The sequence below is a fragment of the Onychostoma macrolepis genome, chromosome 20, assembly GCF_012432095.1.
Source record: "Onychostoma macrolepis isolate SWU-2019 chromosome 20, ASM1243209v1, whole genome shotgun sequence".
Taxonomy (NCBI): domain Eukaryota; kingdom Metazoa; phylum Chordata; class Actinopteri; order Cypriniformes; family Cyprinidae; genus Onychostoma; species Onychostoma macrolepis.
The window spans coordinates 12,215,050-12,496,375 of NC_081174.1; the positions used below are offsets into that span (position 1 = coordinate 12,215,050).

At 37.0% G+C, this 281,326-nt stretch overlaps 9 protein-coding genes and 2 long non-coding RNA genes across 20 annotated transcripts; 6 read left to right on the plus strand and 5 right to left on the minus strand.

Moving 5' to 3' along the window:
- The first annotated feature begins 51,775 nt into the window (after positions 1-51,775).
- aqp4 (aquaporin 4) lies at positions 51,776-66,093 on the plus strand. Of its 3 annotated transcripts, none has more exons than XM_058756790.1 (5): positions 51,776-51,922; positions 55,107-55,527; positions 56,006-56,170; positions 59,406-59,486; positions 62,826-66,093. In XM_058756790.1, exons 1-5 carry the CDS (start codon positions 51,891-51,893, stop codon positions 63,096-63,098), a joined length of 972 nt encoding a protein of 323 aa, XP_058612773.1. In that variant the 5' UTR covers positions 51,776-51,890; the 3' UTR covers positions 63,099-66,093. The 3 variants fall into 3 exon arrangements, with proteins under 3 accessions (XP_058612773.1, XP_058612774.1, XP_058612772.1); XM_058756791.1 differs by having other exon boundaries at positions 51,846-51,947; XM_058756789.1 differs by lacking the exon at positions 51,776-51,922 and adding an exon at positions 52,324-53,149.
- An 11,785-nt stretch (positions 66,094-77,878) lies between these two features.
- Positions 77,879-92,398, plus strand: kctd1 (potassium channel tetramerization domain containing 1). Of its 2 annotated transcripts, XM_058757030.1 has the most exons (6): positions 77,879-79,596; positions 83,903-84,093; positions 88,302-88,446; positions 88,594-88,659; positions 88,757-89,062; positions 91,460-92,398. In XM_058757030.1, the coding sequence occupies exons 1-6, from the start codon at positions 78,097-78,099 to the stop codon at positions 91,622-91,624; spliced, it is 2,373 nt and encodes a 790-aa protein (XP_058613013.1). In that variant the 5' UTR covers positions 77,879-78,096; the 3' UTR covers positions 91,625-92,398. The 2 variants fall into 2 exon arrangements, with proteins under 2 accessions (XP_058613013.1, XP_058613014.1); XM_058757031.1 differs by lacking the exon at positions 88,594-88,659 and having other exon boundaries at positions 77,903-79,596.
- Positions 92,399-97,081: 4,683 nt separating this feature from the next.
- On the plus strand, positions 97,082-118,480 carry taf4b (TAF4B RNA polymerase II, TATA box binding protein (TBP)-associated factor). Its single transcript, XM_058756943.1, has 15 exons — positions 97,082-97,945; positions 98,074-98,213; positions 99,137-99,472; positions 99,668-99,781; positions 103,344-103,466; positions 103,549-103,638; positions 103,857-104,027; positions 104,911-105,034; positions 106,895-107,003; positions 107,207-107,376; positions 109,113-109,243; positions 112,214-112,339; positions 112,431-112,487; positions 113,044-113,160; positions 118,135-118,480. Exons 1-15 carry the CDS (start codon positions 97,330-97,332, stop codon positions 118,264-118,266), a joined length of 2,556 nt encoding a protein of 851 aa, XP_058612926.1. The 5' UTR covers positions 97,082-97,329; the 3' UTR covers positions 118,267-118,480.
- Positions 118,481-120,470: 1,990 nt separating this feature from the next.
- On the plus strand, positions 120,471-121,793 carry LOC131527765 (uncharacterized). Its single transcript, XR_009267738.1, has 3 exons — positions 120,471-120,884; positions 121,431-121,570; positions 121,686-121,793. It is a non-coding gene; the product is annotated as an uncharacterized LOC131527765 (long non-coding RNA).
- Positions 121,794-121,919: 126 nt separating this feature from the next.
- On the minus strand, positions 121,920-125,394 carry psma8 (proteasome 20S subunit alpha 8). The gene is made up of 7 exons (XM_058757074.1): positions 125,188-125,394; positions 124,308-124,434; positions 123,904-124,028; positions 122,825-122,947; positions 122,622-122,741; positions 122,455-122,517; positions 121,920-122,366 (listed from the first exon to the last, which is right to left on the minus strand). The coding sequence occupies exons 1-7, from the start codon at positions 125,287-125,289 to the stop codon at positions 122,271-122,273; spliced, it is 756 nt and encodes a 251-aa protein (XP_058613057.1). The 5' UTR covers positions 125,290-125,394; the 3' UTR covers positions 121,920-122,270.
- Positions 125,395-131,569: 6,175 nt separating this feature from the next.
- znf521 (zinc finger protein 521) lies at positions 131,570-137,512 on the plus strand. Of its 2 annotated transcripts, none has more exons than XM_058754856.1 (3): positions 131,570-131,808; positions 132,964-133,164; positions 134,133-137,512. In XM_058754856.1, exons 1-3 carry the CDS (start codon positions 131,769-131,771, stop codon positions 136,760-136,762), a joined length of 2,871 nt encoding a protein of 956 aa, XP_058610839.1. In that variant the 5' UTR covers positions 131,570-131,768; the 3' UTR covers positions 136,763-137,512. The 2 variants fall into 2 exon arrangements, with proteins under 2 accessions (XP_058610839.1, XP_058610840.1); XM_058754857.1 differs by having other exon boundaries at positions 134,205-137,512.
- Positions 137,513-141,233: 3,721 nt separating this feature from the next.
- On the minus strand, positions 141,234-148,555 carry gpr132b (G protein-coupled receptor 132b). Its single transcript, XM_058754841.1, has 2 exons — positions 148,307-148,555; positions 141,234-144,198 (listed from the first exon to the last, which is right to left on the minus strand). The coding sequence occupies exon 2, from the start codon at positions 144,194-144,196 to the stop codon at positions 143,108-143,110; it is 1,089 nt and encodes a 362-aa protein (XP_058610824.1). The 5' UTR covers positions 144,197-144,198; positions 148,307-148,555; the 3' UTR covers positions 141,234-143,107.
- A 4,237-nt stretch (positions 148,556-152,792) lies between these two features.
- Positions 152,793-154,643, minus strand: LOC131527583 (uncharacterized). The gene is made up of 5 exons (XR_009267687.1): positions 154,342-154,643; positions 153,710-153,886; positions 153,529-153,618; positions 153,353-153,457; positions 152,793-153,175 (listed from the first exon to the last, which is right to left on the minus strand). It is a non-coding gene; the product is annotated as an uncharacterized LOC131527583 (long non-coding RNA).
- Positions 154,644-155,464: 821 nt separating this feature from the next.
- Positions 155,465-168,786, minus strand: vipas39 (VPS33B interacting protein, apical-basolateral polarity regulator, spe-39 homolog). Its single transcript, XM_058754952.1, has 18 exons — positions 168,688-168,786; positions 168,262-168,354; positions 164,455-164,563; positions 164,238-164,369; positions 164,123-164,155; positions 163,970-164,034; positions 163,333-163,389; positions 162,918-163,010; positions 162,775-162,808; positions 162,580-162,682; positions 162,338-162,365; positions 159,617-159,690; positions 159,450-159,525; positions 158,063-158,185; positions 156,517-156,558; positions 155,885-156,061; positions 155,704-155,793; positions 155,465-155,632 (listed from the first exon to the last, which is right to left on the minus strand). Exons 2-18 carry the CDS (start codon positions 168,352-168,354, stop codon positions 155,465-155,467), a joined length of 1,497 nt encoding a protein of 498 aa, XP_058610935.1. The 5' UTR covers positions 168,688-168,786.
- An 838-nt stretch (positions 168,787-169,624) lies between these two features.
- cdc42bpb (CDC42 binding protein kinase beta (DMPK-like)) lies at positions 169,625-243,589 on the minus strand. 4 transcript variants are annotated; one of them, XM_058755062.1, is made up of 38 exons: positions 242,774-243,589; positions 220,700-220,791; positions 210,965-211,048; positions 209,851-209,946; positions 208,900-209,048; positions 203,603-203,696; positions 201,353-201,553; positions 200,718-200,966; positions 200,364-200,598; positions 199,752-199,871; positions 199,350-199,483; positions 197,211-197,453; positions 196,381-196,491; positions 192,604-192,851; positions 191,824-191,929; positions 191,598-191,722; positions 191,281-191,386; positions 188,798-188,946; positions 188,471-188,568; positions 188,171-188,250; positions 186,539-186,589; positions 183,734-183,817; positions 183,361-183,435; positions 183,112-183,217; positions 182,833-182,969; positions 182,531-182,670; positions 182,130-182,211; positions 181,814-182,030; positions 180,845-180,907; positions 180,170-180,766; positions 179,053-179,150; positions 178,881-178,965; positions 177,226-177,346; positions 177,018-177,135; positions 175,301-175,492; positions 172,332-172,440; positions 172,176-172,246; positions 169,625-171,257 (listed from the first exon to the last, which is right to left on the minus strand). In XM_058755062.1, the coding sequence occupies exons 1-38, from the start codon at positions 242,946-242,948 to the stop codon at positions 171,129-171,131; spliced, it is 5,370 nt and encodes a 1,789-aa protein (XP_058611045.1). In that variant the 5' UTR covers positions 242,949-243,589; the 3' UTR covers positions 169,625-171,128. The 4 variants fall into 4 exon arrangements, with proteins under 4 accessions (XP_058611045.1, XP_058611046.1, XP_058611047.1 ...); XM_058755063.1 differs by lacking the exon at positions 186,539-186,589; XM_058755064.1 differs by lacking the exon at positions 175,301-175,492 and having other exon boundaries at positions 242,774-243,588.
- A 4,487-nt stretch (positions 243,590-248,076) lies between these two features.
- On the plus strand, positions 248,077-265,109 carry si:dkeyp-72h1.1 (uncharacterized protein LOC799956 homolog). Of its 3 annotated transcripts, none has more exons than XM_058756607.1 (6): positions 248,077-248,341; positions 250,273-250,429; positions 252,055-252,225; positions 258,977-259,086; positions 262,902-263,067; positions 264,146-265,013. In XM_058756607.1, exons 4-6 carry the CDS (start codon positions 259,000-259,002, stop codon positions 264,196-264,198), a joined length of 306 nt encoding a protein of 101 aa, XP_058612590.1. In that variant the 5' UTR covers positions 248,077-248,341; positions 250,273-250,429; positions 252,055-252,225; positions 258,977-258,999; the 3' UTR covers positions 264,199-265,013. The 3 variants fall into 3 exon arrangements, with proteins under 3 accessions (XP_058612590.1, XP_058612589.1, XP_058612591.1); XM_058756606.1 differs by having other exon boundaries at positions 250,279-250,429; XM_058756608.1 differs by lacking the exons at positions 248,077-248,341; positions 250,273-250,429; positions 252,055-252,225 and adding an exon at positions 252,929-252,968 and having other exon boundaries at positions 264,146-265,109.
- The last annotated feature ends 16,217 nt before the right edge of the window (positions 265,110-281,326 follow it).

Here is a 281,326-nt window from a genome sequence, read left to right on the forward strand (position 1 = left end):
ATCAGATTTTCTATATTTGCAATATTTTCAATCCAGCATACTCAACAATGGTAAATAAGTAAATAAATAAATCAAATCAAATCAAATTAATTAATTAAATCAATCAATCAATCAATCAATTAGCGCAGTATACAGTGTGTGTGTGCGTGTGTGTTTTATAGATATACGTATACATATTTTTTCATGAGGACGTGTGTGTGTGTGTGTGTGTGTGTATACAGTATGTGTTGTTTTGTTTTATATTTGAAATCAGTATTTTTTGTATAGTTACTGTTCTGTTAAATTTTTTAACCCATATATTGTAATGTTCATGAGGACTGGGACAATGATTTTAGGCACAAGCCCTTCTTCAGGCCTGATGAGAATGTTGTACCATAAAGGACCTTAATAGGGCCCCTTCAACACAGAGCTCCAGACAACATTCCCAGTTATTCCATAGAGATACAATTTGTGAGATTCATTACAACCACCAGCTTTTATTGATACCCAAATGGCGCTTCACTGACATTTTGGTCACATTTTGGCCCAATTAGTTTCCATTGCCAGATTTTTGAAACCTCACCACATAAATCTGTCTCTTCAGTTATGTATTTTTGGCTTTTGTTCCTTACCCCAAAAAATATTTGGCACTATTTAAAGAAAATGACTTCCTTTTTAGGATTGTTTTTAATTAACCGACTAGTTTCTAAACCACCTCCTTGGCACAGGGACTCAAAAACCAAAATCAGTGTCTTCCTGAAGATATTGCTCAAAAATAACATTAAAAACATAGTTATATGGTAAAAACTGTCTATATGTTGGTCAAAATGTATTGATGTCATCTTTTTAGTTTTTATTCTTTTATGTCAGTGTGTGTTTGTATGAATGTCTGTTGGATGCGGTGCATGCATTTCCTCTTTCATTCCCCAGAGGGCGGTGTGACACCTGTGAGGACTGGAGATTTTTCTGGGCACTGTGTCAGTGTGTTTGTGAGTGCGTTTCAGAGAGAGAGATAAAGAAAGAGGCTTTTTCACTGCCTCATTTCACCATCTGTCTAATTAAATGACTGATTTCTCTGGAGTATAGTTTACACTGTGAAACTATCATACACCCATAACATTGAGTTACACCCTTTTCATATTTATGACCCTGTTTATGCTGTTTACAGACTCTAACCGATGTATGCATACATGCATATGTGTGCGTGTGTGTGTGTGTGGTTATGTGTGGCAGACAGATCCTGCTGTATCAGGAGGCTAATTAAAGCTGTTGTCCTGCCCTGCTCAAGAAAGGAGAAGGTGAAGGAAAGGTCATTCACAGCGGTGAATTTTTACTGAATCGATACAAAGACCTTTGAGCACCGGGACCATCAAACTGGAGTCGAGCTTATCTACAGCCTAATATAATACAGGACAGCTGTGGTCCCATAAAATCTACTTAAAGGGTTAGATCACCCCAAAATGTTACTTTTGACATTATTTACTCACCCTCGTGTCATTCTAAACTTGTATGATTATTTTATAATTTTTTTTCCCATGAAACACAAAAGGAGATATTTTGAGCAATGTTCGTGTTGCTCTTTTCCACAAAATATACAGAATTATAGAATTGCTGTCCTTGCTATATCCCAATGCATTAGACTTGACCGAATGTAACATCAACCAAAATTTTAACCAGATTAAAATTAGTATTAAAAATTACTAAGTAGCGTATATGCTAAATTTGCAAGATATTACTTGGACACTTGGACACAGGTTAGGAGCTCAGTATTCCACAACAATGCAATGTACACTTTGAAATGTTGAGAAAATAGTATGCATTTTTTTTTTTTTTAATTTGCTTAATAGTACTGAATGTGCACTTGTAGTGTACTTCAAATCTTAAGAGTATTTTTAAAAACTAACTAACTGCAAATAATATAACCGTTTCTTAAGTGTGTTGTAATAATTTCAAATTAAATGTTTTACTTTAAAGTACATTTTAAATCATGTTTTATTAAACTTTTATTGTGCTTTAAATAATTTGATGTGTTAACAAAATAAAGCACATCTAATATTGATTATATTTTTAACTTTGTGTTGTTTGATATTACGTTTAAAGTTAATATTTTTAAAATGTACTAAAATGCAACTTGATCATTACAAATGTGTAATTACTAAAAGACATACAAGTTCCTATATGAGTGACATTAATGTAGTACTTTACCATAAATGCTTGTCAGTTCATTTGACAGTACACTTCAACCATATTTCAAAGACAATAGAATGGCATTAAACATAAAAAAGTTCTATTTAATTGTGTCAAAAAGGCACTCTATAGCTCAGCTAATTGCACTTGAGTATATAACCCTCTGGTGCTCTTTGGTCAAAAATGTTCTTTTTTGAATTTTTAAAAATCACAGCTTCGTCGGAATGGTACGAAGATTGGTGACTTTTATGGCATTTGGAATGTGAACACAAAAAAAATGTGGGCTTGATTCGAGCAGGCTAAGTGGTCATAAAAAAAAATAGTCACACTTGTGGTCTTCAGTCAAAAATGACCGACCATAGGAAATTCAGCAAATTTTTGTGTGTACAATCTACAAATCTTCCACAATGCAGGAAAAAAGTGCACAGCAATGACGGGGTGAAACTCTGAAACATCAAGAGTGCAAAACAGACATCCACTCACACACACATTTACACACACTCACAGACACATACACACACATATACACAAATACTGTATACACATTCAAATGAGCTGGCATATGGTTATAAGCATATAGACATAACTCAGAAAACTGAAATAAGAGGTTGAAATCAGATCAGACCTAAAAGGATTAAGCTTTGATAAAACATTCCTGTTCATTTTTGTTATTTTTTATATTTTGTGTAACAAAATGCTTTCTCTGTGTTCAGGTTTGACTGTAGTAATAATAATTAAAAAACCGACGCTTTAAATAAACATTTCAAAACAAAAAAACAAAACAAAATCTAAACCTTTACAAAAAGTTGTCTTTGAAAATGTCTAAATATATATCCAAACCCACAACTTAAAAAAAAAAGTATTTATGTCTAAAAACAATTAGAGAATTTATAGGCCTTTTATATAGAACTCTATGGGAATCTATGGGCTAAAAAAACATGGAATTGCAGAGGTTTTTCTTATTTTACTCCCACCAGATGGCACTAATCTGGCTTCAAAAATTGGATTTTAAAGGCCTTGACTCTATTTTAATCTGAAATACTGCCATAATTGAAAAGTAATAGAAAATATTAAAAATTATAATAATTTTCAATGGGAAAATTTTATCATAATTATTGCATAAATATTAATTAGTACCATGAAATTCTCCCAAAAGAAAAAAGAAAAAATATTATTAAACAAAAATGTTGCATTGATTTTACTGGGGGGGTTGAGGGTCACTTTTGACCATGAAGATCACAAGTGTGACTCCCAAATAAGGAGTACCAGAGGGTTAAAATAATATATATTTTTTTTAAATAAGTACTCTTTTAAAAAAATGCTTAAGTGTACTTTTTCACAAGAGCATTACAGTTTGTTAGTGTACTCTAGTATTGCATATTGAATATACCTGTAGACAATTGCTACACTTTCCTAGTGTTTCCTAGATGTAGCACTTAACACAGTCTACATAACACTCAGTGCAGGCGAAGCTACTTTGAAAATGTAGAATGCAATGCTACAAGCAAAGTTAGATGACTAGCCAGTTTTCATTGTGGTCCATGAAGCTGCTAATCAGAAACAGATAACTACTGAAGCAACTCAACGGAGCGATGCTTCTTATGCATGTTATGGTTAGATTAAGATTCCCAGAGCTACTTGAGAGCAGGGATATTCTCGGAGAGTGCTCTTGATACACTTGTTCAGCTGTGCCTCTGCTCGCTCCATGTACTTTGTGCACTCACTCGGTTGCTGGCTGCGCACTCAACAGCACCTCTACACACTGAACTGATGCCATATTGTATAATGTGCATGCCCTAAAAAAACAGAGATGTAGGCTTTTTTCATGTTATGCCATCACTTGTTGGAAAAAGACTGCTACGCTCTTGTACTATATAACTAACCACAACCATAACTGTTTTAATATTCTACCACATTTTGAATTCTGCCTAAACCAGAGGTGCCCAAACTTTGTACTACAATTTTACTTCCAAAAATCAAACTTGACTTAGGACTGTGGACCAAAACTAAATTGTGCTTTATATCCAACAATATTATATTAAATTGTACATTTTTAATCACATTCACTTATATTATCTACACTACCAAAAGTTTGAAATAATTAAGATTGTTTAAATGTTTTTTTTTTTTTAAGAAATCTCTTTTGCTCACCAAGGTTGCATTTATTTGACCAAAAATACAGTAAAAATGGTAATATTGTGAAATACTATTCAAAGTAAAGGTTTTCTATTTGAATATAAAATGTGATTTATTCCTGTGATAATAATGTAGATGTAATTCCTGTGACTTCAAAATATGTGTCTATGCAGAAACAGACTTAAACTTACTTTGAAAAATATTCACTAAAATAAAAAATGAGTGACAACTAGTTCTCCGTCACACACCCAAATACACCTAACACCTACAAATTGCAATTGTCCCAATTCATTTTCTGGCAGCTTATCTAAATGAAGAACATGAAGATGAAATGTAAGATTAACTTTACTGGGAGCCAGACTTTATACGTTTTTCATTGTATTGATTGTGAAATATGCATAAATCAGAAAGACGTCTAGCCGTATTTGCGCTCTTTCACACGTCAATCTGGTGGCTCAGCGGCGGAAACCGCAGCGGGTTTGTGCCTATCCCAAGGGCTTATCGATAAACCTGCATGCTCATTAAATCGGGAGTGAGAGGGGACTCGTCTTTACCAGCAGTGCTGCACAAGCCGCTGTCTCCTAGCAAGTGGGGCCACTGAGGGAATTAGGTTGCTAAATTAAAGAAGAGCACGTCTGCAACTGCCATCTTCCCAGTCCCTGTGATAGTAGGCTGATAACTTCATATCTCAAAGGATACTACACCAACAGAACGGAAACTTTAAACCCCATCAGACAGCAAACTCAGATGTGAATGTATATATACTGTACTTTGGTTAATATCCACCCATGATGTTTAATCTGGAGTATTTAAAGGAATGCTAAATTTGAAATAGCATAGTCTCACTATTTCTGCCATGTAATAAATGATACACACACTGGTTTAAAAACCTTAGGAAGTAGAGTATGTGCAGTGTTGATGTACAGTATTTCTTAATGAAATAGGAAGTTTGGGCAAAGCATATCAAACTTCTTCCTTTTAACCAGAAAGTAACATTTAGTTAAATCACAACTGCAAATCATAACTTGTTAGTTAAAGAACAACTTGCTTGTCAGTTGCAGAAAATAGAGGCAGAACTTTCTTAATCTACAGAATATTTGATTGGATGAAAATCTGATTTTTGCAGTTTGCAGTCATCAATATTTTTGCTCTGTTTTTCCAGAAATCAAAGTTTGTAAGTGTGTATATCTGCTTAAAGTGAATTTAGTCAACACACAACTAATTTTTTTTTATATTTATATTCTTGTACAGTCGTTCCACTGTGTCACACCTTCTATTTCTAGAGCTTTGCAGCATATCTCACATTACTGTCTGCTTAGAAATTGTTTAGGTTTTTTTCCTCATTTGTAATTTGCTTCGCATAGAATCATTTGCTAAATTAATAAACGTACCATAGATGCCCATAATAAACAGCCCTTGTGTGATGCTGTATGCATAGTGTGAAGGTGCCCTGTCGAATTATATTGTGGTGCCTAACTCTGTCCGTTTTTGTTTTTTTAATGCCTCAGTAGGTATTGCTAAAATGAGATCTTATGTTCCCTTATGTTTTTATAATATAATTAAATCCAGTTATGTTTTTAGTCACCAAACATTGTAAATTCACTACAGATGCTTCTTTTGCTGTGACATCTAGTAATTAAAGTCAGTACTGCATCCACGCAAATGTTATGTAGTTTACTAGTACATCCATTTGTGGGAGGAAAAAGCTGTGACATGAAATATCATCCAGTGATCATTCAGTGTAGAAGTTGCATGACTATATCAGTTTCAGTTGTAAGAAAATCTAAAAAGCACATTTCAAAACTACACATTACGTTAGTAGCATTCAAGGATGTTCAAAAAGCACTAGGACTTTTCACTGTTTTTGTCACACTACTTGTCAATGTTTGCGAGTTCCAGTGGTGGGGATTTTCAGTGATACTTTCAGGTTACAAATGACTGTCTTTATGAGTCATTAAATCATTCACTCAACCAATAAAACACAATGATTCATTCAGGAACAACTCATATGAGTCATTGAATTCGCTCCACTGATTCACAAACACATATTCATTCAGGAACAAGACTGTCTGGGTCATTGAAACATTTCAGGAACGAGTGTTGATTCTAATGTTGCTCATTTGACTCTTCCACTGGTGTAGCAAAAATATTGTGTCTACAATTTAACTCAACTATGAGTCATTAAATCATACACTTAACTGCTAAAACACAATGATTCATTCAGGAACGACACATATGTGTCACTGCATCATTGAAACTTTAGTAACCTGTGTTGATTATAATGTTGCTCACTTGGATCTTCCACTGGTGTAACAAAAACATTACGGTTAAGTTACTCAATATAAACTTCTTGTTTGCATGTTACAGACAGTACTGTGAATTTTCAGTAACTCTTTCTAAAGGTTACAAGTGACTGTATTTGTGAGTTGTTAAATCATTCACTCAACCGATTTGTTAAAACACAATGATTCATATGGCACAAGTGATTCACTGAATCATTCACTCCATTGATTCAAAAACACAAATTCATTCAGGAACGAAACTGTCTGGATCATTGCAACATTTCAGGAGCATATGCTGATTGCAGTGTTGCTCATTTGGATCATCCAGTAGCAAAAACAATGCCTTTAAAATGCCTTTAACATTGACTACTGTATATGTATGCGTATATTGTAACCTCTTTTTCTATAACGCTCACACACACACCCAAACACAAACTTCCTGGCTGCTCTACTGCTTCCCTGGAGCAGTGGAAGTCTGTTGCTATGGTAACTTATCAGGAGTAGAACTAAATTGCTAAATGAGTATTGAGTAGATCAAGTGTATGTCCTGGGTATCTGATTTATATTTTCTCCTGCACCTTAATCTCTCTTGCTCTTTCTCTGTCTGTCTGTCCATCTAACGGTAGGTGTCTGTCTGTTGACACTAACCCATCTGGGGCTTGTTTGGTGAAGATGTAAAGTCGCTCATGCAATACGGTCCTCTCTGCCTCAGCTCTCTAGTGTTTGGGTAAAAAGGATATCTGCATTCCTGCCAGAACTAGAGGAAGTTTCACAAATGCTATTGATCCACATTTTTTCTGTCCTCACTTTCTTTCTCTGTCTCTCTCGCTCTCTGAGATGAGTGCTCAGGGATTGCCCCTCCAACACCAAATGTCAGGTGTTAACTAGCCAAGCATGAAGAGGAGAGTGAGCCAAGCTTTCTGGGATTTAACTCTTTTCCCCCTGTTATAATCGCCTCATACTGACAGGAGCGAAACACACACACACAAACACACACACTCGCACGTGCACACTCACATAGTCACAAAGAACAAAAGCTTTTGCTCACATTCAAAATGTCACCAAAGCATTTCTCTTCCAGGAGAGAGAGCAGTATAGTTTCTGGCTGAAAGGCGGTGTGAGGACTGATTGGGACTTTAAAGGTTAGTTCTTTGTTCGCATGCTTTCGCCAGACAGGAAGACCGGGATATTGATTTGCGCTTTGTGAATGTGTTTTGCTGAGACATCTTTCTTATTTGTCTCTGTCTATGCATTTTTCAAAGCCTGTGAAACACAGCTTGCATTTTCAATCCAGTTTAAACATTTTTTATAAAGGGAGACCTGGGCAGGTTGTCACACTCCAGTAAACGTTTCTCATTGTCAAAGATGAATGTTGTATAGACGTATACTTTAAAGGCTACCAGAAAGCTTTTTAATGTCCACCGTCAGTGAATAGGGAAAAGATACAACTCACTGAACGCATATTGACTTTTTTGACAACATGCTCCAGATTGTCACAATGGGAACCTTTTGTTGCATAGCATATTATAAGATATTATTGACTATTCAGCTTTTAAACAGCAAAAAAAACAGCAAAAAATCAAAAGTTATTGAAGAACAGAAAAAATGTTAAAAAATTTATAAATAAATAAAATTCAAACATATCATATTGTTTTGACATGCTGCCCCTGACATTTATGAACAATACCCTTGTACTGAGAAAACATTTCAAATTTACCATCACTGTATTGTTAACAGAAAGGTTATATATAATTTTAATCTAAAATATAATATAATTTTAGTTTGGAGAACATTATTAAAAAATAATTAATTTTTTTTTTTTTTTTTTTTTTAAACAAAAGCATCAAAATTAATGTGGAAAATATATTCATTTCATTTTTAACCACAAGGCAGAATTCATGTATAACAGATATCTATTTTTTAATCAATTATTATTTTAAAAGTGGTTAATCTATATCAAACATTTTATAAACCGATTAAGATTTCAAGCTTTGATAGCATGTATACATATATACACGTTACATGTGAGGAGCACCAAAATAAATGTGGGGGGGGAATTATTTAATTTCATTTCATTTTTAACCACAAGCCAGTGTAGCAGATATCTCATTTTTTTTAATCAATTATTTATTTATTTTTTTGAGTGGTTAATCTATATCAAACATTTTATAAGGCGCTTAACATTTTAAGCTTTGATTTGTATGCATTGCGTGTGTACATATATGCGTGTTATGTGTCAGAAGGATGTGCTCCTGTCTCCTACTGAGCACTGAAGATTCCGTAATTAGCGTAATTCTATTCTCTGAACCCTTGGGTTTAATTAGTCACACTGACTCACTGATGACTAGAGCTTTTAATCAATTCTACTACTGAAATAAAATGACATCTCATCCTGATATCTGTCTCCAACTCTAACAATCATAGAAACATCCCTGTTGACTGCGCGGATGATGTAATTCTATCTCCATTCGTGAATGTGATGGCTCAATCATTATTGGAGGTTTAAGCCAGGCTTAAAATCAGGCGGCACAAGAGGATGCATTATTGAAAGATCAAAAGGTAAGAGATGGCTACCTGCTTCTATTTTAACACACTACATTACCCATGACTCATCAGTAATTGCTTCTATCAAGGATACAACAGCAGACATCAAAAGAAGACTGATGACAACATTGATCAAATAGCAAAATAGAGCAGGGTGTCCAAAATGGACCGCAGACCACCTGTGGCCCACCAGCGTTATTAAATTCCTCCCGCAGGTTAATTTAGAAATGTAATTAGGTTTGGCCCACTAGGAGAAAGGAAGAATGCAGTTCCAGTTTTGACCACCACTGCGGTAAATCGAACCTAGAAACGGATTAGCTCCCCATTTTTACCTGTTGTTCTACATTAAAAATGTATTTCTAAAAAGGCAAAGGTCTGATAATGTGATCTTGACTAAATAAATGCCTTTTCACATGGAGGTCTTCAGAGATCAGTGTATGTTGTGTGTGTTTAAATTCCAAGAATTTGTTGCTGTAGGAATATAATAAAAAAGTCTTCCAGGAATTCCTGTCGGAAATGAATGCTGATGCAAGTGATGTAATTGACCATTTGGATGTATTGTGGCTTAAGCAGTGGCTCAGTTGTTTTATTACATGATATCCAAAGTGGTTTCTGAGAAAAAGCCTATCTTAAACCTCCTGGTTAGATGAATATGATGTATTTGTGTTCAAAATAACTGTACATGAAAACATCACAAGTCTCCAATGTTTTTGAGTTTCTGTGAGCTGATTGAGAGTTTTCAAAATGCTTAAATACTGATGAAGAAATATGTATCAGTGCTTTTATCTAATCACAATTCAAGCAGCTCTTTGCAGTCCTCCAAGGGGACATTAATTTGTACTCAAGCTCTCTGTCCATTGTTCATTGCAATGAACTCATTGAAAGATGGAATTCGTTGGAGTGAAAGCTGGAACTCATTGAAATGGATTTTGAAGACACTCTTAACAGTCCCAATACCAGAGTCTGGAAGCATCCCAATGTTCATTTATGAGGCATCACGTCACAAAAATCATGGGAATGTTTGGCTTCACATACAAACACGAATAAACATTTGCTTCTAATGGTGCTCAAGACTAACGTCATTAGAACCGTCAATTGTTGGCACATTCCATCTCAATGAGTTTCAGCAGTCCTCCATTCAATTGACATCTGAAAGGGCTTTTGTGAGAAAGATAATTCAGCTTTTATTTTGAATACACATTTTGTTTCTATATTGAGGTTTTGAGATTTTCTTGCTGAGAAAATATACTGATCTATTTTGTTTGTCCTTTTGTTATGTATATTATGTTTATTTTATTTCATGGTTGTATAGAATTTTTAATCCTTGAGAAATATACATCCATTAGACATAAATGATTTGATCTCCAAAACTATAATAAATAATAAACTGTTTGTACTGGGATTAAAAAATAAAATAAATCTATGCATGGGTGGATGGATGGATTCATTCTGAGGGCTGCATTTACATAAATATTCATACTAATATTTATTTTTTCATCATTCAGGTCACGATGCACAGCGGGTGCCAGTGATGCAAATGATGCGCCACAGCTACACATCATGATCCACTTAGACAAATATGTCCAATTTATCATCCGCTCTCTTCATATCTCTTGTTGCACCCAGTTGTTGCTGAAGAAAGTCACTTGGCAGCGTGCTACATCATCACTATAGCAACAATTTGGATATACCCAAAAATTGACTACACTGCCAGGCACACAAATCCGACTAGATTTGAAAAACAAATTGTCTGTGGTGTGAACACAGACTACATACTGCATGAGCTTGTGCTTTCATCTGCCATAGGTGTACAACTATAAGGCACCAGAAAAACAGAGTTCAGACCTCTCTCTATCCATGTTTCTCTTGTCCCCCACTCCCTGACTTTAATTACTGTGAGACTGACTTCATACACCTTCACAGACGGGCCAATTATGCTCAAGTGTGTTTTTGTATCTGTCTTGTAGAAAGAAGTGCTCACGAGCAGTTCCCACTTACTTTACCATTGTACCGATTTATCTGTTACTAAGTCTGTCTCTCTTTCTTAACTTTCCTTATTGTGTATATATGCGCTTATTAAGGATTTTTGGCAAGGATGACGATTTATCTGCGTGAAAGCAGCCACTTTCTATAGCAAGAGTATTCAAGGTTTTAATAGGGATGATACTTTTATCTGCTAGAGACAAACAGGAGACACTTAGAGAAGAGAAACAGCTTATAATTGTCCTTACAATATCCTTAATGTGTAAATTAAGCTACAGTGGGGCAAAAAAGTATTTAGTCAGCCACCAATTGTGCAAGTTCTCCCACTTAAAAAGATGAGAGAGGCCTGTAATTTTCATCATAGGTATACCTCAACTATAAGAGACAAAATGAGAAAAAAAGATTTTTAAAGAATTAATTGGTAAATTCCTCGGTAAAATAAGTATTTGGTCACCTACAAACAAGCAAGATTTCTGGCCATGTATCGTGAGATTTTGAGTGAAAACTTCCTTCCATCAGCAAGGGCATTGAAGATGAAACGTGGCTGGGTCTTTCAGCATGACAATGATCCCAAACACACCGCCCGAAGGAGTGGCTTCGTAAGAAGCATTTCAAGGTCCTGGAGTGGCCTAGCCAGTCTCCAGATCTCAACCCCATCGAAAATCTTTGGAGGGAGTTGAAAGTATTTTGTCCCTAACCTTATGGGCCAAAATACCAGCAACAGTGTGTGAAAACCTTGTGAAGACTTACAGAAAACGTTTGACCTCTGTCATTGCCAACAAAGGGTATATAACAAAGTATTGAGACGAAATGTTGTTATTGACCAAATACTTATTTTCCACCATAATTTGCAAATAAATTCTTTAAAAATCCTACAATGTGATTTTTCTGGATTTTTTTTTTTCTCATTTTGTCTCTCATAGTTGAGGTATACCTATGATGAAAATTACAGGCCTCTCTCATCTTTTTAAGTGGGAGAACTTGCACAATTGGTGGCTGACTAAATACTTTTTTGCCCCACTGTATATATACGTGTGTGTGTGTGTGTGTGAGTGGTTAAAAATGTCCTACTGTGCTATTTGTTTTACTGATTTGTTCATATTCTCAAATGATGACCTTGAGTCTAATCACTAGCCAGGAAAGACTTGTGTGTGCACATTGTACAGAATCTGTGTCGTCTGCCAATGTTTACTTTCCCTCTCTTTCCAGATTTGAGGTTTATATCATATTTAACCTGAATGTTTTGTTTGCAAATCACACTTTTTGCCCATTCATACCAAACACCTGACATCTCTTGCTAGAAATGTGGCACTTGGATGTGCTTTATCACAGTCTAAATGTGTCTCACTTTGCCATCTGTTCTCTAAGTAGCTTGTGTACTTGGAAGTCACAAACGAAAGTTAAGATATGCACAAACCGTTGCTGGGGTTTTCAGAAATGTGAAAGCAAATCCCAACCCAACCTGTGGACAACAAGCAATTTAAAATTTGCATTTGTTTTGCTGCATTAGGCTGCCTGAAGTATTTCACAAGCAAGATAATTCAATGTACAATGCAAAAGAAATATGATGGTGTGGTCTGGAAAAATAAATAGCTTGCTTTTTTGCAATTTTTGACACTGCACCTATAATATTAAATCATCCGCATCCACAGATCTATCCATCCATTTTGTACATTTTACCATTTTGGGACATTTTAGCATCAGTACTATAAAATTTATTTTATGATGTGATTATTAGAAAATTAATATTTCATTTGTAAAGTGCATGTGCGTATGAAACAGTAAGCTGTTAAACTGTTTTTCCAAATATAAAATTCCATTATGTACAAGCCACTACCCAACATCTATCAAGTATAGCTAAAACTACCGGTTAATGAAGGGGACCTCTAGGAATATTTTTCGGTTTCAGTCTGTTTTGTTTTGTTTACTGTTTGTGAAACTCTATGTTTCATCATATTTCTCAGTTTTTTTTTGTTTTGTTTTTAAATTCCATTAGGGAGCTGCTGTGCCAACAACCCAGAAAAGTTTTGGTTGAATAGCTGCGGCATAAATAGTTGATGAGCTGTGATCTGTTTATTTTTTTCCATGACCTTATTTTTACGACAGCTGAATCTTAAGAACCTACTAACTGGGAGGGCGCATGACCATGAGAGCCCCAGTGACTGTAAGGGCTGATTACTGTGAATACCTGATAGATTGTGAGGATCTGATCACTGCTGAGATAATTGAGTTTGCTCGATGGAGCAATTACAAATCTACATGTGGGATCAAAATCTAAAAAAAAACATTCTGAACAGCTGACCTTTCAAAAAGACCTGCCCCCATTAGTTACTGTTGCTACATTCGACAAGCCATGCCACTCTCACGCCACCCATCTTGTTCTCAAGTAGTGAAAAAAACATTGCGTAAACAGGACCCTGCTGGGAAAAAAACCCCAATAGAACCCTGCCCAAAACACAATAGAAAATGTTATGGTTTTAATGGTTATAATGGGAATTGTATTGGTTTTAGTGGAAACTATAATGGTGTCTACTGGTATGTGATGGATTCTATTGGTGGGATGTTAAATCCTATTGGAAAAATGCCCAAAACACACTACAAAAAGGAATTTTGTAATGGTTTTACTGGAAAAAGCTAATGATTTATAATGGTATTTTAATGGAAACCATTAGAATTTCTGTGATTGTTTCTATTGGGCTTCTATTGTTTTTTTTTTAGCAGGGGACATAACAATGTGCTGACAGACATGACAGAGCAGGTTACTTCTGGTATAAAACAAACTCTTAGCTTTCAAATTTTGTCATTTTTTAAGAAATTCAATCAATAAATACCGTTTTCTGGCCCTTTAATTTGTCGTGACAGATCGCTGTAGCACCTCATTGATCAGATTGATCAGATCACCTGTCAGTCAAACTCCCGCCGAAGGGTCAATTTAAGTTAAATTTAGAGTAAATTTAAAATGTTTTGCTAGTCCTTATTGTAGATTTTAATGTAATCATTGCATGCTTAACATTTGGGGCTTTTGTGAGACCAGGTAGGGATATACCAATGTTTGCCAGTTTAGTCAACACAGACTTTTGTTGGTTCTTTGGTCTGGCTCGCTTGGCGTTAACACTGTAATCTTTATCACTGAACCTAAAGTTACAAAACAAAAGGCATAAGGTTGCGGTCACAACCTGGTTAGACAGTTTTGCTGGTGTGTGCTGTGCTAAATGCACTCGTTGTGTGTATATATTGTGGTATTTTTACCAGCTTATAACTCACAAACAGCTTAGAAAATGTGTAAAGGAGTCAAAACAGCAAAAGGAATTCCTCCATTGCACACACAAACAAAGATCTACTGCAAGGAGATGACAGTTCAGACGCCTGTACTGAACTATGAGCAAAATAGCTCCTATGACGAGAAGAACCAGGTATGCTGTCTATTTTAGGGTCACATCTTGTGACAATCACATCCTGTTTTTGGTTTGTCTGCATTCGTATTTTAGTCAAACCTCACCAGAGTTAGTTTGGAGCGAACCAAGAGACTCACCTTTTCAAGGGGTTTCAGGCTGCTTATTTGGTGCGGACCAAGGTTTGGATGACAGCATTCACACTTATTCAAATTAACCCTATTAACAGACCAATCACACAAGATTGTTTAATTGTACCAAACCTGCTAAGTGTAACAAAACTTTAAGTAAGCAGTTCTTACCCAGAACAAGCTGCTATGTGAATTTGACCTTAAGCGATTCAGTAAAAATTCTGGCTACATGAGACCAAGTAGGTTATAACTTGTCCTGTGTCCTGAAATATATTTATCAGTTTATGGACTCTGAGATCAGATGTTCATAAGCATATTGTGCCAGTAGCTCAGTATCAAAACACTAGTATTCCCTCTCCAGGAGAAACACACATGAATTCATAGCGAAAAAGAGAGAGAGATTCTGGCCAGAGTTTTGATCCCTGTGTTATTATATATTAATTTTCCATTGAATTTTTATTGTTTTTGTCTGTCAATAATTCAGTGTCTATTGATAGAGAAGGACTATCAAAAAGAGTGTAAGAGAGCGAAGCCTGGGTTGCTAATTAATTCATAACAGTTACAGAGCCATTTTTGTCGTATTATTGTAGCATGAATACTGTATATACAAAGCAGATGAAAATTATGAATATTGCAACTTGGGAGAATTTTAGAGACTGAGTATTTAGAAGCGTGTTTGGAAATAGTCATGTTAATGGAACAGTAATCTTGCATAACTGATGGTGATTCAATATTTCAGTGCATTTCATTTTTCGGGAGTCTGAGTATCTCTGGTTTGCCAGATGCATGATTTCGATGTCTGCGTGACTGGAAACTGTGTTTGCGTTTACAGTGAGCAGTATGTAGATGTATGTTAATAGTTATGCAAATAAGGCCATCATCATCAGGACTCGCATGCTGTTATCATGTTTCTGTTTTGATTATGAATCCGCTAGAGTTTAGGAATGAAATTGGGATGATGATCAAATAATAGAGACATGGGAGTCTGTATGGATAACCTCTGTCTTTAATCTGTCCACAGCTGATCCACTGTGAGCCTGATAACTGAGTAGATTATCACTGACCAAGGGACGCTGAGCATATTGTCTTTGTAAATGGTATGTAATCCTTCTTTTTCCCTCACTCTCCTCATGAGCAAACATGCACAAACACACAAGACATATTTACCTCTCATGTTTTGTTTGGTGACTGAAAAAACATATTTTTACACATATTTTGACATAATTGGGATCTCTGGGACCTCAAACATAAAGTACTTTTCAACAAAATGGTAATTAATCATTTTTGTTCACATGATGCCACAAGCAGCTTGTAGCAAACATATGGTTCTCTCTTTTAGCTTAGCTAATAGCTTTATTATCCAGTATAGCATTTGTTTCCTGGATGCCTGTGACCTCTTGTTCTTTACATTACTAGTCGTTTCTCATCCCAAGTGACCAACTGCAAAAACATTCCCAGTGGTGTAACCCGGGGTTAAGAGGCTCACAGCAGCAGGGCATGATGGAAAACAGGAGCAGATAGTGACAGGACTGTGATATAATTAGCTCTCCTAGGGTCACTACTACTTGTTATTGAACCTTTAACCTTAGCAGCATAGATCATTAATCATCAGACTACCCACTGTATTCAATTGAATTTAATATAAACAAAAAGAGACTATAGGATTATATATATATATATATATATATATATATATTATAGGCTGCGGTACAGCTTTTGATGATAAATATCCAGCATTCAAAAAGTTCAACTTATTTATTTTGTTTCAAGATATGCTAAGAGTGAAAAAGTCTGACCATTTAATGGCTTATGCCTTTACAATAATGTTACTGGTGTTTTCATTTGTGGAAAAAAGAGGCAAAAGAATAAGAGAAACCTGAGAAAAATTTCTCTCTTCATTGTTGTTTCCCCCATCAGGTATATTATGCACAGAACATGATAATAAAGCTTTTGATTATAAAGTACTATGTGATTCATAATTTGTTAATGAGTAAATATGGGTAAATAGTTATATAAAGTACAGTACAGTGCTTTTTAAAAAATAATTTGTTAATTATTTAAATATGTTTCCAAGAAACAACAATGTGGGATTGGATTTAAAGCTACTATATTTAAGTTAGGAACATCTGTGTTTTCCATAAACAAGTAAAATGTTAAAAGGAATTGAAGATATTTTAAATGAAATCTGAGAGGTTTCTGACCCTCCATTGACAGCCTAAGTAACTTTCACTTCGAATGCCCAATAAGGTATTGAAAACATCATGAAAGTAGTACATGTTACTCCAGTGGAGAAGAAGAAGCAGCTCTCGTGAACGTGCATTGGAGACTGAAACGGAAGTGAAGGAAATTTTGAATATAATCGTTATTTTTGTTTTTTGGACTTACAAAAAGCATTCCTGTCACTTCAGAAAATTGAAGTTTAACCACTGGTGTAACATGGACTGCTTCCATGACATTTTCATACCTTTCTGGGCCTTCAAAATGAAAGTTGCTTAGGCTGTCAATAATGCATGCAGTTAAGCAGTGATAGAAGAACATATAATTTAATAAAAGAATTGAGAGAAGCGGGTTCAGAACCATATAGAATATTAATAAGCGAGTGGATTGTATAGAGCCAACTCCTGCCCCACAGATATGAAGAGAACAAGGAGAACAGACGTCAGAAAAGGCCAACTGTAAGACAGTGAGATTTCTACACCTCAGATTACCCTTTTCATATTGTGTAATAGCACTACTGTGATTGACACTTGATAGTTTAATAAAAAAAAAAAATAGTTAAAATGACAAAAATTATAAACAAATAATTTAAGTGAGCTGTGTAGATATGATGCACTTGTTCCGATGGGTGCATCAAAGCACATGCATTCTTCACACAAAGCCCCTCAGGTGAAGAGAAGTCACGGTAATTAAGTTGTTCAGGCAGTGAGCTGTGAAAGACGAAAAAGTTCTTGTTTCTTTTTTCATCTCAATTTTAACGCCAAGTTCTTTTGACACAATCCCACAATCCTGCTGCCCTCTAGTGCCAAATCTCTGTGATTATTTTCCTCTGCTCCTCTAGACCACTGACGCTTGTGTCACAAAATATTTATTTGCTGCTTGCTTTTTTTTAAAAATATGCTCTATGGATGATCTCAGTTTCTCAGTATGGGCTCCACTATTAGTCGTGTTGAATAAAGTAAAGTCCCTACTGTGATAATTATGTACTCTATTAAGTTCACGTTCTGTTTGAATAAAACCACATTTGAAGTACATTTAGAACATGAATCATTTTCTGATGTTATGTTGTAGATTTCCCCAGTTGCAGAAACCCAATTAAATCTTAGAAATAATTATAACACATTGCTTTCTGGAAAATTTGATTGTGATTTGACAATCATTGAATTCTGCTATCACATATTTCTGTTGTCAGTGGCAATACTGCATATAAGTCCTCTCATTTAGCTAAGCAAAACCTACACTACTTTCATGTCTCTCGTATCACACTGTGCACTTGTCCTTTTTTATTTCATTCAAAAGCAACTCCCGCCATCTTGAGTCGTACAAATGACTTAAATGAATAGTTCACCCAAAAATGAAAGTTTTCTGAAAATGTATTCAACCTCAGGCCATCCAAGATGTAGATGAGTTTGTGTCTTCTTAGGAACAGATTTGGAGAAATGTAGAAATTTTTAATTATCACTTGCTCATCAATGGATCCTCTGCAGTGAATGGGTGCCGTCAGAATGAGAGTCCAAACAGCTGATAAAAACATCACAATAATTCACAAATAGTCCATCAATGGATGTCTTGTAAAGAGAAAAGCTGCATGTTTTTGACAAACAAATTCATCATTAAGATGTTTTTAACTTCAAACCGTTGTGTCCAACAAAAATATGAGTCCTCTATCCATAATATTGCTTCAGTGATAAAGTCATCTGGTCTGAATCAGGAGATAAATATGCACAGATAAGGCACCTAAGCGAAAACAAGTGAACGGTCCAAAACAGTTATAAACTACCATGTTGGTGGATTTGAGAGGACAACAGGAGATGAAATTTTTCACTGGATGAAGTGTTGTTATGGAGGTAAGATTATAAAATATTTTCTAATCAATCTTTCATGCACTTGGTGAGGAGCTGCACTAGGCAGCAATATGTACAGTATATTCAGCCACTCAAAATCGCTAACCATTTCAAACCATTTCATGATACAAGATGAATCAGCCATGTGTTTTTGATTTGTATTTCAAGATGAAGGTTTTAATTAGCCGCACTGGATTTTCAGAGGCCGTGTCAAGGCTGTTTACAGTGCGACAGTGTGACATTAAAAAAGTCTTTCTCTAACACAAAAGCGCTCCCTGAAGGGGCTGACATTTCAAATGCCTGTGTGCTTGTGCAGCTCCTGTTTGTGCATCTAAGATACGTAACAGAGATTATAGAAGCCGTGTTTATGCTGTACTGTATACGTGTGTGCGCATTCAATCGCGCTCGCGGGCGTTTGCATGTGATGTGAACGTGATGCCTTCCTGTGGGTGGAATATTTACCTCCTTCCCTGCGGGTGAGAAGTTCAGTATAAATCACTCTGCTTTCTGATTGGTTTGAGTGACTTCTGCAAAATACAATCCGACCTCAATAATGGTGCAGGCCATTGCTTATAAACAAAACTAATGGAGTATTGAACTTTGATACAGCACCGGCCAGGTCTAATTTAACATACAGTCACACGGCATTAACAGACGAGTTCTGGAGTGGCCCGGTTTAGCCCAGTCAGCCCCACCGAAGAGAATGTATTCATGCCTCCTCCTGCAAACAGGGGCTCTGTCTCATCAAAAGCTATCAGCATAAAATCAGTTCCCTTCCACAGCTCTGCAAACACACTGTAAATCTAAGATGAATAAAACATCAGACACACCAACAAACACCCTGATCAATGAAGGTGGGGGGTGGCTGAGCCCAGGGTAGATGGGCAGGGTCTTGTATGAGTGTGTGTGACAGATAATGAGTCCTAGATAAAAGTGTGTGAGGACGTGTCATTTGGTCCAGTGTGTTTGCAGGACTAATTTTGTCACAAACACACACACACAGAGAGATATCACAGGACGCCAGAGATAAACAGCTCCCTGAGCTGAAACACACACACACACACACTCATGATTTTGTGACTGCCTGGAGAGGTGGATAAAAGGAAGGAGTGTGATATCACATGAGAGAATGTGGCTTTGATAAATGAATCAATCTCTTTTTTCTCAACAATGTTCAGATGCAGGGACAGTTCTGGGAAAATCATGCGGAGAGTCCAAGGATATACCTGTGAAGGTGGAATAGTTAAAAGAAAGTTTGTGAGTGGTGCTTTCATCTATAAAGCAAACTGCCAAATATACGGCTGACTGACTGCTTGAACAGTTCATACTTTGAAAAATAGCTCATCTCATGAAATTGCATATCAGTGATGAAAATGTAATTATTTAGTTAATCTGTCATCATTCATAACAGGTCAGATCAGGTCATAATCAGATAGATAGATAATATAATATACTGTATTTTACCCTCTATATATATATATTGTAGTCCAAAAAAATATATTCACATATGTCACATTTGAAGAAAAATCTTGATTTGTTGTCTATAACGTGTGATCACATATCACATTTTTTTAGAAACTTCAACAAAGAACATATCATTTAAAATGCTCCAAAAAATGCAATATTGCAATATATAAAAATATTATTAAATAATTATAAATCAAGTTTTGAATCTCTAGAAGGCCATTCACATTTGTATAATAAATATGTTCTAACTAAATATATTTTCTATTTCAAAAATATATTTCATTGAGCTTCACTGTTTGCAGCACATATTTAGCATATAATTATATATATTTAGCTTTTTTGGGGACATAAATACAGATTAAGTACAAGGATATAAGTGTGTGGGATAAATCAAAGAAACTTTCAGTGCAGTTATGAGTGAAACGTTCACCCAAATATAAGACTGACTGATTATTCTTTGTAGTGTGTATGTACAAAATGTCTAATCACACAAAATTACATAGGTGATGAAAAATTAATTATTCCCGTTAATCTGTCATTCATCAAGAATAATCACTTAATCCCAACGATTTGGCTTCTAATTTTCTAATTGGATTATCTAATTGTGCCCAAACATTATAAATTATTTAATTCATGAATAGTGAGCCAATGAGGAGTCATCAGACTGAATTAATGAGCTCTAAATATCCAGCATTCCAGCAGAGACTCTAAACAGACCGTATAGCCCAGAACTCCCTGCACTGAGCTACTCCACTCAACTGACCTGAGAGCTGTTCAAGATTCATACACCGTCAATAAATATGTTCTTTTACTTTTTATCTGTCATCTGATTGCAAAGGTTTTATTCAAAGAGTAATGGAAAAAGCAAATGTTGCGTTAAATAGGGTAATATTGACAAAACATTTATAGCCTACGTTCGATAAGGCTGTATTCTCTATATGCCGATTAATAACTGATGCAGTAAATTGTGATAGAACCTATTCACTGAGTGAATCCTTAAGGAGTGAAGTTCTAATCGCAAACCTACACACTTTGGATGAATGCACATGGAAGTTATTTGTATTCATTATGAGTTTATTGTTCCTTTTGTCGTTATTTTATCTCGCTTATATTTGCATCAGCACGTTCCATCGCTCTAGGGCACACGGCCTGCGTAAAAATTGTGAGTTGAATAAGGTTTAAGCAAAAGCCTGCCAGGCAGACGTGTACTCTCTCCAAAATTCTCATCAGTAAAACCAACAAAACATCTCTCAGAAGACCAAACCCAAAATCCTCGGTCGTAGTACAGATTAGCTCTTATAATCATGTGAGTTTTGAAATGTGTCCAAGTCTGAGTAAATTAAGTTGTGAAATTCACACAAGTCTTAGTCAAGAGAAGCTTGTTTGACAGTTTTGATTCGGTGTCGGTTTGCCTGAACAAGGTTGTGGCAGTTGTTGTTCTGCCTCTTGGAGATGTAACGGCTTAGGCTCTGTATGGTTCTGAAAGAGTATTTTCAATAAAGTTCCAGCAGGCATTGGTTCAATACTTTAACCAAGCCTCAAGAAATTATAATAGTGAACTTGGGGTCTAATCAATACTCATTATGTGCTGAGTGCTAAAGTACCACATATAATGCTGCACAGTACATAGTACAGATGATGGAGACACATGGCAAACTGTTTTGAATCTTAATCAAGGTCAAAGGTTAACAAAAACACTGCAGCTGCACTGAAGAGTTTCAAAGCATTCAGATTTACTGCCATGAAATGCTCCTGTGAATTTATTTCAGGCAAAGATGTGGTTATCTCATGCTAAAGTGAGTGAAACCTTGTCTCCAATCCTATTTAGATCCTATCTAAATTTAATCTCGTCTGTTAAAGGTGATTGATATCATAGCAAGTAACACCATAGATCAGAGCCATGGTCTTGAGATGGTTTGCTCTGTTAAGATGTATAGAAGTTTATACTGTTTTACATGTGTGTGTGTGTGTGTGTGTGTGTTCGCGCATTTTTGTGACATATGAGGGCACAAATTTGTATAATGACATGGGTATGACATAGGTATTACTAGGAGAAGGTGACTTATAAGGACATTGCCCCATGTCCCCATTTTTCAAAAGGCTTATAAATCACACAGAATTAGGGTTTTTTGGGGGGGGGTTTTTTGAGAAAGTAAAAATGCACAAAGTTTCTTGTAAGGAGTAGGTTTAAGTGTTGGGTTGGTGTAGGGCAATAGAAAATACAGTTTGTATAGTATAAAAACAATTACACCTATGGAATGTCCCCACAATTCACAAAAACAAACGTGTGTGTGTGTGTGTGTGTGTGTGTGTGTGCATGTGTGTGTGTGTGTGTGTGTGTGTATTAGTGCTGGGTAGCGATTAATCACAATATATGTTTTCAGTGTCGCATGATCATTCAGAAATCACTCTAATATGCTGATTTGTTGCTTAATAAACATTTATTATTATCAATGTTTAAAAAAGAGAGAGAGAGAGAACAGCATTTATTGGAAACTATAGAAAAATTCTTGATTAGTTTAATGAATCCTTGCTAAATAAAAGTTTTCATGCATTAAACAAATATTGTTTAAAATACTTCTTGTTGTTCTTCATGTTGATTCAACGTTAATTTGAGGATTTAATGTTTAAATATATTCATGATTACTAATAAATATATACTGTAGAGATTAACATTTGTATAAAATTTTGCTTGTTTTTAACCATAGAGGAGACACCTCTGTTAAACAGTAAAATATTACAGTATTAATTATAAAAAGTAAAATATTAATCACAAAAATGAATGTGTAAGATATAATCCAATTGGAAAACCAAAATTAAATGTACCAATTGTACATTGGAATTATCATCATATCATATCATATCAAGAGCTGGTCAAACATGAAAATAATTCAATTAAATCTCAATAGATATTATAAACCCACATGTCACTCAACTATCTAAAACATCTCTCCTGACTGATATATCGTGATTCATCTATCTTAGCCATATGTCGTATGTGGGTGTAAATTGACAGCTGTTGTCCGAGCATGTTTTTGTGTGTCAGTTAGAAAAGATTCTTCACAGAATGTTGGCGGATTGGCTAGTGTTTACAACAACACAGGACCTGTCTACCTATCATTTTATACCTGGGAAGATTGAGGGGAAAGGGGTGAAAAGGAGGAGGAATGAGGGTGGAGGACAGAAAGATGAAGCCAAAATAGAGGCAAAGTGAGAAAGCGAGAGAATTTGAGGTGAGGGTGCAATGAAGTTAGTGACGGGTGTGCCTGTTACCTGTCAACAGCTTGTCTTGGCTGCCAGAGCCGGCAATGCGTGTGTGCGAAGTGTGTGTGTGTATGTATACATGTGTGTGGGGGTGTGTGAGTGATGGGTCAGTCTGTGTATATGTGGCAGTGCTGCCCATATCCATCTACAAGGCTCTTTCTTATACCATCCTGTACAGGACAAGAGGAGAAACAGGAGAGAGGGAGGGTTGTGCTCATTTTCAAACCTTCCCTCATTTTCTTTTACAAAAAAAAAAAAGAAAAGAAGTGAAACCTTGTCTCCAATTCTATTTAGATACTATCTAGATAGAATCTTGTCTTTTAAAAGTGATTGATATAATAACACCATAAATCAGAGCCAACATGAATTTCTAATTGAAGATAATAAGAATAAGAATATATAAGATATATAAAAAGAAAAAGGTTTCTTGAGTACCAAATCAGCATATTATAATGATTCCTGAAGGATCATGCGACACTGAAGACTCATTAAAAATTCTGTTTTGCCATCACAAAAATAAAAGACATTTTAAAATATTTTATAACAGTGAACAGTTGTTTTAAATTGTAATAATATTTCACAATATTACTGTTTTTACAGATCAAATCAATACAGTCTTGGTTGTCACGGTGCACACAGCAGGGAGGAACGAGGAACACACAGACGAGGAGATACTTCAAAATAATAGTCTTTAATGTAGACATCAGGACAGGGCAAGGCAAGGTTAACACAGACAGGAACACCGGGGAATAACGAGTAGACCAGACGAAAACTAACTAAACAGGCAGGAACTAAATACACATGACAATTACTGATAATTACTAAACACAGCTGGACAAGACTTAACTAATAATCACACTTAACAAGGACAGGAACAAGACCAAATATGGACAAAAGAGGCGGTAACACATGACACGCACGACAGAGGACTGGCATTGGTAAGCATAAGAGACTTCAAAAACATAACAAAATCCTAATTATTCCAAACTTATGCGTATTATTGCAGCCATTACTGATTTGGTGCTCAAGAAACATTTCCTTCCACTACCACAAAATGACCATAAAAACAAGAAATATGAGGGAAGGAGAGTTGTACTCATTTTCAACATATCCCTTATTTTCTTTTTCTTTTTTAAAAAGGAGGTTATGGTGGGACACTTATAATAGAAGTAAATGGGACCACCTTTTGAGCATTTAAATGTATAAATGCGCAGTGTATAATTTGATAAAAGCACATTATTTCTGATAAAATTCTGTCAGTCATTTGAGCTGTAACGCTGTTCAAATCATCGTTTTTATGGCGATTATGTTGTCATGGCAACAAAGTTGTAAAATTGGATATGTACATGAAAAAGGTCAGTGATGTTTTTCAGACTAATATCATGTTAACAAGCATATTGCTATACTGGTGAATTTATGAGTATTTTAACATTTACATTACGTGCCTCACTGTAACCCAGTCATAAGTGGAAATTCATTTTTATGGTAATCAAAATTATATATATAAAAATAAATGTATAAAATATATAAATTATTATAAATATTAATATAAATTAATTTTATTTATAGAGAGAGAGAGAGAGAGAGATTTCTGAAAATAGCAGCCAAAACATTTTGAACAATGAAGTTTTCTGGTGTATTTGAGCTCAAGTGTGGATGAATGTTGCTGGAGAGTGTGCAGACGTTTGCAGGTCTGTTAAGGGATAGAGAGTGGCATAAATCAGAGGAGATGGGTATTGTTATGCTTGGAGTTATCTCTGCTTTAAGACTATGCTCACTCTCAGAGCTGCTGGCAGAATTATACACGCACACACATAATTTATTTTGCATTGACAGATTGAGCTGAAATATGAAATCATTCTGGACATGGGCTGCACTGTTGGCAGGAACCGTGAGTGTGTGTGTGTGTGACAGCGAGAGTGTGTGAGTGTTGATTTTGGAGGGAAGGCGAGTGGATTGAAGAGGAAAGTATCAAAACAAGGAGAAAGAGAGGTTTAGAGGATGCGGACGAAAGAACAACAAACCACATAACAGAACAGAAAAGAGACCAGAACAGCAAACGATGAACATATTTGAGAACAAAAAGAGATTGTTCATTTCTGACTCACAGCGGTTAGTACTCGGGTTATTATTGTAAACTCATCTCTGATGGAAAGTAGTCTAAAAAAACTTTTGCAAAAAAAGAAAAGAAAAATTGCAGTCATTGAGCACTCGTCAAATGGAGGAATAATATAACCTGTGTGGGAGAAGACGTCCCATCTGCAGATGGTGGTGTGGTGTGTGATGGTTACTGATAGATAAACAAGACAACAGAAAAGCAAGAAAAAGTGCAAAGTGAGAGCAGGTGCTTTTATGGTTTCAGATTAAAACTTTTTTATTGTTATATAAAGGTGACATTGAAAGTAAAAACTTTTTTTCTACCATGCCTTCATTATTTATTCTTGCTGGTTTCTAAATGCCTTTTAACTTTGTTTTATACAGCAAAATAATAGTAATAAATTGTTAATAAATAGTAATAGTAATAGTAATAAATAAATACATTTTCACTCAAAAATTGCTAGTAAATTTCACAAACAAATACAAAGAACTGGCAAGTAACACAGTTAAACATTAAGTTTTGAAGTAGAAAGACTGAAATACAATGTTTTGTCATGAAACTGTAGATGGCGCAGGCTCAAACTCAATGCGACAGGTTCTAATTCAACCACATTATCATTCACATGGCGCAGCTAATTGGTTTCTGCCAATGAGCTGCTGTTTGACATTCAAATGCTTGGCTTGTGCTTGCTGTAGCAGTTGCATCGCGCACCAGAAACCTTCCACCTCCCCCAGCTCCACCTGTATATATCTGCTACAGAGTGATTCATGTATGCTATATGGGTGTTATTTTATATATGTTATATATGTGCAGCAGCAGTTTTTCTTACATGCTCACATGTTGTGGATGTGTTGGCAGTAGCAAGTCTCAGCAACATAGCAAATCTATTCTGTCAAGACCAAACACATTAACACTGTCATGTATTACCATGCTGATCTCTTCGACAGTTGTCATGACAAAAAATAGCATTTTCATTTATCGTACTTCTTCCTATATCTGGTAAGTGAAGCAGTGTATCACCACTTCTGGCCCCTTCACAACGCAGTCAAAACTAATGGGAGAATCCTCTCTTTCCTTTCTTTCGCCGGTGTTACTGCAGCGTACCTGGCTGCTTTTATTCTAAACAACGACACACTGCTTCAGTTTTCACGATTTCCTGACACAACATGGATGAGATGCGTGGGATGAATTAAAGTCCTTCTAAAATATTACGCAGGAGCACGTTCGTGTGGAGTATGCATTTCGAAACTGAGGATGATTAGGCCTAAGTCTCATATCACCTGCTGAAATGTTCCTATTTCCCTTCCAAATGTGCAGTCTGAATAAATAAATTTATTTCCCAACTAACCTGCCACAGTCAAGTTAGTCTTCTCATTAACAATGTTTTTCTCTTACTGATCATATTTCATACCTGTTTACATTTTTTAAATTAATTTGAAAATGTACCATGGTTTTACTATAGTAAATACGTAGTAACCATGTTTTATTTTATTTTTTACTGATTTCCATTTGTATTGCCACAGTTTTCCTACACATACCATAGTTCATTTCCGTAAGAGCAGTATTAAAATAGATGAATGAATACGTGGGCGTTGCCTTAAAGAAATGTAACAATATTGAACATTTTGGCTAATTAATCTTAAACAGTATACGTGTTGACAGCGTGACTTTGAATATTACTTAAGAATTTTGGCATAAATATTACATACAGTGAAATGACTGTCAATGAAAAATGACAGAATAATGACTAAAATTTAATACAAATGAATAAATATGTTCATTCTGATCTTATTCATCACAGACACAGTGTGGTGAAATCGGTAACGGTATATTGGATTAAAACTACAACTTCCGTTGAGTTTGGAAAATTCTGTGCACAGTAATCATCAGAATATCTCTTCACCTGTCTCTGAAAATGTCCGGATTTTGAAATCATCCTGCAGAACAGGCTTTTATTCAACTAGGTGATTACAGCATATTGAAAAAATATATACATAACCGGAAAAATCGATACACTGCTTCAATGTGCACTTCCTTCAATCAATCCTAACCCTAACCTAACCCTAACTAATGTAAAATGTGTTTTTCAAAAGTCCAAACTGTTGTAGAAACTCCATAAATATCAGCATAATAAAAACAAGGGAAAGCCTAAAAATGTTAAAACACAATACAATTTACAGCATTCATCACTTGTGGTCGTTTTGTACTGTAAATTATCATGTTGAATTATGCCACCCATGAGGCATGCTGGGTAATGGTGACTCTCATTAAGCTTTATGTGGGAGAACACACACCGATCACATGCACCGGTGAGAGCTGTGCTCTCTCATTAGATCTGTTAATGTCTCGCCATATTTCATTCAGCTGCCGTTTACATTACACGTCTTTCATTTACGTGTAGAACGCAGGCAGGGTGCCTCACTTCAGCTCCAGCTTTCTGCTCATCCTCTGCTTTCTTGTGTTTTATCTCCATCCTCCCACTCTCCTGATCCCTTCTCTTTAGATGCCTGTCTCTTTTGCTTAAAGTCATTATAGTTCAGTCAAAATGTCTCTTTCTTTCTCTGTCTCTCTCTCGCTCTCGTTATCTCTGGCCCTCCTACAGACTTCCTCTTCCTTTCCTATTAGTGTCGCTCTGTAGCCTAGCAACGGACAGGCTGTTTAATCAACAGACAGATTCAGTGATGATGAAACTCTGAAATAGGACAGGCTCTGTTGAAATGTCTCTCTGTCTCTATACAGATATGAGTGCACTTTTTTGCCCTAGTTAAACATTTATATGTGTGTTGCGAGTGCCACAAGAGCAGGGAGAGGACAGCGTAATGAGCAAACAAACAAAAACAACATAAACATTTTGTGTGATTTTTTTTGTCAGGTCTAGTAGGTAAAATCCACAAAATGAGTCGTTTGTGATTGTGTCACAATCACATATAGACTAGCTTGTGTTGTGCCATTCTTTCTGGCCAGCAATTTATGTTATTCCCGAAAATAAACCTCTGCACATATTTTCCTTGAATGAGATTTAACTTTAACTGCCTGCTGCCTGTTTCACCTCTATGGACAATCTCAGTCGCGCACGTTCTGTGCAGGAAAGCTCAAGAGTAAATGGTTATCATTTAATTGAGGCTGTTTCTCTTTATTTCCCCTCATCTCTCCACCTCTCTATCGCTCTTTCTGTCCTCTGTGAGCTTGACTGCAACAAATCAGGCTAGACTAGAGGAACAGCATCAGTCCTGCTGACACACACATAAACACACACACATACACTGCAGGGTAAAATCTAGAAAATATACACATTTAATTACTGCAGTCTCTAGAAGGAAGCCAAAGCATCGATGACTCATTCTGTTGGCCTGTTAAGATTACTGTAAAATACTATTTATGAAACGGAGTAGTCATGTTACTATAAACTTCAATAGTCAAAACAAATAACACAAGACATCAAAACAGATTTTCATTTTGTGATACAATACCACAAAATCACAATACCTTTATGAGTTTATATATATATATATATATATATATATATATATATATATATATATATATATATATATATACACACACACACATACATACAGTGAAAACGCCCCTTCTTGTTTTGTTTTGTTTTGTTTGTTTTTTTAATATTTGTCACACTTGAATGATTCAGATCATCAAAGAAATTTTAATATTACACAAAGATAACCCAAGCAAACACAAAATGCAGTTTTGAAATAATGATTTAATTTATTAAGGGAAAAAAGCTGTCCAAACCTGCCTAGCCCTATGTGAAAAAGTAATTGTCCCCTAAATCTAATAACTAGTTGTGCCACCCTTTGCAGCAACAACTGCAATCAAGCATTTGCAATAACTGGCAATGAGTCTTTCACATCAATGTGGAGGAATTTTGGCCCACTCTTCTTTGCAGAATTGTTTTAATTCAGCCACATTGGAGGGTTTTCGAGCATGAAAGGACTGTTTAACGTCATGCCACAGCATCTCAACCGGATTTAATCCCAGACATTGACTTGGCCACAAAACCTAAATTTTGTTTTTCTTGAGCCATTCAGAGGTGGACTTGCTGGTGAGTTTGAGATCATTGTCCTGCTGCATAACCCGAGTGCACCTGAGCTTGAGGTCACAAACAGATGGCCGGACATTCTCCTTCAGGATTTTCAGATAGAGTGCAGAATTCATGGTTTTTCAGAATTCAGCCCCAGACCTTCACACTACTACCACCATGTTTGACTGTTGGTATGATGTTCTTTTAATGAAATGCTGTGTTGGTCTTATGCCAGATGTAACGGGACACACACCTTCCAAAAACTTTTGTTTCATCAGTCCATATTTGCTCAAAAGTCTTGGGGATAATCAAGATATTTTTTGGCAAATGTGAAACGAGCCTTCGTGTTCTTTTTGGTCAGCAGTGGCTTTTGCCTTGGAACTCTCCCATGGATGCCGTTTTTGCCCAGTCTCTTTCTTATTGTTGAATCATGAACACTGACCTTAATTGAGGCAAGTGAGGCCTGCAGTTATTTAGATGTTGTTCTGGGTTCTTTTGGTAATTTTGGTAGGCCGGTCACTCCTGGGAAGGTTCACCACTGTTCCAAGTTTTCTCCATTTGTGGATAATGGCTCTGACCATGGTTCACTGGAGTCCCAAAGGCTTAGAAATGGCTTTATAAACCTTTCCAGACTGATACATGTAAACTATTTTGTTTCTCATCTGTTCTTGAATTTCTTTAGATCGTGGCATGATGTGTTGCTCTTTAAACATGCTTCACTTTGTCAGACAGGTTCTATTTAAGTGATTTCTTGATTCAACAGGTCTGGCAGTAATCAGGCCTGAGTTTGGCTAGTAAATTTTAACTCAGCTTTCTAAAATAATGTGGTTAATCACAGTTCTTTCATGATTTAACAGGAGGGGGCAATTAATTTTTTCACATAGGGCCAGGTAGGTTTGGACAGCTTTTTTCCCTTAATAAATGAAATCATCATTTAAAAACTGCAATTTGTATTTACTTGCATTATCTTTGTGCAATATTAAAATTTGTTTGATGATCTGAATCTTTTAAGTGTGACAAATATGCAAAAAAAATAAAAAACAAGAAGGGGGCAAAAACCTTTTCATGGCACTGTACATCTATATGATGTAAATTAAAGTATTCTGGCAAATAGATGGCATGTTCTTCTGGCATGTTCCTTTTAAAATATAAGTAGATAAGTAGATACAATAAATAACAATAATAATTTACACACATAGTTATTTATGGAAGAGGATTAAGGCCAAGCAATAATAAAAAAATAAAACCATCTCGAGATTAAAGTCATTATTTTTGAGAAAAAACATGTTAATTTAATGTCGGACAGTTGGACAGTGTCATTATTCAGTGTCTGCAGTGGCGGAGGTTGGAGAGTAAAGCACTGCGAAGTAGCATAATATACGATCGACTGGGTTTTACAACTAGTTAAACTCGCTTTTCTTCCTTTTCTCATCATATATCAGAGTGTTTAATGATAATGTATTAATTAGGGGTAGGCAGGCTAGGGAGGGCTTTGTTGTCCCTATAAGGCAGCATCAATTTAATAATTTCAATAAATAAAATCATTGTTATTAAAATCAATGTTATTATTGCATCCTGTTAATGTACAATAATACCGAGGTGCAAATAGTATCTACCACTATTTATAAGCATCTAATTAGCTACTATTTACACTTATTGCAAAGATCTGCTACTTTTACATAACGTAAATAGAATGGCTATTTTCACTTAGTGTAAATAGCACATCAAATGCTGCTGTTGTCAGTTAGTGTAAATAGTACATATAACTATTTTCACTGTAAATAGCATCTATGACAGGGGTGTCCAAAGTCCGGCCGCGGGCCAAATACGGCCAGTGGATGAATTTCAAAAGGCCCGTAGCTTGTCTATTGAAATGTAGGCTGTTATATGTGGCCCGCCAATCAAAATTTACAAATCATGCAGTTGACAACAATTTGATAAATGTGCTGTCATTTCTTTAGCGCACCGAAAGCGGAAGAGCGCTACTTGTGTGAAGCGTGCCGCACGGACCGTTATTAGCTCTGTCTAAAGACAGCACAGCGCGAGCTCAGAACAAATGGTCTCGACCACTGAACGAGAGAGAAGGGTTTAACTGTACATCACAGCGGTCTGAGGACAGCAGCGCCAGGCCAGCAGCCTGAGGCCGGAAGTGGGCGGAGCTATTGCTCAGCATGATTACAAATGATGTTTACAACAGTTCAATAAGCAATAAGTTAATCAAGAGACTTACGTTTTAGACAGCCTGGTTTTGCTCAGTTTCGCCAACAAAAATAATTCCAAACACAGCCACAGCACTGTTTAGTGTCTCTAATCAACACGACGGCGTTTCGTCCTGATTGAATTAACCGTTAAATAATTTGGTTCAATCGCAATGACTCACTTATTGACTTGCTGCCACCAGCTGGTGGTTTTAATTTCACATTTAAAGTATCTTTTAATTTTTTAATTAATTTCAAACATCAGTTGTCAGCGTTTTATGTTTAAAATATAAAAACATTATGCATTTGTAACTGCAGGTTAAAGCATTACATGTCCCTCTGAGTTGCATTAAACAGAGTATAAAAGCAAAACTTCTGTGTTTCCTCTGCAAAAAAAAGCCCATTAAAGGTAAAATCAATTTAAATGAATTTAAACTTATTGGAAAAGATTAATCTACTACATGACAATAGGCTACATCAACTGGAATACTTCAAACCAGAGCTATTTTTGTTTTATATGCCGCCAAGAAGACACCCCAGAAGATGGGTCAAGTATAGCTCCATCATTGTTCAAAGTAAAAAAAAATAGTTTTAATAAATAAAGAATTTGTAAAAGTCAAGGAAATTTCTCTGGCATTTCTTTTTTTTGATGTATCAAAAACATACCGAACCGTGACACCACTGTATCGTATCGAACCGAACTGTGATTGGATGTTTCACCATCACCACTCCCTCTCCTTGGTCTTCAAATATGTCTGAAATTAATTTAGTGACACTCTTATGGAAATATGATAATATTTTGTAATTATCATTTAAATCTGTCTAATTTTTAATTGTGTGTCATAAATCAACATCTCAGGAAAATGTTATGGGGTTTCAAATCAAAATATGACTTTCTGTTGCGAAACAGGACGTTGATTTCATACATGTCCTCATATGAGGACACCGGGACTAAAAGCATGTTTATTACGCATTTTGGGAGACATAACAATAAATAGGGAAAGAAATTATATTTCAATATTCTATGAAATTTTTGTATATTATGAAAATTGTGTCAATTATTACTCCCATTATTGCAGTTCTTTTTTCATTACATGTTGCCTCAAAAAACACATTAATATGCTAATTAGATTTAGTTTATAGATACATTGTATATAATGAGAAAACCCGTTTATGGCCATTTTACAGACATTTTGCAGGAAGAAAAATGGTATATCGAATCATTCTGTTATAACATAGTTGAGAATGAGGGTTAGCACCACTTTAACTTGGTGTAATGAAAGCCTACTCCAGAGAAGGGATTCTACGGCTTTAGCATTGTTAACTCTTTAACAATAGACAGACAACCAATTGCCTGCCTCATATTCAAGTGCTTTGGACAGTCACTGCAAAAATAAGCACTGCATAAAAACAATTTGACAGGATGTCAAAAATGTCAAATGCTGACAGAAAACAACAGTCAGGGTCAAAAAGAGACTGTATATTTATTTTATAATCTAAAAAGTACATTCAGGATAAACTTGATAGTACAGTCAGGTGTATGTAATATCAGGATGTGCACTGCTTAGGCATTTTTGTATCACATCGCATGCAGTGTCTGTCCAATCAGTGACACTGATACAGAAAATGTGCATATGAGGATGTTTACCTGGGGTTTAATATTGTACAATGTAAAACAGCAGCATATAAAAACCCAGGATTAATTGTCAACCCAGGTAAATTATATTATGTGTGAAACATGAAGCAAGATAAACCAGTATTCAGTTTACCTGGGGTTTACATTCACCCAGTGTTAACTATTTCATGTGTGAAAAGCCCTCATGTTTTTCATTCTAATGAAAAGAGAAGTTGATATATTTCAAGATTTTTTTTTCTTTTCTTTTTCTTACCATCAACATGAAGATCCCACAATCAATAGAACCGGCCAGCTCTTGTGGACATTCTAAAACAAAGGAATATTATTAAGTTATTTCTGGAAAAGATATGACAGCTATAACATCACACCATCTGTATAAGTACAATATGAAAGGCTTACAAAACTAACCTTGTTTTCAGTCAGCTTCCACTGGCAATTGGTATGATTCTGCTTGTCAATTTACTGCAACAAAATCAAACAGATGTTTTTTTTATTATTATTTATAACCAAAAAAAATTGCATAAAATAGCCAAGTTTCAGTGTTCTAAAGTAAAAATTACCACTGACAATGCAAAAACAACTTTTTAAATTCATAATATAAAAGAAACATGCAGAATAGTATGCAAATGAACATCAATGAACAGCAAACCTTGAACTGCAAACATAATATCCGTATTTGTTAATACATATCGCTGTTAGGTTGTGTGTTTTGCTAAACTGTGCAGGTAAACTACAATTTCCAAAAAGACTACTATTAAATACCATTTCTTGCCACTGTATATTAACAAATAACTCACAAAGTTCATACCTCTATGGAAATCTGCCTTTCTGAAGTGAATTGGAAGGTGTGCATTAAACCTGTGCCGTCTGGTCCTTTTTAAAACACTGGGCAGTGGAAATTGTTGCAACAGCTTTTTCCAAGTAAAGCTGAGCTTCTCTGAATCGTAATATGCCTGTATAAATAAAAACAAATCTGCATAAAACATTGGTCAGCATCAGAAAATGTAACCACTGAAATAAAATACAGTGCCAAGTTAACGATCCATAACAAAGTGAGATGATCAAGTTTTAAAATATCAACAGACGCGATAACGCACTTCATCACACAGCACATTTACAAAAAATATACTAGAGACATGTTCTGTATAAATTGCTTATCAAACAACAAATGATTAAAGGCATAAAATAAAGGAATTTGATCGATTAAATACCTTTTCACCGCGTTCTTATCCGCCATTATTGTTTCTCCGCCCACTTCCGGCGTCCGACTGCTGGCCTGGCGCTGCTGTCCTCAGACTGCTGTGACGTAATGGTTCTGCAGTTGGTTAAGAACAGTGTTGGGGAAAGTTACTTTTAAAAGTAATGCATTACAATATTGCGTTACTCCCTAAAAAAGTAACTAATTACATTACTTAGTTACTTTTTATGGAAAGTAATGTGTTACGTTACTTTTGCGTTACTTTCACGTTACTTTTTATATATGAGCAGGGCTTGATTGTTATTAATACAAGAAGTTCTATTTATAGCAAATGTAAAAGCCCTTTCACACCAAAAAGTGTAATGAATAAACCTCAGGCTGAAGGAAAAGTAAATTCACGTCTGTTCAGTAGAACACAGGAGAAGAAGGTTCAACACTCTTAAGCAATAAAAAAAAAAAAACAATGAAGCACAATTGTTAGTCATTTTTGCTTATTAGTATGGTTGAACTGATCATCAAAGGTCAGCAGCAAAGGCATTGGTTAATAAAATGGGATTACATACATTCGTGTTGTTTAACATATTTAATTATTGCAGGTTTGCGTCATATTCTGAGTTTGCATTTCACTGTTTTAATTCATTTTGATGAATACTAAATCAGTTTTTTTGCGAGTGGGATGAATTAATGCACAATCACATTTAGTCTAGAACTACAGTAACATCATGTTCACACAGCGCACTGTCAGTCAATAAATGGGAAAAAAGTAACTCAGATATTTTCTTGTAAAATAAAAAGTAATGCGTTACTTTACTAGTTACTTGAAAAAAGTAATATTATGTAACTCACGTTACTTGTAATGCGTTACCCCCAACACTGGTTAAGAAGCGTTCGAATGCAGAGCTCTCCATTGTGACGTTTTTCTGTGGGCGGAGCTTAGGAGGCGGCAAAAAGATTCCCCTGACCGCTTCACTTAGGCTTAGTTCACACTGCAGGTCTTAATGCTCAGATAGGATTTTTTGCTGAAATCCATTTTTTTTTTTTGCACTGTTGTTCACATTGTCACTTAAATGCGACTGCCATCAGACTGAACCGTATGCAGCCCTTAAGTGACCCGCACGCGCAGAAGAAGACGTGTCGTCAGACGTAGCGCACTGTGTTTGCAGAAATAAAAATGGTTAGCATGTGTTTAGCAATTTTTAAGTTAATGTGCAATCGGAGCCTAAATAACGAAGTGATAAGAAGAAGAATATTAAGAAGAAGGAGAGCACAATTTCCTCCAGCGCTGAATTGTGCCGTCTGTCGCATTTCAATGACGTAAAAATCGCATGAAATGCGACATGGCCGTTCAGACTGAAGTCGCATTGTAAAATATCGGATATGTATCCGATTTAGGACCACATATGAAAGTGGCCTGGGCCTGATTTGAAAAAATCGGATTTGTGCTGTTCAGACTGTCATAAGAAAATCAGATATGGGTCACATTTGGGCAAAAAGTCGGATTTGGGCCACTTTAGCCTGCAGTGTGAACCTAGTCTAAGACTGAAAAAAGGAAGAAAAGCGAGTTTGGCAAAAGACAGACTCTAACCCAGTCGATCGTATCATATGCTACTCCGCAGTGCTTTACTCTCCAACCTCCGCCACTGCAGACACTGAATAACACTCTTCAACTAGATTAAATGAACATGACAAGAGTGTGTTTTTCTCGACTTTTTTCTCTAAATTTAATGAGTTCATTCTCAACATTTTATTTAGACTTTTTTCTCGAAATTTAATGGGGTTTTTTTTCAAAATTTAACGACTTTTTTCTCGTAATTTAATGAGTTTATTCTCAACATTGTATCTCTACTTTTTTTCTCGCAATTTAACGACTTTTTTTCTCATAATTTAATGAGTTTATTCTCAACATTTTATTTCGGCTTTTTTCTTGAAATTTAACGACTTTAATCTGGAGATGGTTTTATTTTGTTTTTTTTTATTATTGCTTGGCCCTATAATCCTCTTCCGTAATTATTTAATAGCATATATCAAATGTAATATGGGTGGGTGGGTGTGTGTGTGCATATGAATATTATTATTCTTTACTCTTAAACAATACACACACACCACACACATGTATGTATGTATATATACAGTATATATATATATATATATATATATAATTTAAGATAAAGTGTATAATGTTGATTTATCAAATATAAATGAATACAATAAAATATATAATTATATTTGTTAAATATAATGAATACATGGAATTTCTTTGAAACATTCCATTTTAATTATAGAATATTATAACATATATACAAATGACAGTTATAAATCTGTATCCTGCTACTTTCTGGAATTATAGGCACTCTCATAGTTCTGAACGGAACACGATTATGGAGCTCTGGCCATATCCACTGTCATCCTACATTTGGATTCTGACTGAGCTGTTTATTTATTTATTTTTACCAAGATAGATTTTTTGGATGAGAAGAAGGTTATTAAAAGTGTATGCATCACAGCAGAGCTGTGTTATGTCTACATTTAACACACACACACACACATTCCTCTGCAACCCAGAGGACATATACGTCTTATTTATTTACCTTTCACTCACTAACTCCACAGAATACGCACACATAAATGCAAAAGGCACAAAGACACAGGCCTCCTCTATAATTTATTGTGGCATTTGTTTATTATTTAGAGTTTGGTCTTGACTCTGAAATGTTTTAGCCCTTATCTCGAAAGGTCCCTGAATCATTTGAGGAATGTCGACACTGTGAGCTCTATGTGTATCTGTGCCTGTCAGTGTGTTTGTGTAGGATTGTGTGCCTCTGCACTTGGTTGTGTCAGATAGTGTGAGTGTGCGAGAGAGCGAGAGTGTGTGTGTGTGTGTGTGTGTGTGTGTGTGTGTGTGTGTGTGTGTGTGTGTGTTCATCGCTACCTTTCTGTGTCAGTGTTAAAGTGTGCTGCTGCTCTCTGGAGGTTGCTGTTAGCAGTTCTGACTGAAGTCTTAATAATAAGTGTTTTATACTCTGTTGTCACTAGAGGCCGCTGTAGAGCATCATTAAAGCCTCTGGTTATTTCTTGCTTTGTTTGTGGGCTTTTTTTTTTTGCAGGAAAGAAAGTGTCACTTTAAGTCAGTGTGACAAATCATTAGTAGAGCCTTTTCAAAGCACAGAAAGACTGGATTTTATCTCATATTTATTAGTATTCTTTCTGTTCCTTTCAAACAGACTCTTTCAGTCGTCTGTCCTACTTCACATTTAAACCCTGAGGAGAGAGACGCTACTGCTTATTGTCCCAATAGAGACGCTACTGCTTATTGTCTCTGTGTCCCCTGCTGTGGCTCATTGTGTGGCATTCTCAACAAATCAGAGCGTTGTCGTACTTCACTTCCTCTGCATGCATGAACGCACAAACACATTTTATGTCAGGAACCCTGCTGAAAAATACATCTAAACTAGTAAAAGCTGGTTTGCTGGTCTTAACTGGTGTGTTGGCTAGTTTAGAGGGGTTTTAGGCACTTTTAGACATCATAAGCATCCAGCTTTAACCTGCGAAGACTTGCTTATACCGTTGTGAAAAAGAATTGTAATAATTAATTATACTGATTGTGCACTTGTACTGTACGTTTTATATTAAAAAGTATATATTTAAAAAAATATAGTATACTTGCAAATAATATATGTGACCCTGGAGCACAAAAGTAGTAGCAATAGCCAACAATACCTGTACATTTTATGGGTCAAAATTATAAATTTTTCTTTTATGCCAAAAATCAATATGATATTAAGTAAAGATCATGTTCCATGAAGATATTTTGTAAATTTCCTACCATGAAGACATCAAAAGTTAATTTTTGATTAGTAATATGCATTACTAAGAACTTCATTTGGACAACTTTAAAGGCGATTTTCTCAGTATTTAGATTTTTTTGCACCCTCAGATTCCAGTTTTTCAAATAGTTGTATTTCAGCCAAATATTGTCCTATCCTAACAAACCATACATCAATGGAAAGCTTGTGTATACATCTCAGTTTTAAAAAATGACTGGTTTGGTGGTCCAGGGTCACATATTCATGAAATAAACGTCTACTTACGAGTACTTAAAACACTTTCATGTTTCAGGTACGTTTTGATTATATTTTACTGTGCTTTAAAGAAGTAAACTTATTTTGATGTGCTTACTAACATACTAAAGCACATGTAAACTACTTTATAAATTTAACTGTAGTATGTTACTTGATATTACATTTAATATAATTTAAATGTACTAAATCGCAACTTCATTACAAATATACATTTGTAATGACATACAAGTTTCAATAGAAATGGAAATTATATTTAAGTATATTTTAATTTACCATAAATCCTTTTCACCACATTCACCAGTACACAATGTTTTATAAGTAATTATGAAACTACATATGAAAATGTTACTTAAGTCTTAAATGGATCAAAAAGGTCAAACAGTTCACAATTGGATGCATTGACGGGTACTGGATTGGCAGCCAGTTCAGGGATTGAAGCTGGATAGACAAACTGTTCAGAATCGGGTCCTCTGGCAGTAACTGGACTAACAGACAGTTCATAAATAAATGCTTTGGCTGGAATGGGACTGGCAAATAGTTCACAATCAAAGGCATTGACAGAGGTTGAAGCATACAGTTCAGTAGCAGAAACTGGCAAGACAGACAGTTCAAAATCAGACTCATTAGGGGAAATGGGACAGACAGACAATTCAAAAACTCTGGAGAAGCTGCAGCGAGTGTCATCGCTTCAGAGAACACCGCAGCGAGCATCACTACCCCAAGAGGTTCTGCAGCATCAGCCGACACCTCTGGAGACATCACAGTGGACGTCGCCACCTCGGGCAGTTCTGTGGTGGTGTACGCAGCCCAAGCGCAACAAAGTGATCCCCATCATGGTAAGGGCTTCAGACAGGAGAATTAGTTCAGGAGCAGAAGAGCTAGAGTAAGTGGGTCTGGGGATACCAGCTGCGCGTGCAGACACCAGCGGTGCATCCTTCACACTGGAAACCAGACTGGGATATCGAAGGACTGACCTTGAATATCCAGGTGCAACAGACGGAGTGACGAGACTCTGGATGATCAGCGGTGATGTGACTTTTGAATATCAACTGTGACTTGACTTGACTCAGAAATAGCAGCTGTGACTTGATTTATAACGATCAACAGTGACTTGACTGGATTCATAAATAGCAACAAAACATGATGGGGTGTTGTTGTGGCCGCCATCTTGTGAGCATGCTCCGGTGCGACCACCATTTCACAAGTGGGTTGAATCACCGGAGTAGCGATCAATACACTTGAATGTCCCAGAGCCGAACAGGCACAGACACGGTGTTATGTTCCTCCTCCGCGACACCCACAGTAAATGAAGAGCCAACACACAACAGAGCATAGTCCAAAAACTGACCGAGTGAGGAACGTAGACCCTGACAAATAAGCTTAGACTTTAGTGGCTGATTAATGCGGTCAAAAAAATTATGCGATCAAGACACCATCCGGAAAATCTGAATAATTAGCAACGTCTAGATATTCTTGAATAAAGTCCTCAAGTGATCGCGTACCCTGCTTGAGGGCTAATAATATTCTAAACAGTGTACATACCTGGCCAGTATTGTTCATGAAAGCCACTGGATCCTTGGGTGGCCTAGTATTCTGTAACAGAAGCGTGAGGCTTGCGGATCAATGTGCAAGCTTTTTTATTGACAGAAGTTGTCTACAAACACAGGCAGGGTCAAAACTCTAGCAAACAGGTATGACACGGGCAAAACACAAGAATATTCCTAGGACTGGCGTAGGTCATCGATCGGCAAACAGAATCCAGAGGGCTTGAAAAGAAGAGTAATCCAGAAACACGAGCAATAGTCTAGACGAGGTACAGACAGAGTCCAAGCGGCAAGACAAGGGTTGATCCAAGGTACACAGACAGGGATCCGGAAACAAGAAACAAGGCAATACGAAAAGACTAGACTAAACTAGAACAAGACTCCATAAGGCAGCTATCACTAGGAGAGTGATACACGCAGAACAATACAGGAGACTAAACACGGAAAGGCTTGGTAAGTAGCTAAAACTAGGAGAGTGCTTAACACTAAACAATACTCGGCAATCTGAACAGGATCTGAGTGGGTCTTATGCAGTGTGTGCAAAGGCTCTCAGGTGAGCATGTGATTGGTGACAGCTGTGTGATCAGTGCATTCAGCTGTGTATGTGCAATCAGTGCAATGGATGATGGGAACTGTAGTCCAGAGTGACATGTAACAGTCTGTGTGGTGTAAGAGTCAATATGAAAGGAAGGGTGACCTCTGATGACTAGTGGACGGAAAGCCATGAACCGGATTCGTGACAAACAGCTTAATTCATCTAATATATTTTTAAACTATAATTATTATAACACATTAGCATTTTAACACATTAACATTAAGTGTACTAAGTGCCTGAAAGCATTATATTAAGTTATATTTTAAAGTGTATTATTTCTGTAATAAGTATTCTTATATGTTGTGTACTTCTTTTTCACAAAAGTAAGCTGGTTTAAGATGCTTTTTATTAAGCACATGAGTTTGTTGTGTATGCATGTGTTTCATCGCTTTGATAACACTTGGCATCTTCTGTTATATCCGTGACACAGTGATGCTGAAATATAAAAGTGAATTAATTGGTGAATTCAGTTTCAGTGCATCAACTGAACTGATATGGAATGCATCCCAACTCTGCAATCTGCTCAGACATCTTGTTTTGAAATCTGTGAGATGAACACAAAAAGAGTGAGACAGAGAGTGTTGATTGAGTGGATCAGATGAGCTGTGTTGTGGCAGTTAGCCGGCTAGTTCCAGCCAGGTGGTCTTCTGATGGATATGACACCCCCTACAGAGTGCCAACCTACCTCTGCATCTAAAAATAATCCTACTGCAGATCAAAACCAGATCGGGACATCATGTTAAAAATAATCTAAGGCAGAGGTGAAGAGTCCAACGTGCTCTTCAGCCACTTTTAAATGATTAGTCCCTTTAAACCTCTTCAGCTATTAGCAGAGATTGGCATTAACAGTGTTGTCATTTGAAAATAAATAAGAAGAAATTCAATTTCAAAATCTCAAAAATGACATCTCAAAATGTTTAATAGAGAGGGAAAATTTTATAAAATAAGCTTGTTATTATCTCTCATGCCTAAAACTAACCCATTTCACAAATCAAGCAAAATTTCTGCAAAACAGCTTATTTAAATAGTATTTTACACTGACTCTCTGATCCATTTTGAACCAGAAGATCCAGCTGAATTAATTAAAAAATAAAATAAAATTATAAACAAAGGTCCCTTTTTTCCTCTTTGTATATTTGTTTTAGTTTACATAGAAGTTTACCAACTATGAGGACTATTAGAAATGTGAAACTAGAACAAATGTGAAATTCCTTACCAATTTTTCTTTTACAATTATTTAACAATAGTATTATTTTTACAATTGCAGTATTTTTAGTGTTTATTTTAGTATTATTTGTGTAATTTGTATTAAATTTTGTTTTTCATATATAACTACTTGATTATAGTGGAGAGGGAAGGAGGGGGGGCGGGTATTCATTGTAGTGTGGGAGAATGCAATATGTAGAAATAACAAATGATGTACCATCTCAGGCATTTAAATACCTAAACAGGCATTTAATTCTCACAAACAGAACGTTTCATGTTTTGGAGACCCATGTTATTTCCTTCTAATTAGTTTGCAATTCATCATCAGCCCACTGTCATGGGATCAAAGGGAGTTTCTTCCATTTCCCTTAAGGCAAGGTACATTTCCTGCCAGCCTGAGAGAGTGTCTCTGGGATTCAAATTTCAAGTCTAATATCTCAACAGTGGATCATAATGCATTGCACCATAATGCTCCAGCCAAGTGTCCATTACTATGTCTGTACAGTCCTGTGGCAGATTGGATGTTAGATGTTTTTAGATGTGTTTGCGGTGTTGACATCCCCTGCTTGTCTGATTGTTCTGGTGCTGCTCTGAGACACTGGGAGTGAGTGAGTAAATATACACACTTCCACACACACTGTTCTCACAAAGCTACATGTCCATGAATAGAGCGTGATGTTCCACAAACACACAGTCAGATCCACTGTGAAGTGATACTATTGTAGACCAGAGTGGAAATGTTGCAAAATATACAAAATGTAACAAAATGCTTTCTACCGCTGCATATATTCAATGTGCAATTATATGAAACTCAAAACCAACACAATCTCATGTCATGTTTTGAAAAATTGGTGCTAATTCTTATGAAATTGTATGATCGCATCTGCTTACACTGACAGTTATGTTTAGGGTTGGGGTTAGGAGTGGACCTTCAAACTTACTTTAAAAAAATAAAAATAGTATGGTTTTATACAAATTCATACAAAATCACCACCTGTAAAATGGTTAAGTTTTCTCGTGAGATCGGGTTGTGTAAAAACCTGTTGATCTGGAAATGGTACTATTAGAAGATGGGTCATTAGCCCATAACATCTGCGGTGTAAAGTATTTAAGGGAATGTAATTGTTTACTGTATTTTGTTATTAGCAACTTTTCCACTACATTTATAATAAGTAATTACTCATTACATATTGCATGGCACCTAACTTTTTATGCAGCAGTTTATTTCTGTTACAAAAGAGACAATTTTGCCATACAGGGTGTTGACCGTATTAGCTCTTGTGAGTTTTGCCCTTATGCATCCCAACTCATCCACAACATTACATTAGTTGCTGAATCCCTGGTGTTTCAGTATATGAGATGAGATAAGGACTAAATCAAAAGTGCAATCAAAAGACTATTTAATTATTTATTTTTTTATTTATCCATTATATTGCAGAGATACTTTTGATGGATGTTGGTGTACTTATGCCGTTTTTTGAAGATTTTGACCACTTGAGCTTAACTGAGACTTGAGTGTTTATAGATGTTTAAGAGGCTGTTGTGTCGAACTTGGTTTATTGCAATGTTGAGGCATTCAGGTGTATTTCTATTTTAGTAAATAAACATGATTGCTCTCCTCACAAATCAACTGTTTCTTGTCATGTGTTGAGGACTAGTGCATCTTTGAGTCTATATTCGATATCTGTAAAATACTTCAAGGTATAGTTCACCCAAAAATGAAAATTCTGTCATTAATTACTCACTCTCATGTCGTTTCAAACCCGTAACACCTTTGTTCACCTTCAGAACACAAATTAAGATACAGTATATTTGATGAAATCCGAAAGCTTTCTGACCCTCTTTTGCTTAAATGTGGTAATTGTTGACTTGTAACTTGTGATGGAATAATTTTCACTGTAAGGTGACACTTTTAATTAAGTGTGGTTTTCAGGTACTCTTTACAAATCTGCCTAACATTTCATTGAATATTTGAATATATTTAAAGGAATATAAAAAATAAAAATAAAAACACTTTTCTTCAGCATGCAAATAGAGAGTCTGAATTAATTCATGCTTTTGGTTGTAACGCATGTGGTTTCTCTTTTAAGAAAATAAACTAAATTAAATTATCTGGCATCAATGGCTTTCCATGTACTTTTCCCATACAAGGAAACACAAAAACGTTTCCACTACACCAGCAAGCCCTGATTTATTGTTTTCTTTCTGATCTATTTATCTACTATGCATAACTCCCAGAATAGACAGTAGCAGATGAAGGCAAATCTGACCATCATAAAATAAATATTTCCACACTGTGAGTCTCTGTTGCGTCTTTTCCTGAAGCTCTGAATTGCATTATTATTTAACAGCAGAATGCTATTCATTCATGTGAGTAATTACACCATACTGATAGAAGGAGGCTTTTCACATACATGGGAAACACACACATACACATACCAAAGTCCAACACAAATTACAACACAAAGAGAAAACTGCATAATTACTTTACAGTGCCTCTATGGCCTGCGCTTTTGGCTTTATTTTAGATCTGTGCTGCTGCGATTAGTTTACCAGTGTGTATATATGTGCATTTGTTTTCTCACAACTTGGATTGAGTCTGAATATTATCAGGGATGACTTTTAATGATGTAATAATCCATCTGCCATAATGCAAGAGAGCATATGCTTGAACAGTTCAGAGAGGGAATGAGAGAGAGAGCAGAGTTAGTTAATTGTTCATCATTACTGCAGGACAAACATGGATCCTGGCAGAACCTGCATGGAAATCCTGTTTACTCTTGTATGTGACACACACACACACACAAATACACAATGAGGAATTGTTTCTGAGTCTTCTGCTAATGAGCACATCAAATGCTGAGATTAGATAACACATTCACAAACTGCCTGTAAAATACAGAAATAAAATTCCATTATTTACTCGACGGATGTCCCAGGGAATGTTCACGCATGTTCATATAATCCTGCCAATCACAAAAAAAAGAGTATTAAACAGCTGCTTTCCACACTACAATGGCAATTCTTCTGGCATCTCTCCAACACCTTAAATCCTTCCGCATTTTCTGCACCGGCTTTTCCTCTCTCCAAAGGCTTTTCAAAAACTGTTTAAACAAATACAGTCAACCTCAACCAGGAAATCCGTTAGATAATGACAGACAGGCAGACACTGAATTTTTCTGCAAATGAACAACAGCTATTCACATACACCACTCCTTTAGAGTCACCTGTTTAGTCAATCAATATGTAATGAAACTAACACATTCATGTGTTGAGAACTTAGCAGAAAGTCTCAGGTGGGAGGTATTCTTCACTTTACACACTCTCTCAGACTGTGGCTCTGTGAGGTTACAGCACTCTGAGGTGTTGCACTTGGAAATGGATTGGTGCTTTGTGTCTGAACTGTGTCTGAAGTGGTTACAACTTACTCTAGGCACAAGAAACAAATCTAAGAGCTTTTTTCATCCGCAGGGAACACGTCTAATACAGCCTGGGTACCGCGCAATGCGTTATAGGAAATCCTTGCATCATCTACACAGGACTGGACTTCTTGCATGCCTCAGAGGTTGAGTCAAATTCACACTGGCCTGAGATGTTGCATAGGCTGAATTTACTAATTTGGGTGGACCTTTAAAAACTCATTTGAAAATGAAAGAATTATGTTGTAATAACTGACTGATTATTTTTAGGTGTGGAAGACTGTAGTGTGTGACCTGCAGCTGACCTCATCTGAGTGTTGACAAGGTGCTGAATTGGCACATTAGGCAATACTACCCAACCAAACTGACATAAACTCCATGTTTCCTAACATCTATCCAAAGTATAAGTAAAATGTAAAATTGAACTGGATAAAACAATGAAAAACATGAGAAATAATACAAAATGCACTGCCTTTTTTGAAAGAAATTCAAAGAAATGCATATTAAATTGATCAATTGAAAGCATTTGTATTGTTACAAAATAAATCTATTTCAAATAAATGCTGCTCTTTTACTTTCTATTTCTAGCAAAGAATCCTGAAAAAACATGTTTTTTTTACCAGCACATGAATAAATTACATTTAATTTGGTGAGCATAAGAGACTTCTTTCAAAAACATTTGAAATTTACCAAATGACTCATTCATTCATTTAGATATAAAGCTCATGTGGCATTTTACATGCAAATTATAAATTAACGTTAAGTAGATTATCACAGAGAATGTAATCACATCTCTTTAGCTTGTTGACCTTTGACAATATTTCAGATTAAAACTTTAAATATGACTAATAGGTATACCAGTATAATTCATTATGTGATGATAAGGATGGAAATTGATTCTCAATTTCAGAGGTGGCAAACCTCTGAAAAAACCTGGGAAAACTAGGTTGCTACTGGAAGAGGTGTTAGTGAGACCAGCAGGGGGTGCTCACCCTGTGGTCTGTGTGGGTCCTAATGCCCCAGTATAGTGACAGGGACACTATACTGGCAAAAAGCACCGTCCTTCGGATGAGACGTTAAACCGAGATCCTGATTCTCTGTGGTCATTAAAAATCCCATGGCACTTCTTGTAAAGAGTAGGGGTCTAACCCCGGTGTCCTGGCCAGGTTCCCTCCACTGGCCCTTATCAATCATGGCTTCCTAATAATCCCCATCCACTTGATTGGCTCTATGACTCTCTCTCCTCTCCACCTGTAGCTGGTGTGTGGTGAGCGCACTGATGCCGTTGTCCTGTGGCTGCCGTCGCATCATCCAAGTGGATGCTACACACTGGTGGTGGTTGAGAAGAGATCCCCCCCCACATGACTGTAAAGTGCTTTGGGTGTACAGCAATACACAATAAAGCGCTATATAAATGCATCATTCATTCAGAGGTCACTCGCTCACCACATTGACTCTTGCACTACACTAACTGTTCCACGTCACCCAGGACTTCAATTCCCATCATCCATTGCACTGATGACTCACACACAGCTGATTGCACTGATCACACAACTGATTCCCATCACACGCTTTACTTAAACTATGGACTTCCTTTCACAGATCGCCGAGTATTGTTCTGCATTTATCCCTCTCCTAGTGATAGCTACATTACGGAGCCCTTCCGTGTTTTCTAAGTCTAAGTTTAGTTTATCTAGTTTATTGCCTTGTTTCCTGATATCTGCCTGTGTATCTTGCATTACCCTCGTCTCAACGTTTCGGACTCTGTTTATACCTAGTTTGGACTATTGCTCATGTTATCGGACTACCCCTCTTCTCAAGCCCTCTGGATATCGTTCGCCGATCAAAGACCCACGCTTGCCCTAGGATTACTCTGTGTCTTGCCCATGCCATACCTATTTGCCATTGTTCGACCCTGCCTGTGTTTATGACCATGTCTCTGTCTAAATAAAGCCTTGCAATTGGATCTGCACATCTTACGTCTCATTATTCCCGTTACAGAATACTTGGCCACACAAGTATCCAGCGGCGTTTTTGAGGAACATTGGCCAGGTATGGACACAGCAAGAATCTTGTTAGCACTTAGACCAGGTCCGCGATCGCTAGAGAACCATATTCGTGAATTTATTTGCGAACTATTCTGATTTACCGGACTGTCTTTTGATAGAGTTTTTTTGTGATGGCGTTAATCAACCTTTACGTTCTGAGCTTAGACATGATGGACCACGTTGGTCACTTGCTCAGTTTATGGACTATGCGGCACCGTCCATGACTGAAATGGCAGCCATAACAACACCCAGTCAAGTCACAGCTGATCTTCGAGAGTCAAGTCACAGCTGATCTTCGTGAGTCCAGTCAAGTCACAGCTGATCTTCGTGAGTCCAGTCAAGTCACAACTAATCTTCGTGAGTCCAGTCAAGTCACAACTAATCTTCGTGAGTCCAGTCAAGTCACAACTAATCTTCATGAGCTAAATCAAGTCACAGTTGATCATCATGAGTTCAATAAATTCACAGTTGATCTTCATGAATCAGGTCAAATTACAATTGATCATCGTGAGTCCAGCCAAGTCACAGTTGATCGTCACGAGTCAAGTCAAGTCATAGCTAATCTTCAAGAGTCAAGTCATGTCTCAACTGATCGTCACAAGGCAAGTCACGTCACGTCTCCACTGAGCTTCCAGAGTCTGGTCACGTCACTGCTGACCATCCAGAACCACGTCACGTTACAGCTGATCAGCCAGAGTCTTGTCACGTCCTGTCTGCCACACCCAGATATTCAAGGTCAGTCCTTCAGTATCCTAGTCTGGTATCCAGTGTGAGGGATGCACCACTGGTGTCTGCACGTGCAGCTGGTATCCCCAAATCAACTCACTCTAACCCTCCTGTTCCTGCCCTAATTCCCCTGTCCGAAGCGTTTCCCCTGATGGAGATCGCTTTGTTGCATTTGGGCTGCGTACACCACTTCAGAACTGCCCCAGGCGATGGCACCCACTGCAGCTTCTCCAGAGGTGGCGGCACATGCTGCAGAACCTCCCGAAGCTGCGGTGCTCGCTTCAGCTCCTTTTATAATAATAATAATAATTTTTATTTATATAGCGCTTTTCTAGCACTCAAGGTCACTTTACAAATCAGGCTTAAGGAACAGAGACAATAGACATCAATACCAAAAAAAAAAAAAAAAAACCTAAGAGTAATATACAGAAACCACTTACAAGATTAGATTACATACAGAAAGAATGAAGATAAACATCCATAACAGGGTACAGTTCACAGTCAATGACTTGAAGAGTAATGGTCAGAAAAAAAATGGGTTTTTAAGAGGTTTTTAAAGGAGAGAAGGGAGGATGCCTGACGGATGGTTTGGGGAAGAGCATTCCACAATCTGGGAGCAACAACACTGAAGGCCCTAGCTCCCATTGTCACCAGACGAAACTTAGGGGTGACTAACAATCCCTCACTAGAAGATCTTAATGAACGGGCAGGTACATATGGTAGAAGTAAATCAGATAAATAAGAAGGAGCAATGTTATGGTGGGCTTTACAAGTGAGAATTAGTATCTTGAAGTTAATACGCAAGGAAACCGGGAGCCAATGAAGATGATAAAGGATAGGGGTAATGTGATCGTTCTTTCTTGTGTGAGTAATCAAGCGAGCAGCAGAGTTTTGAACATATTGTAGTCGTTTGATATTATTAACTGAGATGCCACAAAGAAGTGAATTACAATAATCTAATTGGGATGTAACAAAGGCATGTATAACAGTTTCAACATCCTGCTGACTGAGAGAGGATCGAATACGCGAGATATTACGTAGATGGAAAAAAGCTGTCTTAACCACTTTACCAATATGATCGTTGAATGAAAGAGTAGAATCAATGAGAACACCAAGATTGCAAACTTTAGTGGAGGGCATAATCAGATCACCATCCAGATCCAGCAGTTGACTAGAATGCTTAGATACAACAGCTTTAGAGCCAGTCAGAATTACCTCAGTTTTATCAGAGTTAAATCTTAGGTAATTTGCCTCCAGCCAAAGCTTGAGTTCCTTGATGCAATTTGTTAATGAAGGCGGAGGAAACACTGAAGTGGAAGGTGTGCTAAAATAAATCTGAATGTCATCTGCGTAGCAGTGGAAGTTAAACCCATAGTGCTTAATTATTTGTCCAATTGGTGGCATATAAATGGTGAAGAGGAGAGGGCCCAAAACAGAACCCTGAGGTACACCAGAGCTGATGAATTTGGTAGATGATCTGTGATTCTGGTATTTAACAAATTGTTGCCTCCCAGTCAAATAGGAGGAAAACCAATCAAGGGCTGTGCCAGTAATTCCAATTGCTGAAAGTCGTGAAAGGAGTATCTCATGACAAACAGTGTCAAAAGCTGAGCTGAGGTCTAATAGAAGGATAGTGCTAAGAGCACCAGAATCAGAAGCTAAAAGAAGATCATTGATAACCTTAACCAGGGCTGTTTCCGTACTGTGTAATGGGCGAAAACCAGACTGGAAGGGCTCATAGAGGTTGTGTTCAGTTAAGAAGGTCTGTAACTGGGAGGCAACAACTTTTTCTTTTTTTTATCCTTTAGAGAGAAAGGATAAGTTAGAAATAGGCCTATAGCTACTTAGGGAAGATGGTTCGAGACCATGCTTTTTAAGAACTGGAGTGACAGCAGCAATCTTAAGCTTGGAAGGTACAGTTCCGGATGTCATTGACATATTAATGAAATGAGTGATGGGTATTGACAGGGCAGGCAAGCAATAACTGATTGTGAACTGCCTGTCCGTCTCGTCTCTACTAGTGTGTCTGAGTTCAAACTGTCTATCTTGCCTGTCACTGCCATGGAAACTTTAAATGAACTTTCTGTATGCCCTGTTAACTCTGTCATTGCCAAAGATTCCCCTAGTGAACAGTCTGTCTATCCAGTTTCCGTCAACGAGCTTGAATCTGAGCTATCTGTCTGTCCGGTTTCATCTTATGAGTCTGAATGTGAATTGTCTACCTGTTTAATGTCACTTACTGAAATGTCTACCAATCCAGTTTCAGTCAATGCACCCGGTTTTAATCTGTCTGCCGGACCACTACCCCAAGTGTGTTTTCTGAATTATCTGTATGTCCTGTTCTAGTCCATGAGTCTAATATTGAACTGTCTGTCTGTCCAACCACTCTCAAAGAGGCCAATACTGAGTTTGTTGCCCTGTCTGTCACAACCCAGAATCCCACCTGTCATGAGCCCAGAGACTATCAATACTTCCCATGTCTTTCATGTTAACTCTGTCACTGCCATAGAGACTATTTATGAACTGTCATCACATCCAATTTCAGTCCATGAACCCCATTATGAACTGTCATTCTGTCCAGTTTCAGTCAGCGAGCCTATTGATGAGTTTTTTGTGTTCCCTGCCACGGTCCCTGAGACCGTGAATGCACTGCCTGTGTTGTCTGTCTCTGCTCTCTCTAGATCTCGATCTCTGCCATCAGTCTGCTCCCCTGTGTTGGTCTTCACTCCGTCTGCTCCAGTATGGTGGTCTTCTGCTTCGTCTGCTCCGGCCTGTTGGGCTCCTGTCTCATCTGCTCCGCCCTGTTGGGGGGGGGTCACCACATTGACTCTTGCACTACACTAACTGTTGCACGTCAGACTTAAACTATGGAATTCCTTTCACAGATCGCCGAGTATTGTTCTGCGTTTAGCACTCTCCAAATGTTAGCTGCCTTACTGAGCCATTCTCTGTTTGTGTAGCTCCGAGTATTGTTCTGCATTTATCCCTCTCCTAGTGATAGCTACATTACGGAGCCCTTCCGTGTTTTCTAAGTCTAAGTTTAGTTTATTTAGTTTATTGCCTTGTTTCCTGATATCTGCCCGTGTATCTTGGATTACTCGCCGTTTCGGACTCTGTTTATACTTAGTTTGGACTATTGCTCATGTTATCGGACTACCCCTCTTCTCAATCCCTCTGGATATCGTTCGCCGATCAAAGACCCACGCTTGCCCTAGGATTACTCTGTGTCTTGCCCATGCCATACCTGTTTGCCGTTGTTCGACCCTGCCTGTGTTTATGACCAAGTCTCTGTCTAAATAAAGCCTTGCAAATGGATCTGCACATCTCACGTCTCATTGTTCCCGTTACAGATAGATAGATAGATAGATAGATAGATAGATAGATAGATAGATAGATAGATAGATAGATAGATAGATAGATAGATAGATAGATAGATAGATAGATAGATAGATAGATAGATAGATAGATAGGGCCTCCTATAACTATGCTGTGTGATACAATGAGGCGTGAGTTGTGGGAGACGTGTCTCTGGTCTTGTCAGTGCTGTCAGATCAGTTGTACCGACAGCTTCATATCTCTGTGCTGTGGTCTCTCAGCTCTGATTTGACCATGAAGAGCCAGTAACACGACACTGAGAGAGAAGCATACTGAGCTGCCAGTCAGTCTGAGGAAGGAATGACAAGCTGTGGAGCCCTGGACAGATTCAGGTGAGTTCAAGAGGAAAGGTGCTAGGTACAGTATTCCCATGATTACTATGTTATTATTGTATGTTACAGTTGTCACTATTGCACTATTTGTTTAGCTGGTTGGTTTATTTGTGCAGTCTGTATTATGAACACCTAAATCATAAATGCTTTGAAAAATGTTGGCATTGGATTTACTTTGAAACTAATTTCACTCAAAAATGATTAGTAAATTTCTGAAAGAATTACAAAGAAATGGCAAACTATGTATTAAATGAAACATGAAAGAGTGAAATAGTATTTTCTTGTAAAACGTACACCTATAAGCTTCCAAAAATTATTATTATTATTATTATTTTATTTTATTTTATTTTTTTTTTTTTTGACCGTGCTTATTAACAAAAATGTGTAGAATAGACTGTGCATGATCTGATCTCTATCCAAATGCATCGGGGAAGAAATTTTATAAACTCTGGTTTAGAAGCTTGAAACTTTTATAGACTAATATAGATTTGAATAGCAATGTTTGGCCAATTTATAAAAAACTGAAATGTTTTATTATGAGCTCTGTGGTTAAGTATGAGGTTCAAACAGAAGTACCTTCATATAGATCAAAGATAAATAAGGATTATTAGATATAAATATACCTAGGGAGTGTGAAATGTCATCATATGAAATGTCATATATGAGCTGGGTTTACAAGTTCGGCCCATTTTATCATATTCATCAATTACTGTTTGAAGGCTTGCAGTTAATTATTTTTTTTGTTTTTGTTTTGTTTTGATGTTTGTTGTTTTTTTGTTTTTTTGCTGCTGTTGTTGCTGTAGATATAGTATTAGTAATACAATAGTAATAAATTCATAAATGATTGCTTATTTATTTTAAAGTGCTAACGTGTCAGTCTACCTGTTTCTAATGCACCGCTCAGGGAGGGAAATGTTGTAAGAAAAGCACTACGCTAAGACATGTACCAGCAATAGTTAACGCTGTGGTGTTGATTAAACTTAATAGTTTTGATCAGAACACGGGGGAAACGCGTGTGTGTGAATCAGAGGGAGGAGATGCTGAACACTCAGACCCACACACATATTGATCATTAAAAGAGGGCGCGCTGTAATAGATCATCACGCCTACAGCGAGATCCCGTGCTTTAAATGTGGTTGACTTCTCCCGCTAAGAGGATGCTCATTCAGGGATGAGAAAAACGTTATCGCAGGTCTCGGTTCCGAACAGAAGTTGTGGCTTTTTTCGGTAAGTTTGTCGATTTTTGGCTCTGATAGTAAGTTGTTTGGGCTTGTAAAGTGATGTTTGTGTTCTTCCAGCACACGGGGTTAAATGTTCACAGGACGTTCAGTTGGGTACACCTGCTAGACAACATCCCTGCTCCCCGAAATAATCGTTCATTTAGAATCAAGCAGTCATCATCTAAAGAACATTTTAAACTGCGTCGTAGAATGTTTATGCATTATTATTTGACTTTAGCTGCAACTGTTGCATAGCTGCATGTATCTTAAACCAGTCTAACTGGTGTGCTGGTCTGATAGAAGCTTAGCTTAGCTGGTGTTGACTGGTCTGTTTGTTGGCTTGTTTAACAGGGAGTTTGCTTATTTTTTTTAGCTGGTCAAGCTAGTTTAAATATCCCCCCCAATTGGAATGTAAATTAATAGGAGAAATTCTTCAAAAAGTCTTAAAAGCTTCTGAATCTTCTATAATATGGTTAAATTGGCGTTGATGACAGTGGTGGGTAATACAAAGTTGTGAAAGTTTTACAGTAGCCTAATATTTGTGGATGTTTTCTTAAAACTATGGTTACCATGGTAATGTTTTGTAAATGCATAATAAAACACAATTCTTATATTCCTCAACATCACTTTTAACCACAAGTTATTTTGATCTTTCTTTCTTTGTGATGTTTATAGTGTCACTTTAATTTGAGTTGCTAATGATGTCTACATTGCTTCTATATGCGTTTTTCTGATGTATACTGAACAGCTGCTGTACTAATAATAGATCCACTTTGTTTATGACTCTTTCTGGAATTTTTCCGAGCCTGTGCTCTATGGAATCTTTGTAAGGAAACTGAGGCCACTCTAATTGGATGAATTTCCACTTGGAAGGAGCGCAGAGATTAACTGCATGAAGAGACACTTTAAAACCATGCAGATAGAGATAAAAACACTATTACAATCTTTTATAATAAATAATGGATGTTTGAAAATAATTTTCCTATGTATTTTTCTCTCGTATGTGTATTCTCACTCACTTGTTATCAACAAATGCAATAATCTTTTGTCCTAGGGGGAAAAAACTTAAAGTTTTAGGATTTTGAAATTTTTAAGAGAAAGATTATGACATGAAATGTTGAAAAATTATGTCAGATACTGCATTGTTCTTTAGTCAAATAAGTACATTTGTGACACTGACTGTGCAACTCTTTGTACGGATGGTCAGAAGCACAAGATGCTCACTGGATAATTTAAAATCATGCTGGATCTTATAATCATCAGGTTTATATGTGGCTTATCATCGTTATGTGATGAAAAGGATGGAAATTGGTTCTTAATTTAAGAGGTGAATGCTTTACCTATTATGATGCTGTATGCGGCACAAATGCTGCTGTCATTTAAACAAAAGAGAGACATTCTGAAAAATTCAAAATCTTATTTAAATTATTATGCAGTTAATCAGTGCTGGATCGTAATAAGTACTCTGCATTATGTAATGTATGTCAGATTCCAAAAATAAAGTACCTGTAATTAGATTATATTTTAAAATGCCATTATCAGATTACAGTTAGTTTTTTGTTAATTACATGATTACTTATTATTCACACAATGAGTTATTCATTATTCACTCTTTTATTTTTTTCCCCTTCACAAAGCCCTTTTTGGAAACACTGACATAATGTAATGTTTATGTTGATAACAAAAAATAGAATATATTTGTGTTTTTATACTAGTATGGTACAAAATAATCCTATTTAAATAATAAATGAATTAGGGCAAAAGTAATCTAAAAGTACTCAAATATATTAATCTATTAGATTATATACCTACAATTTTTGCCATGTAATTTGACTACAGTTTGTAAGTAATCAACCTAGCATTGCAGACATAATTTGTATTGAAAAAAAATTGCCAAAAAAAAAGCAAAATAGAAGCATTTTTACTCATGGACTTATATATGCTCTCATTTTTGTTCCTTTAAGGAGGTGTGTGTCGTCTTGCTCTTGCAATAACAGTATCATGGCAGCCTTCAAGGGTGTGTGGACTCAAGAATTCTGGCGAGCAGTTTTGGGGGAGTTTTTAGCCATGATAATATTCGTACTGCTCAGTTTGGGATCCACCATCAATTGGGCAGCAACACAGGAGAACCCTCCACCTGCTGACCTCGTCCTCATCTCTCTCTGCTTTGGTTTATCCATTGCAACCCTCGTCCAGTGTTTCGGGCACATCAGCGGTGCCCACATCAACCCGGCAGTCACCGCAGCAATGGTTGCTACGCGGAAGCTGAGTCTGGCAAAGGGTGTGTTTTATTTGTTGGCACAGTGTCTGGGGGCAGTGGTGGGGGCAGCTATCTTGTACGGAGTGACACCAGCATCAGTGAGAGGAGGAATGGGAGTGACTTCTGTGAGTATGTTTAATTAAAGCGATAGTTCACCCAAAAAAAAAAAATTATGTCATTATTTACACACCTTTTGTCATTTCTTTCTTCTGTGGAACACAAAAGGCAGTAGGGTCCACTGTTGTTTTGGACCCCATTGACTTTCATTGTATGAGTAAAAAACACTTCAGACAAACTTCAAACATCATCTTTTGTGTTCCACAGAAGAAAAAGTCATACATAATGACATGAGGGTGAGTAAATGATGACAGAATTTTCATTTTTGGGTGAACTATCCCTTTAACACATTTGATTATAGATGTTTTACACATAATTAAACTCATTAGTAAAGCACTCAATAGCCCAAATTAAGCATGTCACATTAGTGAGACCCCTAAAATTTGTAATTGGTAAGGGCCTCCAGGAAAATAATTGAAAAACACTGTGTCGAACAAGCAGTTCATGAAATTCACTCTACACATAACTCACTATCACCTCCTGCAGGTCAATGCTGAAATCTCCACTGGTCATGCAATTGTGATAGAGCTCATAATCACTTTTGAGCTCGTCTTCACTGTCTTTGCCACCTGTGACCCCAAACGCAATGATCTCAAAGGTTCGGCAGCCCTGGCTATTGGGCTGTCGGTGTGCATCGGCCATCTGTTTGCTGTGAGTATTTTCTGATTTACACCATTAGAAAACAGTTGTGGAAAAGTGCATTACTATACATTTCAGTTGTTTTCCAAGGCATGTTTCAAGTGAGCACTTTAACTATATGGACAAGATATTTTCAATCCTGCAATGCCAAGCACATTTTTAAGCAGTACTTGAAGATCTTTATCCTATAAAGATTAGCCTCTTGAGGTGTATCTGCTTAGTTCTCCTGTGGAGAATTTGTAGCCTAGCTACGATCCCAAGTGATGGTGTTATTTCCATGCCAATAGTCCCAGCAGAATCTGCAGATGAGGTGTTTATATGAAAGCTCATTTGTGTTGCTAAGGATGTTGGCATGAGAGTGGGATGCCCTCTACGTGCCCTCATGTATTTAGGCCTGGCACTGGTACAAACAGTATTTAAGACCCTTTAGAGCAGATTTATGATTTAAGAAGGCAAACCACTTCACTCAGCTCACTCATTCTTCCTATCTTTTTATTCTTCATCTTCTCTGATACCGTTTCTTTGCATTTCCGATTGGCAAAATGGACATTTCTGTAAAAATATAATGGTCACAATATTTTTGATGTGAAATCTCCAGTGAGTGGTGCTAAAAGCATGTTCAGATGAACATTTCATTAAGTTGGTATATTACATTGGCATTTCTGAAATTTAATGCTTTATCGCATTTGAAAATAATGTAGCACCTACACAAAACTCTACCCTAAAATTAACCGACAGTAGCCGCATTTCCATTACCCTTCACACTGCGCAAATTGAAATTGCTAATTGAAAATACACCCAATGTTTTTTCAGGCAATTCGAAAAAGCAATAGGGTAAACGTACCTATTAAGCTCACGTACCCATTAAGCACACTTGCATTTTTGAGATCAGATTATAAAAAGAAAAAATAATTTATTATCCTTTTTGATGTCTTAACCTATTGATATGTTTGTTACTATATACCTCCTATAATTTCAAGTTAATCAGATCATTGCACTCTGAGATATGAGTCTCCATGTGTTCACATTTTGAAAGCTGTCTAAAAACTTTCACCAAAAGAGGAGCCCCTTAAATGTGCATTTTTAGATGTTTAAGCCTTTATTTTGTGTGCGTTTCACTACTTATTGTAAAATGAAGAGAATAATGTTCAGACTTTTGGATATTATAACCTGGAACTTAGATGTGAGAAATAATTACAGTTAGATCCAAAAGATAGTTTTAGCAACACAGCGCAGATGCTACAGAACACAGTTAGCTGACTAGCTCTATAAGATTGTGTGCTACGCTAACATATCACTTCACAGGCATTACTGGCTTGTACTTTTACATCCATAATATTATAAATTGACAGTTTATTGCTGGTCTGTCATTTTACAGTGCTGTAATTTTTAAAGATTTAATATTATTGTAAGGTGAGCTTAAAGGGTGCACTACTATGAACATCACACAGCTTCAGTCTGACATCAATCAGAAAAAGTATAATTTCATAGATATTGTTAATAATAGTTGTTCATATTAAAATATGTATGAACTTAATACATGACCTAGACTATTTATTTAGCAAAAATCCTGTCATTTTAATAAATATTACATGAATTTTTTTTTTAATTGTTGCTGCTCCAGTTAAGCTCAGTGTGCTCTCTTTAAGCTCTTCCACATTGAACATCAATGTAAATACTTCATAAACAGACTTTAAATATTAACTGATGGATGTCACTTTAAGTTAAGTTAATCGATTTTCTATGGATTCTGTCAACTCAAATCTGCAGACTGGCTCTGATCTTTGGCAACTAGCACTAACTTCTCCAGACTGTAAATCTGTGGAAGATCGGGGCAAAAATCGTGTAGTGTATTCCAGCCATAAGAGAATATAGATGAGTTGACATCCATTTAAAAGGAGGTTTCATAATGAGGCTAGTTTGTGTTCATCCCCATGAATTAAATGTTTTATTGGTTATATATAACTGATCGACTGTTTTTTTTTTTTTTTTTTTGTGATTGACTTTGTACCTTCAAAAAATATATTTTTACAATTATTCTTTAAACATTTTCCTTAAAATAAACAAGAATTTTTAATAAAACATGATGTGAACAGGGGTGTGCTTAAAGGGTACAAAAATGTACCCATTAAGCACAGCCAGACTTTTTGAATTAACAATGTGTATCTTAATTGAAATGCTTTTGTCATTTAAATAAAATTAAATATTTTTGTTTGAGAGTTTAATATTTTATTTTAACATAACTTTTCTAAAAATGTCTCAATGTAGATTTTGGGGAGCTTAATAGGTACGTTTAACCTATTTCGCAAAATATATATATTTTTTAATTTATAGGTCACCTGGCATATGTAAAAGTCACATGATCATTCTTTAATGTACTATAACCTACAAAAAACACCTCATATGTGGCTGCTTTCAAGTATAAAAAGCTTTCCTTGCTATTAATGCTTGGATAACCCTTTATTTACACTGCACACGTCCGCTGCGCATTACTGATCATGGGCACTCTAGTCAATGCTTGTTTTTACCAGCCACAACGCCGCACTTTCAGAAACATCCCAGAAGCTGTGCTCCACACTGCTTTCGCTAAAGATACACACTTGCGTCTCCTTAGATTACAAATAATAGGCTCGTTCAAGATGCATCAGCGCTGCGCAGACCAACATCCTTCATCATGACATATCACAAGAGGAAAAAATAGTTTTAGTCACATAACACTGGTTAATGGAAACGCTGTCATTTTTCAATAGTTTTTTCATCGACATTTATAAAATATTGCAAAAGTTTTGCACAAATCTGTAATGTAAACCCGACTAGTGCTAACATAGGCAAATGTGAGATACACATTTTCTGAAATAACAATGCCATTTTAACCTATTTCTAGTTTTATTGAGTGACAGGACTTGTACGCATCTTCTGCACCAGGTGCGCTACCAAGCAAGTTTACTATGTCAGAAAAGCCATACATATGGAGCTGGTTATGATGCAAATGTCAAAATGTATTAGTTTACAAAACATGGTAAAAGTCTTTTGAGCTCATGACATAGTATTTTGCAAGAAACCCACGAAAATAAGTCATATTAATTAGTAATCTGCCCTATAATCATAATTTGTGCGAAAAGAGATAAAAGTTGTTTGTGTTTTACTGACAGTAATGTTCATTTCAGCTGGAAACTGCAATGAATTATACGTACTTCTTGGACTTTTGGCATGTTTTTTGTTAACAAGTTTTGTGTGTTTGTTTCAGATCCCGTACACTGGAGCCAGTATGAATCCAGCTCGCTCTTTTGGGCCTGCGGTCATCATGGCAAAATGGCAGGACCATTGGGTAAGATTTACACAGTATCTTCTGCATGTAGATCAACAATGCGAAGACTCATTAAGTTCTTGCTAATTCCTACAGTGATATTTATGTGCATAAAGATTGAATGTCAGCAAGGCCTTTAGAACTGTGGTTCATAAAAGTGAAGCTGACAAGAATTTGATTCAGTGCCAAAACTTATTTAAGAAGAAAATCTTGGCTTTGTTTCACTCTTGCAAAGGAGACTGAACTATATTTGGAACAACAAGGCGTTTATCTCTGACTGACCACAGACCTTTGGCTTAAAGCTTAAAATACTGGCTTAATTCATTTTGAATATCTCAGTGTATTTGAACAATTCTTGAACTGCACTATAATCTCGATCCTGCTGTTGTACTGAATATCAAAAAGGTTGCGATTGCCAGCACCCAGTGTATATACTGCAGCTTGTGGATTTAAATGTCATTCTGCTTGAAATGTTGCACAGCGGTCAGAAGCCAGACATATGTGGCATTCAAAATAACACCGGTACATGACACTGGCTGGTGTCCTCCCTACATGCACATATGAGTGTTATGTATCATCATGAGTGGCGCATCTGAGGGACTGCTGCTGTCATCATGTTTGATACAGGGTCTCCTCACTGGCACTGTAACATTAGAAAGGTCAAAACATTTCTTTCATGCAGTGTTTACCGCACTTGCAGCAGGCTACACACTGTGCCCTTTTCAAAGTGTTGGTGTGAGTTTCATCAATGAAAGATTTTAGAGATTATGAATGAACAAAATACATCAGAGGTGAAGCCACATGAAGGCCAAAGTGGTACTGTTACATTAATAAGAGCTTTTGGTGATCATTATACTGTATATGTAATAGTTTGGAAATAATGAGATAAACCAAATGAACTGCATTTTTGGGCACAGGTTTTGCCCAGAGTTGTGAAGGGTAAACGTATCTGTCCTGTGCTATGCAGTGGGTCGCACCCACTTCTATTTCTATCACCATAGCAGTTAGTAATCTAGTTTTGGAACAGTTTTGAAGTTGATATCCTGGTCAACACTGAAAACATACATATATCAGACATATAAGAGAAAGGAAAGGAAAGACATCCTTTATACTGTAATGTTTACAAAATAATGCAGAAATAATAATAATAATAAAACACAGTGGGGCCCAGGGGTCCGTTCTTCGTACGTCGCTAACTCAGTTAGCTGGATTTGATTGTTGATGATTTCGCTTGATCTTGGATTGTTTGGTTCTTCGAAGCTCATCCTGGACTTTCTGTCATAACAACAGGTCCTTCAGCTTAAACCTGCTCGGGAGCAGGCTTGTTTCATGTAAACAGGATTAGATCGCATCTTTTTAAGCAGAATTGATACTTAAAATCTGCCCCAGATTTATTTTATTTACTTTATTAAAAGAGTATCCTACTGATCCAGGGACAGTAATTTAAAATAATAATCATTTAAAAATGTATTTAAAAACAATATAATATGTTGTGTAGTCTATAATGCTATAGACACAGCCAGTTTTACTCACTGAAAGATTTATTCGTCAGAAAATAATTATGTAATAATTGTATTAGAGTCATACACACATGCAATACAGCTAATGTAGAGTCGTGCATTAATGTGGTGACAGCTATTATGGGAGGGGCTTGATGGAGCGCAGGAGATGCAGATAACATGATCTTGACCCTTAAGAAACTTTAATTAATGCTGTCACGTAACAAATCTGTTTCAAATATAAAATTAAATGAATTGCTAATTACTACATTGAAATAAAAATATAAAGCCTGTACAAATACTAGAAATCGTGAATATAAATAATTGGGAATCGATTAAAAACAATTAAAATAAAGCAAAAAATGTTATCTATTATAACATTTATGTAGTTCTGTTCGCTTGGATGTTTCCTTATAAAAGTCCAGAAATGTGTCAAAGTTTTTCATCAGGTGTCTTTTTTAATTATATGATGTCATTACGTTGCTGTCTTGCCGCCAGCCAATCGCTGCATTGCTAATCGAGGTTTCAAGTATCGATACATCTGCCCTTTTAAACCAACCCATGAACGCGCATTTATCTCAGATAACTCAATCCAGCCATACTAATCATCAACAACAGGTGCGTTCGAAGAACCAAATTAGCCAGATCATGATTAGTGCGATGATATCATCTTGGATGTGTCATTTGATAATAAGCAACGTACGAAGAACAGGCCCCAGAAGTCTGAGTGACAATGTTGTTGTTGTTTTTGTTTTGTTTTTTTGTTGTTTTTTTGTGTGTGTTTTGCTTTTTAATTTGATTTTAAAAAATTATTGTAAAATTATTATATTACCATAGTCATTTGAGAGAAAATATTAATTAATTAATTAGCTGAATTAAATAATAAATTAATTTTGAAAATCTTGTAATCTGTATATTAATGCAGAAGCTTAAATAATTCTACCTAATAACATTGTATTTGTTTTTTCAAAATCCTAAAACTAACAATTTGAGTGAAAAGTTTAATTCATTCATTAATGTAATAAATTAATCTAAACAAAATCTTAAATATTATGTATTTGTGCAGAATCTTAAATATGTCTTATTAATTATACATCATATTTATTTAATTCACTCATTCAATAGAAATATTTACTTATAAAGTATACAATTACATATATATATGTAATTATGAATAGAGAAATTATAAAAATAATATACAGTGCATAATTATAAATATTTCCTATTCATTTTGCATCATAAGATTTCTTTAGTTTTTCAATATCTAAAGCTCACAGTTTGAGTGAAGAGTTTAATGTAATTTAATTTAAAATAAATTATTGAAAGAAATCTTAAATATTATATATTAGTGAATATTACTACTAGTATATTAGAATCTGGAATATTTGTTATTCATTTAACATAATAATATTTCTATCATCACAGTATTTCTATTTTATTTTATTCATTTATTAATTTTTGCAAAATCCTAAAACACACAATTTGAGTAAAAAATTATAATAAATGGATTGAATTACATGAAATCAAAAGAAAGTATTAAAAGAAATCTGAAATATATACAGAATCTGAAATATTTGTTATTAATTTGAAATTAGAATATTTCTTGACATTTTTCTAAATACTAAAACTATTTGAGGAAAAGCTTTAATTTAATTAATTAATTAATTAAATTAAATTAAAATGAATTAATAAAGCAGATTTTGAACTATTTTTATTAAATTTTCATCATGACATTTCTTTTTATTTATTAATTTTTTTTTAATTCGATAAATTAATGGTTTTGAATGTCATCTCAAACTTTCAGACCCCACCGTGTTTTTGAACAAGAGTTACTGTTTTTCTTTCTCTCTCTCTCTCTCAGGTGTACTGGGTGGGCCCTTTAATAGGGGGCATCCTGGCTGCAGCTGTGTACGAATATCTATTCTGCCCCGACCCTGACCTGAAGCGCCGCTATGCTGATGTCCTCTCCAAGAGCCCCTTCCAAATCGACCCGTATCGGGTGGTGGACACAGATTCGTACCCCAGCGATCAAGCTCAGCTCATGGCCAAGCAGGCAGCGATCAGAGTGCTGGACCTGGAGAAGGCACAACAGAAGGAGAGGGAGTCGGCTGGAGAGGTGCTGTCGTCTGTATGACTAGTGAGAGGCACTGAGAAGGAACAGCACAACACTTACAGCATTAATGAGCTCAAAGAGACCGATCTGATCTAGAGCCACACTGTGTGCTTGTGCACAGATCCTCTACGGAATGACTCGCAACACTTGACTTTAATCATTAAGAATGAGCTACGAACCGCCTAATGGTCTCACTTAAAATACTCTTCCTTGTATGCCAGTCACAGGCCATAGATCTCATATCCAATAGAATCCACTTTGAAGATTTTAGTCAGTCACTGAACATCTTTTAGCAGATGCACCTCATCAACTACTGAATCAATAACTAAATGGGATTCTCACATCCAAGCAAATGTAATGCTTTTGTTTGGTCTACGGGTTATTACCTGGCAATCAGGGTTGAGATTAGATCATCACCATAGTAATGCTGATCATTTTCCTTCTCAGTGCACTCTCTATGAATTAACCCTTTCTGTCCTCACCTTCTCCCTTTCAAATCTAATGTTGTTTTAGAGTATTTTTATAGTTTTTTTCTTTAAGGTTATGAATGTTGTATCTTTCAATGCTGCTGTCATGTTCCTGAATGAGTTTTATTTTCTATTTGAGACAAAAATGCATGATTTGTCTGCTTATGATTTTACTTCTGTCTTCACATTCTCCCTTTTACATCTAATGTTGTATTGAGTATTTTTATATTTTATGTTTGTCTTTAAGGCTATTAATGTTATGTCTTTTGAATTTTTTTGAATTTTCCGCCTATGATTTTACTTGTTAAAATCACACACATTGTGTCCTTCCTTGTTTACTCATTTTCTTACCCTCGAGAATATATGTAATCAATGAAAAATGGTACTAGTGTAATGTTTTAGATTATTTTTTCTTTTAGGTTCAGAAGTTGTTGTTTTTTGGGTTTTTTAATGCAATTACAGGTGCATCTCAATAAATTAGAATGTCGTGGAAAAGTTTGTTTATTTCAGTAATTGTGAAGTCAAATTGTGAAACTCGTGTATTAAATAAATTCAGTGCACACAGACTGAAGTAGTTTAAGTCTTTGGTTCTTTTAATTGTGATGATTTTGGCTCACATTTAACAAAAACCCACCAATTCACTATCTCAACAAATTAGAATACTTCATAAGACCAATAAAAAAAACATTTTTAGTGAATTGTTGGCCTTCTGGAAAGTATGTTCATTTACTGTATATGTACTCAATACTTGGTAGGGGCTCTTTTTGCTTTAATTACTGCCTCAATTCGGCGTGGCATGGAGGTGATCAGTTTGTGGCACTGCTGAGGTGGTATGGAAGCCCAGGTTTCTTTGACAGTGGCCTTCAGCTCATCTGCATTTTTTGGTCTCTTGTTTCTCATTTTCCTCTTGACAATACCCCATAGATTCTCTATGGGGTTCAGGTCTAGTGAGTTTGCTGGCCAGTCAAGCACACCAACACCATGGTCATTTAACCAACTTTTGGTGCTTTTGCCAAATCCTGCTGGAAAATGAAATCAGCATCTTTAAAAAGCTGGTCAGCAGAAGTAAGCATGAAGTGCTCCAAAATTTCTTGGTAAACGGGTGCAGTGACTTTGGTTTTCAAAAAACACAAATGGACCAACACCAACATTGCACCCCAAATCATCACAGACTGTGGAAACTTAACACTGGACTTCAAGCAACTTGGGCTATGAGCTTCTCCACCCTTCCTCCAGACTCTAGGACCTTGGTTTCCAAATTAAATACAAAACTTGCTCTCATCTGAAAAGAGGACTTTGGACCACTGGGTATCTATTTAAGCCCAGGTAAGACACCTCTGACGTTGTCTGTGGTTCAGGAGTGGCTTAACAACAGGAATACGACAACTGTAGCCAAATTCCTTGACACGTCTGTGTGTGGTGGCTCTTGAGGCTTTGACCCCAGCCTCAGTCCATTCCTTGTGAAGTTCACCCAAATTCTTGAATCGATTTTGCTTGACAATCCTCATAAGACTGCGGTTCTCTCGGTTGGTTGTGCATCTTTTTCTTCCACACTTTTTCCTTCCACTCAACTTTCTGTTAACATGCTTGGATACAGCACTCTGTGGACAGTCAGCTTCTTTGGCAATGAATGTTTGTGGCTTACCCTCCTTGTGAAGGGTGTCAATGATTGTCTTCTGGACAACTGTCTTCCCCATGATTGTGTAGCCTAGTGAACCAAACTGAGAGACCATTTTGAAGGCTCAGGAAACCTTTGCAGGTGTTTTGAGTTGATTAGCTGATTGGCATGTCACCATATTCTAATTTGTTGAGATAGTGAACCAAAGACTTAAACTACTTCAGTCTGTGTGCATTGAATTTATTTAATACACGAGTTTCACAATTTGAGTTGAATTACTGAAATAAATGAACTTTTCCACGACATTCTAATTTATTGAGATGCACCTGTAAGCATAATCACTGTCTCAGTTCATTCATATTAATTGCCAACCTGTTATAAAAGTTATTTTAGGCTTATTATTTAACTAATGTGTTGGACAACTTAAAGTTATCATGTTATGTATATAACTTTTTCCATAATTATTTGAAAATGGGAATTATATTATATTATATTATATATAAAGAAACTGGAATGTCTTATGGAAGCCGTTTTCACCCTCAACAGTAAAAAAAAAAATAAAGAGCTTCTATAATTCTTATTTGCGTTGACATCTCTTTACCAGCAGAGGGCAGCACATCCTTAAATTGCGTCGTTACCCTGAAACTCCAGTAATGCTGAAACACATTTTGTTTATCTGTTAGTGAGAAGCGCCAGATTTCTGCTGATATTGTTTCATGAAGTGTTTAGCTCCTCTCTCTGGTGAGTGACCAAACCAAGACTTGTCAAATGCAGAAGACCTGCAGTTTGCCAAGTCATTCTCCTGCTGCTGGCCTGTTTCACTTTTATAGCACTCCCTTTCTTTCACTTCCTGGAGCATGTGTTTGTGTGTATACAGTCATGGAAACTGGAATTTTTGTCTGAATAATTTTAATATTGTTTGATGTTAAGACTTGGAAAAAAAAAAAAAATATATATATATATATATATATATATATATATATATATATATTCTGTTGAATATAATGTGTTTAAAATGTGTTGGTAATAATTTGTTCTTTATATTTGCAATCTTGTTTATTTATTTTTAACTCACAAAAATCTTTATCCCAAAAGACTGGGAAACTCATGGATAAATCCTGTAAATTCATTGGTTAAAAGGTGCTGGAATCCTGTTGTGTATGTGTATAAATCAGAATGGGAGGGAGTGAGGAAGAGTGCACTGTTTATATTTTTATTTATAATTAAGAAGGTGGTTAATCCCAAGGCTTTTGACTGTAACAGAGGCAGCCCCCCACGCTCTTCAATCCCTCCCTCAGCTATTTATGGAAATTTAAATCTTAATTGCTCCACTTAAATTAATTGGAGAAAGAAAAAACTCAGCAGTTAGTCTGTTAAAATATTTATTTTCCCATGTGACTACAAAGGAGATTCTCCATCATAATGCACATAGAAAGCTACCCAAACTACTGACTACTAGCATCAAAGCCTTTTTGACTGAGTGTGCATTAATCCAACTTCACAGACTCGAGTCATTACGGACATTAAACAGCAAAACAAGTGATGAAAATTGCAAAAGCACAGTCAGTCATTTAGGCTGATGCACACATAACACACACACACACACACACACGTTTGTTTTTGTGAAAAGTGGGGACATCCCATATGTGTAATGGTTTTTATACTGTACAAACTGTATATGCTATTACCCTACACCAACCCTACACATAACCCCCTTACAGGAAACTTTGTGCTATTTCAGATTTTCAATACACTCCATTCTGTGTGATTTATAAGCGTTTTGAAAAGTGTGGACATGGGGTAATGTTCTGAAAAGCCACCTTCTCCTTGTAATAGGCTACCTCTGTCATACCCTTGTCATTATACAAATTTATGTCCTCATTTGTCACAAAAACGCACGCGCGCACACAAACATAGGGCTTGGTTTTGACACAAATTTCACGATTCGATTCGATTACCAATTCGAATCGATATCGATTATTTTGGATATATATCAGGTACAGTAGGCTACATGCCAAATTTTCTCAAGGAAACAAAATCTCTCAACTAATGCTGTAAAATATACATGAGAGTTGGTGCTACATTACTATAATATTGAAGGTTAAAATTGACTGATTTGTTAAAATTACACTTAATGAAGTTTTTTAAATAATGAAGTTACAATTAGCCTACATAATATTTCTACTTCAATTAGTTTTTTGAAATCGTATAAACATAATGGTGGCAGTCATAAAAACTTGATGGATTTATTCAAACATAAATTAAACATTAAAGAACAGTTAATGAATATGTTATATGATGCATAGCAAAATGCCCCTCTCTACAGTTTATTTTTCTTTATTTTTTATTTTATCTGACTAATGCTTTTATGATCACCGAATGTGTTTTTCTGAGGTAAATGTGACGTTACCTGACATTGTTTACAAGCCGTTATATTGACGTCTTTGCGCAGCTGAAACACTGATTGGGCGATTACACGAGACAAGATACGGATTGTAAAGTTGTACTCTTTCTTTCAATTTACCTTCGGATGTTTAGTCATGTTTATTTCGTGCTGAAACCGGTATTAATGTGGAGGAGATGATCGGTTCACGTGCGCCTCGCGCTGCCGCGTCTGCTGAACTGAGGCGCTGCAGCGATCTGTCACTCCACATTAAACAGCGCCAAAACGGCATTTATTGTTTGAATACTGCAATACAATGGACAGAGTTTGAAATCTGAGACTTTGTTTCATATTAAAAGTACCAACGCACAATGTTTATTGCGATATATTGGATGGGAAGTGCCCTTCAACGTTCCTTCCATTAACTGAAAACAGACTAGACTAATCGATTCTTGGAATTTAAGAATCGATATCGCTCCGTAAAAATGAGAATCGATTAATATTGAGATATCGATATTTTTTACCCAGCCCTAGCAAACATACATGTGTATGCACATACAGTACACACGCACAAAAGTCTGATGCAGTGACAGTTGAAGCCTGGGCCCAAGGCTAAACACAATAAACAATCTGACAATGAATATTCATGCAAGCTCACACTGTGGTTTTGTGTAATATTAAGCAGCCCAATGAATATTCCTGGAGACAAATTAAAGTGATGGGCTGTGTGTGTAAGGTTGTGTCTACATCTTCAACTTCAAGACTTCAAGAATGCCACTCTGATCTTCCTGATTGTAACATATACAAACCTGTTTGAGTGTTAGTCTGAGGACTTCATTTGGCCTAAATACAGAGGCCTTCTTCTGCAAAACTTACTGACCTTTCTAGAAAGTCTCTTTGAGTGACTGAAAGCATAAATAAAAGAAAAGAGGTATAATATTTGTATTTTATTTTTTAGCTTTTTGTCTCTGGACAGGTCACCTCAACTGAACTTATGTGTCATGTAACAAAATATTTTTTATTTGACCTTGACTGAAAATAAAGCACTAATCCACAAGACACAGTGTCTTTCTGACTTTTACAATACGAATTTTTCATCAAATTGTATTGAATAGTATACAATACAATAGTAAATTGTATTGTAAATAAGTAAATTGTAGTAGCAAAAAATAGTAAAGTGTATTGTTTATTCATAAATATTATATCTGCTGCCAATAGTTCATTAACCTAAATTGTAGTGTAGGCGATAAACCTTAGTCACGTTATACACCATATTGCATTTAACGAAGTTGAAAATGAGGCTGTGAGAAAGACTTACAGATTTGAAGGTCGTCAAGTAATTTTCACAATTTACAAATTTCAAAACTGTAAATTTTTGAATTTACCTCTCCTTTTTTAATGTTATTGTTTAGAGCCTATAGGCCTAACTCTCAGACACAGGTGTAGCCTAATTTGTTTCACTGATAAGCTATTTGTCAAATAGTGACATTAAATGTATTTATTCCTAATTTTAAAAATGTAATCAGTTGCAGATGTGCTTTTATCAGCATGGCTTGGAGTGCGGCTTAGCCAATCAGAACTTCAATCCGTTTTAAAATAAAAGGTTTAAAATGACGAAAAACAATGCCATTTTCATTCTCACCTTATCAAGTCAACCTTCGGGATTTATATTCTTGCAAATGCACACACATTCACCCATACACTCATTGTGTGCTTCTCTCGCATGCGCGCGCATACATGCATCACACAAACACACCATGCGGAAACTCCGAGAAATAGCCGTTTCTTTGGGAATTTTGAATTTTAAATAGCAAATCAAGCATTTAACACTTTCACCCTCCTAATAATTTATACAATAAACAGGAGCCTAAGTCACTTCCTTAATAATTTAGACATAAGCTAATGTTGATTTATTCAGCAGGGCTAGTGCCAGCAGGAGACCCGGAGGAGCTGAAATGTGTATTAAAGTAGGACAGAGGCAGCCGGCGCCATAATAACATTTGGATAATTTTATTATGGCTCACGGCTCAGTTCATTTCCCCTTCTGCTCGCTGCATGAAATTGTTTGATTCTCACAGTGCCTGGAGTGAACTGAGAAGGTGCCACACGCGCACATAAACATATGCAAACACACTTTTTCGCGCAGTTCGCAGCACACCTCCCTCATACCTTCTCTCTCTTTGCCACGCGTTCCTGACACACACACGTTCAAATCTCCCTCAAACACACACAAATGTTTCTCGTGGCTCTGCCTGACACGCAGAGAACAGGCAGATAAATGATGTGTCTCATTACCGGAGATGCGGAAGAGTGGCAGCACTTTCAATGAGAATGGACTGAGATTAATACCCTCTATCATCCCTTCTTCTGTCAGAGAGATAGACAGCAAGAATTGGAGAGTGGGGACGAATAAGAAAAGAAAGAAAGAAAGCTGCCTGCATTTGCTTAACTAAAGATAAGATGCTGATGGTAGCCTACCTAAAGTCTGTCTCCATAGAGAAAGACTGGAACAGTGGAGTCAGCCATAATGCTCTGGCCTCAGGGCTGTGTGTGTGTACGACGATTTGAAATGTCCTGTTGTCATTCACTATCCTACCATCTTTTCCACTCCCTTTTTTCTTTTTTTTCTTAAAAGCATGTAATGTGTAGCTAATATAGCATCTGACATCAACAGTCATTTTATCAAGGTTGCGAATCTGTGTGAGCGAATATTGAATTAATAAGCCATATTATTCATGGTGACATTTCCAATACAATAAATATATTCAACAAGTCACAACAAAACTGGTGAGAAATAAACACTTTGGTTCACAGTTCATATTTTGCACAAAAATAACATGCAGAGATTCCACACCTTTTGAACGATGAATCTTCGTGACATTTCTGTGACCTTCCCAGTTAGTTGAACTGGATAAGAAAGTATTTCACAGAAACTGCACTCAGAATAGGCCATTTCAGCTAATGCAATACTATTTTAGAGGTGGGCAAAACTAGAAAAAAATAAAACATATTGTATTTTGGTATTTTAAAATAAGAATTATTTCAGAATAAGCATGCAGTTCATTTCCATCACGTTTCACAATCTCCGTTTTAAAATTCCGTAATATTTACAGGTTTTGCATAGCCGTGACATAGGTTTCAATCTGTTTAATGGCCCTCTCCCCCTCTGTGAGCGCGCGCACACCATCCATTTGCAGGAAGCGCCTGCGGCAGCGTTCCATCAAAACTAATCATAACCATTCAAATCTGCCTCCCCGCTGCAAGATGTAGGAAGAGGACGACTGTTTTACGCAGAAAAATCACCAGATCGCTTTTTACAACCTAGAATAAGAGAAACTGCACATTTTTGTGTATTATAAATAGCTCATTCTTGTGATCGGTTAATTCACTAGTTGTCCTGAAGTGAGCAGAGATCTGCAGGGGCGTTTGTTTGAGAGAGCGCTCTCTCTCTCTCTCTCTCTCTCTCTCGCTTTCTCTATCCGGGTCTGGCCCAGAGGGGTTGTGAAACCCCTGGAGCGACTCTCTGTGAATTCAGCTTCAGCTGGGCTCCATTCCTCAGCGCTTGAGCGAGGGGCGCGGACAGGAGCCCAAACACGGAGAGGTGACACGTCGCTGGATGTCCCATGTTCCAGGTGAGGAGCGCCAGATTGGGCTTTGTGGGGTTTTTTCTACAAAGAGAGGCAGTGGGTCTTCAGAGCGCAGCTGCATGTACGCATGTGCCAGAGGATGAGCGCGTTTGGGACAAAAATATTTATCTTCTCCCAGTTTACATCCTGCCGCTTCCCGATTTGTGTAATGGCAGCGCAAAACGACACTTGAAGCAGTTTGTGCGTTGTCACATGTAAAACTGTTCTGTAGCGAACCCTCGAATAATTGACTGATATCGTAATGGCGTCCTCGATTAGGTTTCGCGATGCGCTACGATAAGTCGCACGCTCTTTGAACGCGAGGCGAATGTGGAAAGCGATTATGAAAATCTGTTTTTTAACACAGCAGCTGCTCTTGTATTCAAGGGTTTGGGTTGCCAAATGGCAGGTTTGATCGCAACCAGAGTGCGTTTTCACGCATTTGTAACACTTTTTGAATGGTGCTGGGGATGTTTTTCTTGTTTATTTGTGTTTCGCGGCGGTTGTTATTTTTAACAGCGATGTTTAAAGTCGAGCATTCCTTCATTCTCGTCGTATAATACGCTACAGCTGCTGCACGCTCAGAGCGCGCGAGAGAGGAACAAGACGCACGTGCACGAGTTACAATGGAATCACATTTTAAGTGCACCGATTGAAGCGTGATTCACTTTAAATGTATTCTCTGACCAGTGTATCATATCCTTTAAGTTGTAGCCTATTCTGTTGGCTCACAGCTGTGGCGCCACATGCTCCCAGCTCGTGGAATTGCCAGTTCTTGTCCAAGTGGATGTGTGTGGTACTGTCACCTGGCATTTGAGTCTTTAGATATACGGTCTAATTAGGTTACCTGGCCAAGAGAGGTATCAAAAAGGGCATACTAGTGTGCACTAGAGGGGGCTTAGCTTCTGTGGTTTGTGCTGTATGCTTACACATGGCCAGATGTAGTGTATCAATTGTCATTTATCAAGTTCATATCCATCTGTCATATCTATCTATCTGTTTATCTATCTATCTCAGAAAGAAAGGTACAGAAGCTGTAACTGGGATGGTAGTTTTTCCAAATGTACACCTTTGTACCTTATTTTCCACTAAAAGGTGCATATTAGTATCTTAAAGATACATAGGGTACCATCACAGTGAAAGATTTTGAAACGTTCTTTCTGTGATAGATAGATAGATAGATAGATAGATAGATATCTGTTTATTATATTTATGACAATTTGCTGAAATGTGGTTTTCAAAAACCTTATATAATAAAAAATCTTGATAATCTCTCTTTTCACTATTTACAGTCAGATGAAGTCACATGGTGGAAAAAGTAGTTTTGATATAGTTGTCTGAATTCTGTCGTTCTATGAATTCTGTACATTTTTATAATTGTTCAACTTTCTTCTAATCTCAGGGCCCTTTAGTTCATGTTGCCTTGAGCAAAGTATCTATTTCTGAATCCCTGCGGATCCAGTACGTCATCCTGTACACCTACTGTGTCATGAAAATGTTTTGACATCCTAACCTTTTATCAAAACCGAATTTGACATTATATTCAGAAAATGTCATGCTAATCAATACTGTCATGGTGGAAATGTGCATAGACAGATTTGAGCTCTATAGAAATAAGATTCCTGTTCTTCTGAGAAAACTTTGCACAGACAGAATCAGCGTGTGAGGACGACACAGTCGGCACCAGCCTCATCTGTTAAATCTGGAAAGAGTCTTGTATAACTGTAGGGGATCATAAAGTACAAATGTAATTGGTCTCGTAGAGAACACAAGCATTCCTGTACAGAACACCATCTCCCACTAAAACGCACACAATGGATCACATGCAGCGAGCTGAATTGCTGCCCACGGACAGGGCAGAGTTGCTGAGTTTTCTGACTCACTCTTGTAGAATATTCAACATGTTAATGTGGGCTTGGAATCACCTCAAACACAGGTTACTAATCCTCACGCTGTTTTCAGCGCTTCTCGACACATCCATACTTTGCATATGCGCCCATGAATATGGATAAGATTAAGAGCAGAATGTCATGCAAGTCTTTCCATCTTACTGTCTCTCTCCGAGTCCCTTGTGCCACAAACATGTGAAATGAACTGTAGCCTGATGGCCAGACTTAAATGGGAACCATCCGGTGCAAGGGTTATTAAACCTAAAACGTTATTAAAAAAAATGTTGACTGAAATATATGTAATAATTATAATACAAATATTTATTGTAAATAACATTGTAGATATTATTTATTTATATACAATAACAATATGTATAATACATAAAATATATATTAATATATAAAAGATAAACTTATTTTATCATTAATTAAAACCATAAAAGTGTTTAAAATAATAATTTGTTATATATATATATATATATATATATATATATATATATATATATATATATATATATATATATATATATATATGTGTGTGTGTGTGTATATATATATATATATATATATATATATATATATATATATATATATATAATAAAAGTATACTTTTTCAAAATTTCTCATTCATTAACATTTAGGTACGAAAATGAAAAAAGATATAGACATATTTAAATAGAATTACAAAAAACAACAAAAGTACTAAAACTTTAACTAGAATGAATATTTAAAAAAAATTAAAAATAAAGAGAAAAAAAAATCAATTAAAAAATATATATATTAATATCAAATCACTGATGCTAAAATAGCACTGTCTGGCACACTGATGAATATATACTAATGGAGCCGCCAAAGAGGACAGACACATACTACAGGTGCTCGATGCGATTTGCATCTCCCCCATGCCGGATGGCACACAACGCTGGCGTGCTGAAAGACAGTTTCTATCTCTCTCCGAGCCGTACATTCCCAGACACACTCTCGCACATTCAGTAGTTACTCTTTTTTTGGCAGCCCGGGGCTCTGGCAGTAGGTTCAGCTATATCGCACCTTGGTGTTCCTCTCTCTCGCTCGCTTTCATTCTCTCCCAAGCCTCGGAGGTAGAGGCGATTTGTGATGCTGCGCTCACACTGTTTTTTAAAAAGTGCTTCCTCTGAACTTCTCTATCTCTTCAGATTAGTCAGGGAACAAATTACCTGCCTGCACATAAAAAGCCCCTCTCCAATCCTCCGCACAGCCATGTAACGAGCCTGATCTCCCTTTTGAAGAGTGGGCATGTTATTTTCCCTCTCGCCTGCAGGCTACCCTGCCATGCAAATGATTATGAAATTAAATTTAAAACTATACATGTATTCAGCCTCTCTCTTATCGCTATCTGCACAAAGCGCATACAAATCAGGCCGGGATCAGGGCCTCAGCTCAGGACTGCACTTTAAAGCTTTGCTAATTGCTAATTGGGTATCTAGGTGTGAAATGGGCTCTGCTAACGAGAATTTAAAATGTGGAAAGGAGGGTTTCTTTTTTTCCGTTTCTGCTCGAGCTCTCTTGCTCTGTCTTTCCCTCTCCTTCTCTTTCCTTTGAGAGATGTCAGAGCTGTTTCTGGTGACATGCCTGTGGGCAGGAATGACAGAATGAGACAAAAGAAGAGAGGTCTCTCGTTTCAAAATGGAGGCTCATCCTCGCACGGGGATATATGTGTGCTGTGCGGAGGAGAGAAATGAGATACAGGTCCACCGTTATACCTCGGCCCTGCGAAAAGGACGCTGGGAGTTTAATGATTAAGGATTCGGGCGTCTAACACAAAGGTGGCTGGTTTAGTTCTAGCTAGGGGTAACCTGAGGACTCGAGTTACCGAGATCACGATCCAGTTGTATTGGCGTTGTGGCCTCGAGCGAGGGACTGTACGGCAGGTTTCTCCCAGAGAACTCCGGCACTGCACATTTGAGTTCTTTCTCATTTGACCCACCTCTTTCAGGTTATGGAACACTTTACTAATGAGCAAAGACTTGAATCAAGTGTGTTAGATGAGGAAGACGTCCGAAATGTTTATTGCTGGAGGGTCCCAGCAGCAGAACACTGCTATCAGTGTCTGGCCAAACATGATGTGCATTAAAACCAACTACAAAACAGAAGTCTGATTCTGCATGTTCCGTGTCATCTTGTTTATCCGCAAAGTTCTGTTTGACATGACACTCATTCTCAGTATTTCCAATTTTTCCCTAGTTTTTTTTTTTTTTTTTTAGTTTTTTAATTCTCAATTTAAAGCCAAAAGGAAAAAAAACTCATTTATGAGTAAAATCATGTGGTGCAACCAACATGCAGAAGAAAATATAACAGGAAATTATATCATTGAGAGGACTTCTTCAGACCCTCATGACTGTGTGTCAATGTCAGTAAAACTTAAAATAAATTGACCCTTTTATGACAATGCGAGGATAATTCAGTTTGTAAAATGTCATGTGGTGTGACTTCATTGATAATTCATGATATAATGAAATAAGACTTATAAACTTATAATTTGACATGTATAAAATTATCAAAAAGTTGTAAAAAAATGTTTTTATTTTATATATGTATATATATGTATAAAATTATCAAAAAGTTGTAAAAATATATATTTAATTATATATATATATATATATATATATATATATATATATATATACATTTAAAAATATAATTATATAAATGTATATATTAAAAAGTTTAACTTTTGTTAATTAGTAATTTATGATATTTAAAATATTTATACAATACTAATATACATTATAAATTCTAATATATTACATTATATTATAAAAGATGTATTCATGCCTATTGAAAATATGTTTTTTTGTTTTTTAATTGGTCATGCCATGTGATAAATTAGGGTTTTATTTAAACATTTTTGAAAATAGTGTAAGCATTTTTCAAAACCATCGCAGACACTCTTACTTACTACTGACTCATAACGTTTCCTTAAAGAAATGTTCACAAGACTGTGGAAGAACTCTGACCGTATAAAGTTAATGAGTCAGATGATCGCTGTTGATTTGCTGATGGATGAATAGAGCTTTTTTCATCCCTCCTCTAGCTTTGAGCCCTACTGAGCTCTAAAATCCGCTTCCTCATGCGTTGCCTCTCTCTGAGGCACAGCGCCGGAGACAAACATCTGCCTTATTCTCCAGAGCCAAACCTCAGCTCTGTGCTGTTCATACTGAGACAGCAGTTGCCTCGGGGTTCTCACGACACACACACAAACACAGGGGAGAGGAGAGAGGCGTGAATGTAGAAGCACTTAGGAATGTGTTCTTGATCAAGGTCACTTATAGAGGATGATCTCGTATTAATGGATGAATGTAATGAATCGAATGAAAACTGGCATATTTTGCCGTATAGATTTAGAGATGGAGCATGGCTCTTTATCCACAGGGCCGAAAGCAATTTTATACTGAGTACTCTAGAATCATTCATACATGAAAATATCAATGCATAAATGAGTAAGTCATGATGCAATTGAGGGGTGCTCCGTTTACATTACAATAGCCTCTATTGCTAGATGGAGGAGTGTAAGAGAGGAAAATGAAAATATGCTCTAACCTGAGAAAGTCTGCAGTGAGCTCCAGCTGAGCTGCATTTGCAAATCACAGCACATAAATGCATATCAGAACAGCAGAAGTTAAATACAGTCCAGTCACAGTGGCACATCATAAATAGCAAGTAATATGAAAAACTGTGGGTGAGTCTACCAGTCGTCTTTTATACACCCAAATGCCTAATACAAAAGGTGGCATTTTGAGATACTTTTCCATTCGAAGCTTCAAAACAGATGCAAAAGCACCATAAAATTATCATAAAATGGTCCATATGACTCAAGTCCTATATTGCAAGTCTTATGAAGCCATATAATAGCCTTATGGGACAAATAGACAAATTTCAGTTGTTGTTCACTAATAATCTTCCAGTCAGTCCATTTTGTAAACTGGATCAACTGGTTTATTGAAATGAATCAACTCATAAATGTGCCAATGAGAGCTTTCATGGATCTCAAGATTTTTGGTATTTAGTCTTTTTCACCTGCAAAGGTATTTTATGACTTCAAAAGACTTTAAAGATGTGTATGAACACCAATCCTCATTCACTTTCATTATATTGTAAAAAGGGTGCAGGATAGGTACACTGCAAAAAAAAAAAACATATTTATATATATTCAGTCAGAAATTGCTAGTAAACTTTTCAAACAACAAAAAGGAATGGTTAACACTAAATTAAATGTGAAATCTTCAAAATAGTTTTTTCCCCTTGAACAAAGTAACCTAACAATCTTTATTTACAACTTTGAAAAATAATTTTTACATTATATGAGGTTTGAGTGTGAAAGTAATGACACAGTTCTCATTTTTGCATGAACTGTTCCTTTTGTGTGAGTTTTCACCTTTTCGAATGTTTTTTTTTTCCCTGTCTACCTGCCATCATTGCACACACAAACCCACGGTGTGCACTTTATGCTGTGTTGAAATTATTCTTACCATGCACAGAAATATCAATTAGCTCACCACACCTCCATCTCTCTCTCCCTCCCATCTGTCACATTCTCTCTTCCTCTCACACATACACAAAAGGCTGTATGCACACACTCGAAAGTATATGGATGGCCTCAGGGTTAGACATGATCACAGCTGCTACTGGAAACTCCCAAATCAAGTCAGCCTGCCTGAGCTGCATAGCCCTTTAATAATTAGCAGGTGTGTGTGTCTGTGTGGGTGTATTAAAGGCATAATTTAGTGCTTAATTCTGCTGCAGTCCAATACAGGGTATAGCTGACCGTTTGCTTCTGTCTCTCGCTTCATCTTTCCGTTGAAGTGCGAAAGTGTGTGTGTGTGTGTGTCTGTGTGTTTTAATTTTGGACAATCTAGCTCCCCTTTCCCTGCACCTTTAAGAGCGCGTGCCTGTTCTCGTAGCTGAAGGTCACTAAAACGCACAAAAAGCTCTCAGCTCTGCGGTCCAATATAGCGCATGCGCAGTGCCTCGGGACTCATACACTGTCAGACTGCAATATGGCGAGAATGCCTGGCAGCGGGGACCACTGCTGTAGAGATGATGAACCGGACCCGATGGCGGGGGAACGGGAGAGAGACGGAGGCTCGGGCGAGGAAGAGGAGGAAGAGATTCAGGAGATCCAGATCACAGGGGAAGAGGGAGAAGTGTCAGAAGAGGAAGCCGAGTTAGAGTGGGAGGAGTGCGGGGAGCCCGACAGCTGCGCTGCTGCCGTGGAAACGGGGGAAGCGGTCCTTATGCGCAATACGGACCAGCTCGACTCAGCGGCGGCGGGGGACCCGCTTTTCGCCGCTCTGGACGCGGGACCCGAGGGAGACGTGCACCGCTCCAGGCTGAGCGAGAACACGCGCTTGGCCACCCGGTACGCGGTGCGAATCTTCCGGGAGTACCTGACGGAGAAGGCGCAAAGTACGGACTTTGAGAGCATGGAAAAGCACGCGCTCTGCAAAGTGCTGCGCTCCTTCTACTCAGAGGCGCGCTCCAAAAGCGGACAGCTGTACAGCAAGTCCTCCCTCATCAGCATCCGGAGCTCGCTCAACCGCTACCTGAACGAGCCCCCCTTCTGCCGCACGCTGGACCTCACCAAGGACCCAGAGCTGCGCAGCGCCAACCTCGCGCTCGCCGCGGTCATACGCAAGCTGGAGGAGCAGGGCGCAGGTCCCGTGGTGCAGAAGCAAGCCATCACGCGCACCGACCTGAGAAAGCTCTACACGTCGGCCGTGTTCAGCGCCAGCTCTCCGTTTGGGCTGCTCAACAAAGTGTGGTTCGAGACTTGCATGTACTTCTGCACGCGGGGGCGGGAGAACCAGCGCGAGCTCGAGGAGGACTCTTTCGGTCTGGCCGCGGACGAGGACGGACGCAAGTTTGTGTACTTCAAAGCGCTCGGGCCGTACCACAAGTCCCGTTCCGCGTCCTGGACGAAGAAAAGAACGGACACGGACGACGACAACCTGCCCCGCATGTACGAGACCGCCACAGAGTTCTGTCCCTACGCGAGCTTCGTCAAGTACCTCTCTAAACGCAATCCTCTCTGCAAGGCGTTCTTCCAGCGCCCGCGGGATCACTGCAGCGAGACCGACACGACGTGGTACGAGAATAAAGCCATCGGTAAGAACCTGCTGGGCACGAGGATGCAGATGCTGTCGCGTGCCGCCAAACTGTCAAAGACCTACACCAACCACTGCATCGGCGCCGTCTCCATAGCAACGCTCAACGGCATTGCGGGCATCGGGTCAAAGTTAGCGCCTCTCCGCGTCTCTCCGGAAACGGTCAACGGAGGAGCGCACCTGCAGCACGTGCTGCGCTGCGAGGCCGAGCTCGAGCTCAAACCGCAGAAGGTGATCAAGCGCCCGCGGACGCTCGTCTGTCCGGTAAGCGTTGCGGAACCGGGGGCATCGCCGAAAAGACTCTGCGCGCGCACGGACACTCCGGCTGTCACCGCGCTAGTCTCCGCTCGTTGCGAACCCAACGGAGAGAGTCCTCGTATGCTGCCCTCACAGGTAACGGCGATTTCATGTCTTTAGCACGTCGAAACGTTTTTGACACGTGACACGGTCTTATAATAGCGCTTCAAATTAGTTTTACCAGCGGCCCTGCTGTCTGTCAATCACATCAGTCAGAGGACAATTGGGTTTTCACACCGAGTGTATTTATGCAAATTAATCATTTGAAACAACAACGTGGGATGTCAAATTTGACTCATCTGTGTGTGTCATTTTGCATGGAACATTTGTCATCAAATCCCTGATTTACTTCTTCATTATAATGTCAATTTTGTTATGCTGGTGTATCTTGGGACAAAGTGCGATTTCAGAATGAAACTTAACTTTGAACTGTGCCACTTGGTCCCCACACAAAGCAAGTGAACTGTACGTTTTCATTTTGGATACATTTTTGGAGTTAATATATGTTTGTGAGGTCTGTTATTAGATTAATACACCTTTAATGTCCTTTTTTTCTAACTAACTCCCCGTCTTTATAAACAAGTCCATTTCCGTCTTTGCCGAGGGGCAGCAGCTCAAACTGCCAGGGGTGGTCCATTTGGGGATGTGATTAAGATTGATTCGTTCACATGTTGGTGAATATTATTATGATTTGTAAGTAGGCTGCACTAAAACAGGCACTGATTTCTTCACCCTTCAGCATGAAGGTGAGTGTGAAAAATAAAAGCATCCGTTGCCTGCGGAGGCATGAGCTAATATTGCACCTGTGCTGGGCTCCAGCAAAAAACATTGACTCCTAAATATAATGCCTGAGATGAGCTGTTTAGTGTGTTCTTCAGCTGCATTGCACTATATTAATGATCAGAATTAAACAGTGCTCTACAGTACCTAAATATTCATCCTCGGGAGTTTATACCTGTGCTTTTTTTAATGTAACCTCAGGAATATTGTCATTATGAATGTTAATGTTCAAATTTTATTTTATTTTATTTTTTCTATTTGTTGCCATCCACTAAAATCACAGCATGTTTCTCTCTTTAAAAAGTTTGGGGTAAGTATGTATTAGCGACACCTAGAGGAGGAAGAGAGTCCTTGAAAACATCCTGGAAAAAAAAAAAAATTGAAAGGCCTTGTCAATTATGACACTTGGTAATTTCACATTCAAATCCAATTATGTCCTGTCCCCTCCTTGCTAATTAACTAATGTAAAGTGCGTCTTTGCTTTCATATTTTCCTCAGTTTCTGTACATGCTGAGATCAAGAGTCTGGGTCAGAGACTTTGAAACTTTGGGAAACTTTTTACCTCATGCATCCATTGAGTCATATGCATTATTTAGGCTTATCATTTTACATACTTTGCATTTACAAGCACACTACTGTTCAAAAGTATATGCTCACCAAAGCTGCATTTATTTGATCAAAAATACTGTAAAAACAGTAATATAATGAAAGATTTAATGTTTCTTTTAATTTTAATATATTTTAAAATGTAATGTGTTCCCGTAATGGAATTTCAGCATTACATCAGTCTTCAGTGTCATCCTTCAGAAATATGCTGATTTGCTGCTCAAGAAACAATTATTATTATCAATGTTTAAAACAGTTGTGCTGCAGCTGCCTAATTTTTTTTTTTTGGAACCGTGATGCAATTATTTTTTTTCAGGATTCTATGAATAAAAAGTTACAAAGAGCAGCATTTACCAAAGAACAACACTTATTTGAAATGGAAATCTTTTGTAACATTATAAATGTCTTTACTGTCACTTTCAAAATCAGTTTTTAAAAAAGCATAAAGTATCAAAATATATAAACCACAAACTTTTGAAGTTATTTTGTACAAATTATTATTATTTTGTCATCTGAAGTTTAGAAAGATAGTACCAACACTGTAGTAGCTTCTGACACATGTTGCTTATATGATACTCCATTATAACACTGACAGCTGTTCAAGAAATCACTGATGACACATTATAATAGAAGTATCCATACTCTTATTCAAAAGCAAGCAATGAAGTATGGCCATTTATTTGTTTGTTTATTTATTTATCACTCACTAATGAGCTCTGCAATTATATGTAGATATCCATTGCAACATTTTCATTCACTTTTATTCTCATGTTTTTGACTAGATCTATAGACCTGTATATATTTTACCAACTCTCATACTACCTCTCACTCTCAAATCACAAATAATCTACAGAAATATTCCAATATGTACATTTACTCATCACAATAAATACTGCAAAGAGCTCAGCTCCAAACTCTCTCACATCACTACTGCAATAATTAACGTACTCTGCTTGTTTATTTGGAGCATCCACAATTCCAGAGTATACTTTAAGTTGGTGTCAACATTTTTCTAATTAGCTAATGGCAGAGCCAATAGCTCACCCTTCTCTGGCTCCCAGCACCATCTGTGACAGTGGAATAATAAATAGATTTGGTTCATGTAACACTTGTTTTAACTTTATTGGGTTGTACTTATTTACTGCAAAGGTCACTGAACTAGCTTTGTTCTATAAGGCTCAAATATATTACGTTTTTTATGTGTATTGGCCGTGTGTATATAAGTTGACTGTACAATTTTATTTTTGTCAAAAGCCAAATCAATAAAAGCAAACATTTTCCACCCCATGCTCTCATTTCCTCATTGTCTACTGCAAATATAAATTTAGCCAGAAAATAAAACTTTTTTTTTTTTAAAGTGATGCATAAGAAAATGACTTTTTGACCCAAGTTAGTCTTCCCATAGGCATAACGCCCCATTCAGCCACCATTAGAAAACTGCACCCGCTAAAACACCCAGTTGTGCCAGAGATGTTTATCATTAGTGCTGTAATGTGCTAGCCTGGATACATGTTTACTTGCACATGTTCTGTGTATTACCAAGGGTTAATGCTTGTTTTTCAGGTCGCTGTATAAGCCAGTCCGCTGTACTCATTCTCCCAGCATGTTTCATTCTGTAAGACAGTCGACTCAGATATTGTTACTCCGCTCTGGGCGAAAAATGCATTGATAGTGTACTAAGTACACAAGTATACTTATGTTACAGTTTACTTTTTTCAGTTTTTCATCTTTAAAGGAAACTCTGCCCATGGCTGTTTCATTGCGCCTCAGTAGAGAGTGACCATTGAGATTTAGCAAACAGTTATTTCCCAGCACAAGCAGACGAAGCCCCTACCGATGCTAATGAGAGTGGCGCTACTGTAATGTTGTGTAGTGCTGACAGCCAAATCACCATTAATGCCATAACGGGTCAATTTAATTATTTCCACTTATGTTGTAATGTAGCTGTCAAGGTAGAAATGATTATCTGTGTTTATGTTGTAAACCATTTAACGCTGTGCTCCCATTCCACACTCATGACACATTAACCAAATGAAGAGGCTGCTTCAGTTGTTTCAGTTCAAATATTTTCCTATTCTAGTCTCAGTGTGCAGAAAGTGCTATAAGCAAGCTATTTAAAAGTTGATTCCCAGAAACACTGTTGCCCCGTGGCTTTTTTAAAACCATGCTTGTCTGAATCGCCAAACTACCTGTTTTCTGGACAATGGAGGGTGGGAGTTTGAGGCAAAAGGGGCTGTAGGAGTGTTCAAACCTGCGATTCTGTTTGGTTTCAGATAGTGACAGAGATCAAGCTCACATGAAATCAAAATTGACGCCTGTTTATGTAATGCATGCTCCTTTTGTACAATACATCGACATAATATTCCAAAGAAAAAAGAAATTTGTCTTTGTAAAATTTAAACCAGTGCTTAGTAAGTAAATGCTGCATTATATCCAAATATATTATTAAAATAGGCTTTTTTTTCAAATTCAGATCTGTTATATTCTGTACATTTCAATGCAAAGTGTTAAGGATTTTTTAAGTTATATGAATAAATGCTTCAGTGGCATGTTTTTTATTTTTTTTCCTCCCTATTTTTCTGCTGTCTTGTAATATGACATGGCACGAAAGCCCAAATCAAAGGCCATCACAGGCCCTCAACTTTCACCCAGGGGCCTGAGAAATTTCTTTTCGGCTGACGTCACAAATTCCTTTTACTTCTTCAACCCCTCCCTTCCAACCACTTGACTCCATTCTGGTCCATTCAGTGCCCAATTTTCTTGATCTGATCAGATCTTGACGGATAAATTCAATCTCTATTAAAGTATAAAAATACAACTTGTCTGCTATTTTCCTAAGACAGTATAGTTACGTTCTTGTGTATCAGTGTCCGCTTTTTGCAATCCAATCAAATCCTGATGCATAAACTTTTTTCCAAGTAAAACTGGTTTCAAATGCCATTTCATGTTGACTCATTTGACCTCCTGTTATAAATATTAATTTTGAAATTACTTCTTTCCCATCTTTTTTTCTCAGGAGAATCGCAGCAACAGTGTGGGCATGTCGACTCGGCCGATCTTGGCACATTCGCCGGTCTCCCCGCTGGGTACAGCTGGCATCCCCACACCCGCACAGCTCACAAAGACCAACGCACCGGTTCACATTGATGTAGGGGGTCACATGTATACCAGCAGCCTGGCCACATTAACCAAATACCCAGAGTCCAGGTAAATTTCACACACAGACACAAACCCATATAGAAATGGACACCATAGTGTAATAGATAGGGCCGGGAATTGATTCCAAAAACAAAAAGAATCGACTCTGAGGTGTTGCCAATAGAAAGTTGACTTATTTCTAACCACTCATTTTCATGGTAGCCTACTGTAAGTCACGCTGAAACATTTAAATAAAGCATATTGCTGATTATTACCTTTAATTCACTTCAGTTAATAAAGTTTGTTATCGTTGTTTCATTCTGTGATCCTTATATGTTGAAAAGCATCGGTGGTGGTCAGTAATGAAGTAGCTTTACTTCGTTACTGTACTTAAGTACATTTTTCAAGTATCTGTACTTTACTGGAGTAGTTTTATTTTGAGTAACTTTTACTTTTACTTCACTGCATTCCAAAGCTTAAGATCGTACTTTTTACTTCACTACATTTCATAAAACATATCGTTACTCCTTATAATACATCACGTGCTCCGAGACGCAGAAGCGGTGTCTGATTCATGAACAAACTGATTCTTTTCAATGAACCTGTTAAATCGGTTCGCAAATTGCAACAAACGATTCATTCACGAATTGGAATGATCCGATTGCAGCTGTTCTCGGGTCGACAACTCACTGATTCAACTGAACCGTTTAGAGCGTGTCTCCAGTGAACTGAACTCACAAGAACCGGGAGGTCTTGTGAGCGCGCGCGCGCAACTGATGCTGCGAAAAGTAAATTACTAATGTCGAATTTTAGGATTAATTATTGTAACTGAAAATCATATTTAGGTCAAATCTGTCAGTTGTTTGTGAACTAAATATGCTGTGATCTCTATTTAAGCCCACTGAAATGCTTGAATGCAGATCAATGTCAGTGTTTTAGGTCAAAAAAACGAAACATTAAAATAACTCAGATTAAATAAAATAACTCGTAACGTTACACGTTCATATTACCCACTGCTGTAACGTTAGCAGTTTTATTAAAATGCTACGCATTTAGCCCTATGTGACGTCTGTTTTTATATTGTTTATCAACAGTATACATATTTATATTGTTTAGCTCAACTAGCAGAGTAGACAGATATGAATGTTTATTCATAACCATACTGAAAATAAGTGAATATTGTTAGCTGATGCTAACTGTCTAGCTAACAAGCTTGCTGGTGCTAAATTGAGAAAAATTTTAGATATAAAGTCAAAATATTTTATTCAACCACCTAGATAGATGGATGTGATGTTCAGAACATGGTAACTACAGTAAGATAAAAGTGGGAAGTGGGGGCATTCGGCCAGGGGTGTTTTAACACCACAGACAAGGTTTGTAAAGAAAAAAATCATTATGAAAATATAATTATATTTTCCTAATCCCAGGTGTTTTGAGCAGTAGGATTATAAAAAATATGTGCTAATATAAAATTAAATTACATAGTCTATATAAAAATGCAAAATAAATCTATCTATCAGTACTTTTTTACTTAAGTACATAACAAATCGAGTACTTTTGTACTTTCACTCGAGTAAAATTGAAAAAGCAGAATTTTTACTTTTACTGGAGTAATATTTTATAATACGTATCTGTACTTTTACTCAAGTACTTGATTTGTGTACTTCGTCCACCACTGAAAAGCATACAACTGAAGAATAATGATTAGCCTAGGCCTATATCTTGGATAAGTTTCCTACTTTAAAGTTTTACACTGTAATGACAATGATGCGCAAACACACATTTTTTCTAGGTCTTTTAAGTATATAAAAAATAATAAACTAACCTTATAATCTCCGAGCACCGCTACATGAATAGATCAACAAATTATTAATATCAGCACCTATTTTATTCATATAATTTATTTTATATATAAATATATTTAATATATAAACATAAAATTTTTCTTAAATATATACATGCATGCGTGTGTATTTATAAATACATAATAAATATGTATCGCGATTAATTGTTCAGCAGCACTATATTTCATCCATTAAAAGGATGTAAGCTTTCATATCATGTAGTCACAGTAAGATTGGGTGAACATCTCCAATCTTTAAAAGAAAGCAAAGAATTTAAAATAAAAAGAATTGAAAGCAACAGTGAGGAATCGATTCCAGAGTTGATTCCAGAACCAGGAATCGAAATTCCAAATATTTTGGAAACAAACTGTCAGTCAGCCTAAAATTTCTAAAACGCATGTCATCCTCTGAACGCGTCTGTTCACACACAAGTCCTTCATGATGTGTGTTTGCTCTATATGTGTGTGTTTTCTGTGTATGTGTGTGTGTGCGGCTTGTCTGTGCTCATTAGCTCACTGACCGGTATATTTCTGCAATGCCAAAGAGCATTATTGTCTTGTAGCTGCTGACTGAGTCAAACATCAGAGCACAGGCCAAAAGGAGCCTGAAGCGCTTTGAGCCAGACTAGCATCCTGTCTCACAACTGCTCACATGTCTCACACGGTTTCCGCCTCCCACTGTCCCTTACAGTGGCATAGAAACACATATTTTCCCATGTAGTATCAAATGGGTCTGGAATAATCTAGTATAGGCCTTGGAAAGCCTTTGTAATTGTCAAGTAGATGTTTCAGAGAGCATTGGCATCAGTGACAGTTGTGATCCATTCCCCCCTTGGCTACTTTATCACAAACAACATCAATATGACAACGCACTCCTCATGGAACCATGCAGGAAGCAGGGCGCTGGATGATGACATTTGCGTCGTCAGGAGCAATGATGGTCGCCGCCTCCAGCCATGCCCTCCGTGATGCTGATGCAGATGCAGGCTACAGTTCAGGCAGACTGTGCTGACCGAAAGAACTGTCAGATCTGCTGTCGGGACAGTCATGTATTTACATGAGCACACTCAGATGATTGTTTTTAATGAATATTTTAGCACAGTGGTTCTCAAACTTCCATCAAATCCAAAAACATCCTAGCAGCACCTAGTCACAACAATTTTTCCTCAGATTGTTTCAATCATTTATTTTCTGCAAACTGACATCTCTTTAAATGCAAGCAAAAAAAAAAAAAACAGTACATTGGTAATGCCATTATTATTGTAGTTAAGAGACATTAGTCGTATATAATTGACCTTTTAAAACACATATAGAATGGATCACTATGTATTCATTTCACATGACAACATTTGTATATAAGAATATATTGTGCATTAGTGCAGTTAAAGGGATAGTTTACCCCAAAATTATGTCATTAATTACTCACCCTCATGTCGTTGCAAACCCGTAAGACCTTTCATCTTCAGAACACAAATTCAGATATTTTTGATGAAATCAGTGGTTCAACCATAATTTTATGTAGCGTTGTGGTACTCCCGTGAACGCATGTCGAAGACTGATACGGAAGAGGAGAAATTGTTGAATAAAGCAGTTTCTTTGCACACAAAAAGTATTCTCGTAGCATCATAAAATTACAGTTGAGCCACTGATATCGCATGGACTATTTTAATGATGTCCTTACTACCTTTCTGGGCCTTGAATGTGGAAGTTAAGTTGCTGTCTAAGCAGGGTCAGAAATCTCTCGGATTTCATCAAAAATATCTTAATTTGTGTTCTGGAGATGAACAAAGGTCGCACGGGTTTGAAACGACATGAGGGTGAGTAATTATTAATGACATGATTTTCATTTTTGAAAATCACTTCCTCTGTCTAGAAGCACATGAAACTGCTGTCAGACTGATTGTATGTTAGAATGTGAACATAAATAAATGGGGGGGAATAAAAATACCAACTAATAAAAAAGTATACAAATATCAAAAAATCTATTTATATCATATCAGTTATACAAAGATTACAATCAGAGTGCCCTCATCCAGCAGGCCTAAAGCTCAGTGTGGGTGCTCAACCACAAACAATGTCAGACAAGAAAAGATTTTGTCCTTTGGAGCTGTGGTGTGCCAACTTTGCTTTTCCTGCCTATCATATCAGGCATATCAATAAATGTAATTTTAAAATAAATGTTGTTCTTTTGAACTTTCTGTTCATAAAAATCCAAAAAAAATCTAAAAATGCAGAAAGTTTTATGTGAGGGGTGGGTTTAGGGTAAGGGGATAGAAAATACAGTTTGCACAGTGTAAAAACCATTAATGTGTCCCCATCATGATAGGAATACCAGTGAATGTGTGTGTGAGAAAAACCTTTTATAAGAAAGCAAATCATTGTTATTGTTTGATTAACATCTAAATATTTGAATATCTGTCTGTTCCTCTCACAGGATCGGTCGTTTGTTTGATGGCACGGAGCCCATTGTATTGGATAGCCTGAAGCAGCATTATTTTATAGATCGGGATGGACACATGTTCCGCTATATATTAAACTTCCTCAGGACCTCAAAACTGCTCATCCCAGATGACTTTAAGGTATTTAAATCTTACACTGCATTATTATTGATGTTATAGTCAGATTGTTTTAAAAAATAAATGAATAGTTCACCACAAAATTAACATTCTGTCAATAACCATCATGTTGCTCCAAATCCATGCTGTTATTTTTTTCTTGAAACACAGTCAATACACATCTCTTGCCATGCAACAGTTCATAGGGACCAGGAGCTGTCCAAAAACAAAATAAAAGTACTGTAACAGGCGAAAACAAAGACTGAATTTTCATAGGTGAATCGTTCCTTAAGTATCAGTTGTGCCATCTATCTGTGTATCTGTGTGTGTGCAGGACTACTCTCTGCTGTACGAGGAGGCCCGATATTTCCAGCTGCAGCCTCTGCAGGCTGAGCTGGAGCGCTGGCGTTCGGATCAGGACTCTAGGTACACATCACGCATGTGTGAGTGTGTGGTAGTGCGCGTGGCCCCTGAGCTGGGAGAGAGGATAACGCTCAGTGGCGATAAAGCCCTCATCGAGGACATCTTCCCAGAGATAGGAGACGTCATGTGCAACTCCGTCAATGCAGGCTGGAACCATGATTCCACTCACGTCATACGCTTTCCTCTAAACGGATACTGCCACCTCAATTCTGTACAGGTGGGTGACACCTTAAACACCACTTCCACACCAGCCAATACCAATTATTTATTTATTTATTTATTTGTATAATAAATATTCATTTTTATGAAGTATTGACCACTTTTTTACTGTTTTTTGAGAATTCACGAGCCATGCAAAGTCAAAAATGTGATACAGCTGTCCTGATATCACGATGAAGTATAAAATAGTCATTTAAAGAATGAAATTCTTGAAAAGAAAACCTTAAGTACACACTGTAAAAAATTTGGATTTTTATTTTGAATATTTTTCAAAGTTGTAAATAAAGATTATTAGAATACGTTTTATAAGAAAATACTATTTCAGTTTTTCACACAAAAATTTTTCTTAGGGAAAAAATTGTTTAATTCAGCTTTAATTCACTTTACAAAACTGTAATGATATATAATTATAATAAGCTGAATAAGTTGAAAACTTTTTCTTTTAAATAACGATCAAGAAGTGTATACTTGCATGTATCTACAGTGTAAGGAAAATATTTATTTTTTACTTGATGGTTACACCACATGTAACCACTTCAGATGAAATCTGCAAGTCTTTTAAAACAACTTCATCCAGAAACGTCAGCTGATTTTGCATTAGAAACTACAAACACTGGCCCATGATTCATGTCAGGAATGAATGTACAATATGAGCTCAGTTTTTCCTATACTGTGCTCTGTAACAATTTCATACTGTGTGTGTGTGTGTGTGTGTGTGTATATGTGTGTGTCTAGAGGCTGTCTAATCCTGTTTGCTTATTAAATCTTTTGGCCCCTGGCACTTGCCGTCACACTAATGGAAGCAGGAGATTGAGAAAAGTAGAGGCAGAAGACAGGAAAGAAAAATGAGAGAAAAAGAGGGTTGAAGGACAAAAGCATGATGGAAAGTCACACAGTGCAGACAGACAGAAACTTTGACCTGTAAATGAGAGGTTGGAGGGGAAAAAAGACCAAGAAAGAGAAAAATGGTGGAAAACTGTAGATGGAGGGAGGGAGTGAAGGGAATTTTAGTGATGCAGTGCTGGAGAGAAAAAGAGGAAGGGACATCCTTAAGGCACACTAATGGAATGTGATCTCACAGTTCTGTGGAGCGAATATCTGCAGGACTGGAAGAAACAGTGAGAGAGTGAGAGGGAGAAACAGACAGAAAGAAAGACAGAATAAGCAAGTGGTTTAAGTATCTCATTTTGTTAAGCTGAGAGAGCTGCTGGACAGATGGTTTATAACACTTTCGCTGTGTTGTTTTTCAAACTGAAGACGACAGAGATTTTGTGCCAGGGGTGTTCAATTAAAGGGATAGTTCACACAAACATGAAAATTGTCACAATTTACTCATGTTGTTCTAAATCCATATGCTGCTTTTTTTTCTCTCTGTGGGACACAAAAGCAGAAATTTGAAGAGTCTTCACACTGTTCTTTTCAAACAGTGATTGTTACAGTACATCCCATCTTTAAAGGGATAGCTCAGCCAAAATTGTCATTCTGTCATTAATTACTCCTCCTCATGTTGTTTCTAAACCAGTAAGACCTTCATTCATCTTCGGAACACAAATTAAGATATTTTTGATAAAATCCGAGAGCTTTCTGACCCTGCATAGACAGCAACGCAACTACCACATTCAAGGCCCGGAAAGGTAGTAGGGGTGCAGTCAGTTCCCTTGCTGTCTATGGAGGGTCAGAAAGCTCTCAGATTTCTTCAAAAATATCTTAATTTGTGTTCCGAAGATGAATGAAAGTCTTACAGGTTTGGAACGACATGAGTCATTAATGACAGAATTTTCATTTTTGAGTGAACTATTCAAAGCTCCACATCCTTAGCAAGTACATGTACATCCCAACTAGTAAAGCATTCTGCAATTTTTTTTTTGCAGTTGAAAATCAAACTGTATCAAGCTGTATAAACACATTTGTAAGCACAAGCCAGTTTATTCAGAGGCAATGTCTTTACCAAAAGACTTAACTATTTTTCTTAACTATTTGCGTGGAGAAAAATACATACACTACTGTTTGGTGTCAGAATTTATTGATTGATTAAATGCATTAAAATGACCAAACATGACACTTAAAGCTAAGCAGCACAGCTGACTATTTTTACAATGACTTGAGCACCAAACCCCAGCATTTTAGAATAATCTCTGAAGGATCATGTGACACTGAAGACTGGAATAATGGCTGCTGATAATCCAGCTTTGCCATCACAGAAATAAATTACATTTTAAAATAATTTTATCAAATAAATGCAGCCTTGGTGAATATAGGAGACTTCATTCAGAACCATTAAAAACCTTACTGACCCCAAACTTTTGAACACTAGTGTATATCAGTTGTTTACTGTTGGTAGAATATGAAAGGATAATAATTTGGTGTGTGTTTTGGGAATTTTTGTGTTCGTCAGGTTCTGGAGCGACTGCAGCAAAGAGGTTTTGAGATTGCTGCTTCTTGTGGAGGTGGTGTGGACTCAACCCAGTTCAGTGAGTACGTTCTGAGGAGAGAGATCAAACGAAGTCACCGTGGGGTCACGACCTCCGTCATTCGAATCAAACAGGAACCGCTGGATTAGCTGCCCTCTCTCACAAACAATAAACTGGATATGGTATTTTTAACTGAATATAAGGGATGTTTTGATTTATGTTGTAATCCTCTGAGACATTTTTTCATTGGTACTGTCCCTAAATAAACAGATTCAAATAAGGAAAAATAATGTTGAAATTTAAATGGGAACTTTTTCTGAACGTCTCTGGCTATACTGAGTGGTCTCCATTTGATTCTCTGTGTGAAGGTTTGTTTTAAAACTTCAAGACTGCCAGACTGCACTTTTGCTGGATTTGTCTTCCCCGTGACAGCTAGGAGTGGAAGAGGCTAAACTAATGTTACACTCTATATATGACATCCTGTAAAGAATTTCAGCTGCCATACTTATTTAATAAGCTGTTTGATGAATAATTTATGTTGCTAATCTTCAAGTGTTTCTCTCATAAATAGCATATCACACCAGAGAGGAATAGCAGCTCTAATTAGAAAAATACACACACATATAAAGGATAAATCACAGCTGTGGGTTTCTGAGGGATCATATGACTAGACGAACCCTCCTTTTGTCAAACGCAGTCATGAAACTGAATGATCTGAAAGACTTCATTAAAAAGTATTTCTTTCCCCAACTGTTCTTCATTTTTATAATTTTAACAGACAAGTTCAAATACAAAACTGTCAAGCCAATCTGATGAATTTATGCTGTAACTTGCAGTATTTTTTCTTTTAAATACTACACAAAAAATTTTTTTTTTTTTAAATCATAAATTTACAGTGTCTGGTTACACTTAAAACTGGTTTATAATCCATGAGATTAAAGTTTGAGAAGAATGTAATGTGACATTGTTAATAAAAGTTTTAAAAAATCACCAAGAGTTGCTTATTAACATGGAAAATATGCATTCAACATAACGCACAAGTTTCAAGGGATTGTCTTTTGCCTTTTTTAGCGAACAATATTGTCATTAAATTAACTTGCATTGATTAATAAATGAATGCAAAGGTGACATGAGCTCGGGGTATTAAACAAGGTCCGTGTATCATCCGATCATTCGTTTTTTTTTCATTTAATACTGATAGTAGAAAAACGAGAAAACGGCGCCTATTTCGTTTTTTTTTTTTTCAAAAAAAGGGGAAAAACGATAATTCAGCTTAATTTTTCGTTTTCGTTCAGGCATAGAAAATTTAATAAACATCTTAAATATTCGATGTCTACACGTGGGCGGGAATTAAACTCCCCCTTCTGCTGATTGGTCAGCCAAAGATCAACCGTGCCTTCATCAGTACTTCTGCAGTTCCGCGCAGCAAAATAGTCCTCCGCTGCTGCAGGTGTACGGATTCATAACCCGTTTTATTGCAACTACATTTTCTCTTTTTCTCATCAAACAAGCAGACTAATGAATAACTCGTCACAACTCGTACCGGGGCAGAGTCTAGACGAGGCTTTTTCTGTGTAGACCAGCGGCTCTTAAAGTGATCCGCGAAATAATTTGCTATAGCCTACAATATTTTTCAGTCACTTTTTTATCATGATACATACTGTGATTTTTTTTTCCAAAGTGACTTATATGATGCATTTAACGCAAAATAATCTAAATGTAGACTTTTTCAAGTAGGCGCGTCAAGTATCACGGATTGTTCGTGTTTGTGGCGTGAGACAGAAAGATGTTCAGGGAGACCGAGACGCGTGTCTCATGCTGTTGTTTTCTTTATTTGTCAAAGGCATGACATTTTGTAATTATTTTTGAATGTACACACACACACACACAAATGATAGAGTATTTAGTTATTTCCCCTGCTGAGGAAAAAAATCCAAGTGAACATATAATAATACTCAATATTCATTAAATAAACTGCTTTAAAATGACTGCTGCATATTTCCTGTGCACTTCATACTAGTCTGTGCTTGACTGTAGTCGCGTTTGTCTGCTTATTGATTTAACCCATCGCAGTGGAACTGTGTAGGGCAACTCACCTGTTCTAAAGGCTATACCTTCTTTTTTCGAGACACACACACACGTCTGGTTTGCTATCCTTGTGGGGACTCTCCATAGGCGTAATGCTTTTTCTACTGTACAGATATTCTATCACCCTACACCTAAACCTACCCCTTACAGGAAACTTTCAGCATTTTTAGATTTTCAAAAAACTTCATTCTGTGTGATTTATAAGCTTGTTTACCCGTGGGAACCTCAATTTAGGTCCCCACACGAGTCCCCATGAGTCTGTGCGTATTCAGGTTTAAGTCCCCACCTGAATAGAAAAACAGGTACATACACACACACAAAATATCCTGCTCGCACTTGCCCATTTAATGGCAGAGAATGCTCTCTCTCTTCTTTTTTTTTTCTTTTCTTTTTCAAGCGTAAAATAACTTGTGGTGTATATCCCAAGCGTTCTGAGGGTATATGGGTTTGGTGAGAAACAGCCGAGATGGCAAATTTTTACTTTTCTGAAAATATCGCATTCCTATGTGGGAGTGGGCAGCATCTTGCGCCGCGCACGAGCGCATATTTTGAGATACCAATTATAAACAATTTTAATAAAATACAAGACTACATTATAAAACTCAGGAGAGTATGTATTTTAATATCTCTGTTCTCCGGTTGTCAGTCATAATGACAGTTTATTGCGTGAACGTTATAGGCCTATACCTAATTGCATTCTTTCCTTTTTGTATTAGTGTTTAAAATATTTATTTTGAAATGAATTAAGTAATTATTTACTTAATTAAACAAACAAACTTACTGGGCGAGCAGGGTAGCTATTAACAGCCGTCATATCATACCCTGCCATGCCCAACTCATGCAAAGAATAGAATTTACAGTGGTGTGAAAAAGTGTTGGCCCCCTTCCTGATTTTTTCATTTTTTTGCATATTTATCACACTTAAAAGATTCAGATCATCAAACTAATTTTAATATTGCACAAAGATAATGCAAGTAAATACAAAAAGCAGTTTTTAAATGATGATTTCATTTATTAAGGGAAAAAAGCTGTCCAAACCTACCTGGCCCTATGTGAAAAATTAATTGCCCCCTCCTGTTAAATCATGAAAGAACTGTGATTAACCACATTATTTTAGAAAGCTGAGTTAAATTTCACTAGCCAAACCCAGGCCTGATTACTGCCAGAACTGTTGAATCAAGAAATCACTTAAATAGAACCTGTCTGACAAAGTGAAGCATGTTTAAAGAGCAACACATCATTCCACGATCTTAAGAAATTCATAAACAGATGAGAAACAAAATAGTTTACATGTATCAGTCTGGAAAGGGTTATAAAGCCATTTCTAAGGCTTTGGGACTCCAGCAAACCACGGTCAGAGCCATTATCCACAAATGGAGAAAACTTTGAACAGTGGTGAACCTTCCCAGGAGTGGCCGGCCTTCCAAAATTACCAAAAGAACCCAGAACAACATCTAAATAACTGCAGGCCTCACTTGCCTCAATTAAGGTCAGTGTTCATGATTCAACAATAAGAAAGAGACTGGGCAAAAACAGCATCCATGGGAGAGTTACAAGGCAAAAGCCACTGCTGACCAAAAAGAACACAAAGGCTCGTCTCACATTTGCCAAAAAATATCTTGATTATCCCCAAGACTTTTGGGCAAATATTCTGTGGACTGATGCGTCAAAAGTTGAACTTTTTGGAAGGTGTCTCATTACATCTGGCATAATACCAACACAGCATTTCATAAAAAGAACATCATACCAACAGTCAAACATGGTGGTGGTAGTGTGATGGTCTGAGGCTGCTTTGCAGCTTCAGAACCTGGATGACTTGCCATAATTGATGGAACCATGAATTCTGCTCTCTATCAGAAAATCCTGAAGGAGAATGTCCAGCCATCAGTTTGTGACCTCAAGCTCAAGCGCACTTGGGTTATGCAGCAGGACAATGATTCCAAACACACCAGCAAGTCCACCTCTGAATGTCTCAAGAAAAACAAAATTAAGGTTTTGGAGTGGCCAAATCAAAGTCTGGACTTAAATCCAATTGAAATGCTGTGGCATGACCCTGAACAGTCCATTCATGTTCGAAAACCCTCCAATGTGGCTGAATTAAAACAATTCTGCAAAGAAGAGAGGGCCAAAATTCCTCCACAGTGACTGGTAAGACTCATTGCCAGTCATCACAAACGCTTGATTGCAGTTGTTGCTGCTAAGGTGGCCCAACCAGTTATTAGGTTTAGGGGGCAATTACATTTTCACACAGGGCCATGTGGGTTTGGATTTTCCCTTCATAATAAAAAAACTTCATTTAAAAACTGCATGTTGTGTTTACTTGTGTTATCTTTGATTAATATTTAAATTTGTTTGATGATCTGAAACATTAAAGTGTGACAAACATGCAAAAAAAAAAAAAAATCAGGAAGGGGGCCAACACTTTTTCACACCACTGTATATCTACACAGAAAAAGCCCAGTCTATTGACAAACAAGAACAAATAAGTTTGTTGGGAAGCTTTGAGGTCGTTACCATTAAAGAGAAGTGATGAGAGCTCACATGATCCACTTTTTGGAATGGCATTTATAACGCGCTTAAATTGTTTACGTTCAGCAGCTATTTAGAACACAAGTCACTGAAGGATAACAAACTCCCGTCCTCATTCAATAAATGAAGAACTAGCCTAACCAAACACCCTTTTCAAGCCAATCAAGAATACATAGAGATATAGCCTAAATCTAAATCTAATAAATCTGTTGTTCTGTATTGGGGTTCTGTGTGGAATGAAGGTGTGATTATATAATAATTTCCAGCAAAACCTGTGGGTGTTTTTTTTTATTATTATTATTTATTTTTAATCTGTGCTTCTCATTCACTCTGGACCTAGTGGGTAGTGCAGCTTCACACTGATTTAACTCTGCACAGCTAAATAAAACAGGCTGGGTGCTGATTAAAATTTCTGAAATAAATATTTCTGTAAAACTGATGACGTCACGGGTTCAGATTTGGTTGACCAATCGGCAGAAAGGGGCGTGTCATGACCGCCCACAAGGGGATAACGAATTTTGAAGTCGTTTATCTGTTTTCTACCCGTGGACCAAAAAATGAAAATCGAGCCAAAATCTTGTTTTTGCGCTTTTCTGAACAAACGAAAATAGGCGCCGTTTTCTCATTTTTCTACTATCAATATTAAACCAAAAAACGAATGATCCGATGATACACGGACAGCTTCGATAAGCTTGATGTTCGTGAATCAACTTAACTTCCACTCGCTCATTTCAATATTTGGCTGTATCAAAACCAAATGGTATTCAAATGATCATTTTATTGGTTGGATCTATTGAACCAACAAGCCCTTGACTGAACGAGTCAATTAAGATGTTTGAATCTAAGCGAGACCCGGAAAGGCACTGAACGAAGCATCATAACTACCATGAACTGCTTTTAACGAATCGGTTGAGTGATTCACTGACTCAATCACACACACAACACACACACACACACACACACACACACACACACAGAGAAAAGGCATTCGCTTGTCATGAATCATGAATGGTGTTGATGAATTCAAATGATTCGAATCCTTCGAATGAATAAAAAAAACTCCACCTCCAATTTTTAAAATGGCGAAAGTTGTATATACGTCTTGTCGCCTGCGTATTTGTACCATGTTCATATAAATTTGATTATTCGACCATATAGATGGAAAAACGTTTCAGGTTTATCCTCTCTAACAAATTATTCAATCTGTGTTTAATACATCGTCAAAGTAGATTAAATAATGTCGGAAACATCGGGTTCAAATAAATTAGACGATGATCAATCTCGCTCGCCAACAGAAAACGAAGAAAACAACAACGACGCGCAAAAAAGCAACATTGAGGAGCCATTGGAAACTTCACAAACCGTATTAGACAAGAAAAAAGAGGCATCAGACTCAAATGCTAGCATCTCTGAAAACATCAAACCAGATTTAGCTTCTCCTAATGGGGAAGGACAGCAGCCAAAGCCAAATACAGAGACTGATTCATCAAACTCTGCTAGTCTGCGGACTGTGACAGTTATGAGCTCCAGTTCAGCCTCATCTCAAGCTGCTCCAAAGGTCATAGCAGGCCCTGCACAGATCAGATCCACCACACCAGTGGTTGTAGGGGCCAGGGTGGTGACGTCTAGTGTTCAGGGACCAGGGGCCACCGGTTTGGCACTGGCTCCTCAGCCTGGAAGGGTCTCGGTAAGCTCCGTGGCCATAAGCCAGCCCAGGGTCACCACACTGACCACAGTCAAAGGGGCAGTCGTGACATTGCCAAGGATTTCCACCCCATCACAAAGTGTACCAATGACACGCACCCCTCAAACTGTGCCACTGCAGCTGCCTGCCAACTTCCAGGTCCCACAAGGTGAGCTTTAGGATCCACTGTTTCATTTCTTGGTGTGTTAGTGTATTCTAACTGTAATACTCTATTTAACCATCAAGCCTACTTACCAGTTTTGGCGATGTCTTACTCTCTTTCCCCTGCCTCTGAAGGAATGGTGTTAATCCGCAGTGACAGCGGGCAGTTGATGTTGGTATCTCAGCAGGCTCTGGCCCAGGCACAGGCTCAGGGAATGCTGCCAAAACCAGCCAGTGCCAATGCCTCTGCTATAGTTAGACCCCCATCCTCACAGGTGTGTTATTTTGGTCACTTATTTTTAATGCTGGGAATAGAAACAAAGATCCAGTGAGATAAATCTATGATATTAAGACTATGGTCTTTGAGCCCCCAGTCTCACCAGAGGGACAAAATTGGGTCAGTGGACAATTTTCTTGTTATATGCATTTTTATATGCAGTTTTCAGAATTTTAAAAAATGTATATATTTTTTGTTTTTCAGATTTTATGTATGAATAGGCTATATGATTATCTTTGATCATGAAAAGTGTCATACTAATTCTTCATTTGAAATATTATATATTCATTCATATTTTAACTATTTGCATTTGTCTGGAAAAAAAATATATTTTGAATATTAATACAATTATAATTTAATTAGAATATATTTTGTGTAAAAAAAAAACATATTTGTGTATGTTTTAGATATTTAAATTTATGGTTTCTGCCACAGTATAACAATAAATAAATAAAAAACCGTGATCTCACAATTCAGACTTTGATTATTCAGACTCTCAATTTCTAGAAATAAGGTCACAATGTGTGTGATTATAAAATTAGAAAAGTCAGAATTGTGAGAGAAGTAGCAAGTACCTTTTTAACTTTTCCAACAATTAGAAGTCAGAATATAGAGAAATAAAGTCAGAATTGTGAGGAAAAAGACATTTTTTTAAATCTTGTGGGGAAAACAGGCTAATTATGAAAAGAGCTAATTATGTTGGAAAAACTTTCTAATGCTTACTATTTGTCACAATTATAAATCTGCACATATGAAAACATGAAGCAGCTTTCTCTCACAAAGTAACTAGTTAACCATATTTGGCAGTCACTGACATTACCAAAAGCTTGAAAAGCCGTCCTACAAGATATTACAAGCCTTTGATTTATTATGGAAATGCACCACTTTATTTCATATATCTTTTTGTTTTGTGTTTTACAGGCAACTGCAACCACTACACCAATCATCAGAGTTTCATTCCCACCTTCCAGTGCATCAGCTACTACCAATATTAAACTTAACCCCACTACAGGGACTGCCGTTCAGAAACCACCCACCGCTACAGGGACTGCTATTTTCACGCCATCATGTACAACAGGAACTACCATCATTAAACCAGGCGGTGTTATAGGGACAGCCATCAGGAAGCCCAGCTCTACCATGGGGCCTGTTATCAAAGCCAGTCAAATGACTCCAAACAGCAGCACACCGGGGACCTTTAACCAGAGGACTAATTCTGTCACTGCAACTACCATAATTAATACTTCTGCTGTAAAGGTATTACTCACTTTGGCTGCATCAATTATTGATCCAAACAACAAAACAAAAATAATGATTCATACTCTGACTTCAGGGCAAGATGTTGACTGAAATGCATTGTTAGCTTTCCCTCAGTGATTTAAATAGAAATGTAGGTCATTCCGTGTTGCATTCATCCTACCTAATCATGTCTATGCTTCATTTTCTCTGCAGTCTGTGGGCAAAGGTGCTCTCTCCACCCAGGGTAATGCCCCACGTATGGTGTCTCCTAATGTACCAGTCAGATCCAGCACAAACACATCATCAACCCCAGTCACTGTTACAGCTGTAAGTCTGTTACAAATTATGTGTGTATGAGTACACAAATACTAATCCTGGAAAGCCTGACATATGATATAACATCAGAAAAATATTTTTTTTAACAAACTTTATACAAAATATTTTTTAAAAATCTAATAAAATAGACTTATTAGTGATATGTGGTACATCAGGCTTATGGAATATGGAGCTTTCTGATTTTTATATATACAAAAAGTAGAGCCCTGCATTTTCAGCCCCTTATTTATGCCCCTAGGGCTGGGCTTCGGGCCAATTTTCCTGTCATAGCTCAGACACGGGCCAGGCTTCAGGCCTGTTTTAGGCTTCTCCCTATTTTTACATTTTAGAAAATTATGGTGATGAAAAATATTTGCCGCGCTGGTGGAAACGACACGAGACTGCGACTGTCGAGACCGGCTCACACAGTGTAGTGTCTCTGCCAGCAGCAGCAGCGAGCGTGCCTTCAGCGCAGCTGGAAGAGTTCCACGGGCAAGTGCACGCAATAGGCTAAAGCTTGCCGCAAAGCACCGGCAAAAGTAATTACCATGAATGTGTCGGGGGGGAAATAGTAGAGAGAAATGCATCTTTACAGATTAATGAAAAAGTTTTTTGTTTTCAATTTTGAATTATTTAGTTAAAGTAGTAATTTAAAGCTTTCTATAGATATATTTATCATGTCTGTGAGACAAATATTCTGTTTGTTTTCTGTATTTTACAAAAGCACGTTTTGTTGATATTGTGAGTGCACACAAATAAAAGTAGACCCTTTACAGTTCTGAATAATGTATTACTCTTATGAGCAAAAATTACGGTGTAATTTTACCGATAATTTTAAGTTGTTTTCACTGTTATAAGTGATCGCGCTGGCGACTCCATGTCCTGCAAAGCACGCTTCAGCTTCCACTCTCCGCACAAACAATTGGCAAGGTCTAAAAAAAGTCTTAAGACTTTTTAAGGCCTTAAATTTGATGCAACAAAATTTTAATTTTAATTATGATTTCAAGAGGTCTGAAATTTGGAGACCGAATGACCAGAGTTGCGATATGGCTGAATGTGACGATTAAACTTCTAAAGGCTGTGATTTCATTAAATAAACATGAGTGCTGCGAGTCCAAAGTCCGGTGCTTCGCTGCTTTGTGTATTGCCTTTACCAGGAATATTTATATTTTATATTTCTGCCAAACGCTCCACATGCTGGCAGAGAATGAATCAGTTAACATAGGTTAAACTAGTGCACGTATGAGTGCCACCTTTCACTACACGATTCATTCTATTAAAATGCATTTAGAATGATCACATAATTTAAGATATGGGGGCAGAAAATGTATAGCCTATATTTATATCATTTCATATAGTTAATATCACACGAAGAGTGCCGATTTTTCTCCAAAAGTCAGCATGATTACAAATGTGATACTGATTTTATGCAACAGTTCAATAAACAAGAAGTTAATATTAAGAGACTTACATTTTAGACACCATATTTCCTGTTTTTGCTCTATTTCGCCAACAAAAATAATTCTGAACACAGCCACAACGCTGTTTTGCGTCTCTGAGCAATATGACAGTGTTTTGTTCCTGAACGAATCTACCATTTAAATGATTTGGTTCAATCGCAATGGCTCACTTATTAACACTGACTTGCTGCCACCTACTGGCGGTTTTAGTTTCACATTTAAAGTTTCTTCATTTAAAAAAAAAAAAAAGAAGAATTTCAAACATCAGTTTTCAACGTTTTATGTTTCAAATATCAAAACATTATTTATGCATTTGTAACTGCAGGTCAGCATTCTATGTCCCTCTGAGCTGCATTAAACAGTGTGTAAATACATCTGAATGCCACTTTAGATGCATTGCATAGATACATTTTGTTGATACTGATTTCATTTGCTTGGTAACAGCCCAAATGCAAGAATTTGACTCAAAAGTTGATGCACACTTTTAGAAAAAATGGCTTAAAGGTAAAAATGCCCATAAAACTTGTTGGAAAAGGTTAATTTCTATCACTGCTGTGAACTGACCACACAGAATATGAAGAATATAAAAAAAAATTCAGGAGTCAGCTGTCCACGGTAGTCTTTAAGATATCAGCACAATAACACGCTCAGCAAAATATCGTCTAATTATCGTTATCGATAAAATCCCAGAAAATTCCAAGATATCATTTTTTGTCAATATCGCACACCCCTAATTCATGTTATTTAATTTATATAATAATTTATTGATGCTAATTGTGTAGAACAATATAATAATTAATACGTTTGACTTAAAAATGGTTTAAAGGCTGAAATGTAAAGTATATCATTTTAAAAAACTTTGATTTTGTGAAAACTTGACAATCTGAATTGTAAATTATGCTTTTTACAGTCAGTTTACAGTTTAATATGGTACTATAGACATTGCCCTACCCTGCTCATATGGTATTCATTTTATTTGTGCAGGTCTTAAAAAGTCTTAAATTTGAACTTAAAAATCCTGCAGAAACCCTGGATTGGATATGCGCCTAATTGCGTACATTTATCTAGGTTAAATGTTTAAACTAACATTGTGATATATGCTTGAACTGTTCTATAGCTATAGATTTGTCGTGATGATTTGAGAAGGCTAATTGATCAAACATATAAGCTATGATCAACTCGCTGTCTGCCATTGGCCGCTTGGTCGTTACTTTAAAAAACAAAAACTTACATTTAACAAACAAAAAAACGCTCCAAACGTTTTTCTAAAAAAACTAAACGAAATATAATCGCCTTGCCATTACATGCAAAACTGAACTATTTTGATTGCTAAAAGAGTGGTATAAGCTGTTTTGGGAGAAGGGGAGAAAAAAGATGGACTCGGGTCGGACTTGGGCCGAGAATTCTGATAAGCTGTCGGACAAGGGCTGGGCTGGGGCCTGAGCGTCTCGGGCCAGGGCCGGGCTAGGGCCTATATTTGAAGCCCATGCAAGGCTCTAACAAAAAGTAAGCTGAAATTCTGATTTCTTGTAATGTAAATTTGTGATATTTTTATAACAATATAGCATATTCCTTGCAGAAAAAGCTTATAAATAATTTGACACATTTGATATGCACACGACAAAAAGGCGATTAACAAAAAGGTACGGATAATCAAATTAGTTGCTTCAGTCCAGTCAGTGTGCATCTTAAAATGTTAATAACAATACAAGTTATTCCTCTGTTTACTTTATGAAAAGAAGTTTTTAAATTTGGCTAATATGGAAAAGCAGATAATTATTTTCATGTTATGTCTGATAAATAGCAGATATTAAAGTTTTATTAATAAAACTTTATTAAAACTTCTCTTTTGGTCTAAAACCCCACTAAAACCTTTATTCAGTTGTTTTAAAAGGGAATTAAGGCATCACAACTTTATAATGTACAGTATGAAAAATATGTATTTGCTAAAAATTTACTTTTACTTTTAAATGTATTAACTGAGGTAAGGTGATCTAAAAGTACATTTTGATATTTAAAAGTAAATATCCAATATTAGCTGATACCAATATTTTTTTAATATTTTCACTATGTGCATCACAAAACTGATAATGTTTAATTTTCTTTATCATCAGGAGACCTTGGAGAATGTGAAGAAGTGTAAAAACTTTCTGGTCACACTTATGAAGCTAGCATCGAGCGGCACTCGCTCGGCCAACATGGCTCAGAACGTCAAAGCTCTTGTCAAAGGCCTGCTGGTATGTCACTTGCTGCTTGTAAAATCAATATATTACAATACATTGTGTTTTAAAGGGCTTTCGTTTTCTTCTCTACATGTAGGATGGGAAACTAGAGGCAGAGGAGTTTACTGAAAAACTCTATATGGAGCTCAAATCATCCCCTCAGCCATATCTAGTGCCTTTCCTGAAGGTGAATGCAGTTAAAACTCATTTAGATATTACCAGCAACTTCAACAAAGTCATATGGGTATATATGAGGGTACTGACCTCATTTTTGACCTGATTTTAAGATGAAATCTATTATCAGACCTTCATAGCTCATGTACTGTATGAATGAGACATGACCTCTTTGGTATGAGCTAAATTAGAGACATACAACCAGAGATGCTGATGTATTCATTCTTTTAGAGGAGCCTGCCAGCTGTCCGTCAGCTCACCCCAAACTCGCAGCTCTTCATTCAGCAGTGCGACCAACTCAAGCCCTCAGATTCAGCACCAACCAAGGCCGCAAACCAGAAGTCCACTGCGTCCATCAGCTCCTCCCTCAAGCCCAACCAGCCAACCAGAACGGCTCAGCTGGTAAACCCCGGCCCATTTTTAGTCCTGGCAATGTCATTTATCATGATGATTTCTGGGGTTTGCCTATATGAAACAACGGATGAGTAATTTGATAATAAGGAAAACAAACGATCATTCAGTGGTTGTGTTTTCACCATGGAAACAACTCTGGATGTGCATTGTTTTAATGTTAATCTGCAGATCTGATTTCTCTATCAATAGTTAGAATACCATATGGTGTCTGGAATTCAGGTATGTGTGTTTGGGGATCCTGAATACACTGTTTTGATGTTTTATGTAATAGTAGACTGTCTGTGTGTGTGTGTGTGTGTGTGTTTGTGTGAGAGTGAAACACTCTAATTTCACACTGCCTCCTTCCCAGCGCACTGGTTCATTTTTATGACAGCCTCTCTTCACTTTGTCTTCATTTCCCGGTTAACTCACCACCGCCCACGGTGTACAGGCTAATTCACTTAAAACCACCAGTATCCCACAAGCCCAAGCAGAGCCAAATTAGTTTTACACTAGAGACAAAGATGCATGAGTCTTGCCCCATTTCTTACCAGGAATGTCATGTTATCATATTCAAATAATGTCATGATTTGTTTTTCTGTAATCTAATATCACCATTTTATTGGACGTCTTGATGGATTTCCACTGAAATACAGAAGCTCATTTCCCATATACCTGAATAGACTTTAGAGGTTTTGATTACTTCAGAATCAGAAAGTGCTCTGAGGGTTTGCAGAAAGTGCTCCTGTCTAAAACGGTTTCTACAATGTCCTTGAGGTGGACTAAACCCAGCATACCTTCTTTGAATATTTTCATATGCATAATTTTTGCATCTTTGCTGTATTTATTTAGGAATGCTGTCTTCGTATTGATTTTGTTTTTACCTTGTCAGGTGATCCAGCAACCTAAAGGAGTCATCCTCAAACAGTCTTTGACATCAGCTCAGACGAGCTTACCTGCACAGAACCAAACTCAAACTAAACAGATGCTCATTCAAACCAATGCTCACCCAGCAGGTATCAGCTGTAGTTTCACCATTCAAGAGTTTGAAGTCAGTACAATGTTTTTGAAATGAGTCCCTTATGCTCATCAGGGCTGTTTATTTGATCAAAAAATGCAGTTAAAACAGTTCCAGGTCCCATTTGAAGTTCCATTAGCGTCTGGCAACGGAATATGCTGGAGAGCAGATTTTTTTTCTTGAAACCCTCCCAAGCAATTTGTGCTGATGTTGGTGCTGTTTCATATATTCTTTGAGGCTTTCTGACACCAAGACTCAACTAATTCCTGCAATGTTTCCAGATGTGATCCTTGGAGAGTCTTTGTCAATTCAAACTTTACACCTCACCGTGCATTAGGATGATATAGGCAAGAAAAAGATCTTCCAGGCAGATCTGCATTTGATTGGATCGTCTAAATTATTACCCTGATGGTGGAAATGGGAATTTTCAATGCTTTAGCTATTTTCTCAAAGCCATTTCTATTTTGTAAAGTTTAACAATCTTGTGCCGCTCATCCGAACTCTATTCTTCAGTTTTACTCATTGTGATGGATAATTAAGGGAATGTGGCCTTTGCGTAACCTCCTATTTATACTCCTGTGAAAAAGGAAGTCATAGCTGGACATTTACATGTACAATATGGGAATGGGAATATAGTTTATACATATATTTTATTCATAAAAAATTCTAGGGGTGCTAATAACTGCCCAACGTGTATTAGAGAGAAAACATTTATTTCATAATGCAATTCCCCCCCCACTTTCAAATGTTTTGTTTTTATTTTTTGAATGAAAGGATTTATCATAGCCGCCTTTGCTCATATTTTACCAAGGGGTCATATAATTTTCACCTCAACACATAGGCACTTCCATTAAACTGTTGATCAAAAACAGCAATATATATTTGTGCAGCAGTTCTTTGTAGTCCTCTAATCTGATTGCCTGAGAGCCTTTTCTAGCAGTGTGATATTCTAGTTACAGTTTTGTTCTCAGAACAGAACTCCAACCATTTCACCATTTGTATCACTCCGCTTGAAATATTTCTCACAGGGAGTGTAATGGCAAATACCCAAATCCACTATAATTTTATAAATAATGCCGGTAATAACACTCGCTCAGTCCATCTCTCTTTCATAATTCTCTACATCAGGGGTGCCCAATAGGTTGATTGCAATCTACCAGTCTCTTGCAGAGGCAATGCTGGTGGATTGCACATCTTTTAAATACAGTATGTATTATAGGTAAATCCAGGCCCAGTTGAAGCTGTAATAATAGCATATTTGCAAAACAGATCTGACAAACTATCCAGTGCCTATTTGTGACCCTGGACCACAAAACCTGTCATAAGTAGCACAGGGATATGTGTAGCAGTAGCCAACAATACATTATATGGGTCAAAATGGTCTATTTTTCTTTATGCCAAAAATCATTAGGATATTAAGTAAAGATTATGTTCCATGAAGATATTTTGTGACTTGTGCACCCTCAGCTGTTAAACTGTCAAACTGAGATTTGAACATGTGGTGGAAGGAAGTAGTTCCATACAAAAGAGACTTTTTAAAGACACTCCATTTTTGTCTTTTTTATTTTTTTATTTACACACTTGTGCTGTCGATCTGTTTTATAAACGCAATATCACACTCGTGGCGGTGCAATATGTCTGTATATCAGATCCATATCAGCTGATATACAGCCATATTGCACTGCTACTCATGTGATATTGCTCATATATGTGGGTTACATGAACGTCGTTTTGATCAAAGCTCAATACACTGAAAGACTAGGTGAGCTTTTATTACTTTTGTGCTTCTTTCACCTCCAAGTGTCCCAATTCATTTCAGGCTGATAAAAATATCTGTATTTTTATTCTGTCCCCACAGGTGCTGTTGCGCGGCAGTCCATCCTTCAGGCATCTAAAACACACTTTTCCCAGCCGCCCCTTCCAGCGCAGGCACACGGCTTCAAGGACAGCACCTCGGGCTCTTTCCGGTAATAGCTCTGACTTGCGGCCATTCGCTGCTGCACAGCGGGTGAATGTGCATATTGGTTCTTTATAGGATGAATGTGAATAGAAGGCAGTCAATGTCGCTATAGATTAAGATATCTAGATGAGCTATACCATTAGCATATTCATTTTAAGACAAAAAAGTGAAATCCTGTTCCTTTCGATTTCTTGACGGACTTTCATTTAGAGATGACGATGACATTAATGATGTGGCCTCCATGGCCGGCGTGAACCTGAGTGAGGAGAATGCTCGTATTTTGGCCTCTGGCTCCGAGCTTGTGGGATCAGTGATCCGCTCCTGTCAAGAGGAGCCCTTTTTATTCCCATCAGCCCTTCAGTCACGAGTGCTGCAGATCGGTAACTTCACCCTACTCGCTTACTTTCTCAGATTTTATATAGATATATATATGTGTGTGTGTGAGTGTGTATGTATATATATTTATGCACATTAGGCTGCATCAAATAGCAATTACTAACTTGCATATCAAATATGATTTTGCTACTCAACCGAAGTTTGTTTATTTTTGGCTGATTATAAATAGGTTTTCTATATTTTTCAGCTGGTTAGCCTTAGGGAAAAGCTTGCAACCGGCTAAACCAACTGAGCACCAGCTTGTCCAATCTGACAGAATAGCCCATCTTAAATCAGCTATAACTAGATTAAACCTGCTAAGAACACCAAACCAGCTCTTTGGAAAAAATTTAATTTGAATGTAAAACAAATGCCAGGTAGAGGAAAGAGTGTCTAAGAATGAGGAAATGTAACACAAAAGAGTCTTAACGAATTACTTTTCATCTACTGTAATTAGTTGCTAATTAGTAACTTGATATTCCAAAATGATTTAAAACTAACATTCCTGAACGCTGTATTCCTCCATGTTTCACTGACCTCAGCTATAGCTAACAGGTTTTTTTTTTTTTTTGTACATCAGTGTATCTTTACTCAAAGTGATATTGCATTTCCCTCCATCTCTGTTTGTCAAAGTCTCTTCACCTCCCTCAGCTCTGCCTCTACGGCATGCATCCTGTCTGTGTTTTTTTTTGGGCATATGTTGCGCTGTGTTGTGACACACGAGTGCAGTCTCTGTCTTTGATCAGTGGTATCTCTGACGAGCCTGTTCTGCTTAATCAGTATGCTAATGACTGCCGAGCCGCACAAAGTTGCCAGAGTGGCAGGAATCCACTCTGCTGCACTGATCAAAAAAGCGTCGGAACAAGGGAGAGAAAGGACGACAGAGGCGGAGGGAGGGAGAGAGGGAGATAGCCAGGAGGTAGGGGGAGTCGTGCGGAGGAGGAGGAGACGAAAAGAGAGAATGTGGAAATGAAAGAGACAGGCTTGGCCTCGCAGGAACTCGGTCCGCATCAGCAGAAAGGGCAAAAATGAGATGGAATTGGAGTGTTTGCAGATGTCTGTCTACTCGGCAAGCGTAACAGACCAACAGGAACAAAGCGTGTCTGACATTATGGAAATGTGAATACAATATAAACAGCGGAGGAAAACAACAAAATCGCTGGATTCCAGCTCGATGAAGACATTTGCCTCTAATTTTACACAATCTCCATTTCTGTCAGGCAGTAAATAGATCTGTACAAATGCTGAATTAGAAGGGGATTCATGTGATTCTTGAAGAACACACTGTGATTTATCAGGCCCACACACAATCTGTGCCCACAGAACATGAATGTGCCATTCACAAAGTTGTACCCATGTCCCGCATCTGACATGTTAATACATTTAAGCTAATTTGATTATGCGTTCAGATACAAATAAGAGTGAATTATCTCAACTCCATTTAACATTTTACCATAGCACATTTTCGCCCTTTAAATATTGCAACACAGCTCGTAAATTTACTTTAAATCTGTTGACATTTCTTGTATCGAATGACATTTAGGAATGTTTTAAATACAGTCCTGAAATTATATTTATTCTTTCTCTGCAATTCTGGATTGATCCACAAGTTCCGAATTAGATTTTTAAATTAATTATTTATTAATCTTGTAATTGATAACATTTAGATAAAATCAGACAGTAGAGTGAGTGGTTCTCCCATGCTAGGACAACAACTAAACGTGTGTTTGTGTGTGCATAGGTGGATCTTTGAGTATCACAGAGGTCTGTCCTGATGTTCTTGAACTGCTCTCTCTGGCGACACAAGAGAGGCTTCGGGACCTGCTGGAGAAGATAACTGTTGTGGCACAACATCGACAGATTTCTTATAAGGTATCCTTGCCTATAAAACACAGTAGACAAAATAATTGAGTAAATAGAAAACTTTCAGAATTTCTTAGTAAAGCTTGTTTCTTTAAGTGTTGACCCACTTAATATAGTGGTTTTAACTACTGTGTACGTACTTGCATTAATCATTTTATACAGTGCATCGGTTACATTGACATTTTTACATTGTGCTTTTACATTGTACCTTTCTGTAATCACATTTCTAATTAATTTCTTACATCTGCAATTACACTGTTGACTCTACTTCACACATTAAACCTAATCATACTACCTAACCTGTCCCTGTCCTTAACCCTATCTCACCTCAATAGCAGCAGAAGTGTTCTGTAACTCAGCATTAACACAATTGGTACACTGTACCTAAAATTACTTTTACATAATAGTTCAAAACACCTGATGTAATGTGGGACCAAAACGTTGCGTTCAGAGAAGATACCAGAATTGATCCTTATCATGCTGCATTGATCAGTGCAATTTTATGATATATCGATCTTTCTAGAACAACTAGAGAGTTGTTAGATACTGTTCATTTAAGACATCACCTAGACTGCATGGGCAGGAATAATAACATAGCCCTGTATCTTTAAAAAAAAAAAAAAAAAGCCAAGTACTACCTATTTTGATGATGCTGCTTTAAAAAATTTCAATTGAAACTTTCCATAATGTACAGTTTTTTTTTTTTTCTTCTTCCCCCACAAAATAAGAATTTAAAATGAGGGTATTTGAACAAATAATTGTTAACCTGTCTCAGAAGTTGTCATGTTTTTATGGCTTTTTTAAAACCGGGTTCCCACGCTTCTTGAAAGTACTTTCAGACATATGGATTCAAGGCCTGGAAAGTACTTGAAAACAAACATAGGTCCTTGAAAGTGCTTGAATTAAATTTAAATTTTTAAGTATAATTGTCCATGAAGGCTGGAAGTGAAAATCTCCTTATGTGTGCAGAATTGTGAGGCACGTTTTCTTTTACAGATAAAATGAGCCAAAAAAGAGATTTAACTGAAAAGTCAAAAATTATTAAATCCCCAATGAGAAATTCAAAACTAATGCAATACAGAAATTGTAAAGTTCAGAAATTACCATTGGTCAGCGAAATGCTCAATGGGTCAGCGGGGTCAGACAAAAACAGGTGGAGAAGAAAAGACACACGGTAACTGCAAAATAATTAAGAATTAATGTGAAGAATTAGGTGTAAACCATCAAACCTTTATTCTCCAGCGCTACCATTTTCCAGAACTGCAACCTTCCTGGAGTCTCTAGAATTACAATGTGTCAAGTTCTCAGAGACTTTTTTTTTTGTAGGCTTTATAGACAGATAAGTTGAGAGTGACTCTTGAAGGACCAGCACCACATCTTCTTGTACCACTGTTTGAAGGATTTATCTTCCAGAATAGCAGTAAGTTTTAGGAGCTTTACAATCTCTGCAATCTCTTCCTCTAGGTCAAAGATGAAAAAATGGGATATACAAAATAATTTTGACTTGAGTTATTTATTAATGAGTAACGTCTCCATTGAGAGAATGTGCAAATTTTTAATATTAACAGGTTTTACCGTGTTATTACAACATTTAACCACTTTTTAATAAATTTAAAATTGAGAAATTCTTTCAAATTTAAATTTTGTACAAGAACTACAGCAAAAACCAATTTGATGCATATTTTAGAAATTGTATTTGAATATTACCAGTATTAACTTCAATGGATTTCATTAAATTCCTTTGAACACGACTGCTCAAAACGGTCTAAATTTATGAAACCTACACATTTAAAACATTATTACTCTGAAATTTTTAATGTAAATGTTAAGTGTAAGTAAAATGTTTAGTACTGTAAGGTCTTTCATGACACTACATATGCTGGCGTGTGAATTTGATAGGTGCTTGATATAAAATAAATGGTGCTTAAAAATGTCCTTGAATCTGGTGTTCATGAAAGAGTGGGAACCCTGTTAAAAGGAATAATAAAAGACTTCTTTACCTTACAAATGGTTGTCGAAAAATAAAGTGCTACGAAATGCACAAAGTGTGATGGGCCATTTTTGGAATCAGCACCACAAAAGAGTCAAATCTATGCTATGGCTTGATCTTAATATGCTTGCTTCCCTATTATGTAGTACACAAAGAACAGTATGTAAAATGATGACCTACTACCTCCACTAAGATTCCAAAGTGCACATCAAATGGACACTTAACTATCCCATGAGGCCATGGGAGAGGAATTGTGAATGACACAACTGATACCATGACTGTGACAACGTGACAATGTTGTACATCCAGATACAATTCATATTACACACATTCATATAGAACATACTTTTAAGGCTGCTTAGTATGTGATTTTGGATGCAGTTATTGTTTTAGGCAACTATTGTTTTTCCCGGAATTACACTGGTTTTGTCGTCCAGGGTCACATATTGCAGTCTTAAGTATCAATTTTTCAAAATTGAAATTTATACATAAACTGAAAGCTGAATAAATAAGCTTTCCATTGATGTATGGTTTGTTAGGATCGGACAATATTTGGCGGAGATACAACTATTTGAAAATCTGGAGTCTGAGGGTGCAAAAAAATCTAAATATTGAGAAAATCACCTTTAAAGTTGTACAAATGAAGTTCTTAGCAATGCATATTACTAATCAAAAACTAAGGTATGATACATTTACGTTAAGAAATTTACAAAATATCTTCATGGAACATGATCTTTACTTAATATCCTAATGATTTTTGGCATAAAAGAAAAATTGATCATTTTGACCCATACAATGTATTTTTGGCTATTGCTACAAACATACCCCAGCAACTTAAGACTAGTTATGTGGTCCAGGGTCACAAATAGATGCAAAATGGGTAGTTAATACTGTTTCATGCTGACTTGCATAAACCAACGTGTACCACAGTCTCAAATTTGTGTCTTGTCGTACTCTAATGTTTTCTGTGTTGTGTTTTCCGTGGTGAGGATGATTGGCGTTACAGTCAGACCAATGACACGCGCTCTCAGCTAAAGTTCCTGGAGCAACTGGAAAGACTGGAGAAACAGAGGAGGGAGGAAGAGGAGCGAGAAGCCCTGCTTCGCATTGCCCGGGTAACTAGCAGACACAACAGAAGAGGAGAAAAACACCAGGAATCAGTCTCCGTTTAAAATGTCCTGTTTTTTCCCCTCTGTTTTCGTGTAGAGTCGCACAAACAGCGAAGACCCAGAGCAACAGCGTCTGAAACAGCGAGCTAAAGAGGTAGAAGGATTTCTGTGTGTTGGTGTTAATAAAAATACATATGTTGCTCCTCCACAACCTGTTTTTCATTCCTTCTGCTCCCTTGTATAGCAATGAGGACAATCAATACTCTTCATAAAGTCCCATTTGTGCCCCACATAGACAAATCCACACACATACATACACATACCCTGGAGACAAGGCTCTCTAATTGGGGGCTCATTTTAATTGAGTCTAATATTGGGTCTGGAATTGAAGCCTGCGGCTAAACAGGGAACAGAATGTAATGAAAGCCCTCTGGATGAGTTGTGTGTCTGTTTACAAGGTAACGCTCATCTAGTCGTGTGTTAGAGAGCACGTAACATGTTTGTGTGTTTTTGCACAGGCCTCCGACTTGGGTTCTTTGTCATAGTCTATCAGTAAAATCAATAGTGCTAAAATGAAAGATTCATCACCAATAACAGCTTTCCATTTTTTTACAAACATTCTACGTGGATTTGGGTGAGCCAATGGAAATATCGATTTCATTTTTGAGTGCCTGTCAAATGCACATTCTCTCTTTTTTGCCCTTGTTTAGATGCAGCAGTTGGAGTTGGCACAGATGGAGCACAGAGATGCAAATTTGGCCGCGCTGGCAGCCCTGGGGCCACGCAAGAGGAAACCTCTGGAGGCTCCCGGCTCAGGGGCCAACCAGGTACCTGCACATGTCTATACAGTCACCTCTGTTCAGAGTTTTCCTGTATACTGTCTTAATACTTCATTCTGTGCAGATGTGCAGGAAATGTTTACAATCACACATATAAACAGTCTGTAGTACAGAGCATTTGGTCATTTTTATATTTCTGGCTGTATTTATACAAGCTGTTTTGGTTTTTATTAAGTGCATGTGTAAGTTTTCCTGTGCGGCTGAATGAAATTACGCATTTGCTCTTATATCACTTAAATATTAGTAAACTCCTTTAGAAAGGGAATTGGTATATTGTGCTTGAGGCCACCACTAACTGTCAACCAAACACATCAATCTCTTTGATTGACTTTTTCATGCTATAAAATCGGTTGACACACTGCCGTTCAGAGATTTTGAGTCTGTAAGATACTTTTAAGAAGTTAGTTCTTTTATTCAGCAAAGATGACAGTAAAGACATTTATAATGCGGTTCTTTTGTACTTTGCTCATCAGAAGTTCCTGAAAGAAAATGTATAATTGTTTACACAATAGCATATTAGAATGATTGCTGAAGGATCATGTGACACTGAAGGAATGATGCTGAAAATTCAGCTTTGCCGTAACAGGAATAAATTACATTTTAAAATATTTCAACAGAAAATGGTTATTTAAAATTGTAATTATATTTCACAATATTACTGTATTTTTGATCAAATAAATGCAGCTTTGGAGCGTAAGGGACTTTCAAAAACAGTTAAAAAATCTTTGATGGTAATGTACTGTTTATGCCTAAAGGGGAAGGACTTAAGTTTATCTGTAATATACCGGGTGGTATTGTTAGTGTTTTTTTTTTTTAAATATATGAGAAAAAAGGACAAGGAAAGACTGAACAAAAGACCAGAGGATTTTATGTTAGTTTAGTTTAATTAGTTTTTACATTTGTGAATTCCTTTTCCTTTAGGCAGTGAGGAATGCTAATAAGTGAAAAGATGGTTTTGAGTTTTTGTGTGCTTAAATTACACAGGCCTTTTAGAAAAACCGCCTCTGCCTAGGGAAGTTTAGTGTTTGCCTCATTTTGAGGTTTCATCTCTGTAGTAGAATAAGCATCTGTAAAGAGCCAGTACAGTTGGCAGGAAAAGAACGGAGGTTAAAAGACACCAACCTTGCGTTTCCAAAGTTAAATTATCTGCAGCAGCATTTATTTGTTCATGTCTATATGTATATGCCTAAATCTTTCTCTTTATTATACTGTATTTCTTGTTCCAGAATTAAGGTGAGTTTATTCTGATTGATTGAATGATTTCTCAAAAGGATAATCAACTATTTTTAGCTCCCCTTGTGAAAAAGCACTTAATTATATTGATTGTGCATGAGTAGTGTACTTCAAAGTATAATTAAAGGGATACTCCACCCCCATGTCGTTCCAAACCCGTAAAAGCTTTGTTCGTCCTCGGGAACACAATTTAAGATATTTTGGATGAAAACCAGGAAGTTTGTGACTGTCCCATTGACTGCCAAGTAAATTACACTGTCAAGGCACAAAAAACACCACCAAAATAGTCCATCTGCCATCAGTGGCTCAATCTAAATTTTATTAAGCTACAAGAATACTTTTTGTACGTAAAGAAATTAAAAATAACGATATTTATTCAACAATTCATCTCCTCTCTGTCTCTCTGTGTCAGCGTAGCGCCATTTTGGAGAACATCCGATGGACGCAAAGTGTGTACGCTATTCTCTGTCATCAGTAACGCGTGGATACACTGTTTCCATTCAAATCAAAGCGTAAATAAACGTACATACGTATCCATGTGTTACTGATGACAGAGAATAGCGAATTTGCTTCCATGGGACAGTCACAAGCCTCCCGGTTTTCATCCAAAATATCTTAAATTGTGTTCCGAGGACGATCGAAGCTTTTGCGGGTTTGGAATGACATGGGGGTAAGCGATTAATGACAAAATTTTCATTTTGGGGTGGAGTATCCCTTTAAGGATGCTTTCACACTAGCACTTTTGGTGCACACCTGAGTTCGATACGTTTGGTTGATGTGAACACTGTCTTCCGAACTCAGGTGTGCACCTGCGAACCGTACCCAAGTCTAAAAAAAAAAAAAAGGTAGCCTGGGGTATAGTTCATTTCTGATATGAACGCAATCGTACCAAATAACGGAAGTGAACTGCTATTAATTACATATTATTTGATAAAAAATGTGTTTGTGTTTCACTCACTTTCCTGACGAGCGTGACTGACGCAGAGAGCTGTATATCTCATTTCTGTTCGCCTTCAGCGTCCTTTAGAGCATTTACAGTACATTCGTAAGACAGACGTTAGTGCCGTTATGTACTGAAGCTGTGAAAACAAAACAAACTGTTTAAAAATATAAATATATAAAAGTGAATCGAGCAATGTTACGCATTTTGCCACCTTCTCCTGTGCCGTCGTTACTAAGCAACAGGGTAAACAGCTGCTGGCTTGATGACGCAAACGAACCGTGGTTCGGACCCAAATAAAATATGAACGCAGTCCAGTGGGGGCAGGGGGAGTGTGAAAGCACCCTAAAAAAAACCTGTCTACTGTACTGTCATATTAATTCAATAAAAGGCCACTTAATTGTCCGTAAATGAGTTTTACACACCTTTTAACAGAAGACACTTAATTAAACTTTTAAACAGTGCACTTTACCATTTCAATTTGTTTTATTTTAAATCAGTTTAAATTTTTTTGACTAACATACTACGGCACATGTAAATTAATTAATTAATTATATTTTTAACTGTATTAGGCATGGGACGATAACCAGTTTCAAGGTATACCGCGGTTTGGAATTCACGGTTTCAAAACCACTAAAATTTTCCGTTATACTGTTCCTACGGTATGCGCAGTTTTTTTCATGTTGTCAAAGACGGAAAGTGCAGTACTCGGTTGTGAGCAACGAGTCACACGACCCCTCCTCCTCCGGTTAGTGCGAGCGGTCAGTGAGAGTAACCTGTGTGTAGGCTGATGGCCGAAGGAGGTGAATCCCTGGAACTTTTTCCCTCGTCGAAAAAGACGCAGTCTGCCATATGGGAATTTTTCGTGTAACGTAGACTAATGTTCCGTACACAACGATGTTCCATACAGATGAGGTTTTGGCGCCGATCGCTAAATAAATACTTCCGGGTCGTACACAAGCGATATATCTGTGTCGTCTTCATTCCTCTCTCTTTCACCCTCGATCAAGACAGAGACCCATTCGCCGGATGCTTCAGTGTTGAAATAAATACTATTTGGCTTGCTACCGAGGCAGATAACATACCTAATTAACTAGCTAACGTCAACTAGTTTCCTCCCTCACATTACTTCACAGAGCGGGGAATAGCAGACTAAAGTACTACGTTTCTGCGATTTAGTATAGTAATTAAATTTAGCTGGTATCACTTTTAACCTGACATTTGTTTACATCTGTTCAAAATCACGTCATTTAAAAAAAACAAAAAAAAACTGCTGGCTCTCAGGTGTCACCGCTCATAACTTGGACTGAAAGATGAATGTGTAGAAAGTGAGCATGTCTCCAAAAACCTTATTGAGCTGCAGGTTTAATGACTGCATTTTTATTTTTTTTTAACAGAAATAGTTTTTACGTTTTTGATTATTGAGCTGCAGATTTAAGTGACTGCATTTTTTTTTTTTTTTTTGACAGAAAATAATTTATGTTCTGATTATTGTTGAGCTGCAGGTTTAGGCTCACTTAAGTGACTGTACTTAATTTAATTAACAAGAATTACATTTTTTTATTTTAATTATTTAGCCTGACATGTTTACCGTTCCAAAATGTTCTATATGTTTCTTAAAAATAAAATATATTGTGTTCAGTGGAAAAAACGTTGTTTTTTACCCAGACATTTAAAAATAACACATTTTAGAGCTGTAATCTCAATACCGTGAAACAGTGATATTTTTATCTAAGGTTATCATACCGGCAGATTCTCATACCAGCCCATGCCTAGTAGTGATATTCGATATACATAGATATCCTATATAGAGAGTTTTAAATTGATTATAATTTTACTTTTTTTTTTTACTTCAACTTCAATGCAAATGTGTAATATTTTTTAATATTGTATAATGTTTTAATATAAATTACATTATATTTTATCATAAATGTTTGTCAGTGTATTTGGCAGGACACTTTAATCCTTTTTTCCAAGACAATAGTGGAATAATCATAATTAATTTTATTAAATAACATATGAAGATGTACTTAAAATGATGTACTTCAGTTGCTGGTCCACATTAACTTGCATAGTGTTTTTTTTTCTGCCATACTATAGAAGTCAATGGGGATCAGCAATTGAAGGTGAATTATTTAATAATAATAATATTTAAGTTCTACTTAAAGAGATAGTTCACCCAAAAATGAAAATTCTGTCATCATTTACTCACCCTCAAGTAGTTCCAAACCTGTATGAATGTCTTTGTTCTGCTGAACACAAAGGAAGATATTCTGAAGAATGTGGGAAACAGAGCAGTTCTGGGGCACCATTGACTTCCATAGTATTTTTTTTTTCCTACTATGGAAGTCAATGGTGCCCCAAAACAGCCTGGTCACAAACTTTCTTCAAAATATCTTCCATTGTGTTCAGCAGAACAAAGACATTCATACAAGTTTGTAACTACTTGAGGGTGAGTAAATGACCGAATTTTCATTTTTGGGTGAACTATCCCACCATACGGAAATATGTCACCATACTGAAATAAAGTCGGCAGCAACTTCTGGTTCACACAGACTTTAACTTTTATTAATTAAATTAAATTTAAACTATAATACATTTGTTGCAAATAAATGAAAGTATACTGAAGTAATATAAGTGCAAGTATACTGAAATGTACTACTTTTTCACTATGATTTTGTGATGGTATCAGGCAGGTGCTATTGTTTTATCATGAATTATTTCATAAGAGAAAAACCATTTAGGTCCATGTGGCTCAGAAAACTTATTCTTTACGTCTGTCTGCTCAGTTGTTAGGTTCATGTGGGCAGTTTGCTACTCGAGCACCGATTCGAGTGACTTTAAGAGATTTGACCTTCTGCATGGAGCAAGACCCCACATTCAGACACACTCTCATGCTGTATAGAGCATTTCTAGGCTAGATAACCACACAAACACACAACTTTTGAGGTATGTGCTGTGTTTGGAAATGTTCTTTAGATTACATAATACTTTACCATTGTTCAAAATGAAACTGTTTTTGTTATATTTCTGTGTTCCTATCCTTGTTTTGATGACTGAATAAACTGTTTATATATGTATTGACTAAAGGAATAAATTAAACACTATTAGCAGCAACACAGTGTGTGGATCTTGTATATTTGACCTGCACAGTTGTGTATATTTGACCTGCACAGTTGTGTATGTTGTCCAAATTCCTGATATTTAAATTTTTTTCTCCTTACAAATGACCTTTTTCGGCAGATACAATCATGCTGAACTTTTGCTGCACTAGTTGTTTGGGGATTGTACAGAGGTCTGTGTATAAGCTCCAGGGCAGTGGATGCCCTGAACAAAACCCCACTAACCAATCACACACATACAGCCTTAGGCATCCAAATCCACCAATCACAGCGAGACACTGGCCGAGAGAACAATTCTGACCAATCAAACCAGGATTTTTCCTCAGAGCCCAAATTAACCAAAATCAGTTTGAGACTGACCAACCAATCAGATCATGACACACGAACTAGAGCAGACCAGTAGAAAGTACAAACAGCCAGAGGGTCCCAAGCTGAAAGAAACAGGACAATAGATAGCCTTAAGAACTCTTGTGCAACAAGATCAAGATAACAAGGGCCAAAATCAACAGATCAGGGGCAGGATGTCTCTCATGATTAGCTGCTGACAGATCATCACTCTTAAATGATTTAAACCGAGGTTAAATAAAGGGTAACCAACAATGTCATAATTCTAGAGTTTACCTCTGTACCTCTGGCCAGTTTTCCTCAACTGTCATGCATGCCTTTTGTATTTGTAAGGTGAATGGAAGTTCTCAAAAAGAGCCGCTTTTAATGTATTCCTCGCCTCAGAAACTTAAATACTCTGTGTGCTTGCCTGAGGTACAGGAATCTGAAATATTCCATTACCTCTGAATAATCATGAATGAGAAGCTGGGAGCTAAATATTGATATGCCTGCAGCATTCAAAGTCCCCTCAGAGAGTGTGAGCGATGCTATTCAGAGGTACACAGCCTCACATGCCAATACAGGCTTAGGAAAGTCAGTGAATGTAGCAAAGAGAGATTTTTAAGCACAGAATGTTTTTTAAAACGTATACATTACATGAAACCCTTTCTGAAAGACTTTATTTTGATTCATCTCAGTGACTTGAATCTGTTTACCAAAAAGGTTTTCTCTGATTTGTTCACCCAGTTCAATTTACATTGTCACACCTGTAGGTGATTACAAGTGATTTTCTTTTTTGAGTGTTATACTGAGTCACTAGCACATTGCTTCTAAAGTTGCATACATGCTAACATTGAACTATTGAAATCTATTGTGCACGATCACAATTCCATTAAAGGGATAGTTCACCCAGAAATGAAAATTCTGTCATTAATTACTCACCCTCATGTCATTCCAAACCCATAAGACCTTTGTTCATCTTTGAAAACAAATTAAGATATTTTTGATGAAATCTGAAGGCTTTCTGATCCTCCATAGACAGCAGCGCAACTGACATGTTCAAGGCCCAGAAAGGTAGACATGGACATTGTTAAAATAGTCCATGTTACATCAGTGGTTCAACCGTAATGTTATGAAGCAACGGGAATACTTTTTGTGTGCAAAGAAAATAAAAATAAAGACTTTATTCTACAACTTCTTCTCTTCGGTGTCGAACGTACCACGACGTTTGCTGTTTATGGAGGGTCAGGAAGCTCTCAATTTCATCAAAAGTATCTTAATTTGTGTTCTGAAGATAAACAAAGCTTTTGGAACAAAACCCAAGTACTTGGGTTTGGAACGACATGAGGGTGAGTAATTAATGACAGAACTTTCATTCTTGGGTGAACTATTGCTGAAACTCTACCTCCAAGTTGGTTATTTATTTGTAAATATGATTTGTTGTCCAGTCATGTGCTCGGAATCGTAATTATGATATTTCCGACTCGGTACATTCCTATAATCAGATGTTTTTAGCAAAATTGTGCAACACCTGTCTTTCGAAACATGTGCACAGTGTCAAAGCCAGTTGTAGTCTGATTAACACGTGCTGGATAAGAAGAAAAAAAAACCCGGTAGACCAATAGTACTCGGGTTACTATCCTGAGGCCATGAGACAGGACGTGTGAATGGCGGGAAAAAGACATGTAAAATATTATGAATATATTTTTTAAAAGACAGACTTGTGCATTTTCAGTCGTACTAAAGTGTTTGGGAGACATTAAAAAAAATGTAGTCAGATTGAAATCGAACTTTTAAAATGCATGTAAACATACTTAGCGGTGACTCAGACTGAGGTTCTCCAGTCAAGGAAGTTTGACATCAGTATTTCACGGTCCTGCATGCTGACTAATGCATAAACACTTCGTGCTCGCTGGACTCATTGAACAGGCAGTGAAATTGTTCCAGACTGCAGCTCTTCAATTCAATTAATTATTGATTGGATCATCATCTGCATGCGCTGCTAACTGCCTCAGATCAAAGGCACAGAGAGAGTATGTGTGCGTTCTAGGTTTCCGTCCCGCTGACAGCACGTCAAATGGAGGAAGACAGAGGTAATTTACCCGTCATTATTATGCATGAGTGCGCTCGTGAAAACAAAGATGTTTTTAATGTTATCTGAGGCCTAGTCTCCATTCATACACTTGGGCACACAGTCATTTTCCATTCCAAACCGCCCGTTCCAAAACTCCTCTCGGGCAGAACAGCTGAACATTGTAAACAACATTTGAACCCGTTGAGTTACTAAAGCCCCACTCGGACGGGACTGCCCCTCCCTGAGGAGGTTAACTGAGGTAGAAGTGGCGTCAGAATTAAACGTACATTTTATTGTCACACAACACAAGTAATAATATTTAAAAAATAACCCCTTTTTGGCCGATACACAGTTATCTCACGTAATCATGTCAGATATTACGTCCTTGATTCTGCTCATGTATTTTCATCTTTCAGTGATTCTGGAAAACTGGTAACATTTATGCATCAAGGATGAGATGTTAATGTTGGGATGCATCTCCTGCTTCCCGTCAAAAGGAAATGTTACCTTGACAAAATAAGTATATTTTGCATATTACCTTTAAACTTTGTGTTATTAAATGCAGAAGCTATCACTTGTAGGACTGTACGCACAGAGCATGTCAAGACTTAAGCAAAGAAGAGTAGTGGGCGAAAAACACTTTGGGCAGTTTTGGAGAGATAAGTGAGAGGCAGAATCCCTCCTTCAGCATCTCTAATAAAACTGGTATGTTTTAAAGACAACATTCAACAGGAGACTATTCAGAAGTTGTATGAATTTATTTTAATGGATGTTTTAACTGTTTTCACAATACTGATAATGAAAATTATTTTTTTTGCAGTGCAACGAGACCACCGTGAAAAATCATGCTGGTCTAAGCTAGTCTTTTGCCCTGTCAAAATTGTGCACTGTAAGGAATATATACCTCATGAGGCTGCATAAAAGGCAAATATATATTATATGTTTGTGTGTGTGTGTGTATGTATATAATATTGTAAATCAAAATTACTAACTGTTCCTGTCAAAGGAGTGCTTAGGTTTTCATCACATCAATATAAAGACATCAGTCCATTGGTACAAACCAAAAGAGTTTATTAGGAAACATCAGTCAGAGCACATTCCCCCAGAATTCTCAGCAGTGGTGAAGAGCAGAGTGTGAAAACTGACCAGGACCTACAAGTACATGCTTGACTTGCTTGGTAACCCCCAAACCTGAACATGCTTTTATTACTCGTTTTAAATTGGGAAAAAAAGTAAAAAATATTTCCTGTAACAAAAACATTCAGATACTGTGGGTTCAGCAAAAGACTGAGAGACTGTGCTCTTAATGGATGAGAGGAGGAGGAGGGTACAGTGTGGGCCTGAGCCAAGTGTGTCTGCCGTATAAACAAAACTAAGAGAGGAGCTACACAATCATGTGAGTGATTTACGAAGATTTCTTCTGCTTCTTCTTCTCTGCCTCCTCCTCTTTCTCCTTTTCTATTTCGGCGACCAGCGTCTCGATTTCTTTGGACTCCAGAATCTGTAAAAGAAGAGAGATGAAAGGAATGTTCAAAAATGTTGTCAAAATTACTGTAAATAGAAAAAAAATCATAAATCAAATGTTTTACCTTTAGGGGCTGGTTTCTTCGGATCACAGCCAGCTCAATGTTCTTGCCCCCGGATTGCACAACCTGTGTATCACAGATCATATACAATTGCAAACATGTTACATCCTGTCAACTTCATGATATGAGAGTCTGTTTTGAATACATGTGACTATGGTAACAGTGTTTACCTCTAGTAAGGCTTTGATGGCCAGTTTGATGGCATCGTTATCACTCGCGATGGCTTCGTCTGTGTAGTTTTTCTCCAAAAACTCCCTCACCGTCTTTGCACTGCGTCCGATAGCGTTTGCCTGATGACACCAGTGAGAAGGTCAATACAGTCACAAAATGAGTAACACCTGAATGTTACAGAAACAAACGGCTCTCACTTTACCTTCCATGCGTGGTATGTTCCAGAGGGGTCCGTCTGATATAGACGTGGAGTCCCATCATAGTCGAAACCAACGATCAGGGCTGAAATGCCAAAGGGACGGCGTCCGTTGCTTTGAGTGTAGCGCTATTGCATGAGCAAAACACAATGAATACACAGAGCAAAATATATCTAGAAGAATGAAAAGGTAAATTCTGAAAATGTACGATTCACCCCAGGGTTACACGATTAATCAAAATGAATTAAAAATTGTGCTTTGACATTGCCAAATCGCAAAGGCTGCGATTTAAATAATTAAATGTGCTGTGTTTCAGAGTTAAACGCCTCACATGTTCTTTTAAGCGTGAGCAGCTCATGATCTGGTGCTTTGAGTGTCTCAGTACGCACAAACTCATCTCTGCATGTGCTCTGATTTTGAGTTGCTTATAATTTGCATCTTTCTAAACTTGTAATAAAAAGCACTTAGACCAGATGTTGTCAGCAAAAGAGAAACTTCAAGGGTTTCCTGCAGTTTTCTGCCAAAATAAAAGCTTGATGGTTTAACATTTGAAAATGAATTAATAACCATAATTGTAATTTTACAGTTGTACTGTATAGTTTTTTTTTGTTTGTTTTCCATTTCAAATTGTTTTTCAAAAATACATTCACTTCACAGTAAAATATTTTAATTTCAAAATTTTGTTTAATATTATATATAGTAATAAAAATGAAAATATTATTACTACATAGTCAATGTATTATTGATTTATTACAAATTTGGGGCCAAAATGTGTAGGCCTACAAGCAAAAACACCAAACAAAAAGTTTTTAAAATAAATAAAATTTTCAAATTGCTATCACATTTTTATAAGAAAAAAAAAAACCTAGTGTCATTCAAAAACTGTATGACTTTACTTTTTCTGCAAAACACTGATATTTTGATGAACACTGACTTTCACCATACAGAAAAAACATTGTCATAATTTTTCAATCTTTTTTGTGTTCCACAGAACACATTTAGCCATACAGATCTGTAACAACATGGGGTTGAGTAAATGACAACTATAAATGGGTTGTTTGTGAAATGGAGTGAGGGATGTCACCTGTTTGAGTGTGGCGATGTAGCGGGTGATGTACTCCACAGTAACGGGGTCCTCCACTGTCAGTCTGTGGCTCTGGCACTCTACTCTAGCTCTGTTTATGACGATTCTGGCATCTGCAGTCAGACCTGGACAAACACAAAAGTAAAACATGCTCAGATCACCCATATGCATTGGAGAGTCCAGATTAAAAACTTTTAAACTACACCTATTCTGTCAAGTCAATGGTTTTAATCAATTATTTGGTGGCCTCAGTTGAGAGAGTTGAAACACAAAAAGTAACAGATGCCATCATTCACTTTTTGGAATCCAAAAGGAACGGTGACTGGAAAATATTATAATGACAGAACCATCCCTTCATGACATTGATTATAAGCACAGCACAGATGTAAAAGAATAAATCTTACCTGCAAAGGCCATGCACACATGCTCATCTAGAGCACAGATCTTCCTGACTGTCCTCTCCTCCTGAAGCTTTGCCACTGACTTCTTCTCAACACCCAGGACAACAATATCCTTCCCCCTGATGCCAACCTTCAATAAATGAGAAGTTAGTTTAAAACCCTTATTTTTAGTATTTGAGTACTTTTAACGTTTACATAAAAACAATTTAGTGCGAAAACAACTTTTATATTCATTATAATTAATCCTAAACTATGGGCACATCGCCCTCTACCGGATTTCTTTGTCCATCACACATACGTAACCTTAAAAATGAAACTACATGAATCATACCGTTACAGTTGAAGCCCAATTAAACATGATATCACAAACGAACTACTAAAATGACATTTAATTATTTAAGTATCCTTTAACAATCGTGGCGTTTAAAACCAACGCAGTAAAGTTACATGAAGTTTACCTGGTCATGCAATTTCATTGATTAAGTTGACCGGCAAAATGATTAAACCCCATTTCCTTCCTTTAATTTCTTTTTAATAAAAGTAGGAGTGTAGTGGTGCAGTATTTAAAAATTCATAACATAAATGTGTGCTCAAAACAAATCAAATCAAAAAATATATCTAGTTTAACATCAGGACAGTCCATGCTAATGTTAGCCGCAACATGCAAGTCACGCTTAGCTGTAGCATATCAATGAAAACTGCTGCAAATACAGCCAACGACCCAGCTACTTTCTACCAGTCTTAATTAATCACAATATTTAGTCCTGTATCCAGCGCTTGTTCGCAATAATCATCTGTCAATCGGTCATGAATGTATATTTGTGCAGCCGTTAGCCACCGCGCTAAAGCTGCGGCTCAAATGTAACCAAATAAACACACTCACAGCTGTGGAGCCCTTCTTTACTGCTTCCTGAGCATATTCCACCTGAAACAGGTGACCATCGGGAGAAAAAACTGTTATAGCTCTGTCATATCTAGCTGCCATTTCTGCACACTAGATACAAACGCACGAATTAGGGTGAAATAGTTGCCTGTGACTTTCGACTCGCAGCACAGGAGCTTTCGAATTTGATTTGCGCATGCGCAGGAACAGCGCGCATTGAATGGTGGGACTTGTAATTTTCAATGCACTAAACTCGTGACTTTCTTTAACAGCGTCCCCTGTTTTTCTTTCTTTTTTGAATAATTATTGTTTCTAGTAAATTTTTTTTATTATTTTTATAATTTATTAATTCATTCAAAAGTCAGTTTTATCTGTTGAGATGTGTTTTGCAATCACAAACGACTTAAAATAAATAAAATAAATAGCCAACGATCTGCCACATAAAATACAACACACAGGTAGGTATCAATAAACCGTAATTCCTGAAGTACCTTATTTGTTTGTTTGTTTGTGAGAAATGACTACTAAAATTTTTTGACTAATTAAATGTTACCTTGCAATTATTTTATTTTTGTTTATTAAAAATGACTTAGTATTCTAAGGGAATGGAAGTGTGTATTTACTTTTTCAAATAAAATGTCTGAATTGTGTAATATGTTTGAATTGATCTTCCTTCTGTTTCTATGTATATATATTTATATATAAAATATATATAAAACAGTGCCCATTTAAACAAATACTATAGACATTTTAGAAGTCTAGATATTATTTTATTTTAGTTTTCTTTCTTTTTTTTTTCAATTGTTATTAACCAAAAGAAGCTGAAAAAAATCTGCCATTTAAGACATGACCACTCCAGAGCTATTTAGCCACTTGATTTAACTGTTATATCACAAGTCCTCAATAGTTTCGAACAAACAGAAGACAGCATGATGTCTTTGACAAATACCTACAAGTACATACCAGCACTTTCATGCTTCCACTTCAAAGGCCATTTTGGTGCCACCAAACCTCTCATCAATGCTTCATCAAGAGCACGGTAAACCTGCAGAGAACAGGCCACAAGTCTCCCGTACCTTATTAAAAATGTCCTTTTAATTAAATTCAACAAATAAGAATACATTAAACTAAATATGATGCATCTGGGAATAGAGGGGTTTGTGTTCCGAGACCATGGAGCAGTGTTCAAAGAGACAGAAATGCCCACCCACTAGTATTCCTTAGCTGTGTATTCCCTCAAACCAAGCTAATGAGGACCTTCTGTAGTGCTCGCTAACGTTCACAACCTCAGCATTTCTTACGGGAGTCACCTGTGTGGGACACAAGGGGTCTCTGAGCAAGTGTGACCTAGCTAATAACATATTAGGTCTGTTCTGAAGTAGACCAGGTTGTGGGGGTATAAACATATGGAAAAGTGCATTGGGGATTGTCTGTTCAGAATTGATTTTTCTGATGTTTTCTGCATATTGTGTTACTGTAGAAATCTGCTTGTGTTTACACATGCTGCTCAGCCTGTGATTTAAATTAAATCATTTTTTAATTATTATTTTTTACAAATGTAATGATTTTTTTCAGTGTTACAATAATATTTTCTATGCACAATGATTTTTTTTATTTATTTTTTTTCAGGTGCTGAACAATTTCAGGAGGTCAGTTACAAAGGAAAATGTCTTTTTTTTTTTTTTTTTAAGGTAAAATACCACACAACCCTATTGCAACTGCTTGACCTTGACCTCAGCTAGAGAAGCACTGAAGTGAAGTCTTTTTTAATTTCTCATCCACTCTCAGTCAGTTTTGTTCACTGACTGAGCTGGGATCATCATCATTAGCAATCAGCTTCATCGCTGGCTCTGTAATTAGCTGATTAATAAAAATTAACCTTCAAAGTTCATTAATATCACACAATAATTAATCTTGATGTCCTGATTTAAAAATGCCCCAACTCTTTTTTCATTTCCTTGAATTGGCAGTGGTAAAATGTTCATAAAGATAATTGGCTCATAAGATTGAATACACTGTAGATAATCACGCCCCTCATGAGCACCCTCTGTTGGAATGTGTTATGAAATCTCTTGAGAAAACTATTTTTAAAGGGACAGTTCAAAAATTTAAAATCGGCATCCTTATGACTTTCTTTGTCACAGATGGAAACATTTATATAACACAAAGCATGCTTTTCTGTACAATGGACTTTCATTCTATGGAAGAGAACGTTGTGAACATTCTTCAAAACATCTCCTTTTGTGAGTTACAAAATAAATGAAGCCGTACAGGTTTTGAATGACATCAGAGTGAGCTGAAATTTTTTGGCTAAACTATCCCTTTAAGAACTAATACCCTTTGTGTATACTTCCGGTTAAAAGTTTTTGAACAGTAAGGTTTTTAATGTTTTTAAAGAAGTCTCTTCTGCTCACCAAGCCGGCATTTATTTGATCCAAAATACAGCAAAATAAGTAAAAGTTTAAAATATTTTTTACTATTTAAAATAACTGTTTTCAGTCCGTAACTTTTGGCGCTCTAGCGGTTAATAAACAGAACTGCGTGAGTGTTGCGGAAGAACATTGTAGCCGGAGCTACTTCTCTCTGTTTATGTCTATAACGAATCACGCAGTTACCGGGCTACTCCGCAGCGGTACCTACCCGAACCAGTCTAAGTAGTCCGAATATAAACACTTATTATAGGTGTACCGTAGTGATTCAGGATAAGCCAAAAACACGGTTTAGAAAATTGATTCATGGTGTACTATTATATAAATATATAAATTTTGTAAATTTTGAAAAAAGTTACGGACTGCAGCTTTAAAATGTAATTTATTCCAAAGTGATTTCAAAGCTAAAATAGCATCATTACTCCAGTCACATGATCCTTCAGAAATCATTCTAATATTATCTAAGATTTGCTGCTCAAAAAACATTTATAATTTTGAAAACAGCTGAGTAGATTTTATTCAAGTTTCTTTGATGAATAGAAAGTTCAGAAGAAAGCATTTACCTGAAATAGAAATCTTTTGTAACAATATCAATGTCTTTATCATCACTTTTGATCCATTTAAAGCATCCTTGCTAAATAAAAGTATTAATTTCTATCATTTCTTCCCCTAAAAAAAAAAAAAAAAATATATATATATATATATATATATATTACACACTGACTCCAAGCTTTTGAATGGTATAGTGTATAATGTTACAAAATATTTTAGCTTATATGTTAAAATATATTCAAACAGAAAGCAGTTATTTTAAATAGTAAAAATATTTCACAGTATTAAGGCTTTTGCTGTATTATGGATCAAATAAATGGTAGTGTATAAAAATTCACTGTAGTGTATTTGTATACCCGTACTGGTCCTGGAATAACATTATGTATATGAGATACTGGAAACTGACAGTGAATTAGTTTCTATACTTCTGTGTAAGCCTGATCTGTCATTTCTGATGTTTCGTCTTTAATCCTCAGAAGAAAAACCATCTGCCTCCCTCTCAGAACTAAACAAGCTTCTCTCTGTTCAGGTTTTTTCAAACGTGAATCAGTCAAAAGAACAATCTTGGGAAATTGACTTTTTAAAAATAATTATAGTAGTTTCACTGTAAACTATTTGTTCTAGGACAGTCTAATAAAACCGACTGGATGCTTGAGGATATGAATCAGAACTAACAGCTCTTCTCCCTTGAGATGCTCTGATTGGCTGTTACATTATTTCCTTCAGGATCTCCTTTGCGCAAAGGTTGCTTTTGCATGTCAATACCATCTATTTAAAGCTACACTATAGGCCTATACACATATTCACAAATGGCTTAGCTCTTCATACGACTTATTCAGGTTGAGAGTGATGCAGATTCATAATGTCACCTAAGACATGCAGTCTAAATCACTACGTGGATACTTAATGGTAAAGTCAACTCAAACTATACATAAGTGACCCAAAATGTTACCACCTCAGAACCTGACCGACGTGTTATGCTGTTGTGTGTTTTCATTGCAACATCCCCTCCTTTATTCACAAAACAGTCACAGACAAGTGTCTCAGCAGCTAATTCAAAACTCATTAGAAACATGCAATTGCTGAGCAGACTCCCAAAGGGATCCAGCTTTCTAATCAACGTTCCCTACTGCAAAACCCATCCAACGGGGCAGCTCATAACTAACGTTTCCACAGAGAAATTAAACCGAGGTGTCATTATGAAAGGAGACGCTCCTCTGATGATTTCATTATAACAGTACCATATGTTTGATGGTATATTATAGATATTGAGAATGTTAAAGGAGCATTTTGTCTTGATTTTAAAGAAACGAAAACAATAATTAACTGAACAAAATTAGTCAAATGTCATGTGGACCAGCTACCACATTTTTTTTTTTTTTTTTCAAGAAGGCAAGAATATCTTAATGATTTTAGTATATAAGCGAGTTTGAAGGAATACTTCACCCCCCCCCCCCCCCCAAAAAAAATAAACAAATGAAAATTTGCTGAAAATGTATAACCTCAGACCATTCAAGATATAGACGAATTTGGAGAAATAGCATTACATCCAAACAGCTGATAAAAACATCACAATAATCAACACAAGTCCAGTCCATCAATTAATGTTTTACAAAGTGAAAAGCTGCATGTTTAGATTTGTTTATTACAAACACACAGCTTTTCACAAGATGTTGAGCTGGAATTGTGTGGATTATTGTAATCCACATGTGCTTGGACTCTCATTCTGACGGCACCCATTCAACTGCAGAGGATCCATTGATGAGCAAGTGATGTAATGCTAAATTTCTCCAAATCTGTTACGATGAAGAAAATTTACATCTTGGATGGCCTGAGGGTGAGTAAATTTTCATTTTTTGATGAACAATTCCTTTAAATGCATATGAAATAGACTGGCTTCAGCCTCCTGTTCCTCAGGAAATGACCCATCACATGCGTTTCTTTCAGAAGAGATCTCAACAATGTTTCGAAACTCAGATTTCTGGATTGTCAAATAAAAAGTTACATTTCAACACAAACTTAAACATTTCTCATAAAATTCTTCAAAAATCAAACTATTCGAGGCATTCCAGTAAAAACAAAACTAGACCAAGTTAATATTTAAGTGAAACATAACTGGGATTTAAGCATCTTGAGCAATAAACCATCAACCTCTGAGTGTTAAAAATGTATTTTGGGGTACCGAGGAGTGAGTGAGAGTGTGTGTGTGTGTGTGTGTGTGTGTGTATGTGTGTGTGTGTGTGTGTGTGTGTGTGAGTGAGTGAGTGAGTGAGTGAGTGAGAGTGTGTGTGTGTGTGTGTGTGTGTGTGTGTGTGTGTGTGTGTGTGAGTGAGTGAGTGAGTGAGTGAGAGAGTGTGTGTTTGTGTGTGAGTGAGTGAGTGAGTGAGTGTGCGCGTTTTGTGAAAAGTCAGGACATAGATGTGTAATGACAAAGGTATGACAGGTATTACAAGGTGAAGGTGACATCTCAGGACATTGACCCATGTCCCCACTTTTCAAAACGCTTATAAATCACACAGAATGAGTTTTTTGGGAAAGTTGCAATGCACAGTCTCCTGTAAGGGGTAGGTTTAGGTGTAGGGTTGGTGTAGGGCAATAGCACATACAGTAAGTACACTATAAAACCATTATGCCTATGGGATGTCCCCACTTTTCACAAAACGAACATGTGTGTGTGTGTGTGTGTGTGTGAGTGAGTGAGTGAGTGAGGTGTGTGTGTGTGTGTGTGTGTGTGTGTGTATGTGTGTGTGTGTGTGTGTGTGTGTGTGAGTGAGTGAGTGAGTGAGTGAGTGAGAGTGTGTGTGTGTGTGTGTGTGTGTGTGTGTGTGTGTGTGTGTGTGTGTGTGTGAGTGAGTGAGTGAGTGAGTGAGAGAGTGTGTGTTTGTGTGTGAGAGTGAGTGAGTGAGTGAGTGTGCGCGTTTTTGTGAAAAGTCAGGACATAGATGTGTAATGACAAAGGTATGACAGGTATTACAAGGTGAAGGTGACATCTCAGGACATTGACCCATGTCCCCACTTTTCAAAACGCTTATAAATCACACAGAATGAGTTTTTTTTGGGGAAAGTTGCAATGCACAGTCTCCTGTAAGGGGTAGGTTTAGGTGTAGGGTTGGTGTAGGGCAATAGCACATACAGTAAGTACACTATAAAAACCATTATGCCTATGGGATGTCCCCACTTTTCACAAAAACGAACATGTGTGTGTGTGTGTGTGTGTGTGTGTGAGTGAGTGAGTGAGTGAGTGAGTGAGTGTGTGTGTGTGTGTGTGTGAGTGAGTGAGTGAGTGAGTGAGTGAGTGTGTGTGTGTGTGTGTGTGTGTGTGTGTGTGAGTGAGTGAGTGAGTGTGTGTGTGTGTGTGTGTGTGTGTGTGTGAGTACAGTGATTACGCATCTCGCGAGCCCCCGGTGGCGCAGCGCGTGTATGGAGTCATCCCGCTGCTGTAGGCGGGGGCGAGCCCCTTTGCCCGTCATATTAATGTGCTTTCCCGCTATTCCAGTCCCCGGAACAGCCTACGCGAGTGCTTGCTCTTGTTTGCCGCTTGTGTTGTCCTGCGTTTGCAACTGGACAGCAACTTAACCCGTTTGTGTTGACAGCTGCCGAATGTCTCGTCGAAAGCAGGCGAAGCCCAGATCTTTGAAAGGTACGAATGGCTTTTAATTTAGTCTATTTAACCACTTGCTTCCTTGTTGTCTTAAGTGAGATCCGCCGCGGGACAAACCACTGTCAGACTGTCATTATTTGCAGATCATTAGGCTGAAGATCAATCTTTCGGCAAAAATCTAAACTGTTTTGAGCAGAACTTTCGTTGTATTTTTGAGTAATGTATTTTCATGGAGAGGGGTTTTTCATCGTTCTTGTATGTGGTGCACATTAATACATATAGATTTATTGAAGAATTATTTATCATGGTAATCAATGTAGCCTACTGTGATAGTATTGGGCTTCTAGAACAACAAAGTTGTCTCATTTGTAGTAAAAAATAAATGTGTGTGTGGTTTTGAATAGGGTACATCGCGGGGATTAAATGTCCTAACAATGATGGTAAAATCTGAATGAGGAAAACGGCTTAATAAACATCCTAAATAATGAAATTGTAAACATAGATTTATGTGAGGATTAAATTTAGTAGGGAACGGAAAATATTACTAGCTCGGTATAAAAACAATAAAGGTCAAAGCACAGTGCCAAGCATAACAGAAAAGCATGCGCGTGTGCGGTATATGATTCTTTTAAAGTTGCCTGAGGTGTTTTTGTTTGCGAATAAAAGCTATTCAATTTTTTGTCATCACGTCATGTGGCTCTATTATGTCACCTTGAAATCACAGAATTCATATGCTAGCCTATATGGAGTACAAGAAGAATAAAATTATTAAAGAACAAATTCGCATTTTTGTATAAATAATGAGAACTGAACTGGGTGTGCATCTGTTTCTGAATCTCTTTCTTTATAGGAGTTATTTGCTTATTTAGTTTTCCCTACAGAGATGATTCACTCATCCACTTAGTATAGTTCATTTTTTAAAAACTAAGACACCATTGAAACTTACGATGAAAGTTATGTATTTCAAACAATACTTGTCTTCAGTGCACCCTTTATTTAAAGAGCAAAGGAGTATTCCCCTGCTGGATGAAAAATAGATCAAAATGTTGATATTTGTATACACTTTGCCCTTTGGCATAGTGTACTGTTATGTTTTGTTGCTATTATTGGTTGGCTGATAAATATAGCACATTAAATGTGAATGGCTTTGTAACTACCAGTCACTCTTTCTGGCTCACAATTTTTTCTCCACAGGTCAAGACGGAGAGATAAATACAAAGGAAGATAATATGATAGTGGGGAAGAAACGTTGCTCCTGGGAGAGGAGAAAAGAAAAGGATGAAGAGAGGGAAAGAACTGAAAAAGAGAAGGATGAAGATGCTAAAGAGCACAAGTGTGCAATCCAGCAAGCAGAATCGTTCACCCAACAGAGGTCGAAGTACTGCCACGATACAGGTACACACTCCCACACTATCTTTTATTTTATATTATCCTTCACACTGATAAACTGTGAATATATCCATCTCTCTGTATCTCTTCACAGACATATTAAAAGGAATAAAGAGCTCTAGGGTTTTATATTCAGGGTTTAGTGTGTCTGCATGTTTGAGTGACCTTTGATTAGGTATATTTGCAATTCCCTATCTGCACACTTACAGAATGAATCATGCCTTTACAAATGATTTTGGATTTATGAAACTGCAATTGCTAATCACATTTTTATGATTTTAATATGTTTTATCTTTTAAAGCAGTTATATTAATCCTTTGATTCAGTGTATAATTTGGTACCATGATTTGGGTTCTGTTTTTTCTCTTGTACATGTTCAGTACTTTAAAGTAGCAGCACTCCATTTGTTCAAACTGTGAATCTGGTCCTCTCACACTGACAGCAATTTTAGTCACAGTGGGACTGCTCATTATGTGGCCACATACCGAGCTAATTACATCTAAAAAAGTGTGAAAAAGAGCATCCAATTCATATTTTTGGTGTTTAGTCTGCTCTTATGAGGCTGAGTTATATTTTAACCCACCAGACTTCAGCAAGACCTCTTGAAAAAAAAGAGTAGAATTCTTAACTATAACATAATAGTTTTGGTTATAGTGTACAGTGTTTGAGAAGCTACATGTTACTCATAATTTAAGTGAGTTCGAATTGAAGGTGTCATTTATCATTTAACTATCGAGTAGTTAACTATACCACAATTTAATAAAACATAGGAAACTACATTAAAGTTATATAAACGGTGATGTCTTAATTATATACTGTAATTATATTATATAATTAGACTGTATACATTATGTATATATCTGACAATTACTGTAAATGTACTTAATTTAGAAGCACTGCTAAATTAGTTGTTTTCAGTTTGTTCATTTTTTTTTAAAGTTGTTAACATATTTTCCTCTCTTCTCTGTCGATAGCAAATCATAATGTGGAGAAAGATGAAGCATGTTGTTTGGCTTTACCTCTTTCCCCTGGTCCTTCCTCCTCAGACCATGAAGATGGAGGTGACCTTGGATACAAGGGAGACACACATAAAGATCATCAGAGACTTGGTCAGTGTGGGAGGGCAAACATTCCTTTGCCTGGCAACAGTTCAGTACCTCTTGAAATATCCCAAAAAGATAACAGCAGTGAGACCTTCATAAACAGCAAACAGGGCTTGAGTAATCAATATGAACAGGGTAATGTTATGTCCTCCCAACATCTCTCTCTTCCAAATGATCCACCGAATAACATGGAGGACACTGAGAAAAGACAACCTCCAAATTGTGCTGCACAAGATCAGTCAGCCCTCTCAATGGCAGAATGCACCTGTGCCACCTCACAAGTGTCCAATCCAGCCACTGCAAATACTGCAGAGATGGCATTTAGGACAATGGCTCCTTCTACAGAAAAGAGAAAGTCTCATTTTGACTCAAACAGTTGTTTAGGAATCTCAAAAAAGCTCAAGGCTTTCAACAATTGTGTTCATTGCCACAACCACATGAACCCCAGAGCACACCCACAGCCCCAACACACAGAAAACAAGATTAGCTCTAGTTCAGAGATCCTGACTTTTCCATCTGAACTATCGGAGCACCAAAAAGAGGCAAATGTGATGCTAGGCCACTCCGTTTTGCTTGAAGCTGCAATCACGGCGGCCGTTCAAACGGTCCTTCAGTGTAGCTTCTGTCCCACTTCGTTAAAAGATCTGAATGCCCTTCAAGAGCATGTTCGCCAATCGCACAACCCGGGTTTAATCGAGAACAACGTCTTCTTCTGCTCGCAGTGCTTCCGAGGATTCCTGACAAAGGACACACTAGATAATCACGTGCAGCAGACCCACTGTCTCAAACTGGATCCAGATCCGGAAGAAACAGCAGAACGGAAGTCTTTGATTTTCTGTCCATACTGCACTCATTTGCCTACGTTTAACAGTAAGCTAAAACTGATGCAGCATATCAAAAAGACACACAAGAACATTAACTTGATGAACCTTAAAGACGGAAGGATGACAATGGGTTCGACGTCTCCCCAGTCTATCAAGAGTCCAGCCAAAAAAACGGCATTACCTTCAACTGACTTCATCTGTGACCATTGTGGGGCCAAATACAACGATCTGGATCTGTTTCAAACTCACCTGAGTTCCCACCTGAAGAGAATGCTTCCAAAACTTAGGTGTCCAGAGTGCTTCAAGGATTTCCCAAACCACGAATCTTTTAAGGAACACACCATTTCTCATTTTAGCAATACCTCCACGCTCTACATCTGTGAAAGCTGCAGTAAGACCTTCACCAGTGTCAAAGACTTACACGGACATCTACTCGAGATGCACACCATTGTGTTTTACCGCTGTTCCCTCTGCCAGAAGGTGTTCAGTTCGAAGATGTCTATTCAGGTTCACCTGGCCTCCGAGCACAGTAACAAGAGAACCACGTTCCACTGTACATCCTGCGAATGGAACTTCAAGCAAGAGCATGACTTGCACCTCCATGTCAAACAGAAGCATCTCGACAAACAATGCAAGGTGTACTGTTGCATCTTCTGCGCAGAGTCCTTTACCACGGACGTTGAGTTGCAGTGTCATATCACAACACATAGCGACAAATGCAGTCCCTGCGTATGTACCCAGACCAGATCTCCCCTCGAGGTGCCCTTACACGAGAAACTCTGTGCCAAGAGCCAGAGCGCTGAAGGTAACAACGTGACCCCTCCACCTGTCTCCGAACCAGTTGCCAAGGACAGCGCTGGAATGCTGCCAGTGAATAGTGAAATAAGAGACGGTAAGGTGGAATCGCTGTTCGGCCCTCCCACTGAAAGCAAAGGGAAGGCAAATCTGAACGATCCTATGTTTGCCTGTGAAATCTGCGGAGCTTCTTACACCATGCAGTCCTTGCTCGCCAACCACCAGCTGCGAGATCACCACATCCAGCCCGGGGAGAGTGGCACTCTCAAGCGCAAAGTGGAGGCAATCCAAGGGAGCCACAAATGCAAAGACTGTTCCAAGACCTTCTTCACTGAGATGGCACTGTGGGAGCACGTCCAGACTCATCTAGGCCCCACCAAGCACTGCCAATGCCCCATCTGTGGAGAGCGCTTCCCTTCACTGCTAACTCTGACTGAACACAAGGTCACCCACAGCAGGAGCTTGGACACAGGCAACTGCCGCATCTGCAAGCTTCCGCTTCACAGTGAGGAGGACTTCCTGGAACACTGTCAGAGGCACCCAGACCTGCACAACTCACTGACAGGCTTCCGCTGTGTCGTGTGCATGCAGACTGTCACCTCCACTCTTGAGCTGAAAATTCACGGAACTTTCCACATGCAGAAGGTCCAGGGTGATGACCTGATCAACAGCTGCACGGATCCCTCCAGCCTTAATCCTGACCTTAAAACCTCCTCAAGCATTGCTCAGCAGGAAACTGTGGCTATGAACGTCAATACATTCGAGCATAAACTCAGAAACAATAAGACTAGCATTTCTGTAGTCAACTGTTGTTCAGCTACGGCTCTCATACCGGAGGAGAGGGGCAATAAGAACACTCTCACCCAGACCTCAACAGTTTGAGCCAACGGCAAACCCTTAATAAAAGATATCACTTGTGTAAATGACAATATATGTACTCTTTTGATTGCCTGTGATCTGGAGTATCTGTTTTCAGTAATGCATTATGTGTTTATGCCTTAAATGTGTGAAGACATTAAGATGTTTGGGAGAGGCTTTTTTCTCCCGTCCCGTTTCTTTTGTTTTGAGATACTTGGCAAATGACTAATTCTCCCAAGTGCAAGGCTAATCTTCATTGGACACGTCTGAACTCAGATTTACTGCCATATTTGGATCATTTCCTGTATCTTTGTTGCGTTTTAAGATAAATCCTTGTGTTAAGAAATGGAACTGGATCTTGGTGGATCTAGGCAGTAATGAGTTGCTGATGACTGAAACTGCAGATGCGCAGAGGGGCAGAAAAGAGGATGAGATGTGGGCAGTGGGACTTGATGTTCTGAGGGAAAAAGTCATTAGCAGTGTTTAATCAAATTGAAATCTAAGCAGGCCTCTTGGTAAACTTTATGGATTATATGTAGGGATTTTGGACAATGACATCTGATAATCACAAAACAATTTAAATTTGATGTATATTTTGTATTATGTCTTTTTAGTAAAATATCTGCATCTCTGCCTTTTTGATATTTTCACTCAAATTGTATTTATGTGTCTTGTGTATCTGTATATGATGTTCTGTTGCAGAAAATTAAATTGTTTTATGCGTAAATGTGCACGTGTGTGCGAGTGGGATGTGTTAGCGTTTTTTAAACCTATATGGAGATCTGAAAATACAATGGTATGTTACTGGACCAATGTAGTAACAATGTTTTCTTTTGTCTTCTGTAAAACCTTAAAAAAAAAACAACAACATTTTTAGCTCCTTAAATGACATTTTTTAGAGAGGTTGGCAGTGTTTCACTTGATATTAAGTATGGTATCAAGGTTCAGTAATACATCTGGGCAATAAAGATTTACCTTTGAGAGAACAATAAAATTAGATGGCAGGATTTGACTTCCTCCATACTATGGTGTTTCCTCGCACTAGAGCGTTTGTGCATTTGCTGATCATTTTATAAGCAGTACAAATCTCCATTTCATTAACAAGTGATTTCTTGATCTTTAAAAATACAACTAAATAGACGCAGTGGATCACAACGTGATGTCTGTGCATGTTTTTGAGAAGGGAAATTAGGTAATAGAGCCCTAAAGCTGGAAGCCACCAGGACAAAATGCTGCCTATTTGGAAATACCCCTCAATCACCATGACAGCAGCTGGGCTTTGACCGTAGACACAGGAAGGAAAAGCGACATCATTCTAGGCACGCCTGTGCAGTAAAAATGCATTTTCAGAAAAAATGATAAATACACCCAGGCAAACATTTACCAATAAGTGTAGGGTGTTACAAATCTGTAAATAGTTCATACAAGAACACAGGAGTCTGTAAAAGAAACTTGGCACGGTTAATGAACTGTCAACTCCAGTCTGATTTTATATAATCAGAATACAAATGTTGATTTATTATTTGTAGGCTATAGAGACATAGCGATCATCCCAGAAAATGTTTGGGTTAAAACATGAACTTGGTTTTCCTTTTGTGTGTCCAGGCTTTAGGCCAAGATAAAGTCGGCTGTGAAAACATGATGCCGGGTAATGCCCGGACCATCTGTCAATAAGCGCCTCTCGAGTGGGTCGAGTGCAGAGGAGAAATGACTAAAAAGACAGTGCAGTTAGATTGAGTTTTGATTCCAAATATTTAAAGTTGCAGGGTTAAAGATGTACATTTAGGTACAACACAGTGCCATAGTGAAGTGTCAGTAGTGCAAATATACAGTATTACTCTTTCTCTTAAAGGGATAAGAGTGAATATAAATCAAGGCATGATAAGTCTAGAACTGAAAATGAGCATGTTGTGTATGAAAGGTGTTACCTATGCCTTATCAAAAAAATACAGCTGACTAAGATGCTTTATGTTCTGGCTGTTAACAGACCAATCTGACCTGCTGTCCAGGTGCACTCCCAAGAAACTGGAGGACTATGCCATGTCAACATCCTCCCGGGATGGAAACCAGGGTGAAAGCTTCCTCTTCCTACTGATATCCAACATCATCTCCTTTGTTTTCCTTTTTTTTTCTTTTCCCCCCACATTGAGTCACTAATCATTTCTCTGCACTCTCCTTTCTCTCACACGTCTCACATATCCAGCAAATACATATCCTTCATCTGAGTAGTCCCGTAAATGACTATCCAATGTTGTATTTAAAATCTGTTGTATAAAATAAGTAAACAGGAAGGGAGCCGGGTTGGGGTCCAAATAACTGCTCACATGACCTGAAAAGGTGAAACAGGTGAGAAAATGATGTCAGTTTTGGTTTTATGTTGGTACATGGCGTTTAAGTGTCAGGATTTGCCTGGTCAAATTATGTTTTTTAATAAGTGTTAAATTAGACAGTGGAGAAACATTACATACACGACTGCAAGGTGAAAGTGGGACAATACTTCCCCCTATTGGACACTACAAGACCAGATTAGTTTGTATTTAAGTGGACTTTTTTCATCTTTTCTTTTAAACGATGTTGTCAAATACTGGAACAGTATTGGGCATTAGTTATAATACTATATACATCTGTATTGGCACTCTAGTACCTGTATTATTGCATTCTATTGTGTATGTGATGTCCCACTTACAATACAATATGATTGGTCAATTTGAATATGATTTAAGGTAATTTAAAACACTGTAGTATTATCACAAACAGAGAGTATACAGGCTTTTGCGGTTCAAGAGGGAACACATTAAAATCAATGAAAAAGCTTTTATACAATTTCGCATGTTCACATAATGACCAGTAGATGGAGCCGCGAGAATAAACACGAATGTGTGCGAACCCAAAATGTCTTTTAGTATACATATTATTTGATATACTACTATTATACAACTACACATACTATTTTGTCAAGCTTCTGTTTAAATACTTCAGTGGCAAAGTTAAATCAACATTTTCCCTTTATCTCTCACTCAAGCCTCAGGGCGAGACCTTGTCATCACCTGAGATTGAAATTAAAGGCTGTTTCCCGTTATGATGACCCATACTTCCTATAGACGTACCTGTTACAGGATATGTTCATTCATTCCAAAATACATGTTAAAGGAATAGTCTATCGTGGCTAGCCGACGATTACTACTACAGACGCATATCTCAGTGTGCACGAGAGGGGCATGCGCACAGTGAAAAAGAAAAAGGATGAAATAAAAAACATTCAGCTACAGCAATTTCCTGTATTAAAAAAAAAAAAAAAAAAACTCATATACTGCAGAAATAAAGTAGATATTAGGCTATACGCCACTGATTTGGCGGCTCTTAACGTGAAATAGTAGGTGATATATTTTACATGAGATGTTCATGGCACTAACATTTATAAGTTTTGAAAGATGAATTTCTAGATGGAGAGAGGCAGGTAGGTCTGAGTGCCTGAATACAGGATGTTTTCTGAGGAGCCTTCCTTCCTTAATGCATTAATAATTCACATTTCATGAAACATACCAAGAGGGATACGAAAGAAAGCAAGAGACAGAGAATTAGAGCGAACAGAAAAACATTCAATCGCTTGGGATTTGTTATAGATTTGAAGAGAACTACAGTCTAGATCAATGTAATGTGTCAGACTTAGGCCAAACAAAGTTAATAATTCACTGCCTTTTTACTGTACATCGTCTATGGACTAAGATAAAGAACGGTCTAACTCTGTGAATTAGTGTAAGCCACATTTCACAGAAACAAGATATTGTTCTTTGTGAAATATAGTGTTGTAGCAAGTGGAATTTATGAACGCATGGCCGCAGACTCTTAAAAATAAAGGTTCTTTATTGGCATCAATGATTCCACAAAGAACATTCACCATCCATGGAACCTTTTCATTCCACAAAAGGGTCACACTAAAATGGTTCTTTTCTAAAACTGTTCACTGAAAGGTTCTTTGGGGAACCAAAACTGGTTCTTCTGTGGCATCGCTGTGAAAACCCCCTTTTGGAAACTTTATTTTTAAGAGTGCAGTCAGTCTCAGACAAATGCCCAGCGCATCACAACAGGGGCGGATACCAATGGGATGACTGTTTGCTATTGGCTGAGGACAGCTGCTGGCTGCTTAATTATTCATTGAGAGAAGGGCCAATTAGGAACCTATCTTGGTAACTGAGTTAATTATTAATGATGTTTACAGTGGAAGGAGAGGGCAGACATACCAGATGACCATGTGTTTGTCTGGCTTTTAGCTTTTGCATTAAAACACCAAGAATGTCCTATGCATTTTTTACTCATAAAAATGACTTCATTTCACTTCATTTTTCATAAAGTGTGAAGGAGAAAGGATCCTGAACTGTTACACTGGCTTGACATGTAATCAGAAATAGATTTACAGTAGTGAGAATTTTTCTTTTTTCTTTATACACATCTCTAATACTTAAAAGAGCACACAAATAGGTCAACACATCAGAGATAGTTTTTAGCGACCCACATTTTAATCATCAGACCTCAGAAACCAATAGTTTTCAATATTTAATGCTGAAATGACAGATTATTACTTATTAAATATTTCACTGTGCATACATTTTTCAATAAGTTTTTCAGTATCTGTTGAAATATTTTATTTAGTAATTTTAGAATCATACTCTTAAAACCATAATTTGTCCATGCCAAGTTCATAGCAAAAATGGTGTGCTTCTCTTGTAATCTCGCTTGAGTTTATTTACAGTTATTTTACAGTATGACTGTATGAAAAAAGCTTGACTGCAATTTATTATGGTCTGGTTTACAAATGAAATCTTGGAAAATAGGACAAATGGGAAAATCGAGCAAAATAAGAGTGTAACACCTAACAAAAGCCATTCTCCTGAAATTCATTCAAATAACATTATAACAAAAATAATCATAATGCAAAACACATCCATTATAAAATCTTATAAACACACACACACAAAAAATAATAATAATAATTTAAGGGAACATGTTTGTATATAAAAAAACGCCAAACCTGATATTGCCAAGTGCAATGTGTTCCTGGGTCAACATCTTTGTTGACCCTGGAACAACATTGTGATTAACCAATCAGATTTCAAGAACCAGTTTATAATTTTTGTGAAGTTTAGGATTACAATCAGTGTTTGGTGCTTGTACATCACTGTAATTAATCTATCAGTTCCTCTGATTTTAGGGATTATTCATGGGTAAGGTTAGGTTTAGGTGTAGGAATATGGTTAAGATTATATTTTTGGATTAAAATGTTGTTCCAGGGTCAACAAAATATGTTGACCCAGGAAAACGTTGCACTTGGCAATATCAGGTTGTGCTAAAAAAACTTGCCAAAGAACACTGTCATCATTAAACGGCATGCAGTTTAACACTGACATTCAATTTACAAAACAAAACACTGAATCTGTATTACAGTAAATTGTGAGAACATAAAAAAGTGATGCTGTATGTCGTTTGAAACAGTAAGTGTACATATTCCTATATTAAGGGTACATGTTACTACTCTAAGGTACTGCACAGTTTAGGGGCTTCTTTACCCCTGAAGGGTGCATATTAGCACCTTAGTATAGTACAAAGGTGTCCTTTTGAGGGTTCTGTTCCATTGTCAAGCCATTGCACCCCTAAAGGTACAAATTTTGCACATTTGTTTCTGACAGTGCAAAACAGCAAGCTCTAATTTGATTGGCTGGTTTGATACACCGTATGAGATTGAAGCTGCACATTTTCACCAGTCCACCTGGAATCAGAAATCATGTTTACAAAGTACTGAAAGAGCTGCAACAATAAATCGGTCACTGGATTTGCCATAATTTGCCCAGTTTGTAGCACCAAATCTGTGATCAGTAAATAGAATGTTATCCCACATTGCGTCTGAAAATCGGGCCAGAAATTCTGAGAATTATACTCAACTTCTGCGAATATTTTGTTTTGTGAACTTCTTTCATGCACAGTATCAGTTATTTTGGTATGATTGATTTTAGATAAAGGCCATGCAAAAACAAAACGTGAAGTGAATTACTTTAAAAGTGACTCAGATTGCCTCTTCCTGTCTGTTGAGTTAGTGTTTATCAACACAATCTGGAGAATATGCTCTAGATATGAGTCCAAGATGTTCAGAAGCTGCAGCTCAGACTGGGTGTTATAGAAACATTCTGTGACGGAAGTAGATTAGGAGGTGTGAAAAGACCACAGTAATAACAGGAAATTCCCTTGTTTTTTTTTGTTGTTTTTTTTGCAAGATCTGTCGAACTTCAAGTTGTTGTTATATTGATCATGCAACAACCTTGATTTGTCCCTTTCTTCCAAGTTATCAGCAAAAAAATGTCCAATGCATCTAAAATTTTAGCATGTAGTAGGACAGCTTGTTCTCATTTGATCGCCCTTTGTTGGGACGGGGTCTGAATTGCTTTTGGAGCTGTGCATGTTGTGCTGGCTGCTGTGCGTCGAGCACTGATTCGAGCTGACTTTGTTACACAGCGATGCCATGCCTCTTCTGATCTCCTGACGGATATTGTTGCTGGAGAGCACGTAGAGAATGGGGTTGAAGGCGCTGTTGAATGTGGACAACCCTAAGGAGATTTTGTAGGGTGTGTAGATGTGCTGTTCAAAGTGACAATTCTCTTGCAGCTTGGGGAAGTGGAAGGTGATGGCACGCAACAGCAAGATAATGTGGTACGGAGCGAAACAGATCAAAAACAACGCCACCACAGCCACAGCCAGGTAGCGCACCTTCTCTTTCTGATGAGGCTGGAGGCCAGTACTGGCCTGAACGTTGGCAAGAATGGCTCTATTGGTGAAGATCAGGATGGCAAGGGGGATAAAAAAGCCAATGCAAACGCGAGCGTAGCTGAATCCCGTAACTATCGCTGAGCTCTGGCTGGGCTCAAAGCAGCGGCGTTTTCCTTGGGCAGCATTGCCTTCAGACATGATGAAGACGGGCGTGTGACTCAAGCCCACCACCATGTAGATCGAAAACGCCACAAGAGCTGCGATGCGTTTCTGGCGAAGACCGCGAGACTCGATGGCGTAGACCACTGCCACATAGCGGTCGATGGACACGCAGCACAGCAGGAAGATGCTGATGTACATGTTGTTGAAGAACACAAAGCCAGTTACTTTGCAGGCCAAGGAGCTCCAGGGCCACACGTGGTTTTGATTGATGTACACCGTCCACAAAGGCAGCGTGAAGAGGTAGGTGAGGTCGCACACGGACAGGCTGAGCAGGTAGATGCCGAGGACGTTCTTACGACACACCTGGTGGAGGGTGAGGTAGACCGTGGCCAAGTTGGCTGGCAGGCCGATGATAAAAACCACAATGTAGAGCACCATCAGAGGAATGCGGTCATCTTCATAGGATATTTCACAGGTCACATTTTTACTCTCGTTCGTGGTCGTCAAGATGCTCGGTGCCACAGTGGATGCATGCATCATGTCTGGGAGGAAAAATAAAGAGAGGAATGAGAATGAGGGGTGAAACACAACTGTGGGAGGCCCACACTTGACATTGGATGAAAAAAAAAATCACTCAATTTGTGGCCATGTTTTAATAATATCTTCCCAAATTTTAGTTTAACTGTGGCCACCTTGTACTATTTTGATCCCTTGTTTATTTAAATAGCATGCCACATTGTAGTAGGTCATTCTCTTAATTGTAATTGAGTTAAATCTTTGGCACGAGGCAATGAGTTAATAAGTCATGTGAATACATTTTTAGTTTATGTAAACAAAACAAAAAATAGCTAAACAAATAGTATAACAGTATAGGTAGTAAAAACTGTAGAAAATGTACACATTTAAAAAAACTTTTTTTTTCTTTCTCCAGGATGTGTAAGGCTCTGTAGAATTTAAATGGAAAAAAAAGTTTAAAATTATAGACATTTTAAAACATTTCAAAAATAAACCAAAAAACACCAAAAAATGTACACGTTTAAAAAAAAAAAAAAAAAAAAAAATTAAAAAGGTAAATGCCTGTTTCTACACACTATATGTTAAATAACAACTTTTATGTTTTGAATTTTTTACTACATTGGGCATGTCTAATAAAATAAAATAAAAAATACTTCCAGAGGTGTTAATGTTAAAGCTCAAAGTCACTTTTTTCCTCTTTTTTTCTTCACTTCTGTTTATGTATATTACATGTGGTATTTGCCAAAAAGGTTGTATCTGTCAAAGATCCGAATCTAAATTAATATCCACATTTCACTCTCGCTTTGATTCAAAAATCATCAACATGCACACAGGCACTGAATTATACAACTAAGGTGACAATTTGGCACAGATAAAAGTAGTTTCCCTTTGACCTGATCCTTTTGAAAAGCAGCAAAAGACTAAAACTTTCCGATCTAACCGCATGACACTGTATGTACACTGTTAGACATTTCAAAGGGTTTTTACAGTAACTTACTGGCAACACTGTTGCCAGTAAGTTACTGTAATTAAGATTTACAGTAGCAAACTGTATTTGATTTACAGTTGAAAACTGTGCTTTTTACAGTAAATTACTGTAAATAAAATCCAATTATTCAGTATACTACTGTAATTCATTCATTTTAATATAGATTTCATTAGATGTTATAATTTTTATACATAATTCATTTTATTTTTACTCTACATAAGTACTACTGGCATTCAATTAAAACAGACACAATAATTACAAAATATCAAATTCTTTATTTAAACGCATGTATAACAGTTAAAAATACAGACTTCCAATGCTGGAACAGTGCATCTTCACCATTTCTCCTGTCTTAGGATGTTTTGCAATGCTTTATGTTGTGTCCTCTGGATTCATCCTCACAAAGAATCTTTAGGCAACAGAAACATAACGGGAAAAAAGACAAGCAGCCAAAGATTACATAGCCATCTGCAAAACCCAGGTGCTGCTCCAAAACGTGGCCACCATCTTTGCTCACCATCCACTTTGTTAGTGACAGAAATGTCTTCTCTGAAAAACAAGATGTAGAAATAGCACACTTTTAAAAGGCAAACCTCATATACTGTAGAATACACAAATCTCTCAAAACCATAGTTATTCTCTTGCCATGAATTATCAGTCTCAGGGTGGCTGGCCTGCTCATGTCTTTCTTTATGCTTCATTGCAGTTGCCTTTCAAACACAAATACAAAAAAATGCAGTAAATCTTAAATTCCATTAAAAACTATAACAAACTAATTCTAAAACTAGAAAGGCAGCTAGCCATTAAAACTAGTTTAACCTAGCTAACATACGATTTTATTTTCTCAATAGGCCAACATTAACTACTAACACCTGAACTAAATTTCACATTAGTTAACCTTATGCTAATATAGGATAAGCATTGCTCGTTAAAAATAATTTTAATTCGGTAACTTAATTCAATAAGATGACAAAAGTCGTTTGAAAGGACAGCGCAGTTTACCATAGTAAAGTTCTGTAACCGCCATGTTGACGAGTAAATGTTACTATGGGTTAAACTGGTGTGCAAAAATATGACAAACACACAGACAAACATACATATATTTTTACCTTGCTTGCTGGTCTTATTCTCTCGTAAGGTGCATCGACACACAGCGCAGAGGTTCTCAGGAGCTCTCAGGAGCTCTTCCACTCTCGCGGGTTTATGAGTTAAGCGACGCGGAGCAACTCGACAACAGACAACAATATAGAACCCATTATATATATTATCTACAGTGATGTCCCGGTATATTTCTGACATGCAGATGTACTCCAAGCGCTCGCGTTGTTTCTGACAAGAAGTACAAAAAGATTTTTCCAATCATTACAAGCGATGTAACACATCCAGTAGTCAGTCCCAAGCTGTTGCGGTGTTGTAGACACGGTCCAGGGCAAATTGTGTCAATCCAAATGTAAGAAATGAGGAAAATAAAACGACCTCAATAGAATGGCGCCAAAGAGACCATTACAGCAAATACAGTAGTATACAGCAATTTGTAAAAAATACAGTAAGTCTCTGTATGTGGGGTCTGACGTCACAGAAAATTCCCATGATGCAAAGGGTATTACAGTTATTTACTGTAAAGAGAATTTGCAGTATTATACTGGGTGATATACAGTAAATAACTGTGGAAATTACAGAAATGTCTAAGAGTGTAGTGTTTCAGTGTTCCTGCCATGTCTCATCCACAGTGAAACATCCCCATTCCCCTTCATCTCCACACAGCACATTGTACCACTCCCTACGTTTGCCCCAACTAGACAAGACAGCCACTGAAATATTCATAGAGACCCCATCATCCAAGGGGAGATGGGAAAAACAAGTGCATCAGAATGGAAACATGCTAGCAGGAACCACATTTGCTGCTTAGTAAATTATATGAATCATAGCATAACGGACTCACCCTAGACAATTCATAACCTTAAAATGAGTGGTTAACGAGACCAAAATACAATAGGCATATAGTAATTGAGTAAGATGTTTTTAAAGTTCAGGACAGTTAAACCACCCATATGGGTTTATGCAGACTAGTTGACTAAGAATCACTCCCTTTTTTTGTACTCGTTTCCTGCTTTTCACACTAAGAAAAAGCCCTGACCTTGCACATAAACTCTACAGAGAATTGGGCAAGTAAATAGCGCAAGTCCTTAATTTGACCTAATGACACTAACAAGAACAGCTAGACTGGCAATAATGGTATTGATGGAAAGACAGTGAAGAGAGGAGAAGAATACAAACAGCATTCGTCTTCATTGTGTTCTGTGACCTCCTTATAGTCATTAAATCACTGTACGGGTGTTAAGACAGACACTGTGACTTTTGGATCAGATGAAACCTTTTATTTCCTCGTCCCGTATCATTAGTGTCAAGACACTGGCGATGCTCAGTCAAGTGTGTGAGACCTTTATTTTTAGACGCTCCAGGCAGATTCGGGAGAAACAAGCTCAAACATCATGTTATACAGCAAGAAGATGCCAGACATACCAATATTTATTATCTGAAATGTATTTTATTTGTTATTGATGCATTTCAAATGTATCAGAACAGAAAAATAATATAGTTTTTGAGTCTAAATTAAACTGACATCTTGATTAAATATTCATGACTCCTTTGTTTACTGCTGACACCGAAATCATCCCATACCAAACCTCTCAAGTAAAAATGATGATTATTATTGTATTATGACATTTATTACTTTAGATCTATGCTTTTAAAACCTCATAAACTTCCATTATAGGGTTAGGGTTAGAGGTTAGTCCGCAGAGAAGAAGAAAACTGATATTTTCATTTCAATATCAGCCAACTTTCTAACTAATGATCTGCTAAGGATGATCTAATGTATTAGTCTTAGTTATTAATAAAGTTATTATTGTAAGCTATATTAAATTGTTTCAGAGAAAATAGTTTTTTTATGTTAAAATTGAAAATTCCTGCTTTAGATAATTAAAACACATGGCCAGTCAGGTTACATAGTACGTGTGAAAACACACATCCTGTTTTCAGATTGTCTTAAAAAACCAAACCAAACCAAACCAAACCAAAAAACACTGGTGCTTCTCAATATGTAAAAGAAAATATGACATTTTCTAAAATCGCTTGGCTCTTACCTCTAAATGGTGTTAAGAATGTGTCCACTCTTCATCCATAACCACCGACAGAGGAGTAGAGCAGCGCGTGTAATGAAGGGCAGCGCGCGCACGCACATCTCTACCCCACACACGATCACGTGACCATCGCACTTCTGCTTTCTGTGGCAGCCAGGTTCAAATGAGGTGTTTCAAAATGAATGAAAAAGGAGAAACCTCTGAGGTAGAGCCCTGCACAGGCCTCAAATTTAGGCCCTAGCCCGGCCCTGGCCCAAGATACTCAGGCCCTAGCCCGGCCCGTGTCCGACAGCTTTATCAGAATTACCGGCCCGAGCCCCCTTCTCCCAAAACGGCTATTAAAATAGTTTCAGCTATTAAAATAGTTCAGTTTTGTATGTAAATGGCAAAGTGATTATATTTCGTTTTTTTCGTTTTTTTATTTATTTTATTTTATTAATTTTTTTATTAAGTTAATTTTGAAAAACGTTTGGAGCATTTTTTTGTTCGTTAAACAAGTTATTTCATTCTTAAAGTAACGACCAAGCAGCCAGCGGCAGACCGGCAGGCTGATCAGCATGTTTGATCAATTTAGCCTTCTCAAATCATCAGGACTTGCCTAAAATAAAATCTATAGATCTAATAAAACAGTTCAAGCATATAAAATGTTTAAACGTTAAACCTAGATAAATGTGCGCTGCATCCAGTAGTTTGTGCTGTCACGATGACTTTTTGCTTATCTGTCACAGATAATTCTACTCCGGATAATTCTACTTTAAAAAATTTAGGAGCACCTTCTAATCAATAATCAAAAATTCTGATCAAAAATTAACCTTCCATTAAGAGAATATTTGACTCCTTAAAGTGATTTACAGGGAATTTTGTTTTTACCTGTGTAATGGCTTTTTTCTAACTTTATTAAAAGTATGTCACATTTTATGTCAAATCCAAAAAAAAATTATATATATAAGCTTTTTAAATCATAACATGGAAATTTGATCGCGTGAATCGTGTCATCGCGACATAACACTTACTTACTGTGTGTGTTTAGGGGGACGTAATCGTTTTCTGGGGTGTATTTTACGCTAGACCGCCAAAAAGCACAGAAGTGAATGAATGAAACCGCGAGAGCAACGGGAGATTTGAAGCTCATGGCAGATGCGCCCAAGAGATGACTCGCCTGTGATTGGCTGAATGTTAGTTCACTCAAATCTAAGTAACAAATCGAAGAACGTGGGTGGAAATATTGGCGGTGGGTCAAAAAATTGCGGGGGACAGAATCACATGTTTCTAATAGTGCGGGGACGTTTAAAGACAGTTTCATAACAATTTGCTGTGGTCTAGATCAGAGTGATCTCAAAACCAAAACATATACTATAACATTGCCATGACATGTCTCTGTGTGTAAGAGTTTCCAGTGAACTAAAGGTGATCATTCATTTAATTATTAGTCAGTGTAGGTTTTTTTTTTTTTTTTTTGTCATGATCCCACATTCTCATCAAAAGACATCTCCACCTTTTCTGGGCATCTCAGATGTCTACAAGAAATTTGTAAGAGTATCTTACAAGAGAGTTTCATTACCTGTCACAAAGTTTAAAATCTTTAATTACATTTTTTTTTTTTTTTTATCAACAATAGTTTTGGAATTTAGTTCAAAATGTAAAATGACAGAACAGGCTAATTTTAAAACATGATGACATTAAATATATTTCGATTAAAATGAATTTAAAAAATTTTGCAATAAATTGTGCAAAATTGTCCATTTTGAGACATTTTGGTGTTTGATGGAAATATACACTACAAATAAAACGTTTGGGGTTGGTAAATTTTTATTCATTTACTTATTTATTTTGGAAGAAGTTTTTTTTGCTCACCATCTATTTAATCAAAAAATGCTATGAAACATTGCCATTTTCAAAGAATTGATTTATAATTGAACATATTTTAAAATGAACACTGAACTTTCAGCAGCCATTCCTCCAGTCTTCAGTGTCACATGATCTTTCAGAAACCATTCTAATATGCTGATTTGCTGCTCAGGAAACATTTCTTGCCATTAGTTGAAAACATTTGTGCTGCTTAACATGTCTGAGAAAACCATGATTTTTTTTTGTTTTGTTTTGTTTTTCAAGATTCTCTAACAAATTTTTTGTACACTGTAAAAAGTGAAAGTTGACTTAACTTAAAAAAATTGAGGAAACCCGTTGCCTTAAAATTATTAAGTACATAATAATTAAAAAAAAAAAAGTTAAGTGAACTTGACAATTCAACTAACTTATTTTTTTTTAAATTATCATTTACCTAAAAATTTTAAGGCAACGGGTTTCCTCAATTGTTTTAAGTTAAGTCAACTTATCACTTTTTACAGTGTGACATAAATGTCTTACTTGCAAATGAACTGAAAGTTAGTGTGAATTTGGTACATCCAACTTAATAAATATAATGGGGTGAGCAAATTTACAGTATTGGTTCATAAATACGACACTTGTGATTTTAGTTTCTAAATGTGTTTTTCTACTGTTCGTCATAAATACCAGATTATTTATTTTTTTGGAAACAACTGACCATTAATGGCTTCACCTGTGGCTATTATGGTCTTGTACAAATACCAAAGCTACAAATTTAAGCTGAATAAAGTACACACATATTTATATACAGTGAGGCAAAAAAGTATTTAGTCAGCCACCAATTGTGCAAGTTCTCCCACTTAAAAAGATGAGAGAGGCCTGTAATTTTCATTATAGGTATACCTCAACTATGAGAGACAAAATTAGAAAAAAAAATCCAGAAAATCACATTATAGGATTTTTAAAGAATTTATTTGCAAATTATGGTGTAAAATAAGTATTTGGTCAATAACAAAATTTCATCTCAATATTTGTTATATACCCTTTGTTGGCAATGACAGAGGTCAAACGTTTTCTGTAAGTCTTCACAAGGTTTTCACACACTGTTGCTGGTATTTTGGCCCATTCCTCCATGCAGATCTCCTCTAGAGCAGTAATGTTTTGGGGCTGTCGCTGGGCAACACGGACTTTCAACTCCCTCCAAAGATTTTCGATGGGGTTGAGATCTGGAGACTGGCTAGGCCACCCAGGACCTTGAAATGCTTCTTACGAAGCCACTCCTTCGCTGTTCGGGCGGTGTGTTTGGGATCATTGTCATGCTGAAAGACCCAGCCACGCTTTCATCTTCAATGCCCTTGCTGATGGAAGGAGGTTTTCACTCAAAATCTCACGATACATGGCCCCATTCATTCTTTCGTTTACACGGATCAGTCGTCCTGGTCCCTTTGCAGAAAACAGCCCCAAAGCATGATGTTTCCACCCCATGCTTCACAGTAGGTATGGTGTTCTTTGGATGCAACTCAGCATTCTTTCTCCTCCAAACACGACAAGTTGAGTTTTTACCAAAAGTTCTATTTTGGTCTCATCGGACCATATGATCATCCAAATGCTCTCTAGCAAACTTCAGACGGCCCGGACATGTACTGGCTTAAGCAGGGGACACGCCTGGCACTGCAGGATTTGAGTCCCTGGCGGCGCAGTGTGTTACTGATGGTAGCCTTTGTTACTTTGGTCCCAGCTCTCTGCAGGTCATTCACTAGGTCCCGCCGTGTGGTTCTGGGATTTTGCTCACAGTTCTTGTGATCATTTTGACCCCACGGTGTGAGATCTTGCGTGGAGCCCCAGATCGAGGAGATTATCAGTGGTCTTGTATGTCTTCCATTTTCTAATAATTGCTCCCACAGTTGATTTCTTCACACCAAGCTGCTTACCTATTGCAGATTCAGTCTTCCCAGCCTGGTGCAGGTCTACAGTTTTGTTTCTGGTGTCCTTTGACAGCTCTTTGGTCTTGGCCATGGTGGAGTTTGGAGTTGGACTGTTTGAGGTTGTGGACAGGTGTCTTTTATACTGATAACGAGTTCAAACAGATGCCATTAATACAGGTAACGAGTGGAGGACAGAGGAGCCTCTTAAAGAGGAAGTTACAGGTCTGTGAGAGCCAGAAATCTTGCTTGTTTGTAGGTGACCAAATACTTATTTTACCGAGGAATTTACCAATTAATTCTTTAAAAATCCTACAATGTGATTTTCTGGATTATTTTTTCTCATTTTGTCTCTCATAGTTGAGGTATACCTATGATGAAAATTACAGGCCTCTCTCATCTTTTTAGGTGGGAGAACTTGCACAATTGGTGGCTGACTAAATACTTTTTTGCCCCACTGTATATATGAAAGTAACGAAATTTAAAGAACTGAAACTCGTGGAAATCCAATGAAGAAGGTTATGTGACGCAAAATTTACTTTATGGTTCAAAATGACACAGCAGGGGAATTTCCGGCTCATACTGCTAGTGTGCACTCAATTTGTGGTTATAAATCAGCCTCCATTTACAGAAACTGTGTGGTTATCCTGTAATCGTGTCTGATCTGTACTGTTAAAACAACTTTAACACCTTTTATCTTATTCAAATCTACAGTCAGATATTTACCAGGAATCTGTATAAACAGTTCAGTATCATATTATTTTTTAATATAAAATAATGAGGGTGAGGAATGTTCAGAAATTCATACACGGGCAAACAAAAAGGTGTGAGGGGTGAAACAGTATGTTGTTCATCGTCAGCAACCACTTTAGAAATGTTCACCTGTAGAGTTGGCAGAAGGACACTTGGCAGTTTAATCATACAGAACACATATATTTGCAAAAGAATCCCTCTGAATGACTGTTCAATGTTCAACGGCTGTGAGGATCTCAGTCGTGTTTGTTCAGGATTAACTCCACATTAAGCAGCTTCATAGTGTTTTTTTGTGTAACATTGTCTATGAAAGAGAGCTCTGACACACATTGCCCACCACTGCCTCGTGTCAGTTTTTCCATCTGATTTGCTAAAGTAACAAAAAAAAAAAAAGAACAAAAATTACTTCACGCAAACACAATATTGCATTGCAACATATGAAGTGACTGGTAGAAGACACTGCTAAATTACTGTAAGATGTTTCTCAAGATTTCTCCTCACTGTTAATAAGCAAATGACTCAAGAGTGGAGGCTCACTTCCTCTTACCACGTTATTGAGGAGTTCCTGGATCTTCCTGTATTCGGGCGAGTCCCGTTCCAGCTTCTCTCTGTACACAACAAGCTCCTGCCGGTCCTTCAGGTCTCTGTATGTCTGAACGAACAAAACAAAGGCAGTGATTTACACTGAGAAACACTGGCACAGTGATTCGAGAAGGAACTCACATTGATGACGACGTCATGGCATTTATATTTCAGAGCCACGCTGAGCTTGAGTTCTGGGTCGTCGATGAGGTTCACATACTCCTGCAGCACCTGCAGATCATGGGAAAGCCCAGTGAAGTGCATGCTGGGATGGGCAAAGAGGAAACTGAGCAGATTTATTACAACATCGAAACCGACGTACATTTACAGGGGCGCTGTTCTTCTGCAGGATGTCCACCACTCTGTGAAAGCCAATGGGAGATCTTTTCTTGGTGTATCCTAGCCAGTTTTTGGTGTTGAACAGACTATCCACATCAAACCAGGATTTCAACTTCGCTCTTGCGCCAAGAGCTGTGAGAATATACTGCTTTTCTGAAATCTGCCACAGCAAACACGAATGGTTTAGAAACTCTTTGGCATAGACTGTTATTAAAGAGTTGCACATATGCTATTTATACTCTATTGGTCTAGACACACTTGAATGAATTGGTGTTTCTAATGACTGTAGAAACATCTAAATATGTAGCCAAATATGAAAACTATACTGTAAAAGTCATAATCAAGATGACTTTGAAGAAACTAAAGTATATGATAGTCCTGATTTGTTTTTGGTCGCTTCATAATTCACTTCCATTTGTGTTATTTCCATTTTAATGACTGATCATTGTTTTAATGACTTTCCTATTGAAAAAAAAGTAATAGTAAAGAGCGAGTTAGTGTGTCCAGACTTTTCATGGTGCTGTAAGTTAAAATAAAAATAAAACTATACAATAACATTAAATGCAAATTGAATTAAATACAAGTAATTTGATGACATATGACTGCTTATTTTACCCGGAAAGTTTTTCTAATGTTCGAAGGGCTGCTAAAGGTTCCCTGTAGAAGAGGAAAAGAGATGATTGAAATATAGATGCCCAACAATTATCTGGTGATTTAAACACTTTAAAATGTAGAAATATAAAAACCAGGTGACATTCATTTAAAAACTTTTCAAAAATCAAACAATAAAACTTGTTAGGTTTCAGATTGCAAAAAAATAGATATATTGTTATTTTTAAGTGTGACTTTTAAGTTTCTAAAAGCTCTCTGAGACTGTGGGAAATTAATACATACAAGAAAACGAATTAGTAAATGATTTATTAAATGAATCAGACAAACTAAATATAATACAATAATTATATATATTTATGTAATTACTCTGTATATACACTACTTTTCAAAAGGTTTTGGAAAGAAAGGAATACTGTTATTCAGCAGCGACAGATTAAACTGATAAAAAAAATGTCAGTAAAGACATTTCTAATATTAAATTTGAATGTTTCCATTTCAAATAAATCCTGTTTTGAACTTTGTATTCATAGAAGAATCCTAAAATGTATCATGGTTTATAAAAAATATTAAGCAGCACAAATGTTTTTAACATTGATAATAATATTTGGTTACACTTTATTTTAAGATGTCCTTGTTACAATGTAATAATACATTTAAGTACCGAGTAATATTAACATATGGTTAGGATTAGGGTTTGGCTTAGAGTTACTTGCATGTAATTATGCATAATTTATTGTTAATATAATTGTTAGTACATGTAACATATGTAACAAGGACACCATAAAATAAAGTATTCCCTAATATTTGTGACCCTGGACCACAAAACCAGTCTTAAGTGTCAATTTTCTGAAATTGTGATTTATACTTCACCTGAAAGGTGAATAAATAAGCTTTCCATTGATGTATGGCTTGTTATGATGGGACAATATTTGGCTGAGACACAACTATTTGAAAATCTGGAATCTGAGGGTGCAAAAAATCTAAATATTGAGAAAATCGCCTTTAAAGTTGTCCAAATGAATTCTTAGCGATGCATATTACCAATCAAAAATGACGTTTTGATATATTTACAGTAGGAAATTTACAAAATATCTTAATGGAACATGATCTTAACTTAAGATGTTTCTCAAGATTTCTCCTCACTGTTAATAAGCAAATGACTCAAGAGTGGAGGCTCACTTCCTCTTACCACGTTATTGAGGAGTTCCTGGATCTTCCTGTATTCGGGCGAGTCCCGTTCCAGCTTCTCTCTGTACACAACAAGCTCCTGCCGGTCCTTCAGGTCTCTGTATGTCTGAACGAACAAAACAAAGGCAGTGATTTACACTGAGAAACACTGGCACAGTGATTCGAGAAGGAACTCACATTGATGACGACGTCATGGCATTTATATTTCAGAGCCACGCTGAGCTTGAGTTCTGGGTCGTCGATGAGGTTCACATACTCCTGCAGCACCTGCAGATCATGGGAAAGCCCAGTGAAGTGCATGCTGGGATGGGCAAAGAGGAAACTGAGCAGATTTATTACAACATCGAAACCGACGTACATTTACAGGGGCGCTGTTCTTCTGCAGGATGTCCACCACTCTGTGAAAGCCAATGGGAGATCTTTTCTTGGTGTATCCTAGCCAGTTTTTGGTGTTGAACAGACTATCCACATCAAACCAGGATTTCAACTTCGCTCTTGCGCCAAGAGCTGTGAGAATATACTGCTTTTCTGAAATCTGCCACAGCAAACACGAATGGTTTAGAAACTCTTTGGCATAGACTGTTATTAAAGAGTTGCACATATGCTATTTATACTCTATTGGTCTAGACACACTTGAATGAATTGGTGTTTCTAATGACTGTAGAAACATCTAAATATGTAGCCAAATATGAAAACTATACTGTAAAAGTCATAATCAAGATGACTTTGAAGAAACTAAAGTATATGATAGTCCTGATTTGTTTTTGGTCGCTTCATAATTCACTTCCATTTGTGTTATTTCCATTTTAATGACTGATCATTGTTTTAATGACTTTCCTATTGAAAAAAAAGTAATAGTAAAGAGCGAGTTAGTGTGTCCAGACTTTTCATGGTGCTGTAAGTTAAAATAAAAATAAAACTATACAATAACATTAAATGCAAATTGAATTAAATACAAGTAATTTGATGACATATGACTGCTTATTTTACCCGGAAAGTTTTTCTAATGTTCGAAGGGCTGCTAAAGGTTCCCTGTAGAAGAGGAAAAGAGATGATTGAAATATAGATGCCCAACAATTATCTGGTGATTTAAACACTTTAAAATGTAGAAATATAAAAACCAGGTGACATTCATTTAAAAACTTTTCAAAAATCAAACAATAAAACTTGTTAGGTTTCAGATTGCAAAAAAATAGATATATTGTTATTTTTAAGTGTGACTTTTAAGTTTCTAAAAGCTCTCTGAGACTGTGGGAAATTAATACATACAAGAAAACGAATTAGTAAATGATTTATTAAATGAATCAGACAAACTAAATATAATACAATAATTATATATATTTATGTAATTACTCTGTATATACACTACTTTTCAAAAGGTTTTGGAAAGAAAGGAATACTGTTATTCAGCAGCGACAGATTAAACTGATAAAAAAAATGTCAGTAAAGACATTTCTAATATTAAATTTGAATGTTTCCATTTCAAATAAATCCTGTTTTGAACTTTGTATTCATAGAAGAATCCTAAAATGTATCATGGTTTATAAAAAATATTAAGCAGCACAAATGTTTTTAACATTGATAATAATATTTGGTTACACTTTATTTTAAGATGTCCTTGTTACAATGTAATAATACATTTAAGTACCGAGTAATATTAACATATGGTTAGGATTAGGGTTTGGCTTAGAGTTACTTGCATGTAATTATGCATAATTTATTGTTAATATAATTGTTAGTACATGTAACATATGTAACAAGGACACCATAAAATAAAGTATTCCCTAATATTTGTGACCCTGGACCACAAAACCAGTCTTAAGTGTCAATTTTCTGAAATTGTGATTTATACTTCACCTGAAAGGTGAATAAATAAGCTTTCCATTGATGTATGGCTTGTTATGATGGGACAATATTTGGCTGAGACACAACTATTTGAAAATCTGGAATCTGAGGGTGCAAAAAATCTAAATATTGAGAAAATCGCCTTTAAAGTTGTCCAAATGAATTCTTAGCGATGCATATTACCAATCAAAAATGACGTTTTGATATATTTACAGTAGGAAATTTACAAAATATCTTAATGGAACATGATCTTAACTTAACATCCTAATGATTTTTGGCATAAAAGAACAATCTATAATTTTGACCCATACAATGTATTTTTGGCTATTGCTACAAATATACCCCAGCAACTTAAGACTGGTTTTGTGGTCTAGGGTCACATTTTTTGAACTGCAAATCAGCATATTAGATTGATTTCGGAAGGATCATGTGACACTGAAGACATTTTAAAATAATTTAAAAAAAGAAAAGAGTTATTTAAATTATTATATTTCACAATATTTTATTTTTTATCCTTCCCATGGTGAGACTTTTTAAAACCAAAATCTTTCTGACTCCCAAACTTTAGAATGGTAGTGTATATTGTAATACTTGATATCATCACATTTCTAGATTACATATATTGTAATATATTCAGTTTGTCTACATAATATTTTACAATATTGTGGAGAAGTGAAGCATGAGCTCGTACCTCTGGCTCTCCGTAATGGTAAAAGCAAGAGTAGTACAATGTGGTGATGATTGGCATATTAAGGATGGATGCTTTTCTAGGGAACTTCTTAAAGATTTCTGCACCTGCCTTCTTGTCACTAGCCTATAAAAAATACAGAGAACACACAAATTAAATGAATGAATAAACCCTAACATTAGGATAATCTCTTCCGGGAGCCATTTTCTCATATCTGACAAGTACTTAGGCCTTAGGCCAACTTCACACATCCTGCGGTTGTGTCGAATATTCATCTCAGTGTTCATATTAAAAGATTTTGAAACTCACAATGTACGTGTGAAAAGCTTTGCACTGTGTCCCAGATACAACAATGCCAGTCACATTTCTGAGCTCAGCTTACTATATTTGTCAAATATTATGAACATAATGGAAAACTCAGTGAAAATGCACTACAAATTGCTTTATCAACACAATCTTGTGTGATACAAGCTGTATGAAAAAAAAAACATTACAATGGTAACTAATTTGCCATTGTTAGAAAAACAGGTCTAGGGCATCATGCAAGTTACAAAAACTATTTATATTCAGTAAATCTGTACATTTAATTACCATGTTATTAAAAGAAACTTTCAATGCAGTAATCTAGAAGTCACGTTATTTCCTGCACTGAGCGATAATAAGTAGCTGACACAGGATGTGTGGAAAAGAAAATACATGTCAAGAGTTTTAATAAATATCTAACAAGACTATATTCACATTATACAGTTGACTGATGCAAACTCAAACTCACTTGTTGATATGTGCTATTATGCCATAAGAACAAGTGAGCACACTTTTCACTTGTTTCATAATCTAAGGAAACATCTGCATGCAACACAATTCGAGAGAAACCCATCCGTCTCACCTCCCTCTGTACAGAGAGACTCGTCACCTACCATACCACCCTCAGGAAAGAGGAAGAGTGAGGCGGTGCAGAGGAAATCTCTCTTTAACGGCATGGTAAGGTGAGACAGTTTGTGTCATTTTTTTGTGACGTTAAAACACTTGTAGAGACTCAGCACTGTCATGGTGTCTTTTTCTTTAAGGTGACATTTAGGATTACATAGTTATTATGTAGTTGTAGTATATTACAGTACTACATTATCCAGTAAATTGCTTCAGTTATTCATATACTTACACTTCCAGTCAAAGGTTTTTGACACCTTTTGGTTTTCATGATCTTAAAAAACTGAAACTAAAAATTCAGGTTTTTTTTTTTTTTTTTTTTTTTAATGGATGACTTTATTGATCACTACATCATTTTCATATTTTCGTTAGTGCCATTTTGTAATTTCAATGACTTGACTATAATTTCTAAAATGTGTATAAGGGAATGATAAACAGTAGTTTAGTGGCTGGACTCCCTCACCTCTATGATTATTTGTCTCTCGAGGAGTGTATAGTGGTCTTGAACGTGAGTGGCATCGTCTTGAGAGAAAGAAAGGCTGAGAACAAACAAAGAGATCACATAGATCATTAAAGGTCAGCAGGATATGGTTCTGAACTCTCAACTGAATTCCTCTGAAAGATCTTTACCTGAGGCAACTTTTGAGGAAATCTCTTCTTCGGCCTTCATCCTTAATATTTAAGTGTTCTTTATATTGCATCAACTGTTCAAAATACAATGGAAGATCGTTTAACGTGTGTGATCAAACAGAAACATTACTACAAATGACTGAAGATTGGTATTATTTTACAATAAGGTTCCACCTGTTAATATTATGTTAACAAATGAAAACAATGAAAAATATTTTAAAGCATTTATTAATGTTTGTAAATGTTAATTCCAACATTTACTAATACATTATTAAAATCAAAAGCTGCATCTGTTAATATTATTTAATGAACCAACAGTTGCATTTTTATTAACTAACGTTAACAAAAATGAATAAATACTGTAGCAATTATATTTATTGTAAAGATTGTATTATTGTATAGTATAGACCAAAAATTGTATTAGAAAGTTCAACTTCCTCTCTTTTCACTTTCATTTAAGACAAATAATTTTAATGAATGTTCAACAGAAAAGCCATTTTCTTCCTCTTTTCACTTCTTTCTGCTGACACTAACCTTCTATGATTTAGTAAAAGTATGAACACTTTCTTTTTTTTCTACTTAAAGTGGAAGACTTGAATATAAACAACATTTTTCATCTCATCTCAGGTAACAATACTATACCAATACAAAGACAGGGAATACCAGACTGTGAAAATGATATAATTTGAACTCTCTTTCTCATAAATTAATATTTCATATAACTCTCTCTTTTAAAAATGCCATGTACTAGCACCTATTACTTTTGTAGGTATGCCTTTGTGTGGCTTCATTATCTTAAATAATGTTATCTTAACAATCAACATCCTTTTTTTTTTTTTTTATACAAGAAAAAAATATGGTACTGCTGGACATGTGTACACACGAAAGAGGAAGTGATTGCATTTCTATTAGTTAATTCTGGGCTCTCCCCTCTTCTTTAAGAAAGGACTCATGAATTGGGAGGTGCATTTTGTCAGAGCAAGACAAATTTAGTCATATGACCTGGAGATGACATTTCTATAGAAGGTTAAATACATATGGTCATGTGTGTACTGATGTGTATGCAAGCTGTGAGTATAATGACAGTTGAGTGTGTAAGTGCAGTTAGTACTTACCGCCATGTCTTCTGTCCTGCCAAGAGCCCTAAATTACAGTCAGGTGGCCAACGTGATAAAGACAGTTATTCAAATAAATCACAAACAACAAGCCAGCTCTTCAAATCAAATAAGCAATGCAAAGATATGGAGAGATGCTAACCACCCTCGCACAAAAACACTGTGGTAGACACAACTATTTTTAACATGTTTCTCACTAAGAGAGGAAGTTAAACTATATATATATATATAAACAGCAAACTTACTTCAGTAACTCAACCAAAAGCTTTTGTTCTCCCATTTCTTTTAAATAATGAACGTAATGACGCAAAGCCACATCTCTCGTCATCAACTCTCGAAAGAGGATTTCTGCAAAAATTACACACACACAAAAAAAAAAAACTTATTTCGAGAAAAAGGTAAGGAACTGGTGAGCAATGACAGATCACAATACATCTCACCTTTATTTAATGACTTTTTAAATATATCAAGACCTGCAGGAGGAAAATGTAAAAGATCAGTTAATAAGAACAAGCTGTTCCTACTGATATGAATAATCATAAGGTCATAGCAGTGCTTCCATGTGAGAGATGTGCGGCTCACAGCAGTGATGACGTTGCCATCATAAACAGAAACATTACTACAAATGACTGAAGATTGGTATTATTTTACAATAAGGTTCCACCTGTTAATATTATGTTAACAAATGAAAACAATGAAAAATATTTTAAAGCATTTATTAATGTTTGTAAAATGTTAATTCCAACATTTACTAATACATTATTAAAATCAAAAGCTGCATCTGTTAATATTATTTAATGAACCAACAGTTGCATTTTTATTAACTAACGTTAACAAAAATGAATAAATACTGTAGCAATTATATTTATTGTAAAGATTGTATTATTGTATAGTATAGACCAAAAATTGTATTAGAAAGTTCAACTTCCTCTCTTTTCACTTTCATTTAAGACAAATAATTTTAATGAATGTTCAACAGAAAAGCCATTTTCTTCCTCTTTTCACTTCTTTCTGCTGACACTAACCTTCTATGATTTAGTAAAAGTATGAACACTTTCTTTTTTTTCTACTTAAAGTGGAAGACTTGAATATAAACAACATTTTTCATCTCATCTCAGGTAACAATACTATACCAATACAAAGACAGGGAATACCAGACTGTGAAAATGATATAATTTGAACTCTCTTTCTCATAAATTAATATTTCATATAACTCTCTCTTTTAAAAATGCCATGTACTAGCACCTATTACTTTTGTAGGTATGCCTTTGTGTGGCTTCATTATCTTAAATAATGTTATCTTAACAATCAACATCCTTTTTTTTTTTTTTTATACAAGAAAAAAATATGGTACTGCTGGACATGTGTACACACGAAAGAGGAAGTGATTGCATTTCTATTAGTTAATTCTGGGCTCTCCCCTCTTCTTTAAGAAAGGACTCATGAATTGGGAGGTGCATTTTGTCAGAGCAAGACAAATTTAGTCATATGACCTGGAGATGACATTTCTATAGAAGGTTAAATACATATGGTCATGTGTGTACTGATGTGTATGCAAGCTGTGAGTATAATGACAGTTGAGTGTGTAAGTGCAGTTAGTACTTACCGCCATGTCTTCTGTCCTGCCAAGAGCCCTAAATTACAGTCAGGTGGCCAACGTGATAAAGACAGTTATTCAAATAAATCACAAACAACAAGCCAGCTCTTCAAATCAAATAAGCAATGCAAAGATATGGAGAGATGCTAACCACCGCACAAAAACACTGTGGTAGACACAACTATTTTTAACATGTTTCTCACTAAGAGAGGAAGTTAAACTATATATATATATATAAACAGCAAACTTACTTCAGTAACTCAACCAAAAGCTTTTGTTCTCCCATTTCTTTTAAATAATGAACGTAATGACGCAAAGCCACATCTCTCGTCATCAACTCTCGAAAGAGGATTTCTGCAAAAATTACACACACACAAAAAAAAAAAACTTATTTCGAGAAAAAGGTAAGGAACTGGTGAGCAATGACAGATCACAATACATCTCACCTTTATTTAATGACTTTTTTAAATATATCAAGACCTGCAGGAGGAAAATGTAAAAGATCAGTTAATAAGAACAAGCTGTTCCTACTGATATGAATAATCATAAGGTCATAGCAGTGCTTCCATGTGAGAGATGTGCGGCTCACAGCAGTGATGACGTTGCCATCATAAACAGCAACTGCTTCATCTAGCAGCAGAAGTTTGTCTTGCAGAGAGCGGAACTTTTCTAGGGAAAATGCCTGTAAAAGAAATGTTTTAATTAGATGAGAAAAGCATATTTTTCCATTTACAGCCATTCAAAAGTAGCCATATATTCTTATGAAATCCTTCTTGCAAGCAACATGTATAACATGTGACTAATATTTCGTTATACGACAGCAGATATTTTACCAGTGTGTGGATATTTTAAAAACGTGAAATGGAAAGAAAGAGGCTTGCACCTACTGCTATTGAGAAATAAGCAAATGGCTTCATTCTGCTATATCAGACCTCCTGACTTCACCATATCTAGTATTTATCAGTAAAAATACTTTCTATATAAAGCTCATCGCTGCCCCCTACCCGTCCTTTCTGCATTCTCCTCACGGTTTCCTCAGGACTCAGGTCACTGACAAAATCCTACGGCGTTTAGAAAACAAATAAAAAAATCTTAAAGTACACAGTTCAAACTTTTGGCCAAACATACACTACCATTCAAAAGTCTGGGCTCGGTGAGTTTATTTTCTGGGAGAAAATTATACTTTAATTGAGCACGGATGCATTAAACTAGAGAAATTGTAAAATGTTACATTTTCAAATAAAGGCCGTTCTTTTAAACATTGCATCCATTAAACAATTTTGGGGGGGAGTGTATCAGTTTCCACAAAAATATTATGTGGCATAACTGTTTTTAACATTGATAATAAGAAATGTTCCTTAAGCATCAAATCAGCACATTAGACTGATTTGAAGGATCATGTGACACTGAAGACGGGAGTAATGATGCTTGAAATTAAGCTTTGCCATCACAGGAATAAATAATATTTTAAAATATATTAAAATACAAAACAATCATTTTAAATTGTAAAAATATTTTACAATATTACTATTTTACTGTATTTTTGCTCAACAAAATTTGAAGAACTTTGAAGAACAAAAACATTAAAAATCGTAACCCCAAATGTTTGAACAGTGGTGTAAACATGTCCATGTGTATTACCTTTCCATCTGACTTGGGCTTTCTCAACTCAGGTGCATATGTTCTAACAGATGTGTCGCTAAAAGCTAGAAAAGAGCGAACAAACACACTTAATTCAAACAAATGAGAATACAGAACTAAATCATTCTAAATGCTTCTATGACTTGAACTTACACTCGGATAAGGACTGGAAAGGTTTACTCTTTGCTGAAGGAATATAAACAGAATCAGATTGGTGAGTCTAAAACGATTGAACTAAAACGTTCAAGAACTCTTCACTAATGATTACCTTTAAACAGGGAGCTCAGAGAGTATCCAGACCCCTGTTTGGACAGTGACGGAGTGGTGTCTATTTTGGGAAAGCTCTGCTCGCTGCCTGAGCGGATACTGGAGGCGGTTTCCTTCACCGACCAAGAGATGCCTACACACAAACAAAAACTGATGAGCATCCAGATGAAGGGCAGACCGTAAAAACACTAACATACATCAGAGAAAGGACTACATACTTCCCACAGGTTCCCCACTCCAGCTGACTCTCTCAACATCATCCTCATCATCATCATCATCATCATCATCCACCAGGATGCTGTTCACGGCCCGCTTGGATTCTTTCAGCTGGGAAATAACAACACAACTTAGTCACAGCTTTTTAAACTGAGGGCCACACAGTGGTTCTAGAGAAAATGTGCGGACAATGTGAGCTATATACAGTGCCCTCCACTAATATTGGCACCCTTGATAAATATGAGCAAATGCGGCTGTGAAAAATTCACAAAATTTGAACCTATCATTGAAGTAAAACAATTGAAAGTGGGGAGAAAATCTCATGTTGAAATAAATGTTTTTTCTCCAATGAATGTTGGCCACAATTATTGGCACCCCTAGAAATACTTATGAGTAAAATATCTCTGAAGTATATTCCCATTCATATTTACATTTTTTAGCACACCAGGGTGACTAGGAGCATGAAATTATCCAGCCATGACTTACTGTTTCACAGGATTATAAATATGAGGAACACAGAGGCCAAATTCCCTTAATCATCCATCACAAGGAGTAAAACCTAAGATTATAGTTCTGATGTGAAGAGCAAGATTGTTGAGCATCACAAAATAGAAAGTGGCTGTAAGAAAAGAGTTAAAGCATTGAAAATCCCCATTTCCACCATCAGGGTAATAATTAAGAGGTTCCAATCAACTAAAGATGTTAAAAATCTCCAAGGACCACAGCTGGAGAATTGTAGAGATTAGTTGACTCTCGGGGTCAGGAACCGCAAAAAAATATATATACAGGTGCATCTCAATAAATTAGAATGTCGTGGAAAAGTTCATTTATTTCAGTAATTCAACTCAAATTGTGAAACTCGTGTATTAAATAATTCAATGCACACAGACTGAAGTAGTTTAAGTCTTTGGTTCTTTTAATTATGAGGATTTTGGCTCACATTTAACAAAAACCCACCAATTCACTATCTCAACAATGCAATTCAAGAATTTGGGTCAACTTCACAAGGAATGGACTGAGGCTGGGGTCAAGGCATCAAGAGCCACCACACACAGACGTGTCAAGGAATTTGGCTACAGTTGTCGTATTCCTCTTGTTAAGCCACTCCTGAACCACAGACAACGTCAGAGGTGTCTTACCTGGGCTTAAATAGATACCCAGTGGTCCAAAGTCCTCTTTTCAGATAAGAGCAAGTTTTGCATTTCATTTGGAAACCAAGGTCCTAGAGTCTGGAGGAAGGGTGGAGAAGCTCATAGCCCAAGTTGCTTGAAGTCCAGTGTTAAGTTTCCACAGTCTGTGATGATTTGGGGTGCAATGTCATCTGCTGGTATTGGTCCATTGTGGTTTTTGAAAACCAAAGTCACTGCAGCCGTTTACCAAGAAATTTTGGAGCACTTCATGCTTCCTTCCGCTGACCAGCTTTTTAAAGATGCTGATTTCATTTTCCAGCAGGATTTGGCAAAAGCACCAAAAGTTGGTTAAATGACCATGGTGTTGGTGTGCTTGACTGGCCAGCAAACTCACCAGACTTGAACCCCATATCTATGGGGTATTGTCAAGAGGAAAATGAGAAACAAGAGACCAAAAAATGCAGATGAGCTGAAGGCCACTGTCAAAGAAACCTGGGCTTCCATACCACCTCAGCAGTGCCACAAACTGATCACCTCCATGCCACGCCGAATTGAGGCAGTAATTAAAGCAAAAGGAGCCCCTACCAAGTATTGAGTACATATACAGTAAATGAACATACTTTCCAGAAGGCCAACAATTCACTAAAAATGTTTTTTTTTATTGGTCTTATGAAGTATTCTAATTTGTTGAGATAGTGAATTGGTGGGTTTTTGTTAAATGTGAGCCTAAATCCTCATAATTAAAAGAACCAAAGACTTAAACTACTTCAGTCTGTGTGCACTGAATTTATTTAATACACGAGTTTCACAATTTGAGTTGAATTACTGAAATAAATGAACTTTTCCACGACATTCTAATTTATTGAGATGCACCTGTATATCAAACAGCCCCTACATCACAACATGTTGTTCGGGAGGGTTTCAAGGAAAATTCTCCTCACTCATCCAAAAACAAACTCCAGCATATTCAGTTATCAGACACGACTGGAACTTCAATTGGGACTGGTTTCTATGGTCAGATGAAACTGAAAAAAAGAGCTTTTTGGCAGCAAACCCACCAGATGAGTTTAGTACAAACAGGGATAAAAAAAAAAAAGTACGGTTAAATATACTGCTGTATTTTTGATGTTGTGGGCCTGTTTTTCTGCTGGAGGTCCTGGACATCTTATTCAGATGCATGGCATCATGGATTCTATCAAATACCAACAGATCAAATCAAAAACTGATTGCCTCTGTTAGAAATCTTATAAAGGACCATGTTTGGATCTTCCACCAGGACAACAATGAAATCCAAAACAAACATCAAAATAAACACAAAAATAGGTCACTGAGAACAAAATGAATCTTTTACCATGGCTGTCCCAGTCCTCTGACATGAACCTTACAGAAAATAAGTGGGTGAACTGAAGAGAGGAAGTACTAACATGGAGCTGTGAATCTGAAGGATCTGGAGAGATTCTGTATGAAGAAAATGGTCTCTGATCTCTTGTCAGGTGTTCTACAAACTCTTCAGGCATTATAGGAGAAAACTGCAATAATTGGGTGCCAATAATTGTGGCCAACATAAACTAGAGGAAGCATTTATTTCAGAATGAGATTTTCCCCCAACTTTCAATTGTTTAAGGATAGGTTGGAATTTTGTGAATTTTTTGAATGAAAGATAAAAAGGACAAACAATGCTGATTTATTTTCACAGCCGCCTTTGCTCATATTTGCCAAGGGTGCCAATATTAGTGGAGGGTACTGTGTATACATATATATATATATATATATATATATATATAGTGTATCTCACAGAAGTGAGTACCCCCTCACATTTTTGTAAATATTTTATTATATCTTTTCATGTGAAAACACTGAAGAAATGATACTTTGCTACAGTGTAAAGTAGTGAGTGTACAGCTTGTATAACAGTGTAAATTTGCTGTCCCCTCAAAATAACTCAACACACAATTTGGACATTTTCACTTAGGGGTGTACTCACTTTTGTGGCCATCGGTTTAGACATTAATGGCTGTGTGTTGAGTTATTTTGAGGGAACAGCAAATTTACACTGTTATACAAGCTGTACACTACTTTACACTGTAGCAAAGTGTCATTTCTTCAGTGTTTTCACATGAAAATATATAATAAAATATTTACAAAAGTGTGAGGGGCGTACTCACTTCTGTGAGATACTGTAAATATACACAATACATATTGTACAAAGAATATTGACTGTAAGAATTATGGGTCTCCAATCTTTCCTTTCTTGCTATGTACATAAAGAATGTTTAGAAACAGGCCTATGTGTTGTATCTTTCAAAAGAATTTTTCTTTTTTTTCCAATGTCTCCTTTAATTTAGACAGTTTAATTTAATTCCTTTAATTTACTATTTTCTGTAAAGCTGCTGCTTAAAAATATACAAAACAACTGACCTGATTTGAAAAAAAAAAAAAAAACGTCCCTTATGTTCTAATACAAATTGTATTGTTAATTAAATACAACACGCAAATATTTTGCTTTGGATCCATTCTAACAAAAAGCAAACTATTTCATTTCGGGAAGAAGACGTTGTCTTCATAATATTTAACCATATAATATGGTTTTAGGGCTGAATGGACCATAAAGTCCAGTTATTCTCTTGAGGTAAACGGGCGTGGACTGCATAGAGCTCAATAGAAACACAATGAACTTACCCGTGAAAACTCATCGTCATCATCATCAAATGTGAACGCTTTAAATTTGGAGCTGTTCCAGTACTCATCATCCTCTGGTTTGGCTCGTGACATCTGAAAAACACACACAATTCAGACTAGCAGTAAACAGTGGGCTGCAGGTCCCTTAATGTGCTTCATCTGATCGGTCCCAGAAGCTCTCAGCTACAGGACACATCCCAGTGAACATGTCACTCCATTCAGGCAAAGAGTATAGAACTCAGGTGAATCTTTATTTAGCAAAATATGCTGCTGTCATCTTAAACTGCCACTATGGCATTCGAGTTTCGCTAAGACTGTAATTTGTAAGAAGTATGTATTTCATACGCATCGATATTATTTTGCTGCTTGGACCATGACTAACAAAAACAGCAACATGATTTTATAACAACGCTATAACAGACTTACCTTCGAAATATTACAGTGAAAATCGACTCATGAAACGTCAGACTTCTTTCCTACTACTTCCTGTTTCTAACACGTCGCCAAAATAAAAGCCCTATAAACGGTGTTTTTTCTTTCCTGCTGATATTTTAGATATGCTATATAGTATGTATTACAAATTAGTCAATAGCGAATTAACGTTAGTTATATAATAAAAAATAAAACTAATGTAAAAACGCAACTTTTTTAAACAAATATTATCTTTTACATTACACACTTGTTTTCAGATATTATAACTGGCTATTTTTCTCTCAATAATTCATGCCCTGCCTTTAAAACGAAATTGTAATATTTTATTTTTTATTTAATATTTATATAAGTTTAAATATATAGTCCTTTACACTTTATGCTGCTCATTTCCCTCTGCATCTGTCTCTATTTTATTTTGTATATTCAAATCTAATATTTATAAAGTATTGTATTGTATGTTGGTAGTTAACTAATGAAATACAGCGTCATCCCAAAGATTTCGTTATTGCAATTAAAGTCATACCAATGTATCAAATAGTCAAATAATATACTCCAGTTCTTGACCAATAATAGAAAATAAACAGCTAGAAGCAAACTGTTTTGCACCCATTAAGAGATAAAAATTAGTTTTGTTTAAAAAAAAAAAAAAAGTCATTGATCATTCTCAAATAATTACTTAAATTTAAAATAGAAACTGTTCTAAAATGTAATTGAACTTGAAGGTTTATGAAATTCATAGAAAAAACCCCGCCAAAAGAACATACATTTTAAAAACACTGGTATTTACCCTTAACCGTCAGTCTTTTCAGCAGTTATTCCCATAAGAAGTGTACACAGTTCATTTTGACTCAAAATGCCCCAAAATTCTTTCCATGTAGATACAAATGAATATAAGAGCATTTCCCCAAAACACACAAATTCAACAAAAAAAGCACAACAGGTACTCTTTTATTGTTTGTTCAAATTTATGTGGCTAACAAGTCAATAATTACAAAGATTTCAACCTGTGATTCTTTTTTTTTTTTCTTTTAAAGTAAAAGCAGTAGTGTTCCGAGGATAAACTTCCATCTGATGAAGCGGACAAGTGAAGTATGGGGGAGAAAAAGGAGGTACAGGAAAAACCATTCACACAAAATCATTTCCTTAGACTAAAAACGTGTGCAAGTGTCTTACAGTGTTTCAGAAGGGCGGGGAAAAACAATACTTTACCGTCAGCCTCGTCAAAACCACTGAAATGCTTTAGCGGACAGTTTATTATGGAAACGAAAGTTGGCACTGAAGGCACACTCGAGTGATAATGGATATGCCGGCCATGCCTGCGGATCTTAAGCATGTCAACAAACAAACTCACATCAGCGTCCTGATAGGAGTCTTTTTAACAGTGACGGTCCCACATGGCTGCTCGCATGTGTCAAACATCATAAACCAGAATCAGAGCATGGCTATGGTGAGATAACCTTATCACATATATACTTTTTAACTTTCATTTTTAAATAGAGCACACAAAGCAGCAGTAGCAGCTTAAGAGGAACTACTGAAATCCTATGAATAGTTGTAGCTGTGTGCCGTTCTCCTTTGTATTTTTATTAAAACACTTATCTATATGTAAAGTCTTCCTTTTTGTTGCTTTCTTTTTTGTGATAAGCTGAACTAGATATCTTCGTGGGAAACATCTATGTTAAAACATGAATATTATAAAGGCTGGTTTAAATGCAGAACTTGAGAGAGAAAGAGAAATTACATAACAATAAAAGTGCCCTCTGGTTTGGCTTTAAACCCCCGAAGTCTCTTGTCACTGATCTATTGCTCATATGAGACGTTTCATCATGTTTCTGGTCCAAGAATATCCAAGTTCTATATCGTCCTCGGTTTCTTTCTTCCCGATACGCTCCTCTCTTCGGCCCCCTTGATGAATGTTCCTGATAATATACATTTAAAAACAGCATAAGAAGTCTCTTTTCCCATCAATTCGGTACTTTGAAGGGAAGCTAAGAATCCAGAAGCAATTCTGACACAGCAGATGTAATGCATGTTCATTTACTAAAGTAAATAATAATAATTAAAAAAAACAAAAACAAAAAAAAACTTGCAGGAGCATGGCATGATATTCAGATTTAAAATAAAATAAAAGTCCATCATACTGCTAATCTGACCCAGCTAGTGTAATACCATAACATTTCCACCAGGGGGCAGGCTTTAATCTTTTTCTTTTCTTTTGGTGGCTTCGCCCGTGCCTGTCAGCACACACCCAGCAGGCTGCCCTTGTGGCGACCCAGCAGCAGGATTTGGGGTAAACCTTTGGCCCTTGTGGTGGATGAGCAGGTGACTTTTTATAAGAGTCTTGGCACTTCTTAGTGAGTCCTAGCAGAGCGGATGGATATGGGAGGGTGTGTCTAGGGTGTTCGCAGGGTGAAAAAACAGGGAGCTGTCCGTTTTCAGCCGTCCAGGGATTGATCCAGGCTGTCCAGAGTGAGCTGACTGCGGTGGGGAGAGTTGGGGCTCGGGGGGCTGCTGGGGTTGGAGCTGTTGGAGGGGGTGGAATGCTTGGTTGAGTCAGAGTCGGGCTGCAAGGATAAAGAAACAATTAACAGATCAGTTGCTTGTTGTCTAGTTGGTTTTTACATTTTTGCACAGTATACATGCATTTAGGCCCAAGTGAGTGTTTACAGCAGTATTATTATCATTAAATAAAACAATTGTTTTCAGCAACTGAAAGCTAAAATAAAATGTAAATATTATTGAAAAACTGAAATAAGTTCAAGATGAAGTATTATGATTACTAAAAAAAAATAGAATTTAAAAAAGACAAATGTATTAAATCTTTAAAATTGTTAAAGTATTAAGATAAACATACATAAAACTGAAATAAAAAAGATAAATAGTAAAGCTGAATATTGAGGAAAACAAAAAGAAGAGAAAAGCACATCAAATAACTAAATTTTAAACTAAAATAAAGTTTAAGTATTAATATTACTAAAACTGAAATAAAATAAAAAAAAGTTACATTTAAATTTGGGGAGGGGGGAAGCAATAAATTTACTTTGTAAATAAAAATTTATGAATTAAAATGAATACTAAAAAAAAAAAAAAAAAGAAAAGCTAATTCAAAATACTAATATATAAATAATACAAAAAAAAAAGATTGACAGCTAAACAGGAAAAAAACAAAAAAAAACATACAATTACTAAATCTTACATTAAAATGAAAACTGATATAATTGATAAATATTAATAAATGATATAATATACTTTGAAATACTAAAATAATTTTATATAACTAAAATAACACTAGTTTACAGCTTTAGCAGGTTTTACTATGAGAACTGGGGCAGTTATTACGGACCACAAAATCAGGACACAAGAAAACTCCTCTAACCATCCATCATGCATCTCAAGAAGCCTTCAAAATGTGGGGCGAATGAAATAAAACCATATTTGACATCCCGGGGGAGGTCATTAAGGTAGATGATAGATGTTGTTACCTCTCTCTCGAAGTCTTGATCTTGATCAGAAATACTGCGAGATGACCCTGCTCCTCCAAAATCTCCACCTCCTTTAAAGAATGTATACATTTCAGGCATTTAGACAATTTTAGGTGTGTATCAGCTTGTCTGTGTGTTTAAAGGAACGGCACCCACCTGAGGCAGTGCGGGTGATGTGGGTCTTACTCCTCTGTTGCCGTGAGATGCTGGACAGAGGCCGGGGCTTGTCTTTAGATAGGTCGTCCTGAGAAGAGGGCATCACACTCTGCAGCAGAGGAACAAGTCGTCAGACACACATATAGAGCACACCACAGTTATGCACTTGTGTAATAAGAGGCATGTACACACACTTTCTAGACTTTCTTTTAAACTATTGTTAGAACAAACATTTGTTTTGGGTAATATTTTTCATGCACAAATTATTTATTTATTTGCTTTCTATAAACCCGAGAATACAACATTTTGTCTTTTTTTCCCACGGAATGTTTTGGATTAATTATGTGTCAACCTCAATCAACAGCATTTTTGAGCATTATTTTGAATAGAGGTGTCACAATATACCGGTGTTGACAATAATCGTGATGTCTTAAATTTTTTTTTAATATTGATATGTTAGGACTACATACGATAGTATCACAAATAACGCAGCTAGCTGCCACTCCAACACACACGAAAAAACAAAACAAAAAATAAAAAAGACAACGATGCAGTGTTTTTATTGTTAGCCACAAGTATTTAAGTATTCACAAGTAATCATTTATTAATTAAAATAAAACTATTAATAACTAAAATAAAACTGAAATATAAAAGTAAAATCAATATTTTAAAAAATTTAATAAAATGGCAAAAGCACAAAATTACTAAAACCTAAACTAAACTGAAATTTAAAGTATAAAAATAAACACTAATAAATATGATAATAGCATATGAACACTGTACAACAGTGTGGGAGCTTTTTGGATTCTGTAAAAATACTTTTATATACAGTTATGGTTTTCTGCCTCCCTATAATCTTTTGTGTGTATGTTTGTGTGAGAGATTTATCAATCAAAAAAATAAAAAATAAATAAACATTTAGAAATGAATTTGATAGATTAATTTTTTCCCCAAAATTTAAATAATAATAATAATAATAATAATAATAATGTGACCCTGGACCACAAAACCAGTCTTAAGTGTCAATTTTTCAAAATTGAGATTTATACATCATCTGAAATCTGAATAAATAAGCTTTCCATTGATGTATGGGTCAGAGTCCTGCACGCGGGCGGTGAACCGCAAAAATTGACATAACGGGTGGAATAATATTGAAGTGTCGGGTGCGGGTCGGACTGGCGACAGGCACGGGCGGGTTGCGGGTACAATTATAACCAAGACTATTTCCCGTCCCGTGCTTGTGTTCGCGCTCTGTCTGAAGACTGGGTTTCTACAGCGGGATTTGCAAACACTGAGCACTGTAGCCAACTGACAGCTGTATTGACATTGATTGACAGCTAGCCTTTTAGACCTGTTTAAAATAGATTGGTCACATGTACGCAATAGTTTTATATTGTTTTTACATGTTGGATGTTGTGAGACTGCTGCCAGTCCTACATATTTTTATGCAGTCTATAAAGTTAATTGTTTTTATAGGTTATGAAGGAAAAGCTCATATTTGGCTTATTAATCTAAGCCCTTTAGACCGGTTTACAATACGCGATACTGTTCACACGTTGAATGTTGCTTTGTTAACTTGTTGGGCTGCATGTGTTAAATGTTATTATTAATTTTAAACGCATTAACTCAGAATGACTTGTTAATTGCTTGTTACATTAAAAATAAAATAAAGGTGTTTTGTCTGCCTTATGTAGATTTAATGCGGGTGCGGTTCGGGTCGCGGTTTTTATGTAAAACGGGTCGGGTTCGGAAGTAAATTAGTGTTGATGTCGGATAACGGGTCGGGTATTCGGTTAACTATTGCGGGTGAGGGTTTATCAAACAGGACCCGTGCAGGACTCTGGTATGAGTTGTTAGGATAGGACAATATTTGGCCGAGATATAACTATTTGTAAATCTGGAATCTGAGGGTGCAAAAAAACCTAAATATTGAGAGAGAAAAAAAAAAAATATTCGCCTTTAAAGTTGTCCAAATTAATTTCTTAGCAATGCATATTACTAAGTTTTGATATATTTACGGTAGGAAATTTTACAAAATATCTTCATGGAACATGATCTTTACTTAATATCCTAATGATTTTTGGCATAAGAGAGAAATGGATAATTTTGACCCATATAATGTATTTTTGGCTATTGCTACAAATATACCCCAGCGACTTAAGACTGGTTTCGTGGTCAAGGGTCACATATAGTTACTGTAAATTCTTTTAAACAAAAGAAATGTGTAGTAAAAATCTGATATTGTGACAGCCCTAATCTGGAAATAATTTTGCGTGGAGAAATTGTATCACACTAGTCTCATGCTGAAGTATGACGTTTCAGTTTAGTGGCAATCTTTTCAAAGTGGTGTGTATTTTAATGTTTATTATCATGCCCCACTTTCATGGTAAGAGCCTTACTGTAACTGCTAGTTTACTACAACAGTGTTTGACACTTCAACAGTACAACAATAACAAGCATAAAATTCAAGTCACACACAAACATTAGAAAAACGGTTGATTTTACTTTAACTTTAAACATCACATTTTTTTTTATATGATTATATATTTTCAAAGATTTTAAAAGTTCACCCAAAAATGAAAATTCTATTAACATTTACTCACCCTCATGTTGTTCCAAACCTGTACGAGTTTCTTTCTTCTGTTTAACACAACAGACAATATTTTGAAGAATGTAGGTCACCAAACAGTTGCTATCCCCATTGACTTCAAGGAAGACAATGGATACCGCAAAATGATGACAATTTTCATTTTGGGGTGAACTCACCTAAAATTATTAATTAATATGTATTCACCCAAAAACAAAAGAAAAAAAGTCACTTCACTCAAGCATGAACAAAGAGTTCAGCAGGACAGGGATGGTATAACACAAGGAGGAAAGGAAGTCGAGGGCCTGGAGGGTGTGGTGGGGGAGGGATGGGGAACAAGGAGGAAGAGGAAGTGGGGTGGGGAGGGGTGTTGCTAGCCTACCCTTCCCAGGGAGGATGTGGAAGGAGAGGAGGAGGAAGAGGAGAACTGAAGTAGGCTCTGCTGGGAAGAAGGCTCTTTCTGCAGATAGAGCCCGGCAGAGACGGAACTCATGTGATAGACGTGCTCAAAGTTGGTCGGAGGGGAGATCAGGGCATGGTGGCGAGAGGATGAGGGGGAGGGAGTCTCGCTCTGCTGCTGCCACGGCAACCAGAGGACAGAGCGAATCCACGACCAGAGCGAAAACAGAAGGAGCGACGTGAAGAGGAGAAAGAGACAGAGAAAAGGGTGTGAGGGTGGAAGAGTGGAGCTGGCTGGCTTTGAAGAAGAAACATGCAGAGAGAAGGGAAAGACTTGGCGCTGTGCAGTAAAATGAAAGAAAAGGATGTTAGGATGAGGAATAAAGCCCTGGGAGTCAATCAGTTATTAGTGTCCAAACAACACTTCTATAAACCGTCACAAACCCAGCTGTACAAAACTGCACCGCAGAAGCGCATTCAAGACCCAATCTGATTTTAATATCATTCTCAAGTTCTAGACTCAGGATTTAAACTGCTCATTTAGCATCTTTTGCACAAAGCTGACTAAATCTAAATCGATCTAGTTTAAGATTGAGATTGTGAGATGACATCATTTTGAATTTAAGTTTTTTTTTTAGGTGCATTATTTGGCCTTAATAATAACAAAAGAATTACTACTAAATAATGCTAATCATAAGACAGACAGATAGATAGATAGATAGATAGATAGATAGATAGATAGATAGATAGATAGATAGATAGATAGATAGACAGATAGATAGACAGATAGATAGACAGATAGATAGACAGATAGATAGACAGATAGATAGACAGATAGATAGACAGACAGATAGATATAGACAGAGACAGATAGATAGACATAGACAGACAGATATAGACAGAGACAGATAGATAGATCTCTTTTTAACTACACAATGTCACTATAAAGTAATTACTCTGATCCAAGCCTAACAATGACTTTGATTGACTAAAAATAATTGGTCATTTGAGTCATTTGCTAGGGAACTGTTTGAATTAAGCTGCTCACATTATATGGTTCTGATTCACTAACAAGAACTGACTCATAAGACTCATGTTTTTAGAATCAGGATTTAGATTGCAATGCTGTATGTTTTGTTATATATATTTATTAGTGGTGTTATGGCGCCGTTGAATGGTAGCAAAGTAAAATGATGTTCTGCTCCATGGTATGAATAAAAATGAAAATGGTCTGAATAAAAAGCGGTTCTCTGATCCCTTTCGTAATTAGACCAGTGTCTCTCAAATTTGCTCCTGGGGATCCCCTAGCACTGCACATTTTGAATCTTTTAGCAGATACACCTGCTTCAAGCAACTGGCTTAGTAGTGGCTTCATGACCTGAATTGGATGTGTCAGATTAGTGAGACACTTCCAGTGTGCGAGTGTGGAGGGAACTCAGGCAGCAGAGTTCAGAAACACTGCCTTTCAGAAACCCAGGCTCAAGGGCACAGTGGTGACACTGGTATTGGCAGGATGGGGATTTAAAAAAAAAAAAAAAAAAAATCTTCTGCTTGATGGGTCGTCCCATCCAGATTTTAAAATGGCAACTGTATGTTACCAAGAAAGGGCCCTTAGCTTTTAGCATCAAGTGTGTTTATACATTTAAACAAACTCAAAACAGCTGAAGCTGATCTCCCAATGTCCAGCTTTAAGACATTACCAAAGGAAGATCCATGAGGACCTGCATGCCGTCGCCTGGGCCCATGTGAGCCACGTGGTTGAAGTTGGTGGGGTTGGAGATCAGCTTGGATCTCATTTCAGGATCCCTCAGCATCTCCCTATTGAAGAAAACGGAAACAACGTCACATGGATTAGGAGCAGCGCAGGAGTGCAGCAGTGTGAGAGATTTACTCCTGAAGCCACCTGACCTTCTCTGCAGCAGCCGCTCCTCCTCTGGTACTTTAAAAAGGAACTTCCTCTTGCTGCGTGTCCTCACCATCAACTTCTTGCTGTTGTCTGAGGTCTCAGGGATGGCCAGATCACAGCCATCTGTAGAAACAAGAGTGTGAATGAGGTTCAGAAAGATGGTTGTCCTGGGTTTTTGAGCTCTAAAGCCGCTGTGTCTGAGCGTACTGTGGAACTTGTTGGCAGCGGGCCTAGAGGAGGTGTGACAAATGAGGTCATTCCAGTTTACCAAACAAAAGCATCTTTATCAAGAGGGCAATCTGCCAAAGTGGGCAGGAAGTGAATTGTAAATGAACCACATAGGGTGGAGCTGTACATTTCATTACCTGGCCTGACTAATGGAGAGACCTAGTGGTGTTTTGTTTGTGAACAAATCAGAGCTTTTGAACAAATTCTATAAATGAACAAATGATTCACTTTTGTGTACGGATTCATTCAGTGTTTTTGAACACATCTTGTAAGTGAACAATTCATTCTCACTCACTGATTCATTTAGTGTCTTTTGAACAAATTCAATAAGTGAACAAATAGTTCTTGTTTACTTCTGTGTACTGACGCATTTCTATCAATAACTCATATTTAGTGTTTTTAAACAACTCACAAACACAGTGAGAACAAATCACTCACTGATTCATTTGTTCAGTGTTTTTGAACAGATCCCATAAGTGAACAAATAATTCTTGTTTACTTCTATCCACTGATTCACAATGTTTCTGAACAAATCTTGTAAATGAACAAATTCTCATTCACCATTATGCACTGATTCAGTGTTATTGAATTAATCTTGTTATTCATTTCTATCTACTCGCATCAAGTTTTCAAACAAATCTTATAAATGAATAAATCATTTTCATTCACTTCTATGTACTGATTCTTTCAGTGTTTTTGAATAAATCTAGTAAATAATTAGTCCTCATTCATTTCCCTCTACTGACTCAGTGTTTTTGAAAAAAAAAAAAAAATCTTCCAAGTAATAGACCCTTTTTACCGAAGGCAGGAAAACAAGCATGTGCTTCACAGAGGAGAGATATCAAAATAGGACTTTAAAAAGAGCATTCATGAGCTTGCTGTCAAGAAGCACTGAACGTACTGAACAAATACGACCACTTGCTAAGCTTCGAGTCTGAATAAAAACAGCACAAGACATCTAATTAAAAAAAAATCTCATGATGCTTAACACTTTTTAAGAGTTATTTAGTCACGAAAAATTGGCTGAGTGAATAATTCAGTGACTCGTAACATTCAAAGTTAACTGTCATCACATACTGGCATAATGATGCAATCGGCAGTCAGGGCCACTGAACGAATCATTCTAGTGAACAGATTAAAATAAATTCAAGTCACTGAGATGAATCAAAATCTCCACATTGCTGAGTTCTTAGCATGTATGGGCTTGCTAATATATATACACATGTGTGCGTCAGTGTCTGTGTAGGTGGGAGTGATTGACACCACTTAATGGAGGACACATTTCTTCACAGGTGGACTATTGTAATCAGAGACTCTGGCAACATTGCGTGAAGAAATAAACTCGCCCCCAGGAGAGAAGCAGACACAAGGTTCAGTGTGTGGGAGATATGTGTGTTTATATGGTGAAGTGTGTGTGGTGGGATCAGACCTGAGGAGTTGTTGCTTAAGTAGATGAGGCGGGGCTGCTCAGAGCCAAACAGGTTCAGACTGCCCTCCACATTCAGGGGCCGAATCTACAGACACAGGTGAAAGTCTGATCAGCTTTAAATAATTAATACAAACAGCTTTAAGAAACCCTAAAATTAGGATCCTTCACTTACTCCTCTTAATGAGATGGTCTGGACCCATTCTGTGGTGTGGACGTCAAACACATCTACTCCATAATCACTGTACACCGTAAGGTAGTTCGCGTTTGAGCCTGAAAATAACAAATATGGGTTTGAGATCTCATACTCATGATCAGAATAATGCACTATGCGAATCATTCAAGATGCTGTTCTCAAAAGACTGCCTGACGTGCCTTCAAACTGGGTCAGAGGCTGGATAGCTGCTCACTATTCTGACTGATAATGTGCTACATTCCACAATACTGTCCTTATCTGCTCCCGTTTGCTTACTGCCGCCCATTTTTTCCTCTCACATCCATAATGGAGTTGGCCACAGCTTTCCCATGGCCGCCTCTTACTTTCCGGTTTGATAAAGCCTTGCACTAATTTCCTTAATGAGAACAGCCAATGTTTGCCTACTCAAGTTTTGGTTTCTTTTCTTTTACTCCATGTCAAATTAGAAGTTGAAATGGTTACCATCAAACAAATTCACTTATCAAGACTAAACTCACATTACATGTCCTCTATTTTTACATTTAGATGAACTTTCTTATCTATCACTCAAAGTTAATCTATAAAAATGCTAATAAATGGAATAACACTGTTAAATGTAATCCATAAATATCCATTTTCTGAGTGTACATTATAATGGCGTGACACCTACATCCACTTGTAGCATTTAAAATAATTGATTTTCCTTTTTTAGCTTCATTTTCTTTTCTTTTTTTTTTTTTAGACAAAACAGTATAGACCATTTATTGGTCATAACATGAATCTAATTATTGGCTTATCGGTATTGACCAGAATCACTGGATTGGCACCTGTCATTTAGGCTAACTCATAAGATTTTGTAAAGAAACTATTTGAGAATTACACTATAAAATTTTTTTATATCCTAACCTATTTTAAACCTCCAGTTCTCATCTTTGTCTTCTCTACCTCCTCCTTGCTTTGCTATCTCTCCTCTATTCTTGCTTACTCCCTTCCTCCAAGTCTACACATGAAAAACACTGGAATTTCAGGAGGGCTGAAAACATGTAAACACACCGTTGCTTAGATACTTTCACCAATTATGTTTTACTTCCCACACAATCCCTTTAGAAACACTTACTGCAGGCAAGCGGTGTGGAGGGCCACATCAGCTCCTGCGTTCGAGAGCGTCGTCCTGTCGCGTCCACGTACACTCCCAGCTGACTGAAGCACAGCAGCAGTTCATTGGCCCCCACCTCCATTGCGTGCAGCGCATCCAGTGGCTGCTGGGCCAAAAAGGCTAGCGAGGGATCTCCTGGGCTCACCAGACTCACCGGTGACGACTCTCCCTGCATAGCCAGCAGAGCGAAGCCCGACGGGTAACCCACACACAGCCGATCACGAATAATTCCCAGCCACTGGGCGGTACCAGGCGCCTGCACCTCCCACAGTTTACGGTGATGGGGCTTTACGCGAGTGATTTCGTAACAGATGACCTGCCGCTTCACACCTGCTAGGAGACACGCTGGGCCACCGGGGCGTAGGGTACCTATGGTCATAGCCTGGCAGCCTTTTGTATCTGTCAACTTGGCATCGAAATTAACATCCGCACCCTCCAGTGCCGCCCAGGGGTATAAATGAACATGGCGGTTGCGGCCAGAAAGCAGGGCCACCATCTTCTCTTTGGGCATGAGCTCAATCTGGCAGACTCTTTTACAGTCAGCAGCACGAACAATGACTGAAAAAAGGATCATGGGGAATTAATAATAGTGAAAATAATGCTGAAGAACTAAATCTTTATACGGAGTACTCATACCATCTCTGGTGATCTCGACTACAAACAGGCCATCTTCTGTCCCCAACGCAATTCGTTCTCGATCTGTCGAGACAAAAGCAGGACAGATATGATTTGTGAATGGAATATTTGTGAATACGATGTGTTAACCCTTAAAGTGACAGTTCAACCAAAAATTTAACTGAAAATTGTGTTGTTCCAAACTCACAGGACTTCCGTTCATATTCAAAACCAAATGAAGATTTTTAGATTTTATAAACCGAGCAATTTTTGCCCCTCCATTTAAAGTCCTTTCCTTCATAATTTTGTTCATAAAGTTACTCCTAGGTAAAAAGACTGCAAATATTAATACTGGATATTATTCTTAAAATATTAATATTATAAAAAGACAAAATCATGTCGAAATGCACAACTGTAATGGCATTTATATTGATATATTCATAGAGGAAATGAAAACATATGACAAATAAAAACAGAAATTCAATAATGATTACTTACAGAACAGCCCTGCAAGAACCTTTTTATGTTAAAAACCTATATAAAATATAAACGTAGAAGTTTACATTTAAAATAGAAGCTATTCATAAATATATATTTATTTACCTTTTGACATTCGCCAATTTCTTTTAAATGGTCCCCTGGTGTGACAAATTAATTTTACTTAAGTAGACTTAAAGTATTAAGTATCAAAGTACTAATTTCAAGGTCATAATTAAACAAGAATTAGAAATGGTTTAAAATAGATCAACTAAATAAAACAGTTTTTAACAATTAATAAATAAATTTAATTAAAATAAAATGTTGACCAAAATCACAGAGTCAAATAAGGGTAATAATGGACAAAAAAAAGCAACATTTTTGATCATCATAAATGAATGTAAACAATGTCGAGAAATGCTTGTCGCTCTCCTGAAAATGCGGGAAAGTGGACCATAACATTGATTCGTTTAACTGACTGATTAGTATCAATCTCCATAACGCTGTACTCGCCTAAGATGGCAGCAGAGAGTGTAGTTTTTATGGCAGGCAGGCTGCTGTCGTAGGCCTCATGCAGGACATGTACCACACGGTTCTTCAGGCGGTTCTTGGCCAGGATGTTCTGCAGCCCCTCTAGGATGCCCACCCACTTCCTCTTCTCCGCCTCACTCTCAGCTAACACCAGCAGAGGCACCGGCCGGACTGGAGAGTTCGAAGCGGATGATGTTACCTGTGCAGTTCAGGGCAAATACCGTTAATGATCAGGATGCACGATTAGGCAAATATAGCAATGAATCATTTAAGGAAGAGGACATGTTTTGGAGCGTACCCTAAATATGCAGGGAATGTCTTTACGATTGGCATGGATCACATCAGATGCCAACACAGAGCTTACAGAGAACTCTTCATCTCTGTGAGGAAAAGAAAGAAAAAATGAAAAATACTGCTTAATATTATATTCCCGTTTGTTCCAATCAGCATCTTAGAATGACTTCTGAAGGATCATGTGAGACTGAAGACAGGAGTAATGGCTGCTGAAAATTCAGCTTTGCCACCACAGGAATAAATTACATTTTAAAATATATTCAAAAAGAAAACTGTTGTTTGAAAGTGTAATACTAATAATATTTCACAATATTACAGATTTTACTGTGTTTTTGATCAAATAAATGCAGCCTTGGTGAGCATGTGAATAAGTACATATGATTTGAGAACGTGACTAATCCTGACCTCAAGTCGAGGACCTGACTGGCCATCACACCAGGCTGAGTGGTCTTCCCTTCTGGCACCTCATAGAGGAAGAGCTTACAGTCACACACTACAGCATATGCCCTCTGCCAGCCCTTCTTCACTCCTGTGGGCTTCGGGATCTGAAAGAGCAGCAAACCAACACTGCAATTCAATTTATATTTAGTAAAACATTCAGTAGGAAATACTATCTAGTTCAATGCAAGTGTTCAGGTGAGAAAAATAATTGACATTTCATCATTCAACCCTTAAGAAGAGAAACTTTACTACATTATCATCCTCACCCTGACAGAACCTTTGTACGCTGTGCCAATGCCCCTCTGCACATCAATACCCAGAGGCCTCTTGGCCTGCTCTGGAGGAATGGGGCAAACCTGGGGCGCGTTGTCTTTACAGGACACGTGGCAGATGAAAGAGCATACTAAAAGAAATTCAGGGAGGGAGAGAGAATCACCAAACATTCAGTGAAACTGGCATCAAGAGATCAAAAGCTCCTTATTTCCCCAAGCCACCATTTTTAAGGCACCATCTCTGATCTCATTTTTCATTAAAACTCAGCTCACCCTCGCAGGCGTAGCCCTGTCGGATCTGGCCCACCATCAGGGAGGTACAGTGAGTGCACTGGGTCGGGCTGGAGAAAGTCTTAATGCTCAGCTGATGAGCTTTAGGCTGTTGATATAAACAACATGTTAACAGTTAGAGGAAGGAATGCATGTTGACGTTGAAAAGCCAATAATAATATGCTGACAGACTTAAAGGACCTAATGGACACAGGCTAATGATGAGTCAGACACATCATATGGTGGTTTTACCTTTGGTGCGATGAGTGTGGGCTGATAGATTGGAGAAGGGGCAGCAGGGGTGGTTGCTTGAGGCTTGACTGGTTCCTAAAGGAGTAATACAACAGTTCCATAAATAAAAGCTACATAAATTCTATCAAAATAATAATGAGATAGATAGATAGATAGATAGATATATATATATATATATATAAAAAATGTGTAATATCAAACAAGTATATTTGAATACTTGTGTCTGTGTTTCTTAATCTTACAGCATTTTCGATTTTTTTAAGCTTTGTCATATCCATTACTACTCAGGAAATTACTAAATCAATGGCCAATGTATCAGACAGGAAGTCTGACAGCAGCAGAATGTAATAGGAAGTGTTAGGTGGACACTCACATCCTGCTCTGAAACCACTGATGGGGAGGAAGTAGGGATGTCTGTCTTCTGGGGTGTGGCATCCACATCACAGACGGAGCTTGTCTGAGGGAAAAGACCACATTTGGGAAACGGCTCAAAATGCGTATGCAACATTTGCTGTGGGGCTATTTTTATTCCACTTACATGGTATCTTTATGGGCAGCAGATGAGGTCAAAAGCTTTAAAACATCCTTTAGTTTCTCCAAAAAAGCTATACTAACAGATTCAAGTCACGCAAACAATGTCACAGTGCGACTGAGATAGGGGTCTGATTTGACGATTTTTGATCGTGGACGATAAAAATGTCTTCAAAATCTGCTTTTGAAGAAATATCGTAGTATCGTGCTACAGCGCACATTTTATCAGCTGCAGTTCTGACGCCTCAGTCATATACTGTACAACGCCACATGCATTCACATCAGCGTTAACTCAGCGGTAGAGTTACTCGCTCATTATTTGCATGTGCTTTTAACTGTTTCATTCGCGCGCTGGTCTGACGTGTGCTTTTTCTGAGCGCCGCATACACCCGAAGCGCGCGCGCGCGCGCGCACTAAAGCCTGTCAAACAGCGCCTGCTTACTGAACTAAGTTATCTTTTGCGCTAATACTGTCAAAACACACAAGGTCTACGTATAGACTCAGTTGGTTATGTCTAAAATGAAACTAAACAGTTGAGAGAAAAACCGTGTATGCGCCTGTGTATTTGATGTGTGCAGGTCTTAAAGTGACAGTAGGCCAATTAAACATGCAGCCGACTGTAATTAAAGGGATAGTTCACCCTAAAATTAATTTTCTTTCATTGTTTACTCTGTCATGTTGTCCCAAACCTGTATTAATTTCCTTCTTGTGCTGAACACAAAAGAAGATTATTTTGAAGAATGTGGGTAACCAAACAGTTGCTGGTCCACATTGAATTTGATAGTAGGAAAAAAAATACTATGGAAGTCACTGGGGACCAGAAATTGTTTGGTTTTCCACCTTCAAAACAGCATTTATGTTCAGCAGAAGAAAGAAACTCATTCACGTTTAAAACAACTTTTGAGGGAGTAAATGGTGGTATAAAAATAAAACACTATGACAGAATTGACAGACAGATGACAGAATTTTTATTTTTGGGTGAACTATTACTTTAACGTTAATAAAACAACAAAACACGGAGAAAAATCACTCATTGCTCTTGACTGAAGAACTTTGATACAGTTGCTTTAGGAATCGGTCTATATAGAGTTTTATTTTTATATTTGTTCATTCAATTTCTTGAATGCTCCTGCTAAATACACCTATTGTACCTGAAAATAAAACACTGTTTTATTTGTATATTATGTGTAGTTGTAATGTGTATCTTTGTCATTATTTTATCTTTGTTATTAAAACTTTGGCCAAAATATCTGCCATTCTTTTTTTTGTTACCTTGAAAGGCTTTATAATAGGGAAATTAGTTTGGCTGTAATGCTCAGACAACTTGCAAAATAGTAAAACCAGCATGACAAAGAATCGTGATACTTCTAAAAAAAAAAATTTGTGATATGATATTTTTCCCATATCTCCCACCCTTAGACTGAGATGACATTTACGAAATGTAATATTAGTCATAACTAATAAGCATTCAGAAGTCATGTGCTAACTCGTGAAAGTCATGAGCATGAGGTTTATACCTATTAATAAAAAGATACATTATCATCATGGCAAAGCTGAATTTGGTTCTCAAGAATCATTTCTTATTATCAGTGATGAAACAGTGCTGCTTTAATATCATTGTGAAAACCATGATACATTTTTTCAAGATTATTTCAAAGTTATATAAAATGCAAAAGTGTGTGTGTGTGTGTGTAAAGAATCTTAATGAATCCTATGCCAACTATAATTTATCTCGGGATGCATTTGTAAACTAATACACCATCCTTGGCTAACATTATCTGCAATTAAGCCCCAAAATTATGCACAAATAATACTTACAAAGCACAATACAATACTGTTAAACAAAGCATACTGATATGTGTATCTGTGCAACATGTGAATGCACAACGGTATCAATTAAGGGTGATACAAAAAAAAATTAAGATGCATAAAGACCGGCAGGTAATTAAAATCATTAAGAAATTAATTGACAGCACTTTTTCCTCTGAGAATTACTTTGATGTTCAATTAGCTGACAAGCACATACTTACCATTATCACCTATATTAGGTTATAAATATTCGCAAAAGAACTCCCACAATTTAATCATGTCTCATTCATTTCATTTCATTCGATTCATTTTACGGGTGGCTGCCTTAGTCATTCAATTTAAATTTTGGATGTTTATAGTCCTAGCAGGCTCTAAGAGTTAACTAACGGCTTAGTGCATTTGCAGACTTGACAAATGGAGAGTGACGTTATTCACATTAGCCGTTTAAGAGGTTAGAAGGCAGTGGGGAGGTGGTTAATACTAACTGCTGGATGCTAAACGTGAGTCTCTAACCTTTAGCACCTACAATTAGACTGAATTGGATCTAGGGTCTGGTTGCAATATGGCAGAGGAACACGGTCAGCAGACAAAATAGGTGTAACAAACTGAGGGGCATGCTGGTTAGGCTGAATATAAGTTATATGGTCAAACATGTCTGGCCTTAAATGGTGAGTCAGGAACGATTAACATACAGTAAGTAATGTGAGTGCCATTTTATTTAGGCAAACAAAGCACAAGATGAACTACAATGTGACTTTTGAGACACTTTGTCTGCTGACAGATCACTCCTGCCAAGGTTAAAGTTCACAGAGGGAGGAGCTTTGCTCAGCAAACTTACTTCATCCCAAAATGCAAGCAGAGAAGATGCGGATGAGGAGGAGACAGAGTCCTTTTTTTGAGGGGGACAAAAATAAGATGACAGGTAACACAGCTTTTGTCTTTATGAACTTTCACTTTAGGTCGTTCCCTATATTCCCACGAGTCTCAGAAATACAGACTGGCTACATGTGTCAACCTGATCTGACTTTAATGCACTGCAATAAGGAAGCAGTTTCATTCAACTGAAAGATGGGCATCAGGACTTGCAAAATTGTCCAGTTGCCTTGGTCTCTGATGAGGCAATCAAAGCATGATGGACCATTTGGACATGAACTGAACTGACTCAGTGACTGTAGTAAATCCATCACTGAAGTATTAGTCATCAGCTACTGTTCCAATGTAAACTGTGACTGAAAGCTACATAATAACTGTTTGGAGTTGGTGATTTCAGGATGAGGCAGGGCAGGAAGCCTCATATCACACATCTACACCAGTAGGCTAAGGCGGGGCTGGTCAACACGGGACTCACTTTTGAGCTCAAAAGCAGCGGGAACTGACTGCAGTCATCTAGATATGTATTTTTTAAGATTTTGAGCTTGATACAACATTTGAAATCAAACCTGGGAACTCCAGACGGGCAAAAAAGGTACATTATTTGTTTTAGATATTTTGTATCTAATAACACCCATCAATACTCTTTAAATCTTCAAAAAAAATATTGGAATCAGCAGTAGCAATAGTTTAAGAAAATTCTGAAATTAGAATAGAACTATGTTTAGGTAGAAATGTAGTTTCGACAATTCCAGTGTCTACGGTAACATCCTAAACCATAAAATGACGTTAAAAATCAATTTAGGCAACTTCACATTTCAAATAAAACCTTTAAATAATTTTAAGAAAAGTCAAAATAATAAATTACTACACATTATATTAAATCACTATATTTATTTTTCGCGTTGATCTGAACAAAAGCGGCAGACGGGCGGAAAGAAAATTCTCAAATTCTCTTTCTTACAGTAGGTGGCGCTTATGGAAAAACAGAACGAGAGCAGTTACCCTTGATGCCTCTGTAGACAAATCAGGGCAGTGCTTATAAACACCACTTTATTAGGGATCATATGGAGGTAGGATGAAAAGGAATACTTTTCTAAAGACGGTCAGTTCCCTTCAGAGATACATTCATATAATAAAAGAAAACTCTCCTAGGATTTGCATGAATCACATGAATGGCCCATTTCAACATTAGAGCAGTACATTTTGCCAAAAGCTGAGTTTCACTTGAGTTTGTAGATATGTGAAATGCATCACTCATGGTGTGAGATGCTGAAAAAACTGTTAGATGCATTTCAACACGTTCCAACAAACTAACAATCAAAAAGAAAAAGGACAGTGTAAAAATACAGATGCCTGAGGCAACCAAGTAGATCAGGGACATCAGAACCAGTCTCCAGTATCTGCTAGACATTCATAAACGTGTATATACTCTAATGTTTAGACTGTCGTCACCTTTTTGCTTTGATAAACTATTAGGTCTATTAGGTCTCTGATTTTCTGAGGTAGAAAGTCATTAGGATGATGAAATGAATGGAGAGAGGCTTGTTAATGCATGTAATGTAGTAGCAGATGACCAGATACTATCAGAAAAACTTACTCTGAATGTCAGGTCATGGGCGAGGGGAGAGGTATTGAAGTACTCAAAGATGGAGTCCTGGAAGTCATGAAGTTTCAGGCCTACAGTCAAGTAAAAAAAAATTTGTCAGGAGAAATACAGAATTATAGAAAAATGATTAGTTCAACAACTGGCAGCATTTATATAAGACTCTCTTCAGACGTTCCTTAAAAAGTTGAGATAATATGCAACCTCATAGTTTATAGACACTCAATAAGTCTATCATATGAAGTAAGTTTTGCATATAAAGGGCAAAGTCATAACATGTATAATTATTTTCACATTTGTCTGATCGTGAGCGGCTGTCCTCCATCTCCTTCTTCATATTCTCGAACTGTTCCTCCAACTCTTTGTTCTTGGCCTCTGTATCCTTCAGTTTGCTGTAGGCGAGAAAGTCCAAAAAGTAAGATCATTTTAACTAATAACGTGTCCTTTTGTAATCTGCACATAAGAGTGAACCAGTCCCATGCAACACACACAGCGAGCCCCAGGCTACCGGCTATTGTCCCCAAAAGCATTTGCTCAGTTTATTTAAACAGAAGCAGAGTCTTCGAACAACAATCTAAATAAATTAAAAGGTTGCTTATTATAGCAGATTCAAAGACTTACCTCTCGAAAGAGATGTTGGCAGCTTTGACCTTGCGCAGCTCGTCCTGAACCAGTTGCTTGGCACGGATTTCAGCTTCCAAGGCCGACTGCAGCTCCAGACGGGCAGACATGTCCAACTTTTGACTGCGGCGCACCTTCCACAAAGGATCCTGTCAAGGAAAGGAGATGCATGTTTTGAAAAGAAGCCAGAAAAAGGAGACTTTGCATACTCTATGATGCTGCAGGTCTTAAAACAACTTTTGCGATCAATCAGTTTACTCCATTTTAATTTAAATCCATATCATATTATGTTTGTTTAGGGACTTTTGTTGTTGTCTGTGGACTATAAAATCCATGTCAAGAAGCAGTGCAATGATGTATTTACTCAATGTTTTGTGATGATCATAAAAACAAGACGCTCTTCAAAAGCACAGAGACAGCATCATGCATGGAAAAAATGCACTGCATCATATAACAGATACCGTAAATCCTCTCTAGCACAGGAATGGAATCCCTTAAGATGCATTTCCCATAAATCCGATGGCTCGTGAGGGCTTATCTTAGATCTCCAACAGTTTAATAGCTATTGATCTCAGCTGTCACCAATGCTCCACTATTTACACGTGTGGCTACAAGACAACATTTGTCTCCATGAGCTATGTGGCGACGAGACAGTAATTTACAAAAAAAAAAAAAAAAAAAAAAAGACAGCTGAATATTGAGGAATGAAAGAAGAGAATTACATCCATTTCATTGATTAAACACATGAAGTGACTGCACTCCTACAGCTGATGGGAAGTGAGAGGCAGTGAAGGGCGTTCATGGGAGTGTTCCTGGCAGAACTCATCAGCTTTACATTTGAGCTGCGTGTATTTTCCAGTGCGGCTCTCAAACATGCTCACAATTAGACCTAATACTGCAGCACTCACTCTATTGTTTAAGCTTATCGAGTTAATGACTTCTCAGCATGACTGATTTGATGTCATCCAATAGCGTGCAAGCGGAAAGTTAAGGGTATACACACTTGACCTCATAAGAACAATGGAAGCGAGCTTATCCGAAATGTTTTCCATGTTATATGAATTATGATCAGCAATGAGGAGAGCTGATGCAGCACTTTCATTCATCTGTCCTTTGAAATTTCAGTTGTAAAAAATCTTCCAACCCTAAGAGGTTTGCAAACCATCTTTTAAGTAATCTGGACAGATGAATGACAGATTGATTGGCCAATAACCAAAAACAAAAAAACAATCTTGTGCTCCGCTGCCTTTTTTTTTGGAACTTCTCCACACTGACTGGAGGTTTGATGGATACACTCACCCTCTTGGTGACCCGAGGTGCCACCATTGACCTCTGGGTTGGCATGCTTACTCCAGGGCCTTGCTGATATAGTAATTCAAATTTACACAAAAGTATATTAATATATATATTTAAATCTCTAAATAAAATGTTATAATAATTATTGACTTTAATAATACTCACAATTATTTAAATGTATACACTACCAAAGTTTGAGGACAGTACTTTTTTTAATGTTTTTAAAAGTTTTAATGTTTTTGAAATGTCTTTACTAGCATTTTGACCAATTGAATGTATCCTTGCTGAATAATTAAAAATATATATTTTTTTCAAAATAAAATCTTACTGACCCCAAACTTTTGAACGGTTGTGTATTTTAAGACTGAACGGCCTATTAATTTAATTCCTTGAGACACATCTGAGGAAGTAGAAAGTAATGTTCAGTCATATTCCGACAAGAAATGTCTGAATTTTGTTTACAGAAATTATTTTGAAAATCAACAAAACCACAACATGGCATTTTAATGAATTCAAACTGTAATTTTTTAACTCTATGACCCAAGGAAGTTTATGGCAAACTTCTTCAATAGCCAAAGTCTATTGACTTCTATTTGTGCCATATCCCGTAGCAACCCTGCAATTAAGCCAATTAGTTCAATTTGAGAATAAGCAATGCTGACCACATCTTTGGACAGTGGCTTCAACTCAAACCTTCAGGGCTGTGAATCAATAGTTTATCAGCAGCAGATCCCACACTATGGCAATAACAAACGGCACATTCAAGAGGGGAAGGCACTAATTCCAATCTCCTACAGTCAGTCTTTAACCTCCTTAGAAAAGGATATTAAATCAAATGTGACCTCCTACACCTACAACATTAACATGTCACTTCCCTTCAATCAATTTCCATTAGATTTGCTATTTAAAGCAAATCTAATGTTACTGTGCTACGGCTCAAAGGAGTTACAGAGAGAGAGCGAGAAAGAGATTTCCACTCACTGACAAAATTAGAAGTCTCACTCTATCATAACAGATGCCCTATAAACTAAAACTGGAGCATAGCAGCAGATCAGCTGTTTAACTGGGAGTTCAGTGGTGAAAGCTTGATTATGCAGCTCTTGGAAAAATTGATCACTCGATTTTATTCTCAGATAACAACGTAAATTCCCCTCTTTTAATATCGAATCAAAATTAGTGATGTTTACCAGTGTTCTGGATCCCAGACTTGAGCTACGCAGAGACTCCAACTCTTCCGTCATCTTAGAGGCCAGAGCCTGAAGGTAGCCACGTGCATCTTTCTCATCGCTCACCCTACAAAATATATACAGTCATAAATTTGGCTATTTGTCCACAATGTCACCAATCCAAGACATATATTTTATTGCAGTTCAAGATATAATTCAGCCAAAAATCCTTTTACGTACCACTGAGGAAACACAAGAACACTTATTTTGGCGAATTGTAGTTTTTGATGGCTACAAAGGAGCCACATACAAATGAATGTGAGGGAGGTCTTTCTCACCATTGGATAATCTCAGCGATCTGTGCCTCCCAGTGTGCTACACTCTCTTTCTTCGATGCCAGATCCTGGAGCTCGTCCTCCAGCTGCCTGTTCTGAGCCGTCAGCTTGTCCACAAAGTTGCAGAGCTGCAGGGGAGGAGATTTCAGGATCAGTGTCAAGGACGGAATATTACTCCAAAAACTGATACTCAACGTGGCCTCTTGCAATATGAAATAAGGTGTCCTACCCTGTCCGTTTCTGAAGTGAGTTTACGGTTTTCTTCACTCAGAAGGTTCCGTTCACGTTCAAACTTCTCCTTCAGTGCACCCATGGCCTCGTCCATCTCGGTTTGCCTGTGTATATTACAAATAGTTCTGGAATTAGTGATCGATATGAGGTTTTTTAATGGCTGAAGACAGTGCTGCATTAAAATCTACATTGTGATATTTTTTATTTAATTAAAAACATTAATTTCAAAGTGAATGGTTGGGGTGCTCAAAATTGTCTGTAAAATGTTCAAACACACAGTAAGTCACGAATGTGAGTGCAGTGCTTCTGTACATGGTTCATTTCAGTGGGCAACATGTAAATGCTTTACACAAAGGCCATATCAGGCTTGGTTCACTTAAAGTCCATGTTGTATTTGCTTACAGCATGCAGTGAAAAAAATAAAATAAAATAAAAATAATTAAAATCAAGCACTCTACGTTTATATTCCAGGAGGAGTTGATGATAAAATCATACAAGGTGATAAAACAAAACATTTATTTTAAATTGTACTAATATTTTGAATATTATTATTACAACAGTTTTACAGTATTTTTTGTGTTTTTGCTCAAATAAATGCTGCCTTGGTTAGCATAAGAGACTTCTTTCAAAAAATGTATTCATTATTTTTATTTATTTATGCATACAATTTTTTCTTAGATTTAAGCCAATGCTGACAACCTCATTGTCAACTATCACTAGCTGGAATAAAATCTTTTGGGGTCAACCCACAACCTGGACAGGTGACAGTGCAGCTTACCGCTCTCTCTTGGCCTTTTCCAGTTTGTCTTTGAGCACCAGCAGCTCTTTGTGCAGTGACAGCTGTTGACCCTCAGAGTCATGGAGCTCTTTCCTCAGGTTCTTCAGCTCTGTAGTGTGGCTGGCATCACGTCTCACCAGCTCCTCCTCATAGAACAGCACCTTCTTATCCAGCTCTGACTTCAGCTTGGTGAGCTCCTGCTGAGTCTCTGAACTGGGACCTGAGGCACGACCCGTTCCCTGCTTGACCTGAGAAAGAAACAATCTGAGTGAGAGATATCCTAAAACAGAAGAGATTTACATATAGATTTGAGCTATTAAGACTTTAATTTAACACAATTCATTACTGCAATAAACAGTGAGTAATTTTAATAAATATACACCCTACATATACAAAAAGACACATAATGGAGAGCACAGGAAGAAGAGTGAGCAAGGAGGCAAAGGGGTCTTCTTGACTTTCATGCAGATGGAAAAAACATAAAACAAAGAAGGACCATCCTGCTAAAAATAACCTGACAGGATATCCTATGCAAGGTAGGAGGAAAAAGAAAGACAGGAGGGAAAGCAAGGTGACGTATGAGGTTAACAGGGTGGAAGGCAGTAGAGAGGTAGAAGATGATGGATAAGGAAAATGGTGAATCTTACGGGTTATCTGGGTGTTTTTCACCAGTCGATGATATACATATTTCCTTTATTTTTAAATCACTAATACTTTAATAACACTATTAAATGTAACCTTTATTAAAGGTAAAAATAAATACCAATTTTTTAAACTGTAAATAATGACGAGAGGCCTAAATACACTTGTAGCATTTAATGTGATGGATTTTACTGTGTTTTTTTTTTTTAGACAAAATAGTATACACACACACACACACACACACACACACACACACAGTGGGTACGGAAAGTATTCAGACCCCCTTAAATTTTTCACTCTGTTATATTGCAGCCATTTGCTAAAATCATTTAAGTTCATTTTTTTCGTCAATGTACACACAGCACCCCATATTGACAGAAAAACAGAATTGTTGACATTTTTGCAGATTTATTAAAAAAGAAAAACTGAAATATCACATGGTCCTAAGTATTCAGACCCTTTGCTGTGACACTCATATTTAACTCAGGTGCTGTCCATTTCTTCTGATCATCCTTGAGATGGTTCTACACCTTCATTTGAGTCCAGCTGTGTTTGATTATACTGATTGGACTTGATTAGGAAAGCCACACACCTGTCTATATAAGACCTTACAGCTCACAGTGCATTTCAGAGCAAATGAGAATCATGAGGTCAAAGGAACTGCCTGAAGAGCTCAGAAACAGAATTGTGGCAAGGCACAGATCTGGCCAAGGTTACAAAAAAATTTCTGCTGCACTTAAGGTTCCTAAGAGCACAGTGGCCTCCATAATCCTTAAATGGAAGACCAGAACCCTTCCTAGAGCTGGCCATCCGGCCAAACTGAGCTATCGGGGAGAAGAGCCTTGGTGAGAGAGGTAAAGAAGAACCCAAAGATCACTGTGGCTGAGCTCCAGAGATGCAGTCGGGAGATGGGAGAAAGTTGTAGAAAGGCAACCATCAATGCAGCCCTCCACCAGTCGGGGCTTTATGGCAGAGTGGACCGACGGAAGCCTCTCCTCAGTGCAAGACACATGAAAGCCAGCATGGAGTTTGCTAAAAAAACACCTGAATAAGATTCTCTGGTCTGATGAGACCAAGATAGAACTTTTTGGCCTTAATTCTAAGCGGTATGTGTGGAGAAAACCAGGCACTGCTCATCACCTGTCCAATACAGTCCCAACAGTGAAGCATGGTGGTGGCAGCATCATGCTGTGGGGTGTTTTTCAGCTGCAGGGACAGGACGACTGGTTGCAATCGAGGGAAAGATGAATGCGGCTAAGTTCAGGGATATCCTGGACGAAAACCTTCTCCAGAGTGCTCAGGACCTCAGACTGGGCCGAAGGTTTACCTTCCAACAAGACAATGACCCTAAGCACACAGCTAAAATAACGAAGGAGTGCCTTCACAACAACTCTGTGACTGTTCCTGAATGGCCCAGCCAGAGCCCTGACTTAAACCCAATTGAGCATCTCTGGAGAGACCTAAAAATGGCTGTCCACCAACGTTTACCATCCAACCTGACAGAACTGGAGAGGATCTGCAAGGAGGAATGGCAGAGGATCCCCAAATCCAGGTGTGAAAAACTTGTTGCATCTTTCCCAAAAAGACTCATGGCTGTATTAGATCAAAAGGGTGCTTCTACTAAATACTGAGCAAAGGGTCTGAATACTTAGAACCATGTGATATTTCAGTTTTTCTTTTTTAATAAATCTGCAAAAATGTCAACAATTCTGTGTTTTTCTGTCAATATGGGGTGCTGTGTGTACATTAATGAGGAAAAAAAATGAACTTAAATGATTTTAGCAAATGGCTGCAATATAACAGTGAAAAATTTAAGGGGGTCTGAATACTTCCCGTACCCACTGTGTGTGTATATATATATATATATATATATAAGCGTTAAATTTAAAATCGTGTTAATCACAGTTATGGAATCATGATTAAATCACAAACTTAAAATACTAGGATTTACCTGTAAATGTGTTGAAATAAAGAAATGCATGACAAACTAGTTTAAGGAAACAGAACCTTTCACACCTCCGCCAGGTATGAGACATAATCCTTATTCTTTTATCATTATTCTGTTTTTATTCAGCCTTTATACTGGCAATAAAACGTTTACCAAGCCACATACCCAGTATACATTTAACGTTACCCTACTATTATCAGAAGTATTTCTAAATAAATACAACAAAACATTTTCTTGTGACCTTACGTGAAGTATTATGACAAAATGCATTATGAAGAAGAATTGGACCTGTTCTGCAGGTGCATTAGAGCTAATATTAGCATCATGCTAATAGACAATTTATGAGATTAATAGTGCACTTTTACTCAGAACTCACTTCAAACCACCATCGAGTGTTTGTAATAACTTCCTTTTGCAAACACGTGGAATTTGATCGTTTACTGTTGTTAAAATATGCTATTTATAGCCTTTTATTTTGCTGCACAAATGAGCATTTCAGATGTACACATTCATCTCAAGAAAATCACATACAAATATCCTATCGTAATCGTGTGTTTATTATCTTATATAATCTATAGTGGCTGTTGTCATGTTTATTTCTGCTGTGTAAAAGTCTTAACATGAATGCTCTGCTGAAACTCACGTTGTTTGTGATGTTACAACCGCCTCTCCATTCTTAAGTTGCCAGGGGTACATTCCAAGTATAATACACATTAGTAAAAGGATCTATTTTAATTTTATTTGACTATATACACCATGGGCGGCCGTGGTACATTATAAAAGTAGCCCAAAATAACGCAACCCAGGGCTCTGTAATTTTTTCCCGCGACTGTATTTTCAAAATAGCCCACTTGTGCCGTTACCCTGGCAACACTGGCGCTGTACCCTCATCGCACAATGATAGATAACCTTCCGCGCTGACGGGAAGAAGTTGGGGTCAAACCTTATCATGGATGAATTTGCGTAAAAAAAATATTAACGTGTTAAAATATTAACGTGTTAAATTTTTTTTATTAATCGCATGCGTTAACACGTTAACGTTGACACCCCTAATTATATATATATATATATATATATATATAGTTAAAAATGTGACCCAGACATGCTATCGTGAGATTCACCCATAAAAGATTCATAAGTTGGCTGAAGTCAGTGAAGAGGCAGTGTATGAATGAGTGACCTCTGACCTTGAGCGTCTCCAGCTCGCTTTCCAGTTGTTTAGAGTAGACTTCACTGTGCTCTCGGAGCTTACGCTCCTTAGAGGCTTCAGCACGCGCATCCTCCAGCTGAGACTCCAGCTATTACACACACACATAAGAAAAACAATCAATATGGAAGAAAAAAAAAAAAACTAGGATTCGTATAGACATTCTCATAAACCCTTCAATCTTGGCCTAATTTCAACTGCAAACACCCCGTGAGACGTTACGTCTTTGAGCACTTAAAAGATCCTGACATCAAGAACAACAATTTCTTTCGCCCCGAGACACTTCCGCCTTGTGCATAGGAGAGAAAGAAAAGAAACATAAAAGGGTATAAATGGGGGAGGGTCTCAGTCCAGCTGCAGTCAGCACTGCGGTCAGTGTTGTCCATCTGGCTCGAGTTAGTCACTGAGGTCCAGAGGAGGTCATGGGGTCCGTGAGGCTTGTCTGCAGGGACGGGAGGGGGCGGGAAGGGGTGTGAAGACATTCCTGCTGTCGTCTAGGGAGATTTGAAGCTGTTGAGTCCGTCTCTCTCTGGAGCGTGACTGATGAACTTCAAAAATGTGGCGCATTCCAAGGCCTTGTTTTCATCTGACTGTGCCACCCATCAGCCCCGGGGGTGTTAACATGATGACGCTGAGTAATAAACACGGCACGGCACCGGTTCGGAATACCAAGATGACACATGCAGCGCGAGTACATCTTCCTGATTGAAAACCCCTGACAATTCATCTCCATTTACTTTAAAAACAGATCCAAAAGAGTCATAACATTACAAGAGGGGCCGCGTGACCCCCTTCAATCATGCTGCTCACCTCTTTGCGGGCCTTCTCGGTTTTGCGGATGTCCTGGCGCATGGTGTCGATCTTCTGCATCACCACCTCCATCTCCTCCTCCTTGTCCCGCAGCTGCCTCGACAGACGCTGCTTCTGCGAGCGCAGCTCGGCCATGCGCTCGTTCACCTCAGAGAACTCCTGCATGGCCAGCTTCCTCTGCTGGTGGGCGTCCTTCAGCTCCTTGGTCTGAGACTTCAGGCGATCTAGAGACTCCACCAGTTGCTGGAAAGGGAGAGCAAGAGAAACGGATGAAATGGGATGGAGGGGTGAGATCAGAAGATGTGAAAGCGATAGCACTGAACGTGTGCGAGAGGAGCAGTGGAAGGAGAGAAAAAGGAAAGAGCAGCCGCGCCTGGAGAGAAAGGACTGAAAAGAGGCTGAGTAAGAAATAGAAATCATCAAGAGAATTGGGAGTTGTGTGCTAAAAGGAGGAGACACGCTTGCAAGGAAGATATCAACCGGCACATATGAAATTAACACAGAGAAATCTTACTAGAAGTATTTTTGACAAAAAAAAAAAACAGGCTGGAATAGTTCTCATCCAGCAGCCATGCAGAGCTTTGGTGGGTACGAGCCAGGACTCTGGGTCAAGAGTCAAGTGGAACGGCCCAACAAATTCGATTAGCTAAAAATGCGATATGCGGTGAGAATCTTGACCTGCCCTGTGTGAGGGGGTGATGACATTAATCTTGATGAAGCGGGCCAGTGTTTATGAACTTCCTGATTGAATAAAGCTGAAGAGGACATGTGATCTTCAGCACGAGGACAGGAGAACTGTTCTCTGGCAATTATGTCTGCAGTCACGTAATCTGTTACAGCATGTAATGTGTTTCATGCACAGTATATGACGACACTGAAGGTGTTCAAGAGATTTTTACACCTTGGTATCTCTTTACAGCACAGCTGAGAACTGAGATCCTGTTCTGAAAAGCATTCGTTTTTTTAATATAAATTTATTTTAGTGAATTTAAAACATACAGCATGTTCCTTTGAGTGAAACAAACTAAATATTTTCTTTCTTATGGTGACCTACACCTGAGCATAATGGATTATTGACAAAGAAATAACAGTGTGCAGACTTATATCCAATGGTTATTGGTCAAAAAAAAAAAACGTATGCACGAATGAATAATTCGAAATTAGATTCAAAATCTGACGTATTTAAAAAGTTGAAAAAGGTGAATTTTAATTTATTTTTAAGGCTTGTGTGACTTAAATCAGTGTAGTTACTGGCTGGTTGTTTATTATATAACTAGTGCTGTCAAATAATTAATCGTGATTAATCGCACCCAAAATAAAAGTTTTTGTTTACATAATGTGTGTACTGCATATATTTATTATAAATACAAACACATGCATGAATATATTTAAGAAAAATGTTATATTAAATGCGTAAGGGATAATCAACGGCTAGCTGTGCATTAAACGATTTGAATGCACAACGTGGAGGCGAAGAACCTGGTTGCCTCCGCGAAGTGCATTCAAATCGTTTAATGCACAGCTAGCCATTGATTATCCCGTTTATGCCATGGTCATTTACCAGCAATCACATATTAAAGATATTAATAATATTTGCACTGCAATATTTGACCGGAACGATAAAAATGACGGTTATTTTCATCTGTATTACTGTAACAACTGTAACTGTCTGTTACTATTACCAATGTTTATAGGAAGCGCATTAATATGGAACGTGATTAAACTGACCTGGAACTAACTGTGCAGTTAAACGAATTCAATTAACACCTGCCAGCCAATCAGAATAGAGTATTCAGACAGACCATGGCATAAATTTATATATTAGTACACATACATATATTATGCAAACAAAAACGTTTATTTTGGATGTGATTAATCGTTTGACGGCACTATTTATAACGTAATATAATTTTAAAAGATTTGCGTAAATACCTTTTGCAAGATTAAATGCATCTCAGCATTTACCAATTAATACATTTTCTCTCAAATATTTGTTCTTCAACATACAAAAACAAACATTAATGGAACTTTTAAAATGTTTAGGGATGTTAACATTTGTAAGAATAATTTCTCATGCAACAAGAAATCTGGTTTTGCATTGAGGAATGACTGGTAACCCAACTCTCCAGTCACTCATACCTTATGGATATCCTCCTTCTCCTGCTTGAGAGCTTTGACTTGCTTGTCCAGGGCCTTTAGTTTGGTGGAGGAACTTTCAAAGTCCTGTCTTAGAGTCACTGCCTCCTCGAGCTGGTGCTCCAGCCTATCAGAGTCTGGGGAGAGACAAGTTACTCTGAGTTATCTTGGATGTGACTGATTAGCTGACACAAATGTACAGCCAAATAATCACATCAAGAAATTCTGATAAGAGGAAGTGGCGTTGACTTGCAATCTTGACACAAAGACTTATCGCTGCATTTTTCTACGAACGAGTGATCTTTGTTAATCTATAACGTAGGCGTGTGTGTAGTGCTTTGACAAGACTCATAACAGACTTTATCATATCATATCTCCATTGACAAGGATTGGGAGACCCATTACCTGCCAGTTTCTTTTTGAGCCGATCGATTTCCTCATTGAGTTTTTTAATCTCTTTATCACGACCAAGTGTACCGGCCCCACGCCCAGAGCCATGGAGGGACTGAACAGCCTGAGTGGATTCTAGGAAATCATGGGTGGAACAAACAATCAGTATATAATCAGAATACATTTCACTGATGGATTTACAAAATGAAACAAAACTAACAACACCAAATAGATTATATAACAAGGGCTTAAAGTGATAATTCACCTAAAAAATGATTCTTTTGGCAAATGATTCTGCCATCAAAACCATTTTTAAGACATATTTTTATGAAACTTGAGCAATTTCTGTTTTTGTTGCTTCAAAAAGTTCATAAAGAGATTGCAAAAGTAATTCCTATGAACCAAGCAGTTTAATCCAAGTCTTATTAAGAAACACCTTTATAAGGACTAATTCAGACTTTCATTCACATGGAACACCGGTGGAATGGACTCACAATGGAGAAACAGAAATCTATTAGGTTTCATTTAAAACACCTTCATTTGTGTTTCAAACATGAAAAGAAGTCTTCCAAGTAATGACAATTTAAATTTCTTTCTTCAGATATCAGGTGGAGTTTACTTTATTACCCTGCAGCTTGCGGTTGAGCTCCTGTTTCTCCTGCTCCAGACAGCGAATCCTCTTCTCAAAGGCTTCCACCTGCAGACCCCCATCCTGGAGATCCTCCCCGGCGCCTCCATCCGCCAGCGCCACCCTACTCACGCTGCTGCGGTCTGAGAAACAGCTTTCTGTGGTGTAGGTGAAGCCCACGAAGGGCAAGTGCTGCCCGGTGAAACCTGTGTGAGATACTGGGGGAGCGATGTCCTGCGGGGGGGAAACAGAAAGAGTCAAAGGTTGAATACAAACAAGTGGGCACTCTAGTATACTTAAGGTTTCAGGCTTGTTATATAATATGGGACAAAATGTTTTTTAGTTAAACCAACCGGGTTTTTCAGCACATCATCGTCTACATCAAAGTTGGAGGTGTCTGAGGGAGAGCTGACGTCAGGGATGTACGGTGCCTCTGTGTTGCGAATGTTCTCCCAGTCGATGCCGGAGAAGAAGGGGTGCTTCTTGAACTCCTCGATGCCATGCTGACCCAACCGACGCTCTCTACTGCAGATCAGCCGCTGGATCAGGTCTTTAGCTGCCTCGGACACATCCGTGATGTGAGAGGGGAACTGGAAACGCTCCTAAATAGTGCAAATTAGATCAGTTTACTTTAAACATTAATATTTCCAGATTTTCCACCCTAAACCACAACTCAGGGGTGACCAGATGTGCCGATAAAATTAGGGCAGTTCTGATTTTATGAACCATGTTATATATTCCAAAGGAGTTACAGCCGCGATATATTTGTCATGATAATTAGCTTAAGATATATTTGTCATGATAATTAGCTTAAGCTTTATTTTTACTGGCTATAAATAAACATCATCAACGGATTCACTGTGGTTCATGCTTTTTCTATCATGAGACATTTCTAATTTCTCAAGATGCAAATGTGTGTTTGTTTTTTCAGTGGTGGGGAACATGTAAACTGGACAAATACCAAAAACACAATGATAGAGTATCTCACCTCATGGTTCATGATTTTCCCGTAGGTCTCCACCAGGGACTCAGCGTAGAAGGGCGTCTCGCCGTAGAGCATCTCATACATGCAGACGCCTAGAGACCACCAGTCACACTCCGGCCCGTATTTCCCCATGCCGTCCTCCATGGCCTGCAAGATCTCAGGGGAGATGTAGTCTGGGGTGCCCACAGCCACTGATGACTGGACCTGAACAGGGGATGACAGGAAGTGATGTCACAAACAAGGATGAATAGGTTTTCATTAATTTAAAATGAATACTTTTTTCAAAGTGACAGGAAAGATTTTTATCATGTTATAAGATTTAGTTCAAATAAATGCTGTTCTTTTAAACTTTCAATTCAAAGAATCCCGAAAAATATATCATAGTTTCCACACAAATATGGAGCAGCATAACTGTTTTCAACATTGATAATAATAAGTAATATTATTTTGAGCAACAAATCAGCATATTAGAATGATTTTTGATGGATCATGTGACACTAAAGACTGGAGTAATAATGCTGAAAATTCAGCTTTGCGATTATAGGCACAAATTACATTTTAAAATATTTAAATCTATATTTTAGATTAAGATCTCATCAAAAAATGAAGTCTGGGTGAGCCTAAGAGACTTCTTTCAAAAGCATAAAAAAATCTTAGACCCCGAACTTCTGGATGCCTTTAAATAAGTGACAACAGTTATAGACATAACCAGTGGTGCACAAAAACACTACTATAAAGGTGTAGATACATAATATTCACCATGCCAAGTATTGCTCAATCTTGCCCATAAAACGTGTACCATACAAAAGCACTCAAAACATGTTTTGACCTCCAGTTATTTTTGTAGAATGTTTAATTGCAGAGAAGACGTAAAGACTGTCTAAGATAACACTGAAAGATGTTGAGAGACGCATAAAGATGCCTTCAAGCAACATTACAGACACCATGACAACAAATTAAGGCTTTGTAGCTTTTACTTTAATGTTTGCAAAAACTCACCTTTATGCAAGTGTGACTATAAACAGACAAAATTTACTTCTAGCAGGTACACACATTTAAACTGCAGGAGTAAAAAAAAAAAAATGGAGCAAAACAGTCAAACGTCCAATACAATGATCTCAAGACCACAATCTTCTACGGCTAAATGATTTGGGGAAAAAATCCAAATGTGATATTTCTGATAAATTCTGATTTTTATTTTATTTATTTTTTAAAGCTCCAGGTGTACTGTGCTTATTTGTAGGGCTGCACAATGTGACCAAAATATATACCAATGTTACTACTAATAATAATTACTATTATTCATTTCTTATCATCATAAAAATTAATTTATAATTTCATTTTTATTTATATTAAATTGATGTTTTTTTTCCCCACTAAAACAAACAAAATAAGATGTATTGTAATATTTCATTGTAAAATAATAAAATATTACACTCTGCAAAAAAAGAATATATACTAATAAAATAACAACACTAATATTTATTACATTATTTATTACAGTACTTAATGTAATCATATTTATTTCATGATTTATATTCAATTTCTTCATTTTCATGTTAAACCATCAAGATTTTATTTCCTGTCGAAAACTGCTGGAAGCCTTTAAAGCTTCTCTTATGCTGACAACAGCTGGTTTATAAGCACTCCTCAAGTTCTCATTACAAGTTTGGGAAGATGGTTGGCACATGTAGCATTTTTAAACACGTTATAAGTGCCTCAAACTCACAGCGCATGCAGAAATGAGTTTGTGTGGAGCAGTAATGATCACGATTTTGCTTTGAATAATTGAAAAGATCTCCTGTACTCAACATCTAAATACTGGAGTAACATCTACAAACATGGCAGGGATCTGCTCAGTTGGTGTGGAACACAGCACATGTGCAGCTGAAAAACTAAAGTCCCGCTCTGCCCTTCTACATGCTGCTGGCACAGAGAACACACACACACACACACACACACAGAGCAGTAGATAAAAGCTGTTTTGGCCTTGGTCTTGTTATCAGTGCGCTATGGTGACTCATCAGTCTGTGAGCCAGAGGGTGGGCAGCGACGGGCCTTTCTAATTAGCCCTCCCCTTCTAGGGCAGCAGGGCCAAAAGCAGCTCTATTAATGTCAGGAGCAGAGAGAGAAAAGAGGGCAGGGGCAGTGCTTTCACCGAACAGATGGAGACCACCCTGCAATGATGACAAACTGACTCTGGTTTTAGATCGACACGTGAGTTCAAAGTTAAGCCCTTCATCACATACTCACCGTGCCATCTTGCATCATCTTCAGACAGGAGCCGAAGTCAGCGAGACGGATGTGACCGTTCATGTCCAGTAGCACATTGTCTGGTTTTATGTCCCTGTGGAAACAGGAAACACAACATTTAAGCATGAAATAACTCAAGCAGTGGTTCTTAACCGGCTTTGCTTCAGGACTTTACCTTGGACATCAAGTGGTGACCTAATTCCAAATTGTTTAGCACACAAAAATGTCATTAAAAATGAAAGATTGGTAACTATTAATATTAAAATGAACAGCATGGGCCCAATAATATGTAAAAATTACTAACATCACTTAGAATGACCAGGAAAATCGACAATTTTGGTTTCTAAATGTCTCTCAAATTTCAGTGGTTTCATGCTCTCAGTACTTACACAAACACAATGTGGTCAGCGGAAACCATGTTTACCCTCATTGCATGTTAACTTGTATTTAATGAAGTCTAGGTCGTATCATTTTTCTTCTAAACCATCTGCAGTTTTGGTTTTTGAGGATGAGGGTATATCACGCAACCTGTCCAGGTTGGCATTCGCCTTATTTGGCTAGATATACTAAATGGCTGATAAATCTCTTTTTTTTTTTTTTCACTTTACAATAAGGTTTCATTTGTTGAAATTGTTTGTTTGTTTGTTTGTAATTTCAACTTATACATTTAAAATAAATTAAATATTTTGGTAACATTTGTTATTATGCTGTGAACAAACAATGAATTGCATTTTATAAACTAACATTAAAACAAGATTAACAACATTAACTATAAATGCTAAAAAAAAATCCTGCATCTATTTGATAAAAAAAAACCTGAAAAATTGTGGAATTCCAAAAAACTGTTTTCTATTTTGATGAGTTTTCAAATGTAATTTATTAACGGCAAAGCTGAATGTTCAGCAGTCTTCAGTCTTTCCAAAGTCTTTTCAAAGCAGTAACTAAATGGGCATACTATCATTTCAAAAACATTGCAAGAATTAGATGTTTTGTGCCCATTCAAGACTTGGAGAAACTTGTTCATGCCTTTATCACCAGCAGGGTGGATTATTGCAATGGTCTCCTCACCGGCCTTCCAAAGAAGACCATTAGACAGCTGCAGCTCATCCAGAACGCTGCTGCCAGGATTCTGACTAGAACCAGAAAATCTGAACATATCACACCAGTCCTCAGGTCCTTACACTGGCTTCTGGTTACATTAAGGATTGATTTTAAAGTACTTTTACTCATTTACAAATCACTCAATTGCCTAGGACCTAAATACATTGGAGATATCCTCACTGAATATAAACCTAACAGACCACTCAGATCATTAGGATCGAGTCAGTTAGAAATACCAAGGGTTCACACAAAACAAGGGGAGTCCGCTTTTAGCTATTATGCCGCCTGCAGTTGGAACCAGCTTCCAGAAGAGATCAGATGTGCTAAAACATTAGCCACTTTTAAATCCAGACTCAAAACTCATCTGTTTAGCTGTGCATTTATGAAATGAGCACTGTGCTAAGTCCGAACTGATTGCACTATGTATAATCATTTTCTATTCTTAACGGTTTTAAATTCTTTTTAAATCAATTTTTATATTGTTTTTATAATTATTATTTTTTAATTCCTTGTTTTTATTGTTGTGACTTTTTTTTTTTTAATGACTTTTTCACTTCCTTTTATGTAAGGCACTTTGAATTACCACCGTGTATGAAATGTGCTGTATAAATAAACTTGCCTTGCCTTGCCTTTTTTGATGAATCCTTGCTAAATAAAAGTATTAATTTCTTTGAAAAAAAAAATCTTAGTGACCACAAACTTTTTACTGGTAGTGATTTTAAGCCATTGAAACACATTCAGCAGCGAAAGAGAACTAATTTCACTATATGAATGTCAGAGGCGCGCGTGCGTCAAGACTGTGCTCATAGAGTGTGGGAGTATTGAGTCATTTTTTGATGCTTTATAGGCCTTGAACGGTTAAATATACAACACTTGTATTTGCAAATATCCTCATAAACACAGTAATTTAGGTCTTAAGTGAAAGCAAACAGCTAAGAAAACACGTGTAACAGTATATTGGATCCAGGCAGCTCTTAAAGTGACAGCAGTCTAATATTCCTGCTGTCTGTCATTCATGTTAATCAAACAAACAAAAGAGAGAAAATCTCTCACTGCTCTTGACTAAATGTCTTTTGCAACTTTCATAAAAATAAATATATATTTAATTTACACAGTGAGAATATGCAGTGTTTTTATACATTTGATTGCACAAAGTATGTAGCATTTCTTTTACCGTTTTACTGTTGTTTTTCTTGACCTATTGCTTGTAATTATATTATTTAAATCGCTGACTGTTTACTTGTCTTCAGTGAGCTTTTTTAAAATTTTGGCTAGTATTAGTTTTTTTATATTGACACTGGTGACAAGAATTATGAAATTTCTAGGGATGCATCGATCCGATACTCCGTATCGGTATCGGCTCCGATACTGGCATTTTCTGCCGGATCGGGTATCAGTCAGACGAGACCGATCCAAATCCGATATTGTACGTATACTATTCTGTGTTATTGTTGAGCCCCACGAAAAGCACAAAAACATTATAAAGCACCATAAAGTTTTCGTGCACTATATTTCAAATGTTCTCCGTATTGAAGCCTTTTGCATTATAATACTTTTTCGCAATTCTTGTTTCTCTTTCTTGTTCTGTCCTATCTATCATACGTTGCTGCCTTCCTTACTGTGCTTTTAATTTTATAGTATATATTTATATATAAATGTATTTGCTTGTTTTTTCATGAATGTATTTTACAACAATACAAAGAGCAATGTAAACCCCTAGGTTGCTTATTATTATTCACATTTAGCACAGACCTGTGGCTCATTCTTGGGTCATGACCCACCAGTTAAGGACCACCTCTATAAAGATGGCTCTGACAGATGTGAAAAAAACATGGCACTCAGCGGCATTCATCACCCAGCTGACGCTGCCCTGCGCTGTGAGGTGTTATTACTCCAGCGGGCAACCCACCCTGCGGCTGCTCTCCAGGGTGGCTGTTTTCTCCATGCCCAGCCATGCCCTGCTCTCCATGTAAACAGCCTGCCTTTGTTCACCCTCCCCCATTCACACACACTCAGTCCCTGTCTCTCGACGACTGGGCCACACACACAGTGCCCTCTGATTCACAGACCTGGCACCATGGCGAGCACAGCGGGTACAGAGTAAACATGGTGTCAAAACTCATCACACACACACCACACCATTCACAACCTCACTGGGTGTCAGTATAAGCACGAAGGGTTGTACCCGTGGACACATGCATGTTTACTAGCGCTAGCATGACTTTAGTCAGCTGCTTTGGCCCGGCAGGCTGTTTACTATAAGTGAGAATGATGCGATGCGTTTAAAAGGCTGTTGTGATTGGTTGGGTGAATCAAGTTAAAGACTCAGAATAAAATGTCTTCATTAGTTCACCCTCATATCAATACAAACCTGTATTACTAAAGAAAGTTAATGCTGCCCTTTTCCGTAAAATAAAAACTCAAGAGAACTGATGTTAAGCCGAAAAAAGCACCATAGGAACATCACAGAAGTAGTTTAAATAATCAAATTTTTGGTTTAATTAAAGGTCCCATCTTGCTTCGCCTTTGAGAAAATGAAATCTCAGATGCCCAATCTGGAATCTTCCCTTTATGTCGTCATACGGGGAAAGGTTACCTCCCCTTTCTCTGCTTTGCCCGCCCATGAGAAGATGAGCTACTACCGTGCGAGGCGAGCACAATATTTTTTTTTTCCTCGAGAGACATCATGGCTTGCTCTAGGTTTCAACAAATCTAGGTTGTTTCTTGCTAAAAATATTGCTTGACAGCAGTAGCCGTTCACATCCAGAGCAGCGTGAACATTCTGCTAGGGTCACACAATTTGGTCAAAAAAAAAAAAAAAAAAAAAAAAATCGAATTACAATTTTTTTATATTTTTTTTATAGGAATTGATATCAATATGACTAAGATATATTTATACTATAAATATTATTATTATTATTAGTAGTAGTAGTAGTAGTAGTATTATAAGTTTTACTAATAAAGAAAAATAGTACACAAAATGAGAAATACTAACAATTTCACTGTAAAATTAAAAAATATGTGGAGAAAAAGAAAAAGATTCTTAGTTAAATACAGTAAAACTGGATATTAATACTTAGCCTATATTTATGTCTTAATTTCCTTAATTTTCAAACATAAGATGCATTGAGCTTTTAAATGGCGCATGCTGAATTTTCAAATGTAACAAGTAACCCAAATGCACAGTTTCTTTGAAGCAGCATTTCCTGTGAAACGAGGTGCTCGGAAACACTGAAAATACGGGATCATGAGGCACTTGTGTGTAAAAGTGTTGCGTTTCACTCTAAAACAAGCAGTGCATGCATTCATTTAATTAAATCACAGCTTTTGCAATTCCATAATCACACTAAGCCATACCACTATTTCAGTTTTATTTTATCCATACAGTGCTTAAATTCTGCTAAACGCTTCTTTACAGGTTGTAAATAAGCTGAGGGTGAGTAAATGTTCATTTTTTGGTAAAGTACCATTTGAATATCGCTACTGTATCAGAGGTGAAGCTTCCACAGAAGGAAGGAAGAGGGGGCTCAGCTGGACCGGATGGCATCCCAGGACAAGCAGCCAGGAAGAGGCCCCTGAACCTGAACAGATCTGCAGCCCAGAACACCACAGCCATCTGCGGTCATTTCATTAAATTTTTCATGTGGGAGTGGACATATGGGTGAAGTGCTGTTGATCTGCAGTGTGCACATTACTCACACAGGGCCAATGACCACTCTGCTATGCTTGTGAGTACATGTTCAAACACTTGGGCAGAATCCTACATTGGGTAAATCTTGTTGGGGCATATCGTTTTGTCTGGATCTAGTCTTGCGATAAAAAATAAATTGACTATCAGCATAAAGTCCAGCCCACATTGCAGCTTATTCTGGCTAAAAACAGCTCACTTGGACAGGAAGGGGTTATGTGATATTTAAAGTGATCAACCACAGTTTGCTTTTTACAGACTTTTAGGGAATGGTAAATCAAAACATGTATAAAGCTCCTAGAGCAAAGCAAAACCCTGCTGAGAAGACCAGCATGAATGCCCAGGATTAAATCCCAGTATCCCAACTCCTAGGTCATGGGTTCGATTCCCAGGAAATGCATGAGCTGAGTCACTTGCTGGTTAAATTTAACCAAGAATCAAGTCTGTGACTGATTCTCATTTGTTCTTTAATTCTCTCTTCACACACACAAACACACAATCATGTCACCTGTGTACGTAGCGCTGCTGATGGATGGAGTGGATAGCGAGCACCATCTCTGCCACATAGAACTTGGCCATGTCCTCCGGGAGTCGGTCCTCAAATTTACTAAGCAAAGTCAGCAGATCGCCTCCCACATAATAATCCATCACCAAGTACTGCAGGAGGAGACATTATCATCCCTTATCACACAACACCATTCAATTACACAAACACTGACTCAGCACTTCATAATATCAACTGAACAACATCAAAGACTACTATGATTAACAAATATTTATCACACAACTACACAGAATGCACTGTGCCCTAACCTCCAGTACTCTGTGTTAGCGTGTTTGAGGGCTGCACTATCAGAGGTTGCGCTACAAATAATCATCAGTCACTCTGATAAACATGACATTTTCATCATGGTCATCATTTCAATGATAATTATTTAAACATTATATAATTACAGATTAGTTACATTAACTATATATGGCTTAGAGGTTTTATCTAGATAGCTTACATTAAATAAACAAAACAGATGCTATTTATGCATTCAGTGTTTATTAACAAACTATTCAAAATAGTTTTCTTTAATTAAACTAAAGCTGAAATAAAGATAAAAATATGTAAATATTTTTAAGACATTTAAATGGCTAAAACTGAAATAAGATGAAAGCTAAATAGAATTATTAAAAATAATAATAATACATTACAAAATCATGTAAATTCAAATAAACTAAAATTTAAATGAAAGCTTTTATTTTACAAATACAGTCAACAAAAATCTTAAGAAATATTACTTTAGTACATAATCTAAGTTATTAGCAGTAATGCAATGTTATTTATGTTTTATAACATGTTTGAGATGTGTAGGTGTAAAAAGACTGAGTGTTGAGGTTTAACAACTCACTAGATGACAGCTAACATTCAGTTATGTCCTATGAGAATAAGTGTATGTAGGGATGGACACACCAGGTAGTTGTCATCCTGGAAAGCGTAATGCAGGGTAGTGATCCACTGGCAGTCTCCATTCACCAGGACGTTCCTCTCTTCCCGGAAACACGCCGTCTACATAAGATGTGAGGAGACTTATTACATCAAAACATTCAAAAACTATTTTGGTTATTTCCTACACTTTGCTTTGACAACCTAGTAAGAAATTTTTTTTAAAATTCCTATATCCCTCATTTTCAATTAATTGTGCAGCCCTAGTTTTTGGAGATCAAGAATGAATGGGTAACTCATTCAATAAATTAAACTACATCCACCTGCAGTGATGATATACATGGCATTCCCATTTTAGACGTTAGTCTTAGATCTGTTGAATTGGGACTCTGGACATGTGAGGAGGAATAAAAGGAGCCCAGTGAAGCTCAAAGAGGATTACTGACAAGCCAAAGTGACAAAAGTTCTCCTGACATGTCTCTGGGAGGCTCGTGGTCACTGTCAGGACTGATCGGGCTGAAACCGGGGCAAGAAAGAGCTGGAGTAGAAAGAAAAATGACCTTGCACTCCTATACACTTCAGTAGAGAGGGTTTGATTGCAGTCATCGAGCCATTAGGAAGTGGCTTGGTACTGACTATATGGGAAAACGCATTAGAGATCTTATGGAAAACTAGAACTAGCAACACGGCTTAGTTGCCAAATTACAGAATTGCTCAATATAGATGGATATTTTTGGCTGTTCAGTTTAGATAATTACATATTGTCAGATGAACAATTAGTAACTAGTATGACTAATATTAAGTCTGACGTACCTAAAGTACACACAAAAATTCATGGTTCATTTTAAGGATACAGTAATGGATCTAAAATATTCCCTGAATGAGTGAGTCTGATTCAAAGTGCCTTGGAAGTATGACTTGTGAATCATTTGGACTGATCATAAGAGTCATTTGTTTGTGATTCACATGTCATAGATGATACACTAGTCATATTTGCTTTCATCTGATAAAACCATATATGAACGCATATAAAATTAATATTTTTTTAAATGCTAGATATATTTTCAGCACCTTTAGTTGCAGATTGAAGCCCTGAAAATTGTAACAAATGATGATGAGCCATGAACAGAAATTTGTTTACCTCGGCCCTCTTCAGCATCTCCCACTTGTTGAGGATCTTCATAGCGTAAACGCGCTCGGTGTGTTTCATCTTCACCACAGCAACCTAGACAGAAGAGATGAGGATTTATCCAGTGCATACAAACAAATTAAAACTGAGCAGGATTTAGAGGCTGTGGTGAATTTGAGCATTTTTATTTCCCTCATTTATTCATTGCATGCACTTGTGGCCCACTTAGACCGAAACCCCACGGGGAAAGAAACTCTCTGAATGAGATGCTTTTGATCTCTGATGCCTCTGAAAAAGGAAAAGCTGAGACGTACGACTGCTGACTTTTTGCATTAAAAAAAAAGAGAGACGGCACTCAAGAACCGATTAATGTAAGCCAAAAGACTGTAGCACATCAAAAAATGTCAAGGGTGACTAAGGTCTTCCCTGCAGGGGGAGTGACTCAATATTAGGACAGGGACAGGTTGGAAAGGCGTGTCATGTTGGATGTTATTCATGTGGGGTGGGGACAGCAAACACCCTGCCTGAAGGAAGACACACCAGTCCGGGAGGAGACGCATGAATGCAGTGATAATGCAGTGAGAGACTGTGATATTGGTTACTGACATAAGTAAACAACTAACTTGTTACCAAGGATCCAAAACCAAAGCTTTAAAAACAGACAGGAGCAGTTCATGTTTAATGAAAATTTTAGGCTCATTCAGGAACAGTTCACTCAAAAATGAATTATGAAAAGTGAATTATTTTTGTTTAAATCACAAACCCACAAAATTACTTCATTTTGTACTTGAAAGACAAAAGAGAATATTTTAATAGGGTTGTGCCGATAGTGGCTGATGCCTTTGACGATTATTATAATTATTATCATCATCATCATCATCATCATCAGACTAGTATTATGATCTAATTAATATTAGGGCTTATTTGTCCCATCATATTTCTTTTTATGGATTTTTACAGTGTTGTGCGTTATTACCAATCACACATAATTCTGTTGAGCTTATAAATGGGAAGTCGTGGCCTAATGGTTAGAGAGTCGAACTCGTAACCTAAAGGTCACGAGCTCAGGTCCGGCAGGAATTGTAGGTGGGGGGAGTGAATGTACCACGACTGAGGTGCCCTTGAACAAGGCACCGAACCCCCAACTGCTCCTCGGGCGCCGCAACATAAATGGCTGTGTTCACGGTGTGTGTGTGCACTTTAGATGGTTTAATTGCAGAGCACAAACTCCGAGTATGGGTAACCATATTTGGCCACATGTCACGTCACTTTAATGCAATGGCCAATCAGAGGCGTTCAGATGAGTCATCGTTAAAACACCGGAGTTTGTTGTTGAGTGTGCACACATGATGACTGCTCTCTTGCGAATTCTCTTATCATAAACAACAAAGTGCAGATGTGCTTGCGATGTAAGCATAAGAGATAGCTTCACTGGTTATAATGGGAGTGCTTTTAAAGTGCATAAACTCGTGCTAGACTGAAGTCTGATAACGTAAATGTTCTTTGCTTGTTTTCTGTAGCTGATGTTTGAATTACTGAGGAAATGTAAGCATTATAATTAGTAACTTACAATGTTTTTATTAAATTGTGATCATGTTAAATACAAATTCAGTCATATTCAAATAATAACATCCATATGCTACTTGACTAAAAAGATACAATGTGTAGTAAATAGATTACAATAATATTAGGCTGCTTTTAGCCATACCCTGGAGTTGGTTCACTCTCCGGCTAATAAATTAGCATGATAATATCATGTATCGTGATCTCACAGGCTGACGATAGGATGATATGACTATGGAGCATATCGCCCAACACTATATTAAAATAGTTTTTTTGCTCACAACACTTATTTCCACACACTGAATTTTAGAGACTAAATTGTTGTCACACTGTTGTTTGTCCAAAAACAAACAAACAAAAACAAAAACCTAAAGGACTCTCATTCTATGACTCATTCCAGATGTTTTAAAAAGTTTGTCTCTTCTGTCCACCAAGGCTCATTTTACTCGATCAAAAACACAGTAAAAACATGAATTATGTGAAAGATGTCAATTTTAAATAACTGTTTTCCATTTTAATACATTTTAAAATGTAATTTTAAAAAAGCTGAAGTTTCAGCAGTCATTACTCCAGACTTCAGTGTCACATGATCTTTCGGAAATCATTCTTATATGCTGATTTGCTACTTAACTCAAAATTAAAAACTTAAATTAATATTTAATGCCTAATATTTTTGTAGAACTGTGATACATTAGTTTTTAGGAGTCTTGATGAACAGAACGTTCAAAAGAACAGCATTTATTTGAAATCATCCACAACATGATAAAATATCTTTGCAGTCAATTTTGATCAATTTAATACATCCTTGCTGGGGAACAGTAGTGTACATGTGGACCATTGTTATAATTTTTTTTTTTTTCCCCCCTTAGGAGGTTTGACAGCCACTATAAAAAAAAAAAGCTGCGTGAATATTCTTCAAAACATCTCCTTTTAAAGAACTCAAGTCATAAGAGTTTGGAACAGAATACTATTTTGTAGAAAATAAGCCTTTAAACCAGGCAGGAGCTGTTCATAAATCAACAATATAAACATCTCTGAGAGATTTCATTGTTTCCCCTATGACTTTCAAACATAAACCTCTGTGCGTGACCAATGTTATTCTGCTATCTTCTGTCCACTGGCTATTTGTGACCGTCCAGTCGGCTAATGTTAAGTGGAGTCATGAATTTCCCTGTACTTTGCCTCACTGCTCGGGACACATCACATGATGTGCGTTTACCCTCAGCGGAGGAACAGTGTTCCCCTCACGTGGACCCACACCCGCATACCTGCCCACAGCACAATGTGCTGCTTCAGCAAAGAACACAGTGCTAACTTTGCATACTAAGGGCAAATTACGAGCCCTGCTGCTGTTTTCTGCTTTTCAACCCCCTTTGATGTCCTCTGGAGTGTGTTTGTGCATGAATCAAAGTATCTGAAAGGTCCACTTTGACGACAAACTCAAACAGAGGCTTAATCACACACATGCTTCTTATCTGCAAGGCTCCAAACCGCAGCAGATAACTGACCTCATTACAAAAACAAACCGAACCCTGAGTGCTCAGAAACCCCCCAATTCCTCCTCCCTCGGTGTCTCCTGTCCTCTTTCCCTCTCTCCTTTTTTAGACACACGTTTCCACAAAGGCAGTCAGCTTGACCTGATTGAAAATGCAGGGGAGGTACATGGAGAAGGAGAAGGAGAGGGAGCGGGTGACCAAAGTGGACACTGCAATGCGACTGTCACCAACGCACTCGCATCCAAAGGAGAGATCATGTACGTAAGTGCTAAGGTCCTAGGGGACCAAATGTCAGAGTTCAGAGAGATTCTGATGTACAGATCTATAAAGTGAGACTGGTGCTTAGCAACCGTGCAACCCTGAGGACAAGGAAGGGGTTGCATCACTCTGAATATGCAATGTAAAATTTAAAACTGGCTTTGGGCCTTAATTGCGCAACACAGAGTGCGAGACAGGGCTCAATAACACACATTTGTGATACTGGTCCAGTCGGATGAATAGTCCTGATTTTTACTTGTCACATTTTCACTTTCCCCCTAAACATTATTGAAATATTAAAAATAGGAAGCAAAACTACAAAGAATAAAAAAAAAATATATTCAAAATTATTTTATTAATTTTATGTATTTTAATATTTTTTTTCTATCTGTATTTTTTTATTATTATTATATCATAAAAAGCAAAACAAAACAATTATTAAAAATGTAAAAAATACAAATATAAAATAAAATTTAGGGATGCGCCGGTACCGTACGATACTGAGCTCCTGTACTCGTACTCATTAAAATGCCCCAATACCAAACGCCGATACCACACAGCATGTGATAAGTGCTCTATTCAGACAAAGACACACCGGCAACAGAACAACAGACAGCAGAATGGAGTTATTATTAGAGATGTAGGATGTCTAAGAAGTATATGTATGCAATTAATATAATGTTTAACATTCAGTATTACCAGTGTAAATGCGCTTGGCTGTACTGTACTTGTCCCTCTCTTGCTGCACCAACGTGTGCGCTTTGTGCATGTTTTGCTTGCTTCATGAGTGATTCTGTATAATGGGAGTCGCTTTGGAATATAAATCACAGCAGGTTTCAGATGAAAAAATGCTACTTATATTTCTGAAAGATTTATAATGAGTGGTTCCCTGCATTATTACAGCAAAATGTGTGATTACAGTACTGAGCAGCTCTAATGCTATTAAATTAAAGATGTACCATAGAGCAAAAAATGAACACTGACAGTAACTAAAACTTGTAAAATACATTTTAATGGGCATAATTAGGTGTGAAAATAACTTTTGGTTTCTGTACCCAACATTTAAAAAAATAATAAATAAAATTAAAAAAAAAATCTACAAATACAATGAAAATACCGATATCGGTACTCTGTATCGGCAAGTACCAAAAATAAAAGTATCGGTATCGGCTGAGTACTGAAAATCTGGTATCGGAGCATCCCTAGGAAAATTATTGCATATGGGGAAGATGATCATTAAATTAGTTTCTAATTTTCAAACAATTCTACCTGATAATTCCAAAACGACAAATTCATATCAGCTAGGTAACTTTACTTAACATCAGTAAAATTCACAAAACAATGCAATTCTAAATAAATAAATGAATAAATGTTTAAGTTAAATAACAAATAATAACACTATTCAAGATGCTTTAGGGACATCAGAAGCCCTGCAATAACAAAACACTGGATTTCTGCCAGAGAAATGCCAGCGTGTGGGGCTGAATCTTCAGCCTATAGTTGCAAACAATCGTAATTGTGCTAGTAGGCCTATAATTTTAGAGAACAGAAGCCACCGTCTTCTCTAAATCAATATTGAGGACAAGGTTTGCCATGTACTTTGACCTAATCATTCTTTACATGAGTGATTCACTCAATACAACAGATAAAGAGATCAGCGCTCATCCTCAACACGTAGAGCTCTCACTCTGTAGCAGTCATTACAGGCGGGTTTGTCTGCCCTATAGTGACTCACTGTGACATTATGTAAAAAATGTCTGCTTCAATCTAGTTCTCCTTGATTCCCCTCCCTGTTCCATGTTTTTCTTTCATGTTCTATTCAACAGAATAATTATTCAGATTGTCAGGTGAGGCACAAAGGAGTGCCATTAAAGTATGCGTCAAACACTAGACTATCACAAAAAGCAAGTCTTTCAAGGGACAGTCAAAATAAAAATGCAGTCATCAAATACACTCAATCACGTCATTACAAACCTAGATGTTTGCTTTTCCAAGATGAACAGCCAAGCTCCAAAAATGACAAAAAGTAACAAAAGTAGCTATATGACTTGAGAGCTTTATTTATAGTCTGTTGAATTCATGCATTATCAAATCACTTTGGCAAATTCATCCTTGTATTGCTGATCATTTATTGGTATAATCAATATTTTACATAAAGAAAAATTTAGATTCCTATATGTAGCACAAAATACATTTTAGTTTTCCATGGTTTTATTCATCTCTCGTGAACGCACGTACAACAGTTAGTGGAATCTAGAGATTACGGTATAGAAAAATTGAAAAAAAAAATTAAATATGGATATTTTCTTACACAAATACATCGATCTGCTTCAAAAAGTCTTTATTAACCTGCTGGAGCCGTGTAGAGCACTTTTTATGATGGATGGATGCACTTTTTTGGGCTTCGAAATCTCGACCCTCATTCACTGCCATAATAAAGCTCGGAAGAGGCATGACATTTTTTAATATAACTTCGTTTGTATTCGTCTGAAAGAAGAAAGTCATATACACCTAGGATGGCTTAAGGGTGAATAAATCATGGCGTAATTTTTGGGTGAACTATCCCTTTAAATATTTTTCAGCTCTACATCAACAGCTATTGTATAGCTTCAATAAACTTGGAATATAGTGCAAGAGTTGTATGGCCCACTTTAAAAGGTACTTTTATGGTGATTTTGCAATCTTACTGAAGACTGAAAACTTATTTTCTGTTCTGTTCATTTTCTGACTACAGTCAGAAAATAGTGCTGTGTGTTATTTTTTTAACTCATTTTTATGGAAAAGAGAAGCCTGAACACTCTGCTAAACATCTGCAGTGTTTCCCCTACCATTATTTTAGGGGGGCGGCCCGCCCCCCCAACGGCACCCCCCGCCTCCCTTGAAGGTCAAGTTAATTTTATTTAATTTTATTTTCTCTATAGCGCCAGACCACAAAAGAAGTCATTCAATGTTACCTTCCCTATAGAACAGGTGTATACCTTGTTCTTTTATTAAACAAACTAAATAGCCTTATGATATTTATCTTATTTACACGACTGCGTGTCATTTCTGTCTCTACGTTACATGGTCGCGCTCTCTGTATCGCGCGCACAGCGGAGTTCCGCCCCGGTTCGCACACATACACTTAAATATGACTTCTGCTTGTCTCTGTGTTAATGTATGGTGCAGACGCGCGGGTTTGTTTACTCATACAGATGCGCGCGACGCTTGTGGTGATATTAACGTCTGTCGTCTCACTAAATGAGGACATAAATACATGAACAACATCTCCAGAACTGCTCTGACAGTCACTTCATGAGCATTCGAGCGTTTCATTTGAGAAAAACTATCCTCATATCATATACACAGAAATGTAAAGGTATTCGCGGCAACCCGTCAAAATAAAAGTTCGTTTTTACTTGAAGACATTGGGCAGAACGTAATAGGCTATTACTAGTAAAACTATTAAAACCTTATCTTTAAGGAATAATCATACAATGTGTTCAATGTTATTATCAATATTAAATCCCCTTTATTTTTATGTCGGGAAAAAAGGGACATAAACCTAGGGGAAACACTGATCTGCTTTGCTATTTACCAGAATTTAGAAAGTCAAGCTTGCAGTGACATTAGATTAAAACAAAAAAAAATGGTAATTTGCATTTTTGAGTGAACTATTCCTTTAAGTAGTCCCAAATTCCAGGCCTTCATCTGGGACCACGCCATCAATCATAAACAGGAAATGCAAGAGATTTATCTGGAAGTACATCCTGTAACGTTAGAACCACAGGAAACGGCTGGGAGAGGGAACAAAACAGCAGCACCATGTTCACACATGAGTACGAGTGCTCTGAAACAGACACAAGCTGCAGCACACACTAACAATAGCCTGGCTTGATGATAACAGAAAGCCTGCAAAACCCCCCAAAGATCTGAGTCATCATTAGACCCACGTGACGCTCACAAAAAAAAGCCAAGGGACTGAGAAGGAAGGGTTATTGAGGTCTCAGTGGCTGAGGAGGGGACAATGAACAGCACAAATTACATGCGGAGTGAAACACTATTTTTACGAAAGTCACTCCTTAGAGACGGTTCTGGTTTCCTGAGCCTTTCCTGGAAGCTGCACCGTCCTGCCCTGCTTCCTGTGCCACAAGTGACATTCCTGACAGGAATCTACGGTAAGGAGGAGAACTTGCTTGTACAGAGCGCTTGGATGAACACTTCATCTGTTCACGTCCTCTTCCCTGTTTATGTCATCAACTAAGACTAAGAGACAGTAAGCATTAAGTGGAATCAAAACAAGACCAGCTGATAAACAGGCAAGTGAACACTGGAATTTAACCACAGACCTCCCCCAAAATAAAGTCTTATTCAGCTTCTGAATCAGGCAGTGATACATCCTATGTTCTTTTGTTTAAGCCGAGTTAACTTCCGCTCATCTGAAGAAAAAGCAGAAGTTTTACATTGGATGCCTTTTCCCAAGGAAATGAGTCAAAGACACATTCATTTACGAGGGAGGTGTAACGACACAGCAGAAATGTGACACAGCAAAATGCTTCTTTCCTAATTCAGAAATATCTGATAATCTGCATCGTCACACGATCTTACTGTGAATTTCGAGTTTCGTGCTAAATCAATAATTCATTTATTTAAAATGCAATTTTAAAGCTGAAATCTTACTAATCTGTTATTTAAGTCAGACTTACAGACCTATATAATGTGATTGTAGCTTGGCTTCGTTTAACAAGTACACACATTAATCAGACTACAACTAGCCTAAGCGCTGTGTGATTGATGCAATACACATTTCATTCTTCAAATATCTGATCACACATTATATATAATTGGACAGTCAGATGGAGACTGAAGTACGCAATAGAGCAAATGTCCACTTCTTTAGCAGCCTTGGTTCCAGAAGTATGTTTCCCATTAATTTCCAATAGCGATTTTTAGAAGTCATTAAGAGTTCTAAGTCAAGAACCAAATCATCCAGCTATAGGGTTGCAAAGGGGTGGAAAATTTCCGGAAACTTTCCAAAAATCCCTGGAAAGTTTCCTAAATTTCTGGAATATTTCAGAAATTTACTGGAAATTTTCCACCTTTTTGCAACCCTATCCAGCTATGAGGTAAATAACAACATTACAAACTTTGATTGGAAGCAAAAAAGTATTTGAAAAGACAAAGGTAAAAGACTGTACTTAAAGGGAAAGTTCACCCAAAAATGAAAATCTTACTCGCGTCGTTCCAAACCCGTAAGACCTTCGTTCATCTTCGGAGTTCTCTGAATGTAAACAACGCTCATTACATTGATTACGTTCTGGGGTACTCTTCAAAATGGCGGGAGACGGTAACTCGGGGAGAAGAATTGCTGAATAAATTACGTTATTATTGTTTTCTTTGCCCACAAAAAGCATTATCGTAGCTTCGTAAAATTACGGTTGAACCCCTGATGTCACATGGATTATTTTACCGATGTCCTTGCTACGTTTCTGTGCGTTGATTGTGATAATATCCCAGCTGTCTATGGAGGGTCTGAGAGCTCTCAGATTCCATCAAAAATATCTTAATTTGTGTTCTGAAGATGAACGAAGGTCTTACGGGTTTGGAACGACACGAGGGTGAGTAACTAATCACTGAATTTTCAATTTTGGGTGAAAAACAAAAATATTTAGCTACTAGGTTGTTAATTGACATATCATCAACTAACAACCTAGTAGCTCACAGTAGGTCTTTTTAACAGTTTATACCTTTTTTTTTTTTATTAATTCACCTGTGGAGAGAATGAATAGAATTTTTACTTCCAGAGCCCGACTGTTGCACTCTGTACTTCAATTATAACCATGCATGATGTAAACATACTTTTTGATTGAAGTGAAGCTTAAAAGCACTATATAAGGGCCTAAATAACATGTTTTTAATAACACGGGACAGGTTTTTCCACTGAGAGCAATCTAAATCCATTGTGGTGAAAAGGAGGAAGAAGAAAAAGCAAAAAAGGAAAATGTAGCAGTGATAGAAGACAGAGTGGTAAAGAAAAAGAAAAGTGCACTGTGCGTGAAGTGAATAGTCCAAGTGTTTTACTGCAGGAACGAGTAGCACATTCCCGTGTAAAACAAACGAGCCGTCTAAAATGCCTAGATTTGTGCCGGCCCAAGAATAGCAGTCCAACGCCAGGCCGAGAGCCCTAGGGAATTGGCAGGGGAGAGAAGGAAACTCGGATGGGAGGAAGGGGTTGGTTTGTGGCTGCTGATAAGATGCTTGAGGGGGACATGAATACTTTTGCTGATAGTTTAGGGTTTTCATTGGACACACAAAATGGGACATGAAAACAAAGCTTCGAAATACCGAAAACAAACCACACATTATGGCAAAGGCTGCAATGATTCAGAGGTGATTTCCCTGCACTTTTAAACATGCCAAAAAGGCAGCCAGTGTTTGCCGGGTTCCTTACTTCTCCGAAAGCTCCCCTGCCGATCACTTTGAGCATCTCGAAGTCGTCTCTGTGAAGGCGCATCTCCTTCACGGTGGTTGTGAATGGCTTCACTGTGAAGAGAGAAGGAGAGAGAATTAGTTATGAAATGGTTTGAAAAAAAAAAAAAGCTTTGAAATGGCCAATGGAGTAAGAGGCTGGCACAGCCATGCTAAGTAATCCTTGGCATTGATGCACCAATATTAAAATGTTGGCAGATACAAATAAGCCGATAATGATGATATATAATTAAAATTTAGAATTATGGCCAAATCAAATCAAATGTCAAACGATTATTCACATCTAAAATAAAAGTTTTCATTTACGTAATATATGAGTGTGTACTGTGTATATTTGTAACGTATATATAACTACACACGCATATATATTTTTTCAAGAAAAATGTTATGTTTATATATTATATATATTCATATTCGATTAATCGCGATTATGGATAAAGTTAGAATTTGATACCATTTTGTGGTAAAAACACTAAAACTAAGATTTATTGTTTCAAATGCTACAAGTGAATTTAGTACAAGATAATGTATAGTATGAAAATGGATATTCATTTTTCATTTTATAAACATTTAAGTATTAGCCTATTAAATTTGTGTTTTCAAAAGATTAACTTATGAATGGATTAAATTATATTTAATAAAATAATTAAACAATAAATAAACTAATTAAATTATATAAAGGTCTTTAATTTTTAATGTCTGTATTCATGTATGTGTTGCTTAATTTATGTAAATATGTTTATGTAAATTAAAGTATAAAAAAGAAATAAATAAAATAAAGGCCAGAAAACTGCTATGGTACTAACATGATCATCTCAAATGTAGCAATATATGAGTTCATATAAACGTGCTACTGAAATTATGGATTTTGATCTAAATGTCACCACAATCTGTATACAAGCGGAGCTCCAGTGACTCCATCAAATGCAGCAGTAAAGAGATTAAAGAAACAATGTAACCTAAACAGTGTGCGTTAAATTTCATGTTGTCAAACTGTCGTCCCTTCTGCTTTACGAGGCACCGCTGGGGGCCTGGAAAGCACCCAAGACACGGCTAAGCCAGCCTGAACGCCTTGCCATATGAGGACATACGCGGAGTCTCATGTAGTTACAAAAGACATTTATCACTCATAAGGGCTCTAAACTCTAAACACACGGCAGGTCTGCGCCTCAGCCGTTCAGACGGAACCGCATGCTTGGAGCTGCATGGAAAAAACATCATCTGCTTTTAATGAGAAGATCCCTCAGAGTGGCCCAGCATCTATCAACAGCTTTATAGCCCAGCATGCACGAGGCCAGCGAACTGGTATGTCACTCCCAAGACACCAGCAACAAAAAGAAAAAAGTCTGATATTATTGTTCATTTAGGAAGCTACTAATATTAACAGCACCACTGACAACAGAAGTTCATAATGTTGAGTCATAAACGGGTGGTGGTGTACCACTGTGTATCTTAACCCACTGACCACGCAAAGCGGTTCTATGGGCCATTCAAGGAACATGTGATGAGAATTAGGATGCATGAGGCACTGTTGATTATTAATCTTAGAGGAGTTTGACGCAACTCCATTTCAATTTTTAACCACTGCCAACCATTAGATCCTCAAAATGCACCCACAAATCTGAACAACCATTTATATTGTGTTACAGGAAAATAAAATTAAAATAATAAAATAAGTTGAAATAAAACCAGTTCTGTTAATAATAATAATAATAATAATAATAATAAATTACATACATACATAAAAAACAAAAAACAAAAAAAACAATAGACTTTACATACACAATTTTAAAATCACTCTTTGGGGACAAAAACGGCCTTTCATTTTCAAAATTGTATGCTTTGTTTTTCATACATGTAATCTGATAATCCTCTCAGCCCCCTAAATATAATGAGGCATTTCTCAAAGTCTCCAGGTCCATGTATTCTCAATTACAATAAACTCTCATCGCTCGCATACTAAATGATTATGGCAACATCAGAACACCAGCTGCAGGACTGAAAATATGAAAACAAGCTGCTAGAAAAGTTCCTGCGGCCAACAGAAACAAAGAGGCAAAAGTGAAACTACGAAGTCTGGAGTCAGTAAGACTTTATTTTTTAATTAATACTTCTATTGAGCAAGGACACGTTAGATTGATCTACAGTGACAGTAGAGACATTTATAATGTTACACAAGATTTTCTATTTCGGTCCCACTTTATATTAGGTGGCCTTAACTACTATGTACTTACTACACAGCCTACATGTTTTTACATTGTACTTATATATTTTTGAAAACCTATATGTAATTACATCTGTAATTAATTTCTGTAATTACACTCATACATACAGTATGAACACAATAAGTACATTGTACTTATTTTTTGATGTAAGTAAATAGTTAAGGCCACCTAATATAATGTGTGACCTTTATTTCAAATAAATGCTGTTATTTTGAACTTTCTATTCAGCAAAAATATTTTACATTGATAAGAAATATTTATTGAGCAGCAAATCACCATATTAGAATGATTGCTGAAGGATTGTGTGACACTGAAGACTGAAGTAATGGCTGCTGGAAATTCAGCTTTGACAGAATTCTATCTATTTTTTTTAATATATTAAAATTATAAAATATATTAGATTGTAGAGAGAGAAATATATAAATGACTATTTTGGCCCATCCCTAAGAGTTTGTGTGTCTATGCCTGACACGCTGCATCACTTCCTGCATCCAGAAGAGTTTTGCGGTTAGCATGCACGCTCCATTAGACATGACACTGGAGCCCTGTGCACGACGATTAGACTGTGATGGATGAAGCAGCGAACCATCTTCCTCACGCAAAGGACACTGTAACACCACTCACTGTAACTGCTGCTCTCATTAATACCTTCACACACATCATTTAACGATGTCTTCATGAAGGACACGCCTGACCTGATATATAAAAGCTCCAGCTTTATGAGTTTAAAATAGACTGCATTATCCCATGTGTGTCAGAGCGGAGCATCTCCAATCAATATGACACAATTAAATATTTAACAATGATGATGGGTCACAGCAAAACTAAAGCCAGAAGAAAATGCACTGCCCTATTTTGTCAAGTTTTTTAAATTTTGTTGGCAACACTTCACAACAAGGGTTAATTTGTTATACATTAGCTAACATGACAACAAAAAATACTTCTAAAGCATTTAACTGATTTAAACATTTACTAATACATTACAATCAAAAGTTGTATCTGGTGACATTATTTTGCTGTTATTGTTACTAATGACAATAAATGGACAGTAAACGTACAAGCCTACGTTAGTACGTTAATAATTATTACTCAGTACTTATGTAATTACACGTGATGACGTTTTTTGTGGGCGGAGACTATCTGGTGGCAGAAAACGACAGTTTTAACATAGCAGTCATTTAAAAAAAAATTTAAAAAAAAAAAAAGGTAATTTTGAGTGTGTATTTCAAAATTCAAACATTTTTCCTCGCAATTCTGATAAGAAAAATCAACTCGTCATTCTCTCGTTTCCCCTCAGAATGAGTTTATATTCCACACTTCTGGCTTTTTTTCCTCAGAATTGACAAACTTGCAATTGATGAGTTAAATCAAGTTATAATGTCTGAACTATGAGATATAAACTTGCATTTGCGAGAAAAAAAGTCAGAAAGTTAAATGTTATAGGTTTAAATAGTATTTAAATAGTATAATTCTCGTTTATAATCATTACTAATATGCAGGGGTGCACATAACTGGTTTGCAGGTCCGCATGCGCGACCAAAATTAAAAATGCGCTGTGTAAATAAGTTCTGACAGCGCATTTGCGTATCGACATGGTTGACAGCTGTTAATGCACAATTACCATTTCAGATCGACAAATTGTACGGTATAATATTTCTATTCAAACTGAAAGCACAATCTAGGCTACCAATGCCGTTTTCAAAGCAAAACTGTGACATTTCATTCACTGACGCTCTTCCATCAGCAGCGCTAAACCCGGAATAATACTTACTTGCCGGCAACCCGCCAAAATAAAAGCTCGCTGATTTTACGTTTGAAAATTATGAAAATGAAAATAATGATAATAATAAAAAAATAATAAACATTAGCATTTTATTTTTGTTTACTATAAAATAATTGCATTTGTATGTAACACTCCCTTTTTATTTTAAAATAAAATAGTATTATCACACTTGATTATTTAGTTCATTATTTTTAGTTAGTTATTTTATATATATTAAAAAAAACAGAATAAAGTGCAACCATAGTATCACTATTATTAATAAATTTTTTTTAGAGTTATATTTTATGGGTCACACTACATGCCATAGTCCGTGTGAGGACCAAACCAAATCTCCAGGTTCTCATATGAGAGCCAGGCTGAAAAACTTATGTGCACCCCTAATTATAATCATTACTAATATGGCTTCTTATCAAGATCTTCAGTCTGTATGCCGAGTTCTGTAAATGTGTGAACTTCATATTAGCCTGTTTGCAGCGCACTTGCCGTCCAGTAATCACAATAAGCTTTGTGCTTTGTTACTTTTTAATAAACAAAGTATCAGCTTTAACATTCTGCCAAATTCATAACAAAATTAATAAAATAAATACTGTTTTGGCACTCTTTAATGTGGCAGGTGCAATCGCTTTAGTGCCTCAGTTCAAGCGGCAAGTGAACCCATTATATCTTTCTCTATTATAGTATGAAATGTATGTGAATTAATATCAAAAGGTAGGCTATTTTATAAGAGAGCCTACACTTATTGAAATGTCTCATGTAATCGCTCATTCTGTGTCAAACTGGAAATCTTGTAAAGCTTGTAAACAATGCCACGTAACAATACCTAACCACTGGCCATCCATAAGCTCATCAGTCAGCTAGAAAAACAATTATAAAGAGGAGCATTTTGCTATATTTATTCGCTCTTGCATATTAATATTTTTAATTAACCTGTTGTCTACATGATAAAAAAAATGCAAAAACCGACTGGATGTGTGAGAGATTTGACAACATTTCAATAGGATGCATTGAGTAGGAGCCCAAACTAACACTGTAAAAAGCGATCAGTTGACTTTTCTTTAAAAAAATTGAGGAAACGCAGGGCTCGCAAAATCGCGGGGCTACCAAAATGTATCACTGCCCTGCCCAGCGGGCTAACTTAAATACTGTGGGTCCTTAAAAACCTCTCAATTTACTTATTTAAAACTTTTTATGGCCGTAAATTTTATACATGTTAAATGGTATAAGAAAAGTCTTAATTATAATTTCAAGAGGTCTTACAGTTGGGGATGGAAAGACAAGAACCGCGATACAGCTGGATTAAACTTCAAAAGGCAATGATGTCATTGAATAAATATGAGTTTGGTGTAGGGAATATTAACAAGTCCCGCCCATTTGGAGCTGGTTCCAACCTCCGTTTATACCCATCTCGGAGAAGCCGCTATATTTGCTCCTAAAGCGCCAACTTAATGCATAATTCAAGAAATACATTAAGTGAACTTGACAATTCTGAGTTACACTGACAAATAACAGTTTGAAAATGTGTTGTTCACTTTTTATTTTAAGTTGGACCAACTTAAATTTCTTAAATTGCAATTACTTAAAAGTTCCTATGGTCCATGATATTGGTACAGATTCTGTGTAATAAACAATTCTTTGTGACTGTATATTTCAAGTTGGAAAAGACGTTTAGTTCCCACTTTAAGTGAACCTTAGTTCCCAGGTCATCTACAAGATGGATTAAAATGCTGATAAAGTCAAGAAAAGAGTAGACAAACATGACTGTATGATTGAAATGTCAAAATGTAAAAAAATAAATAAATAAATAAAACGTGTTTATTCTGTGGCACCTAAAAAAATAATTTGGCGCCTAAGTTTTTTCTTATAGGAGTCAATGGCTCCTTACTCGATTTTTTTGTTTGGAGCCCTGATGTGTCAATATTATGCAGACCTATTGTTAATCAAATTTATGCTTTAAAACTAGGTAACCATAGCAGGTTTCATCCATCGTCTTGTCCATTTAAACATCAAATTAAGTTTCAAATGCCGTCTTTGATGGCAGTTTTCTATAAAATTGATTTGCATTCCAATTCTGACATCCAAAAGGCACAAATAAATTTTTTCTCTTATTTCACGGATTTTACCCATTCCCCTCCACTTGTTACCAGAATAAGGCATTAATATGTGCTTTGAGTACTAATAAACAGCCAATATGCAGGTAATATTAGTGTAAATAAGCAACTAGTTAATAGTGAGAATTGGTCCCTAAACTACAGTGTTACCGTATTTAATGAACCTGAGCTAACATGAACTTTTTGATAAACACTAACAAACGCTTTGCTTATTAGTTAATGCATTAAATAACTAAAGTACAAAATTGTGGCGAAACACTAAATAAAATAATTACAAAGAAATGGCAATAACACATTGAATTAAAATGTGAAATTTTGAAATAGAAAAACTGAAATAGTATTTTCTTGCAAACTCGTACTCCAATAATCTGCTTTATTTACAACTTCAAATTTTTTAATGCAGGTCCAATTTATAAAGGTGGTTTTATTATCATTAAAGCATCACACTTTTCCCCTCACATAAATAACAGGAATAGTTTCCACAAAAAGATGCTTACAGCAAGGACATTAACCTTCATTTACAGTAGGGTTGATTTATTGCATCAATCAGAGGAATCAGACCACTCAATTTTGGCGTACCGTAGAGCCACTCGCCTCCAAACAAACAGCGATTTGAATGACTGTTGCTCTGGATGGAAATTTTCCCAACAGAACGCCTCTGTAAGCCTACTACAACCAGAGCATTCGGAACAGATGACCAACAGGACAATATTAGTTTTACATTCACAACTAACTGAGTCATTCATCGAAGTGATTTTTTGCAACTGATGAGATGAGAAGACTATTGTTCAGAGTGAGCCATGGGGAGCGGGATGCTTTCCTCTAGCTCGGGATAACACAGCCCACACTGTTCTGCCATACCCACCAGGCCACAACACAGAGATAGAGAGGCCACACTATGATCAGGGGACGAGAAAATGTTTATTACCAAGCCATCGGTTAGTGTAGTCATGAAAAATGCCATTATGTACCAAATGTGTGTATCAGCGAGAGAGAGAGAGAGATAGAGAGAGAAAACGGAAGAATAAAGAATGCGTTGCCTGAAATAAATTGAGTTCTTGGATGCAATGAAAGAGATATTTGTACATCTGTATGAAAACAAATTGCCATCTGTGGGTAATCTGGAGAGGTTTTTATTTCCTCTTCCTTTGATTAGATATGCTTTTTAATTCTCTTTGAAATAAATATTTCTAATAACCTAAAATTCAATAATGCTAGTATTTAACAAAGTAGACTAAACCTAGTAGGTATAAAAAAGTAGGCCAATATTATAGTTTTAAAATAGTTTGAAGCCAAAGTAATATTACACAAAGTGTAATAAATGAAAACAACCATTTTGGGTCAGTAAGATCTTTAGCAGCACAACTGTTTTCAATATTGATAATAATAAATGTTTCTTGAGCACCAAATCAGCATATTAGAATGATTTCTGAAGTAAGACTGAATAATGAAAACTCAGCTTTGCCATCACATTAAAAAAAAAAATAAATAAATAATAATAATAATTGAAAACATTAAAATAGGAGGAGTTTTTTTAAACTCTTATAATATTTCACAAATTTTTATGTTTTTAATTTAGTTTTATTTTTGATCTAAGAAATTTAGCATTGGTGAGCATGAGCATGCAAGACTCCTTTCAAAAACAATTACAAAATCTTACAGATCAAAACTTTTGAACAGCAAAAGTGTTCAGAGATATAAAATAGCAACAGCTTTGTGAAGTTAAGATGCTTTCAGTATATATTTGAGTTTCATTTACCTGGTTTTGAACATCCACACACTCTTCACTGAAGCAGGCACTTGAAAATGACAGACTCTGAGACCCTGATCAGCTCTGGAGCTCAAAGTGCTGCTCTAGACACTGATTCTCCCTAGTAACACATCTTTTATTTATTAATTAGCCTGGTGAGCATCTTAACAAGTGTGCCATAGATTAGCATACATAAAACAAGGTTAACCTGTTTTAACTAATATATGTTGGTGTGAATTATAATAAAATAATCCAGCATCAGGTATTTCTAAGCAGGTGGATAACATTTAAAAGCAGTGCACCAGTCTGTGAGCATACATAATACATTCCACGGAATCCTAAGCCTATACGCCACTGCACAGCTGGGCATCCCAGTGGCTGCTGAAGATGAATCTTTATCCGGTGAGTAACAAGCATATTCACTCCGAGACCGCAGACAGGAGCCAGGAGCAGAAAATGGAGGCTGCTATCATCATGAGGCACAAGTCCCCAAGAACACAACCCTTCTGAGCTACATCCATAGCTACAGATGATCACTGCTAACTCATCTTTCATTCAAAGAAAAACTAGGTCGAATACTTACAATGCAAGAGCAAGTCTGTGCCGCAGCTTTGAACAAGCATTTAAGGAATGATCACCGGGGGACACATTAAAAATCCAAACTAGATTTTAATGGAACACAATTACAGTCTGGAAGCCAGAAAAACCACTGGCACAACAGTGATTTTTCAAGTGGGTTCATGACTTTAACCCTAATCAATTGGACTGAATGAGAAGTTGACAGTAATCCTCTGCTCAAGCCACTTGGCCAAGGACAGGGCTGAACTTCAAAGACCTTTCCTGGATCATGCACTGGCATGACAGCAACTGTAGTACCAGTGTAAACTTTCACTGGACAAGCCTGAAAGTTTCCACTGACACATTATGACCCCTTTGAACTATGATTAAGCTGGATCATTTCAATTAAAATTAAAAATAGATATGAAAAAAAAAATAGGTAATCAAGAAACCATCAGTTAAAAAGACACTGAAAAATTAGGGAAATTAGTGGGACACTAGGAATGCACCAATATTATAGATAAGACAATTATTTTCATATTATAGCTGATTAATGGCTGATATTTAAATGCTGTAGTTTTCAACATACAGTGAGGAAAATAAGTATTTGAACACCCTGCTATTTTGCAAGTTCTCCCACTTAGAAATCATGGAGGGGTCTGAAATTGTCATCATAGGTGCATGTCCACTGTGAGAGACATAATCTAAAAAAAAAAAAATCCAGAAATCACAATGTATGATTTTTTTTAACTATTTATTTGTATGATACAGCTGCAAATAAGTATTTGAACACCTGTCTATCAGCTAGAATTCTGACCCTCAAAGACCTGTTAGTCTGCCTTTAAAATGTCCACCTCCACTCCATTTATTATCCTAAATTAGATGCACCTGTTTGAGGTCATTAGCTGCATAAAGACACCTGTCCACCCCATACAATCAGTAAGAATCCAACTACTAACATGGCCAAGACCAAAGAGCTGTCCAAAGACACTAGAGACAAAATTGTACACCTCCACAAGGCTGGAAAGGGCTACGGGGAAATTGCCAAACAGCTTGGTGAAAAAAGGTCCACTGTTGGAGCAATCATTAGAAAATGGAAGAAGCTAAACATGACTGTCAATCTCCCTCGGACTGGGGCTCCATGCAAGATCTCACCTCGTGGGGTCTCAATAGGTGCGTTTACATGTACACTTTTTTTGTCATTCCGATTAAAATCATTCCGATTGAAAGATTCGATGAACTGTTTACATGAGACGTTATCTAATCCGATATGGTGTTTACATGTGCCTGTGCTTTCGATTTTAGGATATGCTAATAGCCTACAGTGACAACAAAAAAGTCACCAGAAGAAAAAAACGCCCATATTTACGTTAATATTTTTAATATCAGTTTGCACTTGCTTAGAATAAACGGTTAATATTTGAATCCCTTGCGTTCATTCGAGCGCTCAGTCATATGGCCAGAACGCGATCATAGAAATCATATGCCCCTCTGTAATGCAGCTGAGATTAATTGTACTCTGATACTACAAAGTTGTCCTGTTAAATGGAACAAATACACGATTTCTTACCAAGAGTCGCTGAACAATGAATCAAAGGAGCATTGCTTTATCACAATCGTGTTTTCGTACAACATTCATGGCGTGAGCACGTATAAATTCAAGCAGATCGGAAATTATGAATCTGTCATCTATACAAATGGCAAAGGCAAATTTTGGTCAAGTTGTTTATTTGAGCTACTTTCACTATCATCATTGTGTTGTTTCTAACCTGAAAAGCAGAAAATTGCGCTTCATTTCAGATCTGTTTTTCACTCCGGACATGAGAGCAGATAGTCTGTCTCACAGCAAACGTTCACCTTTCTAATGTGTTTTTAACTGTATAATTGAAATTTTAACTTTATACCTCCACTATTACCCAGTCTCTACTGCAGTGTCGGTGTCCCCAAATCACAGAATGTACCGTTGCCGACTTCACGTTCACGTTCTGACGACCCGACCTCTGGACGTGATGACGTAGACGCAAAGTAATCGGTTTAAAGTGTTTACATGGCAGGATTTTAATTTTGTTCGGTTTATAGAAAGGTTTATCCCACCCCTCTCAAACCGATTACAATTTCATTCGATTTGGGCATTTTTATTCCGATTGAGGTGTTTATATGGAGCATTTTCATTCGGTGAGAAATCAGCCCAGAACTACACGGGAGGAGCTGGTCAATGACCTGAAAAGAGCTGGGACCACCGTTTCCAAGGTTACTGTTGGTAATACACTAAGACGTCATGGTTTGAAATCATGCATGGCACGGAAGGTTCCCTGCTTAAACCAGCACATGTCCAGGCCCGACTTAAGTTTGCCAATGACCATTTGGATGATCCAGAGGAGTCATGGGAGAAAGTCATGTGGTCAGATGAGACCAAAATAGAACTTTTTGGTCACAATTCCACTAAACGTGTTTGGAGGAAGAAGAATGATGAGTACCATCCCAAGAACACCATCCCTACTGTGAAGCATGGGGTGGTAGCATCATGCTTTGGGGTGTTTTTCTGCACATGGGACAGGGCGACTGCACTGTATTAAGGAGAGGATGACCGGGGCCATGTATTGCGAGATTTTGGGGAACAACCTCCTTCCCTCAGTTAGAGCATTGAAGATGGGTCGAGGCTGGGTCTTCCAACATGACAATGACCCGAAGCACACAGCCAGGATAACAAAGGAGTGGCTCTGTAAGAAGCATATCAAGGTTCTGGCGTGGCCTAGCCAGTCTCCAGACCTAAACCCAATAGAGAATCTTTGGAGGGAGCTCAAACTCCGTGTTTCTCAGCGACAGGCCAGAAACCTGACTGATCTAGAGAAGATCTGTGTGGAGGAGTGGGCCAAAATCCCTCCTGCAGTGTGTGCAAACCTGGTGAAAAACTACAGGAAACGTTTGACCTCTGTAATTGCAAACAAAGGCTACTGTACCAAATATTAACATTGATTTTCTCAGGTGTTCAAATACTTATTTGCAGCTGTATCACAAATAAATAGTTTAAAAAAAAAATCATACATTGTGATTTCTGGATTTTTTTTTTTAGATTATGTCTCTCACAGTGGACATGCACCTACGATGACAATTTCAGACCCCTCCATGATTTCTAAGTGGGAGAACTTGCAAAATAGCAGGGTGTTCAAATACTTATTTTCCTCACTGTAAAGTACTTAAGTACTAAAAGCTTAAATAAAGAGTGAATATTGTGACAAGTGAGTCGCTATTAGATATATGAATAAGAAATAGCTTTATCACTGTAAAAATCCGTATGCACTACAATGGAAACACTTTTACCGAATAAATTCCTTAATGCGCATCAAAAAAGATGAGCCTTTGCAATGGGACAGTATAAAACTGGACCAACCTCAGGGCGCAGCATCTGAAATGCTAGTTGTCATTCTAAATGGCTTGAGCCTTCCAAGTGCTTCGTTATAATTAACACCCAGAACTGCGTTCACAAACAGCAGGCTCCAAAAATAAGATAGCATGACCACATTTCGTCTGCGCGCTCTGAAGCTCATAATTTATTGTATACAAAAATTATTATATAAAAGTACCTTCTCCTACTGCAGCAAATTACATTTTTCTTCTTGATATTTAGTGAAAGATAATCAGAAAGTGACAATTTTGTTCTCTTCCGACTCGCTGGATGGAAACTGTACTTTATTCGCAAATGTTTTATGCAATATTCCAATTTTGTGCATAAGTTTAACTCGTAACTTTGGATGGAAACATAGCTAATGTTGAAAACAGCTGTGCTGCTTAACATTTGTGGGAATTGTGATACATTTTTATAAGAATTCTATGAAATCTTACATGTTTACTGGAAGTAGCTTGATGATACGTCGAATAAAAAAAAAAAGAGCTTGATCAAAAACACCTCTTAACTCTTCACTAAAAGCACAAAGACTGAAGACATTACAAACCACATGAAGACCAACATATGATCTCGGACAATTCTTGGAGGACTCACTGTGGCGTTGTCAATATCATGAAGAGTGCCCTATTGATGGGCTCAATCAGTGAGCAAGCCTGACCGCCACTAAATGGCCTATTAAACATTGATGAGGAAGTCATCCTGAGACAGCCGCGGAGGGACTGAGGGCTGCTGGACAGTTTGGCTGGTTGCAGGAGGTAAAAGCATCAGGGCCTCGCCCCGGGTTAATCCATTATCCTGCACCAGCTGCCACACATTCCCAGCCCCCACCAAAACAGCCATTTACTGGCAGCTTCCTGCTGAGAGACTCACCGCCGCACAGACCGGTGCTGGACGCGTGGCTGGTTCATCACACCGGCTCACCTAGTTTAGAGGTGGGCTGGGGTGATGTTTCTCATTTAGATATGGAGACAAGTTAGATGGCAGAGAGGTTAACATGGGTTTACGACCAACATCTCCTTCAAGACTCCCTTCAGGGGAATCATATATTTCCTCATACACCATTTCAGAAAAAAACACTTAACATTAGGCTTGTCTTTCAGGTTCAGATTTTTTCTGAAAATTACACAAAAAGCCTTTCACTAAGACTGCCTGTCTATTATCCCACATTGTCCTGTAGTTTGAGATAAAACAAGGGTGGAAAGGCTTATAAAACGTTTTTAATCATTTAATATCAAAAATCAAAAGACATAAGTGATGAGAAATTGCTGTAAAACAGCTCTTTTCATCAAAACATCTTAAAACAAAGGGTCAAATATATGTAATCATTTCCTAAATTAAACCCAAACAGGCAGGAAAATACATATTTTTATTTATATATATACACACACATATACATACACATTTTAAACAGCTATACATTTCTAACTATGAGTATTTATGATTTTTATGGTTCATACCCAGATTTGTGTTTTTTACCCATCATATGCTTCCTCCAGTAAAGCAGAGTGAAATCTTACTCTTGTGGTAACAGGTTGATACTTTTTTTTATGCTTATAATAATAATAATCTTTTAAAAATCCACACTTGATATTATACATTTAGCATCTTCTGTCTTCAGCTGAGCTCAGATTTCTGCAGAACAAACCAAAAAACAACTTCCCCTTATCATGACCCTGTCCACAACTTCTCCTTTTGTGGGTTAAAATAAGCTAATATGACACGGAGTAAGCTCAATATAACAACGATTACCATCATCCTTCCTCAGAGGAGCTGCCAGATGCGTGTACAGTACATAGAGTCATAAACCTAAAATAGTAACTTTAACCAGATGTATTGATGTCACTGTAAGCTGTATTGAATATACATTAAAGACAAAGATTTATGTAGTGCAGATGTGAGAATCAGCAATAAAAAAGCCTTTTGATACTAAAATTCACACTGCATAGGAAAAAAAAAACAATTCAACTAATGTTGCAATAACTAATCAAATCATAAAGAAAATTGTACAGTGCATTTTATCATCAACTAATGCAAGAACATTTTACATTGTGTTCTTTATATTTTAATATATATTTTTATCTAATATATTGTTATATGTTTTTAAAAAGTGTAACATTATGTAGACTTTAGTATGCACAAATAAGATAAAATCATTTAAAATTGTACCTTTTTGGATGGCAAAATATGAAGGTTTACAAATGCATAGTGAATTCTATAAAATAATTGTAGTTTTCTTCAACAGTCACAATGAGGTGATTATGTAATGATTACAACAGGCCTAGTACTACTTTTAATACAAAGGTACAGATTTATCACTCACACCTAACAGAGTCAGGATAACACAATACAGCTCTTGATTTAATCAGTGTGAACTGAGGGCAAATAACTACCCACAAACATTATCATCCAACAGCAGAAAACCAGAATAGCTGCTGATACTAAGATCATTTGATACAAAGTTATTTATTTTAGCACTACTGAAAGTTAAAACAACACTGACATCAAGATTACAACATTTATTGTCGTAACTGATCTAGCAAAAGCTGCTGAAATCCTTATATGGACATTGAACCAGAATTCAGCTGGCGTTACACAATAATAAAGATGTAGAAGGGGAATAAAAAAAAAAAAAAAGTGTGGCCTCCCACCACAATTGGACTGATGGTAACAGTCACCACCATTGGCATGAATGGGTCAGTGACTTTCCAAACAGACAATGCAGCGTGTCTCAGGGACGGAGCCACTGTGTCATTCTTTACTTGCGTCTTCAGCTGTTGGGGCAGACATTTACGCAAGTCACATCCATCAAACAAGACTAGGTGTGTCGCTTGAAAGTCTTGCATAGACAAAATGCTGCATGCATGCAAACTTCCAATGGACAAATCAATCAAATATGTTCTTCAGTCTTAGCAAACCTCAACCGTAAAACTGATCCCACAGTCTTCGCCAAAAGCTGATACAGAGAGGTGAAACCTGAGCATGAGGGAACGACGACTGTATTGAATCATTTTGAGGTCAAGTTTTCAATGGAGCGGCTCTTATTCTTCTGAAATGCAAAGCATGCTTAGAAATAAGCTGACAGGAACAGTGCATCTGCAACATGTCAGAAAGAGCAGGAATAAAAGACAAACATTCATCTGGAGTTAAAATGTCCTCAGGGGGTTGGCACTTCAACTAATGAGGTTCCTGTCCATGCCGTATTATTGCGAAATTCGGAGAGGGAGTGCGAGAACACGCTTTGGGGTTACGACAAAAACAGCAGATCGTCTCTCTGGGCGAGTCAAAAAAGCTTGAAGGAGACGACAAGGAGAAAACATTTATTGGAGTTGTTCGGGCATGACTGTTCTAAATCTGGAAAAGAGAAGACCGTGCCCTGCATTCACCTTCACCCTCAATTAGATCGTAAAAAAAGAAAAAGTTTCCAGTACAGGTTGTGCTATAAGCGCAATTGTAAGGTACGTCGCAACGTAAAGTAGAGGCCTCATGCCTATAGGCCAGGCTTTACAGGCTAATCTGTGTCATGCTTGCGCCCGTCGGCCTGAAAGCAGAGGAGGGGGAGGGGAGATCGCCCACACATGCCTTGTGTAGGGGGAGGATATTAGCAGGAATGACTGGAATTCTCTTCAGTCCAGCCACCGCTTTGGGTCAGGTGACTTCAAGACCTAATGGACAGCGAATATGTGGCGACGTACAACCCTTGAAAATGTTCATCCTGCAATCTGTGTGGTGGATTACGATGCGTTCAAATCCCTGGCGTCGCGGTCTGCACATCTGTAGAGATCGGGAGTGAACGGCGTTTGTTTTGAAAGGCATTCCTGACACATGCCCTGTCCTGACTCTGCACCTAAAGCACGCCGAGTGCATGTCAGAGTGGTATGCAACGATTCAGGGTGGCCTGTGCTGTGAAAAGAGAGATGCCTCACACAGTATAGACCATTTGGCCAGTTCACAGGCGGCAAAAAGACTCGTTTTGGACAGAGGACATACCAGACATTTCCAATGTAATGGGAGTTGCAGCTTGCTCATTTCCTCCTGTTAAGAGTGAAGCATAACCCAGGGCTGGACGAATTGGTCTGTTTGGCCCAATTAATGAGGTTGTGTCTTCTCAGAATTCGAGGGGGTGAAACTGACTGAGATGTCTCACAGACAGAGTATGAAAGTGGACCATTAAAGTGTTACCTTTTGCTTTGCCGTTTCAGTGTGTTTTGCCTTTTTAAACGAAAACCAGACAGGTGATTTCAAATATACATTACTGTTCAAAAGTTTGGGGTCAGTGAGATTTCTTTGGAAGAATTAATACTTCTATTTAGCAAGGACAAATTAATTTGACAAAAAGTGACAGTAAAGCCATTTATGATGCTACAAAACATTTCCATTTCATATAAATGCTGAACTTCCTAATCATCAAAGAATCCTGAAAATAATGTGCAGCCCAGTTTCCACAAATACATTAAGCAGCACCATCAATGGAATAAATGGCATTTTACAATATGTTCAAATAATAAACATTTATTTTTAAATTGTAATACTAGTTCACAGAATTTCAGTTAACTATTTTAATAAAAAATTTTTTTTTTTTTTAAAGTATAAAATCTTACCAAAACCAAACTTCTCAATAGCATTGTTTGAAAGACACATGAAATTAATTAACTGTATTAAAAAAAAAAACACCTGTGAGCATGAACAATAAAATGAATCATTTCAAACTAAGAATAGTTTACTAGTCTGCCTAATTAGCATATAATTGCTGATCTTGCTGTGAAGAGTAGCAGTTTAATGCACAACATTATGAGGGTCTAAATTAGGCAACACTATAGAAAGTACCAAAAAAAGATCAACAAACTTTACAGTTCAGCTCCACTCAAGGATATTCCCATTAATGAGGATGATAATGCTATTCAACATATCATAAAAGCAAAGAAAAATGCTTGTGCAAGGCCTTTAAAACTGTGTGCGTGTCAGGACGGCAACCAGGAATGTCTTGAAAATGAGGCAGAGAGAAAATCTCAGCAGGTGCAAGACTTAAAGAGTTGCAAAGCTGCAAAGAGCGCCTGTAAACAGAGCACAGGGCCAAAACCCAAGCTTACACGACTCGATCCGAGCTTACATGGCAGGGCCCACAGCTTTCCACCTTCTCTCTGGCTAGGAGTTTCAAACAGTCTCTCCATTCGCTGCAGTTTCTTATTAGGTTATTTGCTGCTTGTTGTGAAAGTAGGCTAGTCAAAAACCTGCGGGAATAAGAGGCAGCAGCTGCTGTAAATAAGGACAAGTGCACGTCTGCTGTACACAGCAACAAACAAGATGATTCCTTCATCAAGAGGGCACGATTTGCCCTGGTGCAATGTTGAAGACACTTTGAAGACCCCTCTTTTTGAAACGCAGGCTCATGAGGGAGTATTGTCTGTTAAAGCCCCTGTTGGGACATAGTATGCTTGACTTCAAGAGTCTATGATGTTTGAGGCGAGAGGAACGGTGCTGATCCCACAAGCAGATGCCAGCTGGGAAGCCAGGTACTGTTTACAAGCCCCACTCCCTATTTTAAAGGGGTGAAATACAATAGAGAGGCATAACCTGCTTCGCAGCTTCATTAGGACAGTAGGGTGAACACGCCGGCGCAGGGCTGTTTGTGTACAAACACTGGGAGTAGGCCGAGGTTCTGGGCGTTTCCTGTTGCTCAACTGCTAAAGCATGACTGGCACTGCCAAGGCCACACAAGTTCAATTCCCAGAGAGCACAAAGATACATTTTTTCAGTAATTATGTCTAAATGAATGAAAAATAAAATATAAAATTAAATCCAATCTTTTAAATTCCACAAGTGAATTTGAGCATCACAACATTATGATGTACTGTATGGAAATCAAGATTAATTGTGAGATTTGCTAAATGTTATAGATTGTGTTATAATACCATTTATTGGCAGCAATGGTAATTCTAATATAGAAATATGAGAAATAACTTCAGAATTAAATATGCAATATAAGTCAATTAAGATATTAAAAACAACAATATACGTGTATTAAAATATATCTATCCAATATATTTTAGGAAAACTTAAAATTAATATACACTTTTCATTCTGTACATTATAATGTCATGACGCTTTAATTCACTGCATTTAAACAAATGGTTTAAGTTTTTATTTTTAGATATTTTTTATACTTTAGATAAAAGCATCTGCCAAATGCATAAACACAAAACATTCTTTAGGTGTTTTTTTAGGTGATAAAATTAAACTTCAAAATTTTGCTATTCCAAATTTGGCCCAAATAAACACAATGTTTTATGTGCCTCAAGCATATATGCCATTCATTTGTAACAAAGCAGGCAAATACAATACACAATATCAAATTGCATGCTATTGCTAGCAACACTGTGGGAGTTGGAGCAGTGCAAGTCTGTGCATCTAGCAACTGCAACAACATTGACAATTCACGCCAAAACCTGTCAAGGAGGGCAAATACTAGCCAATGTGTTTATTCTGTTTAATCCTCTCCTTTAATTAGTCTTCAGTCTGCTGTCAAGGAGGAAGTCAGGTATAAACACCTGCATACCGCTCTTTCTCTGTCACCACTGACCTTGGCAAGCCAGCTCATAGCGCTACGTTGCGTTTGAGAGCTCACATGCACAGGAATCGAGCAATGGAGAAAGACATTGCAAAGATTAATAAGTGCTCTGCTCATACTTCAGCAAGAGAGCACTATTATAAACTCAGTTATTAGGAGCATGCGATAAATTCAAGAACTAGCCAAGCTTGACTTCCTGTCAGGCTCTTACACATAACAAAATGGATTCATGTGCACTAATTCAGCTTCATTAGCATTTCTTGTGCAACACTGAGGAGGGATTTCTCCAGTCAGAGCTCGTCCTCTCTTGGAAAAGTGCCCCTGTGAGACAAGACGGACTGTGAACTAACAGATCCGGTCAATAGCAGAATGTGAGGCGCGGTCAATATGTCTGTCAGCGATAATGAGGTGCAGATCCCGTAGGGATATCAGACACAAAAATGTTTGTGAACGGCTAAAGTTTTAAGCATGTTACTTATTCTGGAAAAAGAAGTGTCAAAAGTGTGTTTTACGCCTCTGTAACCTTTGGAATACTTTTCAGTACATGTAATACCCTTCTTAATTTAAAGGTCATGTATTAACAGCATCGACTGTTAAAATGACGATCAATCAGCTCACTTAAGTTGTGACTAGTAGTCCACCGATATGAGTTTTTCAGTGGCAGATACCAGTAACTATAAAGGAGTGTGGCCAATGTTGTTGATTAATACAACTCAGTCCTTATTTGTGAAATAGCACTGTAATAACATCAACTGACCAATAAATGGTTTAAATATCCATTGAAACTGAACATTTACAGATCAATTGGACTTTTTTAACGCTGTGACATACCAAGCGAATGGTCAGCCATTGTCGAATGTCAGGATGTCGTTGAGTCTGTCAGTTCAGTTTTTTTTTACGATTTATTTTTGGTGTTTCATTGGCAGCTTTTTGGCCAATTGAAGCATTTGGTGTTGGGCATTCAGTGAGACAGATCACTCTGACTGGTTGTTCAGCTTGAGCATTCCCAATAAATATATACTTTCATAACAACATGGCTGTCTGTGCCATGACTTCAAGCTGGCATAAAGCGCAAACTGTCATCTTTTCTTTCAAACTGTAACTATAACAACTTCTTGGATGAGAAAAAATAAGTAGTGCAGAATTTTATTTAATCCAGCGGGAACTGATTGTATGGTTGTGGTTTGCTAATTGTGTGCATGAGAAAAAAAATAGTGATGTCCATGGATGAATCATTTATAATAAACACTGCAATATTATGATTTAATGGTGTCTTTATAACGGCCAGTATTCTCAAAATGGCCAAATATTGTCGTATCACTAATAACACCGAAAGAGAGGTTCTGTATGCAAGCTACAAATTACAAATTCTGTAAGCAGCCATAAAATTATGCATTCAAGCACATATAAGGTCAGGACACTCTTAAACAAGCACTCTGAAGTCAGAATGTTTCAGTCAATAAGAAAGTGTTGAAGGAGCTGATGCAATTACTCTGATTGTGGTGGAAGTCAAAAAATGTGATGTAAATGCTATCAAATTGGACAGATGCTGAAACGAAGCTTCTCTCTATCAGCGGATGAAAGAATTCAGTCAACAGACTACAGCTGAAGCTTCTCTTATCTTCCTATATTTCCACCAAAGCTGTTTATCGTTCACTCTCAGCAAACAACATCACAGAGATTTAACACCCGTTTGGAGTTGACATGTTAGCAGCAGAAATACAAAGCCGATAAAAGTTACAAGACAGAAAAACCATGTGCGAACAGCAGATATGGTGCATTTACCGAAAAGGTATACTATCAATTTTACAGCAATTCTGCATTTAAAAGTGGCTATGCTAAGATCTTCACTTGAGCAGCTGTTTATTAAATGGAAAGCACGTATTGAGAGCTACCACTCTGCCAATACTGCACTTTAAAATGACGTTAGTGCACTGCTTGTGTTTAACCGGCGCCAGCATAACATCCGCCATGTAAATCATTAACCTCCACAATCAAGGGCACCATAAGAAAGCAAGCCGTCTACCAGTGTTATAGTAAGATAAGAACAGAGGAGTTTATGACTCCTGGAAATTGGGTCATACTATGGCTCACTCACAGTGATGAGATGTGAGGTGGCACCTGCTAGTGACGAGTTGCATGAGGACAGTGGCTGTCTTTAGAGGAGCAGGCACACTGGGGTGTAATCTCATTACTGACGTCAACCCAACACCCAGAACAGAGAATCCACTCACTGTGAAGGCCAACCTTAATCAACAGGACCAGGAAGAGCCCAAAAAGGGGCATCCCACCTACTGCAGTTCTGTTTACATTTTAAACTGAACTCTACTAGAAAGCAACAGACTCTTAAAGATCACAATGACTGAAAGACAATCCTGTCAGACTGATTAATGAGTATCACCCTCATGCAAATGGTAATGGGAATAGCAACAGCTATTGTAGCATAAATGCAAGAACATCAACAGTAATCAACGTCCCCAGACCTTACAAAGGGAAACATTTACACTGCTCTTGAAAACAGTCCAACTTGTTTGACATCTATCAGCAATATCTGATTATCCCTATAAAGCCTACTGTGTCATACTTGAGGAATTTCTAAGGTCTCTATATTATCAACATGACCAAAACTTGTTGTACACAATCTACTACATGCTTTTTTTTTTCCATCAAGTAAAAGGCCTTTTAGTATAATTGTAAGAGCATCCACCTTCAGGTTGTGCTTCACATCTTTCTGCTGTGAATCCTTTAAGATGTTTTATAAAGTAAACATGAGAATAGCCTATATTGACACAAATACATTTTAAGATGAACATTTACTGGACTGAAGCAATTTATGTTCACTAGGATTATCCGTACGTCATGTTTTGTTTGTTTTTTCCACCCAGAAAAGTCATGGTAAAATTTATGTATCAAATGTGATACACCAGGCATTTGAGGAACATCATTGTATTGCATTGCGTTATATGTTCTGCCTCAAGATTATGCCTCAGACTTTTGATAATGAAACTGAGCATTTACATATCATGAAGATATAGATAGAGTAATAACTGATATGTATGCATTTTATGTCAGCAGTCACTACAAGCCATCTACATTACAAGCTATCAGAATTTCATCTTACTTTTTGGCTACAAAAAAAATGATATCTGCAGAAATCTGCATATTTATGCTCAGTTTGGTCCTAAAATTGAATAAAACTTATGCGCCTTTTTCCACTTCAAGGATGACCTCTGTGCTCTCTCATTAAGCTATATCATACTATGTGGGCCATGAAAGTATTAAATACGTACCAAATATGATACAACACACATATCATTTTCTGACTATCTATCTATCTATAAAGTTAGAGCTGAATAGCAGCAACTTCAATAGCAGTATCTACTTTGCACCATTTTGCCTATACTATCCATAAACAAGTATTAAATAAATATTAAAGCTGGAACAACTACATGTCAAGAAGTATTGTCCAAACAACAAGGCCAGGAATCCCAAGAGCAAATGTCACAGCAGCAATTTTGACAATAGCCTGAAGTCAGCTGGGTGATTAAGGCAAATGTAATAACAGATAAACAGGTCTTAAAGGGACACGCACTGATTTCTATTCCCCAAAGCAGTCAGTACACTCAAATACATCAACTTACCCCATTCCAAAAAGTCCGTCACGTGTTTTTCCCGTTTTAAGGGCGAGTTGCTGCACTCGTTGTATAAACATATGAGAATATCCAGCAGTGTCTCCACACTCAATGACTTGTCGTTTTTCTGATGGCCATCCAGCAGCAACTGCTCCAACTTCTTCAGGCGCACCTTCGCAGACATTTTCTACCAATTTAGCGGCCTGGCTACCACTCCCAGAGCCAGAAAGAATAAAACAACTCTAGTCGAAATTAATATAACGGGGATTAGCGTTATAAATATATACAAATAGTATTTATCTGGCTGATATGTTCGGAGCTCTGAAGTCCCAGACTCCAACTGCTAGCCAGCCATCCAGCTAGCCAGCTAGCAAAATGTGCCCAACATTGTGCTCAGATAAACGAAGACCTAATGCGCCTAACCCCGTTGTTGTCCGCTGGTTTCCAGCGTCTCCACCCCCTCCTCACTCCCGAGGCCCTGTCGGCTCCATTTGCCTTAATCCGGACAAATCTGTACTTTCCACTTTGAGGGATGTGTCGGGCTTTTTCTCCCGTCGAATCTCAGGATAACTGGACGCTCATTCCTCTCAATTGGAAATCTTCAATAATAAACTCCCTAATGAAGAACTACACACGCCTTTAACCTACATAAATACACCCTCCGAAAAGCGGGACTTGGTGCTTTTTCTAAGTAGGCGAATCCTTGCGTGTAAGCCTGCGCTGCCGGTGTGCTTCTCGGTGAAGCCGAATATGGCTGCATTCGCGTTCAGCTCGTCTCGCGCTCCCGAGTGAAGAATCCAGACCGGGATAGCGGAGCCCCGCCCACTCGCACCGGAAGCGCTGGGGATATATGACGCCATTGTTTGATTGACACCGGGAGGCAGCTAGCACTGACCTCATCAGGAGCCTCTCACTCGCCAGACTGAAAAGCTCAGCTAAGTAACAAAAATGAGAGATTACAAACTTTAGCAATAATAATAGCAATTTTGTCATTTTTTTCAATGCAATACTTGTTTTCAGATGATAATATTAAATTTCATGGCAGGATATACAGACACACTTGTTTAATGTGTGTGTGTGTGTGTGTGTGTGTGTGTGTGTGTGTGTGTGTGTGTGTGTGTGTGTATAATAGAATGATTAGTAATATTTAATATAACATGGTTTATATTATATAATATTTTAACATTGTTACATATTGAAATATTTTAATATTTTGTTATATTTTATTGTTCCACAAATGTAACTGCTGTTCTCATGTAGTGTTCTTATGTATTGTAATTGCAGGTCTTTTTGTCTTTTCTTTTTTTTTAAATGGAACACTAGGTGTTTTCAAATATTATATTATTAATATGAATAATGTTTAATATGGTTAATATTATATAATATTCAGTTGTATATTAAAATATTTTCACAACTTTTTTATCATTGAACATATTTGCAATATAATTCAATTTTTATATATATTTTAATATTCAGTGGCATATTGAAATATTCAATTTTTTATAATATTTTGTTATATTTTATTGTTCCACAAATGTAACTGCTGTTCTCGTGTAGTTTTCTTTTGTATTGTAATTGCAGGTCAAATGTTATTTAATTTTTTTAATGGAACACTAGGTGTTTTCAAATTATAATAATATTATATTAATCATGTTAAATTTCAATGATTAATATTATATAATATTTTAATATTCAACAGAATTAAATTCAATGATTTAATATTGGCAATATAATTTTATATATATATATATATATATATATATATATATATAATATTTTTATATGCAGTTGTATATAAAATAATATTTATATATTTTTTTAATTCAAAATAATTTTACAACTTTATTATTTCCACAAAGTCGTTTGCACCGCGCTCTTCCGTCACTAATATTATGTTTTGGTGCGTCAATCTATTAAATTCATTCCAAAAATAATCTTCTTATTAACGTTTATTTTACATTCATCACCAATATCAAATTATCATTTAAAAATCTAATTAAAAAGAAGATTATTTTTGTGAGTGTGGACCATGGTCTCATGTGCTAAACAACTTTATCATTTCACATATTTGCAAAATGTGCTCATGTCTGGATATACTACAGAGAATGCAAATAACTCGATGTCTCATCTGGATTTATAAATATATTCACAATTAGGTCTTTCTGAGAGATAGTTTCTAGAAGCTCAAGTGTGTTTTTTTCACCCACAGTACAGGTTTCCGATGCACGGGTTACAATCCTTGAGAAAATGGCAATTTTTATGTGCTATGTCATACTTTGCTATATGTTTTGTATTATAATGATAATCTCATATAATGATAAAGTGTGAAAATACCTTTTTAAATACATACTTAATGAAAATACCTAATGCATTTACACACTCACACTTTATTTGTGAAGTATTTATTCAAATATTCTATCCAAATAGAATCACTTAAACATCAGTTTTATGGTGTTCTCTCATATAAATATATGCCAAAATTCATCATTCCAAAAACAAAGCACTGTAAAAGTCAACTGGCATCAAATGATACAAAAAGTGGTTGATTGGTTTATCAATTCATATATCCATTCAAACCCAGCTGCTGCAGATCCATCACATGTGAATGCTTTGAAAACATTGACCTCTGCTGGTGAGAACAAGTAGACATTTTATCATTCCCTGCAGTCTTTCTTTGCACCTCCTGTTGAGCTTTTTTCTCTGAGATGAATTGCAGACAGCACTGGGAGACAGAATTGTGTTAGTAGCTGTTCAATATTTTATAAGCTTCAAATCTCTGTGGGAGCTTGTAAGTGCCAGGACGGATTATTTTTACCGCCTCAACAGTAATTTCTGCCTTTTACCTACATTTTGGTGCCCTGGGGTGTTTTTGGGGGCACATGAGCTAGGAGAAAAGGATACCCTGTAGAGTTTATTTGAACACTTTGCGTTTTTCCCTTTTCTGGTCCTCCGTTCTCTCAATCCGTTCTGACTGATGGAAGGTGGGGGGAACAGACTCATTCACTGCTTCTTGAATGTCACGCTTTACCTTGCGTTCCTCTCCTCCAGTCACCCTCAAGCCTAACAGCTTCTGTTGCCAAGCGATAAGGATTCACAGAGGAAAGCCCTTCTAATATATAAAAGCATCAGTCAGCCGAAGTAAGTTGCAGTTGTTTTTGTGTCACACTGGAACTCTGGATCTGTATGTCTGAGGGTTATGTAAACAGGCCTGTTCATGTTTAGAATATCACATTAAACTCTGTCATATTGCATTTGACGTATAAGACATGCATACATTCTTTTTTTATCTTTGTTACATGCATTTGTGCAGCAGAGGGAGCACCAGGCCTTCGCATCTGCTGCTGTACAAGCAGTGTGACGGATTTATTCATTCATGTTGTGGGATTGCCCACCACCGCTGAGTCTATCTGGGAAATATTAATGCACATAAAAGCTAGAAACTGCTTTTAAAATCATGAGCTGATTTAATGCTTTAGTGAAGATGTTTACCATCACTTTTTCCCTTTTACAGTGTACTGCAAACATTTTATAGTGGATTCACTATAAAAGCATGATTATTGTTACGATCTTCCTTTCTTGACATACCACACATTCAACATACATTACCATTCAAAGTATCTTATGCTCATCAAGGCTGCATTTATTTGATCAAAAATACAGTAAAATTACTACTTCCCACATTTTAGAATTTTTTTTCAATCATATTTCTTCAGTGTACTTTTACAATGTAATATTAAATTAAACAGTAGTATAAAAATAGATTTGACTAATACATTTGATTAATAGTTTTAATATTATATAATATTTAATATGCCCACAACTTGAAATTTCAACATACAAAAATAATGACTTTACCTGTGACAAAAAAGTTTAGGTATGTTTTTCACCAACAATTGCTTTTTAAACAGTACTGAAGGAATTTACATGTAAGCTGTAACCTGAAGCTCTTGTTGACTTCATTATCCAGTTCAACTCATTCTTTAAAAAAAAAGGTTTTAGATTTATAATGAAATTCATATGGCACAATTTGTCTATATAAATTTAAGCTTAAGCTTAAATGTTTGGAAATTAGTTTCTAGTCTTTAGATCAAAAGAATATTAACACCGCACAAAATACAGTCAATTCAGTAAAGTGCTTTCAAACGTATGACTGGTATAATGTATGAAATGCTATATGAAGATGATATAAAGTGAATAATTATTCCAATTTTATAACTTGTTGAAAAGCCACTCAGCACACTATCAGTAAGATTTGCATTCATGCTTCAATCAAACTTAACATTGCGGCCTGATGTTAGAGATTCCTCTTCAGCCAGAGGACATCGGGATATTGAAAGAAATTTCAGTTAATTACTTATTTTCCTCAGAGAAGCTTTCAATCTGAGACTTCCACAAAAGCTGGGGGAGAGTAGGCAGATGCATGAAGTGTTAATTGGTTGAATGAATAGAGAATGTCAGAAAACAGGCCTGAAGTGAATTTATACGAGATGGCAAAATTACTGAAAGGTCAGTCTATTACACTCCTCCACACATGCAGAGTTCAGAGCTCTTCATTCAAAGAGACACAGCAGTCGTATAAAGTGAAGAGTGAAGAGGTAAGAAGAGGAGAGGAGGAGCTCTACATTTCAATTACTCTGCTAGTCGGCAAAGTCTGCAAGTCGGTTTCTCGGTCCGGAGCCTGAACCTCTTGAACTCTCTGTGGAAATTGCATTTCAGTTTGCGTTTGATGTGAGACTAAAGAAACTGGTCTGGTCTTTTTAATGAGAAATAAATGTCAGCACATACAGTGGCCCAAGTCTGAATACTTAAAACTGTAGGAATGTCTTGCATCTTGTATAACAAAATATCAAACAAGTGCTATTTATTTGAGAGAAAAAGCACGATTTTGAAGCAAAAAGCAAACATTTTCTGGTTGTCAAATCTTATGACAACATTTGTTCGTTGTTAATCGCAGTTTTAAAGAAATAGTTGAATAGTTTCAATAGTTGAAAAATGAAGATTTCCTGAAAATATACTCACCCTCAGGCCAATATGAGTTTGTTTCTTCATCTGAACAACAGATTTGGAGAATTTTAGCATTACATCACCTTTCCGCCTTTCCGGGAGTGGGGAGTTATGTCAGTCCTGTGTTGTGTTTCCCACCCTCTTGTGTCCTTATATGGTTTATAAGTCCTTATACTGTCCTTGTTTAGTTTGATTAGTTAATGACTTTGTTCAGCTGTGTGTGTGTAATTATCCTGTGTATTTAGTTCCTGTCTGTTGAGTTGTTTTTGGTCTGGTCTACTCGTTACTCCTGGTGTTCTGTTCCTGTGTGTCCCAGCCTATGTTGAGTTTTGGATTAAAGACTATTATTTGAGTTCATCCTTGTCTCCTCGCTTCCCTCATGTGTGTGCACAGTGACAACAAGATGTTTAATTGACTAATGTGTGGATTACTTGTGGATTATTGTGATGTTTTTATCAGCCGATTGGAATCTCATTCACTGCAGAGGATCCATTTGTGAGCAAGTGATGTAATGCTAAATTTCTCCAAATCTGTTCGGATGAAGCACTCATCTACGTCTTGGATAGAATGAAGGTGAGTAAAATTTCAGAACATTTCTATTTTTGGGTGAACTATTCCTATTAGAGGTGGAACGGTACGCGTATTGAACCGTACGGTTCACGGGGCAAATTCCAAATGGAAGTGATCATCCCTATCCCCTTGGAGTGGGGACTTTGGAGTGAACAGGGCACGTGTGTGCTATTATTTAGTCGTTTGGAATGCACTTGGCAAAGGGAGAGACATAATTTCCTCATTATCTTCAGCTGAGATGTTCCCGTGACAACGCAGCGGTGTGTGTCAGCAGATGTCGCTGTTTTAATGTCATAATAAAGCAATAAGCCCCAAGAAGCCGTGGTTTACATTGAATTTATAACAGTTAAGGGACATTGTTAGGCACGACGCGAAGCGGAGGCTTATTGCTTTTATAAAACGGTTATTCCATATATGTAGTAAGGTTTCACAAAATAAAAGAAACAGTTGTGGATCCAACAAAGTGGTTGCCGAGCAACACACAAATGTAAACAAAGGTGTATGTTTACAACAGCTTCGAACTTGGCTAAACCAATCAGAATCAAGGACAGGAACTATCCGTCTTAAAATGTCTTTTTATTGTTGTTAGCATAGCTGTTGCAAATGAACATACATTTTATATTTTAAAACATTTTTTAAGTTTTTTTCGCTATATAATATATAAAAACTAATATGTATACAACTTTTTAAAATATAAATGTGTGTGTATTGTGACGGGAGGAGCCAACGACAGACACAGTGGGTGTGGCGTCAGGCCTCGGAGAGGCTTTTATTAAACAAAAAGGATAAAATAAAGTGTCCAGGGGAAGAAGTGTCCAAAATAAACAGGGGGTCTGGTGTCCTCGTCGTGCTGCGGGGCTTGTGCAGGAGGGCAGTGTTCCAGGAGGAAGGGTCCAGGAAGGGGCGGAGTCCGGCGGCCGCACGCTCCCACTCGGGTCCGGGCGCGAGGGCGGCGGCTTCATCACAGCGGCGGCTCTTACACGTCGTCCACGGCCTTTGGCAGGACTTGTACGGCCCGACATCCTGGTCCGACGGCCGTAATACGGGTGCGGCTTTCGTCCGGACCGCGGGTTCGGCAGCTCACGTCTTCGGTGGCGCGATGTCCCTCTACGCACCCTTCCTGGACCCACGAGGACACCAGCGTGCATGCACGGGGGAAGAGACCGGTCTCTCGAGGAGAGGCGCGCTGGGCATTTAACGGCGGTGGTGATGAGGCTTCATTCAGTCCAGCTGTGCCTCATCACACGCCGCCAGCCCGCGTTCTCCCCACGCCCCTCCTCTCATCCACCCACTCCAGTCGGGAGCCTGGTGAAGGGCGGCGAATAAGGGACGGGGTGGTGATGATGATGAGGGGGAGGGCCACCGATCCGTCACAGTATATATGTTTTCAAATTTTTTATGCCAGTGTCCATCAGCGAGTCTGCGTTGTCACAGGAACATCTCAGCTAAAGATAATGAGGAAATTATGTCTCTCCCTTTGCCAAGTGCATTCCAAACGACTAAATAATAGCACACACGTGCCCTGTTCACTCCAAAGTCCCCACTCCAAGGGGATAGGGATGATCACTTCCATTTGGAATTTGCCCCGTGAACCGTACGGTTCGATACGCCTACTGTTCCACCCCTAATTCCCATAGGGTCAATGGGACTTCATACACTGACTAAAAATCATATTAACACCAGTCACTTAAAACTTATTGTTTCAAAGTGAAATTAGTTCTGAGAAAATGCACCATTTTGTTTTCATTTGAAAATGTGTTGATATATTTTTAAAACAACATTTTTGATGATCATCACAAAAAACAAATACAAATATTTTCTTATCTTTGCCGCAGTAATTCACGATCATTGCACTGAACTGACACTGACTCTGTGTTTAAAAATTAACATGCACAGAGGTATATGTGTCAAAATGGATACCTTTCCATGTCAAGTTACAGAGCCACTGGAAAAATCTGCCTGCCAAGACAGTGAGGTCTAGGTTTTGCTGGATCCGGTTGTGAGATGATCTCTATATGAACGACAGTGTCTCCTTTCACTCGTTACTTGCAGTGACATCATCATCGGAATCAGGGTTGAGCCAATAGGAAGGTGAGATCCTGTAACCTCTGACATTCGACTTCTCGCCCTGTTTTCCATCACGCTGTGTAATTTGACACAGAAATGTCAGCGTAAGATACCAGCCTAATAGTTAAGAGAGTGTGAACTCCACAGGTCATGACTTTTTACATTACAAACACAATCACTTGCAAACTACTTTAAATACCCCAGACAATGCATCTCTCACAGTCAATTCTCACATAAATGACAGTTATATCTTGGTGATAAGTTTAATTTGTTTTATTATTTAAAAAAATATTAATTCTATTATGGTCTGGTTAGTTTGAAACTATATGTATTATTATATTATATGTAGATTAATGACTGAGAAGATAAGACGAGACAAAATATCATGATAAGACGGCATGTATTGGATTTGGGTTGTTTAATGGCTTGGCAGCTGTGATTAAGGTCAGTTAACTCGATTCTTATCCTTTAAGTAGCCTACTTATTCACAATATGTCATTCTCTATAACTTGTAAATCCAATTTCACATGATAAATAATAACAGGTAACAATTATGCAGACAGTAACCAGTCAAAATAATATAATATAATATAAAATCCACAAAAATAGGGCACAATGTACTATATTAACAAGAAATTTCTGTATTTATTTTTTACAGGTGTTTTACATGTATTTTGAACTTTACACTTCATTGCATTGTGTTTTAGTGTTACTAGAAATGTCCGTAAAATTACTGGATAATGTCCTGGCAGAATTATTATTATTATTTTTTTTTTTTTGCAGAATTCCAGATTTCATTAACAATTTTAACTGTATTCAAGAGACGGAAGAGATTTTTGTTCATTAAGGCAAATTTGATGCGCGAAATTAGTAAAGCAACCTATTTAATCACAAAGTTGTGATTATATAATCCTCCTGTAACTGTTAAACATTAAATTCATCAACAGTTAATTTTATAGATGTTAGATTTCTGAATAAAATTGTTTAAAAACTAAATCACATTTGTCCACTTTTAGTGAAGCATTGCTTTTGGGTCGGTGTTGTAGTGACTAATACAAAATTGTGAGGAGAAATACCTTTAGAATTTAATTAAAAATAAAAGTACATTGTTCAATTTATAATATAGAGTCAATAAAAAAATACTGAAGTATATTCTATAAAAATAATATTTTACTTGATCTATGGCCCTTAAATTTTTAGTTCATAATTTTGTCAACAGTTTGTTAATAGTTTGCAATGTTTATTAATTTAATGTTAGCACATTTTAGGCTATATTTTAATAGAGTACTAAGTAGTTTACACCCCTGATAACATGATCAACATACTTTATTAACAATTTCCATTCTTTTAATTAAAAATGCATGGTTGAGAATAAATCATTTGTGAATTTGAGAGATTATAAAAGGTGAACATTTACTTTCAAAGAGACTGTTGGACATGACTTGTTGCAGAGGACATTCATCATTTCACAATCTCATATGATCCCTGCATCTATTCATATTTTAACTGGGGTATCTTCATATCTAATATCTGAATTATGGCAAATGTACAATAATAGTAAGCTACACTAAACTATCTTCATCTTAAAATCATCGTGAAAACCCAGAGGTGTCTCTCTCTCTCTCTCTCTCGCTCACACTCACACACAGTCGTGCTCTTGTGACTCGGGTGAGTGCGCATGAAATTACAGTCGCTATCTGAGGTAACAGTAGCAGCGCTTCAGTCTGGGAGAATCTGACTTGAGTCTAGCACGCACATCCACTGGAGAGAGCAGCAGTCACGGGCTTTACGCGGAGAGCCAACACTTCGGAAGGCTACAGGTATGGGCTTGGACTCAAACTCACACTGCCTGAGGCACACTCAAAGGATTCATCAGCATTTAGTGCACAATGTGTCAGATATTTTCATGCTTTTGAGAAAGATGCATTGCGCGACTGATTAAGTAAGTTCGAATAGGTTTATCGCATGTAAATTAGCCTGAAAGTTTCTGGCACTAAGGCAAGATTTTGGAGAACGAAACTGAAATTCAGAATTACTCAGTTTTTTGATGCATGTAACTCCTTTCAACCCTATGATGTGCGCTAATTAAAATAACTGTCATGAGTATATAGCCTACTATTCCTATTTCTGTTACCATTACCATTTGTTTGCATTCCGATTTAAACTCTTATTATCGTATTTCCATCATTTTGATATTAAAGGAATAGTTCTGTCATTTACTCACCCTCACGCCTTTCTAAACTCATTCTTTCTCTCGTGCTTCGTAAATTATTTCTGAATCATTTCTAACCTGGCAGTGATTAGGCTACAAGTTACAGGTGTATCCCTGAAATCAGTAACATCTTTTTACCTGACACGTTTTAGGTAGGTCAATCTTATCTAATTATTTGTTGGAAAAAGTGATATAACTACAACGAATAGTTCCGGTCTGGATGCTGATTGGTCAATACCTGTGCAGGATATCACTGCGCAGCACCGATAGTGGATCGTTATTTTGTTGCATAACAACCTTCTTTTACACGAGGGACTACATTCTGGCGGAGGAATTAGATTCATAGAAAAGGTAATACAAATAAAAATAATAAAATACATTTTAATGGTGTTATTAATATTTTTAATAATATTAAAAGACACTCTGGCCTTGCTATAGCCTAATTTGTGCATAACAACACTCTTTCAGGAAACTAGTTACTTTACGCTAGTAAATTAGCAGTATTTATGTAGCCTAACCCAGATTACATTGCTCTTAAAACACAAAAAGAACATAAATCATAGTCTCACCGTTCATTTTCATTGTATAGAAAAAGGTGCAATGAAAGTGATTGGTGACTGAGGGTCTCCTTTGGTGTTCCACAGAAGAAATAAAGGCATATGGGTTTTGGAATAATTTGAGGGTCAGTACATTTTGTCAGACTGTTACATTTTTAGGTGAAAAAGTAAACTTGAAGCCTTGTTAAACTCATTTTATAGCTACATCATTCAATTCTCATGGGCAGATAAGCAGATTTATAATGTCTTTTTAACGTTTGATCATTTCTATTGGCAGTTTTCTAGCAATTGCTTTTCAGTGCTTTATTCATTGATCTATTTTTCCAATTTCGCATGTGATGGTGTGTTTTTTGTTCCATAAAATGACTTGTTTTGCAATCAAGCTCCGGCTTTTGCTGTTGTATTGTTCTCAACAGTCAATTATTATAAAGATAGCATGTTTTGCACGTGATTTGTGATGGTACCATTTAGCTACGAGAGTTTCGCTATTGCTCCAAGCAGACTGTAGTTCCAGTCAGTTCAGTATTGGTCATTTGCCTAGATTTGAGTAAGATTTTCCATGTCACCAGGAAGGGGGTGAGGTCTGTCGTTGCACCCAGTCATATTAAATTATTCAGATACCATCTCTATTTTTCACAGAAACACAGAGCCATGCACAGCGAGACACCTTTAAATGGTAGAAAAGTAGAAAATAGCATTTGTAACTACATTTACATTTACATTTATGCATTTAGCAGACGCTTTTATCCAAAGTGCCTTACATTGCATTCAAGTTACAGTTTTTACATTTAACTAACCACCATGCACTCCACCAGGAGTTTACTGAGCATGGGTTTTCTTTAAAACAACAGATACTCCAAAGTGCAATGGCCAACAATAACACCTGCACTGTTTTTCAGGGTGGCCCGTCTGAAAATATTTTGATGAGCAAATGAAGTCTTTGTGTGGCCGCCTACAAAGCCAGTCTTCCACAGCGCTTTGTCTCACTATAAATGGCACCAAGCACACGCACAGCCCTTTGATCCCTCACTCAAGCCCCTTTTGTCTTTGCCGCTCACTTTCACCAATGAAAAAGCCTGTATGCTAACAAGGGTCTGGGGAGTGAGCTGCGTTTGTGCTGGTCACCATCAACATAATAGCAAGCATGAATAATCAGTCCATTTTCAACCAACATTAAAGGCAGAGAACATAAACAGCTTAGTTTCTTTATCTGTCTGCCATCCAGCATCTGTGTGCTGCTAATTAATCTGAATGGCACTTTTAGTAAAATAAAGTTCATTTATTTATTTATCTGGGGATGATTTTTCATGGTCTGTCTTTGAACTGCTGTGATCTTTGATGGCAGTGTGTAAGACTGTAGCTTGTGAGTCTGTTTTATCAGGCGTATAGGTGTCGTTCTTTGGTCCTAATGGTTTATTTCTTCATTGTTTCATTTTCACCGTCCTTTAATCATTTTCTTTTATAGTACTGCTTATTTCTACTTTCTTTCATCTGCTCACCCCCCCCAGTTTTTCCGCTGTATCCATCGTCCTTTGATTCAGTTGAGCCACCCAGTTCCCAAATGGAATCAAGGGTAAACTACAATGATAATGACAGTATAATATCCTCTCTACCGAGACCTTTGGTTTCTCAGATAAAACAAAAATATCTTTAAAGTGGCTGATCCGTAGTGAAGGACTCTCTCATTTCATCTGTCACCTGTCTGGCTCTAGAGTTTTGCTGTTTCTCATTACATCAAAGCATAGGAAGTATCATTGTGGGCTCTTCACAGCCTTATCTCAGATCAGCTAAGCCTGGATACTGCTTTTATCCATGCAAATGATCAGGTGATAGTATGCGTGTCATCAGATGAAAAAAGCAGGTTTGTTGTATGAATATACAATGTAGTGAACGAGCACGAGAACTTTTTAGCAGTATTTAATAATAATGCTACAACTAAATACCAAAATCTGATTCTTTATCAAACAAATACCATGTGTGCTAATACACGTTTTCACGGTAAAGGGCCGTGTTAGTCACCCAGCCTTCGTCATTCACACAGGACGGTGTGCATATGTGGCACGTGGAGGGCTGAGGAATCAGCCTTCAGGACCACCAGCTGCTCCACGTCGCATTAGAAAGATCATGCGGCAGATAGATTATGCAAGCCAACCGTACTCATGTGAGCTTCATGTAAATGTATCCAGTCTGTCCTGTGTATTATTTAAGCAGTATCACACGAGTGAGAGTGTTGGCGTAATACTGCTCAATAAAGTTAATACTCAGTATCTTACATTTTAGGGTAAATTTACATGACAACAATGTACTAAAATCGTTTTTTCAGTTGCGTTTTTGAAAAGTTTAGTGTACAGTCAACAATGTTGTCAAAACGATCACCGTTCACATGGATCTGCGAAAACTACTTAAAGTGCTGTATTATGCATGCCAGGCTAGTAGTTGGTGAAGAAACACTATGCACATGTTCACAAACCTATAGACTGAACAGGAATACGCTTGTGCATGACATCACCGTTTTCACAAATTCGCGTTTTTGTAGTTTAAACAGATGATATCGTTTTCAATCACTGGCACTTTAAAGGGGTCATATGACGTTGCTAAAAAGAACATTAGTTGGTGTAATACAATGTGTTTATGTGGTTTAAGGTAAAAAAAACGCATTATTTTCCACATACTGTACATTATTGTTGCTCCTCTATGCTCCGCCTTTCTGAAACGTGTCGATTTTTACAAATCTCATCGTTCTGAGAAGCGAGGTGTGCTCTGATTGGCCAGCTATCCAGTGCGTTGTGATTGGCCAAATACCTCAAGCGTGTAACGGAAATGTTACGCCCCTTACCATATTGTGATGCCGTGTCCCGGCGTGACGACACAAAAACAATAAAACCCATTTATAAACGAGGCATTTGTTGCATCCAGTGGGGACATAATTACTGATTATAATGACTTATACTGTCTTTTTACGTGTCGCATTGCATCGCGCCCCGTAAATATTACCATGTCTGCATTTGTGATCGGAGAAATGACAAACAACAAGCACTACTCTACACTGCTCAAAACTTGCGTTTGAATAGTCAGTGACAAATTCTTTAAATATGAAAACATACTTACAGGCTGTGAGTCAGAAGTGCCAGACTTGTCCTTGCAAAGATGGAATTGCCCCACTTTATAGAAACAGCCTTTGTGCACAGCTGGTATTGTAGGCTACTCTCCCAGGTTCAGGAAATAGTCCTCCATAAAATGCGCTGCACACACTCTAATATTTGGGTTGAACTGTTCTGGAACAGTGTTGTAAATACAACTTAAACACTGATTTCTAGTTGTGTCCTCTTTTGGAAGCCCAAACAAAGTAGTTTCGCTTTCACAACGAAACACAGCGTATCCAGAACATGGCGCAGGCGGCAGCAACAATACTACAGCAAGAATAAAAATCACGCCCTCTTTCTTTGCATATACATTTGGGCGGTGTTATGCAAATCTTCCCACACAGTGACGTAGACATGTGGGGGCGTGTTTAAATGAGCCATTTAGGAGGGCGAGGACAAGTCTTAACTTTTATAAAGAATATCTCTTTGGGTTTGAGACTTTAGTCTTTGCAACTTCAGGGATCTTATCTATGCATGAACAGCTTGTAACACTCCAAAGAGAAAGGAAAACTTGAAATCACATCATATGACCCCTTTAAAACCCATTTTCAAAAGTTTGCATTTTTAGGCTCCTAAAATGTTGTTGCCATATTAACATCCCCTTAAATGCAATATTGACATTTACTTTAGCTATTTTCACTTTGCCAGGTTTTTTTTTTTTTCAAATAAAGCTTCTTTGAGCAAGACACAGTGACTTTTTGCTCCTGAATGAAAGTGTTTATGAACAAATTGTTTGAGTGAATAATTCACTGACTCATAAAGACAGCTAGTTGTTTCATTCCTGAATGAATCAGTGTTTCTGAACCAATCATTTGAGTGAATGATAAATTACTCATAAATACAGTGACTTGTCGCCATCTACTGGCATACTGATGTATCCTGCAGAAAGAGTCGATGAAAAATCCCAACTACAGTCTGTCCATAAAAAAACAAAACTAAAACTATAAAAGAAATAAATAGTTTAAAATGACTTACTAAAACTGAAATAAAATAAAAAAATTAAAGCTGCAGTCGCCATCTCTGTTTGAAAACCTGGAATTGCAGCTCTGTGCGGAATTATCTTCCGTCCGTGGGGTTGTACTCCGGTACGACTCCAGCGCGGATGAATCTAATGTTTTGAGGAGTATGTGTGTCAGTCTGTCAGTCACCGCACCGGTGCGGATACTGTACTTAGGAATCACGCATTCTAGCCTACTTCTTGGAATATATGACCCAAAAAAGAATTTTCACCGGATATTGCCATCTGAACAAGTAAGTAACAAGTCGGCCACGTTTGTTCTGACCAACTGAGGAAAAAAGCATTACAATAAATCGCGCTACCAGTGGTAATTAAATCTAACGATCGGTTAGCTCATATCACATCTAACAGTGCAAATTATTATTATTGTTATACTTTATTTTCAAATTATTAATTATGATGTTAACAACATCAGCATTGCGTGACAATGAGTATAGTGTGCATTAGCGTGTAGATTGTCATACCATTTGAATTTCATATTAAGAAATTATTTTAACCCAGAAAGCAAACTATGCTCCCTTCGAACTGGTTGTCTTTAAAATACAAATCTTGTGTAATCCCAGGCTATCTGTAATCACAAACACATTTAAAACTGGAATATAATTTAATTTCATTCACATGTGTTTCATAAACACATAATTCTTTCTGGATTACAATCCGCCATCAAAACGATACATTTAATTATTCTAGCTGCTGTGAGAAAAGGCTATAAACGATCCGCCACCTGCAGGATCCTCACATGCGATAGCCTAGTAGCCGGGACAACTTCTTTATGTTTACAGACGTGATGTAATGACGCAGCAGCATGCTCGAATTTAAAATATGAAAATAAAAATAATAAAAGCTCATTCATAAAATTTATAAATACTAGAAATAGTAAATAACGCTGTCTGGAATGCTGCTCTACCAACCAGATTCAAGGATATGAACTTGTATAATTTGTTATACTATAAAAATGTTTTGTCAGATAACTTCAAAATGTACTTTATGTGCTTACATCTTCATTAACTGATTTTACTGAAGTCAGAGATATTATTCAATATGTCTGAACCAACTTGACTACTTTAGGTTACACCAAACAAAAGTTAAATTTAAGATAGATATTATGTTGTTACAGTGTAAGATTTGAAAAGTGACATTTGTTTGGTTTACCTTATTTATTGGTTCTTTAAACCTAAGCAAAGCTGTTTACCTGAGTTTTTAATATGGGAAAATTTTTTAATAATTTCATATACTTCACACAACTGGATGCTCAGCACCATTCAATTTTCATCTCCTAGATGAGTTTTGCATTTAGAATGAATTGGAGAACAGCCTTGATATTATTGCGACCCACTGAATGTATCCTCGCTCTTGATTTTAGCTGATGAGTGTGAAAGTAATTTCCTTCGAAAATGGTGGAAGAGCTGATTTGAATAACAAACTATGTATAGACTTGCTCTGCATAAAATCATGGTAGGTGCGCATGGATTGGCTGGATGGTTTTGGCAGGATCTTTTCATAGATGAGAAAATAACCCAGCTGTGGTTATTGCAGGTGGCTCATCTGAATCAGTCTCTCCCACATTCATAGGCAAATGAGTGGACTGAGCGACGCTGTGACTATCAGAGTGTAAATGCACTTCCTCCTGACTTGTTGTAGGTTTAAGTGTGTCACTGGGCAGCATGACGGAGGTGATGAACAGCTGTGACTCTGCGGTGGGAGACTACAGTGTGAGCGACGCGTCTGAGGAGGAGAACATCTCTTTTCAGGTGGGTTGTGCTTCTCTCGGTCAGCTGGCTGGATGCTCTCTTGAAATTCATATCAGTGATTTATTCAAGAGGAACGAGACTAATGAAACACAAAAACAAGTAAAAGATAAACGGAGCAATTCCAAGAGGGTCCTCACACCATCGGTGCTCGGGCCCTAATAATATATACAGTTGCTGGTCATTTTGACTACAAATACAGGGATTTAATACAGATAGTGATCCTCTGAATACATGAAATTGCTATTTGCCAAAAAAATAAAAAAAAAAAATAGAAAGACAAAGGGAATGAAATATTGGTTTGACTTATTTTAAATGATTTTTAAAAAATTATTTTACATGTATGTTATCTAATTCAATAGTTTTTCAAATATTATAGAAACAACAGCAGACCAAACAATCTACAATGTAAATTTTTAATTAATTGTAGCAATTTAATGTTACTTTTTTGTGGACTTGTTAGCTAACATATTTAAAGTTACAAAGTAACATGCCTTCCTCTATTTTAACTTCTCGCTCATCCAGCTCTATACATTTCCTGTTCACTGTTCTTGGCATTGTTTGGCAATGTTTTCATTTTCTAGGGGACGCTAGTCTTCTACCAGAAGGTTTGTGCTTACCATAAACTTTTATACTGAAGTGTAATTTTGCAAGATGGCACCAGTGAGAAATTCTAACAAATTATAATTTTAAGTAAAATGAGAGACCTGAAAATAGCACCAATATAGCAGCAGACAATGGTATATTTACAATTAAGGCCCGTTCATACCAAGAATAATACCTATAACATTAACTGTTAATGTTATAGTTCCAAAGTGCAAGTTCATGTGATCACGTGAAGATGTGTGACCAACAGAGGAATGATACGTCATGGTATGAGCTCTTAACTGAAGAACAGGCTACATCTGAAATCACATACTATCTTTGTGTAATAAGTAATTACTTTTCAACCACTAAAAATGTATGTAATACAGTCAGTGTTGGGGGAAATTACTTTTAAAAGTAATGCGTTACAATATTGCGTTAATTATGTTCCTTAGTTACTTTTTATGGAAAGTAATGCATTATGTTACTCTTATGTTACATTTTGTCACCTGGGCTGGGCTTGCTTATTTATTTTTAACAACAAAAAAACCCAAAAGTTATATTTCTGGCAACTGTAAAGGCCTTTTCACACCAAAAGTGAAATTATTAAGCCTCAGCCTGAAGGAAGTGCCTCTACACCTCACTCTTGATATCTCTCAACACAGGGACAGAAGAGCTGTCAGTGAATAAATCGAAAAAACTTTCGTTACATATTTGAAAAAGTAACTCAGATATTTTCTTGTAAAATTAAAAGCAATGCATTACTTTACTAGTTACTTGCAAAAAAGTGATCTGATTACGTAACTTGCGTTACTTGTAATGCGTTACCCCTAACACTGTGACGAATGTAGCCCATTTTCATTGTCATGTGACCTACCAGTGTTAGTTGCATCACTTCACTGCCATTCACAAATCCTCTCCCTTGACCTCATGGGATAGTAAAGCATAAATAAGTAGTAGGTCATCTGGAATACTGTGAATCAGAACTTTGGCAAGCATTCTGGTAAAGTTCTCTTACAAGTTTCAAACAAACATCTACTAATAACGTTAATAGAACGTTAGTTCAGAGTTATCTGGTCTTTAATAATGTTCTCAAAAATGTATTTATACATTTTGAAACATTTTATTGGTTGGATGTTCATCTAACATTTTCTAAAATGTTACTACTTGTTTCAAAACATTCAGAGAATATTCAAAATTAACATTCCCATGATATTTGCAAAATGATAAAGAATGCTCCCTTAAAAAAACTTTTTTAAAGCATTTAAAAACTGACGTTTTGAACATTCAGAAATAACATTTTCAACTTAATGGGAACTTTAGCAAAATATTATTGGAACATTTTTGTTTGCTCTGACTTTTCATGTACTGTTTTTCACCTACTGTATAGTAGGTATGCAATTTTACACGTGTGTGTATAGGGTTCCTCAAATCTTTCCCTGGAGGGCCAATGCACTGCAGAGTTTAACTCCAACCCTGATTTCTAATGATCCTGAAGGCACTGATAGGCATGTTCAGGTGTGTTTGATTAGAGTTAGAGTTAAGCTCTGCAGGAAAGTGGATTTGTGGGCCAGATTTGAGGATCCCTTTTTTAAAGCTTCTGAAAGTGACTCTTAAGGGCCATTCTCACAGAATGTATTTTTGTGTTTATTAACGTGAGATGCAGGGAAGTGGAATGAAAAGAGAAAAAAAAGGCAAAGTCGAGAAATGCGTTTTGGAAAACTTGAACTTTTAACTTGCTAGCAGTGTTATTAGAACACTGCATCATGCACCATGATGCAAAAGACACATTGCATGTATGCAACAGTCAAACACGTCCTTCCAGCTCATGTTTTATGTAGAAAATTAATCGAAATGCAATGCAATGGAATGTGAACGACCCAATAACAGTATCATTCCTTTGTGTCCATTATAGTTGTAATATGGTGGCTATTTTATCATCCTTCTTGTGGACTGTCAATAAGAGGCATTTTACAAAAATATTTGAGCACTCAGTGCCACGACTGACCATTCAAAATCAACTATTCCAGAGAGCAGGGTAGGAATAGATGACATTTTAAGTGAAAGTCTCACACACATATGCTGACTGTTTTTCTGGTTACCTGATGGATGACTGCGATGGGTCTCCGTGTATCTATTTGGAGCTTTTCCTCTGTCATTTCAGCCTGATTGGAGTCCCTTTCATTTTGCTCGCATCACTACCAAAAGCCAATCAGATGCCTGCTCGTTCATACAGCCTGCTGGATGAATTCAGATTCCTCTCAGACACTCAAGAGAGACTCGAAAGGTCACAATCTTTTCAGGGAACGATCATCATTACCCTTTCTTTACCACAGGATGAGCAGTGGCATTATATGCTGGCTGAATGAACCCTGTCTGAATCTGTCATTCACTCTGTCATGTAAGCTCTTTCTGTGCTTTGTAAACCAACATGCAATGCACACCCTTTTCTACTTTTGTTGGTACAGATGCTTTTAGAAAATTCATGTCTCACTTGATAGCCCACGTTGAAACACACGGACACGCACTCAAGACGCTCTTGTTCACACTTCAGTGCAATTGTGGAAAAATAATCATACACAACGTGAGTCACATCCTGCTCTCATGAACTCTAAACAGGGCATTAGGACTCACATAAGACGTGAGGTGAATGCCAAACACATTATTAATAAAAACCCATCAAGGATTTTTTGATGGAACCACTAGAGGGGAGCTTTTGTAAACATATTTACTCATAAGTGATTGCCCACAAAAAAATAAAAATAAATAATAATAATTATTCTTTTCTCTGATTGCTTATAAGGGGTATGCACAAAAATTTTCAAGTAGACTTTAGTGCTGAATGCTTCCAAGGTTAAAACAGATTGACCTAATAACAGCCAGCCTTAAAAAAATCTTTTTAAGTGGCATTTTTGTTTTGTTTTCCAGTAAATATTTCTAAGCATAGATAAAACATATCATGAATGTTTCATGAAATATTTAATTTTTCGTTCCTGTTTTGTGGTAAGCACAAATCAAACAACGTTCTGTGAGGTAAAATGCTAAAACTAAAACTACTGCTTCCAAATGTATGGTTTAATGAGGTCCTTAGATCTTTAATGGAGGAAGTAAAGGTCAAATCATGCTGTTTCTTGAAAGCTGTCAGGGCATTTTGAGAACTTTCAGACTTTAAGATACATTTTAGCTTGCTTAACTGTCATGTACTGTGGCCTCTCGTGACCCCTGTGTTACAGATCTTCCCAGACTCCCATGAGCGGTTCCCAAAGCTTTCCAAACGCTTGCCATCCATCGTGGTTGAACCCACTGAGAGCGGGGAGGTGGAGAGCGGGGAACTGCGCTGGCCTCCTGATGATCTGAGCCCTACAGACGACCCTAGAGACAAACAGGCCCAGGCTGCAAGTAAGTTCATGTTAACCATTATAGGAACGTCCCATTTAAGTTTACTGTTATTCTCTTTAATCTGATGATTTATAGCTATAAATTTTACTATAGCTACTACTTTGTGATGTTGTGTCTTTATTCTCAAAACACTGGCTTACTGTCTTGAAACATCATGACTTTTGCAATGTTAGATCTTTTAGATTTAAATTAGATTTAGATTTATTTAATTTTAAATGACACATAAAACTTTGTTTTACTATATGAAATACTTAAAACTTTTAAATTAATTTATGCACAACACAATGTTAACATCTAAATTAACTGGTGTTATTCAAGTCAAAAATATTATTTAACATCGCTGAATCCACCTTAATACTTAAAAACTATTTTTGAGGGGGATAAATCAGGTAGAAATAGCTCTTTATGGTAACAGTTCAATTGTTTTTTACGTGATTTTTACTTATGCTCATCAAGGCTGCAATTTTTGGATCAAAAATACAAAATATTTTTCAAATATTATTACAATATAAAATAACTCTTTTTCTGTTATAATATATCTTAAAATGTAATTTATTCCTGTGATGGCAATGCTGAATTTTCAGCAGCCATTACTCCAGTCTTGAGCGTCACATGATCCTTCAGAAATCAATCTAATATGTTGATTTGATGCTCAAGAAACACTTCTTATCAGTGTTAAAGACAGTTGTGCTGCTTATTATTTTGTGTAAACCATGATATTTCAGGATTCTTTGATAAATAAAAAGCTCTAAAGAACTGTTTTATTTGAAACAGAATTTTTACTGTCTTTACTGTCATTTTGATTAATTTAATGTATGCGTGCTGACTAAATGTATTAATTTCTTTAAAATAAAAAAATCTTATTGGCTAAAAACTTTTGAATGGTAGCATCCGTAAAAAATGTTGTACATTTTATTATTTCATTTCAAATGCCGTTTAAACCATTTTGAAATTCAGATTGCCTATAGAGTGGTTATTTTACCCCTTGGTTGATTTCAGTCTTGTGTAGCATCAGATGCAATGCATTCAAGGAAATCAAATTTATGGGATGTTTGATTATATTGTGTTTGTATTTCAGTTGATAAGCCCACAGAAGACAGCCAAGAGGCCGCAACAGGGACGGAAAACTAATGGGCGATGGTTGGCACCAATCCAGCCAATCACTGTGAATGTCTTCATTACAGACTGGAGTGAACGGGAGACTCCACCAGTTAGGTCTGCCTATCATCCACACTAGAGCCGCCCACCTTCTGACCTCCACTCCCTTAGGTGGAGCCGAGGCCTGAGAGACTGTCTTAACTGAACTAGCTCACGTGCCAAACTCTAGTGGTAGTCAGCTGCTGTGATTGAGTTGTAAATGATCTCCAATAACACCATGATACCCATTAGAAGTCACCTATGCCTGCTAAATTATAAATTGGCATTCATTTATGTACTTATTTGCTTTGGACCAAAGTCTTTCATTCCTTCTATCAAAAGAACATAGCTTCAGGATGTTAATTTGATGTATTATATCAGCACACATTAAGTGAAAATGGATTTCAGATAATATGTAAATGAACTACAGTGCGTAATGGCTCTTCGCCAGTGTAGATTTCAAACTCTACGCTATGTACAGTAGATCTGTTTGTTTTCATGCTCACACTTTCCAGATTTGCACATATTGTTTGCCACTTGCATTAATTCTCTGTTATTCACATCGCTGCTGCTTATTTACTAGTGTTCGTCAGAGCTGCTGTAAATGTAGCTTTCTTTGCCTTAGACATTTATTTGTAGTTACACTATATGTACGTCATAATTTTAATGAAATGACTGTTTGTATATATGTTCAGACGGTCGTTATTTTACCCATCACATGTATCTGTCACCTTCCCAAGGCAAAACTCTTTGGTGCTTCACAGTCTGTTGAATATCACTGTATTCTCTTAAAAATCTACTGCTCTTTTGATGTTTGAGTATTGGTCTTAAAATATTAATAATCTGTCTGGGAATTGGAATGAATGCAGCACAGTATCACTTAGCATTAAAGGCAGTTATTTCTACATCCGTGCTCTGTTGATTCATCAAATGAATGTATGTAGGATCCAGCCTTGACACATCACTGATTTCTTGTGGGTAGATGTCAAGTACTAGCCAAAGGCGCTTCTAGTTTAATACTGTGTTGACACGAGCAGTAGTTATTCTAGCCCAGCAGCATCAGCGGCTCTGAGCAGTTGATGTTTTCCAGCCACAGGCATTGCTAGAGCAGTTTTAGGGGGGCTTCAGCCCCCTTGTATTTCATCTCAACCCTCCTAAAACTTTTCAGATTAACTCAACTGTCGGATCTCTTTAAAATCTGTTACAATCTTCAGCATGTTTGCTGAACAGTAAGCAATCTGAGTTTAAGTAAGGCCTTGAAAACTTTTTTTAACTTCCACACAACCATGTCAAGTTCATATTCAGTGTTTATCTATATAAACTTTCCTTTTTATTGTTAAAAATGACATTTGAATTTATTTGAGTTTCAATTCATTACAATCAATTCTATAGATCTTACTTCTGTGGAATACATTCTATTAGTTCCATACATGAATGTCAATGGGGTCCAAAATAACATTGCCCCCATAGTGCAACAGTTGCGAAAGTAAAAAATCCCATTCATTTTTATAGGGGGAATTGATAAACCTCTAAGATGTAGCCTACGGTGAGCTATGAGGTTGCTAGTGGATGGTATATTGTCTGTTGAAATATGTTTTTATAGGCTATATATCAACCTCGTTAAATCAATATAGTTTTATATTTATCCATCATCATTGTCATTCTCTGACCCTCAATAGACAGAAATGCAACTGCAATGTTCCCAGGTCCAGAAACGTAGCAAGGACATTGGTAAAATAGTCCATGTGACATCAGGGGTTCAACCGTAATTTTACGAAGCTATGTGAATACTTTTTGTGCGTAAAGAAAACAATAATAACATAATTTATTCAACGATTCTTCTACCCGAGTTACCGTCTTCTGCCATTTTGGAAAGTACCCCAGAACATAATCAACTTAATCAGATGAACGAAAGTCTTACGGGTTTGGAACAACATGAGGGTGAGTAATTAATGACAGAATTTTCATTTTTGGGTGAACTAACCCTTTAAAGGGATAAAGCCCCGTTCACACCAAGAACGATAACTATAAAGACAAAGATATTAGCGTTCACACCAGCCGATGTGTTTATTCTAAGCACATGTGCGTCTGCCGCTTTAAATTCTCGAGCTCTTTATAGCAGGATTGATTCTGATTGGGTGTCAATGTTTGTATTGCTAATCAGCTGAAAAGATCGTTCTGAAAGTGATTCCAATGATATAGTTTCTCTGTGCCTTTATCGTTAAAGCTGTGGTGTGGACTGTGGTATTCTTTAATATTGAGAACCATTTTTAGAACTGTATCTTTATCGTTATGTTTATAGTTATTGTCCTTGGTGTTATCGGGCCTTAAGTTACCCAAAAGTGAAAATTCTGCCATTATTTACTCGCCACTGAATTCCACAGTATTTTTTCCATACTTTGGAAGTTAATGGCTATCGGCAACTGTTTGGTTGCAAACATTCTTCAAAATATCTTCTTCTGTTTTTAACAAAAGTAAGAAATGCATACAGGTTTGGAACAGCTTGTTGGCATGTTGGGACATTTCTGAGTGCTGGCCTTTTGAAAATCCCCTAAAATGCCAGTGTAAAATGATGACAGAATTTTCACTTATGGGTGAACTGTCCCTTTAAGTTCACAGTATTGTACATTTTGTCTTTCTGTTTGAAAACACTTTTTTGCTTTGAATTGAAGTATGCAATATTATGATTCACCTTGTAGATGGTTGGTTGTTTCGTGGCTTAAAACTCTTTTTGAAAACCCCTTTTGGAAAAATTAATCGAAAAAAAAAAATCCTTCTGGAACCAAGGCCGCTAAAAAAAGGGTATAAGAAAAAAAAAAAAGATTTTTTTTTTATGTTCCACAGAAGAAAGAAAGTCATACAAGTTTGAAACTACATGATGGGTGAACAATACCTTTAAAATAATCAAATTTTACTCTATTCAAAGACTGGTTCGTTCAAACCTTTCCCAGAATGCACAATCCTGCCCCTTCAGAGCCTCAAGTTCGCTACCTCCTTTCTAAATGAAGCTGAGGACCACGTATGTTCAGGTAGAGAGAGCTGTCACGTTGCATTTGTGCTCTCCAGTGGAGACTCTCCCTGGACGGAGCACTAAAAGCACATCGTCAGGTGGCTCCTGGGAAATGAACCCACTGTCAAGTTCAGCCACCTCCGGCGAGAGCGACGACCTGACAGGCCGGAGATGATTTTCACTCATTTTCTGCCACTGAATGCTGCTGGCAGAGTGACCTTGTTTGGAGCCACAGGTTTCCGAAAATAAACATGTCACTCTCAAAGGATCTCGAAGATACCAAAGCTTGCTCGAGTGCAGAGATATTACAGTTCTCCGTCACGGAAGCTGCCGGTATGAGTCGGCTCTGATTTATAAGTGTTCCTACGCATGCTCATGCACCCACACATGCAGAAATACACAACTACAGTGCAGCCAACACACTTGAACAATCTTAAAGGCTTTTTTTCCCAGGCCTCTCTGTGAATAATGAAGGTTGGAACCGTAGGTGGACCAAACACGTCGTGTTATTTTGAAGACTAAAGCTTTCTGGTGCACTTCTCGGAGAGTTCTTGCAGTGTTTAAAATATGTGTAGCTACCTCTAGCCTCCATTAGTTCTTAAATTAGCCTAGTATTTCAAAGTCTCGGGCTTTCAGATTGATAGAGCCCCTCTGACTCTGTGTTAAAAAGGAGTTTCAAGCCCACGCCGCTGCGGTCCGCGGCTCCGCTTCATAATATGTCAATCGACGCAGACAGCGGGACATGAAGCATGTATCGGCAGCAGCGGGACGCACGGCATCTACCCATTATAAAGTGAGCGCTGCACACCTGCCCCATTACTCACTCCCACACCGCCCACCTCCATTTCCAACCTTCTTTTATTTATCATTTCATCCCTCCCTCTCTTCCTCTCTCATTCTCTGTCTCTCGTCTGCTGGAGAGCTCTTCTGATGTGCTTGTCCTTTGGGACTTTGAGCTGTGGTGTTACTATAGCAACCACCTTGTCAAGCAGGCATCAGAGTCATGTCTTTCTCCAGCGGCAGCACGCCACTGTGCGCTCCTCCCCACTGACCCACTCACATCATTTGACTTTATCATAATACATTGTGCTAAATTAGTACTGCTATTAATCAGAGGTATGGCGAAAAATAGCATGTTTCTTTGATGGCTTTTTTGATTGGTTCGGTGTGGGAAGCCTTTTGTGGCGTGCACTGAAATGTTTACTTAAACGTGCCTCCTGACGCAGACTGAGCCTGCGGCGCACACAGACAGGCAAATGCATCAAGTTAATATGCAGAAACAGCTGTCATATGAGCGTGCATGCTTACATACATACATATTCCTGGCCACTTCAGGTCACTCATACTCATCTTTCTACCTTGTTAAGACCATCTTATGTTGGTTTTTGGATGCTAAACCAAGCCTCTCTTGGTCAAACAGCTTCATTAGAAAGACCATGCTGGTTGTTTTTGGTGTGGACATGCTGGTGCACCAGCTGTGACATCAAACCAGCAATAATCCTGCTTGGACCAGCAAATTCAGGTTCTTTAAGTTTGTTTGGTTCTTGTCACGTTCATTTAAATCTGTGTGCATTGTTCTCCAAAAGCTGAGCATGATGTGGCTATACTAGTCCATAAGCTAACAAGGTCCCATTAGTTAGTTATTTCAAGGAATAATTCACCCAATAATTAGCATTACATCACTTGCTCAGCAATGAATCCTCTGCAGTGAATGGGTGCCGTCAGAATGAGAGTTCAAACAGCTGATAAAAACATCATAATAATCTTCAATTAATCCACATACATGACTCCATCAATTAGCATCTTGTGAAGTGAAAAGGTACATGTTTGCAAGAAGCAAATTCATCATTAAGGCACATATCTGTTCCAATGAAGAAACAAACTCATCTACATCTTGGATAAATTTTCAGTTTTGGGTTAGTTATTCCCTTAATGCATTAAAGGCATAGTTCACCCAAAAATAAATTTGGTGTCATAATTTACTCACTCATGTTGTTCCAAACCTGTATGAATTTCGTTCTACTGTTGAATGCTAAAGAAGGTATTTTGAAGAATGTGGGTAACCAAGCCATTGACTCAGTACATCTCTAGTAAAAAAAAAAAAAAAAGTTTCATACTAAGCATAGTTCAAATCTATTAAAATATTTACTGACATATCGCTCGAGACTTACTGATGTAAAAATTATAATTAAACTTAAACATAAAATGTGTTTTAATGTTGTGATAAGGATTGTATGATCTTTGAATAATATCGGTCTTTGAATACAAGATATTTGAAGTGTACCACTAGTTCCATATTTAAGTGTAACATAGTTCCACTTTAGCACAATCAAATATCCTTCAGTATATTCTTAGTTGGACCTCAGCACTACTTCTGCACTATTAAAGTGCATTAAGTACAAAATTAGTTGTTCCAATTTAGCAGACTTTAAGTATACTACCGGTAGTTTAGTAAAAGTACAATTGCAGGGTATTTTTATTAAGTAAATAAATATGTAAATATATTTGTATAGACGCGCGTCTCTGCCCTTCATTCACTCACACAGAGACTCGCAGAACATGGGGGATTCATATCTGAATGTCGCGATTTGATTTAAGTGCAATGACCTACTTTTGATTAATTCATCCAAACTTTGACAAATTCCGTGACATTCCGTGTTAAACTGTAAATTCCTTTTTTATAACTGGATTCCGAGATTCCGTCCGCGTTTTCTGCATCGCGGAAATCATAGGGCCGTACGCTTCAAGAACCGGGTTGACCGGGTACTCGGTACCACCGGTACTTAAAAAAACCTGGTACCGTGACGTTTTCATTTTTTTAGTACCGACTTGGTACCGAAGTACCGTTTCTTTTGACAACACTAATTTGTAGTATACTTAGCATTAAATCAATCTATTTCAAATCCATTTTAGTTTATTTATTTTTCACTAGGGATATATGGGGAAAAAATATGTAAGTTAGTGGCTACCAGAAACTGTTTGGTTACCCACATTCTTTAAAAATATATCATTTTGTGTTTATCTAACATTATGAGTTTAGTTATTTAATTTTAGTTAATAAAAAATACAACTGTTCATTGTTAGATCATGTTAGCTCATTAAATGACATATAAAAGTTTTGATTTTAATGTAAATGTATGTTTAAGTGAGTTTAATCATTATTTAATAAAAAGTATTAATAAATGTTCAAATTAACTTTAAGTAAGATTAATAAATTCTGTAGAAGTGTTTTTATTTGTTAGTTCATGTTAATGTAGTTAACTAGCCTATACTGTACAAATCAAACTTTATTGTAAAGTTCTTCATGTATTAATTATTAATGTACTGTATAACATAATATACTGTATTAACATATAAAATATATCTTGGCATTGTTTGGAAACCCCTCTAAGCACCAACCCAGCATAAACCAATTTTCACTAACATTAATATTCAGGCTGTTATTTAAGGTTCTTTGAGTTTATGTAAGGTTAATTGTTCTCCAGAAGTACAATCATGTGTGGAAGTGAACCAGGCTTTTTCCAGCAGTCGACAAATGCAGATCTCACACCACTGATCTGCCATGGAGCATTTTGTAAAACACTGAAGCCAGTGTTTGCGGTCTGGAGAACGAACTCATATTAGTGATTTGGACAGCGTAATAAAATCCTCAGTTTTCAAGCAGGGACCTACCGATAGCACAGAGGGGCAATTTTGAAGAGTAATTTAAAGGGGAAAGCTTACAAACCAAGCTGTGGAACCAGGATTTGCAGAGAGTGAGAGGGAGAGAGAGGGGTGAGATTGGATGAGAGAAAGTTCAAAAACATCAAAAGAGAATTGATGACGTTCTTTGTTCTGTCTCCTGAGCTGCAGAAATAAATAGCCGGAGGTGAAATGTCAGCATGTGAAATTACTTCACAATTTTTGCTCCTTGTGCATGTGGTTCGGTCTTCTTTTGTAAATGCAGGGAGCTGCTATTGTGCTGTGCTCCTTGATTTGTCTGCTGAGGTCAGGCGGTGGATGAACAATAAGAAAATGAGAGAAGATGTCAGAGCAATTCAGGTGCCAATGAATCTGAAATGCGTTCCATATTCACACCCACGCGCACAAAGTGGATAGAGCTGTGAGAAGCATCTTGACATCAGGTATTTGTGAGTCTGGTTCAGGGCGGAGGTTCTCAGGCGGTTCCTCTCCTCCGTGGTGAGCAGCCCAGCTGGGATCAGAGCGCTCACACTGAGTCAAAGTTCACCCTGCTACCTGCCAGCCACCCAGATGCCACACTAAAATAACAGCTGATATTTACGGTGGAAATGTCAAACCCAGTTGTTTCTTCCAGCTGAGCTGTGCTGAGCACTGGCTGGCTTCCTTACAAACATGCACACAATTAGAATTATGTAACTTGATTTTATGCTTATTGAAGTACATTATGGCATCGTCCCATTTGTTAAATTATAGGGTACATATAAATAAGATGAAAGTACACACAGTGTGATACATGCTTGAAACACGAGCATCTAAGTGTTTCTTTGCCGCAGTGATTCTACTGGTTTCTTCAAAGGAACATCTATTGAACAGTTCAGCAGCTCAGAGGACATTGTGTACAAGAAAATGCAAAGAAACTCACAATTAGCAGAGATAAATTATTGTTTAGATATTTAAAAAAAAAAAAAAACTTTTTAATAATGGTAGTTTATTGTCAAGTGACAAATGTATAGGTTAACAATTAAGCAGAGCCCAAATCAAAGAGGAAAATAAATTATTTATGCAAACATTATGAGTTACAAAATAATAATGTATTGTTGGACTACTACAATAAAATAAAATATCATATTAATTATTATTATTATTATATTGATGATGAGTAGTAGTAGTATTTCATTTTCAATTTTATTACAAAAGCCAGTTTGGCAGAATCAGAATTTTAATTATTGTTTTATTTCTGCTTTTTGTTACAATAAGTAAATAATCACTGGACAAAAATAAAACATAATATTCATGATGACCTTGTTGCTGTTATTGGACTATTATAAATAAAATAAAATATTGATGATGATGATGATGATTGAGATTATAAACTGAATCAGATTATCTTAATGTTTAGAGTTCAATAGAAAAATATGCAGAACCTATTTTTAATTATTGTTTTATTTTTGCTATTTGATATTATAAGCAAATAATCATTGAACTAATGAAACATCATAAATATGAATATTATTATTGTTGTTGGGATTACTACAATAAAATATGCTGAATATCATATTTTATTATTATTAGGCTATTAGTATTATTATTATTAAAGTATAATCTAATGATAAGTTAAGATATTGTATCAAAAAGGAAAAATGAAATAATCATTAAAATAGGTTCTGCATTTTGGTTCCTAAACACTAAACATAAAGATAATCTTCATCAGTATTGGTCATAAATATCAGGCAACGTCTATTATATGGTGCATGTGGCTGAATAAGTTTATTATACTACTATGGTCCACTCCATATCCAAAAATAATTAAATAAATAAAAAAAGCATGATAATATCTTTTCTTACAGAGCAACATGTGGATTAAATAACTGCATCATCATCTGGATGGTTACATTCACCAGAATTTAATGGGATAAATTATCATTACATCAAACTGGCGATACGCGTGGCTGGAGTCAAATCTGGATGAATGCTCAAAGGAGATTTCAGAAACAAGAGGACACACACACAAACACACACTAGCTCTCTTCACTTCCCAATCCTTCACACCTGAGTGGTCAACTGCGTCTCGGCAGGATATGAAACCTCTTTCCATGAATAAACATTGATGTCCAGTGCTAAGCAATTTTTCCTCTTGAGTATTACAAATCCAATTACCACTGAACAGCAACACTCCTTTAGTCACAATCATTTTGCACTCACTTCCTCTCTGTCTCGATCTGTCTTTCATTTATTCTCTGCTCAGCAGCTCTCTCCTGGACTAGACCTCGTGCCAATAGTGGTCATAGCCTGTGCTTCCTGACTCTCACAATAAAACTGCCTGCCATTTTCAGGAGATGAAAATAAAGAGGCGGTTCAGAGTGGATTCAAGTAAAGGCCAGAACATGCTTAGTCACTTGCACTGACATGTTTGTGTGTTTATATTTATGAAGTGCCATTGTTTCCACTGTGCAGCATATTGAAAGTCCACTCAAGCCAAGTCTGCTCACTTGGTTGCCATATTGGGAAGATATCAACTTTATGTGAAGCAATAAGCATACAAGTTCAACTCCTTAGCTTGAATGTGGGACTACGATTTCCAAAACATATTACAAATCAGCATTAAAATCTGAAAAGCAAAAGTATCTTGCCTCAGATCATGCAAAAAAGGAGAAAAATAATAACTAAAAATAAGATTATTTATTTTAAATATTTTCTTGGTCTTCTTTCATCCTTACTCTTCTATTACTATCAATCAATCAGTCAATAAATGCTATTTAGAAAATACCATATTTGCTGCATTTTCTAGATGCATGAAAGACACTGGTTGAAGATCCAGTGCACTCTTAAGTTTATTGTATTTAATACAAATTAAACTACACTGTAAAAAGTGATAAGTTGACTTAACTTAAAAAAAATTGAGGAAACCCATTACCTTAAAATATTTAAGTAAATGATAATTAAAAAAATAAGTTAAGTAAATTGTCAAGTTCACTTAACTTTTAAAAAAATATATATTATTTACTTAATAATTTTAAGGCAACGGGTTTCCTCAATTTTTTTAAGTTAAGTCAACTTATCACTTTTTACAGTGTATACATTTTCATTTGAATTATAATATATTTTAATTTAATTATAAATAACATTACATTTAGTTGGCACTTAAGTATATTCTTTATTTCTGTAAGTAGCTCTTTTTTTGCTAAATTGTACTATTTTTCAGATGTTCCTGCTTCTGTTGAAGCTTGAGATGCTCTTTGGATTCTCAAATCATGGGTATATCATATGAACCGTACAAGACAGTTTTCAGCATTGTCAAATATATTCTTTATATCATTAGTTCACTGAGAGGACCCTCGTGTGGATGAATGGTTGGACATGGTTAAATATTCAGTCCCTTCTTTCAGGATGTCTGTCTCCTCACACAATTTCATCCTGGGTGTCTGACCCATGAAATGGAGAGAATAGATGGACTGGCCTCAATTAGTGGCTGTCTGCAGGCATCATCTCTGATGGTCATATTCAGCGGCCAGTCAGCCGGAGGGAGCAGACAGACACATTTATCCAAAAATCACACATCTACTGCTTGAGAAAGCTGCTTGGAAATAATCATTATTTTTGCAATTCCACTTGGTGCCGCTAATCAGTGGTTTAGTGGAGGTCTTATACTTATTTGGTAACACTTTAAAATAAGGTGTCATTTGTTAACATTAGTTAATGTATTAACTAACATGAACAAACAATGATCAATACATTTATTACACTATTTATTCATCTTTGTTAACGTTAGTTAATAAAAATAGAGTTGTTCATTGTTAGTTCATGTTAGTTCACAGTGCATTAACTAATGTTAACAAACACAACTTGTGATTTTAATAATGCATTAGTAAATGCTATAATTAACATTAACTAAGATTAATAAGTAACAAAGGCATATTTGTAGCAATAGCCAACAATACATTGTATGGGCCAAAATTATCCATTTTTATTTTATGCCAAAAATCAATAGGATATTAAGTAAAGAGCATGTTCCATGAAGATATTTTGTAAAATTTCCTACCGTAAATATATCAAAACTTAATTTTTGATTAGTAATATGCATTGCTGAGAACTTCATTTGCGATTTTCTATAGTTGTATCTCTGCCAAATATTGTCATATCATAACAAACCATACATCAATGAAAATATTATTTATTCAGCATTCAGATGATGTATAAATCTCAATTTCAAACAATTGACCCTTATGACTGGTTTTATATTACTGATATTTATTTTATTGTACGAGTGTACTTGAAAAGTTATAAGAAATTAACTTTTAAAAGTTATAAGAAATAGCTGTGAACAATACAAATACTGAATTATTCACATTACCAAATAATATAATATAATATAACAAATATTTTTATTATATTAAATTATAATAATATTCTGTACATTTCATGCAGGTGGATCCCACATGCCCACAATTTCAGTCAGCGCTACATCACTGCCGATAGTAACACACAAATTAAACACTTCACCTTTGATTTCCACAGTATTCTCTGATTTAATTCATTAGTATTTATCCTCCATGATGTAACATGGTGCAGAGGAGGATACCCAAAGCCCACGGATGTCCTTCTCGCTGCCAGTGAAACGATTTGTGACAGTTTAAATCTTTTAGGTGACAACTTAAATCTTGTGGAGGTGTGCAGTGATTCAACATGAGTTTCCAGAGAAGCCCACCTGTTAACCGAGGAGGAAAATAAACTCATCGCAACCTCTGGGTCACGCTTCTGAGCCACCATCTATGCTCCATGAATATGCATTCACAATCATCCTCATCCATTACAATCTCATCAAGGAAGAGAGAGATGGAGAGAGCTGAGGCCCCACCTGAGTCACATTCAAATCAGTTCTATCCCCTCTTATCATTATAACCCCAGGCACATATGTACAGATAGATAGAGAGAGACCAGGAGAAAGAGCAGCCTGGTTAGTGGAGGGGAGCGAGAGAGATAGATGGAGAGTGGTAGAGAGAGGGGATGAGAGGGGGAAAAAGACAGGATCAGGAAGAATGAGATTTGGTGAGCGGAGGGGTGCTGTTGAGCCTTTGTCAGAGGCAGATTAAAATTCATACAGTCTAATCAGCCGCTAAATTTAACCTTGTCAGCCAGACCCCTATTCTGTTCCCTAACACACACACACACACACACACACACACACACATTACCACCTTGCCCTGCTATCGTTCACAGCAAAGAGTGAATTCAGCAGCGCTCCACCTATGAGCGAGACCTCACAGAAATAATATTAGGCATTCATATGTCTTGACCACGGCTGATTAAATTCATATCACATGTGCACTGCAGACTACTATATGCTGTTACTTTATTCCTCCACCTCACACAGATTTGTTTTTATACCAGAGACATAATATAGAATTGAGGAAACTGAAAGCATCATGATTTGATAGAAATACACTCTTGAAAATAAAGGTTCTTTATTGGCATCTATGGTTCCATAAAGAACCTTCAACATCCATGGCAGCTTTTCATTACGCAAAAGGTTCTTTATAGTGGAAAAATGTTCTTTAGATCATTAAAATGTCCTTCAGACTAAGAAAAAATTGACTGTTTGGACTGTTCACTGACGGGTTCTTTGGGGAACCCAAATGTGTGGTTTGTATGAATGAGTTAAACCGTACTTTAAATCAAAATTCCCTTGATCTTTTGACATATAAACATCCTGTAAATTTCAGAACTCAAAACTTTCTCATTAGTCTAAAAGCAGCTTACATTGAAGCCAATCTGCCAAAACGACCATGTTATTATGTTGTAATAGGGTGGCTAAACACCGCCTCCGCAGAAGAAGATCAACACCTGATTCTACATCACTGCCTGTTTAGCCCCACAATTCTACACAGGATTTTCAGAAAGATTGAAAATGAAAGATGATGCTGTGCTGACTATATTGCATCCAACAGTAATGTTGCACCACACAAGTGTGAGTAAGTGTTTTTATTACGTGGTCACTATTGCTTTGTCTGTTATTACAGATCGCTTGATATGTACTGAGTATTTATGCATTTTTAACCTAAATCACAACATCTATGGCCCTGTCCCAAATTTGACTGTCAGGTATAAGTCTTCCGCAGGGCTCGCCAGAAGTGCGCATTGAGGGCACATAGCGGCCACAAAGGGGGTGCTCACAAGCAACCTTTTGAAAGCTAAAATGATGAATAGGACACCCTATGGTCTCGCGGACTTAACAGACACACATGCGGAGGCTATTGTAAGTCCACAAGACCGCAAATGCACATGAATTGTGCCATTTGGGATGGGACCTATGAAGGATGTAGGCTGTCAAACATACACAACTGTTAGCCAATTATAGCAGTGGGCGTTGGCTTCCAAGTCTACAATCCACCACGTATATTCAAACAGAGTGTTCTGATGAGGGGGGTTAAAACAGGACAGAAAATAGCCTATTACTTCTAAATTAGGATGTTTTTTTACATTTTTGATTACACATTATATCACATTATATGTGGTAAATAATAAAAGAGGCTGTTCATGCCCCCTTTAAAACAACAAATAAGGTACCACACTACAGAAATGCTCCTAACCACAAGAGGGCAGGGTCAACGTGGAAGAATTCTAAAACTCGTAAGCCGCTACACCGTATTACTAATGATCGGGGGCATTTATGTAGGGTTGTAGCTTCATTTTGTTGTGTATTGAACTTTTGTTCACATATAAAATTTGTTCAGAATCATTTACATATCTTGAAAGTGGCCATTGATTTCAGTAATAAATCTCAGGTAGCTTTGTATATATAGAGTAACATAGAATATATAACATGTAATTAACATGTAATCTTTTGTTCAAATGCCAAAACAGGGTTGGGGAGAAGAGGGGTTAAGTATTATTTGTTTCTTTACATAAAATATTCAGACAACAAAAAACAAACAAAACATAAACACTGCTAAACATCTCTTTGGCTTTTATATCATCAAAAGTTGCTAATCCGTTCACAGTTTATTTTTGAACATTCTTACCACTTACAAAAGTTCTTGTTATGATAGAGTGTTGCTATGTGTTTTCTAAAATGTGCTGGGTGGTTAGTTACCGGCCCAAGTAAAAAGAGCCTAGCTTCAAATGTCTATGATATTCTGGTCCTTGAATATGGCTTAGGTTCCTATACGAATTTTTCACCCCAGTATGATAATAATTCACACACAACAACAATGCAAATGAAACATTTTAGGAAATTAATATATGGTAAAGCTGAACTCTCATTTTCTGCCTCTTTCTCTCCTCTCAAAAGCCTCAAAAGTTATATGAAGCACACTAGGAAGTTTTTCTGTCAGAAAGATGACGCTTTCTTCTTTTATCAAAAGCGTTTCATGTCATTTGCAATTACAACATGTTGGAGGCCAAGAGTCCCTGAATACTTTTCTCTAAATGATAATAGATCTTGATGTTCATTCAAATAATCAAGATTGCGAGTAGTTCATTTCCATTGGGGTCGCTTTCTGTTAACTTTAATTTCCTTTTGATGAAATTACTAAGAAGTCATGCTGACCTCAATTTCTTCTTCCAAATAACCTGTATTGGACATTCCTTTTACTTTCATAACAATGACTACATAGGGAAGCCTGGTTTAATTGCAGTGGACTTCTCTCGTGTTCTCTTTCTTTTCGGTTTTTCCAACTGATTATTTTTTGTTAAGAAAAATCATACTTCAACCAGTTTACAATCATGTGACTGCAAGTAGCACATGCTATACAAACATACTAACTAAACTAGTTTAAAAAGAATCCTGTGGGAAAAAAAAAAACTTTGCTTGCCTAATATTATTGTGCCATTTGGACAAGAGGGAGTGACTGGAGGTGACAGAGGAGGGATAATGAGCACATTTACATTACAGGCTTGCAGATGAGCCTAGGGGAACCTGATTAGGAATTGCCCTCTGGTTACCGAGGTGATTATTATTCTTATTGAGTCGCAGGATTTCCAAATACAGACTCCCGGGTTCTCTTGGAAGAGTCGCGCAGTCTGTGGAGAGACAGAATCCACGGGGCAATAACAGCTAACGAGGCACAGAGCGCCCTGAATGCATCTAAAAGTCCCAAGAGACCCAGCCATTAGTAAGGGCCAGTGCAGACGTCCAGTACTTATTCAAACAAGCAGCTCTATAATACTTGATGGAAAACTAGCTGTTAGATAACCGTTAGCATTCCCAGTTCAGTGCTTTTAAGAGCCCTCCAAAAATAAAAAGACATACACTAATGTTCAAAAGTTTGGGGTCATTACGGTTTCTTTAAAGGGGTCATCGGATGCGACATGCACTTTTACAAGTTGTTTGAACTGAAATGTGTGTTGGCAGTGTGTGTACCCAACCACCCTATAATGATAAAGATCCACCCAGTGTTTTTTATAATCTCGTTAAATCATTTCCCCTTTCTCATATCAAGCCATTCTCAGATGCCTGTCTGTGTGACGCTGTGTTGCCAACTTAGCAATTTTGTTGCTAAATTTAGCAACTTTTCACACTACCCTAGCAACTTTTTCTTCCAAAAGCACCTAGCAACAAATGTAGCTATTTTGAAAATTTATTTGGCAACTTTTCACAACATTTGACAAGTGACTCAAATGATAAAAAGGCACACATTTTCCATCTAAATTACACAAGAGGAAACCAAAGATGCCTAGCAGTACACACATAACAGGAATTAAAGGGATAGTTCACCCAAAAATGAATATTCTGTCATCATTTACTCACCCTCAAGTAGTTCCAAACTTGTATGAATATCTTTGTTCTGCTGAACACAAAGGAAGATATTTTGAAGAAGGTTTGTAACCAGGCTGTTCTGGGGCACCATTGACTTCCATAGTAGGAAAAAAAAATACTATGGAAGTCAATGGTGCCCCAGAACTGCTCTGTTTCCCACAGTCTTCAGAATATCTTCCTTTGTGTTCAGCAGAACAAAGAAATTCATACAGGTTTGGAACGACTCGAGGATGAGTAAATGATGACAGAATTTTCATTTTTGGGTGAACTATCCCTTTAAGTTAGCTGCTATTTGCAATTGTTCAATTTAGCCTAATAATAATAATGATTGAATATTTTAATAATTGAATGATTGTTCATTTATGATACACCTTGTTAGTAGCTTGTACCTGCGATTGTTGATCAGTTTGTACAATCTGTAAGAAAAATATCTAGAAAAATGAAAAAGGTAGTTATTTCAGGACATTATCCGTTATCCATTATCCATTGTAACCCTGTAACCCGAAAACACAAAATACAATGAGTAATTTAAAATGCAACTAAAACAACCTGTGAAAAATCAATATGGAAAATTCCTTCATATTAACATAGTAGATTGTGCCCTATTTTTACAGACATTTCTTAAGAGTGTAGCACACTAACTAACTGCTGATACACTGCTTAAAACTATAATTGTTCAAAACTATAATTGTTTTACTAGTTTACTAGCTAATTAAAAAAAAAAACAAATTGTAATTGTTCAAAAATGTGTAAGTGTTCAATAATTCAATGTTGTATTTAAAAATACAAATAATTTAATAATAAATCGTAATTACATAATGATGTCACCATGCAATGACATCACAACGTCATTAAGAAACATTTAGCAACAAATTGACCTTCCTTTAGCAACTTCCCCTGAAAATTAGTTGGCAACACTGGTGTGACGTCACACAGACCCAGGCCCTCCCACGATTGTTGATTGACACTGCCGTCTTACCTTAGACCCGCCCTGAGTGAGCTATTATCAGTCCTCCATTGTTTCGATGCTGGAGCAGGTGTAGACAAGAATGGCTCCTAAGCGATTGAGGTGTTTTGTTGTTGGATGTAATAATGAACATAACAGTCGTCATTTACTCTCGACATCTGAGCCGCTGAAGACGCAGTGGATTACTTTTGTTTTTGAAGGAAATGCATCCTCCGATCTACCTAAATGTGTTTATGTTTGTGTGAATCATTCGTGATCCAGCTTTACCTACAGAAGACATGAGTACAAGGTTCTTTTATGAATATTTGCAAATCTCCTTTCCTAATAACGTGCTAGTAAGCAAGTTCCTCGGCTAAAGTAAACATTATCATCCGTGAGGGCTCGTCACCCCACGGATGAGAGGGGCAGGGTGAGCAAAGCTCATTAGCATTTAAAGGAACATGGACTAAAATGGCTTGCTGAAAACAAAGCTGATTCTGACAGGGTAAAAAGGGTGTTGTTTTACACTACCATCAAAAATGAGTAAATAAGTATAATTTTAACCAAAGTATGTTATAGGCTTTTCATTAAGACCCTAAAGAATCATATCAACTCGTGAAAAATAGGCATCAGATGACCCCTTTAAAGAAATGAGTACTTTGCTGTTCAGCAAGAATGCATTAAATTGACTCAAAAGTGACAGTAAAAACATTTATAATGTTAGGCTATG

Bases quoted from the DNA above. Each gene is read 5' to 3' on its own strand.
- aqp4 (XM_058756789.1), top strand. From the start codon at position 53,094: ATGAGAAAAACGTTATCGCAGGTCTCGGTTCCGAACAGAAGTTGTGGC. The intron at 55,528-56,005 runs GTGAGTATGTTT...CACCTCCTGCAG, and splicing joins GAGGAATGGGAGTGACTTCT to GTCAATGCTGAAATCTCCAC. The intron at 56,171-59,405 runs GTGAGTATTTTC...TGTTTGTTTCAG, and splicing joins GCATCGGCCATCTGTTTGCT to ATCCCGTACACTGGAGCCAG.
- kctd1 (XM_058757030.1), top strand. From the start codon at position 78,097: ATGGCGAGAATGCCTGGCAGCGGGGACCACTGCTGTAGAGATGATGAA. The intron at 79,597-83,902 runs GTAACGGCGATT...TTTTTTTCTCAG, and splicing joins CTCGTATGCTGCCCTCACAG to GAGAATCGCAGCAACAGTGT. The intron at 88,660-88,756 runs GTACTGTAACAG...GTGTGTGTGCAG, and splicing joins TGTCCAAAAACAAAATAAAA to GACTACTCTCTGCTGTACGA.
- taf4b (XM_058756943.1), top strand. From the start codon at position 97,330: ATGTCGGAAACATCGGGTTCAAATAAATTAGACGATGATCAATCTCGC. The intron at 99,782-103,343 runs GTAAGTCTGTTA...CTTTATCATCAG, and splicing joins CCCCAGTCACTGTTACAGCT to GAGACCTTGGAGAATGTGAA. The intron at 113,161-118,134 runs GTACCTGCACAT...CTGTCTGCTCAG, and splicing joins CCGGCTCAGGGGCCAACCAG to TTGTTAGGTTCATGTGGGCA.
- psma8 (XM_058757074.1), bottom strand. From the start codon at position 125,289: ATGGCAGCTAGATATGACAGAGCTATAACAGTTTTTTCTCCCGATGGT. The intron at 122,948-123,903 runs GTGACATCCCTC...CTCATGCAATAG, and splicing joins ACATCGCCACACTCAAACAG to CGCTACACTCAAAGCAACGG. The intron at 122,518-122,621 runs GTAAACACTGTT...TGTGATACACAG, and splicing joins CCATCAAAGCCTTACTAGAG to GTTGTGCAATCCGGGGGCAA.
- znf521 (XM_058754856.1), top strand. From the start codon at position 131,769: ATGTCTCGTCGAAAGCAGGCGAAGCCCAGATCTTTGAAAG. The intron at 131,809-132,963 runs GTACGAATGGCT...TTTTCTCCACAG, and splicing joins GAAGCCCAGATCTTTGAAAG to GTCAAGACGGAGAGATAAAT. The intron at 133,165-134,132 runs GTACACACTCCC...CTCTGTCGATAG, and splicing joins GAAGTACTGCCACGATACAG to CAAATCATAATGTGGAGAAA.
- gpr132b (XM_058754841.1), bottom strand. From the start codon at position 144,196: ATGATGCATGCATCCACTGTGGCACCGAGCATCTTGACGACCACGAAC.
- vipas39 (XM_058754952.1), bottom strand. From the start codon at position 168,354: ATGTCACGAGCCAAACCAGAGGATGATGAGTACTGGAACAGCTCCAAA. The intron at 162,809-162,917 runs GTGAGCCGCACA...TTCCTCCTGCAG, and splicing joins ATGGCAACGTCATCACTGCT to GTCTTGATATATTTAAAAAA. The intron at 159,526-159,616 runs GTAAAGATCTTT...GTTTGTTCTCAG, and splicing joins TTCCTCAAAAGTTGCCTCAG to CCTTTCTTTCTCTCAAGACG.
- cdc42bpb (XM_058755062.1), bottom strand. From the start codon at position 242,948: ATGTCTGCGAAGGTGCGCCTGAAGAAGTTGGAGCAGTTGCTGCTGGAT. The intron at 188,569-188,797 runs GTAAGTCTTTGA...TCTCGCCTACAG, and splicing joins GCCAACATCTCTTTCGAGAG to CAAACTGAAGGATACAGAGG. The intron at 182,970-183,111 runs GTGAGCTGAGTT...AATTTCTTTTAG, and splicing joins ACAGGGCTACGCCTGCGAGG to TATGCTCTTTCATCTGCCAC.
- si:dkeyp-72h1.1 (XM_058756607.1), top strand. From the start codon at position 259,000: ATGACGGAGGTGATGAACAGCTGTGACTCTGCGGTGGGAGACTACAGT. The intron at 259,087-262,901 runs GTGGGTTGTGCT...CCTGTGTTACAG, and splicing joins AGGAGAACATCTCTTTTCAG to ATCTTCCCAGACTCCCATGA. The intron at 263,068-264,145 runs GTAAGTTCATGT...TTTGTATTTCAG, and splicing joins CAAACAGGCCCAGGCTGCAA to TTGATAAGCCCACAGAAGAC.